At 46.7% G+C, this 278,487-nt stretch overlaps 3 protein-coding genes across 3 annotated transcripts; all 3 read left to right on the top strand.

Moving 5' to 3' along the window:
- Window positions 1-54,250: 54,250 nt before the first annotated feature.
- Window positions 54,251-74,630, top strand: LOC141219261 (SH3 domain-containing kinase-binding protein 1-like). The gene is made up of 6 exons (XM_073666029.1): window positions 54,251-54,284; window positions 54,358-54,470; window positions 63,688-63,813; window positions 65,501-65,754; window positions 68,768-68,831; window positions 74,589-74,630. The coding sequence occupies exons 1-6, from the start codon at window positions 54,251-54,253 to the stop codon at window positions 74,628-74,630; spliced, it is 633 nt and encodes a 210-aa protein (XP_073522130.1).
- A 1,103-nt stretch (window positions 74,631-75,733) lies between these two features.
- LOC141219260 (SH3 domain-containing kinase-binding protein 1-like) lies at window positions 75,734-173,520 on the top strand. The gene is made up of 6 exons (XM_073666028.1): window positions 75,734-75,809; window positions 152,755-152,867; window positions 162,600-162,725; window positions 164,397-164,650; window positions 167,656-167,719; window positions 173,479-173,520. The coding sequence occupies exons 1-6, from the start codon at window positions 75,734-75,736 to the stop codon at window positions 173,518-173,520; spliced, it is 675 nt and encodes a 224-aa protein (XP_073522129.1).
- A 1,105-nt stretch (window positions 173,521-174,625) lies between these two features.
- LOC141219259 (SH3 domain-containing kinase-binding protein 1-like) lies at window positions 174,626-272,711 on the top strand. The gene is made up of 6 exons (XM_073666027.1): window positions 174,626-174,701; window positions 240,703-240,815; window positions 254,808-254,933; window positions 262,974-263,227; window positions 267,432-267,495; window positions 272,670-272,711. Exons 1-6 carry the CDS (start codon window positions 174,626-174,628, stop codon window positions 272,709-272,711), a joined length of 675 nt encoding a protein of 224 aa, XP_073522128.1.
- The last annotated feature ends 5,776 nt before the right edge of the window (window positions 272,712-278,487 follow it).

The following is a 278,487-nucleotide window of genomic DNA, read 5'->3' as shown; positions in this document are numbered from 1 at the left end:
TATGTGGTAATAATTTTTTTTTTGACACGTTGTATTTTATGTTAGTGGTAGATTTAGGTTAATATGATTGGCATTTATATTAAAGAAATAGAAATTTGATGCATATATTTTGAAAAAATCTCCATTTTTGAACTTTGAAATTTTTATGTCCCTAAAAACTTTATTTTTGTGCCATACTGCAGAATTTTTTTAAATAAATAACATTTACCATATGTCTACATTAAATACGCTCTATTTTTAATTGATATTTTTTTGTTAGGATTTTTTATAAGGGTTAAAAGTTTAGCAGTAATTTTTCTTTTTCTCAATGAGATTTCCAAACTCTCTTTTTTTAGGGGCCCTTTACACATTTGAAGTGATTTTGAGGGGCCTATGTCACGTGTACCCCTCAAGATATTCAAAACTGTATTGAGAAATTTTGTATACCCCACAGGGCTTCATGCTGTTAAATGAAAAATTACTTTTTATGCACAAAAATGTTACTTTAGCTCCCAATTTTGTCATTTCAGTAACGGAGCAGAAGAAAATAGACAATTAATTTTGGGCCAACACCCCACATGTGGCTGGAAGATACTTTTTGGATAAACGGCAGGGCTTGAAAGGCAAGGAGCAAAATTTTACATTGGAGCACAATTTTGGCTGGAATAGATTCCATATGCCATGTCACATTTGCAGAGCTCCTGAGGTGCCCAAAGAACGGAAAGCCCCTAGAAAAGGCCCCATGTTAGTTACTGCATTCCTCAAGGAATTCAACTAAGGGTATGCTGGCCATTTTAGATCCAAAGATGCTTCACAAAAGTTTATAACATTGGAACAAGAAAAATGTTTTCTATGAAAATGTTACTTTAGCCCCAAATGTCTCAGTACACTGAAATCCCATAAGAGGCTGAAACCTATTTTTGGGGCCCATAGCTGGGTTCAGAAGGAAAGGAGCGCTATTTGGCCTTTGTTAAGCTATTTTGGAAGAGATAGACTATAAACATCATGTTACATTTGCGGAGCTCCTGAAGTGCTAAAATCCAAAACCTCCCACAATTACCCAAATTATAAAAACTACACCCACTATGAATTCATTTAGGGGTGGGGTGAGCATCTTGAACCCACAGGCATTTCAGAGAATTTTATAACACTAGGCCGTGAAAAAGAAAAAAAAAGTTTTTTTCCACTAAGATGTTGAAGAAGCCACAAATTTTCATTTTTACAAGGGTAACGTTGAGTACATCAATACTCCATATGTGGTCGGAGACTACTCTTTGGGCTCAGAAGGGAAGAAGCGCTATAAAACTTTTGGCTCACAATTTTACCTGGAATAGATTGCAGATGACATGTCACATTTCAAGAGCCCATAAGGTGAGAAACCCACAAAAACTCCCATAATTGAACCCATTTTGGAAACTGTATCCCTCAAGGAATTCATTTCTGGGTGTAGTGAGCATCTTAAACCGGGTGACAAGTCACTAAACACTTGGAGGTGAAATTGAAGGATGACATTTTTTCAACCAAAATGTTGGTTTAGCCCCAACGTTTTGCAAGGATAACAAGAAAAATTGGACCCTATAAATCATAATACAATTTTCTCCTGAAAATACAAATCTCCAGTATGTGGCCAGAATGGTTTGGGGTGCCATGTCACATCAGCAGAACGCCTGATGTACCAGAAAAGCAGAAACCCCCAAAGTGACCACATTTAAAAAAAAAACTGTACCCTTCAATGAATTTAGAGGTATAGTGCACATGTTGACACCATATGTGTTTCACTGAATTTTATTAATTTATCAGCAGGAGATTATCACAGCCTGACTAGGTCTCATGTGCAGGCCAGTCAGGTTAATCTGTGTAACCCCGCCCCTACCACTGATTGGCAGTTTTCTGAAACTGTACAGTGTACATAGGAAGCTGCCAATCAGCGGTGGGGGAGGGGTTACATCGAGCTCAGCATTTATAGCGCTGCTATATCAACAGCAGATAAAGCATGGATTATATCAAAACTGTACCAAGCAGTCCAGTCAGTGATGCATTGCTTGAATCAGGCTTTCTTGCTCTATATTATGCTGCTTTCAGATTACATAGCAAAAACCTGCCGTCAGATTCCCTTTAATAGTGTATATAAGTAATAAGTTGCTTGTAAACTAAAATTTGGTTATACTTTTTTGTTGGTGCCTTAAGTTTTATTCAGTTGAGGTTTCTCTGTGTACATTTAGAAGCACATTCATTTAGACTGGCGTTACGCACATAAGTTTTAATGAAGGGGCTTGCTGGAGTACAATGTGCCTTATTCATTAAGTAGAGTATGACTCTTCATGGACTAGGTGTATCTGATAACCAGCATGCGCTGTAGCCAAACGTGTCCTCCAATTAGTGACTGGAGTACACTTCTGGAGTAAGTTACACCACTAGAGTGGCATAATGTATCATGATTTGAGTAGCCGCGCCCCGTCTATATCCTGCACATTCTATCTCATAATAGTGGAGCTGGCGTTTATGCTAAACATTGCAACTTATTAAGGAGTAGTGATGAGCGAGCACTAAAATGCTCGGGTACTAGTTGCTCGAATCAAGCAAATTGGAATGCTCGAGTGCTCGACCCCAGCAATGAGCCTAATTTAAGTCTATGGGAAACTCGAGCATTTTTTCGGCGGCACCCCCTCCACCCCGGAGGTCTGCAGGGGGCCAAAAACTGTCCATGCTCAAATGGCATGGGAACAGCATGGGGAAGACCCCTGGAAGCATCTCTGACTCCCAGGTCACTGCTGTGAACAATGTTGTCAGAGTATTACCCCACTTTTACGGATTCACAATGAAACATACAAAAACTAAACCAAAATGGATTTTCGTGGGAAAAATGTCAAGGAACATCCTTTCCAAGGTAATGACTTGTATATAAGGCAAAATAAATAACCAAAAACAAAAATGCTCCTCAATGCGCCCTTGTGAATAGCTTAACTGACACACTGCTACAAACTGTAAATGGAAGACAATATTTTACACGCTCGCTACAAATGGCTGGATTTGTACCGCAGTTATATGTGATAGGTCTGATGGACGCCTACTGTTTTAAATAGCGGGCTTGTAGTTTCCTATTATTCACAGCGACCACGTGTGAATAGCTTCACTGACAAACTGCTACAAACTGTAAATGAAGGATAATATTTTCCACGTTCACTACACATTTCTGAATTTTTATCGCTGTAATATGGGATCACGTCTGATGATGGAAAAGATCTGGCTGTATTCTGCAGTGCTAACAAGCAAATGGAGAAGTAAAATGGTGTACTCTGGATTGCTTTTTTAAGCAAATGATCAGGATTAACATAAAAAAAAAATAGCTCTGGCCCCTGATATCTGGGGCTATGTCTACGGATATCTGTAACAGCAGGAGCAGACAGAACGTGCAGTGGACCCTCTTGTGCTGTGTACACTGCCACAAACCCTGCCTGCCTGCCTAACTCGTGCTATCAGGATTAATATATGCAGCTGGATTAGTCCTCAGAAGAACTGTTAGTTCAGATGGATATATATATATACATACTCCTGGAGTACCACTACCTATATGTAACTATTACACCGCCAATTCTCTCCCTCACACAGCAGGACCTCTCCTTACTCTGCCTGTTTCCGGGATAGGCTTTGATGAGCATAGCGGCGCCCGGTCTTATATAGACTCGATGACGCTATTCGGCCAGCCAATCACTGTAATGCCACAACCAACATGGCTACGACATTACAGTGTGTGGCAAACAATCCCTGCATGGTCATTGGCTCTCTAAAGAGAGCCAAACATGCATGGCGGGGAACAGAGCTCCCGCCCGAGCAACCCCGAAAATACTCGCCGAGCATGTCGAGCAGGGTGATGCTCAGGCGAGTACCGAGCAGTGGTGAGCACGCTCGCTCATCACTGTTAAGGAGTTTTACACAATTTCAACATAAACCCCTTAATGAATCAAGCCCTTAGTCTATATAAGGGTTGTCCACTACTAGGACTAACCCTTCTCAATTACTGTTTCCACAAAGTAAAGTAATAGCAGCTATACTCACCTCCGGTGGTGGCGCCATTCCAGCTGGATCACTGAGGGGCTCCTGCAGGAACTGAGCAGTCAATGTCTTTGATCCTAGCTGTTATCTTTAATTTACCTCTTTGATGCCGCAACCTATAGTAACAGTGGCATCTAGGTTGCTAAATAAAGTTAGGGGGCTTTCTTAGTCAATAAACCTACACAATGGCCCCCACAGCTGCAATGTTAAATCATGCCTCGCAGCATCGCGCAATGAAGCAACCAGGTTCACGTTCTGTATAGGGACTAAAATAAAAAAAGTAAAACAATAAAATAAAATGTTTATAAAAAAAATAACATACATCCCTGTTCTTTGATGTGGACTTGGGAACTGAGCTGGTAGATGACGGCTGTGTTATTCAGCTATCATCTGCTTCTAACAGTAGTGAATGGAGGGAAGCTCCACCTGCGGCTGCTACACCCCCCCAGCATCTTAGTGCACGCTGCCTTAGATCTTATCTTTATGGCACAAGGTAATGGAAATCTTTGACAATGACGATATCTTTTATAATGTAACCTCTGAATCTATTGTCTATTATTACCTTTTCTTGTTACATGTTATACCTACTATTGTCACTGACTTACCTTATAAGGTTATTACCTTGAAAGCCACATGTTATACCTACCTTTGCTATCAATGCTCCTTATGTGAAGGTACCTTTTGATACGATCTATGCTTGGTTTTTTACCATTATATTACCTGGCCGGCAGCTTACACTCACATTTGTGATACAATCTATGCTGGTTTAGGGATGTTAGTCTCCTTGCAGGATCTTTACCATCTCATCCTGCCTCTGTAGCTGTCCTCTCCTATCCCCAACCCCTCCCCTCCTTTCCTTATTTATTGTCTTTGTATAACTTTAAATATCATTCAATAAAATTTATATTTTATGATACAAAATCGCTTTTATGTCATTTTGGGTCTACCAACAGGCGGATTGAGATACAAATTGTTATGATCTGCTACAGAGACTAAGGAAAGACAGGAGATCTGTCCCTACAATAGAACTAAACTAGATCCCTACGATGTAACGGGGAACCTGATCCTGCGATCAGACCCGCTAAAGTCCTCGGCTAGTCTGTACGAAGACCTATAGATGTGAGGGAGGTATCCCTACAAGAACTAGGGACTGGGATAAGTTGGACACCTCCTAGCAGAAATAGTAGCAGTCAAAGACAAACACACAACAAAAAGCATAGAGGTCAGAAGACCTAGCAAAACTAACAGAGAACGGCAACAGAGCACCAAGCTAGCTCAAGAGTAGTAAATACAATGAAGTCCAGCAAGGCAAGGAGGGCGGAGCCGGATTAAATAGGCAAAAATTGTCATGTGACCAGCAAACTCAAAAAAACCTAACAGGAGAGTTCTAACAGTACCCCCTCTTCTAAGAGGATCCTCCGGATCCCCTAGGCCCAGGCTTACCAGGAAACCTCCTGTGAAACGCTCTGACAAGTCTGGAAGCAGAAACATCATCCGCCCTCACCCATGAGTTATCCTCAGGTCCTAAACCCTTCCAAGCGACGAGATACTGCAAACTCCCTCTATACTGTCTAGAATTTAGGATGCGGGAAATTTCATATTCCCCGTCCTCCACCACCGGAGAAACAGTGGCAGAGGCGTCACCATCCGACACATCAGCTTTTTTCAATAGAGAAACATGAAACACCGGGTTAATCTTCCAGGACGTAGGAACCTCCAACCTAACAGCAGATTGGTTAACTATCTGAAGCACCTTAAAGGGCCCTACGAACTTGGGACCCAATTTTTTAGAAGGAATCCTCAATCGCAGATTCTTAGAGGACAACCAAACCATGTCACCAACAGCAAACAAAACCTCTTGCCGTTTCCTATCAAAGTACCTCTTAGATTTTTTGTTAGCCTCCTGAAGATTACCACGCACATCCGTCCAAACTCTCTCCAAATCACCGGAAAAGCTCTCCTCCTCAGGCACAGCCGAAACCAATTTGGAGAATGACCCAAAAGACGGATGTCTCCCAGAACAACAAAAAAAAGGCGAACACCCAGCAGAAGAGGATGTATGGTTGTTAAGAGCAAATTCAGCAAGTGGCAGAAACTCAGACCACCCCTCTTGATTGTCTGCCACAAAACAACGCAAGAACTGCTCAACATCCTGGTTCTTCCTTTCAGTCTGGCCATTAGACTCAGGATGATATCCGGATGAAAACGACAAATGAACTCCCAACCTGTCACAAAAGGCACGCCAAAAACGAGCCACGAACTGAGGTCCCCTATCAGAAACAATGTCAGTAGGAACACCATGTAGTCTGACAATTTCCTTGACAAAGGCCTTAGCGAGTGTCTTAGCGCAGGGCAGTTTGATGAAGGGAACCAAGTGACACATCTTGCTAAAACGGTCCACGACCACCCAGATGACCGTGAAACCTTCAGAGGGGGGAAGGTCAGTAATAAAGTCCATAGCCAGATGTGTCCAAGGTGCACTAGGAACCTCCAGAGGGCAAAGCAACCCCGCAGCAGGAGCATGCGAAGACTTGGATCTTGCACACACAGTACATTGGCGCACCCACTTAATGACTTCCTTCTGCCATCCAGGCCACCAAAAACTGCGACCCACAAGTCTCTTGGTCTCAGAAATTCCTGGATGACCTGCCAACCGAGACTCATGACACTCAACAAACAAATCTCTCCTAAAGGTCCTAGGCACAAACAACCTCCCATGGGGAGTGTTAGATAGGGCATTCTCCTGATCTTTAAGAATCTCATCCTCCAAAACGGAGTCCAAAGCAGCAATCACAACACCTTCTTGTAAAATGGTCTCCTCTTCCTCCTCAACACCGACCATGGGAGAAAAGCTGCGAGACAAAGCATCCGCTTTAACATTCTTGGTACCCGGGATGTAAGTAACGGAAAAATTAAACCACGAGAAAAAAAGTGCCCACCTAGCCTGACGGGCATTCAAGCGCTTGGCAGCATCAAGATAGATCAGATTTTTATGATCAGTGAAAACCTGAATGGGAAATTCAGCACCTTCCAAGAGGTGACGCCAGTGTTCAAATGCGAGTTTAATCGCCAGCAATTCCCGATTACCAATATCGTAATTAAGATCAGCCTCAGAAAATTTCTTTGAAAAAAGGCACAGGGATGTACTCCATCCTTGTTTTCCTGAGACAACACCGCACCGACCCCCACCGAAGAAGCATCAACCTCAACCAAAAACGGCTTAGTCACATCAGGCTGCATAAGGATGGGAGCAGAGGTGAACCTCTCCTTTAGAAACACAAAAGCTTCAATGGCCTCAGAAGTCCACTGAACCGCATTAGCACCTTTCCTGGTGAGATCGGTCAGTGGTTTGACAATAATAGAAAAAAATTTTATGAATTTTCTGTAATAATTGGCGAAACCCAAAAACCTCTGTATCGATTTCAAACCAATAGGCCTAGGCCATTCCTGCACAGCTTGAACTTTAACCGGGTCCATCTCAAAACCTTCACTGGAGATAATGTAGCCCAAAAAACTAATTCTCTGTACAGCGAACTCACATTTCTCCTGCTTAGCAAAAAGCGAATTGTCCATTAATAACTGTAATACCTCACGTACGCTCCGCCAATGAGACTCCAGATCAGGCGAATAAATCAGAATGTCATCCAAATACACAACCACATTTTTGCCGATTAAAGGTCTAAGGATGTCATTAATAAGATTCTGAAAAAATGCTGGAGCATTGGTAAGACCAAAAGGCATAACCAGGTTCTCAAAATGACCCACAGGAGTGTTAAAAGCAGTCTTCCATTCATCACCCTCCTTCATGCGCAACAAATTGTATGCCCCCCGGAGATCAATTTTAGAGAACCACTTGGCCCCCACTAACTGGTTAAATAAATCAGGAATCAATGGCAGTGGGTAAGGATTGCGTACAGTAATTTTATTAATCTCACGAAAGTCCAGACTAGGACGTAAACCGCCATCTTTCTTTTTTACAAAATAAAATCCAACAGCCACAGGAGACTTGGAAGGCCTAATGTGACCGGCGGCCAAGCTTGTCTGTATGTATTCCTCCAAAGCCTTTCTCTCAGGAATAGTCAGATTAAATAAACGACTTTTAGGAAGAGTCGCTCCAGGGACAAATTCAATGGTACAATCATAGTCTCTATGGGGAGGCAAAATTTGCGACTCCTCCTCAGAAAAAACTCTCCAAAAATCCTGAATAGGTACAGGTAATTCCCCTTTTTCCACAGCAGCAATGCGCCCATTACAACACTTGTCATAACACTTAGGGCTCCAGGACTTAATTTCATTGGTAGACCAATCCAATACAGGATTGTGCAATTTTAACCAGGGTAACCCCAATATTACTGGAGAAGGCAAATTATCCAATACCACCAAATCCAAATTCTCTTGATGAATACCATTAATAGTGAGGGGAAATTCACAGACCTTGTGAGTAACACTCTTCAAGGGAGAGCCATCAACAGAAACCACAGAAATAGGGGATGACAAAGTTTTAGGTTCTAATCTAAGTTTTTCCAAGAATCCCCCATCAATCACATTCAGAGTAGAACCACAATCCAAAAATACCCGAAATTCAATGAATTCATCCTGAGCAGCAGTAGTGGCAGATAGGAATACTCCCTTAGAATTTAAACAGGCAATACGGGCATGACTGACCATTTTTTTTTCTTTCTTCATACGAAGCACACAGCTCTTAATAAAATGACCAAGATTTCCGCAATAGAAGCACAAGCCTTCAGAAAGCCTGCGGTCTTTTTCCTGAGAGCGGGGTGCCATCGCCCCAATCTCCATCGGCTCTCCATTGTCAGCACAGACCCTCTCAAGACTCGGAGTTGACATAGCAGAGGATTTGCTTTCATTAATCCTTGCACGAAGTCTCCTGTCCACCCGTATAGCTAATTGCATTGCCTCCTGCAAGTTTCCAGGTGTGGGATAAGCAATCAGTAAATCCTTAACCCTTTCACCTAGCCCTGCAAGAAACAAGCTTTTCAAAGCTGAATCGTTCCACCCCACCTGGGCAGACCACCGACGGAAGTGAGAACAATATTTTTCCACATTACCCGATCCCTGCCTCAAACGTCTTAATTCAGACTCAGCAGATGAGACACGATCAGGATCATCGTACAACAAACACAAAGCAGAAAAAAAACTATCCACTGATCTAAAGCACGGATCACTAGGTTGGAGAGAGAAGGCCCATCCCTGAGGATCTTTGCGCAAAAGTGACATTATGAACCCTATGCGCTGTGACTCATCACCAGAGGATCCGGGTCTCAAACGAAAATACAATAAACAAGCATTTTTAAAAGAAAAAAAATCTTGTTGTTCGCCAAAAAATAAATCAGGCAGACGTACCTTTGGTTCAACAAAATGTGCTCCAGGACAGCTACTCACGTGTTGTTGGAGCTTGACCACCTCCAGAGAGAGTCCCTGCAAGCGTTGAGCCAAATCTTGAACCGAGACCATGATGGAAAACTGGAGGTCTTTCCTTAGAGAAAATTTTTTTTTTTTTTTTTTTTTTTTTAGGGCTGGACTTACTGTTATGATCTGCTACAGAGACTAAGGAAAGACAGGAGATCTGTCCCTACAATAGAACTAAACTAGATCCCTACGATGTAACGGGGAACCTGATCCTGCGATCAGACCCGCTAAAGTCCTCGGCTAGTCTGTACGAAGACCTATAGGTGTGAGGGAGGTATCCCTACAAGAACTAGGGACTGGGATAAGTTGGACGCCTCCTAGCAGAAATAGTAGCAGTCAAAGACAAACACACAACAAAAAGCATAGAGGTCAGAAGACCTAGCAAAACTAACAGAGAACGGCAACAGAGCACCAAGCTAGCTCAAGAGTAGTAAATACAATGAAGTCCAGCAAGGCAAGGAGGGCGGAGCCGGATTAAATAGGCAAAAATGGTCATGTGGCCAGCAAACTCAAAAAAACCTAACAGGAGAGTTCTAACACAAATAGAGGAGATTCTACCCCTATATTTAACCTCTTCTTCCCAAAATAGTTTACACGTAGGGTTGCCATGACAGCCTTGGGTCTGCTGAACACGCCAGTGCTTGTCATGACAGTACTCCTTTGAACACCAGCCTATGGAGAGTAGGAGACTGTGATTTTTGATATATAAAGAAGCAGGGCTGTCATCAGGAATTTCAGCACCCCATTCTGGCAAAATTTTCGAGCCCCCTTGAAACTCCACCCCAGCTCCGCCTCCATCTCTTGAATCTTCCACACTCCCACCACCCAATCTTGGAAAAACTCCACTTCTGCACCACGTCCTTACCAATCACACATTAACAGTTCCCATCAAACACTATATCACATACATAGCCAGCAGCTTTTGTTTTGGCCAAAAGATTTTTTAAGCCTGCCACCACGACAAGGTAGACTCCTTTGGCAGGGCCCTACTCTACTCTAACCTATTAAACATTTCTTAAAATATCCAATTCTCTGTTTAGTGATATTTTCTTTATTTTTCTTTAAGGGAATGTGTCACATACATTTTTAAACTAATTGAAATCAGATTGTGATAATTTTTTATAATCTGTATTTCTGATTGCAGATTATTGTATTCTGTTTTCTGTACATTTATGGAAGCTGCTCTCTTGCCTATTTGGAGATATGGACATTAGACATTATAGGGGACTCTATGTATTTCCTTGGGACAGTTTTCTTTACATGTTCTTATATTTAGTGACATGCAGATGTCATTGTGCAGGAAAGGGGAAAAGGTGAGCTGTGACACTACCTAATGTGAATGTTGGATTCTGTTATCTCTCATTGTAATCCTGCTTGTTATAATAATGAGGTGACTGATGAAAAGGGATCTCTTCTGGATGTGTCAGTCTATTAGAAAAGCAGTTTCTGAATATTTATTATTTTGTGATATAAGGGGTGACAAACTTTAAAGTAAATTCTTCCAAAACTTTAAGCTATGATTAAAAGGATTGGCCATTTTCTGGTTATTGTTGACCAATGTGTTTGAGATGATGATAAGGCACTTACTAATATGGCCTTTCTTGAATTTTGGCACTAAATATGAGATATGGGAAATAGAAATATAGTCTATGTTGAATTTTGTCACTAAGTGCCTTTTATTCCTCTCACAAACACATTGGTTAACAATAACCAGAGAGTGGTCAATGCCCTTAACATAAAAGCTTCGGAACACATTCCCACTAAACATTTCGCTCTTTTTCATAAGAGTCATTTAGTTAAATCCTTTGGTCAATTATGTAAAGTGCAAATTATAGTGTCAGTAACAAAACAAACAGAAAACAAAACAATGACAAGATGTATAACCAATTAATACAATGAAAATAAGGTCATTTTGTGAGGTCAGGAAAATGCAATATAAAAACAACAAACTGAACCATAATAATAAAGATGTATTTCCATAAATCTAAGAACAACAGACAATAGTGCACTCTATCCTTAGAACTGAGCCCTAATAATAAATGGGTATTCCCATCTGGGGCACTGATAGTACATCGCTGGGTCAGTCAGGTGCAGGTCCCACAACTGAAACATTACTAACTGATCTGTTACATCTCTCTAATACTAGGACTTTGGGTCAGTAATCCGGCAGTCAGGCTAGGATACTCATCCATAATACAGGGGAACATTCATGGCATAAATACACTAATGTAAAACTGGCTGCAATGTAGAAGATGTGAAGATGCAAATTGACATATGTGGAACAGGCAGTCGTCTTACCTTCTGGTTAGCAAAATCATTAATCAGGTCTTTAATATTCAGGCGTCTGGAGAGCTCATGCTCAATTGATAGAAGGGCTAGGCTGTTCAACCGTTATTCTGTCATTGTAGGACGCAGATAGTTCTTTACCAATGAGAGATTGCTAAATGCTATCTGTACTTCTGCTACTGAAAGTGGTAGGATGCTAAAAATTCTGAGTGCAATACACACCTCTCCATATATTCCTTGAAGCTTGAATTTGTAGATGGCGTTTAGTAAATCCAGTGGACCCATATTTTCTGTAAATGTACCTTCATAAACTTTCCGAAGATGTTGCAGCTCAGAAAGTAACGATGATGTTTAGATCCTTAGGGTATGCAGAGATCAATTCTTCAGTGGATGCCACCAGATTTTTTTTCACTAATTGTCCTCACCTTAAGAGCTGGAGCAAACAACTTGCAGACATATTCCATTGATCTGAGGCGCTGGTGAAAATGAGAAATTATAGTGTCCATTGCCACAAGAAGGCCATTAGCTTTGAAGTGCTCTTCAGGATTTGCAGCTTCATGATGCTTTGACTTTCTTTGGCACTATTGTTGAGCATTCAATAGGTCCTTTGCAATCTGGAATCTGCTACCAAACCAGCTTCAGAAAGCAGAGTGGGACACTTTTCCCTGAGTAATATCGTTTCTTCAGAGAGAGGTTTAAGGTTGGCAGCTCCAACTTCCAAAAGAGACAGATCTAGATTGTAGTATTTTTTTTCTCTCAAAAGTCGTAAGAACTTTTACCCAAAATGTTGCTAAAATCACTGCCCTGAAAGACAAAAAATAGTCTTGGACATCTTCAGCTTCTGAATGTGCATCATTTGTAAGTTTTCCGTAAGAAAGAACTTCATCAAGAAACTTCAAAATGCTTGGCAGCCTCTATTCTTGAGCTCCACCGGGTGTCACTTAGACCATGTAAAGGCCTTCCAACTGCATCAAGTTGGAAGACCGTTGCTAAACAGAATGTATAGCCGGTTTAGGCTTCCAAAAAAGTCTTCATTTCAGGACAGCTTGCAACAGCATGAACACCCACAAAGTTTATAGAATGGGCAGTACAAAGACAAAAGAGAGCCCTTGGAAATTTCACTAGAATTTTGGCCCTTACACCTTTAATCCTACCAGACATGTTTGCTCCTTTATCATATACCTGGCCTCTGCAGTTTTTAGGTCAATGGCATGCTCATTCAGTCTTGATATAACCATGTCCTCAATTTCTTCTCGTGTCTTCTGAAAAAAAAATGTATGTCTCTCTGGAGACATACCTCAAAAGTACAACGCTCTGTTCAGTGCGTGAGACATCTGAAGTAGCATCACAAATAAAAATAAATAGCTTCTTTCCTATCTGAAAATATGGCATCCAGGACATGTTTTCTATAAATATTTATAAATTTATTTTGTATTGTCCAAGATAGATAATGAGCTGGAATTTTTTTGCTTTTCTTGACTAACCTTGAATTTTCTAGATGCTCTTTTAGTACACTGTCATATTGTGACAGGATTTCCAAAGTTCCAAGAAAATTGCCGTTATGTAGATCTCAAATTCTCTGCAATATTCCCCTGAAAGCCATGTTGCATTAACCTAATTGCAGTGTCGCATCCAAAAGTCTTTCTAGAAGAGTCACGAGCTTCTCCGCTTCCTTCGCTAAACTTCATTGCATCTCAAAGTCAACAGCATGGCCACCTAGGGCATTTTGGAGTGTTCTCCAACTCCAGTAGTGCTTCCTGTTCTGTGCAATATGTTCATGCTCTGGTAACTTGAGGTACAGGCGATTCCATTTGAAAACCAAAGGATTAAAACCTTCTTTCCGATAAAGTCTGCTCCCAGTCTTGATTCTCTGATCAACAGAAAATGCCATGCACGCTACACAATACATTGCTTTCTTACTTGGGCTCCATGTTAGCCAATCCCTGAAAAAATGTTCATGCCCATTAGATGACTTGGCATATAGGAGAAAGTCACTAAAAGAACGGTCATCAACATCCTTAGGCAGAGATTGTACTATCTGCTTCAATACTTCGTTATTAGAAAGCCCTGAAAATACAATCTTCTCCCTTTCCTTGTCCATGATGACATCTGGCCACATTGCTGGGTCTTTCCAATCGATTTCTTCTCCTTGTAATGTTACATGAATGCACTCCTCTGAAGAAAACGACTCTGTGTAGTAGAGGCGAGAGAGCCTTTAAGAGAACTCTTACATGATGCTTCAAAGATGGAGAGAGATTGCCATCTGCTGTCCAGACACAGTCAAGCGGAACCAAGATATACAAGAGAAGTTGAAGAGAGAGCAGATTTAGATGCTGGACCCGGTCAGGTGACTTCCAGGAAGGAGTTCCTGGAGATAAGAGGCCAGCGCGCCAAGCCTGAGGAGTTTTTGGCGCCAAGCAGCAGAGAGGAGCAGACGTGCTCCCTGCATGCTGAGAAGACCTGCGTGGCAGGCCTAAGCCGGAGGCCTGCCAGGTGCCATAGCCGGGCAGCGGTGGATGAGCTCCAGATCCCTCACAGATGTGACCCAAGTGCTGTACCTACTGAGGAGAGTCGGAACCTGCTTGCGGTGCTGAGTGAGTTCGCGGAACCCGACGTCGCCCGCCGACAGACGAGATCTGGACCCCCCTATCCCCGGCTTGAGAGACTGCCTCCAACGGCCAGGAAGAGAGGAGTTGAGAGACTGCTGAGCCAGTAAAGTCACGCCAGTGAAAGCAGAAGAGCTGCATACGTGAACAGGGCCGTCACTTCTTCTGTTCACTCACGGTACCGGGGCCAGTTGGGTTTAGGTACTCAGGTTGGGAGGAGAACAGTTGGGGCGGAAGAAGCTAAACTTGCTTTAATTGATTTTGTCCGGAAAAGACTTGCAGCCTAGCGGGAATAACCGGTGACCCCCACTAGAGCCATATACAGAGATAAAGAACTGACGTGGTGACTCCCCTGACTGGGTGCACCACATTACTTTGAGAGACTTCGTATTTTGCTAATATTTCAAATTACCGTTCAATACCCTTGTTGCTATCCCCTTGCTCAAAATACCTGTTTTATATATACATAAACTGTTTATAATCATCTCTGACTGTCCCTGCCTTGTGTCTCTGTGCGTTGCATTCCGGCAACTGCATTACATCTGCACTTTGGCAGCAAGATTGTCCTTCATATACATGTTCTAAAATGGAACATGACCATGAAGGCATTGGCTCTTCTTCCATCTCCATAAAAACAGTGGGAGGGAGCATTTTGTGAGAAGGACTCTTTGGTGACATGGTACTGGACCGTGTTTCCGCAGATTCTTCTGTTACTGCACCAGTTGGCATAGCTGCACCCTCTTTTTACAAGTGGGTGTGTGCGTGCACCTCATCACTTTGGGGCTCTCAACTCCTATTGTGCCGCAAGAACCAGGGTGCGCCGGCAGCTTGGGAACAAAGAGCGGGTCGGCAGTGTCTGACGTCACTGATGTCAGATGAGGCCAGCCCACTCTGCTGCGGCCATACAGTGTAAGTAGCTGCGGCTGTGAGTGACTGGGGCCCAGATCTTAATAAAGCCGACGCGGCTTCAGTCACTGCTCAGTACATAGTAATCGGCTGCTCTAACCGCGCACTGGCACTGACTGACAGTGTAAAATGTTCTGCGTATAGCTATGATTATAATGGAGTGCAGATATTGTGGTGCATATACTTACCGCCAGTTTATGAGTAGATCTGCTGACTCCTTTATCTTCGATGTCTTCCATTGGGATCCGCTGTCAACTTTATGCTCAGCTGCATAAAAAAAAAAATCCGGCCTCCTTCCTCCCCTTAATAGCCGGCCATCACACACCTTTTCCCAACACCCATGACAGCTTTTTCATGAGTGTGAGGAAATCTTACTACCGGTAATGGTAAAAATGATCATAGACATGTGCAATGATGTTTGTTTAAAAAAAAAATCCGGCCTCCTTCCTCCCCTTAATAGCCGGCCATCGCACACCATGTTATTTCTTCTCAGCCCAAGACAGCACCGAAAGATGGAGCTGTCATGAGCAAGAAGAAACCCAATTACCGGTTAGTATAAAAAGTTCTGCACATGTCTATGATTATAGTGAAGCGCAGGTGTTGTGGCGCTTATACTTACCGCCAGCATATGAGTAGATCTGCTGGCATCTCTTTCTTCCACTGGGATCCACTGTCATCTTTATGCTCACCTGTAAAAAAAAAAAAAAAAAAAAAAAAATCCGGCCTCCTTCCTCCCCTTAATAGCCGGCCATCACACACCTTTTCCCAACACCCATGACAGCTTTTTCATGAGTGTGAGGAAATCTTACTACCGGTAATGGTAAAAATGATCATAGACATGTGCAATGATGTTTGTTTAAAAAAAAAATCCGGCCTCCTTCCTCCCCTTAATAGCCGGCCATCGCACACCATGTTATTTCTTCTCAGCCCAAGACAGCACCGAAAGATGGAGCTGTCATGAGCAAGAAGAAACCCAATTACCGGTTAGTGTAAAAAGTTCTGCACATGTCTATGATTATAGTGAAGCGCAGGTGTTGTGGCGCTTATACTTACCGCCAGCATATGATTACAATATCTGGCTTCTCCATCTTTAGAGTCTGTCTTTGGGGTCCCTCAGTGTTGTGTCCATGGTTATCTTCATTCCAGCAGTTTTTCCAGATGATCAGTGATGTTCACTCTTCGGTTCTTCAAGGTCTTCTGGAGGCTGAGGAAGACAGCTCGCTCTGGTGACTATGGAGCTGGTGTCTTGTCAAGGGTTTCCATGTTGACAAAAGAAAATCCCTTGAACATGGCCTGGTCCTTTGCTGATAGAGGTGACTTTTTGGCCTCCGCTGCTTCTAATTTCTCCAGATGGTGTGGTCGAGAACGGTGATGAGCTTTAGTTGGCTATAAAACAAAAAAAGAATCATAACATTAAGAATATGACTTTTTATCACATTCCTGGTTTTAAACTGCACTAAAATTACCAAAATCTTAATCCTTCTGGAGAAGGATGATGTCCACATTAACTTGAAAGTGAAAAGTGAAATGATCTGAACCATCAGACCAGGACCAGCAGCTCTGGATGATGTTGGTTTAACAATGTTAGTGTCAGCGGTAAATAATACTCAACAGAAAGTCAACACCAAAAAATGATAGAAACAACTATCAGCTTTCAATAAGTGTTCTCTACCCATCATTGTTTCCCCTATGCAGAGATGATGGTGCAATGTGATCTGGACATATACTTACTACAGGGATGTGTGGTGGAGGCACTTTCAGGGCTTCCACAGAGACCCAGTCAATACACTGGAAAAACACCTGCTCTCTGATGTTACCATGGACTCCTAAGCGTCTGGCTGGATCTTTCTGTAGGAGCTAAAAACAATAAAGTAAAACCCATGAAGGTAAGTGGTAGAGACAATAAAACATTCTCACGACATCACCATTTAAATGAATATTATACAACCCCTAGTACTAATAACTTGGAATTATACTGACCTGTTTAATGATGTCATCAATGCCGGAGGATGCCTCATCAAGTGTCAGATGGAACGTACACTCACTGGTAACCATATCTTTTAAGATGACTCCAAAAGAATACCAGTCTACTCCGGCGTTATACTCCTTGCCAGGAAAAATCTATCATGGAAGAGAGAACAGAAAGGTCAAAATGTTAACACCCCATGGACTATAATTTTTGTGAAAATTAAATAGGAAAGCACTATTGTCTGCACCTCAGGAGCCATGTAGCCCGGTGTTCCAGCGTATTCGGTGGCTGTTCGGTCTCCATGCATGTTGTCAATTGCGAGACCGAAATCTGTGATCTTAATATGGCCCGTTTCAGCCACCAGGATGTTCTCGGGCTTGAGGTCTCTGTGGATGACGCCCTTGGAGTGGAGGTACTGGATTCCACAGACCAGTTCAGCGGCATAGAATCTGACAAAAAGACATGAATGAGTGTAGCTTCCCGAGGAGAAGACAAGAAACATCAAGATCCAGCCAATATTATCTACATGATCAACCAGAACAAGATGACTATATACAGGACATACAACAAATCCTGCCAGATCCCACTGATGAATAATGAAGCCACTCAGGTTTCTGTCGCTGCAGTCTACAATATTTTTGATATAAAAAGCACCAGAACCCAAAGGCATATAATACAGCACCGAAGTGAGCAGAACCAACCCTAGACATTTATGTACAGTTATGATCAGGATTGTAGGTAACATAAAATGTACCTTGCGCTGGGGATGTCAAGCCGCCCCTTCGTCAGTAGGAAGGTGTTAAAGTCCCCGCAGCTCACGTATTCCAGACCAAGCAGCACATAGCGCTGTAGCACAGAAAAACGTATAAGTATATTTATATGCAGGTAAAGTTGCCAAAAGATTACAATATCTACACACATATTACAGAATAGGTCAGTATAACTATAGGCAACAGGATAAATGGAAGGTTGATAGTATACATTTCCCATTTAAGAGGGATTACATTTCAGATGTCCCAACATTTTTTCAATGTTCTAGCTGACGACCATATGAGGCACCTCTAATGACAAATGACACCTTAGGGATCATAATTGTGCTCCTGTGGAGGGTTATTTAAATATGCGGTTATGTATAATGATTTTCTTTAGAGTGGCATACGGAGATTTAAAGGACTGCTGTACATTTTGTTCAATTAATATTCAATGTAATTTTATTTCAGACATTTACAGGGGGTGCCCTGTTATTACTGAGGCTCGGGTCAAGCATGGTGCCAGTCAGAGGTTTACTGCCTCAGAGGGGTTTTACTGCAGGGGGATATTTACTGCCTGGGGGGTGTATTTACTGCTTGTAGGGGGGTATTTGCTGTGTGTGTGAGGGCATTTACTGTGTGTGTGAGTGCATTTACTGTGTGTGGGGTTGGTGCAGACACAGTATGGTTAGTGGGGGGATGAGTGTGGACATAGTATGAGGAGCAAGGGGAAAATGTATGCGGACACAGTATTGAGAGCGAATGTCATGGGTGTGTAGCACCCTGAGGATTCGGCTGCTACAGGGGTATTGCACCTCAACCCAGAGGTGTGGTATTCCACTCCCGGGTAAGGATGGAGTATGGAACTGAGCTTAGTAGGCTGCATGCACTACATACATCCCATTTCCGGGGGACAGAACAGCGGTACTCCCACCAGTATATGTGCAGGTACGACAGCGTCTGTCCCTGGCTGGAGTGGGAGTGGGGGTGGAACATCCCAGTAGTGTAGGGGCAGATAGGGGGAGTAGTCTGGGTAAATGTAGGAGCTCATTGGGTGCTGGTCACCTGAGCTCACACATAGAGGGAGTATATAAGGTGGGCACCATCTTAGGACAGGGTCAGTCAGCCAGTCAGTCAGTCTGTGAGTCAGCAGTAACTCCAGGAGAGGAGAAGGAAGAGGGACCCAGAGGCGCAGGACGAGAGGGGACCCCAAGAGCCCGTATGAGAACTGATAAGGGTGAAGGGTCGGCAAAAGGGTACCGGATCCCAAGCTGGCGGAGGCCAAAGCAAACCTTAGCCAGGAACCGGAGGTCGTGGGCAAGATTTGCCACGACCCTCACCAAATCCACCAGAATGGTACACCGAGCATAGGGTCAGGGAAGCCAGAGAAGGTTCAACCACCAAGAGACCCGAGGGAGCCGGACACAGGTGGATCCCTGGTGGGAACGGCCAGAGAGAGAGAAGAAGGGAGCTCAGGACCATACTCAGGAATTGCCCGGGAGTTGACCGAGTCCCGCACCTGGTGGACGCAGCACGGCTTGGGTGGTCACTGCTGTACAGAGTGACCCGAGCAACACCAGTGAGTAAAAACCCTGAACTGCATTTCATGCCTAGGAGTCTCCTTGCTGCACCTTCACAACCACCATCCTCCACGTCTGACCCCCTGAGGCTATACCCCTCCCGTTGGGGGTTATACTACCACAGCTGCACACACACCACCAGCCTCAGCGGACCATCCTGCAGCGGCGGCCTTTTGACCGCAAATCAACGGGTGGCGTAGTCGACACTAAGAACATCTACAAGGACTGCCGCACACTGAGTTTGACACCCTGGGCACGGACCGGGTCACAGCCACTCGGAGACTACAACCCCCATCTGATCCGGCTCCGGGTATCCCTAACAACATGGCCCAGGGGGCGCGTCAACTTTGGCGTAGTCGGCAGGATCACATGCCCGCAACCACCGGGTACTGCGTGCCTGAAGAAAAATTCGCAATTACCTCAAAACGAAGTCTCCCGCCAATTCCAGAGGGTCCCCGCCATCGGACGCCATCTCGGATCGGTTCCCGCCATTTGCCCGTCATCTGCAGTCTTTTCCCGCCATCTGCAGTGTTTCCCGCCACTGGGAAGCGATTCCCGCCATCAGAGAAGATTTCCCGCCTTGGCAGAGCGGACGCCATTATGGGCGTGCCAAAGGATGGCAAGAGGACACCTCCCATCGTGGGCCAGGACCGAAAATGACGCCAAAAGTGGAAACCGCCCCCACCAGCAGAGACTGTGATGATTGATATGTCCATCAGCGTGAGGGAACTGCCCCTGGAACTGGCAATCACAAAGTTGCCCCAGGACGACCCCCAATGTGGGCGGATACAGAACAAAAGAGTGAAGATGGGAGCAGCTTGGAAGAGTCTAGAGAGAACACACCCAGAGATGGAGGGAGAGTCAGGCAGCACCGACCCAGTGGTCAGGAGTCTGTTGCAGGCCGCCACTCCAGAAGGCCTGCTGGAGATCCTGGCGCAGCTCCCCGGAGATCGGGAGCGTGCACAGACCGCGCTGGAGGGCCTAGCACGAAGGATGGCCCGGGTGCAGCAGGAAACACTGGCGGAGTGGACCCGAGAGATGGCCCGGCAGGCCGGAGCCCGCCAGCGAAGCATGCCACCCGCAGCGAGGAGCAAGTCCACCTCTGAGGACGGCGAAGGATGGACGACGGCCGGAGACGACGCCGCGGAGGGAGCCGAAGAGATGAAGGCAGGTAATGGGGACGACAACATCCCGTGCCCAGAAGCCGTAAACCTGCCCCAGCTCCCCGTCGCAGAGCCCGAAGCCCCACTCACCGTTCCCGTAGCCGCTGCGTCATCGCTCCAAGCTAGGCCTCAAGCGGCCGGAGCCGCGGCCACGCCCCCTGTGACGTCACGCGCCTCAACCCTGAGCGCGGCCAAGCAGGAAGCGCCACCGGCCTGGTCGCAGGGCCGAGTACCCCCGGGCGCCGCCGTCTTCACTGCGCCCTCTACCACCATCATGCCACCGGCCTGGTCGCTGGGCCAAGTAACCCCGGGCGCCGCCGTCTTCACGGTGCCCTTCACCTTCAGGGTGCCCCAGGCCTGGTCGCAAGGCCTGGTGAACCCGGGCGCCATTACCACCACCGCGCCCTCAACTTCCACAGTGCCACACCTGGGTGAAGACACCTGCCCGGATGGGCAGCCCCCTGTGTGGCCACCGGAGTACCACCATCCCCGACTCCGGAAAGAAAGACCCCTGGATGAGCCCCTGATCCCGGCTCCGGCGCCCGCCAAGATCACTCCACTCTCGTTGGAGGAAGCCCAGTTCGAGTGGGACTTTACCGGTGAGGACATAATGGGATTCACTGAGGAGACCCGGGCGGCCGCAGCTGAGCGTGCGGAGTGCTGCCGGCAGCAGTTAGAGGTCTTCGACAGAGAGAGGAAAGAGAGGCGGGTCCGCGAGGAGCGGCTGCAAGTAAAGAGTGCAGAACAAAAGAGCCGGACCCGAAGGAACCCCCGTGCAGCCCACGGTCCCCGTGCCACCGGGACTGTAATTAAATTCCAGTTGCAGCACGGTTGGGGCTTCATCAGAGACCATCACACCCCCGGCGACGTCTTCGTGACCAGAAGAGATGTCGAGTCCCACCTACCGGAGGGACACAGAGGTCGTGACCTATACCTGGGTGATGAGGTCACCTTCACCCGGCATCAGTGCGCCAAGGGCCCGTATGCCCTGCATGTGCATAGACTGACTGAGGAGGAGCTACGGGGTGAGGAGGATCAAGAGGACCCGGACGGGTCTAAATATTACCCTCAGCCAAGAGCACACCGCCACTGATGAACTGTAAATAGAATATGTAAATAGTTACCCGTGTGGGTACAAAAACTGCTGCTACCAAAGTGTAGTCCCCGTCGGGACCAGCAAGTGAATACCCATGTGTCCCTATCCCCTAACAGGCTGAGGACTGTGAACAGCCATTCCTTTTCCCCACTGGCCGAGGACTGAGAGCGGCCATATTCCCCTTTGTACATAGTTGCGCTTTCTAAGGCGCCCCCTACTGGTTTTGTAAGGAACTGTGTTTTTCCAGAAGAGACTGTTGCACTTTACCCGGTCACAAGTTGCACCGTGGCCGGAGGAACAAGAAGGTTTATATGAAAAGTTTTATGCTGCTGATAATGTTTATATGTTTTATATGTTTATGTTATGAAAAAAAAATTGTATGTTTCTGGATGTTTTTATTCTTTTACAGCCCGAGGACGTGCTGTGATTTACCAGGGGGGAATGTAGCACCCTGAAGATTCGGCTGCTACAGGGGTATTGCACCTCAACCCAGAGGTGTGGTATTCCACTCCCGGGTAAGGATGGAGTATGGAACTGAGCTTAGTAGGCTGCATGCACTACATACATCCCATTTCCGGGGGACAGAACAACGGTACTCCCACCAGTATATGTGCAGGTACGACAGCGTCTGTCCCTGGCTGGAGTGGGAGGGGGGTGGAACATCCCAGTAGTGTAGGGGCAGATAGGGGGAGTAGTCTGGGTAAATGTAGGAGCTCATTGGGTGCTGGTCACCTGAGCTCACACATAGAGGGAGTATATAAGGTGGGCACCATCTTAGGACAGGGTCAGTCAGCCAGTCAGTCAGTCTGTGAGTCAGCAGTAACTCCAGGAGAGGAGAAGGAAGAGGGACCCAGAGGCGCAGGACGAGAGGGGACCCCAAGAGCCCGTATGAGAACTGATAAGGGTGAAGGGTCGGCAAAAGGGTACCGGATCCCAAGCTGGCGGAGGCAAAAGCAAACCTTAGCCAGGAACCGGAGGTCGTGGGCAAGATTTGCCACGACCCTCACCAAATCCACCAGAATGGCACACCGAGCATAGGGTCAGGGAAGCCAGAGAAGGTTCAACCACCAAGAGACCCGAGGGAGCCGGACACAGGTGGATCCCTGGTGGGAACGGCCAGAGAGAGAGAAGAAGGGAGCTCAGGACCATACTCAGGAATTGCCCGGGAGTTGACCGAGTCCCGCACCTGGTGGACGCAGCACGGCTTGGGTGGTCACTGCTGTACAGAGTGACCCGAGCAACACCAGTGAGTAAAAACCCTGAACTGCATTTCATGCCTCTGAGTCTCCTTGCTGCACCTTCACAACCACCATCCTCCACGTCTGACCCCCTGAGGCTATACCCCTCCCGTTGGGGGTTATACTACCACAGCTGCACACACACCACCAGCCTCAGCGGACCATCCTGCAGCGGCGGCCTTTTGACCGCAAATCAACGGGTGGCGTAGTCAACACTAAGAACATCTGCAAGGACTGCCGCACACTGAGTTTGACACCCTGGGCACGGACCGGGTCACAGCCACTCGGAGACTACAACCCCCATCTGATCCGGCTCCGGGTATCCCTAACAACATGGCCCAGGGGGCGCGTCAGGTGTGTCAGAGGTGACAGACAGTCGCCCTGCAGTTGGTTGCAGGAGATCTCTACATTTGGCATTACAGACAACTTGCTAGAGGATGGCTGTCTGTAGGACCCAGCGGCTACCTCCCTCTGGCTAATTATCTTCCTCGTGTGGGTGTATAATTAACTGCTGTGTCTTAGAGGGAGGTGCCGGCGATATTCATTACTACTTGTGAGGCTTTAGCAAGAGCAGTACTTCATCCTCTCTGGAGCTTGAGGCCGTGTGTTCATTTGTCTGGAGTCGTCTAAAGCTAAGAATCTGGGCTCCCTTTTACTTTTCCTTTTGTGTTGCACTAGTCTTTCCCACACCAGGCACGACATTATCACCGGCCGAGCACGTTTTGAAAAGGAAAAAAAAAATCTGCCTTTTTTTTTTCTTTCTCTGTGTGTTTTTGGGCATGGACCTTTTTTTTTTCCTTTCTCCCTTCGTACGGGTTCAGTTGCAGAGCTCGCAGAGCAGTTTCACAGTCTGTCTCTGGAGGTGAATGACTTCCGCTGTGAGGTTTAGCAGCAGCATCAGCGGTTACAGGTCGCCAATCTGAGGGTCTCTGCAGGTAGGCCGGTCCAGCCTGAACCCAAGGTTGTCCTCCTGGACAGGTTTTCAGGAGGTAGGGATACGTTTTTTTGTATTTAAGGAGGCATGCAAATTATACTTTAAACTTCATCCTTACTCCTCTAGTAATGAGGAGCTACGGATTGGTATTGTGATATCTCTATTACAGGGAGATCCTCAGTCATGGGCGTTTTCTTTACCGCAGGACTCTGTTTGTCTCCAGTCTGTGGAGGGGTTTTTCGAGGCTCTGGCCCTCATTTATGATGACCTTGACCGAGTCGCCTTGGCTGAGTCTAGGCTACGTCGCCTTAAGCAGGGAAATAGGTCAGTGGAAACATTCAGTTCGGAATTCCGCAGATGGGCAACGGATTCCAAATGGAATGACTCAGCCCTTAGAAGTCAATTTTGTAAGGAGCTTACTGAAAGGTTGAAAGATGCCTTGGCAGTATATGAAACCCCTCAGTCCTTGGAGGCTGCCATGTCTTTGGCCATACGTCTTGATAGACGCCTTCGGGATTGACAGGTGAGACCACCTTCTCCAGGGCCTTCTAGTTGGGGTTGTGTATCCCTGCCAGGGGAGCGGTCTGGGGGTGAACCAGTATTGGGGGAGGTGGAAGAACCCATGCAGTAAGGGGGTGTATCTGCATCATACATCTCCCCGGAGATTCACAAGAAAAAAGGCATGTTTTTTTTTGTGGGGAAAAAATTTCTGTGTTTGCTGACAGTGGAGCCGGAGTCATCATTTTGGATGCTGAGTTTGTGAAAACTCATGGTCTTGTTTGCTGTACTTTAGATAAACCTATTTCCATTTTCGCCATCAACTCGGCGACCCTTGCAGAGAGAGCATTTACTCAGATTGTACATAATGTAAAAGTGAGTGTGGGGTCAGTTCATTGTGAAATCATCCCTTGCTATGTTCTGGACAATCTTCCCACACTGATTGTCTTGGATATCCCTTGGCTTGTTAAACATAATCCGTTGGTTGATTGGAAAACTGGGGAGATTATTGAATGGGGAGATTACTGCCATGAGAACTGTCTAGATATTTCCCTTGCTACTGTCTCTACGGAAATATTACCTGCTTTTCTGTCTGGTTTTGAGGATGTTTTTTCTGAGAGGGGATGTCAGGATTTGCCCCCTCATCGTGCTTATGACTGTCCTATTAACCTGACCCCCGGAGCTAAACTACCGAAGTCCAGACTGTATAATCTTTCTGGCCCTGAGAGACAAGCCATGAAGGATTTCATTGCGGAAAGTCTGGAGAAGGGACATATCAGACCCTCATCTTAGCCCGTGGCTACAGGTTTCTTTGTGAAGAAAAAAGATGGCGGTCTACGTCCCTGTTTAGATTTCCAGGAATTAAATCAAATTACCATCCATGATCCATACCCTCTTCCTCTGATTCCTGATTTGTTCAGCCAGGTTGTGGGAGCTAAGGTATTCTCCAAGTTGGATTTAAGGGGAGCCTACAACCTGGTTAGAATCAGAGAAGGGGACGGATGGAAAACAGCGTTCAATACCCCGGAAGGACATTTCGAGAGTCTGGTTATGCCTTTTGGTTTGGCCAATGCACCTGCGGTATTCCAGAATTTCATAAATGATATTTTCCATCATTTGATAGGGAGGTTTGTGGTGGTCTATCTGGACGATATTTTGCTTTACTCCACTGATTTTGAGACTCATCAGGGGCATGTTAAGCAGGTACTCCAGATATTAAGGGATAGCAAACTTTAAGCCAGACTAGAAAAATGTGTTTTCGCTGTTCAGGAGGTGCAGTTTTTGGGGTACTTGTTGTCATCTTCGGATTTTCGGATGGATCCGGAGAAGATCCGTGCAGTCCTTGACTGGGAACGTCCAGAGAACCTGAAGGCTCTACAACGTTTTCTGGGCTTTACTAATTTTTACCGGAAATTCATCCAGAATCACTCTGTTACTGTGAAACCCCTTACTGACATGACTAAGAAGGGGTCTAATTTTTCCAAATGGTCGGATTCTTCCATCCAGGCTTTTTCTTCCTTAAAGAATCATTTTGCCACTGCACCTATACTCATTCAACCCGATGTTTCTCAACTCTTTATTGATGTGTCTGATATCGGGGTTGGGGCTGTGTTGTCTCAGGATTCGTCCCCTGGTAAATGGCGTCCATGCGCCTTCTTTTCTAAAAAAAATGTCTTCGGCTGAGAGAAATTATGACGTGGGTAATAGGGAACTTTTGGCGATCAAATTGGCGTTCGATGAATAGCGACATTGGATGGAGGGGGCTGTCCATCCTATTACTGTTATTACTGACCATAAGAACGTGTCATATATCCATCAGCTAAACGTCTCAACCGTAGGCAAGCCAGATGGTCCATGTTTTTTACTAGGTTCAATTTTGTTGTCACTTTTCATCCAGAGGTCAAAAATGTCAAGGCTGATGCTTTGTCCCAGAGTTTCACTGGTGGTGGTGACCATGAGAACCCTGCCGCGATATTACAGAAAGGTGTATTAATTTCGGCACTTTATCCTGAACTGGAGGGTGAGGTGCTGGAGGCTCAGGGGGACGCCCCTGCCTCCTGCCCTTCAGGAAAGTTATTTGTACCATCCAATCTGCGCTGCAAAGTAATTAAGGAACATCATAACTCTGTGCTTTCTGGGCATCTAGGTGGTAAGGCAACGGTAGACCTCCTCGCTAGTCGTTTTTGGTGGCCCGGGTTGCATCAGGATGTAATTGAACACGTAGCTGCTTGTAGTATTTGCACGCGTTCTAAGGTTTCGCATATCCATCCGTCTGGTACTCTTCTTCCGCTACCTATCCCTAGTAGGCCATGGACACAATTGTCCATGGATTTTATTACTGACCTACTGGTTTCTGCAGGCAAAACGGTGGATTTGGTGGTAGTAGATAGGTTCAGTAAAATGGTTTATTTTGTCGCATTGCCTGCACTTCCAAATGCCAATACACTTGTTCAGGTGTTCATAAATGAGATTGTGAAGCTTCACAGGGTTTCCTCCCATGTGGTGTCAGATCGGGGGACCCAGTTTGTTTCCATGTTCTGGAGGGCATTCTGTTCTCGACTGGTGGTGCAGCTGTCCTTTTCCTCTGCCTTCCACCCTTAGTCGAATGGACAGACCGAGCGTGTCAATCAGAATTTGGAGACCTACCTCAGGTGTTTCGTTTCCGAAAATCAGGAGGATTGGGCATCCTACCTACCGCTGGCAGAATTTGCCATTAATAATCATCGTCAAGAATCCACTGGCATGTCACTGTTCTTCGGTGCATACGGTTATCGCCCACAGTTTGATACCTTTAGTGGGGGAGAAGCTTCAGAACGGTTTAACTTCATCGCTCTCCTCGGTATGGCAGGGTGTGCTGAGTAATTTAAAGATCATGGGAGACAGGTATAAACGTATGGCTAACAGAAAAAGCTTGCAAGGTCCGGACCTGAATGTGAATGACTTTGTGTGGTTGCCTACCAGGAATATAAGATTGAAAGTTCCTTCTTGGAAGCTGGGACCTAGGTTTATTGGTCCCTATAAAATAACCGCCGTCATTAACCCAGCAGCGTTTCGTCTTGAACTTCCTCAGGCCCTTAAATTCCACAACATGTTCCATAGGCCCTTACTTAAAAAACATGTGGAACTTATTGAACCCTCGCCTCTACCACCGCCCCCAGTAATGGTTGATGTTAATTTGGAGTTCCAGATTTCGAGGATTGTAGATTCTCGTGTCCAACGTCATTCTCTACAATACTTGGTGCACTGGAAAGGCTATGGTCCAGAGGAGAGGATGTGGGTTTCAGCATCAGAGGTGAACGCTCCCAGATTGGTTCGCTCATTTCACACCTCTTTTCCTGAGAAACTCGGTCCTGAGTGCCAGGAGGCCACTCGTAGAGGGGGGGGGTACTGTCACGGGTGTGTCAGAGGTGACAGACAGTCGCCCTGCAGTTAGTTGCAGGAGATCTCTACGTTTGGCATTACAGACATCTTGTTAGAGGCTGGCTGTCTCTAGGACCCAGCGACTACCTCCCTCTGGCTAATTAGCTCCCTGGGCTGGGTGTATAAATACCTGGTGTGTCTGAGAGGGAGGTGCCAGCGATATTCATTACGACTTGTGAGGCTTTAGCAAGAGCAGTACTTCGTCCTCTCTCGAGCTTGAGGCCATGTGTGCATTTGTCTGGAGTCGTCAAAAGCTAAGCAATATCCCCGTGTTTGACTACCCTTGTTGTCTATAGAGTTTAGTGGAGATCTACTAGTGCTCATCTCCTCCCGTCCCTAGCCTTAGCCATACGCCAGGGAAAGTCAGGGCGAGGCACCCGTGTAGCGATTGATGAAGAGCCAATATAGGGAGGGTAGTTGAGACAGGGTGACACTAGACCAGACTAGGAGGTCTCCCCTTCCCCCTTTTCCCTAGAGTCTGGACTCCCTTTCCCTTTTCCCTTTGTGTTGCACTAGACTTTCCCACACCTGGCGTGACAGTGAGGGTGATGGGATGGGTTCAGACACAGTTTGGGGAGTTGAGATGTGTGAGGAGGCAGTATTGTTTAGTGGGAGGGTAAATGTATGAGGAGGAAGGGGTAAATAAGTGAGGAGACTATTGAGGGGAATAGTGCGAGGAGACAGTAAGGGGGGGGATAAAAGTGTGAGTGGGCACAGAATAGAGACTGAGTAGTGTAGGGGGTACCATAGGGGGACAGTGTAAGAGCACAGCCAGGAGGGGACAGTATACCAAGGAGGGGATGAGCAGTGTGATGAGAAGGCACAGAATAGAGATTGAGTAGTTGGGGGTAAGCATTGGGGAACAGTGTAAGGACATAGCCAGGAAGAGATTGTAAGCCAAGGAGGGGGAGAGTATGGTGCAGGGGCATAGTATAGACACTGGGCCCTATAAGGGGGACACAGTGTGAGAGGACAGTGTGAAGAAGGGGCCCAGTATGGAAAGGAGAGTGCAGTGTACAGAGCATGTACCATAGGAGGGACAGTGTGGGGGTGATAATTCATGCCGGGAATATAGTGAGGGGCAATTATTTATTCAGGGGTTCAGCATAGGACACATATTTTTATTCAGGAGCATTATAATGCCATTGTTATCTTTAAGGGCATCGTGTGGGATGTGCTGCAGAAGATCAGAGAAGATAGAAGTCTGCAGAGACGAGCTTTGGATGAGAAAACTCATCATGGAGTCTGGACAAGATGAAGAAGAAAAGAAAGAGAACGACTAGAAACAACATCATCTATAAGGTACCTGGATGTAAATGTTATTTGTGATACTAACTCAGTACTGATTCTCATATTTTTATTTATGTTAGAAGCATTAAAAGGATTGTCCAAGTTTGTGGTGAGTCAGCAGTCACTCTATGTGACTGCAGGCTTCTGAATTCTAACAGTGCACTGCACACTGTCAGGATTTTCTGGTGCCGGCGATTTTCATACATGCGGTCACATGCCGACTAGACATGTGTGGCCTAACTCAATGAAAATGAATTGAGTGAGGATGGATACGTCTAGTCAGAATGTGGCCAGAAGTATACAAATCGCATACTTGTGCAAGGGAGACTCCTAAAAGTGTGTACTGCATGTGCTGTGACTGCAGACTTTCATCTCAAACCTGAACAAACCCTTTAATTATAAAATGAAGCCCTGTAGCATGCCAATCCTAACAGTGTGTAATATACTCACTGTCAGGATTCAGCTCTGCTTGTGACGCGCCCCCTGGGCCATGTTGTTAGGGATACCCGGAGCCGGATCAGATGGGGGTTGTAGTCTCCGAGTGGCTGTGACCCGGTCCGTGCCCAGGGTGTCAAACTCAGTGTGCGGCAGTCCTTGCAGATGTTCTTAGTGTCGACTACGCCACCCGTTGATTTGCGGTCAAAAGGCCGCCGCTGCAGAATGGTCTGCTGAGGCTGGTGGTGTGTGTGCAGCTGTGGTAGTATAACCCCCAACGGGAGGGGTATAGCCTCAGGGGGTCAGACGTGGAGGATGGTGGGTGTGAAGGTGCAGCAAGGAGACTCAGAGGCATGAAATGCAGTTCAGGGCTTTTACTCACTGGTGTTGCTCGGGTCACTCTGTACAGCAGTGACCTCCCAAGCCGTGCTGCGTCCACCAGGTGCGGGACTCGGTCAACTCCCGGGCAATTCCTGAGTATGGTCCTGAGCTCCCTTCTTCTCTCTCTCTGGCCGTTCCCACCAGGGATCCACCTGTGTCCGGCTCCCTCGGGTCTCTTGGTGGTTGAACCTTCTCTGGCTTCCCTGACCCTATGCTCGGTGTGCCATTCTGGTGGATTTGGTGAGGGTCGTGGCAAATCTTGCCCACGACCTCCGGTTCCTGGCTAAGGTTTGCTTTGGCCTCCGCCAGCTTGGGATCCGGTACCCTTTTGCCGACCCTTCACCCTTATCAGTTCTCATACGGGCTCTTGGGGTCCCCTCTCGTCCTGCGCCTCTGGGTCCCTCTTCCTTCTCCTCTCCTGGAGTTACTGCTGACTCGCTGACTGGCTGACTGACCCTGTCCTAAGATGGTGCCCACCTTATATACTCCCTCTATGTGTGAGCTCAGGTGACCAGCACCCAATGAGCTCCTACATTTACCCAGACTACTCCCCCTATCTGCCCCTACACTACTGGGATGTTCCACCCCCCTCCCACTCCAGCCAGGGACAGACGCTGTCGTACCTGCACATATACTGGTGGGAGTACCGTTGTTCTGTCCCCCGGAAATGGGATGTATGTAGTGCATGCAGCCTACTAAGCTCAGTTCCATACTCCATCCTTACCCGGGAGTGGAATACCACACCTCTGGGTCGAGGTGCAATACCCCTGTAGCAGCCGAATCCTCAGGGTGCTACACTTGCAGGTTCCAGCAGTCATCACACAGTCACTTCACTCATATGTGAGCAGGGGAGGGCTGGGTCAGGGGGTAGAGGGGCATATGCCCCCTGGGCCGGTCATTAAGCAGCTGATTAAGGCCACTGGTGGGTTGATGCTGTTGTATACAGTAAGTGCAGACCGGTCGCATCACAGTGGAGCAAACACGTCCACTGAATGGTGTGTGCGTCCGTCTGCTGAAGTAGAGGGAGTGTGGCTGCATCTTCTTACTGATGGAGAGGAGCATGTGGGCGGGACAGACAGGGGGCATCTGTGAGTACGAACTTCAGCTCTCTGTGTGGTGAGGAGATGGCAGGACGCTGCTCACCTGCTGATAAATACAGGGCCGGGACCTGGATTGTGTGGGGTCCTGGATTGAGTCTGTGGCCGCTCTGATGATTTCCCCTGAGATTTATTGCAGGAGTCTGAACCCTCAGGGTCGCTCTGTCAGTGTCAGCTCATCGGCTCCAGCGTCATCAGATCCACAGGAAAGTTCAGTCTGCTGCAATAAATCTCTGTCCCTATACCTCAGAGTGACCAGAGACACAATACAGAATCCTGCACTGGACTGATCAACCCTGAGTATGGATACTGGACATCACATGTTATATACAGGTGCTTCTCACAAAATTAAAATATCATCAAAAATGTAATTTATTTCAGTTTTTCAATGCAAAAAGTGAAACTCATATATTAAATAGAGTCGTTGCAAACAGAGTGATCTATTTCAAGTGTTTATTTCTGTTAATGTTGATGATTATGGATTACAGCCAATGAAAACACAAAAGTCATTATCTCAGTAAATTAGAAAAAACACCTGCAAAGGCTTCCTAAGCGTTTAAAAAGATCCCTTAGTCTGTTTCAGTAGGCTCCACAATCATGCGGAAGACTGCAGACTTGACAGATGTCCAGAAGGCAGTCATTGACACACTCCACAAGGAGGGTAAGCCATAAAAGGTCATTGCTAAAGAAACTGGCTGTTCAGAGTGCTGTATCCAAGCATATTAATGGAAAGTTGAGTGGAAGGAAAAAGTGTGGTAGAAAAAGGTGCACAAACAACCGGGATAACCACAGCCTTGAAAGGATTGTTAAAAAAAGGCCATTCAAAAATTTGGGTGAGATTCACAAGGAGTGGACTGCTGCTGGAGTCATTGCTTCAAGAGCCACCACACACAGATGTATCCAGAACATGGGCTACAAGTGTCGCATTCCTTGTGTCAAGCCACTCATGACCAATAGACAACGCCAGAAGCGTCTTACCTGGGCCAAGGAAAAAAAGACCTGGACTGTTGCTCAGTGGTCCAAGGTATAGTTTTCAGATTAAAGTAAATTTTGCATTTCTTTTGGAAATCAAGGTCCCAGAGTCTGGAGGAAGAGTGGAGAGGCCACAATCCAAGCTGCTTGAGGTCTAGTGTGAAGTCTCCACAATCAGTGATGGTTTGGGGAGCCATGTCATCTGCTGGTGTAGGTCCACTGTGTTTTATCAAGACCAAAGTCAGCGCAGCCGTCTACCAGGACATTTTACAGCACTTCATGCTTCCCTCTGCCGACAAGCTTTTTGGAGATGGAAATGTCATTCTCCAGCAGGACTTGGCCCCTGTCCACACTGCCAAAAGTACCAATACCTGGTTTACAAACAATAGTATCACTGTGCTTGATTGACCAGCAAACTCGCCTGACCTTAACCCCATAGAGAATCTATTATAGAGAATCTATGGGGTATTGTCAGGAGGAAGATGAGACACCAGACCCGACAATGCAGACGAGCTGTAGGCTGCTATCAGCACAACCTGGGCTTCCATAACACCTCAGCAGTACCAGAGGCTGATCGCCTCCATGCCACATTGCAGCATTGATGCAGTAATTGATGCCAAAGGAGCCCCGACCAAGTATTGTGTGCATTTACTGAACATACATTTCAGTAGGCCAATATTTCGGATTTTAAAAACATTAAAACATTTTTCAAGCTGGTGTTATATAGTATTCTAATTAACTGAGATAATGGCTTTTGTGGTTTCATCGGCTGTAAGCCATAATCATCAACATTAACATAAATAAACACTTGCAATAGATCACTCTGTGTGTAATGACTCTATATAATATATGAGTTTCACTTTTTGCATTGAAGAACTGAAGTAAATTAAATTTTTGATGATATTCTAATTTTGTGAGAAGCACTTGTACAGTATATCCTGTGCCAGGTGCAGGAATGATCAGTCCAGTGCATAGTTCATTGTATATCTTTGCACATAGTATACCACTATAGTATAAAGAATAATACAGACATCAGCTGTTATACAGTATACACATTGTGATATATCTGTATATACATGCAGCAATGTATATACTGTATAAGTCATATATTATCCTGTGTGTTAGGACCTGTGCACACATTGCAAAATTATGACAGATTTTTCTTAACATATTCGTCACAAAACTTGAAGGGCAAAATATCTGCAACATGTAAATTTTTTAAGTATTTTTGCTGCAGATTTCACCCATACTAATGAGTGTTGAAAAATCTGCAATAAAAACGCAAGTAAAAAAAACACATCAAAAACGTGTCTACTATATGCAGCATTTTTTCTGCCAAGAGATGCAGAAAGGGTGCAGAAGTTTCTGCACCAAATACTTAAAGCACCACTCCAGCATTTTTTTATTGCATTGCTGGAGTGGTGCTTTAAATGTAAGTCCCCTGCCCCCTGTCTGATACCCACCTGTAGCCTTCATCAGTTTTCGACACCGCACCCGTTTGTTTCCTGTGAAAAGTGACCTGCTTGCAGCTCCTGTATTTCAAGGAGTGCGCTGGAGGTCACAACTTAATACAAGTCTATGTGAGCCTCGTTCTGGCTCTCATAGACCTGTATTGAGAGCTTGTGACGTAACTTCTGACTTCCGAACACTCAGAAGCTGCACTCACAAGATGGCGCCGCTGGACCGGAGCGGTGTTGAAAACCGGGGAAGATGCTGGAGGAAGAGTATATGACCAGGGGCAGGGGGCTTGCACTTAAAGCGCCACTCCAGTGCTGAGAACAAGCAAACGCTGGAGTGGTGCTTAAACGTGTGCACATACCCTTATACTTTGTGTACAGACATGAGATGTTATACAGTATACACACTGTCAGATATATGAATATACATACAACAATGTGTATCCTGTATAACATCTGATGTTTGTATAACAGTACTATATGCAAGTAATATATTATTCTGTATGTGCTAGCCCTCTTTCACACGTCCTGATATTTCCTGTATTGGAAAAAAACAGTACCGGAGATGTCCGTGTCTCCCTGTGTGGCATACGTGTGGCAACCATGTGCTGCCCATATGCCACAGCAGGAACACACGTACCGGCGCCTGGGAATCAGCGGTATAGTTAGCACTGTTCCCAAGCGATGGGTGATGGAGGCAGCTCTCATCATTGTCCCCTGCTGGCGCTGAGATCAGCGCGAACAAGGGACAATTTTGAGAGTTGTATTCTGCCCCCGCTGTCTACAACAAGTGTAAAAATAAGAATAAAATTAAAAACACATTATAAAATCACAGTAAACGATCTATATACACTGCTCAAAAAAATAAAGGGAAAACTCAAATAACACATCCTAGATCTGAATGAAATGAAATATTCTCATTGAATACTTTTTTCTGTACAAAGTTGAATGTGCTGACAACAAAATCACACAAAAATCATCAATAGAAATCAAATGTATTAACCAATGGAGGCCTGGATTTGGAGTCACCCCCAAAATTAAAGTGGAAAAACACACTACAGGCTGATCCAATTTTGATGTAATGTCCTTTAAACAAGTCAAAATGAGGGTCAGTATTGTGTGTGGCCTCCACGTACCTGAATGACCTCCCTACAATGCCTAGGCATGCTCCTGATGACCTTGCGGATGGTCTTCTGCTGGATCTCCTCCCAGACCTGGACTAAAGCATCTGCCAACTCCTGGACAGTCTGTGGTGCAATGTGACGTTGGTGGATGGAGCGAGACATGATGTCCCAGATGTGCTCAATCGGATTCAGGTCTGGGGAACGGGCGGGCCAGTCCATAGCTTCAATGACTTCATCGTGCAGGAACTGCTGACACACTCCAGCCACATGAGGTCTGGCATTGTCTTGCATTTGGAGGAACCGAGGGCCAACTGCACCAGCATATGGTCTCACAAGGGGTCTGAGGATCTCATCTCGGTACCTAATGGCAGTCAGGCTACCTCTGGCGAGCACATGGAAGGCTGTTTCAGATTCAGATCTAGGATGTGTTATTTGAGTGTTCCCTTTATATTTTTGAGCAGTGTAGTTACGGTACCAACAAATCTAACAATTCACAGAGCTCGTACCTCTTCAAGACAAATTCTAAAATATAACTTTTAATATCTGTATTAAAATATTGACAGCCATAAAATAACAAACCACAACATCAGTGCACAATAAGAGGAGGGGATAGTCCTCACCCTATTTAGGCCCTATTTCACCCTACCTTGCCGCGGAGGTTGGCACCCTATTTTCCTGTGCAATGGCGCCCCCGCTCAACGATGACTCTCCCTGGGATCCCTATAACACCCTATATTGACAGCCAGTGGGGTACAGGGATTCTTAGTGGAGAACACACAGTTTCTTGTGACAAATAGAAACAATGCAAAAAATGCTCAAAAAGTTTTTATATATCTGCAGCCCTGATCAGTACAATTTGACCACAGATACAGAAGGGTGCATGAATATAATCAAAGCGCATAACATGGATCAATTTTTAAAATCTTTTTTGCTTGCTCGAAATCATGCCACATAGAAGGATAAATCTTAAAGTGCACTACTTAATTTCCATGACATGGACAGAGGATCCATCTACTATATAATCGGCTTATCTCGTCTGTCTGTCTGTCCAGGAAATCCCGCGTCGCTAATTGGTCCGGCCACGGCCAATCAGCGACGCGGGATTTCAGAACAAGATGGCGGCTGTTAGCGGCTCATCTGCCGCATGGAGGTCAGCGGCGATGCAGCAGGGACATGACCGGCGCTAGCCGGTCATCTCCCGGCTGCTCGCAGCAGAAGTACCCAGACCGGCGGCCAAGGCGGCGCCGCACCCCTCCTTCACACTTGCCGTCGGGAGATCAGGGGCCCTAGCCGCTGATCTGCCTACGGTAGCCGCATGGAGGTCAGCGCAATGTAGCCGGAAGTACCGGATGTAGCCGGAGGTCAGCTGCTCGCTGCGGAAGTACCCGCACAGGCAGCGCCGCTCCCCGGTCCTCACTAGCACAGAATTCATTAGGGGCCCCGGGAGGATGCATTGGGGGGTTAATTTAAAGTAGTGCACAACCCATTTAAACACTGCTTCGCTGATTAGTCGCGCCCGGTCGGCCGCATACATATTCTAGAATACCCGATGCATTAGAATCGGGCCACCGTCTAGTTTCAAGATAATACTCAATGCCCGATCAGTTTATATATAGCTCATGATCTCAGTTAATAAATTGTCCTGGACCAGGGATCCATTTAATACAAATAAATATTGCTTAGTAGATGTAACCACAATTAAATGCCCAAATAGCTCAAGGCAATTCATATGTAGCTCATGGCCACTGTTTAACTGTCATGAATCAAAATATATTACCAAATCTATACATATATGACTTAATGCCTCCACAACTAAGATTACATGTCATGAATGAAAATATATGGTGCATATATGACTCAATGCCTGTACAACTCAAGGCGTTTCCCCTTTCTATGTGGCATGATGTAGAGCAAACAAGATTTTAAAAATTGATCCATGTTATGCGCTTTGATTATATTCATGCAGCCTTCTGTATCTGTGGTCAAATTGTACTGATCAGGGCTGCAGATATATAAAAACTTTTTGAGCATTTTTTGCATTGTTTCTATTTGTCACAAGAAACTGTGTGTTCTCCACTAAGAATCCCTGTACCCCACTGGCCGTCAATATAGGGTGTTATAGGGATCCCAGGGAGAGTCATCGTTGAGCGGGGGTGCCATTGTACAGGAAAATAGGGTGCCAACCTCCGCGGCAAGGTAGGGTGAAATAGGGCCTAAATAGGGTGAGGCACTATCCCCTCCTCTTATTGTGCACTGATGTTGTGGTTTGTTATTTTATGGCTGTCAATATTTTAATACAGATATTAAAAGTTGTATTTTATAATTTGTATGGAAGAGGTACGAGCTCTAAAAACACATTATACTCACTACTCACCTGTCCAAAGTTGAAATAATCCAGTGTCCCACGCTGTAATCCATCTGACCGACATTTCTTCATCAGTGTGATCGGTAGCTTGAGGCGACCGCACGCGCTGAGGAGCAGAGGAGAATGACTCTCTGCAGCGAGCGGACCCCTGAACTGCGCTGAGCTTAGTGAGTGACAGGACACTGGTCAGTGAACTCAGCGCAGTTCAGGGACCCGCTCACTGCAGCGAGTCATTCTCCTCTGTTCCTCAGCATGTGTGATCGCCTTAAGCCATCGATCACGCTGATGAACAAATGTCGGTTAGATGGATTACATCGTGGAACACTGAATTATTTCAACTTCGGACAGGTGAGTATAATGTGTTTTTTATTTTATTCTTATTTTTACACTTGTTGGAGACAGAAGGAGCAGAATACTACTCTTAACATTGTCCCCTGCTGGCTGATCTCAGCGCAAGCAGGGGACAATGATGAGAGATGCCTCCAGCATCCGGCACTTCGTAACAGCGCTAACAGTACGCTGATTCCCAGGCGCCGGTACGTGTCATACTTATGACACACAGATGTGCGCGCGTGTGTTGGACATCTTCCGACCCGTACGGTGTGCAAAAAATGGACATTTCAGCATGTTTTGCCTACGGACACATGGTCCGTGGAAACACAGTGACATGTGCACAGGCACATTCATTTAATGGGTCTACATGTGTAAGTGTCTCCAGTTCGTGTGAAAACTGTCACCACACGTACCGGACACACGTGTGAATGAGGCCTTATACTTTGCGTACAGACATATGGTGTCTGTTCACATTGTATATCACACACCAGTCACATATTCCTCTGTATACTGTATGCAACATACTAAGTGCACAGACATTAGATATTATATATAGATAATATGTGATAGTGTAATATCTGATGTCTGTTGTCATACTATAATATATACCAGACATATATCCTGTATACTGTTTGTGCAATACTGATATATACTGGTATATACAGCATAATAAGTTAGTCATATATAATATACTTTTACCCGTTTCATGTTGTTGAGTTCAATTGTGACTTGCTTGAGTGTGTAGATTTGCAAAAAAACACAAACAAAAAAAAAGCGACATTTCTAGGTAACTCTGTAGTACCCCTATACTTGTGTGACCACCATTACTCCTGGCATAGGTTTTTCTCAGGGGTGTAGAACAGCACAGCGTACCTTGCTTTACTGCACCTCTAAAAGCGTGTGCGCTGCCTAAAGCTAGTCATACATAAGGCTAGGTAACACTGACTAGTGCAGTGTATGGCTCTGCAGAGCGCAGCCTCTCAATTCCTTCTGTGGTTTTTCTAATGTGCACTCGTTTAGCTAATGCTTAGATTTTAACAAGAACAACCACCTTAAGGTATGTGCACACGTTGCCTTTGTGCTGCGGTTTCCCCACTTTTTTGCTGCAAAAAATACAGCAAAGTGATTGAGATATCTGAAATCTCATGCACACGTTGCTTATTTCTTAATTGCAGATTTGAAGTAGTTTCATATCTGCTGCATGTCCATTCTTTCAGTGTTTTCCCCCATTCCAATGAGTGGAGAAAAACGCATAAAAAACTTCAGCAAAAACGTGTGGATTTTATGCAGCGGTTTTTCTGCCAATGGACACATTTTTGGTGCAGAAACATCTGCAGCAAATACTTAACGTGTGCATATAACCTTAAGTTCTGTGCAAACATTCAGGATTTGCAGCAGAAAATTCTGTTGCAAATCCTGATGTCTTGGCAGGGAAAACTCTTCATAAAATACACCTGTTTTTGCCTCGTTTTTTACTTGCATTTTTGTTGCGTATTTTTCCTCACTCATTAGCATGGGTGAAAAAAGCTGCAAGAATTGACATGCTTCAGGTTTGAATCTGATGCAAATCTGCTAGGAAAAAAATAAGCGATGTCTGCATTCACTTTGCTGGGACAACAAAACGTTGCATATTTTCAGTGCCAAATTTGTGCTGAAAAAGATGCATCAAACATGCAACATTTGCACATGACCTTAAACAAAATTTGCACCACATTTTTAAATGTATCTAGGTCTACTACAAAGAAAGGACATAACCAGAGGTGAGCGGATCGATATGTGGGACTCTGGTCCAGCATTCAGTTAATTGATACCTGGCTGCTGAATCTCTAATCTGACATCACTTGTGGGGGCGACACTTGTCTAATTTTTTACTTACAATGTGTAATGACAGTGCACTCTGTTACCGTCTCATTACTTCTGACCACAGCTGGTGAGAGAGCGCATTGTCACTGTGCACTGAGAAGATGGCTGACTCTAACCGCATGCTAAGTGCATAGTGGGTGTATATAGATTGGACTAGGACTACGTTTCCTAGCATACACTGCATCCTTGAACTTCCTGTTTCCCTAGATGTGGTTTTATGTGGCTGCCGGGGAATACAGTTTCGTACTTGACAGGGAGATGTGGGAGACAGAAGTGTAATATTGTTATTACATAGGGGTGTGGTGAAGATTAGCATTGTGTACAGGGTGGAGAGCGGAGCTACAAGTCCCAGCATGCAGGCAGCTCTGTCATCATGCAAGTACAGTAGGAAGGGGTTAGTATATAGAGAGGGGCTATAATGTGCTGTTATTTACCGGGTAGGATCGGGCACTACAAGTCCCAGCAGCTCTGTCATCAGGCAAATGGAAGTAGGAAAGGGTATGGCACTACAAGTACTATTACTTTTTTGTCATCATTAGTATTAACATAGTCTTAGTGAGGAATAAGGATTACAAGTCTCAGCATTTGGGGGCTTGCACAGGGTAGGAGGTCATGTTGGGGGCTTTCAAAGGGAAGGGGGTCATGTTGAGAGACTTGCACAGGGTAGGATGTAATGTTGGGGGCTTGCACAGGAAAAGGGTCATTTGGGGGCTTGCACAGGGATTTCTCTGCCATATCTGTGGGTCACGTATCATGGTATGTGTTAAAGGAGCCCACTGAGACTCTTTGGCCCGGGACCTGCGGAAACCTGGAGCCAGCCCTGGGAATAAGAAATGGTAAATGGGTGTGGCCAGGGGCACGGCCAAATTTGCCGATCTGTCCTTCTTTCTCTTCTTCCAAAGTTGGGAGGTATGCCTGTACACACCTGTTTTCTGTTTGGAAGTGACGGTCAGTCTTTTGATAGTCATATTTCTATATTGTGCACTGACATTAGATCATATAGGCCCTGGACTGATCCTGCACCGACTACAAGACATCACTTTGTAGAGATGGCGGTATATATATATATAATCTGTGTTGTCCTGTAGTCGGTGCAGGATCAGTCTTGGGCAGGGGTCTTTATAGTCAGGTCTGCAGGGTCTCTATCTCGGGTCCGATGTGATTTGAACATTCATACAGATGAGGGGCGATAACCTCACACTGACAGCGCGACCCCAACCTGCATGAAGGGTCCATCTGCTACAATAAATCTTTCTGATCATCAGCAGAACGTCCATAGATCACATTCAGGATCCGGCCTCTGGACTTGTCAGGAGGTGAACAGCGTCCTGCCACTTCCACACTCTACAAAAAGCATAAATCTCCTGTCCCAGCGCTATCCAGAGCTCAGACTTATAAGAATCAAAGATGTCTGCTCTCCGGTACTGCTCAGCGGATGAAGCTTCTCTCCGGCAGGCAGAAGAATGTGAGCAGTGCCTGCTGTGCTGCGCTGCAGACGCCCGGCCGGCACATGTACACATTTACATATACAGGGCCGCCCTGCGTTCTCTAAAGCAGCAGATGGCTGGGCGGCCCTCAACAGCTGCTTGGTGGCCGGCCCGGTGAGCATGTGCCCCTCTGCCCCCTGGCCCAGCCCGCCCATGCTCAATATAATACCATTTTTTCCATTAGTTGGTTAAGTTAGAAGAAGTTTCACTCAAAGACAGTGGATTTGGTACTTTATTACAGTATATTCATACATAGAAAACATGGTGACGGAAAAAAAAGTGACCCCAAGTACATAACATTGTCCCACCATTAATTAAAAAAACTTTATTAAGATACAGATAATACTTGTATACAAAAATAACACATTTTCAAATTGTATATAAAGTGCACAAAAGTCAATAGCCCTGACATATAGTGTACACAGGGTCCCCCACATGGTATACACAAAATACAATGTCATCCAGGAAATAACAAACATTAAATACATTTAATCTATTCTGAAATCCCATGTCTATACAAGATAATAATATGCAAAATTATAGTGTCAAAGAAATGGCATAGAGTCCAAAAAAAACATATAAACATATTTTACTTTATACAAAAAATTTCCTTCAGAGCAATGTATAAGTCATATCAAGAAGGTGATGACGGCAGGAAGAGGTTCTGCAGCAGCAGGTTGAATATTACAAAGAATATCGAGCCTCTTTTGTAACAGCCCTGATCACAGAGTGGATATAAATGTCCATAGACTACTACATGGCATTGATGCCTACGAACGAGATAATGCCCAGCTAATACTGTAAATGATACAAATATTACCAGTCACCCAATTAGAATCATGAGATCCGGGGGAAGTGAATTTTTACAGGTCATTGACCTCTGTGATTACATCTGATATTTTCAATAATTTATAGTGTGGGGGACATTGGGCCTCATTAATAAATCTGCCTACTAGAAAACTAGTTACCCATACTAACCAATTAGAGATCAGCTAAGATTGTTTTAACTGACCTGGAAAAGTAAAAGCTTTTAATAAATGATTCCCAATGTACCGCGCTCCACAATGAATTATATTAATAACAGTAGGGGCCACAATATCCCATGTGTATAAGTGTCACATTAATCTTATATTCTGTGGTTACCTTGGGACATGCTACATTGAGATGTAAGAAGATGATATCAGTGGGGTCCATGAGGCAGAGCAGTGTGTGGTACGTGTGACATTTCCTAATATCCAGCAATCAATACTGTACCTTGGTCTGGAATGCAAAGTCTGCGTGGACAAGGAAGGGGCTCCCAGATGCCAACTGTAAAACCCGTCGCTCCACCATCACACGCTCATCACCTTCAGCAAGCAGGGCTCTTTTGCCGATGATCTTAACAGCAAAATGTTTGCGGGTAGATGAATCTTCCGCCAGCAGGACCGTTCCAAAACTTCCCTGGCCAAGCACATGATGGAATAATAATCTCCTCTTGATGGTATCAGTATCAGAGACTGTGCTTTTGGAGCCAGTTGGCCAAACACCGCTGCTTCCTTCAGCTTCTTCAGCTTTCTGGTTTAGATCCATGGCTTTCTGTCCTGATGTAATCCTTCTTCTTTTCTTCTCCTTTCTGTCCCCCGATGAGATGAAGATGGCTCCTCTCTTCTTGGCTCCCATCATCTGACTTTCTACCTCCTCCTTTTCTTCCACTTCCTCTTTCTTCTGGACTGGTTGTTTGACTGAAGACTTCCTCTCATCATCAGATGTGTCATGGGAAGGTCTTCCAGTCTTCAGTCCTTCTCTCCTCACCACGTTCTCCTCTACTTCTTCTTTCTTCTGGACTGGTGGTTTTGTCCTGTTGACTGAAGACTTCCTCTCATCATCAGATGTGTCATGGGAAGGTCTTCCAGTCTTCAGTCCTTCTCTCCTCACCACGTTCTCCTCTACTACTTCTTTCTTCTGGACTGGTGGTTTTGTCCTGTTGACTGAAGACTTCCTCTCATCATCAGATGTGTCATGGGAAGGTCTTCCAGTCTTCAGTGCTTCTCTCCTCACCACGTTCTCCTCTACTTCTTCTTTCTTCTGGACTGGTGGTTTTGTCCTGTTGACTGAAGACTTCCTCTCATCATCAGATGTGTCATGGGAAGGTCTTCCAGTCTTCACTCCTTCTCTCCTCACCACAATCTCCTCCTCTTTTGCATCCATATTATTGCTTTGCTTTGGGTCAGACGACATCTCCTCCATTGTCGCTGGGCAATTCCAACTGTCTCTTCCAACTGTCACTCAGTGCAATTCATATGGAATCATCATGCATGCACCACCGCTGGTCATGTGATCACACACTGATGGCACACTGATCACACACTATGGCACACTGATGACAGTAATGGCACACTGATAACACACTGATAACATTAATGGCACACTGATTACACACTAATGATACTGATGACACACTGATCACACACTATGGCACACTGATGACATTAATGGTACACTGATCACACTCTAATGATACTGATGACACACTGATCACACACTGATCGCACACTGATGGCACACTGATCACACACTATGGCACACTGATCACATACCAATGACATTAATGGCACACTGATGGCACACTGATCACACACGGATGACACACTGATCACACACTGATTACACACTGATGACACACTGATGGCACACTGATCACACACTGATGACACACTGATGACATTAATGGCACACTGATCACACACTGATGACACTCTGGTCGCACACTGATCACACACTGATGGCACACTGATCACACACTATGGTACACTGATGACAGTAATATCACACTGATCGCACACTGATGACACACTGATGACATTAATTGCACACTGATTACACACTAATGATACTGATGACACACTGATGGCACACTGATCACACACTGATGACACACTGATGGCACACTGATGACATTAATGGCTCACTGATCACACACTAATGATACTGATGACACACTGATGGCACACTGATCACACACTGATGACACACTGATGACATTAATGTCACACTGATTACACACTAATGATACTGATGACACACTGATGGCACACTGATCACACACTGATGACACACTGATGGCACACTGATGACATTAATGGCTCACTGATCACACACTAATGATACTGATGACACACTGATGGCACACTGATCACACACTGATGGCACACTGATCACGCACTATGACACACTGATGACATTAATGGCACACTGATCACACACTGATGACACATTGATCGTACACTGATGGCACACTGATCATACACTATGACACACTGATCGCACACTGATGGCACACTGATGACATTAATGGCACACTGATCACACACTGATGGCACACTGATCACACACCAATGATATTAATGGCACACTGATGGCACACTGATCACACACGGATGACACACTGATCACACACGGATGACACACTGATCACACACTGATGGCACACTGATCACACACTGATGACTTTAATGGCACACTGATCACACACTGATCACACACTGATGGCACACTGATCGCACAGTGATGGCACACTGATGACATTAATGGCACACTGATCACACACTGATGGCACACTGATCACACACCAATGATATTAATGGCACACTGATGGCACACTGATCACACACGGATGACACACTGATCACACACGGATAACACACTGATCACACACTGATGGCACACTGATCACACACTGATGACTTTAATGGCACACTGATCACACACTGATCACACACTGATGGCACACTGATCGCACACTGATCATACCCTATGACACACTAATGACACTGGTGACACACTGATCGCACACTGATGGCACACTGATCATACACTATGACACAATAATGACACTGGTGACACACTGATCGCACACTGATTGCAAACTGATCACACACTGATGGCTCACTGATGACATTAATGGCACACTGATCACATACTGATGGCACACTGATCACACACCAATGACATTAATGGCACACTGATGGCACACTGATCACACATGGATGACACACTGATTACACACTGATGACACACTGATCACACACTGATGACACACCAATGACATTAATGGCACAGTGATGGCACACTGATCACACACGGATGACACACTGATGACACACTGATGACACACTGATGGCACACTGATGGCACGCTGATCACACTATGGCACACTGATCACACACTGATGACACATTGATCACACACTGATCACACACTGATGACACACTGATCACACACTATGGCACACTGATCGCACACTGATGGCACACTGATGGCACACTGATCACACACTGATTGCACACTGATGACACACTGATGGCACACTGATCGCACACTGATCACACACTGATTGCACACTGATGTCATTAATGGCCTAAGTGCAAGAACCCCAACAAGGACCTGTGATGACTTTGATTTGGATGTCAGAATTGATAGAATCCCTTTAATTTAACTTCTAAATTCCAAATTCCAATAATGTTTTGCAGGATAATCTCCACCAGCTTTGATCTTACTTTGCCTGTCACTTTACTTGCCAACACATTATACTGTGCCACTTACGGCTGGACTTATATTTTGTGACTTGTAAAGTGTATAATACCTCGGTGATGATTCGGGGGGCCGGCTCCATGCTGTTTTATAAGGACTGTGTGCAATCATTTAACACTCTGGCATTGTTGCTATTGACCTGTTGACCCATGGGTGATCGTGACTCATTAGGAAGCATCTGACTTTAATGAACAACTATAACTACGCATGACCTGTTACGCCCAATGTGGTTTCCTACCTGATGGCTTCCCTCTTCCCAACATACCAAGGGATCCCATGATCCCGTCCCTGAAATAAAGACTCTACAACCTGTTATTCGTTGAATAAATTTGGCCACAGCGGCCGTTTATTAACAAACAACAAATAACAAACAAAATAACAATGGAATATATATATATATATATATATATATATATATATATGGAGGGAGGGTTCTTGGAGCTAATAGATCTGGCTTTAAATTAACTTAAAAAATCAACCGCCATGTTACCCTCAGCCGTTCAGCACCAGCTCAAGGGCACCAAAAACTTCCACATTCCGTGAAAGACCAACCAACTAAATGCTCTCGAGGTAAAGCCCCGTCCAGAGCCCAGAACCGACTGCCAGATCACCCCCCACTCAATTTAAACGACCTGGAATTTTCCCAATTCCTTCCACCGACAATTCGGTACCAACTCCAAGAACCCCACCCCCCGCCAACCACAAACAGCCCTGAAACCTTAGGCTCGTGAGTGCCCCAAAGCTACCAACACCCTTCAATCCCCTCCTGTATTGCAAGGGCCCAAAGATCAATACCGATATCATTGAGATGAACACCGTCCTTCAACCAAAAATTACCAACCCCCGATTCCAACTCAAAGTGCCTAAAACTTATCCCACCATTCCTTGACACAAAGCTAGACACGGCCCTATTTAATTTCACTCTTGCTCTATTTATACCTTTTTCTGATCTGACCACCCGCCATTTCTTCCTGGGCTCTATATCTGACCAAACCGTCAGAACCCCCGGGAACGAAGTCCACAATCTCAAAAAATCAAAACGGATATCCCGAATTAACTCTCTCACGGGCCTTGCCCCCAAATCGTTCCCTCACAACTGCACAACCAGAATATCCGGTGTTCTGTCCAATCTGGCCGCTTTATGAAACTCCGACAAAAAACGGCTCCATACCATCCCTCTAAAACCTAGCCCCCTTATAACCACTTGTACCCTCGGAAAGCCCAACTGCCTACCGTCACGCCTTACGTCAGCATGCAGCGCCCCCCAATGCACGTACGAATGTCCGAAAATCCAAGCTAACACGGGGAAGCCACCTAAAAGAATAATAAACAAGCATATTCAACAACTCACAAATGAACAAAGTCCTGCGTTATTTAACGGCGAACATACGTCAAATAACGGTCCGAACTCCACCTTCCAATCCGCTTTATCACCTCCGCCCCCAAACCGCGCCTATCAGCCTCATACACTGCGCCAATCCTAAAGGAATGTGAACCATAAACACCCGGGCTAAGGCCCAACTCCTGCACCCCCTTTTTTAGGACCACTATACACTGGAAACGGGAAAGAAATGACCCGTTGCAATGACGTAACAGTAGGCCGGATCTACACGACCACACTTGCCAATAAACCTCCAAGCACCTTCTTGGACACATCAGAGCCCCGTCCACTCTACCTCAAACGACGCGCTTACCTCTACCCAACTGATCAGTTTTTGCGCGTCTAATCCAAAAATCGATACCCCAGGCCCAGCAACTCGTGTCTTCGGCTAATAAACCTCCCGCCCTATTCCTGCTGGGGGCGACCAACTCGCCTACTCTCATCGCCCCAAAAAAAGCTAAGGAAAAGGCTAACGTAAACAGAGCCGCCTCAAAAGTAGAACAACAAATCCTTTCCAAAACCAGACCTAACCTTTCCAACATACTAAACGTGACTGGCCTACGCTTATCCAAACTCTTGCTACCTTTTCGAAAACCTCTAAGTGCCTGATTGACCAAAAAGGATTTAGTAACATCAGTCAAACCCTGTAACTTGAAATTGAATGCGAGCCCAGCAACAAATTTACTAATTCTAGATGCCGACCACCCTAAGTCCGCAGCCTTACCAACCAAAAACAAGACTGCCAACGTCCTATCCTCGTCACTCTCTATCGCCCCCCAATGCGACACCCAAGTTACCACAGACAAACGAATCTGGGGGACCTATGAACAAAAAATCATCCAGGTAATGAATAACGGACTGCACACCTGCAACATCCCTGACCACCCATTCCAGAAAAGTACTGAAAGTTTCAAACAATGAACATGAAATAGAACAACCCATAGGCAAACACCTATCTAGGTAATAACCTTTGTTCCAAAAACAACCCAATAGCGGAATGCTAGCCGGGTGAACCGGAAGTAGCCTAAAAGCTGATTCAATGTCAGTTTTCACTAACAGTGACCCAGGCCCGTACCTACGAACCCATGACACAGCCGCATCAAATGATGTGTATTCAACTGAACATAATTCCGGCGCTATACCGTCATTGACCGAACAACCTTTTGGGTACGACAAATGCCGGATCAGGCGAAATTTATTTGGCTCCTTCTTAGGCACTACCCCCAAAGGAGAAATGATCACGCCTTCAACCGGTAGACTATCAAAAGGCCCTGCCATACGACCTAACTCAACTTCCTTTACTAACTTAACACCGACAACCTCTGAATGCAACAAAGCAGACCTCAAATTCTTAACAGAAAAAGGAACCGTATGGTCAGGAGGCGGGATCCTGAAACCCTCCAAAAAACCATCATTAATAATCCTGGCCTTCGATTGATCGGGATATCTACTTAGAAAGGGGGCCATCCCTAGCAGATTCACTGGAGTCACCCCCTTGACCGGTACCCACGACATCCTTCCTTTTCCTTTTTTGAAGCATTTTGCAGCCCCATGGGAGCTCCAGTTGCAATGGGAACAAACGTGCTTGAACTTACAGCCGTTCTCTTATTTGCACTAGCCATCATTAAATTGCCAGAACGTTCCCGACTTTTCTTTTCCTCCCTGTGCTCCCTGACTACCTCCCCCCTGTCCCGACGATTGACTCCCGCTTCCCCCGCTCCGGTGAAAGGACTGCCCGTATCTAGCAGGGGCCATCACTTTTAACCAAAGGCCAATATCTTTCTGGTCCCACTTAATCTCAGGCCGCACCGCCTTCCTGTGCCTGAATTGCTCGTCGTACCTCAGCCATGTTTGTCCCCCGTAAGTACGATGCGCTTCCCCAATCGCTTCTAAATAACAGAATAGACAATTTTCAGGAAACTTTTCCCCAATGACACCAGCCAATATAGCGAATGCTTGAAGCCAATTTGCAAAAGTCTGAGGGATCAAGCGCCACCTGCGCTTCTCCTCCTCTTCCTTTTTGCTATTATCCTTCCTCCCCTTGTCTAAATTAAACTTCTCCAAGGGAAGGAGGGAGAAAATTTCGACATATTCATCACGCCAAATTTTCTCCTTCACCTCTTTTTTTAAATGTGCCCCCAGTGGCCCCTCGAAGCACACATACACCTCACCCTTTGCCCTATCATCCAGCTTCACCGTATCGCCCTTGTCCTTTTCCGTCTGAACCGATACTGAAACGCCCGTAGATGCTACCTCTGTGCCCGCCGCAGACCCTACCGTAACGCAACTGGGTTGCAGCAACACCTCCTGGCCTGGTAACCAAGCTCCTACGGGGGATGGACTTGCCCCACCCGCTGCACCGCTCTCCATTCTAAGCAAAATCTGTGACATGCTATGCAAGATATCCCTAATCCCCGATACCTCTGCACCCCCGGGACCACCTAAACTCCTCCCCCCTGGCCCTACAAACTGACCGCTACCTCCCCTTAGCAAAACAGCCCCTGCGGGCGACAAACAAGACATAGAATCATACTCACGCAGTTGCGCAGGTGCTGTGTCCCCGCCAGCCGGAATTCCTGAGTCCTGACGATCACCTCTTCCGTCACGATCACTCCTGGAATCGGATCCTTCTGTGTCCATTCGCCACTCAAGGCCCGCGCCCCTGGCCTCCGCGTCACCAGGGGGACCTGAATGGTCACGGATGCTGCAGACTGGCTTCTCCCTGACGATCGCCTCCCGCCAGACCGTCTTGCACTCCTGGATGCAGCTCTGGGCCTCCTCCGGCAACCAGACCCAGACGCACAGGCCTGGACGCTGCCAGGCAGAGCGGTGTCGCTACCCGCCGCTCCTTCCCTTCCGCGTCGTCCATGTGAGCCAGGCAGCAGTGGTTCCCTGGACTGCTGCCTGCCCGCAGATGCTTGCCTCCCTGGTGTCATGGCGACGTCTCTGAGCTGGCCCACCAGGGATTCGACGGACGCCATTTCTGGGAAAATCACTCTGCTGCTCCTCAGGGAATGGCGGTTTTCCCACACTTTTCCCTATATATGCGCCTCTCCCACTACCCACCCCCCAACTTCCCATTATCCAATCCCCAAGGCTGCCTCATTCAAAAGGGGGGGGGGGTGAAACCTCTAGACCAATCCCAGTCATGGGTGGCTTCCCCCTAGCTGTGCTGTCTCCAGCCCCCTCCTTGCTGATAGTTTTTGGTTTGCTTTCTTATTGCCTGTAGCATTTTACAAGATATGGGTATATTCTGTGAAACAGGACAAGTTTATCTTGGGATATGAGTTTTTGAATGCAAGATTGTTGTAGATATGTGAAAGCTGACATTGATTTTGAATTTAAGGCTGCATTCACACTTTGCTTTTGCAGGGTTTTCTTCGTTTTTTTGTTGCTGCAATCGAGATAGAAATGGCAAAAAAATGCAATGCAGCTGCAACATGTGAACTTTTTTTTTATTTTACTTATAGAGCGTCATTAATTCCACAGCTCTTTACAGACATTATCAACACTATCCACATTGGGGGCTAGCAATCTAGATCCCCTATCAATATGTCTTTGGGGTGTGGGAGGAAACCCATGCGAACACGGGGATGTGGCGCCCCTGAGGGTTCGACCGCCACAGGAATGCTGCACTTCTCTAATGGAGTGTAGTGTTCCTCCTCTGAGGTAAGAACAGTGTGATGGTCAGGACCCTTCCTTCACATCCAACACCACACTTCTCCCACCAGAGGGGGCTAGAATGCACTATGTGCTGCCCTCCTGGTTACAGGGAGATTGGGGAACCAAGAGTTAGGGGAACCATTTAGTGGGTGAGGGTGGAGGACTCACATTTTAGTGACACTTTAAATTTCATATTTAATAAAAAGCCATCTTGGTTCATGGTCTTTTGGGAGGTCCTTTGGTCTTTGATCAGTCTTGGAACTGTGAACACTGTGATCTCCCACCCTGAGTGTGGATCCTGTGTGGACCTGCAGCGGATGGAGACACAGCCCTCGTACCTTGGCCTTGGGACGAGGGGCTGGCTGGAGATGATGAACGTCTCAGCCCGGTCAAGGACCATGACCAAGAAGGCCCGGAGCTTAAGAGTGTAGCTCCATAGCAAATGGATCCTAGGGAGGATGCAGACGGAGCGGTAGACGCCACCTGTCCTCGCCCACCTGATATTTTCAGAGGGATTCCGGCTGCAAGAGGGGTACCGGCCCCCGACACCCGACCTTGCTACTCCACGTCCTGGTCGGTAAGCCCGGTAGGCCCTGAGGATCCCACCGGGTATCGGAAGGAGCGGAGCTGCCACCCGTACCCTTTTTCTGAGAGGAGCTCAGAGGGAGACCCGGCCTATCCACACACACACAGACGGGAAAGGACCCGGTCTGAAGTCTAGGAAAACTCTGGTGCAGAATCCTGATTTAACACTGGACTTGCTCGGAGGTTGTCGGACCCCCGTCCCTGGTGGCCGCAGAACTCCGCGAGGAGCAGGGAGTCGCCTTCCTTCTGCCATCTCTTATGTGAGTAAAGCCTTGGAAGTTCACCCCTATGGCCTCCGGACTTTCTTTAATCGGCGCTACACCGCACGACACAGACTTTCTAGACTACTACCCCGCCTCCGTCCTGTCTCTCTGCCCTGAGGCCTTGCTCCGCCTGTGGGGAGTAGTAACAACGCCAGCTGCCCTAACACCAGGCCTCAGCGGACTGCGGTAGCGCTGGTGGCCTTCACCAGGTGCCACAGGTGGCGTAGTTGTAATCAGCCACTCAACCCGGATGAGCCCATACCATCCCTTTTAAATTGTGACGGCCCTGAGCACGGAGCGGGTCCGGGCCACGGCTGCACCCCATCTCTCCATCTTAGGACCCGACTCCGAGTCCCCCATCTCCCAGGGTAAAGAAAAGGGCTTCCGAGAAGAGGCGTCACAGGGAGAACATACAAAATCCTACATTCATGCAATAATGAACCCTTTAAAAATGTTTTAAAATATAGCATCAACCACAAGTATTAACTTCTATCTATTTTAAGGGTTATTCCCATCTTCAAAGTCAGGTATAATTGGAAAGCGCTTGTAAAAACAAGCAACTTTCTAATTTACTATTTATTTAATGCGGCTCAAGCTGACAATATAAACTTAGCACATAGACGGGTAGATATATTTAGTGGTACAAATCACTGCCTCTTTTCTTGAGAAACTGAAGTTTAAAGGGAATCTGTCACCTGTTTTTGCTCTGTAATTTGAGAGCAGTATGATGTAGGGGCTGAGAGCCTGATTCCAACGATGTGTCACTTACTGGACTGTGTTTTGCTGTTTCAGTACAGAGTTTTATCAGCAGGAGATTATCACTATAGGACAAGCTGCCCGCATGCCTCCTAGGCCATCCACACACCCCAACATTGAATGGCAGCTTTTTGTCAATATACATTGGCAGCTTTCTGTGTACAATCAGTGGTATGGGCTGGATTACATAGGGCTCAACATTTCAAGGTCTGCTAGACCTTTAGCAGAGAAAATTGTGACTCTATCATAAGTGCTGGACCCAGTAACTAAGTTATACATTGCTGGAATCAGGGTCTCTGTTCCTACATCATGCGGCTGTCACATTACGTAGCAAAAACCTGCTGATAGATTCTCTGTAATCATATATGCTTATTATAGTTCACTGTGCACCCTTAGAGTGGTCTAGAGGCTCAGTGCACCGTTCCATACACTGGTTTTGCATGCCCCGCCTCCCTCATTAGTGATCGACAGCGCTGCCTTGCCTGGAGCTAGAACTGTCTGCAGAAAAAGCTCAGGCTGACAGTCACCAGTGAGGGTGCAAAATCAGTGGGAGATCGGTTTGCAGAGCCTCTTGGTCACACTAAGGATGCATCAAGCTTCCTAATTTGCTTATTTGATTAAGCTTCAATTACTGCAGAATAGAGGCAGGATTTGGAACTATAGGTGTAATTTTTCGAGTGACTATATCCCCTACAGGGTTTTGTTTTATAATGTCAGATTGGGCTGACAGATTCCCTTTAATACCTGCCCCCTGATAATTAAAATTGCATTTTTTTATTGTTTACTGTTCATAGCCTAGACAGTAGCAGTGGCTAAAGATGCATTTACAAGCTCTTACATAGTGAGCTTGCAAGCACTGCACTGAAACTGGACAGGATCTTTGGAACTTGCTATTAGTTCCGATTCTGGCCAGCTTCAGTACCACTGCACTTCTTTAATGCTGCCTCATATAACATCAGGGAGCGCTAGATTCACATCTGGCCTGAACTGTCAATCAAGCAGGAGCGCACTGCTTCTTAGCAAGTAGGTAGCTGTGAGCCTGGAGAGCGGTGCGCTCCTGAAAATAAATCACGGGACAAGCCCTTTAATTCAATTTATGTTGTGCACCATTTTATTTGACCAATAAATAACAGATTAGCAGAATTTCGGGTGCTGCTAACACACCCTCCAGGAATGCATTAGGGCAAGCATAACTAGCAGATTGCCAGATATAGTGGTGCTCATCTTGAGATAAAACAGTACAAAATTATGAGCAAAAACAGCATGAAAAACTGAATGAGAGCGACACTCACAATTGATACGTGAAAATACAGCACAGTATTGTGGTCGTCATATGAGGAGACATAAAGACAGTGTCGGACTGGGGTGCCAAAGGCCCACCAGTAACATTGACTTTGGGGGACCCACTTTTCAACTGCATGCAAATATTACACTACCCTTGTTCACAAATTTACCTATACCTCTATATAATAATAAACTGGGTATTTTGGTGAATGAATGATGGTATGCTGCTTTTTTTCTGTTCCAAGTGAATTATGCCAAGTACTGCCCATATAGTGGAGTTGGGGCCCACCAGAGGATTTCCCTGCTGCCCTATGGGCCAGTCCGAGCCTGAATAAAGAGGAATGTAAGCGACAGCTGTTTCGCATAAACTACACTTCTTTAGGCTCAGCCGGAAAAAGCGTAGTTTACGTGAAACAGCTGTCGCTTATTTATGTCTTTATGTCTCCTCATGTGACAACCACAATAAAGTGCTGTACTTTCATGTACTAGTGGTGAGTGCCGCTCTCATTCAGTTTCAATCTGTTTTTGCTCACCATTTTATTTGCAAATTCTTATGAATGACAGTAAATCACGTCTTATAAAAGCGCTTTGTGTTTTTCAGCCCACTGAAATTGGCATCAGAAACTGTTGGCCAAATGTAAAATTCTGCCTTTTTTTACCATCCTTGGCCATTTATTGGCTGTGTTCTTTTGTGCAAAGAACTGGGTAGATGGGACAGATAATAAGTTGAAATTTCGGCATGTGATGTATTTTAGTCTGTGTTGGTCATCGGTAGCCCAGCAGTTATAGATTAACGTACATCATTACAACTAGAAATCCTATTTATACAAGCAATACATATAAAAACCCAGGATACAATGATTAGAATAGTGTAGAAGCTTCATGGCAGTAGATCACTACGTTGTGGGAAACCTCTGCTCCTGAATGGAGTAAATCTATAACACGAGGCCGATCTCATCATAGAACAGAAGTTCCTCCTGGTTCTTTATATTTCTGGGGAAGTCGACTGAGTACTTATAATACTGATGAAAAGAATAAATGGCCGTGTATAAGACAGAGAAGCTGTTTGACCGTATCCAACTTGAAGAGAAAGAGATGTCACTTAGTTGATACATTTGTTGCCATATCTGTATTTTATCTGTTAGATGTTGAAGGCTTTGATTCCCTTGTGTCAACTGGAGAGAAACTTAGTCCTCCTACTGCTTCAAGGCCTAAATCCAGCGGGAGACGTCCACCTTCCCAGTCTCTGACGTCGTATGTATGTGCCGCAATTCATGCTCCACACAACTAAATGCTGCTCATGACTAAGGGACGGCCTATAATGCAATCTACAGAAGTGCCCTACAGAATAGGAGACCTGAGCGGCAGGGATCACTTTACACCACTGACAGACCCAGCCTTACACATTCTTCTCATTATTCTGTTTGTCCTGGTTATAAGTCGTCACTCTCCTGAACCCAGCTGGTAAATGTATAGACACGTGCAATTTTCAAGGAGTGTAAAGACTTCTCATGAGTACAGATGCCTTAAAGGGAAGGTGCCATCAAAAAAAATGTTTTCAACATTTGCGAAAACGTAAAGTATTATTGTTTTGATTCGTTTCTCCAATATTATCATATTTTTTTAATGGAGTAAAATATGAAAAATAATTTAAAAACTTTGACATGTTCCACTTTGAAACACTAGGGGGAGCCGCTACTGAAATTTGGCATGAAAACCTTGTGTAGAGCTGGCATGCATTACGACTGCTGAAAATCTGGGCTGGATTTGCTCCATGTCTGATGTCTCCTCCTCCCCCCTCCCTTTCTGGGTGTTTACAAATGGATAAGAGACAATGAAGTTTAGGAATTAGGATCTCTCACAGTGAGGAGCCATTTTGTTGTAGACACAAAGTGATACCAACACACAACTACATGCAGATCCTTATGCAGCAAGGTCTGATATTAGGCTATGTGCCCACTTTGCGTAAATTAAGCAGAAATTTCTGCATCATTTCCACATCCCCCTGCTGCGGGAAAGCACAAGCCTAATTCACATGCGTTTTCCTGCAAAACACAAGCGCAAATCCAGCGTTTTTGCATGCATTTTAGCATGCACATTGTCAAGAGCTTTCCAAGCGATATTAGCATCACTTGGAAAAGTGCTTGACAGGTTGGTCACACTGCATAGTGCTTGACAAGTGTGACCAACTTTTTACTATTGATGCTGCATATGCATGTAAAAAATAATAAGTCTCCTCACCGCTCCTCCCCGGTAGCTTTGTTCCCATAGATACAGAGCGGCAGGACCTGTGAGGACCTCACGGTCACATGACCGCAGCATCATCGCAGGCCGTTGCCGCAATGCATCTCTGGGTCCGGAGGCAGCGGCGGTGAGGAGATTGTGGGCTGACAGAGGGTAAGTATATTGATATTTATTATTTTCATTATTTTTTTACAACAGGTTTTATGGTACCTGGGCCTGGAGGTGAGTCTCCTCTCCTCCAGACCCGGGTACCATACACATATTGAAGCGCACAATATACACATGGTGGGCATGGACATACGCATAAGGCGGCGATTACACCGCGTAACCGCAAAATTAATGGACATGCTACGTGTTTTTACGCAGCGATAATACGCAGCATGTGCTCATGACTTGCGTTCTCACATAGGGGACCATGGGGGGCATATATACTAGCGTTTTTCAAGTCTTTGCGCTGCGTAATTTACGTGAAAAAAACTCTTAAACGCTATGTGGGCACACAGCCGTAGACACATAGTGATACCAACACACAACTACATGCAGATCCTTATGCAGCAAGGTCTGATATTAGAGCGTCAGCTCTGCGGCCCAGGCCTGGATATACAGGAGTATATAGTACAGAGCGGTCACTGAGGTCTGATATTAGAGCGTCAGCTCTGTGGCCCAGGCCTGGACTGAATATTGTCCTTGTGTTCTTACTATTTATTTTGTATATAATGTATTTAAATGTTTCAGTTTTATTTAGTAATTTGCATTTTCATTATTAATGCAAATATAAAGGGTCGCTGGTCATGTGACCTCTCATGTTATGGATTAGGTACCAGTGACAAGTAACAGTAGAATAGTGACTGCAGCTCTGGAGGTGACTGGAGGATAAGACGTGCTGTCTTATTCTTCAGTCACCTCCAGATCAGAATTCACTATTCTGTTACATGATGACACAGAATAGTGAGCGCAGCTCTGGAGGTGACTGGAGGATAAGACCAGATGTAACAGCAGAATAGGGAGTGCAGCTCTGGAGGATAAAACCAGATGTAAAACCAGATGTAACAGCAGAATAGTTACCGCAGCTCTGGCAGATAAAACCAGATGTAACAGCAGAATAGTGACCGCAGCTCTGGAGGTGACTGGAGGATAAGACCAGATGTAGCAGCAGAATAGTGACCGCAGCTCTGGAGGATAAGACAAGATGTAACAGCAGAATAGTGAGTGCAGTTCTGGAGGTGACTGAAGGATAAGACCAGATGTAACAGCAGAATAGTGACCGCAGCTCTGGAGGATAAGACAAGATGTAACAGCAGAATAGTGAGTGCAGCTCTGGAGGTGACTGGAGGATAAGACCAGATGTAACAGCAGAATAGTGACCGCAGCTCTGGAGGATAAGACAAGATGTAACAGCAGAATAGTGAGTGCAGTTCTGGAGGTGACTGAAGGATAAGACCAGATGAAACAAAAAATGAATACAAAAAAAAACCAACTGCGGCACCTTCACTTTAATGCTGTGAAAATAAGAAGGAAGCTGGGGATGGAGGAAACTCAAATGGTCCCAAAGGGTAGACTATAATAAAAAGCGCAACACAGCACTTAGCTAACATATTAGTGTTGTTCTCTAGTCAATTCATTTTCACTAAAGAAGGGGGCTGGAGGCAAGGAACCTAGATGGAAGCCCCACATGACCGGGAGGGGACAGGAGGGTGTCATTTGAACTTAAAAGGATAGGGATTGGATATAGGTTGAAGGGCGGGCATTTGAGGGGGGGGGATAGATAAAGCAGAAAGGGTGGGGTGAGAAACGGTCAGTTCAGAGAAGAAAGCATTGGAAAAGTCCCAGAGACAAGAACAATGGAGAAAGTCCTTTTGTGTGAAGACACTTACCAAGAATATGGAAACTGTAGATTCCTTGAGCGCAAGACTGAGGGAGGCTGCAAGATCCAGAAGTGGAGGGTGGCTGGAGTCCCAGCTGTCTGGATTGCTGGGGAGTGATGGGGCAGAAGCACCTCCATCAAGATCTGGAAGGGCCAGCAGGAGGACGAGGCCCCCCGTTAGGATTTCTCCGGACACGGTTAGTGCGGGCAGCAGGCGCAGGCCGCGGAGCCCCTCAGGGGACCCTGCGTCCGGTGAGCGTGTTGTTGGAACTCCCCGTCAGCGTGCCCGCCGCGGCAGGAATCCGCCTAGCCGCCCTGCGGGCTCCATCTGCAGTGTATCGCAGTCCTCAACTGAAAGAACCCGGTCGGCTGTGCTGCGGCCTGCTCCGGTGTCACGCCGCAATACCAGGGCCCGGGCCGCGCCAGAAGCAATGCCCACGATACAGCCACGTCAGCTTCCGGTGGGCGGGACATCACCGGAAGTGCTAGCAACGTCACTTCCGGAACCGGCATCACGTGACGGGGCTACTCAGGAAGTCTTCGACGGAGATATGCACATGCCCCCCAGTTCAAGAAAAGGCACCAATTCAAAGCGCCGTGACCACAGAGGACGCGTAGCGGGGGGAGCAGCAGAAGGATCATTTGCACGGCAGGTACACGTGGCGATGCTCCAGTCGGGGTGCCTGCTAGAAACAATGGGACAGGGATGCAGCAGCAGAATTTCACGGGCAGGCAGCGGCAATTTGAAGATCTGCTGCCTGGCTCGATGCAACACATTCAAGGCGGTGGAGCGGCGGGCATTAGCACTGGGATGCCTGGCAGTCAAACTTGGAACACGACAGGCCGGACACGAGAGTCGGGGTCTGGAAATCAAGGAAGGTCACGGACGGCAGGAAGGACCAGAGCCAGGATTGACTGAGGATGAGCAGCGGAGACGGCGGCGAGTGCTCAGGTCCCCCCTGGTGACGAGGAGGACAGGGGCGCGGGCCTTGCGCTGCAGCAGGAGTCGGACGGATCGGAGACTGGGGAGGATAGAGGTGAATCCAGGCGTCGGCAGGACACAGGAATTTTGGCTGGCAGGGACACAGCACCTGCGCAGCTGGGTGAGTTTGCTTCTATGTCTTGTTTGTCGCCCGCTGGGTCATTACTGTATGAGGGAGTTGATAGGCAGTCGGCGGGGCCCAGCGGGCAAAATATTAGGGGAGGTTGCGGGTCTGATATAATGGGTCTTAGAGACATTTTGTTTAATATGTCGCAATTTTTGGCTAGAATAGATAGTGGGGGGAGTTAATCAGGGTGGATTGGCATCCGCGGCAGCGATGTGGGTGCCTAGTCAACCGGTGTCTTTGCAGGTGGGAAGCGAGATGGGCAGGTCGGGGGTCAGTGCAGACATTATACCTTCTGGGGTATCGGTTTGTGTGCAGACAGAAAAGGACAAGGCGGATAATGTAAGACTGGGCGATAGGGCAAAAGGGGAAGTTTATGTGTGCTTTGAGGGGCCGTTGGGGGCACACCTAAAAAAAGAGGTAAAGGAAAAAATTTGGCGGGATGAGTACGTAGAGATTTTTTCCCTTCTTCCATTGGAAAAGTTTAACCTGGATAAGGGAAAAAGGAATGAGAGTAGAAAAGAGGAGGAGGAGAAGCGTAGGTGGAGGTTGATTCCTCAGACGTTTGTAAATTGGTTACAGGCTTTCGCAATATTGGCTAGTGTTATTGGGGAGAAAGCTCCTGATAATTGCTCAGGCTTATTCTGCTAGCTTGATGCTATCGGGGAGGCCCAGAGGACTTACGGGGGTCAGGCGTGGTTAAGATATGATGAGCAATTTCGGCAGAGAAAAGCAGTCCGACCGGAGATCAGATGGGATCAGAAAGACATTGGGTTGTGGTTGAGGGTTATGGCTCCAGTGAGGTATGGGCAGTCCTTTCACGGGAACAACAGTAGCGGGAATCAATCAGCGGGACATGGGGGAGGTAGTAAGGGGGCGCAAAACATTAAAAAGGAAGCGGGAACTTGCTGGCAATTTAATGATGGCCAATGCAAGTACGGGAACTCCTGTAAATTCAAGCATGTGTGCTCCCATTGTAATGGAAGCTCACATAGAGCATCAAAATGCTTTAAGAGAGGAAAAGGAAAGCCGTCGGTGGTTACCGGTCAAGGGGGTTACTCCGGTGAGGGTTCACGCGATGGCCCCCTTTCTAAATAGGTATCCGGATCAGTTGAAGGCTAAAGTTATTGAGGATGGGTTTTTGGATGGTTTTAGAATACCAGCTCCTGATCATGTAGTCCCTTTTTCGGTTAAAAATTTAATGTCGGCTCACCGTTATCCAGAGGTGGTTAAGACGAAGTTAGCTAAAGAGGTTGAATTGGGCAGGATGGCGGGACCATTTCAGGAATTGCCTAGCAACAAGGTGATTATTTCACCGTTAGGAGTTGTGCCCAAGAAAGAGGTGAATAAGTTTCGCTTGATTCAGCATTTGTCATACCCTAAAGGGCTTTCAGTGAATGATGGCATTGCGCAGGAGTTGTGTTCGGTCCAATATACATCTTTTGATGCGGCGGCACAATGGGTACGGAGGTATGGGCCAGGCTCGTTGCTAGCTAAGACTGATATTGAGTCTGCTTTTAGGTTGTTGCCAGTTCACCCGGATAGCATCCCGTTGTTGGGATGTTTTTGGGAAGGGGAGTATTATGTTGATAGATGTTTGCCAATGGGTTGTTCAATTTCGTGTTCTTTGTTTGAAACTTTCAGTAGTTTTTTGGAATGGGTAGTGAAGGACCTGGCTTCTGTGAAGTCGGTCATTCATTATTTGGACGACTTCTTGTTTATAGGTCCCCCGCAATCATTGTTGTGTAGGAATTTGTTAGGTACTATGGAGTGGGAGGCAGAGCATTTTGGCGTACCTTTGGCAGTAGAAAAGACGGAAGGCCCTTGCACAACCCTAAGTTTCCTGGACATTGTAATTGATACTGAAAGGATGGAGTGTCGGTTACCAGATGATAAATTGATTTTGCTTAAACAGGAGGTCGATAGGATCGGGAGATTGCGCAAGGTGACACTGAAGGAGTTACAGTCACTGTTAGGGCGTTTGAATTTTGCGGGCAGGATTTTGCCAATGGGTAGAATATTTTGTCGCAGGTTGGCTGGAGCAACAGCAGGAGTGCGGGCTCCGCATCATTTTATTCGCTTAAATAAAGAACACAAGGAGGATCTGAAAGTTTGGAAGTTGTTTCTGCAAAATTATAACAGAAGATCGTTAATACAGGAGGAGTTTTTGAACAGTTATGATTGTGAGATATTTACGGATGCTGCAGGAGGTGCTGGTTATGGGGCATACTGGAAAGGGCGGTGCAGTGTAGGTGAGTGGCCGAATTTGTGGAAAGAGAGGGGTCTTACGAGGAACTTGGCATTTTTGGAGTTGTTTCCTATTGTTGTGGCGGTGAATATTTGGGGGGAGTGTTTTGCCAACAGGAGAATTCGGTTTCACTGCGATAACATGGGAGTTGTATCGGTCATCAACAGTTTGTCGGCCTTGTCGCCGCCTGTGATTAGGTTGCTGAGGGAACTTGTACTTTGTTGTCTTAAGTTGAATGCTTGGATTACAGCAGTCCATGTGCCAGGTGTAAAAAATTCCATAGCAGATGCCTTGTCTCGTTTTCAGTGGGATCGTTTTCGGGCACTAGCACCAGAGGCAGAGGACGTGGGTCAAGAATGCCCTTCGCGGTTATGGCAGATGGTTATGGAGGAGTGGGACGGTTAATACAAGAGTCTATCACAAGGCAGACCTGGGCATCATACGAGGCATCGTTGCGAGTATGGAAAAGTTGGATTCGGGAGTGGGGTGGAGTGGAGAGTGAGGTAGATAGAGAGACGGCTGTGTTGTTTCTGCTGGGAAAGGGCGGCAGAGAGCGGATAGTCGATTTCAAAAGTTGGCAAGTTTGTGGCAGGATTAGCATTTGGTTTTAAATTGCTGGGTACGAAGGATGTTACGAAGGCCTTTTTGGTGAAGCAAGCTTTGAAGGGCTTTAGGAAAGGAGGTAAAGTGTTGGATAAACGTAGGCCGGTAACCTTTAGTATCTTGGAACGTTTGGGTTTGGTAATGGATAGGATTTGTTGTTCATTTTTCGAGGCCACATTGTTTAGATTGGCTTTTGCTTTGGCATTTTTTGGTGCACTAAGGGTAGGTGAATTGGTGGCACTAAGCAAGAATAAGGTTGGGGGTTTGTTTGCTGAGGATATGAGCGGTCGAGATGGGGGCATTGAATTTTGGATAAGACGGGGGATGACAGATCAATTGGGCAGAGGAAAACGTGTGGTCTTAGGTGAGGTTAAGGGATCTTTGGTTTGTCCTAGGACATGTTTAATGGCTTACTGGCAGGTTTGGTCAGGGAGGAAGGGCCCATTATTGTGTCATGAAAATGGTGAATTTTTATCGCGTTTCCAGTTTATAGCAGTGTTTAAGAAGGGTATTGCTGAGTTGGGCCTTAGCCCTGAGGTATATGGGTCACATTCCTTCAGAATTGGCGCGTCATCGGAAGCGGATGGTTTGGGGTTAGGCAAGGAAGTGATAAAACGCATTGGGAGATGGAGTTCCGATCGATACCTGTCTTATGTAAGGAATTAGGCATTCGGTCTAATGTAATTATCTTTTGGTTTTAAATATTTTTGGTTGTCTTGTTGCAGGTGGAGTCCCGTTGTTAGTGTGGATTATGGGGCACTCTTTTGTCCACTGGGGGGCACTGCGGGCGGACGTGAGGCCCGACGGTAGGCAATTGGGCTTCAGCCGAGAGCAAGCCGTGGTTCTGTGGTTGGGTTTCCGAGGGATGGTGTGGAGAAGAGTACTGCCAGAGTTCCATAAAGCAGCTCATTTGGATCGGGCATCGGATATTTTAGTGCTGCACATGGGAGGGAATGATTTGGGGGCTCGACCGGTCAGGGAATTGATGAGGGACATTAAAATTGATCTTTTAAGGCTATGGAGATCGTTTCCTGAGGTGTTGACTGTTTGGTCTGAGGTGGTGCCCAGAAAAACATGGAGGGAGGCCAGATCATTGAAGGGAATTAATAGGGCACGTATAAAGTTGAACAGAGCCATATCAGCTTTTGTTAACAGGAATGGGGGAGTAAGCGTACGGCATCTTGATCTGGAAGCGGGAGTTGGAGAATTTTGGGCAAAGGATGGCGTGCATTTGAATGATATACGCATCGATTTATGGGCATTGGCCATACAAGGCGGGATTGAAAGGGCTTTGGCGGTGTTGGGGCGCTCACGAGCCTGAGGTGGTCAGGGCTGTTCGTTTGTGGCGGGTGGGGGGGTTGTGGCCAAATTCATCCAAAGAGAAAATTACAGGTGCAGTGTTTTATTTGGTATGGGTGAAAAGGGGAGGGGGAATGTGAACCATGGAACCCGGGTTGGCCGTACATGGTCAAGAAGGGGGCTGGAGGCAAGGAACCTAGATGGAAGCCCCACATGACCGGGAGGGGACAGGAGGGTGTAATTTGAACTTAAAAGAATAAGGATTGGATATAGGTTGAGGGGCGGGCATTTGAGGGGGGCGTAGATAAAGCAGAAAGGGTGGGGTGAGAAACGGTCAGTTCAGAGAAGAAAGCATTGGAAAAGTCCCACCCACCCCTTTTTTCGGTTGTTTGTTAGTTTCTTTTAAATTGCATTGGAAAAGGGCGGGTTTTGTAGGAAGAAGAACAGGGAGGTCTAATAATTAGGGTGTATTAGGAGGGGTTTTATATATATATATCTATATCTATATATATATATATATATATATATATAAAAAAAATTTAGTGATGTGTTAAGATGTCTTTGTCGCAGTGGCTGGCGGGGGGGGGTTGGGGTTCTTGGAGTTGGCACGGAAGTGTCGGTAAAAAAGGAGATTATCAAGTTACAGGCATTGGCTTGATTAAGGGGGGTGATCTGGCATTTTGGTTTTGGGGGCTCTGGACGGGGTTTTACCCTGGGAGCTTTTGGTGCCCTTGAGCTGGCGTGGTACGGCTGAGGGTAACATGGTGGTTCAAGTACAGTTTGGTTTATGCCAGATCAATTTTTTAACTCCAAGAACCCTTACCCTTGTTATTATAATGTTTATATGTTTAATATTGTTGTTTGTTAATAAAACGGCCGCTGTGGCCAAATTTATCCAAAGAGAAAATTACAGGTGCAGTGTTTTATTTGGTATGGGTGAAAAGGGGAGGGGGAATGTGAACAATGGAACCCGGGTTGGCCGTACACGGTCAAGAGTCTCTTTATAGCTGTGCTGGTAAGAATGGAGATGGCTGGCTTATTACGCATCTTCTTGTCATGTAGGAAATATTGCTACATTCAGTATACTTTTATTCACTACGATCTTTTGTAGTCCTCCCTTTCCAGTCCTGATTTCTTTGACTCTCCAAGTCCAGAAGATGACAAGGATGATATCAATCACCTGTCACAGAGACCTATAGACTCATCCAAGAAAGCCCCACGTAGTCTTACATCACAGGTAAGTAAGGGGAGCGTGCTCTCTGTTGTGGATCAATACAATTAGGACTGGGAGGGTTAAAAGTCAATGTGTAATCTTACCATGGAGGAAAGGTGTAGATGATCCATGCTTATCGGGGAGTATAGCAATATAGCTGCCTACTGTAGCTGCTCTATTTCCTGCTGCGCTGATGGTCCCTAATGTCACGGGTGTACTCTCTTCCCTTATAAAAGCTAAATAAGTAATTGTGGGAAAACCTTTTTCTAGAAGTAGATTTTTACCATTTTATCATAGATTGCATGCTTTAAGGCATTGTCCAACTTGACTAAGTTATTACCCATACATGCATGGAATGGTGATAATTTGTTGATTAGAAATTATCAAAAAGATTTGTAGGACCCTAGTCCAGCTGCCATATTGGTAGTCCATGGCTGCCAGAGCAGAGCCCTGTGAACCTCCTCCTACCTGCTGGTGTTCCCAGTGTCTCTTCTGATCCGTAGGCCTGGCTCACTGTCATTGTTCTGGTACAACGCACACATGACACTTAGCCAGGCCTGCCGATCAGAACAAGCACCAGGGATCCTGGCCGTTAAAAGGAGGTTCACAGAGCTCTGCTCCGGCGGCCATTGACTACTGAAGTAGTCGTTGAACAAGGATCCCGCAAATCTTTTTGATCATCTCTATTGCAGATTGCTTGAGGTCCCACTGCTGTGATTACCACACTCTCAAGATATGAGCACAGCACCACTCCATTCATTGTCTGTGGAACTCTGGCAGGCCATAGAAATTGAATGGAGCAGCAGTGCACATGCACAGCCATCATTCAAATCCTGTACATAGGTGGTAACTTGCTACTTGGGACAACTCCTTCAAAGGAATTATCCTACAAACGAGGTGCGGACATATCATTGGTGCAACCTATGGGGCCGCACAGGGGCCCAAGAGATAAGGGGGCCCATTTCTACCTCCAAAGCAGGTGCAATTTTGCATTCTTAGGAGCTCTTGGACTGCAAAGGGCCCATATATTGTTCTTGTACCCGGGCCCTTTTCTGTCTGTATACACCAGTGCTACAAACAACAGGTGATTATATGATGATGCAGGGTCCAACTGCTGGGAGTCCCACCAATCCTGAGGACTGTATTTCACATGTGAATGGAGCATTAGGGCATATGCATGACCGCCGCTCTGTTGACTGCCTATGGCACAGGTGGTCACACATACTGCTGTTCCACAAAACCATAGAAGTGAATGGAGCTGTGGTCACACACTGTGGTGCACTGCTGCTCCATATTGCAGAAATAAGACCCCTGTTCTCATGACTGGTGGAGGTCCCAGTGAACAGACCCCCAGTAATCTTACATTTATCCCCTATCTAATAGATAGCTTATGCTGCATTAGCCAAGTCAGCTCTGTACCATCTATGGGGGTCACTGTATACATTAGAATATTAAATGAAAGTGTTTTTTTTGTGTTTTTTTTCTCGTTAATCAGAGCATTGCCTATGACTGAGCTGTAATTGTGGCTGCAGTTGTGCCTGCATTTTCTTAATATCTTTCAATAATGAAGACCACCTAATAGCACATATAATACCGCTGTATTTAGGCAATGATTTACCAGCATATGGGAAATATTCATTTATGATTACTACATGTGTCCTTTTAATAATAATAGTTTTCTGTACATATTCAGTGTATTCCTGTCTTGTAGGTACCAGAGAACAGAGCTGCATTGCCCCCCAAACCAGGAGGCTTGATTTCAAGTGTTAGTTTCTCACACGGCGCTCCTGGAGCCCCATCAGCATTTCACATTGTCACCTCAAGTAGTCACAGGTCAAACTCTCCGTCCTTTGGTAGCTCCGATGCAAGACACACAGTTGAGCATGGCCAGTCATCACTAGAAGAGCTGCAGGCACAAGTCAAGGAGCTTCGAAGCATCATTGAGACAATGAAGGACCAGCAAAAGTAAGCTTTATTATACCAGATGCCGGCAGCCGGGAATTAAAGGACTTGTTCTGATTTAATGTTTTTGTGTAAAGTTTCAAAAATGTCATGGATGACTTTTTTATAATGTGCAAACCAAATGAATGGCTATCATGTCATACATAGATAGCCCGAGTCCACAAGATGGAGAGCCGCTGCTTGTCAGGGCTCAAAAAAGAGGTTCCCTGGAGGTTGTCCTATCTAACAGGTTTTCCTGATGAAAGAAACTCTTAAAATGTCATGATACATTGTATTATTTATGGAGTATTTGTTTATTTCATCGCCTTAATAATTAATCCATACCATTTTTTCTCTGAGCGTGAATTCAGTCGGAGCTTATTTTCATCAGATCGGTGCTAAGAGACACTATAATTGTCACAGTCAGTGATTTCCATCTGGCTAAAAGAAGAATGTGCAAAAGACGAAAAACAAATCTGCAATTATGTTCAAAATATCAATTTAGCAGAGAATAGGAAGTAATTAACACAAACTATTCACACTCATCTAATAACAGCCTGTAATGGATGTTATAAGACTTCATTCAGCACATTGGAAGCAGACAATTTTGCTATACGTTCAGAAAATGGACCTTTTCTCTAGATGGATCTAAAGGTGCAGTGAGCAAATGTACAGCCATATACTTAGGTCCATTTACTATTAGCTTCCAGCATTAAAAGAAATGAGTTGAGATGCTGTTTATGACAGGGCAGAATAAAGCCTCAGACTGTGTGACTATATGACTATATTTTTGCTATAGTTTTTCATACTTTTTTACATTTAGTACATCCCAGTTTGCAAGTTCCGTGAATGTACCTATCTTTCTTCTGCTGGTATATAGTGAGATCCACTGGGAATCTAAAACATTGGGACAATGCTCTAAGAGGAGAAAAAGAAAAATGAGATCTTGTACAGTACAAGGTGTAGAAAAGGGCTCCCCAACCTGTGGCTCGCAGACCTATAATGTGTGGCTCGCGGCTGTGTGTCAGCTTGTTGCCTTAGCACCATGTCTAACAAACAGATATGAAGAGCAGGTCTCTAGTTCCTGACGTTTGTGAATAACCCCATACAGAAGAGCAGGTCTAGATGCTCATATATAAGAGGTTGTCCACTACTAGGACAACCCTTTATCACTCTGAATGTTTGCCCTCGTTAAAATAAAAACCCCTGTCCTCACCTCCCGTGCTGGCGCAGTTCCACTGGTGTCGGCACTCACATTCTGGGGCTCTCGTGCGGTTATGTCACGTGAGCCCTGCACCATATCAATACTGGTGTCCTAGTCCTAGTAGTGGACAACCCCTTTAAGAGTTGGAGAGATAAATGAAGTCTGGAGATGAGACTGGAGATAAGATGATACTGCTAGTTAAAGGGTTGCTTGAAGTTGGATGCAATAATGTGGTGGGAGTGCCTGCTGCGAGAATACCGAATATGAGTGCGGTGAGAACCCCTGTATGTAAGCACACTGCCTTGGTTTTATTTCTATGGGGAAGTTCTGGCTGTTATTATACCAGTAATGGGGCTCTGGGTGTAACTACTGTGGGATAGGGAGCGGGATCTGGATGTCACTAGTCGGGGGGCTCTGGATGTTGCTCATGACCCTCTCTCAGAGCTGAATGCGATTCCCAAGGTAAGAAATGTTGGGGATCACTGATCTAGAATTACTCAGGCCTGAGTGCAAAGGGGGGGTAGATTTCTTGATGGTAGTGACTGTAGACGTCCCTATGGTGGAGCATTTGGGACAGACTAGTTCTTTCTTGGTAGTGAAATTCTGGGATGCATGATATATTATAATCTATACAATCTGTGAGTTCTATTTGCCAACGATAGGTAGCACCAAAGTAATTAATTTCAATAATTTAAATGGATGGTCAGTGGAACAAAAACGTCTTTATATTTAGTGCCATATTAAAATGCGAGAAGGATGGAGTAAATTGAAATATAAGACAGTGGAGTCTCTTGGCTAATGTGATGTAGTGTCTGAAGCAGGTCGTATAGTCACTGAGCATATCACCAGACCAGCAATAAGGAGCCTGGTGTATCTGGCAGCAGAGTAGAGGAGATGATAGGGTAGCACATGTAACTATGGCACAGCAGGGATTGACCTAGGTGTGATTATAGTGGACGCACATAAATACATAACTGATTGGTTCAGTTGATTCTCACTTGGTTGCCTGAGTCTCTCCTGGAGATGAATACTGTGTCGCATCTCCTCCTAGGGATCCAGTACAATCACCATAGTGGGTAATCCTTTTGTGGACTGTCACTGCCATGTCTCCTCAGAACCTGCCCCCTTGGTTATTTCCAGCCTCAGAGGTCTCGCAAGCCAAACAAACCAAACTCCAACCCAAAGATGAAGGGTTTTTTAGGTGGTAGGTGTAGGTTGTACCACTGGTATCTTGCAATGGGGTGAGAGCTGAACTATGAATTTGAGGCTTCAGCATCAGAATTATTCAGATCCTGTCCAGACTAGGCTTGAAACATTGGTCCATGCGTAAGCAGTAAATTCATGGGCTCTATGCTTAAACATATGTAGGCCTAGGATTATTAAGAGGCTCGATGTGGAACCCAGGATGATGTGTCCACATCAGCTGACTGTTTTTTTTTATATATATTTGTTTTTTTTGCAAATGAGCATTTGTCATCTGAACATTTGTTGCTTTTCTGGTGAACATTTGTCTGTGTCCAATATAAGCACAGGGTGATATATTAGATGAAAATTATCTGAAAATAAGATGCTTCTCCCTATGTATTATTCAGTATATGCAAAGAAGACTGTGAAATAGATAATCTGTGGAGCACATATCATCTCAGATCTCAGCACAGCTTACCCCAAGCAGTATTTCAGGAGTCAGATTCCTACTCAAACTATTTGGTTATTCGGATTCTCCACATGTTTCATTGTCCTTGTTCTTCACTTTGCTGCCTTTTAAAGTATAGTTTAGTATACTCGAGGTTACCCCAGAAAATTAATTCCATCGTTCTTGTATTTTTATTTTAGAAAAGAAATAAAACAATTACTGTCCGAGCTGGATGAAGAAAAGAAGATTCGTCTTCGATTACAGGTACACAATATTTGACTTGAAGCCCTTCCGAAATAGTAGTTTGGAAATGTATGCTGTAGTTGTGCTCTGACCACAGGTTCCAGTGATATGATAAAAGTCTGAAATTCTCAGAGTCCTGTTAGTACATCATCAATCATAGGCTTACTCATTAAAACGGTGTAAAGAAAATCCAGTTGTCTTTCTTCAATAATATACTTTTTATTAAGGGATGTTTTACAAAAGAAGGGAAAGGGAAAATAAAATATGATAAAGACAGTATAGTAGTATTACAACAGTTACATCATCCTAACAAAACTTTTAACTTGGAGGAAAAATCTGGAAAAGGATAGCCGGAGAGGAAGAAAGGAAAGAAAGGAAGGAAAGAGAGAGAGGAATGGGATGGGGAAAAAAGGGAAGGATGAATGAGGAAAACAGGGGAAAGGGAGGTGAAAACAAAATAGATCATCTATAGTATAAATCCTTGTTATGGCATCACAGGATTTCAGTTTAATTATGTTAAAATAATAAATGATTTGTATACTTTCTGGCTAAAAGATGTTATTTGTTTGGAGAGGTATTCTTATTCAGGGAAAAGTATCCAGTATCCAGATCCAGAAAGACCATATAGAATAGTATTTCTTAAGAGAGCTGTTTCTTAACGCATAGGAATGTTCTAAAGAATTGTGAACTAACATCTTATCTATAATTTCTGAGATAGTAGGAACATTAACTGACTTCCATTTAGATTCAATAAGTAGCTTTGTTATAGCCAATATATGAATGGAAATATGTTTTATCTTCTGTGGGAGTAAATTTGAGTCAAGAGATAGAAGGGCTAGTTGTGGTGAAATATTAACTGTAGAGTTGTTGATTTTATTCAACAATTTAAAGATCTCTTTCCATATTAATGCAGCTTTAGAACATGTCCAAAAGATATGAAATACCGTATTTTTCGGACTATAAGACGCACCGGACCATAAGATGCACCTAGGTTTTAGAGGAGGAAAAAAAAAAAATTAAGCAAAAAATGTGTTCATGATGCACTTTTAAGGGGGAGGGGGTCTTCTGCTGACACTGGTATAGGGGTAATGTTCCCCAATTCTGACAATATCCCCCATCCTGGTATATATGTCTCTCCCCTTCCTTTTATACGTGGTCCCCATCCCCATCCTGGTATGCCTGGCATCCCTCCATCCTGGTATGCATGGCACCCCTCATCCCTATCCTGGTATGCATGGCACCCCTCATCCCTGTCCTGGTATGCATGGCACCCCTCATCCCTGTCCTGGTATGCATGGCACCCCTAATCCCTATCCTGGTATGCATGGCACCCCTAATCCCTATCCTGGTATGAATGGCACAGCAATCCCCATCCTGATATGCATGGCACCCCTAATCCCTATCCTGGTATGCATGGCACCCCTCATCCTTATTTTGGTATGTATGGCCCCTCATTCTAATCCTGGTATGTATGGCCCCCTCATCTTTATCCTGTTATGTATGCCGCCCTCAGCGTTATCCTGGTATGTATGGCCCCCTCATATTTATCTTGTTATGTATGGCCCCCTCATATTTATCCTGTTATGTATGCCCCCCTCATCCTTACCCTGGTATGTATGGCCCCCTCATCCTTACCCTGGTATGTATGGCCCCCTCATCCTTACCCTGGTATGTATGGCCCCCTCATCCTTATCCTAGTATGCATGGTACCCCTAATCCCTATCATGCTGCACATTAAAAAAAAAACACTCCTACTCACCTTTCTTCTCTCCTCCAGCGCTTCATCCTGCCTGCCCACTCTGATCTCTCCATGTGAGCCACGCATGGCGTCACTACCATGCGCAAGGAGAGATCAGCTGCCGGAAGTCACTGCTCCCAATGCCGGTACTGTGTGCACGGGGAGCAGTGACTTCATGCTCCTTCATAGCCGACACACAGCGTAGCCGCGCTGCGGCTCCTGCTGCTGCCGGGCTACCGCGTGATCCTGCTTATTAAAGGGCATGAATATTCACCCCCTCTCCATGCCCATGGGCGTGGAGAGAGGTTGAATATTCATGCCCTTTAACAGCGAGCACAGGCAATTCTGGCAACAGCAGGAGCAGCGCTGCGTCTATACTGTGTGCTGCTAGTAAGGAGCGTGGGGAGCACTGAATATTCATTTTCTTTAGCAGCGGGGACAATGTAGGCTGCAGCGGGCGGCTGCTGCCTCCTGTTCCCCGCTCCTCCACCGCTGCTGCTCCCCCCACACCCCACATATATATACAACCCCCCCCCCTCCAACATTTGGACTATAAGACGCACCCCCCATTTTCCTCCAAAATTTTGGAGGAAAAAAGGGCTTCTTATAGTCCGAAAAATACGGTAAGTTGGCTTTTTGTCCACAGTATCTCCAACATGAATCAGAGTAGTCCACAAAGGCTTTCTTTAGTCTGGCTGTACAATTCCTCTTCTGGAAGATTATGAAAAGTTTTTAGGGAGAGGAAGTCTATCATTGATTCGTTTTCTGCTATTTTCTGCTTTGAATAATAATATTCGCTTCAGAAGAAGCCTGGATATTTGGTAGGGCAATTCCCCCTTTTATTTTTGAATAGTAACATTTTTGCAATTCTCTGAAACTTTTTTTGCCATCTATAATTTGACAGTTGTTTATGAAGAGATTTAATCCATATTTCTGGGACTAGGATAGGAATTGTTCTGAAAATATATTGTAATTTTGGTAGTATAATCATTTTGTAGATAGTAATCCTACTCATCCACGAAGTGTTAGATTTATCATAGTTGCCAATGCTTATTTGGATTTGCTTTTGCAATATGTTTAAGTTCTCATCTAGGATTTTATGTAAAAGGTTAGTGAATTTGATTCCAAAATAGCGATTATGGGATTTTTCCATTAATTTTGTAAATTGATAATCTAAGAAAAAAATTAACATTTTTGATTTTTTTGGCATTTATTTTATAATTGGAAACCGCTGAAATTTCTTTGATATTTTGGGTAATAACTCTTAGTGAGTTGATAGCGTCAGTAATGGAAATGAACGTGTCAACCGCAAATAAACTAATTTCATGTTGTCTAAAATTAAGTGGGATTCCCTTTATGAGGTCGTTGGTTCTGGTAATTTCAGCAAAGGGTTCCATTATGAGATCAAATAAGGGTGGAGATAATGGACTTCCCTGACGTTTACCATTAGTAATAGTAAAGGTTTTAGAGAGTAAATTGTTAATTTGGATCTTTGCTGAAGGGCATGAATAAAGAGCAGTAATAGTTTTAAGAATTTGTTCTTGAAATCCAAATTCGTTTAAAGTGGCGACCGTGAAATCCCAGTTGATGCGAACAAATGTCTTTTCGGCTTCTAAAGATAGTAGTATGGAAGACAATTTTTGTTTTTCCACATATATAAGTAAATTTAAAAGTCTTCTTGTGTCATCTGAGGCTTGTCTTCCCTTAATAAAACCCTACTTTATCAGAATGAATTAGTATAGGCATAATTGTAATGAATCTTTCAGATATTAGCTTAGCGTATATTTTCAGTGTCTGTATTTAGAAGAGATATCAGCCTTTGGTTCGACATCTCCTCAGAATTACTATTTTGTTTAGGTATAACAACAATGGTGGCTATTAGGGATTCATTTGAGAATAGGCCATTGTTGGTCGCTTGATATAACAGAAGTTAGGGGGTTAGAGAGATGATGTCTAAATAATTTATAATATTCGGTGGGTATTCATCAAGTCCGGGGGATTTATTTTCCTGCAATTTCTTGATGTCAATATCAGTTTTGTTAGTAGAGAAAGGGGAATTTAATCATTTAATTTGCTCTGAGTTTAATTGCGGGAGTTCTTCTGAAAGGAAATTATTTATTCATTTAATATTTAATTGGGTAGTTTCTTTATCGTCTTTCAGATTGTATAGGGAAGAATAAAATGTAGCAAATTGTTCCACTATAGCTTGCGGGTGTATGTAGTTGATTCCATCTTGGATTTAAGTTCAGCTCTAAGACTTATTATGGCAAAGTGAGTTTTTTTCCGTCGGATTTTGTTGTTGTTTTGCCACTGCCTTGCTAATCTTTTGGGTGATTTTTTTTATATATTTTCTTTTGTTTTCCTTTTGTGTTGTGCATTGAGTTGGATAAGGATCCCTCTAAGTACTGCCTTATGGACATCTCAAATACTAGTATTTGCGCAATAAAATAATGATGTAGCCACTTATGGTTAGACCTTTAAAATGAATTTACTCTGAGGGTCTACTTTTCTTCCTTGTTCTGGATTGTGACCATTCTCGGACATATTCCGTCCGTCCTTTGGGTCTTGAATAAGGTTGGCTTTTCCATTGAAGAAGACTATGAGTCTAGCAGAAAAACACCACTATACGAAATGTTATTCGCTCTTAAGATGCTAGTTATGCCAGCAAAGGATTTTCCTAGCATATCTCTTTTGAGAAGACCAGAAATATTTTTATTGACTGGTAAGGAGGAGGTAGATATTAATTTTTCTTTAGATAGTCCAGAAGGCGACCGGTCCTTAGTCTGGAAGAAATGTATTCTCGCAATTGCTTCTCTTGAAGTGTCTCCTGACAGAAAACTAGGTTTTGGTAGCCTATGGGCTCTGTCTGTTGTCAGTTCTGCATTAGGAACCGATGGTAGTGTTTTATATATTAAGTCTTTAATATATGGAGCCATTTGTGACGGGGAAACATTCTCAAGTATTCCCCTAAATTTTAGATTGTTCCGCCTGTTGCGGTCCTCTAAATCTGTAAGTTTTAATTTTAATGTTTTAACTTCGCTTTTAAGTAAACAATGATCCTTTTCCAAAGCGTATTGTCTGCCAGATATGGGGATTTTACTTTTTTATTTGTGTCATTGATTTTCTGATTAATATCTTTTCAGTATTGTATTTAGGCTTTGGAATCCATTGACCATAATTATGTTCAGCTGTTGAATGAAAGATGAATGGAGGTCTAGCAAGTATTTTTCTGATGGAGAAAGATTAACAGGTTTCTCTTTTATTAAAATTGTGTTTGCGTTGTCACTATATCTATTAATGGGTATCAGAATAGGAGACATATCAGGAGAAGTTGTATGGTCCCTTTTAGGTCTATGTTTAGAGGGGGTCAAATTGGGAGATATGTCCTCTGAACCATCATCTGTTTCAGATGAGTGTAAGTCCTTTTTATTATCATTGTTACCCTTTATGCCACTTGCCTGCTTCTTTCCTTTATTCCTTGTATGAGATCCACCTAATGTGAACGATGTGTCCATATTAATAGGGGCAGTACGGGAAGTATATGTAATAATATTATCAGACAGTTCCTCATCTTTGCCTGTCATCATTTATCTTGGAGCTGCGCTGTATGCTCAGTATCCAGAAGCTCTGCTATTAAACAGCGTGATTGCGGCCGTTGCTAGTGTCTGTCAAGAGGGGATTCTCCAAGTGCAGGGACTTCTCCTGAGCTGGTAAGTAGCCCGGCTTCTGAATGACATTGGCGCTGCCCGCTCTGTTGCTGGCACGGCGCTCCGTGTCATTAGTGAGGCGTGCGGTGCTGCTCCGGGGTAGAGGGAGTTTACTCACTGCTGCTCTTCAGTGATTCCTGTCAGCGCTGGGCTTTTGCTTCCCACGGTGAGTTCCTTTCTTTTTACCTCAGGTGGAGGTAGTGGTCCCATTGGATCTTGATGGTGGGCCTCAGAGGTGGGTCCAGGACTATCTTGAAGGTCCAGGGGGTTCTTCTTTTCTTTGTACAAGAAACAGTTGTTGCTCTAAACATTCTCTATCCATTTTTATTCCAGATGGATGTCAATGAAATTAAGAAATCTCTACAATCCAAATGAGAACAATGGACATGTCACAGCCCACATCAGAAGTCCTACAATCATGAACTTTTCTTCCCTCCAAGGCCAAAATACTTTTGGTGCCAAACGATCTAAAATTTGCCTCAAACGCGACAAGCACAACAGCCGTTCACCTACCAAGGACGCCCTGGTGACTTTTCTAGCTCTCACCCACGTGAATATCGGTGGACTCCACGTTGTGCTCAAGTGTTCCTCCTCGAAACTGCGCTTGAAGGAAACTCCGACAGTTTTACTTCAGAGTGGTACTTTTTTATGATATTTTTCCATGAATAAAGAGTATTTCCAATTGTCTGTTTACAAGCTTTATAATTTTATGGTTGTTTTTTCTTTCCTTTTTTATTACGTCTTTTATCTCGGATTTTCTGAAATCTCTGTGCAGCTGAGTAACCCTTTCCTGTCCTTTCTGTTACCTTCTGAGACATACTATATGGGTTTGGATCTCTGACTGGAAACGTTCATGTGCAAAGTACTGTTCATACAATGTGATGAAACGCTTTGCTTTTCACTGTACTTTACGAATGTGTTCCCTAAGAGAGAAAAGTATGGCGTTTACAGATAATTTGTGCCTTTTTTTAATTTTTGATTCCTGCAGAAACATAGTAGTTACAAGTTGGCCCTAACTACATTGGTGATCGGACCGGCCAGACGAAGCTTGTAGGGTAAGAACGCCCTTCTCCGGACGTCACCTGAGACAGGAGGTTCATAGGACTATTATAATAATACAAAATGCAATAAAATAACTTAAAAATAAACTTTATCATTTAGGAAGTACGGTTACATTTATTTTAAAGAGACAGGATGCAAATTAAAAATACAAAAAAACGATTATCATTCTAGTAATGGAGGAAGAATTATAGATTTATGCTGAAAGTAAAATAAAGATGCAAATGGTTGGTGAGAAATAAGTGACCACATTGAATATTTCTTTAGATTCAGTAGTAATGGAATTCTAATTGGACAATACTTTACAATAGTTAAGTATGCATTACAAGGGATCGTAAATGTATTTTAGGATAGGGCTTTGGATTAGTTTACATTATCTTTCCAAGTAATGAAATAATAAGAAGCAATGAAGAAAGACAATGATTGTGAAAGCCAAGGCGTCCCTTGCTTACAAGCAGCTGAGATTTCTGAATTTCACTCTAGTGGTGACGTTTGGTACTGCGTGCAGCGTATTTGAAGCCACTGGATAGAGTACAACAGAGACCTCTAGTGGTACAAATTGTAAAAGACATGTTATACGAATGACTATATTTTTAATTGCATGGTGCGCAAATGTTTAAATCAAAAACCGCAATATAAGTATATACTGTATTGATGTCCAACATGTTATAGAAAAAATGTATAACAAAACCCAAAAATAAGCATTAATAATCATATTCGTAGACAAACTGGTTAAGATTCTACTCAAAATAGCTTCTTGTGTTGGAGGCGACAATTGTGTGGATTATCGGTGTTGCCATGAGGTCGGTTGCTGCACTTGTATTATTAGACTTGCCTCTTTAGGTTGCAAGAATGAAGAAGATGCTGAATATGTCTCATTTTCTGTCATCCTCGAGTGAACGCAGATGGGAAAGTATATAAGATAAATCTAATGTGACATGTCCCTCCCATATTTATATGTGACGTTGCCCTTTCTCAAGCTGCACCCCACATGGGGTCTAAGAATCAGGACAAACCCCTAGAAATCTGCGTGCTTGAGTGTTGTATGTATATATACAATAAAATGTCTTTAATTCAGCTTTGATGGGACCTGAGAGGTGACAGATGAACTAATACACTGGATTATTGGACTGCCATGTATATGTTGTGGATGAACTCTACCTAGAGAATCTCTAGGAAGAAAGTCCAATGTACAGGTCAGATGCCAGATAATCAGAACTTCTGGACTATCGGATGCCCGATTAAAGGGATTTTGTTGTATGTATATATTTCATCATTTGTATGTAAAGTTAATGTGCAACCAAGTGATATCAGTGAGAGCAGTGCATGGGGTTATAAGGAATTGGTGACATTTATATAGATGTAACCCATTTTGTATATCACGGTATAACGATGCACTGGTTTTTGCCGTCACTCGCTGTTTCCGTAATTGGCAAATACCACAAGTCAGTGCAGACGATGTGAAGAGGTGGAAGATGACATTACTGCTGAGAGAGTTACGCTAGTTTGTCATAGCATGGAATGAATGTCCCATCATTACAACATGTTATACTTACAGGAACGTCATTGTGTTACCAGTGTATGTTCCTTATTATAAGTTACCACTTCACTGGAATTTATACTCATCACCCAAAACTAAGTGTGAATTATGTTTTACATTTTTTGCTCCCCTTCTCCTATTTTGAGCAAATAAAAATACAGTCTCTTGGCTCGTACAATCGATTCCCTGCATATTTAGTGATGCTGTTTTTAACTTGGATTTTGATAATATCTCTGGTATTTATGTCTTGTCACTTGCCACTCTGTTGTAAGCTTCATAATGAAACAGAATGTTTTTTATATGGATGTGCTGTCATTGTGTGATTTATTTCTTCCATGAGCCGTGATGTGTCCAAATAGAATATCCAAACTATTCAGAAAGTGGCCGGACAAGGGGATTTGGAGGATGGTTACTAATGCAAAATGTAGATGATAGATAGATTAACAAAAAAAGGAGCTGGAAAAGCATAAAGAAAGGCTCCAGCACACAGACTGCAACCCACCAAGCTATGGCACATAAGTCAGCGAAAAAGAGGGTAGCACTTTATAGAAAATTACATCAAAAATGGTGTATTTATTGGCCCATGTGAACAGGTGGAAATGCTTCAGCTCAAAAGCAAGTGGATTTTCAGCGTAACTAAACAAGCCTCATCGGGTCTAAGAAATCTATGTAATAATGTGAACAGCTTGTATTGTGGAGTCTGCTCCACTTCAGAGTTATCACATATATTGGGAATAACCCTTTCCCGTCTAAGGTAGTTTTCACCTTCCTGACCAGGCCAAATTTTTTAAACCAATGTGCTATTTTATGTGGTAATAATTTTTTTTTTGACACGTTGTATTTTATGTTAGTGGTAGATTTAGGTTAATATGATTGGCATTTATATTAAAGAAATAGAAATTTGATGCATATATTTTGAAAAAATCTCCATTTTTGAACTTTGAAATTTTTATGTCCCTAAAAACTTTATTTTTGTGCCATACTGCAGAATTTTTTTAAATAAATAACATTTACCATATGTCTACATTAAATATGCTCTATTTTTAATTGATATTTTTTTGTTAGGATTTTTTATAAGGGTTAAAAGTTTAGCAGTAATTTTTCTTTTTCTCAATGAGATTTCCAAACTCTCTTTTTTTAGGGGCCCTTTACACATTTGAAGTGATTTTGAGGGGCCTATGTCACGTGTACCCCTCAAGATATTCAAAACTGTATTGAGAAATTTTGTATACCCCACAGGGCTTCATGCTGTTAAATGAAAAATTACTTTTTATGCACAAAAATGTTACTTTAGCTCCCAATTTTGTCATTTCAGTAACGGAGCAGAAGAAAATAGACAATTAATTTTGGGCCAACACCCCACATGTGGCTGGAAGATACTTTTTGGATAAACGGCAGGGCTTGAAAGGCAAGGAGCAAAATTTTACATTGGAGCACAATTTTGGCTGGAATAGATTCCATATGCCATGTCACATTTGCAGAGCTCCTGAGGTGCCCAAAGAATGGAAAGCCCCTAGAAAAGGCCCCATGTTAGTTACTGCATTCCTCAAGGAATTCAACTAAGGGTATGCTGGCCATTTTAGATCCAAAGATGCTTCACAAAAGTTTATAACATTGGAACAAGAAAAATGTTTTCTATGAAAATGTTACTTTAGCCCCAAATGTCTCAGTACACTGAAATCCCATAAGAGGCTGAAACCTATTTTTGGGGCCCATAGCTGGGTTCAGAAGGAAAGGAGCGCTATTTGGCCTTTGTTAAGCTATTTTGGAAGAGATAGACTATAAACATCATGTTACATTTGCGGAGCTCCTGAAGTGCTAAAATCCAAAACCTCCCACAATTACCCAAATTATAAAAACTACACCCACTATGAATTCATTTAGGGGTGGGGTGAGCATCTTGAACCCACAGGCATTTCAGAGAATTTTATAACACTAGGCCGTGAAAAAGAAAAAAAAAGTTTTTTTCCACTAAGATGTTGAAGAAGCCACAAATTTTCATTTTTACAAGGGTAACGTTGAGTACATCAATACTCCATATGTGGTCGGAGACTACTCTTTGGGCTCAGAAGGGAAGAAGCGCTATAAAACTTTTGGCTCACAATTTTACCTGGAATAGATTGCAGATGACATGTCATATTTCAAGAGCCCATAAGGTGAGAAACCCACAAAAACTCCCATAATTGAACCCATTTTGGAAACTGTATCCCTCAAGGAATTCATTTCTGGGTGTAGTGAGCATCTTAAGCCGGGTGACAAGTCACTAAACACTTGGAGGTGAAATTGAAGGATGACATTTTTTCAACCAAAATGTTGGTTTAGCCCCAACGTTTTGCAAGGATGACAAGAAAAATTGGACCCTATAAATCATAATACAATTTTCTCCTGAAAATACAAATCTCCAGTATGTGGCCAGAATGGTTTGGGGTGCCATGTCACATCAGCAGAACGCCTGATGTACCTGAAAAGCAGAAACCCCCAAAGTGACCACATTTAAAAAAAAAACTGTACCGTTCAATGAATTTAGAGGTATAGTGCACATGTTGACACCATATGTGTTTCACTGAATTTTATTAATTTATCAGCAGGAGATTATCACAGCCTGACTAGGTCTCATGTGCAGGCCAGTCAGGTTAATCTGTGTAACCCCGCCCCTACCACTGATTGGCAGTTTTCTGAAACTGTACAGTGTACATAGGAAGCTGCCAATCAGCGGTGGGGGAGGGGTTACATCGAGCTCAGCATTTATAGCCCTGCTATATCAACAGCAGATAAAGCATGGATTATATCAAAACTGTACCAAGCAGTCCAGTCAGTGATACATTGCTTGAATCAGGCTTTCTTGCTCTATATTATGCTGCTTTCAGATTACATAGCAAAAACCTGCCGTCAGATTCCCTTTAATAGTGTATATAAGTAATAAGTTGCTTGTAAACTAAAATTTGGTTATACTTTTTTGTTGGTGCCTTAAGTTTTATTCAGTTGAGGCTTCTCTGTGTACATTTAGAAGCACATTCATTTAGACTGGCGTTACGCACATAAGTTTTAATGAAGGGGCTTGCTGGAGTACAATGTGCCTTATTCATTAAGTAGAGTATGACTCTTCATGGACTAGGTGTATCTGATAACCAGCATGCGCTGTAGCCAAACGTGTCCTCCAATTAGTGACTGGAGTACACTTCTGGAGTAAGTTACACCACTAGAGTGGCATAATGTATCATGATTTGAGTAGCCGCGCCCCGTCCATATCCTGCACATTCTATCTCATAATAGTGGAGCTGGCGTTTATGCTAAACATTGCAACTTATTAAGGAGTAGTGATGAGCGAGCACTAAAATGCTCGGGTACTAGTTGCTCGAATCAAGCAAATTGGAATGCTCGAGTGCTCGACCCCAGCAACGAGCCTAATTTAAGTCTATGGGAAACTCGAGCATTTTTTCGGCCGCACCCCCCCACCCCGGAGGTCTGCAGGGGGCCAAAAACTGTCCAAATCAATAGGAACAGTGCTCAAATGGCATGGGAACAGCATGGGGAAGACCCCTGGAAGCATCTCTGACTCCCAGGTCACTGCTGTGAACAATGTTGTCAGAGTATTACCCCACTTTTACGGATTCACAATGAAACATACAAAAACTAAACCAAAATGGATTTTCGTGGGAAAAATGTCAAGGAACATCCTTTCCAAGGTAATGACTTGTATATAAAGCAAAATAAATAACCAAAAACAAAAATGCTCCTCAATGCGCCCTTGTGAATAGCTTCACTGACACACTGCTACAAACTGTAAATGGAAGACAATATTTTACACGATCGCTACAAATGGCTGGATTTGTACCGCAGTTATATGTGATATGTCTGATGGATGCCTACTGTTTTAAATAGCGGGCTTGTAGTTTCCTATTATTCACAGCGACCACGTGTGAATAGCTTCACTGACAAACTGCTACAAACTGTAAATGAAGGATAATATTTTCCACGTTCACTACACATTTCTGAATTTTTATCGCTGTAATATGGGATCACGTCTGATGATGGAAAAGATCTGGCTGTATTCTGCAGTGCTAACAAGCAAATGGAGAAGTAAAATGGTGTACTCTGGATTGCTTTTTTAAGCAAATGATCAGGATTAACATAAAAAAAAAATAGCTCTGGCCCCTGATATCTGGGGCTATGTCTACGGATATCTGTAACAGCAGGAGCAGACAGAACGTGCAGTGGACCCTCTTGTGCTGTGTACACTGCCACAAACCCTGCCTGCCTGCCTAACTCGTGCTATCAGGATTAATATATGCAGCTGGATTAGTCCTCAGAAGAACTGTTAGTTCAGATGGATATATATATATACATACTCCTGGAGTACCACTACCTATATGTAACTATTACACCGCCAATTCTCTCCCTCACACAGCAGGACCTCTCCTTACTCTGCCTGTTTCCGGGATAGGCTTTGATGAGCATAGCGGCGCCCGGTCTTATATAGACTCGATGACGCTATTCGGCCAGCCAATCACTGTAATGCCACAACCAACATGGCTACGACATTACAGTGTGTGGCAAACAATCCCTGCATGGTCATTGGCTCTCTAAAGAGAGCCAAACATGCATGGCGGGGAACAGAGCTCCCGCCCGAGCAACCCCGAAAATACTCGCCGAGCATGTCGAGCGGGGTGATGCTCAGGCGAGTACCGAGCAGTGGTGAGCACGCTCGCTCATCACTGTTAAGGAGTTTTACACAATTCCAACATAAACCCCTTAATGAATCAAGCCCTTAGTCTATATAAGGGTTGTCCACTACTAGGACCAACCCTTCTCAATTACTGTTTCCACGAAGTAAAGTAATAGCAGCTATACTCACCTCCGGTGGTGGCGCCATTCCAGCTGGATCACTGAGGGGCTCCTGCAGGAACTGAGCAGTCGATGTCTTTGATCCTAGCTGTTATCTTTAATTTACCTCTTTGATGCCACAACCTATAGTAACAGTGGCATCTAGGTTGTTAAATAAAGTTAGGGGGCTTTCTTAGTCAATAAACCTACACAATGGCCCCCACAGCTGCAATGTTAAATCATGCCTCGCAGCATCGCGCAATGAAGCAACCAGGTTCACGTTCTGTATAGGGACTAAAATAAAAAAGTAAAACAATAAAATAAAATGTTTATAAAAAAAATAACATACATCCCTGTTCTTTGATGTGGACTTGGGAACTGAGCTGGCAGATGACGGCTGTGTTATTCAGCTGTCATCTGCTTCTAACAGTAGTGAATGGAGGGAAGCTCCACCTGCGGCTGCTACACCCCCCCAGCATCTTAGTGCACGCTGCCTTAGATCTTATCTTTATGGCACAAGGTAATGGAAATCTTTGACAATGACGATATCTTTTATAATGTAACCTCTGAATCTATTGTCTATTATTACCTTTTCTTGTTACATGTTATACCTACTATTGTCACTGACTTACCTTATAAGGTTATTACCTTGAAAGCCACATGTTATACCTACCTTTGCTATCAATGCTCCTTATGTGAAGGTACCTTTTGATACGATCTATGCTTGGTTTTTTACCATTATATTACCTGGCCGGCAGCTTACACTCACATTTGTGATACAATCTATGCTGGTTTAGGGATGTTAGTCTCCTTGCAGGATCTTTACCATCTCATCCTGCCTCTGTAGCTGTCCTCTCCTATCCCCAACCCCTCCCCTCCTTTCCTTATTTATTGTCTTTGTATAACTTTAAATATCATTCAATAAAATTTATATTTTATGATACAAAATCCCTTTTATGTCATTTTGGGTCTACCAACAGGCGGATTAAGATACAAATAGGGGAGATTCTCCCCCTATATTTAACCTCTTCTTCCCAAAATAGATGACACGTAGGGTTGCCATGACAGCCTTGGGTCTGCTGAACACGCCAGTGCTTGTCATGACAGTACTCCTTTGAACACCAGCCTATGGAGAGTAGGAGACTGTGATTTTTGATATATAAAGAAGCAGGGCTGTCATCAGGAATTTCAGCACCCCATTCTGGCAAAATTTTCGAGCCCCCTTGAAACTCCACCCCAGCTCCGCCTCCATCTCTTGAATCTTCCACACTCCCACCACCCAATCTTTGAAAAACTCCACTTCTGCACCACGTCCTTACCAATCACACATTAACAGTTCCCATCAAACACTATATCACATACATAGCCAGCAGCTTTTGTTTTGGCCAAAAGATTTTTTAAGCCTGCCACCACGACAAGGTAGACTCCTTTGGCAGGGCCCTACTCTACTCTAACCTATTAAACATTTCTTAAAATATCCAATACTCTGTTTAGTGATATTTTTCTTTATTTTCTTTAAGGGAATGTGTCACATACATTTTTAAACTAATTGAAATCAGATTGTGATAATTTTTTATAATCTGTATTTCTGATTGCAGATTATTGTATTCTGTTTTCTGTACATTTATGGAAGCTGCTCTCTTGCCTATTTGGAGATATGGACATTAGACATTATAGGGGACTCTATGTATTTCCTTGGGACAGTTTTCTTTACATGTTCTTATATTTAGTGACATGCAGATGTCATTGTGCAGGAAAGGGGAAGAGGTGAGCTGTGACACTACCTAATGTGAATGGTGGATTCTGTTATCTCTCATTGTAATCCTGCTTGTTATAATAATGAGGTGACTGATGAAAAGGGATCTCTTCTGGATGTGTCAGTCTATTAGAAAAGCAGTTTCTGAATATTTATTATTTTGTGATATAAGGGGTGACAAACTTTAAAGTAAATTCTTCCAAAACTTTAAGCTATGATTAAAAGGATTGGCCATTTTCTGGTTATTGTTGACCAATGTGTTTGAAAGGATGATAAGGCACTTACTAATATGGCCTTTCTTGAATTTTGGCACTAAATATGAGATATGGGAAATAGAAATATAGTCTATGTTGAATTTTGTCACTAAGTGCCTTTTATTCCTCTCACAAACACATTGGTTAACAATAACCAGAGAGTGGTCAATGCCCTTAACATAAAAGCTTCGGAACACATTCCCACTAAACATTTCGCTCTTTTTCATAAGAGTCATTTAGTTAAATCCTTTGGTCAATTATGTAAAGTGCAAATTATAGTGTCAGTAACAAAACAAACAGAAAACAAAACAATGACAAGATGTATAACCAATTAATACAATGAAAATAAGGTCATTTTGTGAGGTCAGGAAAATGCAATATAAAAACAACAAACAGTATTGCACACGATCTAAGGAACTGAACCATAATAATAAAGATGTATTTCCATAAATCTAAGAACAACAGACAATAGTGCACTCTATCCTTAGAACTGAGCCCTAATAATAAATGGGTATTCCCATTTGGGGCACTGATAGTACATCGCTGGGTCAGTCAGGTGCAGGTCCCACAACTGAAACATTACTAACTGATCTGTTACATCTCTCTAATACTAGGACTTTGGGTCAGTAATCCCGCAGTCAGGCTAGGATACTCATCCATAATACAGGGGAACATTCATGGCATAAATATGACTCGCCCCCTGGGCCGTGGGGCACTCGGATCCGGGCAATAGGGAACGATGGGAGTAGTAGTGGCAACCCGGTTCCGTGGCTCAGGGTGGTCAGGCCAGTGGTAGTCCGTTATATTGATTATGTCCGACTACGCCACCCGTGGATTGCGGTTATTAGGAACCGCCGCTGCATGCAGACCGCTGGGGCTGATGAGGTGTGCAGCTATGGTAGTGTGACTCCCCACGGGAAGAGTGCGGCCCCAGGGCAGTATAGTGGATGGTGGGGGTGATGGTAGTGGGAGTTCCAGTGCTGGTAGTGCTGGAGGAGCAAGGAGCACACAGACAACAGGTTGCAGTCCAGGGTCTTTACTAAACAGGTAAACTGACCCACAAACAGTCCCAGCTAGGAGGGGACCTGGATGTCTGAGAGCAACGGGGAAATTGGCCCTGGTCAGCGTGAGGGTGTAGGCCTACTGTGCTTTCTGCGCTCCTTCTGGCTATCTCCTCCTGATAGGGTAACAGCCCACGTTTCCAAGCTTTTCGTGTATTCTCGCCTGTATGGCCTGCGACGTGGGTTCCTTTCTGCTCCCAGCCTTGTACGGCTTTACTGGTCCCTTCGGTTGTGGCAGGGCCTCCAGGCTTCTTAGGCCAAGGAAAGTACAGTCCCTTGCGGGCTGGTTCTCTGCTGGGGGATGTAGAATCCTTCCAGCCTCAGACACCAAAGTCTGGTAAAATGAAGTCTTTTCTCTGCCAAGACAGGCTCTCTTCGCCTCTTGTCTCTGGCTTGTGGCTCTCTTCCTGCCACACTTCTGACGCGCCCCCTGGGCCATATTCTTTAGGGGAATACCCGGAGCCGGATCAGATGGGGGTTGTAGTCTCCGAGTGGCTGTGACCCGGTCCGTGCCCAGGGTGTCAAGCTCAGTGTGTGGCAGTCCTTACTGATGTTACTAAAGTTCTTTTTGTCGACTACGCCACCCGTTGAATTGCGGTCACTACGGCCGCCGCTGCAGCAGGGTCCGCTGAGGCTGATGGTGTTTGTGCAGCTTAGGTAGTATAACCCCCAACGGGAGGGGTATAGCCTCAGGGGGTCAGGTGCAGAGGATGGTGGTGGTGGAAGTGCAGGGATGATGGTAATGAGAGTCAGAGTCGGGTTGTGCAGTTCAGGGTTCTTTACTTACTGCAGATGTTCCGGTCACTCCGGCCTTGAGTGACCACCCGAGCCGTGCTGCGTCCACCAGGTCCTGGACTCGGCCAACCCCCAAGTAGTTCTGGAGCGTGGTTCTGAGCTCCCGTTCTGTCCTGTCCTCGTCTCTGGCCTTCCCCACCAGGGATCCACCTATGTCCGGCTCCCTCGGGCCTCTTGTTGGCGAACCCTTGCCTCTGGGTTCCCTGACCCTATACGTGGTCTGCCTTCTGGGTGGATATGGTGGGTGGCCGTGGCAGATGCTGCCCACGGCCTCCGGTCTCTGGCTGAGGTATGCTGTAGCCCCCACCAGTTTGGGATCCGGTACCCTGTTGCCAACTCTTCACCCTCTGGTCTAATTTGGGCTCTTGGAGTTCCTTCTTTCTCCCCCTCTGGGTCTTTCTTTCTCTCCTCTCTCTCTCTCTCTCTTGGGCCTGGGGCTGCTCTGCTCTTCTGCTCTCTTCCACTGCTCTGCAAAGACTCACAGACTGACTGTCTGTGGCTGACTGACTTCTCTCAGACTGACAGACTGACAGACTGACCCTGATCTTAGATGGTGCCCACCTTATATACTCCCTCTATGTGTGAGCTCAGGTGACCAGCACCCAATGAGCTCCTAGCGTTACCCAGGCTGCTCCCCCTATCTGCCCCTACACTACTGGGATGTACCACCCCCCTCCCACTCCAGCCAGGAACAGACTCTGTCGTACCTGCACATTTCTAAGTGGGAGTACCGTTGGTCTGTTCCTCGGAAATGGGATGTGTGTAGTGCATGCAGCTTTCCGAGCTCAGTTCCACACTCCATCCTTACCCGGGAGTGGAATATCACACCTCTGGCTGAGGTGCAATACCCCTGTAGCAGCCGAATCCTCAGGGTGCTACATTCCCCCCTGGTAAATCACAGCACGTCCTCGGGCTGTAAGATATAACAAACACCAAAACATACAATTTTTTTTTTTTTTTTTTTCCATAAACATAAACATATAAAACATATAAAACATCATATATATCAGCATAAACTTTTCATATAAACTTTCTTGTCTTCTGGTTCCTCCGGTCACGGTGCAACTTGTGACCGGGTAAAGTGCGACAGTCTCTTGAAGAAAAATCAGTCCTTCTATAAAACCGGTAGAGGGGCGCTTTAGGAAGCGCAACTATATACAAGGGATATGGCCGCTCTCAGTCCCCGGTCAGTGGGAATAGGGACACACGGGTTAACAGTTCAGTTCTCTGGTCCCAACGGGGACTATATTAGCAGCAGTAACAGTTCACTGTGCCCCGATGGGCAACTATATACAGCTTCTACTCTGCTGTACTCAACGACGACGTCCTCCTGCTCTTTCTTTGTGATTAACTTTAGCTTCAGACCCGTCCGGGTCCTCTTGCTCCTCCTCACACCGCAGCTCCTCCTCCGTCAGGCGATGCACATTGAGGGCGTAGGGTCCTTTGGCACACTTGTGCCGGGTGAAGGTGACCTCGTCCCCTATATACAGGTCACGACCTCTGTGTCCCTCCGGTAGGTGGGACTCAACGTCTCTTCTTGTCACGAAGACGTCGCCTGGGGTGCGGTGATCTCGGATGAAGCCCCACCCGTGCTGCATATTAAACTTGATCACAGTCCCGGTGGAAGGGGGACCATGGGCTGCACGGGGACTCCTCCTGGCCCGGCTCTTCTGCTCCGCGCTCTTTATTTGGGCTTGTTGTTCCCGGACCCGCCTCTCTCTCCGCTCCCTCTCAAAGACCTCGAGCTGCTGGCGGCAGCACTCTGCACGCTCCGCTGCGGCTGCCCGAGTCTCCTGAGTGAACCCCATGAGATCTTCTCCGGTGGGGTCCCACTCAAACTGTGCCTCCTCTAGCGGGGGCGAGGTCCTTTTTACGGGCTTTGGAACCGGAATCAGGGGTTCGTCTAGGGGTCTCTCTTTCCGGAGACGGGGATGGTGAAACTCCGGTGGCCATATAAAGGGCTGCCCATCCGGGCACGTATGTTGGGCGAACAGATCTTCTCCCAGATGCGGCACTCTTGGTTTTATGGGCGCGGTGGTGGTGGCGTCCGGGTTGCCCAGGCCTTGCGGCCAGGCCTGAGGCACCTGGAAAGTGAAGGGCACCGTAAGGACGGCGGCGCCCTGGGCTACTTGGCCCAGCGACCAGGCCGGTGGCTCCGCGGAGGTAGGGGGCGCTGTTGGTATTGCGGCGCCCGGGGGTACTAGGCCTTGCGACCAGGCTGGTGGTACTTCCTGCTTGGCCACGCTCGGGGTCGAGGCGTGTGACGTCACAGGGGTCGCGGCTTCCGTTTGAGGCCTAGTCTGTGGCGGTGACGTTGCGGTTACGGGCACGGCAGGGGGTACTTCGGGCTCTGCGACGGGGAGCTGGGGCAGGTACGCGGTTTCCCGGTTTGGGGTAGAGACGTCCCCTTTACCTGCCTCCTTTCGTTCGGCTCCCTTCTCGGCGCCGTCTCCGGCCTTCAGTCCTCCTGTGCCATCCTCAGAGGCGGTCTGTCTCCTCGTCTCGGGTGGCGTGCTCCGCGGACGGGTTCTTGTCTGCTGGGCCATCTCACGGCTCCATTCTGCTAACGTCTCTCGCTGCACCCGGGCCATCCTCCGTGCGAGGCCCTCCAGTGCAGTCTGCGCACACTCCCGATCTCGGGGGAGCTGTGCCAAGACCTCCACTAAGCCTAGTGGGGTCGTTGCTTCTAGCAGGCTCCTGACCAACGGGTCGGTGCTGCTCTGCTCTCTTCTCGTTGTCTCCAGCAGGCCTTCTGGAGTGGCGACCGGCAACAGGCTCCTGACCACTGGGTCGGTGCTGCCTGGAGTGGCGGCCCGCATCAGGCTCCTGACCACTGGGTCGGTGCTGCCTGGCTCTCCCTCCATCTCCGGGTAGGCTCTTTCTGGACTCTGCTCCAGGCTTCTTGTCTCCGGGTGCGCTCTCTCCAGACTGCTCCAGGCGACACCCATCTTTGCTCTCTTGTTCTCAGTCCTCCCACTTCGAGGGCGGTCCCGGGGCCACTTGGTGATTGTCAGCTCCAGGGGCAGTTCTTTCACGCTGACAGACACCTCTAGCATCACAGTCTCTGTTGGTGGGGGCGGTTTCCACTTTTGGCGCCATTTTCGGTCCTGGCCCACGATGGGAGGCGGCCTCTTACCACCCTCTGGCACGCCCATAATGGCGTCCGCTCTTCCAAGGCGGGAAACCTTTGGAAATGGCGGGAATCGTCTCCCAGTGGCGGGAAACTCTGCAGATGGCGGGAAAAAGCTGTTAATGGCGGACAACCGGCGGGAATCGATCTGTGATGGAGTCCGATGGCGGGGACCCTCCGGAACCGGCGGGAGACTTCTTTTTGAGGTAAACTCGTTCTTTTCTTCAGGCACGCAGTACCCGGGTGTTGCGGGCACGTGATCCTGCCGACTACGCCAAAGTTGACGCGCCCCCTGGGCCATATTCTTTAGGGGAATACCCGGAGCCGGATCAGATGGGGGTTGTAGTCTCCGAGTGGCTGTGACCCGGTCCGTGCCCAGGGTGTCAAGCTCAGTGTGTGGCAGTCCTTACTGATGTTACTAAAGTTCTTTTTGTCGACTACGCCACCCGCTGCAGCAGGGTCCGCTGAGGCTGATGGTGTTTGTGCAGCTTAGGTAGTATAACCCCCAACGGGAAGGGTATAGCCTCAGGGGGTCAGGTGCAGAGGATGGTGGTGGTGGAAGTGCAGGGATGATGGTAATGAGAGTCAGAGTCGGGTTGTGCAGTTCAGGGTTCTTTACTTACTGCAGATGTTCCGGTCACTCCGGCCTTGAGTGACCACCCGAGCCGTGCTGCGTCCACCAGGTCCTGGACTCGGCCAACCCCCAAGTAGTTCTGGAGCGTGGTTCTGAGCTCCCGTTCTGTCCTGTCCTCGTCTCTGGCCTTCCCCACCAGGGATCCACCTATGTCCGGCTCCCTCGGGCCTCTTGTTGGCGAACCCTTGCCTCTGGGTTCCCTGACCCTATACGTGGTCTGCCTTCTGGGTGGATATGGTGGGTGGCCGTGGCAGATGCTGCCCACGGCCTCCGGTCTCTGGCTGAGGTATGCTGTAGCCCCCACCAGTTTGGGATCCGGTACCCTGTTGCCAACTCTTCACCCTCTGGTCTAATTTGGGCTCTTGGAGTTCCTTCTTTCTCCCCCTCTGGGTCTTTCTTTCTCTCCTCTCTCTCTTGGGCCTGGGGCTGCTCTGCTCTTCTGCTCTCTTCCACTGCTCTGCAAAGACTCACAGACTGACTGTCTGTGGCTGACTGACTTCTCTCAGACTGACAGACTGACAGACTGACCCTGATCTTAGATGGTGCCCACCTTATATACTCCCTCTATGTGTGAGCTCAGGTGACCAGCACCCAATGAGCTCCTAGCGTTACCCAGGCTGCTCCCCCTATCTGCCCCTACACTACTGGGATGTACCACCCCCCTCCCACTCCAGCCAGGAACAGACTCTGTCGTACCTGCACATTTCTAAGTGGGAGTACCGTTGGTCTGTTCCTCGGAAATGGGATGTGTGTAGTGCATGCAGCTTTCCGAGCTCAGTTCCACACTCCATCCTTACCCGGGAGTGGAATATCACACCTCTGGCTGAGGTGCAATACCCCTGTAGCAGCCGAATCCTCAGGGTGCTACACTTCCTCTTAGGTTACAATGCAACTTTCTGTCCCTGCTCCACTCTGGGACACGTCTCAAAGCTGAGACAGGCAATCCAGTTCTCTCTAACCCTGTCCCCAGTACCAGCTTTTATAGGGGCAGCCTGCTCCCATTACTGGCCTGAGACAGGAGGCATTGCATGCTAATGTTCCCCTAACCAGAGAACCTCCCCCTTGCTCTCAGACACAGCTTTATTACACTTGTGGCATCCAGGTAGGGTGACACAAATACACTAATGTAAAACTGGCTGCAATGTAGAAGATGTGAAGTGCAAATTGACATATGTGGAACAGGCAGTCGTCTTACCTTCTGGTTAGCAAAATCATTAATCAGGTCTTTAATATTCAGGCGTCTGGAGAGCTCATGCTCAATTGATAGACGGGCTAGGCTGTTCAACCGTTATTCTGTCATTGTAGGACGCAGATAGTTCTTTACCAATGAGAGATTGCTAAATGCTATCTGTACTTCTGCTACTGAAAGTGGTAGGATGCTAAAAATTCTGAGTGCAATACACACCTCTCCATATATTCCTTCAAGCTTGAATTTGTAGATGGCGTTTAGTAAATCCAGTGGACCCATATTTTCTGTAAATGTACCTTCATAAACTTTCCGAAGATGTTGCAGCTCAGAAAGTAACGATGATGTTTAGATCCTTAGGGTATGCAGAGATCAATTCTTCAGTGGATGCCACCAGATTTTTTTTCACTAATTGTCCTCACCTTAAGAGCTGGAGCAAACAACTTGCAGACATATTCCATTGATCTGAGGCGCTGGTGAAAATGAGAAATTATAGTGTCCATTGCCACAAGAAGGCCATTAGCTTTGAAGTGCTCTTCAGGATTTGCAGCTTCATGATGCTTTGACTTTCTTTGGCACTATTGTTGAGCATTCAATAGGTCCTTTGCAATCTGGAATCTGCTACCAAACCAGCTTCGGAAAGCAGAGTGGGACACTTTTCCCTGAGTAATATCGTTTCTTCAGAGAGAGGTTTAAGGTTGGCAGCTCCAACTTCCAAAAGATACAGATCTAGATTGTAGTATTTTTTTTCTCTCAAAAGTCGTAAGAACTTTTACCCAAAATTTTGCTAAAATCACTGCCCTGAAAGACAAAAAATAGTCTTGGACATCTTCAGCTTCTGAATGTGCATCATTTGTAAGTTTTCCGTAAGAAAGAACTTCATCAAGAAACTTCAAAATGCTTGGCAGCCTCTATTCTTGAGCTCCACCGGGTGTCACTTAGACCATGTAAAGGCCTTCCAACTGCATCAAGTTGGAAGACCGTTGCTAAACAGAATGTATAGCCGGTTTAGGCTTCCAAAAAAGTCTTCATTTCAGGACAGCTTGCAACAGCATGAACACCCACAAAGTTTATAGAATGGGCAGTACAAAGACAAAAGAGAGCCCTTGGAAATTTCACTAGAATTTTGGCCCTTACACCTTTAATCCTACCAGACATGTTTGCTCCTTTATCATATACCTGGCCTCTGCAGTTTTTAGGTCAATGGCATGCTCATTCAGTCTTGATATAACCATGTCCTCAATTTCTTCTCGTGTCTTCTGAAAAAAAAATGTATGTCTCTCTGGAGACATACCTCAAAAGTACAACGCTCTGTTCAGTGTGTGAGACATCTGAAGTAGCATCACAAATAAAAATAAATAGCTTCTTTCCTATCTGAAAATATGGCATCCAGGACATGTTTTCTATAAATATTTATAAATTTATTTTGTATTTTCCAAGATAGATAATGAGCTGGAATTTTTTTGCTTTTCTTGACTAACCTTGAATTTTCTAGATGCTCTTTTAGTACACTGTCATATTGTGACAGGATTTCCAAAGTTCAAGAAAATTGCCGTTATGTAGATCTCAAATTCTCTGCAATATTCCCCTGAAAGCCATGTTGCATTAACCTAATTGCAGTGTCGCATCCAAAAGTCTTTCTAGAAGAGTCACGAGCTTCTCCGCTTCCTTCGCTAAACTTCATTGCATCTCAAAGTCAACAGCATGGCCACCTAGGGCATTTTGGAGTGTTCTCCAACTCCAGTAGTGCTTCCTGTTCTGTGCAATATGTTCATGCTCTGGTTACTTGAGGTACAGGATTAAAACCTTCTTTCCGATAAAGTCTGCTCCCAGTCTTGATTCTCTGATCAACAGAAAATGCCATGCACGCTACACAATACATTGCTTTCTTACTTCGGCTCCATGTTAGCCAATCCCTGAAAAAATGTTCACGCCCATTAGATGACTTGGCATATAGGAGAAAGTCACTAAAAGAACGGTCATCAACATCCTTAGGCAGAGATTGCACTATCTGCTTCAATACTTCGTTATTAGAAAGCCCTGAAAATACAATCTTCTCCCTTTCCTTGTCCATGATGACATCTGGCCACATTGCTGGGTCTTTCCAATCGATTTCTTCTCCTTGTAATGTTACATGAATGCACTCCTCTGAAGAAAACGACTCTGTGTAGTAGAGGCGAGAGAGCCTTTAAGAGAACTCTTACATGATGCTTCAAAGATGGAGAGAGATTGCCATCTGCTGTCCAGACACAGTCAAGCGGAACCAAGATATACAAGAGAAGTTGAAGAGAGAGCAGATTTAGATGCTGGACCCGGTCAGGTGATTTCCAGGAAGGAGTCCCTGGAGATAAGAGGCCAGCGCGCCAAGCCTGAGGAGTTTTTGGCGCCAAGCAGCAGAGAGGAGCAGACGTGCTCCCTGCATGCTTAGAAGACCTGCGTGGCAGGCCTAAGCCGGAGGCCTGCCAGGTGCCATAGCCGGGCAGCGGTGGATGAGCTCCGGATCCCTCACAGATGTGACCCAAGTGCTGTACCTACTGAGGAGAGTCGGAACCTGCTTGCGGTACTGAGTGAGTTCGCGGAACCCGACGTCGCCCGCCGACAGACGAGATCTGGACCCCCCTATCCCCGGCTTGAGAGACTGCCTCCAACGGCCAGGAAGAGAGGAGTTGAGAGACTGCTGAGCCAGGAAAGTCACGCCAGTGAAAGCAGAAGAGCTGCATACGTGAACAGGGCCGTCACTTCTTCTGTTCACTCACGGTACCGGGGCCAGTTGGGTTTAGGTACTCAGGTTGGGAGGGGAACAGTTGGGGCGGAAGAAGCTAAACTTGCTTTAATTGATTTTGTCCGGAAAAGACTTGCGGCCTAGCGGGAATAACCGGTGACCCCCACTAGAGCCATATACAGAGATAAAGAACTGACGTGGTGACTCCCCTGACTGGGTGCACCACATTACTTTGAGAGACTTCGTATTTTGCTAATATTTCAAATTACCGTTCAATACCCTTGTTGCTATCCCCTTGCTCAAAATACCTGTTTTATATATACATAAACTGTTTATAATCATCTCTGACTGTCCCTGCCTTGTGTCTCTGTGCGTTGCATTCCGGCAACTGCATTACATCTGCACTTTGGCAGCAAGATTGTCCTTCATATACATGTTCTAAAATGGAACATGACCATGAAGGCATTGGCTCTTCTTCCATCTCCATAAAAACAGTGGGAGGGAGCATTTTGTGAGAAGGACTCTTTGGTGACATGGTACTGGACCGTGTTTCCGCAGATTCTTCTGTTACTGCACCAGTTGGCATAGCTGCACCCTCTTTTTACAAGTGGGTGTGTGCGTGTGTGACACCCCAGGGGTCTGGTTGCCACAGTAACGTAATGTGATGTCTGAGAGCAGGTGGGAGGTCCTTTGGTCAGGGATCCTGTGCATGCCACACCTCCTGCCCAGTCTTGGGAGGGGAAGAACTTCCCCTATAAAAACCTGGGGCTGAGGCAGGGTGAGTGAGTAGAAGAAGAGAAGAAGTAGAGACAGCATAGGAAGAAACAGCAGTTACAAGGAGTCAGGGGCTGGCAGCTGCAGAGTTCGCCCTGACTAAGAAGACTTTTTACCGGACCCGGAGTCCGAGGCTGTGGGGACTAATTCCTACCCAGCAGCAGAATCCGTCAGGCAGGGGATTTCAGGTCCTCTGGCCCAGAAGCCCGAAGGCACGGTCACACGCGTGGGACCAGCACCGCCATCGTGGAGCGGAAGCCATTAGAAGGCCCCGAGTCACCGGCCATACGGGTGAGCACCACACGGTACACTCAGGGACGTGGGCTACTTACATCAGCTCCTAGCAAGGTAGCCAGAAGAGTACAGTCAGTTTGGGAGGCCTACAACTACGCCTGGCCAGGGGAGATCCCATCTGCTCAAGGACTGACCAGGCCCCATCCGCTAGCAAGTACTCCGGGAGGGTCTTTTGTTGTTACCAGTAAAGACCCTGAACTACACCGCACCGTCTCTGAGTGGTTCCTGCTACCCCCATCATCCACGTCGGCTGCCCTGAGGCCATACCCCTCCCGTTGGGGGTTATACTATCACGCTGCACAATCCCACCATCGGCCTCAGCGGTCTGCCCTGCAGCAGCAGCCCCCTGGCTGCACTCAACGGGTGGCGTAGTCATCAACCATTTACTACTAATGGACTGCCGTCTAGTTTGACTCCCTGGGCACGGACCGGGTCACCGCCACGAGACTACAACCCTCCACAGATCCGGCTCCGGGTAAGCTCCCGCATGCGCAGCGCAGCGCGACACAGGCCCAGGGGCGCGTCACGTGTGTAGCACCCCGAGGACTCGGCTGCTACAGGGGTATTACACCTCAAACCAGAGGTGTGGTATTCCACTCCTGGGTAAGGATGGAGTGTGGGACTGAGCTCAGTAAGCTGCATGCACTACACTCATCCCATTTCCGGGGGACAGAACAACGGTACTCCCACCAAGTAGATGTGCAGGTACGACAGCGTCTGTCCCTGGCTGGAGTGGGAGGGGGGGAGGAACATCCCAGTAGTGTAGGGGCAGATAGGGGAGGGACTCTGGGCATAGAAGTAGGAGCCCATTGGGTGCTAGTCACCTGGGCTCACACATAGAGGGAGTATATAAGGTGGGCACCATCTAGGAACAGGGGGAGTCCAGGTCTGTTCAGAGAGAGGGCTGACAGGGAGCTGTGGCTCCGGCTGGGCCCAGCTCCAGGGCCAGGCCTGTAGTGGAGAGGAGGAGGAAGAAAGGCCCAGAGACGCAGGACAAGAGGGAACCCTGAGATCCCACAAGTGGACGGGTGAAGGGTTGGCAGAAAAGGGTACCGGATCCCAAGCTGGCAGAGGCAAGATATCCTTAACCAGGAACCGGAGGTCGTGGTCAAGCTTTGGCACGACCCTCACCACACTCACCAGGAAGGCATACCACGAATAGGGTCAGGAAAGCCAGAGAAGGTTTTACCACCAAGAGGCCCGAGGGAGCCGGACAAAGGTGGGTCCCTGGTGGGGACGGCCAGTAGGAAGGAAGAGAGGGGAGCTCAGGACCACGCTCTGGAACTGCCTGGGGGTTGGCCGAGTCCCACACCTGGTGGACGCAGCACGACTCGGGTGGTCACTCAAGGCCGGAGTGACCGGAGCAACACCTGTGAGTAAAAACCCTGAAACTGCATCACACGTCTCTGAGCTTCCTTGCCGCACCATCGCTACCACCATCATCTACACTTGCTGCCCTGAGGCCGTACCCCTCCCGTTGGGGTTATACCATCTACGCTGCACAACCATATCACCGGCCTCAGCGGACTGTCCTGCAGCAGCGGCCCTAAAGCTGCATTCAACGGGTGGCGTAGTCATACAACACCCTACTATTCAAGACACTGCCGCTCAGCTTGACTCCCTGGGCACGGACCGGGTCACCGCCACGAGACTACTACCCCCATCTGATCCGGATCCGGGTAAGCTCCCCCGTGCGCGCGATGCCGCGCGACGCAGCAGGCCCAGGGGCGCGTCACGTGCACCTCATCACTTTGGGGCTCTCAACTCCTATTGTGCCGCAAGAACCAGGGTGCGCTGGCAGCTTGGGAACAAAGAGCGGGTCGGCAGTGTCTGACGTCACTGATGTCAGATGAGGCCAGCCCACTCTGCTGCGGCCATACAGTGTAAGTAGCTGCGGCTGTGAGTGACTGGGGCCCAGATCTTAATAAAGCCGACGCGGCTTCAGTCACTGCTCAGTACATAGTAATCGGCTGCTCTAACCGCGCACCGGCACTGACTGACAGTGTAAAATGTTCTGCGTATAGCTATGATTATAATGGAGTGCAGATATTGTGGTGCATATACTTACCGCCAGTTTATGAGTAGATCTGCTGACTCCTTTATCTTTGATGTCTTCCATTGGGATCCGCTGCCAACTTTATGCTCAGCTGCATAAAAAAAAAATCCGGCCTCCTTCCTCCCCTTAATAGCCGGCCATCACACACCTTTTCCCAACACCCATGACAGCTTTTTCATGAGTGTGAGGAAATCTTACTACCGGTAATGGTAAAAATGATCATAGACATGTGCAATGATGTTTGTTTAAAAAAAAAATCCGGCCTCCTTCCTCCCCTTAATAGCCGGCCATCGCACACCATGTTATTTCTTCTCAGCCCAAGACAGCACCGAAAGATGGAGCTGTCATGAGCAAGAAGAAACCCAATTACCGGTTAGTGTAAAAAGTTCTGCACATGTCTATGATTATAGTGAAGCGCAGGTGTTGTGGCGCTTATACTTACCGCCAGCATATGATTACAATATCTGGCTTCTCCATCTTTAGAGTCTGTCTTTGGGGTCCCTCAGTGTTGTGTCCATGGTTATCTTCATTCCAGCAGTTTTTCCAGATGATCAGTGATGTTCACTCTTCGGTTCTTCAAGGTCTTCTGGAGGCTGAGGAAGACAGCTCGCTCTGGTGACTATGGAGCTGGTGTCTTGTCAAGGGTTTCCATGTTGACAAAAGAAGATCCCTTGAACATGGCCTGGTCCTTTGCTGATAGAGGTGACTTTTTGGCCTCCGCTGCTTCTAATTTCTCCAGATGGTGTGGTCGAGAACGGTGATGAGCTTTAGTTGGCTATAAAACAAAAAAAGAATCATAACATTAAGAATATGACTTTTTATCACATTCCTGGTTTTAAACTGCACTAAAATTACCAAAATCTTAATCCTTCTGGAGAAGGATGATGTCCACATTAACTTGAAAGTGAAAAGTGAAATGATCTGAACCATCAGACCAGGACCAGCAGCTCTGGATGATGTTGGTTTAACAATGTTAGTGTCAGCGGTAAATAATACTCAACAGAAAGTCAACACCAAAAAATGATAGAAACAACTATCAGCTTTCAATAAGTGTTCTCTACCCATCATTGTTTCCCCTATGCAGAGATGATGGTGCAATGTGATCTGGACATATACTTACTACAGGGATGTGTGGTGGAGGCACTTTCAGGGCTTCCACAGAGACCCAGTCAATACACTGGAAAAACACCTGCTCTCTGATGTTACCATGGACTCCTAAGCGTCTGGCTGGATCTTTCTGTAGGAGCTAAAAACAATAAAGTAAAACCCATGAAGGTAAGTGGTAGAGACAATAAAACATTCTCACGACATCACCATTTAAATGAATATTATACAACCCCTAGTACTAATAACTTGGAGTTATACTGACCTGTTTAATGATGTCATCAATGCCGGAGGATGCCTCATCGAGTGTCAGATGGAACGTACACTCACTGGTAACCATATCTTTTAAGATGACACCAAAAGAATACCAGTCTACTCCGGCGTTATACTCCTTGCCAGGAAAAATCTATCATGGAAGAGAGAACAGAAAGGTCAAAATGTTAACACCCCATTGACTATAATTTTTGTGAAAATTAAATAGGAAAGCACTATTGTCTGCACCTCAGGAGCCATGTAGCCCGGTGTTCCAGCGTATTCGGTGGCTGTTCGGTCTCCATGCATGTTGTCAATTGCGAGACCGAAATCTGTGATCTTAATATGGCCCGTTTCAGCCACCAGGATGTTCTCGGGCTTGAGGTCTCTGTGGATGACGCCCTTGGAGTGGAGGTACTGGATTCCACAGACCAGTTCAGCGGCATAGAATCTGACAAAAAGACATGAATGAGTGTAGCTTCCCGAGGAGAAGACAAGAAACACCAAGATCCAGCCAATATTATCTACATGATCAACCAGAACAAGATGACTATATACAGGACATACAACAAATCCTGCCAGATCCCACTGATGAATAATGAAGCCACTCAGGTTTCTGTCGCTGCAGTCTACAATATTTTTGATATAAAAAGCACCAGAACCCAAAGGCATATAATACAGCACCGAAGTGAACAGAACCAACCCTAGACATTTATGTACAGTTATAATCAGGATTGTAGGTAACATAAAATGTACCTTGCGCTGGGGATGTCAAGCCGCCCCTTCGTCAGTAGGAAGGTGTTAAAGTCCCCGCAGCTCACGTATTCCAGACCAAGCAGCACATAGCGCTGTAGCACAGAAAAACGTATAAGTATATTTATATGCAGGTAAAGTTGCCAAAAGATTACAATATCTACACACATACTACAGAATAGGTCAGTATAACTATAGGCAACAGGATAAATGGAAGGTTGATAGTATACATTTCCCATTTAAGAGGGATTACATTTCAGATGTCCCAACATTTTTTCAATGTTCTAGCTGACGACCATATGAGGCATCTCTAATGACAAATGACACCTTAGGGATCATAATGATGCTCCTGTGGAGGGTTATTTAAATATGCGGTTATGTATAATGATTTTCTTTAGAGTGGCATACGGAGATTTAAAGGACTGCTGTACATTTTGTTCAATTAATATTCAATGTAATTTTATTTCAGACATTTACAGGGGGTGCCCTGTTATTACTGAGGCTCGGGTCAAGCATGGTGCCAGTCAGAGGTTTACTGCCTCAGAGGGGTTTTACTGCAGGGGGATATTTACTGCCTGGGGGGTGTATTTACTGCTTGTAGGGGGGGTATTTGCTGTGTGTGTGAGGGCATTTACTGTGTGTGTGAGTGCATTTACTGTGTGTGGGGTTGGTGCAGACACAGTATGGTTAGTGGGGGGATGAGTGTGGACATAGTATGAGGAGCAAGGGGAAAATGTATGCGGACACAGTATTGGGAGCGAGTGTCATGGGTGTGTCAGAGGTGACAGACAGTCGCCCTGCAGTTGGTTGCTGGAGATCTCTACATTTGGCATTACAGACAACTTGCTAGAGGCTGGCTGTCTTTAGGACCCAGCGGCTACCTCCCTCTGGCTAATTATCTCCCTCGTGTGGGTGTATAATTAACTGCTGTGTCTGAGAGGGAGGTGCCGGCGATATTCATTACTACTTGTGAGGCTTTAGCAAGAGCAGTACTTCATCCTCTCTGGAGCTTGAGGCCGTTTGTTCATTTGTCTGGAGTCGTCTAAAGCTAAGAATCTGGGCTCCCTTTTACTTTTCCTTTTGTGTTGCACTAGTCTTTCCTACACCAGGCACGACATTATCACCGGCCGAGCACATTTTGAAAAGGAAAAAAAAATCTGCCTTTTTTTTTTCTTTCTCTGTGTGTTTTTGGGCGTGGACCTTTTTTTTTTCCTTTCTCCCTACGTACGGGTTCAGTTGCAGAGCTCGCAGAGCAGTTTCACAGTCTGCCTCTGGAGGTGAATGACTTCCGCTGTGAGGTTTAGCAGCAGCATCAGCGGTTACAGGTCGCCAATCTGAAGGTCTCTGCAGGTAGGCCGGTCCAGCCTGAACCCAAGGTTGTCCTCCTGGACAGGTTTTCAGGAGGTAGGGATACGTTTTTTTGTATTTAAGGAGGCATGCAAATTATACTTTAAACTTCATCCTTACTCCTCTAGTAATGAGGAGCTACGGATTGGTATTGTGATATCTCTATTACAGGGAGATCCTCAGTCATGGGCGTTTTCTTTACCGCAGGACTCTGTTTGTCTCCAGTCTGTGGAGGGGTTTTTCGAGGCTCTGGCCCTCATTTATGATGACCTTGACCGAGTCGCCTTGGCTGAGTCTAGGCTACGTCGCCTTAAGCAGGGAAATAGGTCAGTGGAAACATTCAGTTCGGAATTCCGCAGATGGGCAACGGATTCCAAATGGAATGACTCAGCTCTTAGAAGTCAATTTTGTAAGGAGCTTACTGAAAGGTTGAAAGATGCCTTGGCAGTATATGAAACCCCTCAGTCCTTGGAGGCTGCCATGTCTTTGGCCATACGTCTTGATAGACGCCTTCGGGATTGACAGGTGAGACCACCTTCTCCGGGGCCTTCTTGTTGGGGTTGTGTATCTCTGCCAGGGGAGCGGTCTGGGGGTGAACCAGTATTGGGGGAGGTGGAAGAACCCATGCAGTAAGGGGGTGTATCTGCATCATACATCTCCCCGGAGATTCACAAGAAAAAAGGCATGTTTTTTTTTGTGGGGAAAAAATTTCTCTGTTTGCTGACAGTGGAGCCGGAGTCATCATTTTGGATGCTGAGTTTGTGAAAACTCATGGTCTTGTTTGCTGTACTTTAGATAAACCTATCAACTCGATGACCCTTGCAGAGAGAGCATTTACTCAGATTGTACATAATGTAAAAGTGAGTGTGGGGTCAGTTCATTGTGAAATCATCCCTTGCTATGTTCTGGACAATCTTCCCACACTGATTGTCTTGGATATCCCTTGGCTTGTTAAACATAATCCGTTGGTTGATTGGAAAACTGGGGAGATTATTGAATGGGGAGATTACTGCCATGACAACTGTCTAGATATTTCCCTTGCTACTGTCTCTACGGAAATATTACCTGCTTTTCTGTCTGGTTTTGAGGATGTTTTTTCTGAGAGGGGATGTCAGGATTTGCCCCCTCATCTTGCTTATGACTGTCCTATTAACCTGACCCCCGGAGCTAAACTACCGAAGTCCAGACTGTATAATCTTTCTGGCCCTGAGAGACAAGCCATGAAGGATTTCATTGCGGAAAGTCTGGAGAAGGGACATATCAGACCCTCATCTTAGCCCGTGGCTACAGGTTTCTTTGTGAAGAAAAAAGATGGCGGTCTACGTCCCTGTTTAGATTTCCAGGAATTAAATCAAATTACCATTCTTGATCCATACCCTCTTCCTCTGATTCCTGATTTGTTCAGCCAGGTTGTGGGAGCTAAGGTATTCTCCAAGTTGGATTTAAGGGGAGCCTACAACCTGGTTAGAATCAGAGAAGGGGACGGATGGAAAACAGCGTTCAATACCCCGGAAGGACATTTCGAGAGTCTGGTTATGCCTTTTGGTTTGGCCAATGCACCTGCGGTATTCCAGAATTTCATAAATGATATTTTCCATAATTTGATAGGGAGGTTTGTGGTGGTCTATCTGGACGATATTTTGCTTTACTCCACTGATTTTGAGACTCATCAGGGGCATGTTAAGCAGGTACTCCAGATATTAAGGGATAGCAAACTTTAAGCCAGACTAGAAAAATGTGTTTTCGCTGTTCAGGAGGTGCAGTTTTTGGGGTACTTGTTGTCATCTTCGGATTTTCGGATGGATCCGGAGAAGATCCGTGCAGTCCTTGACTGGGAACGTCCCGAGAACCTGAAGGCTCTACAACGTTTTCTGGGCTTTACTAATTTTTACCGGAAATTCATCCAGAATCACTCTGTTACTGTGAAACCCCTTACTGACATGACTAAGAAGGGGTCTGATTTTTCCAAATGGTCGGATTCTTCCATCCAGGCTTTTTCTTCCTTAAAGAATCATTTTGCCACTGCACCTATACTCATTCAACCCGATGTTTCTCAACTCTTTATTGATGTGTCTGATGTCGGGGTTGGGGCTGTGTTGTCTCAGGATTCGTCCCCTGGTAAATGGCGTCCATGCGCCTTCTTTTCTAAAAAAAATGTCTTCGGCTGAGAGAAATTATGACGTGGGTAATAGGGAACTTTTGGCGATCAAATTGGCGTTCGATGAATAGCGACATTGGATGGAGGGGGCTGTCCATCCTATTACTGTTATTACTGACCATAAGAACGTGTCATATATCCAGTCAGCTAAACGTCTCAACCGTAGGCAAGCCAGATGGTCCATGTTTTTTACTAGGTTCAATTTTGTTGTCACTTTTCATCCAGAGGTCAAAAATGTCAAGGCTGATGCTTTGTCCCAGAGTTTCACTGGTGGTGGTGACCATGAGAACCCTGCCGCGATATTACAGAAAGGTGTATTCATTTCGGCACTTTATCCTGAACTGGAGGGTGAGGTGCTGGAGGCACAGGGGGACGCCCCTGCCTCCTGCCCTTCAGGAAAGTTATTTGTACCATCCAATCTGCGCTGCAAAGTAATTAAGGAACATCATAACTCTGTGCTTTCTGGGCATCTAGGTGGTAAGGCAACGGTAGACCTCCTCGCTAGTCGTTTTTGGTGGCCGGGGTTGCATCAGGATGTAATTGAACACGTAGCTGCTTGTAGTATTTGCACGCGTTCTAAGGTTTCGCATACCCATCCGTCTGGTACTCTTCTTCCGCTACCTATCCCTAGTAGGCCATGGACACAATTGTCCATGGATTTTATTACTGACCTACTGGTTTCTGCAGGCAAAACGGTGGATTTGGTGGTAGTAGATAGGTTCAGTAAAATGGTTTATTTTGTCGCATTGCCTGCACTTCCAAATGCCAATACACTTGTTCAGGTGTTCATAAATGAGATTGTGAAGCTTCATGGGGTTTCCTCCCATGTGGTGTCAGATCGGGGGACCCAGTTTGTTTCCATGTTCTGGAGGGCATTCTGTTCTCGACTGGTGGTGCAGCTGTCCTTTTCCTCTGCCTTCCACCCTTAGTCGAATGGACAGACCGAGCGTGTCAATCAGAATTTGGAGACCTACCTCAGGTGTTTCGTTTCCGAAAATCAGGAGGATTGGGCATCCTACCTACCGCTGGCAGAATTTGCCATTAATAATCATCGTCAAGAATCCACTGGCATGTCACTGTTCTTCGGTGCATACGGTTATCGCCCACAGTTTGATACCTTTAGTGGGGGAGAAGCTTCAGGAGTTCCTAAGGAGGAACGGTTTGCTTCATCGCTCTCCTCAGTATGGCAGGGTGTGCTGAGTAATTTAAAGATCATGGGAGACAGGTATAAATGTATGGCTAACAGAAAAAGCTTGCAAGGTCCGGACCTGAATGTGAATGACTTTGTGTGGTTGCCTACCAGGAATATAAGATTGAAAGTTCCTTCTTGGAAGCTGGGACCTAGGTTTATTGGTCCCTATAAAATAACCGCCGTCATTAACCCAGCAGCGTTTCGTCTTGAACTTCCTCAGGCCCTTAAATTCCACAACGTGTTCCATAGGCCCTTGCTTAAAAAACATGTGGAACTTCTTGAACCCTCGCCTCTACCACCGCCCCCAGTAATGGTTGATGTTAATTTGGAGTTCCAGATTTCGAGGATTGTAGATTCTCGTGTCCAACGTCATTCTCTACAATACTTGGTGCACTGGAAAGGCTATGGTCCAGAGGAGAGGATGTGGGTTTCAGCATCAGGGGTGAACGCTCCCAGATTGGTTCGCTCATTTCACACCTCTTTTCCTGAGAAACTCTGTCCTGAGTGCCAGGAGGCCACTCGTAGAGGGGGGGGTACTGTCACGGGTGTGTCAGAGGTGACAGACAGTCGCCCTGCAGTTGGTTGCAGGAGATCTCTACGTTTGGCATTACAGACATCTTGTTAGAGGCTGGCTGTCTCTAGGACCCAGCGACTACCTCCCTCTGGCTAATTAGCTCCCTGGGCTGGGTGTATAAATACCTGGTGTGTCTGAGAGGGAGGTGCCAGCGATATTCATTACGACTTGTGAGGCTTTAGCAAGAGCAGTACTTCGTCCTCTCTGGAGCTTGAGGCCATGTGTGCATTTGTCTGGAGTCGTCAAAAGCTAAGCAATATCCCCCTGTTTGACTACCCTTGTTGTCTATAGAGTTTAGTGGAGATCTACTAGTGCTCATCTCCTCCCGTCCCTAGCCTTAGCCATACGCCAGGGAAAGTCAGGGCGAGGCACCCGTGTAGCGATTGATGAAGAGCCAATATAGGGAGGGTAGTTGAGACAGGGTGACACTAGACCAGACTAGCAGGTCTCCCCTTCCCCCTTTTCCCTAGAGTCTGGACTCCCTTTCCCTTTTCCCTTTGTGTTGCACTAGACTTTCCCACACCTGGTGTGACAGTGAGGGTGATGGGATGGGTTCAGACACAGTTTGGGGAGTTGAGGAGATGTGTGAGGAGGCAGTATTGTTTAGTGGGAGGGTAAATGTATGAGGAGGAAGGGGTAAATGTGTGAGGAGACTATTGAGGGGAATAGTGCGAGGAGACAGTAAGGGGGGGATAAAAGTGTGAGTGGGCACAGAATAGAGACTGAGTAGTGTAGGGGGTACCATAGGGGGACAGTGTAAGAGCACAGCCAGGAGGGGACAGTATACCAAGGAGGGGATGAGCAGTGTGATGAGAAGGCACAGAATAGAGATTGAGTAGTTGGGGGTAAGCATTGGGGAACAGTGTAAGGACATAGCCAGGAAGAGATTGTAAGCCAAGGAGGGGGAGAGTATGGTGCAGGGGCATAGTATAGACACTGGGCCCTATAAGGGGGACACAGTGTGAGAGGACAGTGTGAAGAAGGGGCCCAGTATGGAAAGGAGAGTGCAGTGTACAGAGCATGTACCATAGGAGGGACAGTGTGGGGGTGATAATTCATGCTGGGAATATAGTGAGGGGCAATTATTTATTCAGGGGTTCAGCATAGGACACATATTTTTATTCAGGAGCATTATAATGCCATTGTTATCTTTAAGGGCATCGTGTGGGATGTGCTGCAGAAGATCAGAGAAGATAGAAGTCTGCAGAGACGAGCTTTGGATGAGAAAACTCATCATGGAGTCTGGACAAGATGAAGAAGAAAAGAAAGAGAACGACTAGAAACAACATCATCTATAAGGTACCTGGATGTAAATGTTATTTGTGATACTAACTCAGTACTGATTCTCATATTTTTATTTATGTTAGAAGCATTAAAAGGATTGTCCAAGTTTGTGGTGAGTCAGCAGTCACTCTATGTGACTGCAGGCTTCTGAATTCTAACAGTGCACTGCACACTGTCAAGATTTTCTTGTGCCGGCGATTTTCATACATGCGGTCACATGCCGACTAGACATGTGTGGCCTAACTCAATGAAAATGAATTGAGTGAGGATGGATACGTCTAGTCAGAATGTGGCCAGAAGTATACAAATCGCATATTTGTGCAAGGGAGACTCCTAAAAGTGTGTACTGCATGTGCTGTGACTGCAGACTTTCATCTCAAACCTGAACAAACCCTTTAATTATAAAATGAAGCCCTGTAGCATGCCAATCCTAACAGTGTGTAATATACTCACTGTCAGGACTCAGCTCTGCTTGCAGGTTCCAGCAGTCATCACACAGTCACTTCACTCATATGTGAGCAGGGGAGGGCTGGGTCAGGGGGTAGAGGGGCATATGCCCCCTGGGCCGGTCATTAAGCAGCTGATTAAGGCCACTGGTGGGTTGATGCTGTTGTATACAGTAAGTGCAGGCCGGTGGCATCACAGTGGAGCAAACACGTCCACTGAATGGTGTGTGCGTCCGTCTGCTGAAGTAGAGGGAGTGTGGCTGCATCTTCTTACTGATGGAGAGGAGCATGTGGGCGGGACAGACAGGGGGCATCTGTGAGTACGAATTTCAGCTCTCTGTGTGGTGAGGAGATGGCAGGACGCTGCTCACCTGCTGATAAATACAGGGCCGGGACCTGGATTGTGTGGGGTCCTGGATTGTGTCTGTGGCCGCTCTGATGATTTCCCCTGAGATTTATTGCAGGAGTCTGAACCCTCAGAGTCGCTCTGTCAGTGTCAGCTCATCGGCTCCAGCGTCATCAGATCCACAGGAAAGTTCAGTCTGCTGCAATAAATCTCTGTCCCTATACCTCAGAGTGACCAGAGACACAATACAGAATCCTGCACTGGACTGATCAACCCTGAGTATGGACACTGGACATCACATGTTATATACAGGTGCTTCTCACAAAATTAAAATATCATCAAAAATGTAATTTATTTCAGTTTTTTCAATGCAAAAAGTGAAACTCATATATTAAATAGAGTCATTGCAAACAGAGTGATCTATTTCAAGTGTTTATTTCTGTTAATGTTGATGATTATGGATTACAGCCAATGAAAACACAAAAGTCATTATCTCAGTAAATTAGAATAATTAACGAAAAAACACCTGCAAAGGCTTCCTAAGCGTTTAAAAAGATCCCTTAGTCTGTTTCAGTAGGCTCCACAATCATGCGGAAGACTGCAGACTTGACAGATGTCCAGAAGGCAGTCATTGACACACTCCATAAGGAGGGTAAGCCATAAAAGGTCATTGCTAAAGAAGCTGGCTGTTCAGAGTGCTGTATCCAAGCATATTAATGGAAAGTTGAGTGGAAGGAAAAAGTGTGGTAGAAAAAGGTGCACAAACAACCGGGATAACCACAGCCTTGAAAGGATTGTTAAAAAAAGGCCATTCAAAAATTTGGGGGAGATTCAGAAGGAGTGGACTGCTGCTGGAGTCATTGCTTCAAGAGCCACCACACACAGACGTATCCAGGACATGGGCTACAAGTGTCGCATTCCTTGTGTCAAGCCACTCATGACCAATAGACAACGCCAGAAGCGTCTTACCTGGGCCAAGGAAAAAAACACCTGGACTGTTGCTCAGTGGTCCAAGGTATTGTTTTCAGATTAAAGTAAATTTTGCATTTCTTTGGAAATCAAGGTCCCAGAGTCTGGAGGAAGAGTGGAGAGGCCACAATCCAAGCTGCTTGAGGTCTAGTGTGAAGTTTCCACAATCAGTGATGGTTTGGGGAGCCATGTCATCTGCTGGTGTAGGTCCACTGTGTTTTATCAAGACCAAAGTCAGCGCAGCCGTCTACCAGGAAATTCTAGAGCACTTCATGCCTCCCTCTGCTTTTTGGAGAAGGAAATGTCATTCTCCAGCAGGACTTGGCCCCTGTCCACACTGCCAAAAGTACCAATACCTGGTTTAAAAACAACAGTAACACTGTGCTTGATTGACCAGCAAACTCGCCTGACCTTAACCCCATAGAGAATCTATTATAGAGAATCTATGGGGTATTGTCAAGAGGAAGATGAGACACCAGACCCAACAATGCAGACGAGCTGTAGGCTGCTATCAGCACAACCTGGGCTTCCATAACACCTCAGCAGTACCAGAGGCTGATCGCCTGCATGCCACATTGCCGCATTGATGCAGTAATTGATGCCAAAGGAGCCCCAACCAAGTATTGTGTGCATTTACTGAACATACATTTCAGTAGGCCAATATTTCGGATTTTAAAAACATTAAAACATTTTTCAAGCTGGTGTTATATAGTATTCTAATTAACTGAGATAATGACTTTTGTGTTTTCATCGGCTGTAAGCCATAATCATCAACATTAACAGAAATAAACACTTGCAATAGATCACTCTGTGTGTAATGACTCTATATAATATATGAGTTTCACTTTTTGTATTGAAGAACTGAAATAAATTAAATTTTTGATGATATTCTAATTTTGTGAGAAGCACTTGTACAGTATATCCTGTGCCAGGTGCAGGAATGATCAGTCCAGTGCATAGTTCATTGTATATCTTTGCACATAGTATACCACTATAGTATAAAGAATAATACAGACATCAGCTGTTATACAGTATACACATTGTGATATATCTGTATATACATGCAGCAATGTATATACTGTATAAGTCATATATTATACTGTGTGTTAGGACCTGTGCACACATTGCAAATTATGACAGATTTTTCTTAACATATTCGTCACAAAACTTGAAGGGCAAAATATCTGCAGCATGTAAATTTTTTAAGTATTTTTGCTGCAGATTTCACCCATACTAACGAGTGGTGAAAAATCTGCAATAAAAACGCAAGTAAAAAAAACACATCAAAAACGTGTCTACTATATGCAGCATTTTTTCTGCCAAGAGATGCAGAAAGGGTGCAGAAGTTTCTGCACCAAATACTTAAAGCACCACTCCAGCATTTTTTTATTGCATTGCTGGAGTGGTGCTTTAAATGTAAGTCCCCTGCCCCCTGTCTGATACCCACCTGTAGCCTTCATCAGTTTTCGACACCGCGCCCGTTTGTTTCCTGTGAAAAGTGACCTGCTTGCAGCTCCTGTATTTCAAGGAGTGCGCTGGAGGTCACAACTTAATACAAGTCTATATAAGCCTCGTTCTGGCTCTCATAGACCTGTATTGAGAGCTTGTGACGTAACTTCTGACTTCCGGACACTCAGAAGCTGCACTCACAAGATGGCGCCGCTGGACCGGAGCGGTGTTGAAAACCGGGGAAGATGCTGGAGGATGAGTATATGACCAGGGGCAGGGGGCTTACACTTAAAGCGCCACTCCAGTGCTGAGAACAAACAAACGCTGGAGTGGTGCTTAAACGTGTGCACATACCCTTATACTTTGTGTACAGACATGAGATGTTATATAGTATACACACTGTCAGATATATGAATATACATGCAACAATGTGTATCCTGTATAACATCTGATGTTTGTATAACAGTACTATATGCAAGTAATATATTATTCTGTATGTGCTAGCCCTCTTTCACACGTCCTGATATTTCCGGTACTGGAAAAACCAGTACCGGAGATGTCCGTGTCTCCCTGTGTGACATACGTGTGGCAACCATGTGCCGCCCATATGCCACAGCAGGATCACAAGTACCGGCGCCTGGGAATCAGCGGTATAGTTAGCGCTGTTCCCAAGCGCTGGGTGATGGAGGCAGCTCTCATCATTGTCCCCTGCTGGCGCTGAGATGAGCGCGAACAAGGGACAATGTTGAGAGTTGTATTCTGCCCCCGCTGTCTACAACAAGTGTAAAAATAAGAATAAAATTAAAAACACATTATAAGAATCACAGTAAACGATCTATATACACTGCTCAAAAAAATAAAGGGAACACTCAAATAACACATCCTAGATCTGAATGATTGAAATATTCTCATTGAATACTTTTTTCTGTACAAAGTTGAATGTGCTGACAACAAAATCACACAAAAATCATCAATAGAAATCAAATGTATTAACCAATAGAGGCCTGGATTTGGAGTCACCCCCAAAATTAAAGTGGAAAAACACACTACAGGCTGATCCAATTTTGATGTAATGTCCTTTAAACAAGTCAAAATGAGGCTCAGTATTGTGTGTGGCCTTCACGTACCTGAATGACCTCCCTACAATGCCTGGGCATGCTCCTGATGAGCTTGCGGATGGTCTTCTGCTGGATCTCCTCCCAGACCTGGACTAAAGCATCCGCCAACTCCTGGACAGTCTGTGGTGCAATGTGACGTTGGTGGATGGAGCGAGACATGATGTCCCAGATGTGCTCAATCGGATTCAGTTCTGGGGAACGGGCGGGCCAGTCCATAGCTTCAATGACTTCATCGTGAAGGAACTGCTGACACACTCCAGCCACATGAGGTCTGGCATTGTCTTGCATTTGGAGGAACCCAGGGCCAACTGCACCAGCATATGGTCTCACAAGGGGTCTGAGGATCTCATCTCGGTACCTAATGGCAGTCAGGCTACCTCTGGTGAGCACATGGAAGGCTGTGCGGCCCTCCAAAGAAATGCCACCTCACACCATTACTGACCCACTACCAAACCGGTCATGCTGAGGAATGTTGCAGGCAGCAGATCGCTCTCCACGGCGTCTCCAGACTCTATCACGTCTGTCACATGTGCTCAGTGTGAACCTTCTTTCATCTGTGAAGAGCACAGGACTCCAGTGGCGACTTTGCCAATCCAGGTGTTCTGTGGCATTTCTTTGGAGGGCCGCACAGCCCTCCATGTGCTCGCCAGAGGTAGCCTGACTGCCATTAGGTACCGAGATGAGATCCTCAGACCCTTGTGAGACCATATGCTAGTGCGGTTGGCCCTGGGTTCATCCAAATGCAGGACAATGCCAGACCTCATGTGGCTGGAGTGTGTCAGCAGTTCCTGCAAGATGAAGGCATTGAAGCTATGGACTGGCCCGCCCGTTCCTGAGACCTGAATACGATTGAGCACATCTGGGACATCATGCCTCACTCCATCCACCAACGTCACGTTGCACCACAGACTGTCCAGGAGTTGGCGGATGCTTTAGTCCAGGTCTGGGAGGAGATCCCACAGGAGACCATCCGCAGCCTCATCAGGAGCATGCCCAGGCGTTGTAGGGTGGTCATACAGGCACGTGGAGGCCACACACAATACTGAGCCTCATTTTGACTTGTTTTAAGGACATTACATCAAAGTTGGATCAGCCTGTAGTGTGTTTTTCCACTTTAATTTTGGGGGTGACTCCATATCCAGGCCTCCATTGGTTAATAAATTTGATTTCCATTGATGATTTTTGTGTGATTTTGTTGTCAGCACATTCAACTTTGTACAGAACAAAGTATTCAATGAGAGTATTTCATTCATTCAGATCTAGGATGTGTTATTTGAGTGTTCCCTTTATATTTTTGAGCAGTGTAGTTACGGTACTGTAGCACCCTGAGGATTCGGCTGCTACAGGGGTATTGCACCTCAACCCAGAGGTGTGATATTCCACTCCCGGGTAAGGATGGAGTGTGGAACTGAGCTAGTAGGCTGCATACACTACACACATCCCATTTCCGAGGAACAGACCGACGGTACTCCCACTAGAGAAATGTGCAGGTACGACAGTGTCTGTTCCTGGCTGGAGTGGGAGGGGGGTGGAACATCCCAGTAGTGTAGGGGCAGATAGGGGGAGCAGTCTGGGTAATGCTAGGAGCTCATTGGGTGCTGGTCACCTGAGCTCACACATAGAGGGAGTATATAAGGTGGGCACCATCTTAGGACAGGGTCTTTTGTAGAGTGAGTCAGTCTGTCAGAGTTTAGTCAGAGGAGCAGAGCAGAGAAGCTCAGCCAGAAGGGCTGACAGGGAGTTGTGGTTCCGGCTGGGCCCAGCTCCAAGGCCAAGAGAGAGAGAGGAGTCAGAAGGACCCAGAGAAAACAAGCAGGAACCCCAAGACCCCAGAATACAAACAACAGGGTGAAGGGTTGGCACCTAGGGTACCGGATCCCAAGCTGGCAGAGAGAAAAGCACACCTTAGCCAGAGACCGGAGGTCGTGGGCAGGATCTGCCACGACCCTCACCAAATCCACCAGGAAGGCAGACCAAGTATAGGGTCAGGGAACCCAGAGGAGGTGTACCCACCAAGAGACCCGAGGGAGCCGGACATAGGTGGATCCCTGGTGAGAACGGCCAGAAGAGAGGGAAAGTCAGACAGGAGCTCAGGACCACGCTCCAGAACTGCCTGGGGGTTAGCCGAGTCCAGGACCTGGTGGACGCAGCACGGCTCGGGTGGTCGCTTCAGGCCAGAGTGACCATAAGAACACCCGTAAGTAAAAACCCCTGAACTGCACAGCCCGACTCTGAGTCTTCTTGCTGATTCATCCTGCACCTTCACAACCACCATCCTCTACATCTGACCCCCTGAGGCTATACCCCTCCCGTTGGGGGTTATACTACCTAAGCTGCACACACATCACCAGCCTCAGCGGACCCTGCTGCAGCGGCGGCCTTTTGACCGCAAATCAACGGGTGGCGTAGTCGACATAAAAGAACATCTAGTAACATCTATAAGGACTGCCACACACTGAGCTTGACACCCTGGGCACGGACCGGGTCACCGCCACTCGGAGACTACAACCCCCATCTGATCCGGCTCCGGGTATCCCCCAAACAACACTGGCCCAGGGGGCGCGTCAACTTTGGCGTAGTCGGCAGGATAACGTGCCCGCAACAACCGGGTACTGCGTGCCTGAAGAAAAGTTCACCGTTACCTCAAAAAGAAGTCTCCCGCCGGTTCCGGAGGGTCCCCGCCAACGGACCCCATCACAGGTCGTTTCCCGCCGGTTGTCCGCCATTTGCAGCTTTTTCCCGCCATCCATGGAGTTTCCCGCCACTGGGAGACGATTCCCGCCATTTCTGAAGATTTCCCGCCTTGGAAGAGCGGACGCCATTATGGGCGTGCCAGAGGGTGGCAAAAGGCCACCTCCCATCGTGGGCCAGGTCGAAGAATGACGCCAAAAGCGGAAACCGCGCCCACCAACAGAGACTGTGATGCTGGAAGTGTCCATCAGCGTGAGAGAACTGCCCCTGGAACTGAAGTTGCCCCGGGACCATCCTCAATGTGGGCGGAGACAGAACAAGAGAACGAAGATGGGTGCAGCCTGGAGCAGTCTGGAGAGAGCGCACCCGGAGACAAGACGTCTGGAGGAGAGTCCAGAGAAAGCCTACCCGGAGATGGAGGGAGAGTCAGGCAGCACCGACCCAGTGGTCAGGAGCCTGCTACAAGCCACAACCCCACTAGGCTTAGTGGAGATCCTGGCACAGCTCCCCCGAGACCGGGAGCGTGCACAGACCGCGCTGGAGGGCCTCGCACGGAGGATGGCCCAGGTGCAGCGAGAGACGTTGGCGGAGTGGAGCCGAGAGATGGCCCAGCAGACCGGCACCCGTCAGCGGAGCACGCCGCCCGAGACGAGGAGACAGACCGCCTCTGAGGATGGCGCAGGAGGAATGAAGGCAGGAGACGGCGCCGAGAAGGGAGCTGAACGGACGGAGGCAGGTAAAGGGGACGTCTCTACCCCGAGCCGGGAAACCGCGTGCCTGCCCCAGCTCCCCGTCGCAGAGCCCGAAATTCCCCCTGCCGTGCCCGTCGCTGCATCGTCACCGCCGCCGACTAGGCCTCAACCGGAAACCGCGGCCGCGACCCCTGTGACGTCACACGCCTCGACCTCGAGCGCGACCAAACAGGAAATACCATTGGCCTGGTCGCAAGGCCTAGTACACCCGGGCGCCGCAATTCCAACAGCGCCCCCTACCTCCGCGGAGCCACCGGCCTGGTCGCAGGGCCAAGTAACCCAGGGCGCCGCCGTTCTTACGGTGCCCTTTGCCTTTAGGGTGCCCCAAGCCTGGTCGCAAGGCCTGGTCAACCCGGGCGCCGCTACCATCAACGCGCCCTCAACATCTAGAGTGCCGCACCTGGGTGAAGACCTGTTCGCCCAGCATACGTGCCCGGATGGGCAGCCCTTTGTATGGCCCCAGGAGTACATTCAGCTGGAACTCCAGAGAGCAAGGCCCATGTGCGAGCCCCTGATTCCGGCTCCGAAGCCTGTAAAGAGGACCTCACCCCCGCTGGAGGAGGCACAGTTTGAGTGGGACCCCACCGGAGAAGACCTCATGGGGTTCACTCAAGAAACGCGGGCAGCTGCAGCAGAGCGAGTGGAGTGCTGCCGCCAGCAGTTGGCAGCCTTCGAGCAAGAGCGGAAAGAGAGGCGGATCCGTGAGCAGCGGCTGCAGGAACAGAGCGCAGGGCAGAAGAGCCGGACCAGGAGGAACCCCCGTGCAGCTCATGGTCCCCTTACCACCGGGACTGTGATTAAATTCAACCTGCAGCATGGGTGGGGCTTCATAAGAGACCATCATACCCCCGGCGACGTCTTTGTAACCCGCAGAGACGTAGAAAGCCATCTGCCGGAGGGACACAGAGGTCGTGACCTGTATGTAGGGGATGAGGTCACATTCACCTGGCACAAGTGTGCCAAAGGACCCTACGCCCTCCATGTGCATCGCCTGACGGAGGAGGAGCTGCGGTGTGAGGAGGAGCAAGAGGACCCGGACGGGTCTGAAGATAAAGAAGGAGCAGGAGGACGCCGTCGTTAAATATGTCCCCGTTGGGACAAGTGTAAACTGTTACCCGTATTTCCCTTAATCCAACTGACCGAGGACTGAGAGCGGTCATTCCTTCCTTATACCTGGCCGAGGACTGAGAGCGGCCACTTTCCCCTTGTATATAGTTGCGCTTCTTAAGGCGCCCCCTGCCGGTTTTATAGGAAACTGTTGTTTTTCTTGAAGAGACTGTCGCACTTTACCCGGTCACAAGTTGCACTGTGGCCGGAGGAACAAGAATGTTTACTATGAAAAGTTTGATAGCTGATAATATATATGATGTTTTATATGTTGATGTTTATGAAAAAAAATTGTATGTTTGGATGTTTTTTATATCTTACAGCCCGAGGACGTGCTGTGGTTTACCAGGGGGGAATGTAGCACCCTGAGGATTCGGCTGCTACAGGGGTATTGCACCTCAACCCAGAGGTGTGATATTCCACTCCCGGGTAAGGATGGAGTGTGGAACTGAGCTAGTAGGCTGCATACACTACACACATCCCATTTCCGAGGAACAGACCGACGGTACTCCCACTAGAGAAATGTGCAGGTACGACAGTGTCTGTTCCTGGCTGGAGTGGGAGGGGGGTGGAACATCCCAGTAGTGTAGGGGCAGATAGGGGGAGCAGTCTGGGTAATGCTAGGAGCTCATTGGGTGCTGGTCACCTGAGCTCACACATAGAGGGAGTATATAAGGTGGGCACCATCTTAGGACAGGGTCTTTTGTAGAGTGAGTCAGTCTGTCAGAGTTTAGTCAGAGGAGCAGAGCAGAGAAGCTCAGCCAGAAGGGCTGACAGGGAGTTGTGGTTCCGGCTGGGCCCAGCTCCAAGGCCAAGAGAGAGAGAGGAGTCAGAAGGACCCAGAGAAAACAAGCAGGAACCCCAAGACCCCAGAATACAAACAACAGGGTGAAGGGTTGGCACCTAGGGTACCGGATCCCAAGCTGGCAGAGAGAAAAGCACACCTTAGCCAGAGACCGGAGGTCGTGGGCAGGATCTGCCACGACCCTCACCAAATCCACCAGGAAGGCAGACCAAGTATAGGGTCAGGGAACCCAGAGGAGGTGTACCCACCAAGAGACCCGAGGGAGCCGGACATAGGTGGATCCCTGGTGAGAACGGCCAGAAGAGAGGGAAAGGCAGACAGGAGCTCAGGACCACGCTCCAGAACTGCCTGGGGGTTAGCCGAGTCCAGGACCTGGTGGACGCAGCACGGCTCGGGTGGTCGCTTCAGGCCAGAGTGACCATAAGAACACCCGTAAGTAAAAACCACTGAACTGCACAGCCCGACTCTGAGTCTTCTTGCTGATTCATCCTGCACCTTCACAACCACCATCCTCTACATCTGACCCCCTGAGGCTATACCCCTCCCGTTGGGGGTTATACTACCTAAGCTGCACACACATCACCAGCCTCAGCGGATCCTGCTGCAGCGGCGGCCTTTTGACCGCAAATCAACGGGTGGCGTAGTCGACATAAAAGAACATCTAGTAACATCTATAAGGACTGCCACACACTGAGCTTGACACCCTGGGCACGGACCGGGTCACCGCCACTCGGAGACTACAACCCCCATCTGATCCGGCTCCGGGTATCCCCCAAACAACACTGGCCCAGGGGGCGCGTCAGTACCAACCAATCTAACAATTCACAGAACTCGTACCTCTTCAAGACAAATTCTAAAATATAACTTTTAATATCTGTATTAAAATATTGACAGCCATAAAATAACAAACCACAACATCAGTGCACAATAAGAGGAGGGGATAGTGCCTCACCCTATTTAGGCCCTATTTCACCCTACCTTGCCGCGGAGGTTGGCACCCTATTTTCCTGTGCAATGGCGCCCCCGCTCAACGATGACTCTCCCTGGGATCCCTATAACACCCTTTATTGACGGCCAGTGAGGTACAGGGATTCTTAGTGGAGAACACACAGTTTCTTGTGACAAATAGAAACAATGCAAAAAATACTCAAAAAGTTTTATATATCTGCAGCCCTGATCAGTACAATTTGACCACAGATACAGAAGGCTGCATGAATATAATCAAAGCGCATAACATGGATCAATTTTTAAAATCTTTTTTGCTTGCTCGAAATCATGCCACATAGAAGGATAAATCTTAAAGTGCACTACTTAATTTCCATGACATGGACAGAGGATCCATCTACTATATAATCGGCTTATCCCGTCTGTCTGTCTGTCCAGGAAATCCCGCGTCGCTAATTGGTCCGGCCACGGCCAATCAGCGACGCGGGATTTCAGAACAAGATGGCGGCTGTTAGCGGCTCATCTGCCGCATGGAGGTCAGCGGCGATGCAACCGGGAGATGACCGGCGCTAGCCGGTCATCTCCCGGCTGCTCGCAGCAGAAGCACCCCGACCGGCGGCCAAGGCGGCGCCGCTCCCCGGTCCTCCCTTCACACTTGCCGTCGAGAGATCAGCGGCCCTAGCCGCTGATCTGCCTACGGTAGCCGCATGGAGGTCAGCGCGATGTAGCCGGAAGTACCGGATGTAGCCGGAGGTCAGCTGCTCGCTGCGGAAGTACCCGCACAGGCAGAGCCGCTCCCCGGTCCTCACTAGCACAAAATTCATTAGGGGCCCCGGGAGGATGCATTGGGGGGTTAATTTAAAGTAGTGCACAACCCATTTAAACACTGCTTCGCTGATTAGTCGCGCCCGGTCGGCCGCATACATATTCTAGAATACCCGATGCATTAGAATCGGGCCACCGTCTAGTTTCAAGATAATACTCAATGCCCGATCAGTTTATATATAGCTCATGATCTCAGTTAATAAATTGTCTTGGACCAGGGATCCATTTAATACAAATAAATATTGCTTAGTAGATGTAACCACAATTAAATGCCCAAATAGCTCAAGGCAATTCATATGTAGCTCATGGCCACTGTTTAACTGTCATGAATCAAAATATATTACCAAATCTATACATATATGACTTAATGCCTCCACAACTAAGATTACATGTCATGAATGAAAATATATGGTGCATATATGACTCAATGCCTGTACAACTCAAGGCGTTTCCCCTTTCTATGTGGCATGATTTAGAGCAAACAAGATTTTAAAAATTGATCCATGTTATGCGCTTTGATTATATTCATGCAGCCTTCTGTATCTGTGGTCAAATTGTACTGATCAGGGCTGCAGATATATAAAAATGTTTTGAGTATTTTTTGCATTGTTTCTATTTGTCACAAGAAACTGTGTGTTCTCCACTAAGAATCCCTGTACCCCACTGGCCGTCAATATAGGGTGTTATAGGGATCCCAGGGAGAGTCATCGTTGAGCGGGGGCGCCATTGTACAGGAAAATAGGGTGCCAACCTCCGCGGCAAGGTAGGGTGAAATAGGGCCTAAATAGGGTGAGGCACTATCCCCTCCTCTTATTGTGCACTGATGTTGTGGTTTGTTATTTTATGGCTGTCAATATTTTAATACAGATATTAAAAGTTATATTTTATAATTTGTATGGAAGAGGTACTAGCTCTAAAAACACATTATACTCACTACTCACCTGTCCAAAGTTGAAATAATCCAGTGTCCCACGCTGTAATCCATCTGACCGACATTTCTTCATCAGTGTGATCGGTAGCTTGAGGCGACCGCACGCGCTGAGGAGCAGAGGAGAATGACTCTCTGCAGCGAGCGGACCCCTGAACTGCGCTGAGCTTAGTGAGTGACAGGACACTGGTCAGTGAACTCAGCGCAGTTCAGGGACCCGCTCACTGCAGCGAGTCATTCTCCTCTGTTCCTCAGCATGTGTGATCGCCTTAAGCCATCGATCACGCTGATGAACAAATGTCGGTTAGATGTATTACATCGTTGAACACTGGATTATTTCAACTTCGGACAGGTGAGTATAATGTGTTTTTTATTTTATTCTTATTTTTACACTTGTTGGAGACAGAAGGAGCAGAATAGTACTCTTAACATTGTCCCCTGCTGGCTGATCTCAGCGCAAGCAGGGGACAATGATGAGAGATGCCTCCAGCATCCGGCACTTCGTAACAGCGCTAACAGTACGCTGATTCCCAGGCGCCGGTACGTGTCATACTTATGACACACAGATGTGTGCGCGTGTGTTGGACATCTTCCGACCCGTACGGTGTGCAAAAAATGGACATTTCAGCATGTTTTGCCTACGGACACATGGTCCGTGGAAACACACTGACATGTGCACAGGCACATTCATTTAATGGGTCTACATGTGTAAGTGTCTCCAGTTCGTGTGAAAACTGTCACCACACGTACCGGACACACGTGTGAATGAGGCCTTATACTTTGCGTACATACATATGGTGTCTGTTCACATTGTATATCACACACCAGTCACATATTCCTCTGTATACTGTATGCAACATACTAAGTGCACAGACATTAGATATTATATATAGATAATATGTGATAGTGTAATATCTGATGTCTGTTGTCATACTATAATATATACCAGACATATATCCTGTATACTGTATGTGCAATACCGATATATACTGGTATATACAGCATAATAAGTTAGTCATATATAATATACTTTTACCCGTTTCATGTTGTTGAGTTCAATTGTGACTTGCTTGAGTGTGTAGATTTGCAAAAAAACACAAACAAAAAAAAAGCGACATTTCTAGGTAACTCTGTAGTACCCCTATACTTGTGTGACCACCATTACACCTGGCATAGGTTTTTCTCAGGGGTGTAGAACAGCACAGCGTACCTTGCTTTACTGCACCTCTAAAAGCGTGTGCGCTGCCTAAAGCTAGTCATACATAAGGCTAGGTAACACTGACTAGTGCAGTGTATGGCTCTGCAGAGCGCAGCCTCTCAATTCCTTCTGTGGTTTTTCTAATGTGCACTCGTTTAGCTAATGCTTAGATTTTAACAAGAACAACCACCTTAAGGTATGTGCACACGTTGCCTTTGTGCTGCGGTTTCCCCACTTTTTTGCTGCAAAAAACACAGCAAAGTGATTGAGATATCTCAAATCTCATGCACACGTTGCTTATTTCTTAATTGCAGATTTGAAGTAGTTTCATATCTGCTGCATGTCCATTCTTTCAGTGTTTTCCCCCATTCCAATGAGTGGAGAAAAACGCATAAAAAACTTCAGCAAAAACGTGTGGATTTTATGCAGCGGTTTTTCTGCCAATGGACACATTTTTGGTGCAGAAACATCAGCAGCAAATACTTAACGTGTGCATATAACCTTAGGTTCTGTGCAAACATTCAGGATTTGCAGCAGAAAATTCTGTTGCAAATCCTGATGTCTTGGCAGGGAAAACACTTCATAAAATACACCTGTTTTTGCCTCGTTTTTTACTTGCATTTTTGTTGCGTATTTTTCCCCACTCATTAGCATGGGTGAAAAAAGCTGCAAGAATTGAAATGCTTCAGATTTGAATCTGATGCAAATCTGCTAGGAAAAAAATAAGCGATGTCTGCATTCACTTTGCTGGGACAGCAAAACGTTGCATATTTTCAGTGCCAAATTTGTGCTGAAAAAGATGCATCAAACATGCAACATTTGCACATGACCTTAAACAAAATTTGCACCACATTTTTAAATTTATCTAGGTCTACTACAAAGAAAGGACATAACCAGAGGTGAGTGGATCGATATGTGAGACTCTGGTCCAGCATTCAGTTAATTGATACCTGGCTGCTGAATCTCTTATCTGACATCACTTGTGGGGGCGACAATGGTCTAATTTTTTACTTACAATGTGTAATGACAGTGCACTCTGTTACCGTCTCATTACTTCTGACCACAGCTGGTGAGAGAGCGCATTGTCACTGTGCACTGAGAAGATGGCTGACTCTAACCGCATGCTAAGTGCATAGTGGGTGTATATAGATTGGACTAGGACTACGTTTCCTAGCATACACTGCATCCTTGAACTTCCTGTTTCCCTAGATGTGGTTTTATGTGGCTGCCGGGGAATACAGTTTCGTACTTGACAGGGAGATGTGGGAGACAGAAGTGTAATATTGTTATTACATAGGGGTGTGGTGAAGATTAGGGGTGGAGAGCAGAGCTACAAGTCCCAGCATGCAGGCAGCTCTGTCATCATGCAAGTACAGTAGGAAGGGGTTAGTATATAGAGAGGGGCTATAATGTGCTGTTATTTACCGGGTAGGATCGGGCACTACAAGTCCCAGCAGCTCTGTCATCAGGCAAATGGAAGTAGGAAAGGGTATGGCACTACAAGTACTATTACTTTTTTGTCATCATTAGTATTAACATAGTCTTAGTGAGGAATAAGGATTACAAGTCTCAGCATTTGGGGGCTGGCACAGGGTAGGAGGTCATGTTGGGGGCTTTCAAAGGGAAGGGGGTCATGTTGAGAGACTTGCACAGGGTAGGATGTAATGTTGGGGGCTTGCACAGGAAAAGGGTCATTTGGGGGCTTGCACAGGGATTTCTCTGCCATATCTGTGGGTCACGTATCATGGTATGTGTTAAAGGAGCCCACTGAGACTCTTTGGCCCGGGACCTGCGAAAACCTGGAGCCAGCCCTGGGAATAAGAAATGGTAAATGGGTGTGGCCAGGGGCACGGCCAAATTTGCCGATCTGTCCTTCTTTCTCTTCTTCCAAAGTTGGGAGGTATGCCTGTACACACCTGTTTTCTGTTTGGAAGTGACGGTCAGTCTTTTGATATTCATATTTCTATATTGTGCACTGACATTAGATCATATATGCCCTGGACTGATCCTGCACCGACTACAAGACATCACTTTGTAGAGATGGCAGTATATATATATATAATCTGTGTTGTCCTGTAGTCGGTGCAGGATCAGTCTTGGGCAGGGGTCTTTATAGTCAGGTCTGCAGGGTCTCTATCTCGGGTACGATGTGATTTGAACATTCATACAGATGAGGGGCGATAACCTCACACTGACAGCGCGACCCCAACCTGCATGAAGGGTCCATCTGCTACAATAAATCTTTCTGATCATCAGCAGAACGTCCATAGATCACATTCAGGATCCGGCCTCTGGACTTGTCAGGAGGTGAACAGCGTCCTGCCACTTCCACACTCTACAAAAAGCATAAATCTCCTGTCCCAGCGCTATCCGGAGCTCAGACTTATAAGAATCAAAGATGTCTGCTCTCCGGTACTGCTCAGCGGCTGAAGCTTCTCTCCGGCAGGCAGAAGAATGTGAGCAGTGCCTGCTGTGCTGCGCTGCAGACGCCCGGCCGGCACATGTACACATTTACATATACAGGGCCGCCCTGCGTTCTCTAAAGCAGCAGATGGCTGGGCGGCCCTCAACAGCTGCTCGGTGGCCGGCCCGGTGAGCATGTGCCCCTCTACCCCCTGGCCCAGCCCGCCCCTGCTCAATATAATACCATTTTTTCCATTAGTTGGTTAAGTTAGAAGAAGTTTCACTCAAAGACAGTGGATTTGGTACTTTATTACAGTATATTCATACATAGAAAACATGGTGACGGAAAAAAAAGTGACCCCAAGTACATAACATTGTCCCACCATTAATTAAAAAAACTTTATTAAGATACAGATAATACTTGTATACAAAAATAACACATTTTCAAATTGTATATAAAGTGCACAAAAGTCAATAGCCCTGACATATAGTGTACACAGGGTCCCCCACATGGTATATGACGCGCCCCCTGGGACATATTCCTTTTTGAGGGGAATACCCGGCACCGGATCAGATGGGGGGTTGTAGTCTCCGAGCGGCTGTGACCCGGCCCGTGCCCAGGGCGTCAAGCTCAGTGTTATGTGGCAGTCCTACAGATGTTATTAAGAGTTCTTTTGTGTCGACTACGCCACCCGTTGTGATGCGGTCACTGTGGCCGCCGCTGCAGCAGGGTCCGCTGAGGCTGATGGTGGGTGCGCAGCTTGGTGGGATAACCCCCAACGGGAGGGGTATAGCCTCAGGGGGGACAGGTGCAGAGGATGGGGGTTGTGGTGGTGCAGTGCAGACGGCAATGAAGACAGAGTCGGGTTGTGCAGTTAAGGGTGTTTACTTACTGCAGATGTTGTACTGGTCACTCCAGCTTCGAGTGACCACCCGAGCCGTGCTGCGTCCACCAGGTCCTGGATCCAGCCAACCCCCAAACAAGTCCGGAGCGTGGCCCTGAGCTCTCCTTCTGTCCCGTTCTCTGGCCGTCCCCACCAGTGATCCACCTAGGTCCAGCTCCCTCGGGCCTTCTGTTGGGACACCCTTGGCCCTGGGTTCCCTGACCCTTCATGTGGTGTGCCTTCGGGGTGGATGTGATGGGTGACCGTGGCAAACGCTGCCCACGGTCTCCGGTCTCTGGCTAGGGTGTGTTTTCTGCCCCCACCAGCTTGGGATCCGGTACCCTGTGCCGACTCCTCACCCGGTGCTTTAATTTGGGTTCTTGGGTCCTCTCTATTTTCCCCTCTGGGTACTCCTTCTCTGCTCCTCTCTCACTCAGGGTCTCTCTCTTGCTGCAGGCTGACTTCCTCTCTGCTTGCTGTCTGCTCCTCTGCAGCTGTCTTGCTGTCTCCAACTGACTTGTTCTCTGCATCTGACCCTGTTCTTAGTTGGTGCCCACCTTATATACACCCTCTATGTGTGAGCTCAGGTGACCAGCACCCAATGAGCTCCTATCTTTACCCAGGCTGCTCCCCCTATCTGCCCCTACACTACTTGGGATGTACCACCCCCCTCCCACTCCAGCCAGGAACAGACTCGGTCGTACCTGCACATTTCTAAGTGGGAGTACCGTCGGTCTGCTCCTCGGAAATGGGATGTGTGTAGTGCATGCAGCCTACCGAGCTCAGTTCCACACTCCATCCTTACCCGGGAGTGGAATATCACACCTCTGGGTTGAGGTGCAATACCCCTGTAGCAGCCGAATCCTCAGGGTGCTACATTCCCCCCTGGTAAATCACAGCACGTCCTCGGGCTGTAAGACATAAATAACACCAAAAACATACATTTTTTTTTTTTCATAAACATATAAAACAACATATATTAGCAAATAAAACATTCTCGTCGCCTCTGGCTCCTCCTCCGGTCACTGTGCAACGTGTGACCGGGTAAAGTGCGACAGTCTCTCTGGACAACTGGTTCTCCTATAAAACCAGTAGGGGGCGCTTTAGGAAGCGCAACTATATACAGGGGAAGTTGGCCGCTCTCAGTCCTCGGCCAGGTAAAGGGAAGGGAATGGCTGCTCACAGTCCTCAGCCTGGTATGGATTACGGAATAACGGGTAAAAGTTCACTCATGCTGGTCCCAACGGGGACTATATATATGTAGCAACAGTTTCTTTAGTACCCGGTCGGGTAACTATTTACATCTACTGCTCTGCCGCACTCAACGGCGTCTTCCACCTGCTCTTTGCTTGTAGCTGGTTGTAACTTCAGACCCGTCCGGGTCCTCTTGCTCCTCCTCCTCGCACCGCAACTCCTCCTCCGTCAGGCGGTGTACGTGGAGGGCGTAAGGTCCTTTGGCACACTTGTGCCGGGTAAAGGTGACCTCGTCTCCGATGTAGAGGTCACGACCTCTGTGCCCCTCCGGCAGATGGGACTCCACGTCTCTGCGCGTGACAAAGACGTCGCCGGGGGTGTTGTTGTCTCGAATGAAGCCCCACCCATGCTGCTGGTTGAACTTGATCACTGTCCCGATGGTGCGGGGACAATGCGCTGCACGGGGGTCCCTCCTGGTCCGGCTCTTCTGCTCGGCGCTCCTTATTTGGGCCTGTTGTTCCCGGACCCGCCTCTCTCTCCGCTCCCTCGCAAACTCTTCGAGCTGCTGTCGGCAGCACTCAGCACGCTCCGCTGCAGCTGCCCTGGTTTCCTGAGTGAACCCCATTAGATCTTCTCCGGTGGGGTCCCACTCAAACTGTGCTTCCGCTAGCGGGGGCGAGATCCGTGCCACGGGCTTCGGAGCCGGAATCAGGGGTTCATCCAGGGGTCTTAGTCTCTGCTGCCGTTCCAGCTCATGGTATTCTTCGGGCCAGATGAAGGACCGCCCGTCCGGCCATGTGAGCTGGCTGAACAAGTCCTCCCCCAGGTGTGGCACCCTTGGTTTTACGGGCGCGGGCGCGGTGGTGGTGGCGCCCGGGTTACCCAGGCCTTGCGGCCAGGCCTGGGGCACCTGGAAGGTGAAGGGCACCGTTAGGACGGCGGCGCCCTGGGCTACCTGGCCTTGCGGCCAGGCCGGAGGCTCCGCGGAGGTAGGGGGCGCTGTTGGTGATGCGGCGCCCGGGGGTACTAGGCCTTGCGACCAGGCTGGTGGTATTTCCTGCTTTGTCACGCTCCGGGTCGAGGCGCGTGACGTCACAGGGGTCGCTGCGGCGGCTTACGGTCGGGGCCTAGTCCATAGCGGTGACATGGCGGCTACGGGCACAGCAGGGGGACTTTCGGGCTCTGCAACGGGGAGCTGGGGCAGGTGGGCGGTTTCTCGGTCTGGGGTATAGGCGTCCCCTTTACCTGCCTCCATGCGTTCGGCTCCCTTCTCGGCGTCGTCTCCGGCCTTTGGTCCTCCCGCGCCATCCTCAGAGGCGGTCTGTTTCCTCTTCCAGGGTAGCGTGCTCCGTTGACTGGTCTCAGCTTGCTGGGCCATCTCCCGGCTCCATTCCGCCAATATCTCGCGCTGTACCCGGGCCATCCTCCGTGCGAGGCCCTCCAGGGCAGTCTGTGCACACTCCCGGTCTCGGGGGAGCTGTGCTAGGACCTCCACTAGGCCTAGTGGGGTCGTGGTGTCTAGCAGGCTCCTGACCAACGGGTCGGTGCTGCTCTGCTCTTCTTCCAGCAGGCTCCTGGCCAGCGGGCCGGTGCTGCTCTGCTCTCCTTCCTCGGTCTTTAGCAGACTCCTGGCCAGCGGGCCGGTGCTGTTCTGCTTTCTCTCCATATCCGGGTAAGCTCCTCCGCTACTCCTCGTTAGACTTCTTGCCTCCGGGTGCGCTCGCTCCAGACTGCTCCAAGCGACACCCATCTTTGCTCTTTTCTTTCGTCTCCTCCCACTTAGAGGGCGGTCCCGGGGCAACTCGGTGACTGTCAGCTCCAGGGGCAGTTCTTTCACGCTGACAGACACCTCCAGCATCACAGTCTCTGTTGGTGGGGGCGGTTTCCACTTTTGGCGCCATTTTCTGTCCTGGCCCACGATGGGAGGCGGCCTCTTGCCCTCCTTTGGCACGCCCATAATGGCGTCCGCTGCTCTTCCAAGGCGGGAAATCTGCAGATTTGGCGGGAAGCGTCGCCCAGTGGCGGGAAACTCTGCAGATGGCGGGAACAAGCTGGAAATGGCGGACAATCGGCGGGAAACGACTGGTGATGGAGTCCGATGGCGTGGACCCTCCGGAACCGGCGGGAGACTTCTTTCTGAGGTAAACTTGCACTTTTCTTCAGGCACGCAGTACCCGGGTGTTGCGGGCACGTAATCCTGCCGACTACGCCAAAGTTGACGCGCCCCCTGGGACATATTCCTTTTTGAGGGGAATACCCGGCACCGGATCAGATGGGGGGTTGTAGTCTCCGAGCGGCTGTGACCCGGCCCGTGCCCAGGGCGTCAAGCTCAGTGTTATGTGGCAGTCCTACAGATGTTATTAAGAGTTCTTTTGTGTCGACTACGCCACCCGTTGTGATGCGGTCACTGTGGCCGCCGCTGCAGCAGGGTCCGCTGAGGCTGATGGTGGGTGCGCAGCTTGGTGGGATAACCCCCAACGGGAGGGGTATAGCCTCAGGGGGGACAGGTGCAGAGGATGGGGGTTGTGGTGGTGCAGTGCAGACGGCAATGAAGACAGAGTCGGGTTGTGCAGTTAAGGGTGTTTACTTACTGCAGATGTTGTACTGGTCACTCCAGCTTCGAGTGACCACCCGAGCCGTGCTGCGTCCACCAGGTCCTGGATCCAGCCAACCCCCAAACAAGTCCGGAGCGTGGCCCTGAGCTCTCCTTCTGTCCCGTTCTCTGGCCGTCCCCACCAGTGATCCACCTAGGTCCAGCTCCCTCGGGCCTTCTGTTGGGACACCCTTGGCCCTGGGTTCCCTGACCCTTCATGTGGTGTGCCTTCGGGGTGGATGTGATGGGTGACCGTGGCAAACGCTGCCCACGGTCTCCGGTCTCTGGCTAGGGTGTGTTTTCTGCCCCCACCAGCTTGGGATCCGGTACCCTGTGCCGACTCCTCACCCGGTGCTTTAATTTGGGTTCTTGGGTCCTCTCTGTTTTCCCCTCTGGGTACTCCTTCTCTGCTCCTCTCTCACTCAGGGTCTCTCTCTTGCTGCAGGCTGACTTCCTCTCTGCTTGCTGTCTGCTCCTCTGCAGCTGTCTTGCTGTCTCCAACTGACTTGTTCTCTGCATCTGACCCTGTTATTAGTTGGTGCCCACCTTATATACACCCTCTATGTGTGAGCTCAGGTGACCAGCACCCAATGAGCTCCTATCTTTACCCAGGCTGCTCCCCCTATCTGCCCCTACACTACTTGGGATGTACCACCCCCCTCCCACTCCAGCCAGGAACAGACTCGGTCGTACCTGCACATTTCTAAGTGGGAGTACCGTCGGTCTGCTCCTCGGAAATGGGATGTGTGTAGTGCATGCAGCCTACCGAGCTCAGTTCCACACTCCATCCTTACCCGGGAGTGGAATATCACACCTCTGGGTTGAGGTGCAATACCCATGTAGCAGCCGAATCCTCAGGGTGCTACATATACACAAAATACAATGTCATCCAGGAAATAACAAACATTAAATACATTTAATCTATTCTGAAATCCCATGTCTATACAAGATAATAATATGCAAAATTATAGTGTCAAAGAAATGGCATAGAGTCCAAAAAAAACATATAAACACATTTTACTTAATACAAAAAATTTCCTTCAGAGCAATGTATAAGTCATATCAAGAAGGTGATGACGGCAGGAAGAGGTTCTGCAGCAGCAGGTTGAATATTACAAAGAATATCGAGCCTCTTTTGTAACAGCCCTGATCACAGAGTGGATATAAATGTCCATAGACTACTACATGGCATTGATGCCTACGAACGAGATATTGCCCAGCTAATACTGTAAATGATACAAATATTACCAGTCACCCAATTAGAATCATGAGGTCCGGGGGAAGTGAATTTTACAGGTCATTGACCTCTGTGATAACATCTGATATTTTCAATAATTTAAAGTGTGGGGGACATTGGGCCTCATTAATAAATCTGCCTACTAGAAAACTAGTTACCCATACTAACCAATTAGAGATCAGCTAAGATTGTTTTAACTGACCTGGAAAAGTAAAAGCTTTTAATAAATGATTCCCAATGTACCGCGCCCCACAATGAATTATATTAATAACAGTAGGGGCCACAATATCCCATGTGTATAAGTGTCACATTAACCTTATATTCTGTGGTTACCTTGGGACATGCTACATTGAGATGTAAGAAGATGATATCAGTGGGGTCCATGAGGCAGAGCAGTGTGTGGTACGTGTGACATTTCCTAATATCCAGCAATCGATACTGTACCTTGGTCTGGAATGCAAAGTCTGCGTGGACAAGGAAGGGGCTCCCAGATGCCAGCTGTAAAACCCGTCGCTCCACCATCACAAGCTCATCACCTTCAGCAAGCAGGGCTCTTTTGCCAATGATCTTAACAGCAAAATGTTTGTGGGTAGATGAATCTTCCGCCAGCAGGACCGTCCCAAAACTTCCCTGGCCAAGCACATGATGGAATAATAATCTCCTCTTGATGGTATCAGTATCAGAGACTGTGCTTTTGGAGCCGGTTGGCCGAACACCGCTGCTTCCTTCAGCTTCTTCAGCTTTCTGGTTTAGATCCATGGCTTTCTGTCCTGATGTAATCCTTCTTCTTTTCTTCTCCTTTCTGTCCCCCGATGAGATGAAGATGGCTCCTCTCTTCTTGGCTTCCATCATCTGACTTTCTACCTCCTCCTTTTCTTCCACTTCCTCTTTCTTCTGGACTGGTTGTTTGACTGAAGACTTCCTCTCATCATCAGATGTGTCATGGGAAGGTCTTCCAGTCTTCAGTCCTTCTCTCCTCACCACGTTCTCCTCTACTTCTTCTTTCTTCTGGACTGGTGGTTTTGTCCTGTTGACTGAAGACTTCCTCTCATCATCAGATGTGTCATGGGAAGGTCTTCCAGTCTTCAGTGCTTCTCTCCTCACCACGTTCTCCTCTCCTTCTTCTTTCTTCTGGACTGGTGGTTTTGTCCTGTTGACTGAAGACTTCCTCTCATCATCAGATGTGTCATGGGAAGGTCTTCCAGTCTTCAGTGCTTCTCTCCTCACCACGTTCTCCTCTACTTCTTTCTTCTGGACTGGTGGTTTTGTCCTGTTGACTGAAGACTTCCTCTCATCATCAGATGTGTCATGGGAAGGTCTTCCAGTCTTCACTCCTTCTCTCCTCACCACAATCTCCTCCTCTTTTGCATCCATATTATTGCTTTGCTTTGGGTCAGACGACATCTCCTCCACTGTCGCTGGGGAATTCCAACTGTCACTTCCAACTGTCACTCAGTGCAATTCATATGGAATCATCATGCATGCACCACCGCTGGTCATGTGATCACACACTGATGACACACTGATCATACACTATGACACAATAATGACACTGGTGACACACTGATCGCACACTGGTGGCACACTGATCACACACTGATGGCACACTGATGGCACACTGATCACACACTATGGCACACTGATGACAGTAATGGCACACTGATAACACACTGATAACATTAATGGCACACTGATTACACACTAATGATACTGATGACACACTGATCACACACTATAGCACACTGATGACATTAATGATACTGATGACACACTGATCACACACTGATGGCACACTGATCACACACCAATGACATTAATGGCACACTGATGGCACACTGATGGCACACTGATCACACACGGATGACACACAGATCACACACTGATGACACACTGATCACACACTGATAACACACTGATGACACACCAATGACATTAATGGCACACTGATGGCACACTGATCACACACTGATGGCACACTGATCACACACCAATGACATTAATGGCACACTGATGGCACACTGATCACACACGGATGACACACTGATCACACACTGATGACACACTGATGACACACTGATGACACACTGATAACACACTGATGACACACTGATGACACACTGATCACACTGATGGCACACTGATGACACACCAATGACATTAATGGCACACTGATGACACACTGATCACACACTGATGGCACACTGATCACACACTGATGACACACTGATCACACACTGATGACACACCAATGACATTAATGGCACAGTGATGGCACACTGATCACACACGGATGACAAACTGATGACACACTGATGACACACTGATGGCACACTGATGACACACTGATGGCACACTGATGGCACACTGATCACACTATGGCACAATGATCACACACTGATGACACACTGATGGCACACTGATCACACACTGATGGCACACTGATGACATTAATGGCACACTGATTGCACACTGATGGCACACTGATCACACACCAATGACATTAATGGCACACTGATGGCACACTGATCACACACGGATGACACACTGATCACACACTGATGACACACTGATCACACACTGATGACACACCAATGACATTAATGGCACAGTGATGGCACACTGATCACACACGGATGACACACTGATCACACACTGATGACACACTGATGGCACACTGATCACACACTGATGGCACACTGATGACACACCAATGACATTAATGGCACACTGATCACACACTGATGACACACTGATCACACACTGATGACACACTGATGACACACTGATCACACATTGATAACACACTGATGACACACCAATGACATTAATGGCACACTGATCACACACTGATAACACACTGATGACACACCAATGACATTAATGGCACACTGATGGCACACTGATCACACACTGATGGCACATTGATCACACACTGATGGCACACTGATCACACACTGATGACACACTGATCACACACTGATGACACACCAATGACATTAATGGCACAGTGATGGCACACTGATCACACACGGATGACAAACTGATCACACACTGATGACACACTGATGGCACACTGATGACACACTGATGGCACACTGATGGCACACTGATCACACTATGGCAGAATGATCACACACTGATGACACACTGATCGCACACTGATGGCACACTGATGACATTAATGGCACACTGATCGCACACTGATGGCACACTGATCACACACCAATGACATTAATGGCACACTGATCACACATGGATGACACACTGATCATACACTGATGACACACTGATCACACACTGATGACACACCAATGACATTAATGGCACAGTGATGGCACACTGATCACACACGGATGACACACTGATCACACACTGATGGCACACTGATCACACACTGATGGCACACTGATCGCACACTGATGGCACACTGATGACACACCAATGACATTAATGGCACAGTGATGGCACACTGATCACACACGGATGACACACTGATCACACACGGATCACACACTGTCGACACACTGATGACACACTGATCACACACTGATGACACACTGATCACACACTGATGACACACGGATGGCACACTGATCACACACGGATGACACACTGATCACACACTGATGACACACTGATCACACACTATGGCACACTGATGGCACACTGATGGCACACTGTTGACACACTGATGACACACTGATCGTACACTGATAACACACTGATTGCACTCTGATGTCATTAATGGCCTAAGTGCAAGAACCCCAACAAGGACCTGTGATGACTTTGATTTGGATGTCAGAATTGATAGAATCCCTTTAATGTAACTTCTAAATTCCAATAATGTTTTGCAGGATAATCTCCACCAGCTTTGATCTTACTTTGCCTGTCACTTTACTTGCCAACACATTATACTGTGCCACTTACGGCTGGACTTATATTTTGTGACTTGTAAAGTGTATAATACCTCGGTGATGATTCGGGGGGCCGGCTCCATGCTGTTTTATAAGGACTGTGTGCAATCATTTAACACTCTGGCATTGTTGCTATTGACCTGTTGACTAGAGATGAGCGGTGTTCAACTCGAACTGTTCGCCAATCTCAAATTCGAGCTGTTTTGGGCGGTGTTCGAGCCGTTCGGCGAACACGAACGATTTGAGAAAAATTCGGCTGTTCGAGGTTATGTTCGATAACTGTTCGTGCCCCAAAATCATAACTGGATTTTTTCTCAGTAATGCTGAAAATTAATGTTAATACGCAGTTTGAGTGTACAGCGGGGCGGGGGGAGGGGCAGGGGATGGATCTCTGCAGGAATAATGAAGATCTCCATTTTTTTTTCTCTTTCCCGCATTTACAGTGGGGAGGTGCAATCTGTCAGCCTATCAGCAGCGCACACACGGAGCGAAGTGCTTTTTTTCACACAAGTAAGGGCATGTGTCATTGGCAGTGTATGTCACATGTCCTTGCCCTACAAGACCAAGCCATTTTCCCCGTCGCCACCATTTTCTCACTGCTGCAGCTGCGTGTTAGACGGCACCGCTGTTGCTGTGTGCGCTATACCTTGTTAATTTCAAGCCAATTTTCGCACAAATCTACAGATAGCTTGGGAGTAGGGAATAGTTGTGATTGCAGTCCTTTTAAGGACTAGGTTACATAATTTCCTACGACTTTTATCAGGCAGGTCTGTGCTCTTAAATAGATAGGTTGGGAGTAAAGACTAATTGTAATTGCAGTCCTTTTCAGGACTAAGTTACATCAGTTCCTATCAGTTTTTGCCAGGCAGGTCTGTGCCAGTGCTGTGCAAGTTTTTTTCACAGCGTTTGGCTGAATCTAGCAATGCTAATCCTTTTTGGCCTATTGCAGAGTGTGTTAGTCAGTGGAGTAGCCTATCTGTGTTGCAAGATATACCACCTGTGTATAGAATACCAATTTTTTTACTGCACCTAGTAAAGTAAAACCTTTTGGGCATAGCATCATTCTATTAGTCCATCTATACTGACCTCCATCAGGTTGCAAACTGAATATAATTTTTTTCTGCATCTAGCTCTGAAAAAATATTTGGGCTTCTAGCTGTGTGTGGGACTTGTTCTATTAGTCCATCTATACTGACCTCCATCAGGTTGCAAATTGAATATAATTTTTTTCTGCATCTAACCCAGACGATAGTTTTGGCCTAATACCACAGTTTGGCCACTCAGCTCTGCTCGGTTCCCATCCATTGTTTTTTTGTGCAAACAACTCCAGAGTTGTGAATTAGTTAACCACCAAAATGAGTGGAAAAGGCCTGCTGCTGGTGGAAAGGGGAATAGGCGTGTTGGGAAGGGAAAAAAAGGTTGTGTGCGTGGGGTAGGTGTTAAACCAACAGTAACATCTGCAGAAGAAAGACCATCTTCCAGTCAAACTAAAATGTCTACTTCTTTTAGCGGACAATGTGATAAGATCCCTTTCTTACGGCCACGCCAATCGCTACAAATTCCAGATGAGGCACAAAAACAGCAGGTGCTTCAACGGATATCAAGTGTTCCTTTAAGTGGGCTCTCCTCCACATCAACTTCAACATCACAAATACTCCAGTCCTCAGAGGTGTCACCCCAATCGCACTTGCTTCCTCACAGCTCCCAAATCTCCAGCTGCCCATCTGAGTATGAGGTAGAACAGATGGTTGAGTCTGCAGAGCTGTTTACTCATACTATAGCCTGGGAATCAGAGGTCGACTCCAGCGCTTCTGTGAATCCAGACGAGGAAATGATCTGCACTGATGCCCAGAATCTTTATGAGTCGGATCCAGGACCAGACGCAGAAGGTTCTGACCATAATGTAGACCCTCATTCCCAAACTGTAACTCCTGTTGGTGGAGACAATGAGGAAGACGATGATGAGACTCAAATACCTGATTGGAGCGACAACTTTAGTTTTTTGTCAGGGCAGGAACAGGTTGGCTCTGAGGACGACGGGTGTGATAACGCACAGGGTGATGATGATGAGGTTGGAGATCACACTTACTGTCAACCCACAGTCAGCCAGTCGATGAGGTCAGCAGAGGAGATGGAGGAGGATGCTAGTGACGACGAGGTCAGGTTGCACCTTCCTGGACAGAGACGTAGTACTGGAAGCACGTCAACAACTGCATCCTCAAACACAACTCTGCCTCTCACCACAAGTCATGGTGGCTCTTCAGGTCGCATGGGTGCTAAGCCTTGCATAGCCTGGGCATTTTTTCAGATCGATAAAGATGACCCAACTCGTGTTATCTGTAACATTTGTCAGCAAAAGCTAAGTAGAGGCCAAAAAATACATAGTTTGAGTACTTCATGCATGAACCGGCACATGGACATGAAGCATAAGTTGCAGTGGGAAGCTCACTGTGCTACAATGCGGCCTAGCCGGCCGGGCCAACCACCGTCTGCCATATCTTGTGCATCCGCGGCCTCTTCATCCTCTGTGACTGGGGGGACAGCAGTCACACCTGTTTTGGGGCGCAGACCTGCCACCTCTTTACCCGCAACAGCCAGCGTGATTGGCAGGTCATCATTTTCTTTGGAGGTGGTAACACCAGCTGGTGTTCAGCCCTGTCCGACATCGATAGCACCACCTTTGGATCAAGGCAACCTAACATGTCCGCCTGCATCTTCCTCACAGACCGGCAGTTTGCCGGGGACACCCTTATCAACCCCGTCTAAGCACAATAGCCAGCCCTCGGTCCCTCAGATGTGGACAAGTAAAAGACCATTTCCTCCTAGCCATGAGAAAGCTAAGAGGTTGAATTTCACCATCTGCAAGCTCTTGGCTATAGAAATGCTGCCTTTCCGCCTGGTGGACACAGAGGATTTTCGAGACCTTATGTCCGTCGCAGTGCCCCAGTACCAGATGCCCAGTCGGCACTACTTCTCAAAGAAAGGTGTGCCTGCGCTCCACCAGCATGTCGCACACAACATCACCGCTTCTTTGAGAAACTCTGTGTGTGACAGGGTGCATTTCACCACAGACACTTGGACGAGTAGGCATGGACAGGGGCGTTACATGTCGCTGACTGGGCACTGGGTAACTATGGTGACAGCAGGACAAGGGGCTGCTGTCCAAGTCTTGCTGTCCCCACGAGTTGTGCGTCAATCTTCTTTATCTCAAAGTTCCTCCACTGCTTCTGCCTCCTCAACCTCCTCTCGGTCCTCCACCTTCACCCAAAGCCTGTCTGGTCATGCCACACGCTTTCTAACTGCGCAGAAGGGATCCTGCACACCTCCTTACTATGCTGGCAGTAGGGCTCAACGTCATCAGGCGGTTTTTACTTTGAAATGTCTGGGAAATGTGAGTCACACAGCTGAGGAGTTGTGGTCAGCTCTGGAGAACCAATTTCATGAATGGTTGTCTCCACTGGACCTGAAACCAGGGAAGGCCGTGTGCGACAATGCTGCAAACCTGGGTGCGGCCCTTTGCCGGGGCAATGTCACAGACGTGCCTTGTATGGCTCACGTGTTGAACCTGGTTGTCCAGCAATTTTTAGCCCACTATCCCGGACTAGATGGCCTTCTGCAGAGGGCACGGTCGCTGTGTGCTCACTTCCGCCGTTCGCATCCCGCAGCTCAGCGACTTACATCTCTACAGAAGTCGTTGGGCCTGCCACTTCACCGGCTAAAATGCGATGTGCCTACCCGGTGGAATTCAACTCTGCACATGTTGCAGCGACTGTGGCAGGACCGACAAGCCCTGGTGCAATACGTTCTGACGTATAGCCTGGGCCAACGAGATCCAGAGGTGGGGCAAATCATGCTGGAGGAGTGGTCTCAGATCAGGGACCTATGCACCCTTCTGCACAGTTTTGCAATGGCGACGAAGATGTTTAGTGCTGACGATGCCATTATCAGCATGACTATTCCGGTGATTTACATGCTGGAGCACATGTTAAACAGAATTCGGAGTCAGGTGGTGGCACAAGAGGAGGTGGAGGAAGTAGAGGAGGAGGAGTTGTATGCGGAAGGGCTAACATCTGCAAGGTCCAGACAGTCGGCAGCACCAAGGCGGCAGGCATGTGAGGGTGGGGGAGATGGTTTTACCATGGCGCATGGTAGCAGCCAAACTAGTGAGGAAGGTGCAGGAGCCCAGGAAGAAGTGGAGGACGAACTGATGGAAGACTCATCAGATGAGGGAGACCTTGATCACATTTCTGTTGTGCGAGGTTGGGGGGAGAGGACAGAGGAAGGAAGCATGATTGTTACTTCGCCACCAACACAACAGGGACTTGGTGCTCCTGGATGCGCAACACACATGAGTGCCTTCTTGCTGCACTACCTGCAACATGACCCTCGAATTGTGAGAATTAGAAATAATCCTGACTACTGGGTTGCCACACTGTTAGATCCCCGGTACAAAATTTGCAGAAATTATTCCTGCCATAGAAAGGGATGCACGCATGCAGGAGTATCAGCAGAGACTGTTGCAGAATCTTACACGTGCTTTTCCACAAAACACCAGTGGTGCACGTAGTGAATCTCACAGTTCCAACTTGCCAACCGTGGGACCGTCGAGTGTTCAGCACTCAAACAGTAACAGAACCACAGTATCTGCTGGTAACATCAATTTTGCGGAATCATTTCACCACTTTTTTAGCCCATCCTTTGCAAGGCCACAGGAGACAAGAAGTCTGACACATAGTCAACGCCTAGAGACGATGGTACAGGAGTATCTCCAAGTAAACATTGAAGCCATGACTGTGTCACTGGACCCTTGCTCTTTTTGGGCTTCCAATCTGGATAAATGGCCGGAGCTAGCCACTTACGCCTTGGAGATCTTGTCATGCCCCGCAGCCAGCGTTCTGTCTGAACGTGTGTTCAGCGCTGCTGGTGGTGTGCTGACAGATAAGCGCACGCGGCTCTCCACTGATAATGTAGACAGACTCACGTTCATAAAGATGAACAAATCATGGATCCGAAACGACTTTTCTACCCCTGTGTCATCCTGGGGAGAGTAAAAGCTTGATGATTGGTTAAAATCACCTCACCAACCGTTTTAAGCTTTCAAATTACTAATCATGTTTATCTGTATCTTGGCTGGAAAATAATTTGGGCTTTGTAGCAGTGTGCAGCACTGATTCTATTAGGCCATCTATAATAAGCTCCACCAGATTTAAAATTACTAATCATGTTTATCTGTATCTTGGCTGGAAAATAATTTGGGCTTTGTAGCAGTGTGCAGCACTGATTCTATTAGGCCATCTATAATAAGCTCCACCAGATTTAAAATTACTAATCATGTTTATCTGTACCTTGGCTGGAAAATAATTTGGGCTTTGTAGCAGTGTGCAGCACTGATTCTATTAGGCCATCTATACTAAGCTCCACCAGATTTAAAATTAATAATAATTTTTAGCTGCATCTAGCCTGGAAAATAATTTTGGGGCTCCGAGATGCGCAAGACACATAAGTGCCTTCTTGCTGCACTACCTGCAACATGACCCTCATATTGTCAGAATTCGAAGTAATCCTGACTACTGGGTTGCCACACTCTTAGATCCCCCAAACTTTTCGATCAACCTTTTCATTTTAATAAAGACCAAAAAAATGGTCATTTTTGAAATTATAAGCATTAGCAGGTTATTAGAAACTGAAATCAAACAGTTTTCAGCTCAAAACTTTATTCTAGGTGATGTTACATTTTCACATAGGACCCCTTGTTCGAAAGGAGCTTCTGAACTCTCTCGTCCATTGAATTTGTCAGGTTTTGGATGGTTTCTGCTTCAATTGTTTTGCATGAGGACAGAATACCCTCCCAGAGCTGTTGCTTAGATGTGAACTGCCTCCCGCCATCATAGACACTCCTTTTGATGATGCTCCAGAGGTTCTGAATGGGGTAGAGGTCAGGGGAGCATGGGGGTCACACCATAAGTTTGTCCCCTTTTATGCCTATATCAGCCAGAGATGCAGATGTTTTATGTGCAGCATGAGATGGTGCATTATCATGCATAAAAATGATCTTGCTGTGGAATACACGGTTCTTCTTCTTGAACCATGGCAGGAAGTGCTGTTTGAGAAACTCCACATACATTATGGAGTTCATCTTTACCCCTTCAGGGATCCTAAAGGGGCTGACAATCTCTCTCCCCATGATTCCAGCCCAAAACATTACTCCACCTCCTCCTTGTTGGCGCTGTAGCCGTGTTTGCGGGGGGTGTCCATCAACCAGCCATCCTCCACTCCATCCATCTGGACCATCGAGCATTGCACGGCACTCATCCGTGAGCAAAACAGTTTTGAAATCAGTCTTCATGTAATGTTTGGCCCACTGGAGCCGTTTCTGCTTGTGTGAAGTGGATAGAGGAGGTCGACAGGATGGCGTATGCACAGCTGCAAACCTCTGAAGGACCCTGCATCTTGTTGTTCGGGGGACGTTGGAGGCACCAGCAGCTTCAAAAACTTGTCTGCTGCTATGACAAGGCTTTTTTTGCCGCTGCTCTTTTAACCTGACGTAATTGCCTGTAGGAAAGAGTCCTCAATTTGCCCTTATCAGCACGCACACGTGTGTACTGTGAATCAGCTACATACTTCTTGATTGCCAAGACACTTCATCCTGATCATCGCACAATGTTGATTGTAGTCATGCCTTGACCTAAACACTCCACAATTTGTTGCTTCTCAGCAGCCGACACATCCTTTTTCTTTCCCATTTTGGCAGAAAATGTAGGCTGCTTAATAATGTGGGACAGCCTTCTTAAGTAGTCTTGCCTTTCATTGGACACACTTGCCAAACTAATTAGCACAGGTGTCTGCAATTGCTTACAGTGATATAAAGAGCCCTGACACACATCACCATCAATGAGTTTAACTGACAAACAAACAAATTCTTACCTTATCACTCCTAAACACTTTTTGCATAATAATTTGGAACGCAGTGTACATGTGCTTTTCCACAAAACACCAGTGGTTCACGTAGTGAATCTTACAGTTCTAACTTGCCAACCGTGGTCTGTATGGAGTTGTTCAATAAAGGGCCCAAAATTAAGATAACATAGATGGGAGAGGTCTCTATGAATAGGAATTCCTAAGTATTTGATACCCTGTGAGGGCCAGGCAAAGGGAAAGTTGGACTGGATGGAATCCTGTATGGATTTGGGGAGGAAGACATCGAGGGCCTCAGACTTCGCTGCATTGATTTTAAAATTTGACCATGTAACAAAGTGATCTATTTCAGCCATAACAGCATGGATGGATATATGTGATTGAGTGATATATACTAGGACATCATCAGCAAATAGAGAGCACTTGTACTCGGTGCCTCCCACCTCAATCCACCTAATATTGGGGTTATGGCGAATTGATGAGAGCAGGTGCTCCGTCACTAGGATGTATAAGAGAGGGGACAGAGGACATCCCTGCCTTGTCCCATTGGTGATTGTGAAAGGTGATGAAAATGTTCTGATGCACCCCCTGGGCCTTGGGACACCCGGAGCCGGACCCTTTTTGGTGGATGCTGGTGGTTGTAGTCTCCGTGGCGGCGACCCGGTTCCGTGGCTCAGGGCGGTCAAACCAGTGGCGGAACTATTTATGTGGTTTTGATGTTTAAATGTCCGACTACGCCACCCGTGGATTGCGGTCAGAGTGAACCGCCGCTGCAGGGCAGACCGCTGAGGCTGGTGTTGTGGGTGCAGCAGAGCGTAGCATAACTCCCCACGGGAGGAGTATAGCCTCAGGGCAGTGTATGCGGAGGATGGGGGTGATGGTGCAGGGCAGCAGCAGTAACAACACGGAGCCAGTGATGCAGTCCAGGGCCTTTACTCACAGTTCTTATTATCCAGACCACGTCTGCAGGTAACGGCTGCCCACGTCGTACTGTGCTCACCAGGTGAGGGGCTCAGACAACTCCCAGATAACTTTGGAGCACTTCACAGGACCCCCTTTGTGTGTCCTTTGTCTGGCCTTTCTTACCAACCCTTCTGTCCAGCTGCCTCGGGCAGTTTCCCTGACCCTATGTGGTGCCTTCCTAGCGGGTGTAGCGAGGGGCTGCGCCACATAAAATGTCACAGCCTCCGGTTTCTAGCTGAGGGTCGTTTCCTGCCTCCACTAGTTTCGGGGACCGGTCTCCCCCTTTGGCCTGACCCCTCCACGCAGGTGGATTCGGGCGTGCGGTGGCGACTCGCCCGTCCGCACCCCTGGGATCCCTTCGTTCCTCGTTCCTGGAGCCTTCTCCGCTCCTCTTCCTTCCTTCTCCCTCTTCCAGGCCTGGGCCTCTGTTACTAGGCCCGCCTCCGGAGCAGAGCTCATGCAGAGCCCCTGCTCCCTGTCACTTCTGCTCAGACTTCTCTGCACTGAACTAAGATGGTGCCCACCTTTTATACTCCCTTCTCAATGCACCCAGGAACTGCTTCCTCCCTGCTCCTGCACTACAGGGTTCCCCTTCCTCAGTGTTCCCTTCCCCCACTCTAGCCAGGACAGGGACTGTCGTGCCCATCTCAGGGGCATATTGGTCGCCCTGCCCCACGGCAATGTGGTGTAATGCATGCAGGTGTCGGGTCCTGATCCACACTTCATCCTTACCTGAGAGTGAGATATCACACCTCTGGGTGAGGTGCAATACCTCTGTAGCAACCGAGCCCTCAGGGTGCTACAGTTCCATTTATCTTCAGCCTAGGTGACGTATTGCGATACAGGGCCGTGATTTTGGCTATAAAAGGGTCCCCTAGACCCCTACCCCAAGCTTTTAAGAGAATCATATATGGCGTGCCAGGAGACTCTATGGAATGCTTTCTCAGCATCCAACAAGAGTATCTAATTACAAATTTTTAACTGCATCTAGCCCAGGAAATACTTTGTGCCTAGTAGCAGTGTCTGCTAGTCAGCGGATTATCCCGGCTGTTAAGCAAGATACACCACCTGTAGTTTGGACACTTAATTTTTTCAAAGGAAATGCTTCGGGACCACGGGATACTCAGTGAAGAGCATCAGGAGGCACCCCAAGGCATAGGGGCTGGGACTGGCAGTAGGATGCCTTGCGGTGGACAGCCGAGCTCGATCCTTATAAAAGCTTTTTAACTGCAGCAGCTTTAGTGGACGATACTGGAGCTGGAATTACGCGGCTGCTGGCATGAGACTTGCCCTCCAATAGATCCTTGTAAATGGATTTAAAGTGTATTCATTCAAATTAGAGAGACAATTTAAATTAAAAAGCTTAGAGCTGCCTCCACCACAGGGGGGCTCGCTCGACCCACCAGCGGACAGGCACCAGTATTGGGAGAGGGGGGCTGGCCGTCAGGGTTCACCGCGGCTCTGGCACAAACCCGGCGACACGGAGGTGGCACGGGCAGGAGCGGACTGGCCGTGTCGGCTTCTCACTTTTTGGATTTTAGAAGGGCATGACATGCCTATATCTGTGTCGACGAACCGAACCGAACCCGAACACTACGGGGGTGGCTCAACACTACTGTTGACCCATGTGTGATCGTGACTCATTAGGAAGCATCTGACTTTAATTAACAACTATAACTACGCATGACCTCTTACGGCCAATGTGGTTTCCTACCTGATGGCTTCCCTCTTCCCAACATACCAAGGGATCCCATGATCCCGTCCCTGAAATAAAGACGCTACAACCTGTTGTTCGTTGAATAAATTTGGCCACAGCGGCCGTCTATTAACAAACAACAAATAACAAACAAAATAACAATGAAATATATATATATATATATATATATATATATATATATATATATATATATGGAGGGAGGGTTCTTGGAGCTAATAGATCTGGCTTTAAATTAACTTAAAAAATCAACCGCCATTTTACCCTCAGCCGTTCAGCACCAGCTCAAGGGCACCAAAAACTTCCACATTCCGTGAAAGACCAACCAACTAAATGCTCCCGAGGTAAAACCCCATCCAGAGCCCAGAACCGACTGCCAGATCACCCCCCACTCAATTTAAGCGACCTGGAATTTTCCCAATTCCTTCCACCGACAATTCGGTACCAACTCCAAGAACCCCACCCCCCGCCAACCACAAACAGCCCTGAAACCTTAGGCTCGTGAGTGCCCCAAAGCTACCAACGCCCTTCAATCCCCTCCTGTATTGCAAGGGCCCAAAGATCGATACCGATATCATTGAGATGAACACCGTCCTTCAACCAAAAATTACCAACCCCCGATTCCAACTCAAAGTGCCTGAAACTTATCCCCCCATTCCTTGACACAAAGCTAGACACGGCCCTATTTAATTTCACTCTTGCTCTATTTATACCTTTTTCTGATCTGACCACCCGCCATTTCTTCCTGGGCTCTATATCTGACCAAACCGTCAGAACCCCCGGGAACGAAGTCCACAATCTCAAAAAATCAAAACGGATATCCCGAATTAACTCTCTCACGGGCCTTGCCCCCAAATCGTTCCCTCCCAAATGCACAACCAGAATATCTGGTTCTGTCCAATCTTGCCGCTTTATGAAACTCCGACAAAAACCGGCTCCATACCATCTCTCTAAAACCTAGCCACCTTATAACCACTTGTACCCTCGGAAAGCCCAATTGCCTACCGTCACGCCTTACGTCAGCATGCAGCGCCCTCAATGCACGTACGAATGTCCGAAAATCCAAGCTAACACGGGAAAGCCACCTAAAAGAATAATAAAAAAGGATATTCAACAACTCACAAATGAACAAAGTCCTGCATTATTTAACGGCGAACATACGTCAAATAACGGTCCGAACTCCACCTTCCAATCCACTTTATCACCTCCGCCCCCAAACCGCGCCTATCAACCTCATACACTGCGCCAATCCTAAAGGAATGTGAACCATAAACACCCGGGCTAAGGCCCAACTCTTGCACCCCCTTTTTTAGGACCACTATACACTGGAAACGGGAAAGAAATGACCCGTTGCAATGACGTAACAGTAGGCCGGATCTACACGACCACACTTGCCAATAAACCTCCAAGCACCTTCTTGGACACATCAGAGCCCGTCCACTCTACCTCAAACGACGCGCTTACCTCTACCCACCTGATCAGTTTTTGCGCGTCTAATCCAAAAATCGATACCCTAGGCCCAGCAACTCGTGTCTTCGGCTAATAAACCTCCCGCCCTATTCCTGCTGGGGGCGACCAACTCGCCTACTCTCATCGCCCCGAAAAAAGCTAAGGAAAAGGCTAACGTAAACAGAGCTGCCTCAAAAGTAGAACAACAAATCCTTTCCAAAACCAGACCTAACCTTTCCAACATACTAAACGTGACTGGCCTACGCTTATCCAAACTCTTGCTACCTTTTCGAAAACCTCTAAGTGCCTGCTTGACCAAAAAGGATTTAGTAACATCAGTCAAACCCTGTAACTTGAAACCGAATGCGAGCCTAGCAACAAATTTACTAATTCTAGATGCCGACCACCCTAAGTCCGCAGCCTTACCAACCAAAAACAAGACTGCCAACGTCCTATCCTCGTCACTCTCTATCGCCCCCCAATGCGACACCCAAATTACCACAGACAAACGAATCTGGGGGACCTATGAACATAAAATCATCCAGGTAATGAATAACGGACTGCACACCTGCAACATCCCTGACCACCCATTCCAGAAAAGTACTGAAAGTTTCAAACAATGAACATGAAATAGAACAACCCATAGGCAAACACCTATCTAGGTAATAACCTTTGTTCCAAAAACAACCCAATAGCGGAATGCTAGCCGGGTGAACTGGAAGTAGCCTAAAAGCTGATTCAATGTCAGTTTTCGCTAACAGTGACCCAGGCCCGTACCTACGAACCCATGACACAGCCGCATCAAATGATGTGTATTCAACCGAACATAATTTCGGCGCTATACCGTCATTGACCGAACAACCTTTTGGGTACGACAAATGCCGGATCAGGCGAAATTTATTTGGCTCCTTCTTAGGCACTACCCCCAAAGGAGAAATGATCACACCTTCAACCGGTAGACTATCAAAAGGCCCCGCCATACGACCTAACTCCACTTCCTTTACCAACTTAACACCGACAACCTCTGGATGCAACAAAGCAGACCTCAAATTCTTAACAGAGAATGGAACCGTATGGTCAGGAGGCGGGATCCTGAAACCCTCCAAAAAACCATCATTAATAATCCTGGCCTTCGATTGATCTGGATATCTACTTAGAAAGGGGGCCATCCCTAGCAGATTCACTGGAGTCAACCCCTTTGACCGGTACCCACGACATCCTTCCTTTTCCTTTTTTGAAGCATTTTGCAGCCCCATGGGAGCTCCAGTTGCAATGGCAACAAACGTGCTTGAACTTACAGCTGTTCCCTTATTTGCACTGGCCATCATTAAATTGCCAGCACGTTCCCGACTTCTCTTTTCCTCCCTGTGCTCCCTGACTACCTCCCCCCTGTCCCGACGATTGACTCCCGCTTCCCCCGCTCCGGTGAAAGGACTGCCCGTATCTAGCAGGGGCCATCACTTTTAACAAAAGGCCAATATCTTTCTGGTCCCACTTAATCTCAGGCCGCATCGCCTTCCTCTGCCTGAATTGCTCGTCGTACCTCAGCCATGTTTATCCCACGTAAGTACGATGCGCTTCCCCAATCGCGTCTAAGTAACAGAATAGACCCGAGCAATTTTCAGGATACTTTTCCCCAATGACACCGGCCAATATAGCGAATGCTTGAAGCCAATTTGCAAAACTCTGAGGGATCATGCGCCACCTGTGCTTCTCCTCCTCTTCCTTTTTGCTATTATCCTTCCTCCCCTTGTCTAAATTAAACTTCTCCAAGGGAAGGAGGGAGAAAATTTTGACATATTCATCACGCCAAATTTTCTCCTTCACCACTTTTTTTAAATGTGCCCCCAGTGGCCCCTCGAAGCACACATACACCTCACCCTTTGCCCTATCATCCAGCTTCACCGTATCGCCCTTGTCCTTTTCCGTCTGAACCGATACTGAAACGCCCGTAGATGCTACCTCTGTGCCCGCCGCAGACCCTACCGTAACGCAACTGGGTTGCAGCAACACCTCCTGGCCTGGTAACCAAGCTCCTACGGGGGATGGCCTTGCCCCACCCGCTGCACCTCTCTCCATTCTAAGCAAAATCTGTGACATGCTATGCAAGATATCCCTAATCCCCGATACCTCTGCACCCCCGGGACCACCTAAACTCCTCCCCCCTGGCCCTACAAACTGACCACTACCTCCCCTTAGCAAAACAGCCCCTGCGGGCGACAAACAAGACATAGAATCATACTCACGCAGTTGCGCAGGTGCTGTGTTCCCGCCAGCCGGAATTCCTGAGTCCTGACGATCACCTCTTCCGTCACGGTCACTGCTGGAATCGGATCCTTCTTTGTCCATTCGCCACTCAAGGCCCGCGCCCCTGGCCTCTGCGTCACCAGGGGGGACCTGAACGGTCACGGATGCTGCAGACTGGCTTCTCCCCGACGATCGCCTCCCGCCTTACCGTCTTGCACTCCTGGATGCAGCTCTGGGCCTCCTCCGGCAACCAGACCCAGACGCACAGGCCTGGACGCTGCCAGGCAGAGCGGTGTCGCTACCCGCCGCTCCTTACCTTCCGCGTCGTCCATGTGAGCCAGGCAGCAGTGGTTCCCTGGACTGCTGCCTGCCCGCAGATGCTTGCCTCCCTGTTGTCATGGCGACGTCTCTGAGCTGGCCCACCAGGGATTCGACGGACGCCATTTCTGGGTAAATCACTCTGCTGCTCCTCAGGGAATGGCGGTTTTCCCACACTTTTCCCTATATATGCGCCTCTCCCACTACCCACCCCCCAACTTCCCATTATCCAATCCCCAAGGCTGCCTCATTCAAAAGGGGGAGGGGTGAAACCTCTAGACCAATCCCAGTCATGGGTGGCTTCCCCCTAGCTGTGCTGTCTCCAGCCCCCTCCTTGCTGATAGTTTTTGGTTTGCTTTCTTATTGCCTGTAGCATTTTACAAGATATGGGTATATTCTGTGAAACAGGACAAGTTTATCTTGGGATATGAGTTTTTGAATGCAAGATTGTTGTAGATATGTGAAAGCTGACATTGATTTTGAATTTAAGGCTGCATTCACACTTTGCTTTTGCAGGGTTTTCTTCATTTTTTTGTTGCTGCAATCGAGATAGAAATGGCAAAAAAATGCAATGCAGCTGCAACATGTGAACTTTTTTTTTATTTTACTTATAGAGCGTCATTAATTCCACAGCTCTTTACAGACATTATCAACACTATCCACATTGGGGGCTAGCAATCTAGATCCCCTATCAATATGTCTTTGGGGTGTGGGAGGAAACCCATGCGAACACGGGGATGTGGCGCCCCTGAGGGTTCGACCGCCACAGGAATGCTGCACTTCTCTAATGGAGTGTAGTGTTCCTCCTCTGAGGTAAGAACAGTGCGATGGTCAGGACCCTTCCTTCACATCCAACACCACACTTCTCCCACCAGAGGGGGCTAGAATGCACTATGTGCTGCCCTCCTGGTTACAGGGAGATTGGGGAACCAAGAGTTAGGGGAACCATTTAGTGGGTGAGGGTGGAGGACTCACATTTTAGTGACACTTTAAATTTCATATTTAGTAAAAAGCCATCTTGGTTCATGGTCTTTTGGGAGGTCCTTTGGTCTTTGATCAGTCTTGGAACTGTGAACACTGTGATCTCCGACCCTGAGTGTGGATCCTGTGTGGACTTGCAGCGGATGGAGACACAGCCCTCGTACCTTGGCCTTGGGACGACTGGAGATGATGAACGTCTCAGCCCGGTCAAGGACCATGACCAAGAAGGCCCGGAGCTTAAGAGTGTAGCTCCATGGCAAATGGATCCCAGGGAGGATGCAGACGGAGCGGTAGACGCCACCTGTCCTCGCCCACCTGATATATTCAGAGGGAGTCCGGCTGCAAGAGGGGTACCGGCCCCCGACACCCGAACTTGCTACTCCACGTCCTGGTCGGTAAGCCCGGTAGGCCCTGAGGATCCCACCGGGTATCGGAAGGAGCGGAGCTGCCACCCGTACCCTTTTTCTGAGAAGAGCTCAGAGGGAGACCCGGCCTATCCACACACACACAGACGGGAAAGGACCCGGTCTGAAGTCTAGGAAAACTCTGGTGCAGGATCCTGATTTAACACTGGACTTGCTCGGAGGTTGTCGGACCCCCGTCCCTGGTGGCCGCAGAACTCCGCGAGGAGCAGGGAGTCGCCTTCCTTCTGCCATCTCTTATGTGAGTAAAGCCTTGGAAGTTCACCCCTATGGCCTCTGGACTTTCTTTAATCGGCGCTACACCGCACGACACAGACTTTCTAGACTACTACCCCGCCTCCGTCCTGTCTCTCTGCCCTGAGGCCTTGCGCCACCTGTGGGGAGTAGTAACAACGCCAGCTGCCCTAACACCAGGCCTCAGCGGACTGCGGCAGCGCTGGTGGCCTTCACCAGGTGCCACAGGTGGCGTAGTTGTAATCAGCCACTCAACCCGGATAAGCCCATACCATCCCTTTTAAATTGTGACGGCCCTGAGCACGGAGCGGGTCCGGGCCACGGCTGCACCCCATCTCTCCATCTTAGGACCCGACTCCGAGTCCCCCATCTCCCAGGATAAAGAAAAGGGCTTCCGAGAAGAGGCGTCACAGGGAGAACATACAAAATCCTACATTCATGCAATAATGAACCCTTTAAAAATGTTTTAAAATATAGCATCAACCATAAGTATTAACTTCTATCTATTTTAAGGGTTATTCCCATCTTCAAAGTCAGGTATAATTGGAAAGCGCTTGTAAAAACAAGCAACTTTCTAATTTACTATTTATTTAATTCGGCTCAAACTGACAATATAAACTTAGCACATAGACGGGTAGATATATTTAGTGGTACAAATCACTGCCTCTTTTCTTGAGAAACTGAAGTTTAAAGGGAATCTGTCACCTGTTTTTGCTCTGTAATTTGAGAGCAGTATGATGTAGGGGCTGAGAGCCTGATTCCAACGATGTGTCACTTACTGGACTGTGTTTTGCTGTTTCAGTACAATCAGAGTTTTATCAGCAGGAGATTATCACTATAGGACAAGCTGCCCGCATGCCTCCTAGGCCATCCACACACCCCAACATTGAATGGCAGCTTTTTGTCAATATACATTGGCAGCTTTCTGTGTACAATCAGTGCTATGGGCTGGATTACATAGGGCTCAACATTTCAAGGTCTGCTAGACCTTTAGCAGAGAAAATTGTGACTCTATCATAAGTGCTGGACCCAGTAACTAAGTTATACATTGCTGGAATCAGGGTCTCTGTCCCTACATCATGCGGCTGTCACATTACATAGCAAAAACCTGCTGATAGATTCTCTGTAATCATATATGCTTATTATAGTTCACTGTGCACCCTTAGAGTGGTCTAGAGGCTCAGTGCACCGTTCCGTACACTGGTTTTGCATGCCCAGCCTCCTTCATTAGTGATCGACAGCGCTGCCTTGCCTGGAGCTAGAACTGTCTGCAGAAAAAGCTCAGGCTGACAGTCACCAGTGAGGGTGCAAAATCAGTGGGAGATCGGTTTGCAGAGCCTCTTGGTCACACTAAGGATGCATCAAGCTCCCTAATTTGCTTATTTGATTAAACTTCAATTACTGCAGAATAGAAGCAGGATTTGGAACTATAGGTGTAATTTTTTGAGTGACTATATCCCCTACAGGGTTTTGTTTTATAATGTCAGATTGGGCTGACAGATTCCCTTTAATATCTGCCCCCTGATAATTAAAATTGCATTTTTTTATTGTTTACTGTTCATAGCCTAGACAGTAGCAGTGGCTAAAGATGCACTTACAAGCTCTTACATAGTGAGCTTGCAAACACGGCACTGAAACTGGACAGGATCTTTGGAACTTGCTATTAGTTCCGATTCTGGCCAGCTTCAGCACCACTGCACTTCTTTAATGCTGCCTCATATAACATCAGGGAGCGCTAGATTCACATCTGGCCTGAACTGTCAATCAAGCAGGAGCGCACTGCTTCTTAGCAAGTAGGTAGCTGTGAGCCTGGAGAGCGGTGCGCTCCTGACAATAAATCACGGGACAAGCCCTTTAATTCAATTTATGTTGTGCACCATTTTATTTGACCAATAAATAACAGATTAGCAGAATTTCGGGTGCTGCTAACACACCCCTCCAGGAATGCATTAGGGCAAGCATAACTAGCAGATTGCCAGATATAGTGGTGCTCATCTTGAGATAAAACAGTACAAAATTATGAGCAAAAACAGCATGAAAAACTGAATGAGAGCGGCACTCACAATTGATACGTGAAAATACAGCACTGTATTGTGGTCGTCATATGAGGAGACATAAAGACAGTGTCGGACTGGGGTGCCAAAGGCCCACCAGTAACATTGACTTTGGGGGACCCACTTTTCAACTGCATGCAAATATTACACTACCCTTGTTCACAAATTTCCCTATACCTCTATATAATAATAAACTGGGTATTTTGGTGAATGAATGATGGTATGCTGCTTTTTTTCTGTTCCAAGTGAATTATGCCAAGTACTGCCCATATAGTGGAGTTGGGGCCCACCAGAGGATTTCCCTGCTGCCCTATGGGCCAGTCTGAGCCTGAATAAAGAGGAATGTAAGCGACAGCTGTTTCGCATAAACTACACTTCTTCAGGCTCAGCCGGAAAAAGCGTAGTTTACGTGAAACAGCTGTCGCTTATTTATGTCTTTATGTCTCCTCATGTGACAACCACAATAAAGTGCTGTACTTTCATGTACTAGTGGTGAGTGCCGCTCTCATTCAGTTTCAATCTGTTTTTGCTCACCATTTTATTTGCAAATTCTTATGAATGACAGTAAATCACGTCTTATAAAAGCGCTTTGTGTTTTTTAGCCCACTGAAATTGGCCAACAGTTTCTGATGGCCAATTTCAGTGGGCTAAAAAACACAAAAATTCTGCCTTTTTTTACCATCCTTGGCCATTTATTGGCTGTGTTCTTTTGTGCAAATGTGGCACCCCAGGGGTCTGGTTTCCACAGTAACAGCAATGTTATGTCTGAGAGCAGGTGGGAGGTCTCTTGGTCAGGAATCCTATGCATGCCACACCTCCTGCCCAGTCCTGGGAGGGGAAGAACTTCCCCTATATAAACCTGGGGCTGAGGCAGGGTTAGAGAGTTCAGAGGGAGAGTTCAGCCAGGAGGGCTGACAGGGAGCTGTGGCTCCAGCTGGGCCCAGCTCCTGGGCCATGCCAGAAGTAGAGACAGAGAAGAGAAGCAGCTATGGGAAGAAACAACAGGAGCTCTGTGGGAGCAGTGTTACAAGGAGTCAGGGGCTGGCAGCTGCAGAGCTCGCCCTGACTGAGAAGTTATCACCGGACCCGGAGTCCGAGGCTGTGGGGACTAACTCCTATCCAGCAGCAGAAACCGACCGGCAGGGGATTGCAGGTCCTCTGGCCCAGAAACCCGAAGGCACGGTCACACGCGTGGGACCAGCACCGCCGTCGTGGAGCGGAAGCTACTAGAAGGCCCCGAGTCACCGGCCATACGGGTGAGCACCACACGGTACACTCAGGGACGTGGGCTACTTATACCCGCTTCTAGCAAGGTAGCCAGAAGAGTATCGTTAGTTTGGGAGGCCTACAACTCCGCCTGGCCAGGGGAGATCCCATCTGCTCAAGGACTGACCAGGCCCCAATCGCTAGCCAGTACTCCGGGAGGGTCTATCGTTGTCACCAGTAAAGACCCTGAACTACACCGTACCGTCTCCGAGTGGTTCCTGCTACCCCCATCATCCACGTCGGCTGCCCTGAGGCCATACCCCTCCCGTTGGGGGTTATACTATCACGCTGCACAATCCTACCACCGGCCTCAGCGGTCTGCCCTGCAGCAGCAGCTCCTTAGCTGTACTCAACGGGTGGCGTAGTCGTTCAACATCTACCGCTGATACATCGCCGCTCAGTTTGACTCCCTGGGCACGGACCGGGTCACCGCCACGAGACTACAACCCTCAAGAGATCCGGCTCCGGGTAAGCTCCCGCGTGCGCAACGCAGCGCGACACAGGCCCAGGGGCGCGTCAATTTTTGGCGTAGTCGGCAGGATTTCGTGCCCGCAACCACCGGGTACTGCGTGCCTGAAAAAGACTGTTCAAACTTACCAGTGGTGAAGGTTCCCGCCATCCGGCGCCATCTTCTGCCTTCTTCCCGCCATCCGCGAAGTTTTCCCGCCATCCGGCGCCATCTTCTGCCTTCTTCCCGCCATCCGTGGAGTTTTCCCGCCGTTGGACGCCATCTTGAGGACGCCGCGCGGGAAGAAGAGGGGCGTGGACTCCGAAAGCGCGCGAGAACTGAAGCCCCACCTCACGTCCGGACGTTGCGTAAGGTCCTGGAAGGAGCCCAGCAGACGCCGACGTCACAGGAGCGCGACGGAAGGTCTTCAACCCTGACGATCCACTGCGGAGCCGCGGCCTACGGAAGAGGATCATCGCAAGGTAGGCCACGGTCCACTAGGGGGGAGAAGGATGCCGGATATGCAGGAGAGCTTCACCGCTTCAACCCCCGCCAGCGCCACCGCTGTTGCGGTCAGGCCTTTCACCATGCCCTATATCCCGGGGGCAGCCTGGCTACCCCAGTACTCAGGGGAGTCACATACCCTGCATGACTTTAGAGAAAAGCTGGATAGCCTCTTCCAGGTGTACCCCCTCACAGAGGAGAAAAAAGTGAGCATCCTGGTGGCCCAATTAACCGGGGCAGCCCAAAGGGAGGTAAAGTCCTGGCCACCTGGGAGGAGGACTGTCGCAGAGATACTAACCCAGCTAACCGAGGAGGAGCTGCAGTACTACCAATACGAGGAAAGCCAAGAGGACCCGGACGGGTCTGAGGACTACCCTCAGGAGGGAGCACAAAGAGGACATAGCTACTGAAGGGAAGTAGCGTGAATAAAGAGCTGTAAATAGTTACCCGTAAGGGTACAAGGACTGCTGCTAATTAAAATATGGTCCCCGTTGGGATTAGTGAATTGTTCCCCATGTGCCCCTATCTTAAACCAGGCTGAGGACTGTGAGCAGCCATTCCTTATCCCCACTGGCCGAGGACTGAGAGCGGCCATATCCTGTAAATAATTATGTGTTTCTAGTAATTTATGGGAGTCTTTGGTGGATTTACCGGGAATCCTTTGTACATAGTTGGAGCGTAACCCAGGACGGACTAAAGACTGTTAAGGACTCGGGGCAGGACAGACCCCTACCTGGTTACGTCTCCCTGTTTTGGTGAAATGGACACCTTGCTTTTCTTCAAAAACTGCACCCGGTTGCGGACACGCCGTGAACATCTTTATATGTTTTTCTTATTGTACTATTATTGTTTATACCTTGTTATGTTTAAAAATATGTTTAGTCCCGGAGTACTAAATTTCACTAGGGGGGAATGTGGCACCCCAGGGGTCTGGTTTCCACAGTAACAGCAATGTTATGTCTGAGAGCAGGTGGGAGGTCTCTTGGTCAGGAATCCTATGCATGCCACACCTCCTGCCCAGTCCTGGGAGGGGAAGAACTTCCCCTATATAAACCTGGGGCTGAGGCAGGGTTAGAGAGTTCAGAGGGAGAGTTCAGCCAGGAGGGCTGACAGGGAGCTGTGGCTCCGGCTGGGCCCAGCTCCTGGGCCATGCCAGAAGTAGAGACAGAGAAGAGAAGCAGCTATGGGAAGAAACAACAGGAGCTCTGTGGGAGCAGTGTTACAAGGAGTCAGGGGCTGGCAGCTGCAGAGCTCGCCCTGACTGAGAAGTTATCACCGGACCCGGAGTCCGAGGCTGTGGGGACTAACTCCTATCCAGCAGCAGAAACCGACCGGCAGGGGATTGCAGGTCCTCTGGCCCAGAAACCCGAAGGCACGGTCACACGCGTGGGACCAGCACCGCCGTCGTGGAGCGGAAGCTACTAGAAGGCCCCGAGTCACCGGCCATACGGGTGAGCACCACACGGTACACTCAGGGACGTGGGCTACTTATACCCGCTTCTAGCAAGGTAGCCAGAAGAGTATCGTTAGTTTGGGAGGCCTACAACTCCGCCTGGCCAGGGGAGATCCCATCTGCTCAAGGACTGACCAGGCCCCAATCGCTAGCCAGTACTCCGGGAGGGTCTATCGTTGTCACCAGTAAAGACCCTGAACTACACCGTACCGTCTCCGAGTGGTTCCTGCTACCCCCATCATCCACGTCGGCTGCCCTGAGGCCATACCCCTCCCGTTGGGGGTTATACTATCACGCTGCACAATCCTACCACCGGCCTCAGCGGTCTGCCCTGCAGCAGCAGCTCCTTAGCTGTACTCAACGGGTGGCGTAGTCGTCCAACATCTACCGCTGATACATCGCCGCTCAGTTTGACTCCCTGGGCACGGACCGGGTCACCGCCACGAGACTACAACCCTCAAGAGATCCGGCTCCGGGTAAGCTCCCGCGTGCGCAACGCAGCGCGACACAGGCCCAGGGGCGCGTCACAAAGAACTGGGTAGATGGGACAGATAATAAGTTGAAATTTCGGCATGTGATGTATTTTAGTCTGTGTTGGTCATCGGTAGCCCAGCAGTTATAGATTAACGTACATCATTACAACTAGAAATCCTATTTATACAAGCAATACATATAAAAACCCAGGATACAATGATTAGAATAGTGTAGAAGCTTCATGGCAGTAGATCACTACGTTGTGGGAAACCTCTGCTCCTGAATGGAGTAAATCTATAACACGAGGCCGATCTCATCATAGAACAGAAGTTCCTCCTGGTTCTTTATATTTCTGGGGAAGTCGACTGAGTACTTATAATACTGATGAAAAGAATAAATGCCCGTGTATAAGACAGAGAAGCTGTTTGACCGTATCCAACTTGAAGAGAAAGAGATGTCACTTAGTTGATAGATTTGTTGCCATATCTGTATTTTATCTGTTAGATGTTGAAGGCTTTGATTCCCTTGTGTCAACTGGAGAGAAACTTAGTCCTCCTACTGCTTCAAGGCCTAAATCCAGCGGGAGACGTCCACCTTCCCAGTCTCTGACGTCGTATGTATGTGCCGCAATTCATGCTCCACACAACTAAATGCTGCTCATGACTAAGGGACGGCCTATAATGCAATCTACAGAAGTGTCCTACAGAATAGGAGACCTGAGCGGCAGGGATCACTTTACACCACTGACAGACCCAGCCTTACACATTCTTCTCATTATTCTGTTTGTCCTGGTTATAAGTCGTCACTCTCCTGAACCCAGCTGCTAAATGTATAGACACATGCAATTTTCAAGGAGTGTAAAGACTTCTCATGAGTACAGATGCCTTAAAGGGAAGGTGCCATCAAAAAAAAATTTTTTTCAACATTTGCGAAAACGTAAAGTATTATTGTTTTGATTAGTTTCTCCAATATTATCATATTTTTTTAATGGAGTAAAATATGAAAAATAATTTAAAAAGTTTGACATGTTCCACTTTGAAACACTAGGGGGAGCCGCTACTGAAATTTGGCATGAAAACCTTGTGTAGAGCTGGCATGCATTACGACTGCTGAAAATCTGGGCTGGATTTGCTCCATGTCTGATGTCTCCTCCTCCCCCCTCCCTTTCTGGGTGTTTACAAATGGATAAGAGACAATGAAGTTTAGGAATTAGGATCTCTCACAGTGAGGAGCCATTTTGTTGTAGACACAAAGTGATACCAACACACAACTACATGCAGATCCTTATGCAGCAAGGTCTGATATTAGGCTATGTGCCCACTTTGCGTAAATTAAGCAGAAATTTCTGCATCATTTCCACATCCCCCTGCTGCGGGAAAGCGCAAGCCTAATTCACATGCGTTTTCCTGCAAAACACAAGCGCAAATCCAGCGTTTTTGCATGCATTTTAGCATGCACATTGTCAAGAGCTTTCCAAGCGATATTAGCATCACTTGGAAAAGTGCTTGACAGGTTGGTCACACTGCATAGTGCTTGACAAGTGTGACCAACTTTTTACTATTGATGCTGCATATGCATGTAAAAAATAATAAGTCTCCTCACCGCTCCTCCCCGGTAGCTTTGTTCCCATAGATACAGAGCGGCAGGACCTGTGAGGACCTCACGGTCACATGACCGCAGCGTCATCGCAGGCCGTTGCCGCAATGCATCTCTGGGTCCGGAGGCAGCGGCGGTGAGGAGATTGTGGGCTGACAGAGGGTAAGTATATTGATATTTATTATTTTCATTATTTTTTTACAACAGGTTTTATGGTACCTGGGCCTGGAGGTGAGTCTCCTCTCCTCCAGACCCGGGTACCATACACATATTGAAGCGCACAATATACACATGGTGGGCATGGACATACGCATAAGGCGGCGATTACACCGCGTAACCGCAAAATTAATGGACATGCTACGTGTTTTTACGCAGCGATAATACGCAGCATGTGCTCATGACTTGCGTTCTCACATAGGGGACCATGGGGGGCATATATACTAGCGTTTTTCAAGTGTTTGCGCTGCGTAATTTACGTGAAAAAAACTCTTAAACGCTATGTGGGCACACAGCCGTAGACACATAGTGATACCAACACACAACTACATGCAGATCCTTATGCAGCAAGGTCTGATATTAGAGCGTCAGCTCTGCGGCCCAGGCCTGGATATTCAGGAGTATATAGTACAGAGCGGTCACTGAGGTCTGATATTAGAGCGTCAGCTCTGCGGCCCAGGCCTGGATATACAGGAGTATATAGTACAGAGCGGTCACTGAGGTCTGATATTAGAGCGTCAGCTCTGCGGCCCAAGCCTGGATATACAGGAGTATATAGTACAGAGCGGTCACTGAGGTCTGATATTAGAGCGTCAGCTCTGCGGCCCAGGCCTGGATATACAGGAGTATATAGTACAGAGCGGTCACTGAGGTCTGATATTAGAGCGTCAGCTCTGCGGCCCAGGCCTGGATATACAGGAGTATATAGTACAGAGCGGTCACTGAGGTCTGATATTAGAGCGTCAGCTCTGCGGCCCAGGCCTGGACTGAATATTGTCCTTGTGTTCTTACTATTTATTTTGTATATAATGTATTTAAATGTTTCAGTTTTATTTAGTAATTTGCATTTTCATTATTAATGCAAATATAAAGGGTCGCTGGTCATGTGACCTCTCATGTTATGGATTAGGTACCAGTGACAAGTAACAGTAGAATAGTGACTGCAGCTCTGGAGGTGACTGGAGGATAAGACGTGCTGTCTTATTCTTCAGTCACCTCCAGATCAGAATTCACTATTCTGTTACATGATGACACAGAATAGTGAGCGAAGCTCTGGAGGTGACTGGAGGATAAGACCAGATGTAACAGCAGAATAGTGACCGTAGCTCTGGAGGATAAAACCAGATGTAACAACAGAATAGTGACCGCAGCTCTGGAGGATAAGACCAGATGTAACAGCAGAATAGTGAGTGCAGTTCTGGAGGATAAGACAAGATGTAACAGCAGAATAGTGACCGCAGCTCTGGAGGATAAAACCAGATGTAACAGCAGAATAGTGACCGCAGCTCTGGCAGATAAAACCAGATGTAAGAGCAGAATAGTGACCGCAGCTCTGGAGGTGACTGGAGGATAAGACCAGATGTAACAGCAGAATAGTGACCGCAGCTCTGGAGGATAAGACCAGATGTAACAGCAGAATAGTGACCGCAGCTCTGGAGGATAAGACCAGATGTAACAGCAGAATAGTGACCGCAGCTCTGGAGGATAAAACCAGATGTAACAGCAGAATAGTGACCGCAGCTCTGGCAGATAAAACCAGATGTAAGAGCAGAATAGTGACCGCAGCTCTGGAGGTGACTGGAGGATAAGACCAGATGTAACAGCAGAGTAGTGACCGCAGCTCTGGAGGATAAGACAAGATGTAACAGCAGAATAGTGAGTGCAGTTCTGGAGGTGACTGAAGGATAAGACCTGATGTAACAGCAGAATAGTGAGTGCAGTTCTGGAGGTGACTGGAGGATAAGACCTGATGTAACAAAAAATGAATACAAAAAAAACAAAACTGCGGCACCTTCACTTTAATGCTGTGAAAATAAGAAGGAAGCTGGGGATGGAGGAAACTCAAATGGTCCCAAAGGGTAGACTATAATAAAAAGCGCAACACAGCACTTAGCTAACATATTAGTGTTGTTCTCTAGTCAATTCATTTTCACTAAAGAAGGGGGCTGGAGGCAAGGAACCTAGATGGAAGCCCCACATGACCGGGAGGGGACAGGAGGGTGTAATTTGAACTTAAAAGGATAGGGATTGGATATAGGTTGAAGGGCGGGCATTTGAGGGGGGGGGGGTAGATAAAGCAGAAAGGGTGGGGTGAGAAACGGTCAGTTCAGAGAAGAAAGCATTGGAAAAGTCCCAGAGACAAGAACATTGGAGAAAGTCCTTTTGTGTGAAGACACTTACCAAGAATATGGCAACTGTAGATTCCTTGAGCGCAAGACTGAGGGAGGCTGCAAGATCCAGAAGTGGAGGGTGGCTGGAGTCCCAGCTGTCTGGATTGCTGGGGAGTGATGGGGCAGAAGCACCTCCATCGAGATCTGGAAGGGCCAGCAGGAGGACGAGGCCCCCCGTTAGGATTTCTCCGGACACGGTTAGTGCGGGCAGCAGGCGCAGGCCGCGGAGCCCCTCAGGGGACCCTGCGTCCGGTGAGCGTGTTGTTGGAACTCCCCGTCAGCGTGCCCGTCGCGGCAGGAATCCGCCTAGCCGCCCTGCGGGCTCCATCTGCAGTGTATCGCAGTCCTCAACTGAAAGAACCCGGTCGGCTGTGCTGCGGCCTGCTCCGGTGTTACGCCGCAATACCAGGGCCCGGGCCGCGCCAGAAGCAATGCCCACGATACAGCCACGTCAGCTTCCGGTGGGTGGGACATCACCGGAAGTGCTAGCAACGTCACTTCCGGAACCGGCATCACGTGACGGGGCTACTCAGGAAGTCTTCGACGGAGATATGCACACGCCCCCCAGTTCAAGAAAAGGCACCAATTAAAAGCGCCGTGACCACAGAGGACGCGTAGCGGGGGGAGCAGCAGAAGGATCATTTGCACGGCAGGTACACGTGGCGATGCTCCAGTCGGGGTGCCTGCTAGAAACAATGGGACAGGGATGCAGCAGCAGAATTTCACGGGCAGGCAGCGGCAATTTGAAGATCTGCTGCCTGGCTCGATGCAACACATTCAAGGCGGTGGAGCGGCGGGCATTAGCACTGGGATGCCTGGCAGTCAAACTTGGAACACGACAGGCCGGACACGAGAGTCGGGGTCTGGAAATCAAGGAAGGTCACGGACGGCAGGAAGGACCAGAGCCAGGATTGACTGAGGATGAGCAGCGGAGACGGCGGCGAGTGCTCAGGTCCCCCCTGGTGACGAGGAGGCCAGGGGCGCGGGCCTTGCGCTGCAGCAGGAGTTGGACGGATCGGAGAGTGGGTAGGATAGAGGTGAATCCAGGCGTCGGCAGGACACAGGAATTTCGGCTGGCAGGGACACAGCACCTGCGTAGCTGGGTGAGTTTGCTTCTATGTCTTGTTTGTCGCCCGCTGGGTCATTACTGTATGAGGGAGTTGATAGGCAGTCGGCGGGGCCCAGCGGGCAAAATATTAGGGGAGGTTGCGGGTCTGATATAATGGGTCTTAGAGACATTTTGTTTAATATGTCGCAATTTTTGGCTAGAATAGATAGTGGGGGGAGTTAATCAGGGTGGATTGGCATCCGCGGCAGCGACGTGGGTGCCTAGTCAACCGGTGTCTTTGCAGGTGGGAAGCGAGATGGGCAGGTCGGGGGTCAGTGCAGACATTATACCTTCTGGGGTATCGGTTTGTGTGCAGACAGAAAAGGACAAGGCGGATAATGTAAGACTGGGCGATAGGGCAAAAGGGGAAGTTTATGTGTGCTTTGAGGGGCCGTTGGGGGCACACCTAAAAAAAGAGGTAAAGGAAAAAATTTGGCGCGATGAGTACGTAGAGATTTTTTCCCTTCTTCCATTGGAAAAGTTTAACCTGGATAAGGGAAAAAGGGATGAGAGTAGAAAAGAGGAGGAGGAGAAGCGTAGGTGGAGGTTGATTCCTCAGACGTTTGTAAATTGGTTACAGGCTTTCGCAATATTGGCTAGTGTTATTGGGGAGAAAGCTCCTGATAATTGCTCAGGCTTATTCTGCTAGCTTGATGCTATCGGGGAGGCCCAGAGGACTTACGGGGGTCAGGCGTGGTTAAGATATGATGAGCAATTTCGGCAGAGAAAAGCAGTCCGACCGGAGATCAGATGGGATCAGAAAGACATTGGGTTGTGGTTGAGGGTTATGGCTCCAGTGAGGTATGGGCAGTCCTTTCACGGGAACAACAGTAGCGGGAATCAATCAGCGGGACATGGGGGAGGTAGTAAGGGGGCGCAAAACATTAAAAAGGAAGCGGGAACTTGCTGGCAATTTAATGATGGCCAATGCAAGTACGGGAACTCCTGTAAATTCAAGCATGTGTGCTCCCATTGTAATGGAAGCTCACATAGAGCATCAAAATGCTTTAAGAGAGGAAAAGGAAAGCCGTCGGTGGTTACCGGTCAAGGGGGTTACTCCGGTGAGGGTTCACGCGATGGCCCCCTTTCTAAATAGGTATCCCGATCAGTTGAAGGCTAAAGTTATTGAGGATGGGTTTTTGGATGGTTTTAGAATACCAGCTCCTAATCATGTAGTCCCTTTTTCGGTTAAAAATTTAATGTCGGCTCACCGTTATCCAGAGGTGGTTAAGACGAAGTTAGCTAAAGAGGTTGAATTGGGCAGGATGGCGGGACCGTTTCAGGAATTGCCTAGCAACAAGGTGATTATTTCACCGTTAGGAGTTGTGCCCAAGAAAGAGGTGAATAAGTTTCGCTTGATTCAGCATTTGTCATACCCTAAAGGGCTTTCAGTGAATGATGGCATTGCGCAGGAGTTGTGTTCGGTCCAATATACATCTTTTGATGCGGCGGCACAATGGGTACGGAGGTATGGGCCAGGCTCGTTGCTAGCTAAGACTGATATTGAGTCTGCTTTTAGGTTGTTGCCAGTTCACCCGGATAGCATCCCGTTGTTGGGATGTTTTTGGGAAGGGGAGTATTATGTTGATAGATGTTTGCCAATGGGTTGTTCAATTTCGTGTTCTTTGTTTGAAACTTTCAGTAGTTTTTTGGAATGGGTAGTGAAGGACCTGGCTTCTGTGAAGTCGGTCATTCATTATTTGGACGACTTCTTGTTTATAGGTCCCCCGCAATCATTGTTGTGTAGGAATTTGTTAGGTACTATGGAGTGGGAGGCAGAGCATTTTGGCGTACCTTTGGCAGTAGAAAAGACGGAAGGCCCTTGCACAACCCTAAGTTTCCTGGACATTGTAATTGATACTGAAAGGATGGAGTGTCGGTTACCAGATGATAAATTGATTTTGCTTAAACAGGAGGTCGATAGGATCGGGAGATTGCGCAAGGTGACACTGAAGGAGTTACAGTCACTGTTAGGGCGTTTGAATTTTGCGGGCAGGATTTTGCCAATGGGTAGAATATTTTGTCGCAGGTTGGCTGGAGCGACAGCAGGAGTGCGGGCTCCGCATCATTTTATTCGCTTAAATAAAGAACACAAGGAGGATCTGAAAGTTTGGAAGTTGTTTCTGCAAAATTATAACGGAAGATCGTTAATACAGGAGGAGTTTTTGAACAGTTATGATTGTGAGATATTTACGGATGCTGCAGGAGGTGCTGGTTATGGGGCATACTGGAAAGGGCGGTGCAGTGTAGGTGAGTGGCCGAATTTGTGGAAAGAGAGGGGTCTTACGAGGAACTTGGCATTTTTGGAGTTGTTTCCTATTGTTGTGGCGGTGAATATTTGGGGGGAGTGTTTTGCCAACAGAAGAATTCGGTTTCACTGCGATAACATGGGAGTTGTATCGGTCATCAACAGTTTGTCGGCCTTGTCGCCGCCTGTGATTAGGTTGCTGAGGGAACTTGTACTTTGTTGTCTTAAGTTGAATGCTTGGATTACAGCAGTCCATGTGCCAGGTGTAAAAAATTCCATAGCAGATGCCTTGTCTCGTTTTCAGTGGGATCGTTTTCGGGCACTAGCACCAGAGGCAGAGGACGTGGGTCAAGAATGCCCTTCGCGGTTGTGGCAGATGGTTATGGAGGAGTGGGACGGTTAATACAAGAGTCTATCACAAGGCAGACCTGGGCATCATACGAGGCATCGTTGCGAGTATGGCAAAGTTGGATTCGGGAGTGGGGTGAGTGGAGAGTGAGGTAGATAGAGAGACGGCTGTGTTGTTTCTGCTGGGAAAGGGCGGCAGAGAGCGGATAGTCGATTTCAAAAGTTGGCAAGTTTGTGGCAGGATTAGCATTTGGTTTTAAATTGCTGGGTACGAAGGATGTTACGAAGGCCTTTTTGGTGAAGCAAGCTTTGAAGGGCTTTAGGAAAGGAGGTAAAGTGTTGGATAAACGTAGGCCGGTAACCTTTAGTATCTTGGAACGTTTGGGTTTGGTAATGGATAGGATTTGTTGTTCATTTTTCGAGGCCACATTGTTTAGATTGGCTTTTGCTTTGGCATTTTTTGGTGCACTAAGGGTAGGTGAATTGGTGGCACCAAGCAAGAATAAGGTTGGGGGTTTGTTTGCTGAGGATATGAGCGGTCGAGATGGGGGCATTGAATTTTGGATAAGACAGGGGATGACAGATCAATTGGGCAGAGGAAAACGTGTGGTCTTAGGTGAGGTTAAGGGATCTTTGGTTTGTCCTAGGACATGTTTAATGGCTTACTGGCAGGTTTGGTCAGGGAGGAAGGGCCCATTATTGTGTCATGAAAATGGTGAATTTTTATCGCGTTTCCAGTTTATAGCAGTGTTTAAGAAGGGTATTGCTGAGTTGGGCCTTAGCCCTGAGGTATATGGGTCACATTCCTTCAGAATTGGCGCGTCATCGGAAGCGGATGGTTTGGGGTTAGGCAAGGAAGTGATAAAACGCATTGGGAGATGGAGTTCCGATCGATACCTGTCTTATGTAAGGAATTAGGCATTCGGTCTAATGTAATTATCTTTTGGTTTTAAATATTTTTGGTTGTCTTGTTGCAGGTGGAGTCCCGTTGTTAGTGTGGATTATGGGGCACTCTTTTGTCCACTGGGGGGCACTGCGGGCGGACGTGAGGCCCGACGGTAGGCAATTGGGCTTCAGCCGAGAGCAAGCCGTGGTTCGGTGGTTGGGTTTCCGAGGGATGGTGTGGAGAAGAGTACTTCCAGAGTTCCATAAAGCAGCTCATTTGGATCGGGCACCGGATATTTTAGTGCTGCACATGGGAGGGAATGATTTGGGGGCTCGACCGGTCAGGGAATTGATGAGGGACATTAAAATTGATCTTTTAAGGCTATGGAGATCGTTTCCTGAGGTGTTGACTGTTTGGTCTGAGGTGGTGCCCATAAAAACATGGAGGGAGGCCAGATCATTGAAGGGAATTGAAGGGAATTAATAGGGCACGTATAAAGTTGAACAGAGCCATATCAGCTTTTGTTAACAGGAATGGGGGAGTAAGCGTACGGCATCTTGATCTGGAAGCGGGAGTTGGAGAATTTTGGGCAAAGGATGGCGTGCATTTGAATGATATATGCATCGATTTATGGGCATTGGCCATACAAGGCGGGATTGAAAGGGCTTTGGCGGTGTTGGGGCGCTCACGAGCCTGAGGTGGTCAGGGCTGTTCGTTTGTGGCGGGGGGGGGGGTTGTGGCCAAATTCATCCAAAGAGAAAATTACAGGTGCAGTGTTTTATTTGGTATGGGTGAAAAGGGGAGGGGGAATGTGAACCATGGAACCCGGGTTGGCCGTACACGGTCAAGAAGGGGGCTGGAGGCAAGGAACCTAGATGGAAGCCCCACATGACCGGGAGGGGACAGGAGGGTGTAATTTGAACTTAAAAGAATAAGGATTGGATATAGGTTGAGGGGCGGGCATTTGAGGGGGGCGTAGATAAAGCAGAAAGGGTGGGGTGAGAAACGGTCAGTTCAGAGAAGAAAGCATTGGAAAAGTCCCACCCACCCCTTTTTTCGGTTGTTTGTTAGTTTCTTTTAAATTGCATTGGAAAAGGGCGGGTTTTGTAGGAAGAAGAACAGGGAGGTCTAATAATTAGGGTGTATTAGGAGGGGTTTTATATATATATATATATATATATATATATATAAAAAAAAAAAATTTTAGTGATGTGTTAAGATGTCTTTGTCGCAGTGGCTGGTGGGGGGGGGGTTGGGGTTCTTGGAGTTGGCACGGAAGTGTCGGTAAAAAAGGAGATTATCAAGTTACAGGCATTGGCTTGATTAAGAGGGATGATCTGGCATTTTGGTTTTGGGGGCTCTGGACGGGGTTTTACCCTGGGAGCTTTTGGTGCCCTTGAGCTGGCGTGGTACGGCTGAGGGTAACATGGTGGTTCAAGTACTGTTTGGTTTATGCCAGATCAATTTTTTAACTCCAAGAACCCTTACCCTTGTTATTATAATGTTTATATGTTTAATATTGTTGTTTGTTAATAAAACCGCCGCTGTGGCCAAATTTATCCAAAGAGAAAATTACAGGTGCAGTGTTTTATTTGGTATGGGTGAAAAGGGGAGGGGGAATGTGAACAATGGAACCCGGGTTGGCCGTACACGGTCAAGAGTCTCTTTATAGCTGTGCTGGTAAGAATGGAGTTGGCTGGCTTATTACGCATCTTCTTGTCATGTAGGAAATATTGTTACATTCAGTATACTTTTATTCACTACGATCTTTTGTAGTCCTCCCTTTCCAGTCCTGATTTCTTTGACTCTCCAAGTCCAGAAGATGACAAGGATGATATCAATCACCTGTCACAGAGACCTATAGACTCATCCAAGAAAGCCCCACGTAGTCTTACATCACAGGTAAGTAAGGGGAGCGTGCTCTCTGTTGTGGATCAATACAATTAGGACTGGGAGGGTTAAAAGTCAATCTGTAATCTTACCATGGAGGAAAGGTGTAGATGATCCATGCTTATCGGGGAGTATAGCAATATAGCTGCCTACTGTAGCTGCTCTATTTCCTGCTGCGCTGATGGTCCCTAATGTCACGGGTGTACTCTCTTCCCTTATAAGTAATTGTGGGAAAACCTTTTTCTAGAAGTAGATTTTTACCAGTTTATCATAGATTGCATGCTTTAAGGCATTGTCCAACTTGACTAAGTTATTACCCATACATGGAATGGTGATAATTTGTTGATTAGAAATTATCAAAAGATTTGTAGGACCCTAGTCCAGCTGCCATATTGGTAGTCCATGGCTGCCAGAGCAGAGCCCTGTGAACCTCCTCCTACCTGCTGGTGTTCCCAGTGTCTCTTCTGATCCGTAGGCCTGGCTCACTGTCATTGTTCTGGTACAACGCACACATGACGCTTAGCCAGGCCTGCCAATCAGAACAAGCACCAGGGATCCTGGCCGTTAAAAGGAGGTTCACAGAGCTCTGCTCCGGCCGCCATTGACTACTGAAGTAGTCGTTGAACAAGGATCCCGCAAATCTTTTTGATCATCTCTATTGCAGATTGCTTGAGGTCCCACTGCTGTGATTACCACACTCTCAAGATATGAGCACAGCACCACTCCATTCATTGTCTGTGGAACTCTGGCAGGCCATAGAAATTGAATGGAGCAGCAGTGCACATGCACAGCCATCACTCAAATCCTGTACATAGGTGGTAACTTGCTACTTGGGACAACTCCTTCAAAGGAATTATCCTACAAACGAGGTGCGGACATATCATTGGTGCAACCTATGGGGCCGCACAGGGGCCCAAGAGATAAGGGGGCCCATTTCTACCTCCAAAGCAGGTGCAATTTTGCATTCTTAGGAGCTCTTGGACTGCAAAGGGCCCATATATTGTTCTTGTACCCGGGCCCTTTTCTGTCTGTATACACCAGTGCTACAAACAACAGGTGATTATATGATGATGCAGGGTCCAACTGCTGGGAGTCCCACCAATCCTGAGGACTGTATTTCACATGTGAATGGAGCATTAGGGCATATGCATGACCGCCGCTCTGTTGACTGCCTATGGCACAGGTGGTCACACATACTGCTGTTCCACAAAACCATAGAAGTGAATGGAGCTGTGGTCACACACTGTGGTGCACTGCTGCTCCATATTGCAGAAATAAGACCCCTGTTCTCATGACTGGTGGAGGTCCCAGCGAACAGACCCCCAGTAATCTTACATTTATCCCCTATCTAATAGATAGCTTATGCTGCATTAGCCAAGTCAGCTCTGTACCATCTATGGGGGTCACTGTATACATTAGAATATTAAATGAAAGTGTTTTTTTTGTGGTTTTTTTCTCGTTAATCAGAGCATTGCCTATGACTGAGCTGTAATTGTGGCTGCAGTTGTGCCTGCATTTTCTTAATATCTTTCAATAATGAAGACCACCTAATAGCACATATAATACCGCTGTATTTAGGCAATGATTTACCAGCATATGGGAAATATTCATTTATGATTACTACATGTGTCCTTTTAATAATAATAGTTTTCTGTACATATTCAGTGTATTCCTGTCTTGTAGGTACCAGAGAACAGAGCTGCATTGCCCCCCAAACCAGGAGGCTTGATTCCAAGTGTTAGTTTCTCACACGGCGCTCCTGGAGCCCCATCAGCATTTCACATTGTCACCTCAAGTAGTCACAGGTCAAACTCTCCGTCCTTTGGTAGCTCCGATGCAAGACACACAGTTGAGCATGGCCAGTCATCACTAGAAGAGCTGCAGGCACAAGTCAAGGAGCTTCGAAGCATCATTGAGACAATGAAGGACCAGCAAAAGTAAGCTTTATTATACCAGATGCCGGCAGCCGGGAATTAAAGGACTTGTTCTGATTTAATATTTTTGTGTAAAGTTTCAAAAATGTCATGGATGACTTTTTTATAATGTACAAACCAAATGAATGGCTATCATGTCATACATAGATAGCCCGAGTCCACAAGATGGAGAGCCGCTGCTTGTCAGGGCTCAAAAAAGAGGTTCCCTGGAGGTTGTCCTCTCTAACAGGTTTTCCTGATGAAAGAAACTCTTAAAATGTCATGATACATTGTATTATTTATGGAGTATTTGTTTATTAATAATTAATCCATACCATTTTTTCTCTGAGCGTGAATTCAGTCGGAGCTTATTTTCATCAGATCGGTGCTAAGAGACACTATAATTGTCACAGTCAGTGATTTCCATCTGGCTAAAAGAAGAATGTGCAAAAGACGAAAAACAAATCTGCAATTATGTTCAAAATATCAATTTAGCAGAGAATAGGAAGTAATTAACACAAACTATTCACACTCATCTAATAACAGCCTGTAATGGATGTTATAAGACTTCATTCAGCACATTGGAAGCAGACAATTTTGCTATACGTTCAGAAAATGGACCTTTTCTCTAGATGGATCTAAAGGTGCAGTGAGCAAATGTACAGCCATATACTTAGGTCCATTTACTATTAGCTTCCAGCATTAAAAGAAATGAGTTGAGATGCTGTTTATGACAGGGCAGAATAAAGCCTCAGACTGTGTGACTATATGACTATATTTTTGCTATAGTTTTTCATACTTTTTTACATTTAGTACATCACAGTTTGCAAGTTCCGTGAATGTACCTATCTTTCTTCTGCTGGTATATAGTGAGATCCACTGGGAATCTAAAACATTGGGACAATGCTCTAAGAGGAGAAAAAGAAAAATTACATCTTGTACAGTACAAGGTGTAGAAAAGGGCTCCCCAACCTGTGGCTCGCAGACCTATAATGTGTGGCTCGCGGCTGTGTGTCAGCTTGTTGCCTTAGCACCATGTCTAACAAACAGATATGAAGAGCAGGTCTCTAGTTCCTGACGTTTGTGGATAACCCCATACAGAAGAGCAGGTCTAGATGCACATATATAAGAGGTTGTCCACTACTAGGACAACCCTTTATCACTCTGAATGTTTGCCCTCGTTAAAATAAAAACACCTGTCCTCACCTCCCGTGCTGGCGCCGTTCCAGTGGTGTCGGCACTCACGTTCTGGGGCTCTCGTGCGGTTATGTCACGTGAGCCCTGCACCATATCAATACTGGTGTCCTAGTCCTAGTAGTGGACAACCCCTTTAAGAGTTGGAGAGATAAATGAAGTCTGGAGATGAGACTGGAGATAAGATGATACTGCTAGTTAAAGGGTTGCTTGAAGTTGGATGCAATAATGTGGTGGGAGTGCCTGCTGCGAGAATACCGAATATGAGTGCGGTGAGAACCCCTGTATGTAAGCACACTGCCTTGGTTTTATTTCTATGGGGAAGTTCTGGCTGTTATTATACCAGTAATGGGGCTCTGGGTGTAACTACTGTGGGATAGGGAGCGGGATCTGGATGTCACTAGTCGGGGGGCTCTGGATGTTGCTCATGACCCTCTCTCAGAGCTGAATGCGATTCCCAAGGTAAGAAATGTTGGGGATCACTGATCTAGAATTACTCAGGCCTGAGTGCAAAGGGGGGGTAGATTTCTTGATGGTAGTGACTGTAGACGTCCCTATGGTGGAGCATTTGGGGCAGACTAGTTCTTTCTTGGTAGTGAAATTCTGGGATGCATGATATATTATAATCTATGCAATCTGTGAGTTCTATTTGCCAACGATAGGTAGCACCAAAGTAATTAATTTCAATAATTTAAATGGATGGTCAGTGGAACAAAAACGTCTTTATATTTAGTGACATATTAAAAATGCGAGAAGGATGGAGTGAATTGAAATATAAGACAGTGGAGTCTCTTGGCTAATGTGATGTAGTGTCTGAAGCAGGTCGTATAGTCACTGAGCATATCACCAGAGCAGCAATAAGGAGCCTGGTGTATCTGGCAGCAGAGTAGAGGAGATGATAGGGTAGCACATGTAACTATGGCACAGCAGGGATTGACCTAGGTGTGATTATAGTGGACGCACATAAATACATAACTGATTGGTTCAGTTGATTCTCACTTGGTTGCCTGAGTCTCTCCTGGAGATGAATACTGTGTCGCATCTCCTCTTAGGGATCCAGTACAATCATCATAGTGGGTAATCCTTTTGTGGACTGTCACTGCCATGTCTCCTCAGAACCTGCCCCCTTGGGTATTTCCAGCCTCAGAGGTCTCGCAAGCCAAACAAACCAAACTCCAACCCAAAGATGAAGGGTTTTTTAGGTGGTAGGTGTAGGTTGTACCACTGGTATCTTGCAATGGGGTGAGAGCTCAACTATGAATTTGAGGCTTCAGCATCAGAATTATTCAGATCCTGTCCAGACTAGGCTTGAAACATTGGTCCATGCGTAAGCAGTAAATTCATGGGCTCTATGCTTAAACATATGTAGGCCTAGGATTATTAAGAGGCTCGATGTGGAACCCAGGATGATGTGTCCACATCAGCTGACTGTTTTTTTTTATATATATTTGTTTTTTTTTGCAAATGAGCATTTGTCATCTGAACATTTGTTGCTTTTCTGGTGAACATTTGTCTGTGTCCAATATAAGCACAGGGTGATATATTAGATGAAAATTATCTGAAAATAAGATGCTTCTCCCTATGTATTATTCAGTATATGCAAATAAGACTGTGAAATAGATAATCTGTGGAGCACATATCATCTCAGATCTCAGCACTGCTTACCCCAAGCAGTATTTCAGGAGTCAGATTCCTACTCAAACTATTTGTTTATTCGGATTCTCCACATGTTTCATTGTCCTTGTTCTTCACTTTGCCGCCTTTTAAAGTATAGTTTAGTATACTCGAGGTTACCCCAGAAAATTAATTCCATCGTTCTTGTATTTTTATTTTAGAAAAGAAATAAAACAATTACTGTCCGAGCTGGATGAAGAAAAGAAGATTCGTCTTCGATTACAGGTACACAATATTTGACTTGAAGCCCTTCCGAAATAGTAGTTTGGAAATGTATGCTGTAGTTGTGCTCTGACCACAGGTTCCAGTGATATGATAAAAGTCTGAAATTCTCAGAGTCCTGTTAGTACATCATCAATCATAGGCTTACTCATTAAAACGGTGTAAAGAAAATCCAGTTGTCTTTTTTCAATAATATACTTTTTATTAAGGGATGTTTTACAAAAGAAGGGAAAGGGAAAATAAAATATGATAAAGACAGTATAGTAGTATTACAACAGTTACATCATCCTAACAAAACTTTTAACTTGGAGGAAAAATCTGGAAAAGGATAGCCGGAGAGGAAGAAAGGAAAGAAAGGAAGGAAAGAGAGAGAGGAATGGGATGGGGAAAAAAGGGAAGGATGAATGAGGAAAACAGGGGAAAGGGAGGTGAAAACAAAATAGATCATCTATAGTATAAATCCTTGTTATGGCATCACAGGATTTCAGTTTAATTACGTTAAAATAATAAATGATTTGTATACTTTCTGGCTAAAAGATGTTATTTGTTTGGAGAGGTATTCTTATTCAGGGAAAAGTATCCAGTATCCAGATCCAGAAAGACCATATAGAATAGTATTTCTTAAGAGAGCTGTTTCTTAACGCATAGGAATGTTCTAAAGAATTGTGAACTAACATCTTATCTATAATTTCTGAGATAGTAGGAACATTAACTGACTTCCATTTAGATTCAATAAGTAGCTTTGTTATAGCCAATATATGAATGGAAATATGTTTTATCTTCTGTGGGAGTAAATTTGAGTCAAGAGATAGAAGGGCTAGTTGTGGTGAAATATTAACTGTAGAGTTGTTGATTTTATTCAACAATTTAAAGATCTCTTTCCATATTAATGCAGCTTTAGAACATGTCCAAAAGATATGAAATACCGTATTTTTCGGACTATAAGACGCACCGGACCATAAGATGCACCTAGGTTTTAGAGGAGGAAAAAAAAAAAAAATTAAGCAAAAAATGTGTTCATGATGCACTTTTAAGGGGGAGGGGGTCTTCTGCTGACACTGGTATAGGGGTAATGTTCCCCAATTCTGACAATATCCCCCATCCTGGTATATATGTCTCTCCCCTTCCTTTTATACGTGGTCCCCATCCCCATCCTGGTATGCCTGGCATCCCTCCATCCTGGTATGCATGGCACCCCTCATCCCTATCCTGGTATGCATGGCACCCCTCATCCCTGTCCTGGTATGCATGGCACCCCTCATCCCTGTCCTGGTATGCATGGCACCCCTAATCCCTATCCTGATATGCATGGCACCCCTAATCCCTATCCTGGTATGAATGGCACAGCAATCCCCATCCTGATATGCATGGCACCACTAATCCCTATCCTGGTATGCATGGCACCCCTCATCCTTATTGTGGTATGTATGGCCCCTCATTCTAATCCTGGTATGTATGGCCCCCTCATCTTTATCCTGTTATGTATGCCGCCCTCAGCGTTATCCTGGTATGTATGGCCCCCTCATATTTATCTTGTTATGTATGGCCCCCTCATATTTATCCTGTTATGTATGCCCCCCTCATCCTTACCCTGGTATGTATGGCCCCCTCATCCTTACCCTGGTATGTATGGCCCCCTCATCCTTACCCTGGTATGTATGGCCCCCTCATCCTTATCCTAGTATGCATGGTACCCCTAATCCCTATCATGCTGCACATTAAAAAAAAAACACTCCTACTCACCTTTCTTCTCTCCTCCAGCGCTTCGTCCTGCCTGCCCACACTGATCTCTCCATGTGAGCCGCGCATGGCGTCACTACCATGCGCAAGGAGAGATCAGCTGCCGGAAGTCACTGCTCCCAATGCCGGTACTGTGTGCACGGGGAGCAGTGACTTCATGCTCCTTCATAGCCGACACACAGCGTAGCCGCGCTGCGGCTCCTGCTGCTGCCGGGCTACCGCGTGATCCTGCTTATTAAAGGGCATGAATATTCACCCCCTCTCCATGCCCATGGGCGTGGAGAGAGGTTGAATATTCATGCCCTTTAACAGCGGGCACAGGCGATTCCGGCAACAGCAGGAGCAGCGCTGCGTCTACACTGTGTGCTGCTATTAAGGAGCGTGGGGAGCACTGAATATTCATTTTCTTTAGCAGCTGGGACAATGTAGGCTGCAGCGGGCGGCTGCTGCCTCCTGTTCCCCGCTCATCCACCGCTACTGCTCCCCCCACACCCCACATATATATACAACCCCCCTCCTCCAACATTCGGACTATAAGACGCACCCCCCATTTTCCTCCAAAAGTTTGGAGGAAAAAAGGGCTTCTTATAGTCCGAAAAATACGGTAAGTTGGCTTTTTGTCCACAGTATCTCCAACATGAATCAGAGTAGTCCACAAAGGCTTTCTTTAGTCTGGCTGTACAATTCCTCTTCTGGAAGATTCTGAAAAGTTTTTAGGGAGAGGAAGTCTATCATTGATTCGTTTTCTGCTATTTTCTGCTTTGAATAATAATATTCGCTTCAGAAGAAGCCTGGATATTTGGTAGGGCAATTCCCCCTTTTATTTTTGAATAGTAACATTTTTGCAATTCTCTGAAACTTTTTTTGCCATCTATAATTTGACAGTTGTTTATGAAGAGATTTAATCCATATTTCTGGGACTAGGATAGGAATTGTTCTGAAAATATATTGTAATTTTGGTAGTATAATCATTTTGTAGATAGTAATCCTACTCATCCACGAAGTGTTAGATTTATCATAGTTGCCAATGCTTATTTGGATTTGCTTTTGCAATATGTTTAAGTTCTCATCTAGGATTTTATGTAAAAGGTTAGTGAATTTGATTCCAAAATAGCGATTATGGGATTTTTCCATTAATTTTGTAAATTGATAATCTAAGAAAAAAATTAACATTTTTGATTTTTTTGGCATTTATTTTATAATTGGAAGCCGCTGAAATTTCTTTGATATTTTGGGTAATAACTCTTAGAGAGTTGATAGGGTCAGTAATGGAAATGAACGTGTCAACCGCAAATAAACTAATTTTATGTTGTCTAAAATTAAGTGGGATTCCCTTTATGAGGTCGTTGGTTCTGGTAATTTCAGCAAAGGGTTCCATTATGAGATCAAATAAGGGTGGAGATAATGGACTTCCCTGACGTTTACCATTAGTAATAGTAAAGGTTTTAGAGAGTAAATTGTTAATTTGGATCTTTGCTGAAGGGCATGAATAAAGAGCAGTAATAGTTTTAAGAATTTGTTCTTGAAATCCAAATTTGTTTAAAGTGGCGACCGTGAAATCCCAGTTGATGCGAACAAATGCCTTTTCGGCTTCTAAAGATAGTAGTATGGAAGACAATTTTTGTTTTTCCACATATATAAGTAAATTTAAAAGTCTTCTTGTGTCATCTGAGGCTTGTCTTCCCTTAATAAAACCCTACTTTATCAGAATGAATTAGTATAGGCATAATTGTAATGAATCTTTCAGATATTAGCTTAGCGTATATTTTCAGTGTCTGTATTTAGAAGAGATATCGGCCTTTGGTTCGACATCTCCTCAGAATTACTATTTTGTTTAGGTATAACAACAATGGTGGCTATTAGGGATTCATTTGAGAATAGGCCATTGTTGGTCGTTTGATATAACAGAAGTTAGGGGGTTAGAGAGATGATGTCTAAATAATTTATAATATTCGGTGGGTATTCATCAAGTCCGGGGGATTTATTTTCCTGCAATTTCTTGATGGCAATATCAGTTTTGTTAGTAGAGAAAGGGGAATTTAATAATTTAATTTGCTCTGAGTTTAATTGCGGGAGTTCTTCTGAAAGGAAATTATTTATTCATTTAATATTTAATTGGGTAGTTTCTTTATCGTCTTTCAGATTGTATAGGGAAGAATAAAATGTAGCAAATTGTTCCACTATAGCTTGCGGGTGTATGTAGTTGATTCCATCTTGGATTTAAGTTCAGCTCTAAGACTTATTATGGCAAAGTGAGTTTTTTTCCGTCGGATTTTGTTGTTGTTTTGCCACTGCCTTGCTAATCTTTTGGGTGATTTTTTTTATATATTTTCTTTTGTTTTCCTTTTGTGTTGTGCATTGAGTTGGATAAGGATCCCTCTAAGTACTGCCTTATGGACATCTCAAATACTAGTATTTGCGCAATAAAATAATGATGTAGCCACTTATGGTTAGACCTTTAAAATGAATTTACTCTGAGGGTCTACTTTTCTTCCTTGTTCTGGATTGTGACCATTCTCGGACATATTCCGTCCGTCCTTTGGGTCTTGAATAAGGTTGGCTTTTCCATTGAAGAAGACTATGAGTCTAGCAGAAAAACACCACTATACGAAATGTTATTCGCTCTTAAGATGCTAGTTATGCCAGCAAAGGATTTTCCTAGCATATCTCTTTTGAGAAGTCCAGAAATATTTTTATTGACTGGTAAGGAGGAGGTAGATATTAATTTTTCTTTAGATAGTCCAGAAGGCGACCGGTCCTTAGTCTGGAAGAAATGTATTCTCGCAATTGCTTCTCTTGAAGTGTCTCCTGACAGAAAACTAGGTTTTGGTAGCCTATGGGCTCTGTCTGTTGTCAGTTCTGCATTAGGAACCGATGGTAGTGTTTTATATATTAAATCTTTAATATATGGAGCCATTTGTGACGGGGAAACATTCTCAAGTATTCCCCTAAATTTTAGATTGTTCCGCCTGTTGCGGTCCTCTAAATCTGTAAGTTTTAATTTTAATGTTTTAACTTCGCTTTTAAGTAAACAATGATCCTTTTCCAAAGCGTATTGTGTGCCAGATATGGGGATTTTACTTTTTTATTTGTGTCATTGATTTTCTGATTAATATCTTTTCAGTATTGTATTTAGGCTTTGGAATCCATTGACCATAATTATGTTCAGTTGTTGAATGAAAGATGAATGGAGGTCTAGCAAGTATTTTTCTCATGGAGAAAGATTAACAGGTTTCTCTTTTATTAAAATTGTGTTTGCGTTGTCACTATATCTATTAATGGGTATCAGAATAGGAGACATATCAGGAGAAGTTGTATGGTCCCTTTTAGGTCTATGTTTAGAGGGGGTCAAATTGGGAGATATGTCCTCTGAACCATCATCTGTTTCAGATGAGTGTAAGTCCTTTTTATTATCATTGTTACCCTTTATGCCACTTGCCTGCTTCTTTCCTTTATTCCTTGTATGAGATCCACCTAATGTGAACGATGTGTCCATATTAATAGGGGCAGTACGGGAAGTATATGTAATAATATTATCAGACAGTTCCTCATCTTTGCCTGTCATCATTTATCTTGGAGCTGCGCTGTATGCTCAGTATCCAGAAGCTCTGCTATTAAACAGCGTGATTGCGGCGCGTTGCTAGTGTCTGTCAAGAGGGGATTCTCCAAGTGCAGGGACTTCTCCTGAGCTGGTAAGTAGCCCGGCTTCTGAATGACATTGGCGCTGCCCGCTCTGTTGCTGGCACGGCGCTCCGTGTCATTAGTGAGGCGTGCGGTGCTGCTCCGGGGTAGAGGGAGTTTACTCACTGCTGCTCTTCAGTGATTCCTGTCAGCGCTGGGCTTTTGCTTCCCACGGTGAGTTCCTTTCTTTTTACCTCAGGTGGAGGTAGTGGTCCCATTGGATCTTGATGGTGGGCCTCAGAGGTGGGTCCAGGACTATCTTGAAGGTCCAGGGGGTTCTTCTTTTCTTTGTACAAGAAACAGTTGTTGCTCTAAACATTCTCTATCCATTTTTATTCCAGATGGATGTCAATGAAATTAAGAAATCTCTACAATCCAAATGAGAACAATGGACATGTCACAGCCCACATCAGAAGTCCTACAATCATGAACTTTTCTTCCCTCCAAGGCCAAAATACTTTTGGTGCCAAACGATCTAAAATTTGCCTCAAACGCGACAAGCACAACAGCCGTTCACCTACCAAGGACGCCCTGGTGACTTTTCTAGCTCTCACCCACGTGAATATCGGTGGACTCCACGTTGTGCTCAAGTGTTCCTCCTCGAAACTGCGCATGAAGGAAACTCCGGCAGTTTTACTTCAGAGTGGTACTTTTTTATGATATTTTTCCATGAATAAAGAGTATTTCCAATTGTCTGTTTACAAGCTTTATAATTTTATGGTTGTTTTTTCTTTCCTTTTTTATTACGTCTTTTATCTCGGATTTTCTGAAATCTCTGTGCAGCTGAGTAACCCTTTCCTGTCCTTTCTGTTACCTTCTGAGACATACTATATGGGTTTGGATCTCTGACTGGAAACGTTCATGTGCAAAGTACTGTTCATACAATGTGATGAAACGCTTTGCTTTTCACTGTACTTTACGAATGTGTTCCCTAAGAGAGAAAAGTATGGCGTTTACAGATAATTTGTGCCTTTTTTTAATTTTTGATTCCTGCAGAAACATAGTAGTTACAAGTTGGCCCTAACTACACTGGTGATCGGACCGGCCAGACGAAGCTTGTAGGGTAAGAACGCCCTTCTCCGGACGTCACCTGAGACAGGAGGTTCATAGGACTATTATAATAATACAAAATGCAATAAAATAACTTAAAAATAAACTTTATCATTTAGGAAGTACGGTTACATTTATTTTAAAGAGACAGGATGCAAATTAAAAATACAAAAAAAAACGATTATCATTCTAGTAATGGAGGAGGAATTATAGATTTATGCTGAAAGTAAAATAAAGATGCAAATGGTTGGTGAGAAATAAGTGACCACATTGAATATTTCTTTAGATTCAGTAGTAATGGAATTCTAATTGGACAATACTTTACAATAGTTAAGTATGCATTACAAGGGATCGTAAATGTATTTTAGGATAGGGCTTTGGATTAGTTTACATTATCTTTCCAAGTAATGAAATAATAAGAAGCAATGAAGAAAGACAATGATTGTGAAAGCCAAGGCGTCCCTTGTTTACAAGCAGCTGAGATTTCTGAATTTCACTCTAGTGGTGACGTTTGGTACTGCGTGCAGCGTATTTGAAGCCACTGGATAGAGTACAACAGAGACCTCTAGTGGTACAAATTGTAAAAGACATGTTATACGAATTACTATATTTTTAATTGCATAGTGCGCAAATGTTTAAATCAAAAACAGCAATATAAGTATATACTGTATTGATGTCCAACATGTTATAGAAAAAATGTATAACAAAACCCAAAAATAAGCATTAATAATCATATTCGTAGACAAACTGGTTAAGATTCTACTCAAAATAGCTTCTTGTGTTGGAGGCAACAATTGTGTGGATTATCGGTGTTGCCATGAGGTCGGTTGCTGCACTTGTATTATTAGACTTGCCTCTTTAGGTTGCAAGAATGAAGAAGATGCTGAATGTGTCTCATTTTCTGTCATCCTCGAGTGAACGCAAGTGGGAAAGTATAGAAGATAAATCTAATGTGACATGTCCCTCCCATATTTATATGTGACGTTGCCCTTTCTCAAGCTGCACCCCACATGGGGTCTAAGAATCAGGACAAACCCCTAGAAATCTGGGTGCTTGAGTGTTGTATGTATATATACAATAAAATGTCTTTAATTCAGCTTTGATGGGACCTGAGAGGTGACAGATGAACTAATACACTGGATTATTGGACTGCCATGTATATGTTGTGGATGAACTCTACCTAGAGAATCTCTAGGAACAAAGTCCAATGTACAGGTCAGATGCCAGATAATCAGAACTTCTGGACTATCGGATGCCCGATTAAAGGGATTTTGTTGTATGTATATATTTCATCATTTGTATGTAAAGTTAATGTGCAACCAAGTGATCTCAGTGAGAGCAGTGCATGGGGTTATAAGGAATTGGTGACATTTATATAGATGTAACCCATTTTGTATATCACGGTATAACGACGCACTGGTTTTTGCCGTCACTCGCTGTTTCCGTAATTGGCAAATACCACAAGTCAGTGCAGACGATGTGAAGAGGTGGAAGATGACATTACTGCTGAGAGAGTTACGCTAGTTTGTCATAGCATGGAATGAATGTCCCATCATTACAACATGTTATACTTACAGGAACGTCATTGTGTTACCAGTGTATGTTCCTTATTATAAGTTACCACTTCACTGTCATTTATACTCATCACCCAAAACTAAGTGTGAATTATGTTTTACATTTTTTGCTCCCCTTCTCCTATTTTGAGCAAATAAAAATACAGTCTCTTGGCTCGTACAATCGATTCCCTGCATATTTAGTGATGCTGTTTTTAACTTGGATTTTGATAATATCTCTGGTATTTATGTCTTGTCACTTGCCACTCTGTTGTAAGCTTCATAATGAAACAGAATGTTTTTATATGGATGTGCTGTCATTGTGTGATTTATTTCTTCCATGAGCCGTGATGTGTCCAAATAGAATATCCAAACTATTCAGAAAGTGGCCGGACAAGGGGATTTGGAGGATGGTTACTAATGCAAAATGTAGATGATAGATAGATTAACAAAAAAAGGAGCTGGAAAAGCATAAAGAAAGGCTCCAGCACACAGACTGCAACCCACCAAGCTATGGCACATAAGTCAGCGAAAAAGAGGGTAGCACTTTATAGAAAATTACATCAAAAATGGTGTATTTATTGGCCCATGTGAACAGGTGGAAATGCTTCAGCTCAAAAGCAAGTGGATTTTCAACGTAACTAAACAAGCCTCATCGGGTCTAAGAAATCTATGTAATAATGTGAACAGCTTGTATTGTGGAGTCTGCTCCACTTCAGAGTTATCACATATATTGGGAATAACCCTTTCCCGTCTAAGGTAGTTTTCACCTTCCTGACCAGGCCAAATTTTTTAAACCAATGTGCTATTTTATGTGGTAATAATTTTTTTCTTGACACGTTGTATTTTATGTTAGTGGTAGATTTAGGTTAATATGATTGGCATTTATATTAAAGAAATAGAAATTTGATGCATATATTTTGAAAAAATCTCCATTTTTGAACTTTGAAATTTTTATGTCCCTAAAAACTTTATTTTTGTGCCATACTGCAGAATTTTTTTAAATAAATAACATTTACCATATGTCTACATTAAATACGCTTTATTTTTAATTGATATTTTTTTGTTAGGATTTTTTATAAGGGTTAAAAGTTTAGCAGTAATTTTTCTTTTTCTCAATGAGATTTCCAAACTCTCTTTTTTTAGGGGCCCTTTACACATTTGAAGTGATTTTGAGGGGCCTATGTCACGTGTACCCCTCAAGATATTCAAAACTGTATTGAGAAATTTTGTATACCCCACAGGGCTTCATGCTGTTAAATGAAAAATTACTTTTTATGCACAAAAATGTTACTTTAGCTCCCAATTTTGTCATTTCAGTAACGGAGCAGAAGAAAATAGACAATTAATTTTGGGCCAACACCCCACATGTGGCTGGAAGATACTTTTTGGATAAACGGCAGGGCTTGAAAGGCAAGGAGCAAAATTTTACATTGGAGCACAATTTTGGCTGGAATAGATTCCATATGCCATGTCACATTTGCAGAGCTCCTGAGGTGCCCAAAGAACGGAAAGCCCCTAGAAAAGGCCCCATGTTAGTTACTGCATTCCTCAAGGAATTCAACTAAGGGTATGCTGGCCATTTTAGATCCAAAGATGCTTCACAAAAGTTTATAACATTGGAACAAGAAAAATGTTTTCTATGAAAATGTTACTTTAGCCCCAAATGTCTCAGTACACTGAAATCCCATAAGAGGCTGAAACCTATTTTTGGGGCCCATAGCTGGGTTCAGAAGGAAAGGAGCGCTATTTGGCCTTTGTTAAGCTATTTTGGAAGAGATAGACTATAAACATCATGTTACATTTGCGGAGCTCCTGAAGTGCTAAAATCCAAAACCTCCCACAATTACCCAAATTATAAAAACTACACCCACTATGAATTCATTTAGGGGTGGGGTGAGCATCTTGAACCCACAGGCATTTCAGAGAATTTTATAACACTAGGCCTTGAAAAAGAAAAAAAAAGTTTTTTTCCACTAAGATGTTGAAGAAGCCACAAATTTTCATTTTTACAAGGGTAACGTTGAGTACATCAATACTCCATATGTGGTCGGAGACTACTCTTTGGGCTCAGAAGGGAAGAAGCGCTATAAAACTTTTGGCTCACAATTTTACCTGGAATAGATTGCAGATGACATGTCACATTTCAAGAGCCCATAAGGTGAGAAACCCACAAAAACTCCCATAATTGAACCCATTTTGGAAACTGTATCCCTCAAGGAATTCATTTCTGGGTGTAGTGAGCATCTTAAACCGGGTGACAAGTCACTAAACACTTGGAGGTGAAATTGAAGGATGACATTTTTTCAACCAAAATGTTGGTTTAGCCCCAACGTTTTGCAAGGATAACAAGAAAAATTGGACCCTATAAATCATAATACAATTTTCTCCTGAAAATACAAATCTCCAGTATGTGGCCAGAATGGTTTGGGGTGCCATGTCACATCAGCAGAACGCCTGATGTACCAGAAAAGCAGAAACCCCCAAAGTGACCACATTTAAAAAAAAAACTGTACCGTTCAATGAATTTAGAGGTATAGTGCACATGTTGACACCATATGTGTTTCACTGAATTTTATTAATTTATCAGCAGGAGATTATCACAGCCTGACTAGGTCTCATGTGCAGGCCAGTCAGGTTAATCTGTGTAACCCCGCCCCTACCACTGATTGGCAGTTTTCTGAAACTGTACAGTCTACATAGGAAGCTGCCAATCAGCGGTGGGGGAGGGGTTACATCGAGCTCAGCATTTATAGCCCTGCTATATCAACAGCAGATAAAGCATGGATTATATCAAAACTGTACCAAGCAGTCCAGTCAGTGATACATTGCTTGAATCAGGCTTTCTTGCTCTATATTATGCTGCTTTCAGATTACATAGCAAAAACCTGCCGTCAGATTCCCTTTAATAGTGTATATAAGTAATAAGTTGCTTGTAAACTAAAATTTGGTTATACTTTTTTGTTGGTGCCTTAAGTTTTATTCAGTTGAGGTTTCTCTGTGTACATTTAGAAGCACATTCATTTAGACTGGCGTTACGCACATAAGTTTTAATGAAGGGGCTTGCTGGAGTACAATGTGCCTTATTCATTAAGTAGAGTATGACTCTTCATGGACTAGGTGTATCTGATAACCAGCATGCGCTGTAGCCAAACGTGTCCTCCAATTAGTGACTGGAGTACACTTCTGGAGTAAGTTACACCACTAGAGTGGCATAATGTATCATGATTTGAGTAGCCGCGCCCCGTCCATATCCTGCACATTCTATCTCATAATAGTGAAGCTGGCGTTTATGCTAAACATTGCAACTTATTAAGGAGTAGTGATGAGCGAGCACTAAAATGCTCGGGTACTAGTTGCTCGAATCAAGCAAATTGGAATGCTCGAGTGCTCGACCCCAGCAACGAGCCTAATTTAAGTCTATGGGAAACTCGAGCATTTTTTCGGCGGCACCCCCTCCACCCCGGAGGTCTGCAGGGGGCCAAAAACTGTCCATGCTCAAATGGCATGGGAACAGCATGGGGAAGACCCCTGGAAGCATCTCTGACTCCCAGGTCACTGCTGTGAACAATGTTGTCAGAGTATTACCCCACTTTTACGGATTCACAATGAAACATACAAAAACTAAACCAAAATGGATTTTCGTGGGAAAAATGTCAAGGAACATCCTTTCCAAGGTAATGACTTGTATATAAGGCAAAATAAATAACCAAAAACAAAAATGCTCCTCAATGCGCCCTTGTGAATAGCTTAACTGACACACTGCTACAAACTGTAAATGGAAGACAATATTTTACACGATCGCTACAAATGGCTGGATTTGTACCGCAGTTATATGTGATAGGTCTGATGGACGCCTACTGTTTTAAATAGCGGGCTTGTAGTTTCCTATTATTCACAGCGACCACGTGTGAATAGCTTCACTGACAAACTGCTACAAACTGTAAATGAAGGATAATATTTTCCACGTTCACTACACATTTCTGAATTTTTATCGCTGTAATATGGGATCACGTCTGATGATGGAAAAGATCTGGCTGTATTCTGCAGTGCTAACAAGCAAATGGAGAAGTAAAATGGTGTACTCTGGATTGCTTTTTTAAGCAAATGATCAGGATTAACATAAAAAAATAGCTCTGGCCCCTGATATCTGGGGCTATGTCTACGGATATCTGTAACAGCAGGAGCAGACAGAACGTGCAGTGGACCCTCTTGTGCTGTGTACACTGCCACAAACCCTGCCTGCCTGCCTAACTCGTGCTATCAGGATTAATATATGCAGCTGGATTAGTCCTCAGAAGAACTGTTAGTTCAGATGGATATATATATATACATACTCCTGGAGTACCACTACCTATATGTAACTATTACACCGCCAATTCTCTCCCTCACACAGCAGGACCTCTCCTTACTCTGCCTGTTTCCGGGATAGGCTTTGATGAGCATAGCGGCGCCCGGTCTTATATAGACTCGATGATGCTATTCGGCCAGCCAATCACTGTAATGCCACAACCAACATGGCTACGACATTACAGTGTGTGGCAAACAATCCCTGCATGGTCATTGGCTCTCTAAAGAGAGCCAAACATGCATGGCGGGGAACAGAGCTCCCGCCCGAGCAACCCCGAAAATACTCGCCGAGCATGTCGAGCAGGGTGATGCTCAGGCGAGTACCGAGCAGTGGTGAGCACGCTCGCTCATCACTGTTAAGGAGTTTTACACAATTCCAACATAAACCCCTTAATGAATCAAGCCCTTAGTCTATATAAGGGTTGTCCACTACTAGGACCAACCCTTCTCAATTACTGTTTCCACGAAGTAAAGTAATAGCAGCTATACTCACCTCCGGTGGTGGCGCCATTCCAGCTGGATCACTGAGGGGCTCCTGCAGGAACTGAGCAGTCGATGTCTTTGATCCTAGCTGTTATCTTTAATTTACCTCTTTGATGCCACAACCTATAGTAACAGTGGCATCTAGGTTGCTAAATAAAGTTAGGGGGCTTTCTTAGTCAATAAACCTACACAATGGCCCCCACAGCTGCAATGTTAAATCATGCCTCGCAGCATCGCGCAATGAAGCAACCAGGTTCACGTTCTGTATAGGGACTAAAATAAAAAAGTAAAACAATAAAATAAAATGTTTATAAAAAAAATAACATACATCCCTGTTCTTTGATGTGGACTTGGGAACTGAGCTGGCAGATGACGGCTGTGTTATTCAGCTATCATCTGCTTCTAACAGTAGTGAATGGAGGGAAGCTCCACCTGCGGCTGCTACACCCCCCCAGCATCTTAGTGCACGCTGCCTTAGATCTTATCTTTATGGCAAAGGTAATGGAAATCTTTGACAATGACGATATCTTTTATAATGTAACCTCTGAATCTATTGTCTATTATTACCTTTTCTTGTTACATGTTATACCTACTATTGTCACTGACTTACCTTATAAGGTTATTACCTTGAAAGCCACATGTTATACCTACCTTTGCTATCAATGCTCCTTATGTGAAGGTACCTTTTGATACGATCTATGCTTGGTTTTTTACCATTATATTACCTGGCCGGCAGCTTACACTCACATTTGTGATACAATCTATGCTGGTTTAGGGATGTTAGTCTCCTTGCAGGATCTTTACCATCTCATCCTGCCTCTGTAGCTGTCCTCTCCTATCCCCAACCCCTCCCCTCCTTTCCTTATTTATTGTCTTTGTATAACTTTAAATATCATTCAATAAAATTTATATTTTATGATACAAAATCCCTTTTATGTCATTTTGGGTCTACCAACAGGCGGATTAAGATACAAATAGGGGAGATTCTCCCCCTATATTTAACCTCTTCTTCCCAAAATAGATGACACGTAGGGTTGCCTTGACAGCCTTGGGTCTGCTGAACACGCCAGTGCTTGTCATGACAGTACTCCTTTGAACACCAGCCTATGGAGAGTAGGAGACTGTGATTTTTGATGTATAAAGAAGCAGGGCTGTCATCAGGAATTTCAGCACCCCATTCTGGCAAAATTTTCGAGCCCCCTTGAAACTCCACCCCAGCTCCGCCTCCATCTCTTGAATCTTCCACACTCCCACCACCCAATCTTGGAAAAACTCCACTTCTGCACCACGTCCTTACCAATCACACATTAACAGTTCCCATCAAACACTATATCACATACATAGCCAGCAGCTTTTGTTTTGGCCAAAAGATTTTTTAAGCCTGCCACCACGACAAGGTAGACTCCTTTGGCAGGGCCCTACTCTACTCTAACCTATTAAACATTTCTTAAAATATCCAATACTCTGTTTAGTGATATTTTTCTTTATTTTTCTTTAAGGGAATGTGTCACATACATTTTTAAACTAATTGAAATCAGATTGTGATAATTTTTTATAATCTGTATTTCTGACTGCAGATTATTGTATTCTGTTTTCTGTACATTTATGGAAGCTGCTCTCTTGCCTATTTGGAGATATGGACATTAGACATTATAGGGGACTCTATGTATTTCCTTGGGACAGTTTTCTTTACATGTTCTTATATTTAGTGACATGCAGATGTCATTGTGCAGGAAAGGGGAAGAGGTGAGCTGTGATACTACCTAATGTGAATGTTGGATTCTGTTATCTCTCATTGTAATCCTGCTTGTTATAATAATGAGGTGACTGATGAAAAGGGATCTCTTCTGGATGTGTCAGTCTATTAGAAAAGCAGTTTCTGAATATTTATTATTTTGTGATATAAGGGGTGACAAACTTTAAAGTAAATTCTTCCAAAACTTTAAGCTATGATTAAAAGGATTGGCCATTTTCTGGTTATTGTTGACCAATGTGTTTGAGAGGATGATAAGGCACTTACTAATATGGCCTTTCTTGAATTTTGGCACTAAATATGAGATATGGGAAATAGAAATATAGTCTATGTTCAATTTTGTCACTAAGTGCCTTTTATTCCTCTCACAAACACATTGGTTAACAATAACCAGAGAGTGGTCAATGCCCTTAACATAAAAGCTTCGGAACACATTCCCACTAAACATTTCGCTCTTTTTCATAAGAGTCATTTAGTTAAATCCTTTGGTCAATTATGTAAAGTGCAAATTATAGTGTCAGTAACAAAACAAACAGAAAACAAAACAATGACAAGATGTATAACCAATTAATACAATGAAAATAAGGTCATTTTGTGAGGTCAGGAAAATGCAATATAAAAACAACAAACAGTATTGCACACGATCTAAGGAACTGAACCATAATAATAAAGATGTATTTCCATAAATCTAAGAACAACAGACAATAGTGCGCTCTATCCTTAGAACTGAGCCCTAATAATAAATGGGTATTCCCATCTGGGGCACTGATAGTACATCGCTGGGTCAGTCAGGTGCAGGTCCCACAACTGAAACATTACTAACTGATCTGTTACATCTCTCTAATACTAGGACTTTGGGTCAGTAATCCGGCAGTCAGGCTAGGATACTCATCCATAATACAGGGGAACATTCATGGCATAAATACACTAATGTAAAACTGGCTGCAATGTGGAAGATGTGAAGATGCAAATTGACATATGTGGAACAGGCAGTCGTCTTACCTTCTGGTTAGCAAAATCATTAATCAGGTCTTTAATATTCAGGCGTCTGGAGAGCTCATGCTCAATTGATAGAAGGGCTAGGCTGTTCAACCGTTATTCTGTCATTGTAGGACGCAGATAGTTCTTTACCAATGAGAGATTGCTAAATGCTATCTGTACTTCTGCTACTGAAAGTGGTAGGATGCTAAAAATTCTGAGTGCAATACACACCTCTCCATATATTCCTTGAAGCTTGAATTTGTAGATGGCGTTTAGTAAATCCAGTGGACCCATATTTTCTGTAAATGTACCTTCATAAACTTTCCGAAGATGTTGCAGCTCAGAAAGTAACGATGATGTTTAGATCCTTAGGGTATGCAGAGATCAATTCTTCAGTGGATGCCACCAGATTTTTTTTCACTAATTGTCCTCACCTTAAGGCTGTGTGCCCACGTAGCGTTTTTCAAGCGTATATGCTGCGGAATTTCCGCAGCGTAAACGCTTGAAAAACGCATGTAGATCCGCACCCCATGGTCCCCAATGGCATTCCGCAATGTCAATGCCCATGCTGCGGATTTTTCCGCAGCGTATATGCTGCAGTCAAAAATCCGCAGCATGTTCATTAATTTTGCGGAAGCGCTGCGGAATCAATGTGCGGATGGTACCCAAGTCTGGAGGAGAGGAGACTCTCCTCCAGACCTGGGTACCAAAGAACCTGTAAAAAAAAGAATAAAATAAAGTTTATACTTATCTTCTGATGTTTTCCCTCCGTCGCGCTGTTGTCTGAAGGACCTGCCACGTCATTGAGTCATGTGACCCACCACATGACTCAATGACGTCACCGCAGGTCCTGCACACAACAGCGTGAGCCGCTCAAGACTCCGGACGGGGCAGAGAATGCATCAGAAGGTGAGTATAAAGTTTATTTTTTTATTTTTTACCATTCTGAACAAGTTGTCAAGCACTTTTCCAAGTGATGCTTGGAGAAGTGCTTGATAACCCGCATGCGGAAATGCATGCAAAGACGCCTCACAAACGCTTCTACCTGGCGGGAAAACCGCATGTAATATCCGCATGCGATTTTCCCGCCAGGGAGAAGCGTAAAAAATATGCTTCAGGTCCGCAACGTGGGCACATAGCCTAAGAGCTGGAGCAAACAACTTGCAGACATATTCCATTGATCTGAGGCGCTGGTGAAAATGAGAAATTATAGTGTCCATTGCCACAAGAAGGCCATTAGCTTTGAAGTGCTCTTCAGGATTTGCAGCTTCATGATGCTTTGACTTTCTTTGGCACTATTGTTGAGCATTCAATAGGTCCTTTGCAATCTGGAATCTGCTACCAAACCAGCTTCAGAAAGCAGAGTGGGACACTTTTCCCTGAGTAATATCGTTTCTTCAGAGAGAGGTTTAAGGTTGGCAGCTCCAACTTCCAAAAGAGACAGATCTAGATTGTAGTATTTTTTTTCTCTCAAAAGTCGTAAGAACTTTTACCCAAAATGTTGCTAAAATCACTGCCCTGAAAGACAAAAAATAGTCTTGGACATCTTCAGCTTCTGAATGTGCATCATTTGTAAGTTTTCCGTAAGAAAGAACTTCATCAAGAAACTTCAAAATGCTTGGCAGCCTCTATTCTTGAGCTCCACCGGGTGTCACTTAGACCATGTAAAGGCCTTCCAACTGCATCAAGTTGGAAGACCGTTGCTAAACAGAATGTATAGCCGGTTTAGGCTTCCAAAAAAGTCTTCATTTCAGGACAGCTTGCAACAGCATGAACACCCACAAAGTTTATAGAATGGGCAGTACAAAGACAAAAGAGAGCCCTTGGAAATTTCACTAGAATTTTGGCCCTTACACCTTTAATCCTACCAGACATGTTTGCTCCTTTATCATATACCTGGCCTCTGCAGTTTTTAGGTCAATGGCATGCTCATTCAGTCTTGATATAACCATGTCCTCAATTTCTTCTCGTGTCTTCTGAAAAAAAAATGTATGTCTCTCTGGAGACATACCTCAAAAGTACAACGCTCTGTTCAGTGCGTGAGACATCTGAAGTAGCATCACAAATAAAAATAAATAGCTTCTTTCCTATCTGAAAATATGGCATCCAGGACATGTTTTCTATAAATATTTATAAATTTATTTTGTATTGTCCAAGATAGATAATGAGCTGGAATTTTTTTGCTTTTCTTGACTAACCTTGAATTTTCTAGATGCTCTTTTGGAACACTGTCATATTGTGATTTCCAAAGTTCCAAGAAAATTGCCGTTATGTAGATCTCAAATTCTCTGCAATATTCCCCTGAAAGCCATGTTGCATTAACCTAATTGCAGTGTCGCATCCAAAAGTCTTTCTAGAAGAGTCACGAGCTTCTCCGCTTCCTTCGCTAAACTTCATTGCATCTCAAAGTCAACAGCATGGCCACCTAGGGCATTTTGGAGTGTTCTCCAACTCCAGTAGTGCTTCCTGTTCTGTGCAATATGTTCATGCTCTGGTAACTTGAGGTACAGGCGATTCCATTTGAAAACCAAAGGATTAAAACCTTCTTTCCGATAAAGTCTGCTCCCAGTCTTGATTCTCTGATCAACAGAAAATGCCATGCACGCTACACAATACATTGCTTTCTTACTTGGGCTCCATGTTAGCCAATCCCTGAAAAAATGTTCATGCCCATTAGATGACTTGGCATATAGGAGAAAGTCACTAAAAGAACGGTCATCAACATCCTTAGGCAGAGATTGTACTATCTGCTTCAATACTTCGTTATTAGAAAGCCCTGAAAATACAATCTTCTCCCTTTCCTTGTCCATGATGACATCTGGCCACATTGCTGGGTCTTTCCAATCGATTTCTTCTCCTTGTAATGTTACATGAATGCACTCCTCTGAAGAAAACGACTCTGTGTAGTAGAGGCGAGAGAGCCTTTAAGAGAACTCTTACATGATGCTTCAAAGATGGAGAGAGATTGCCATCTGCTGTCCAGACACAGTCAAGCGGAAGCAAGATATACAAGAGAAGTTGAAGAGAGAGCAGATTTAGATGCTGGACCCGGTCAGGTGACTTCCAGGAAGGAGTTCCTGGAGATAAGAGGCCAGCGCGCCAAGCCTGAGGAGTTTTTGGCGCCAAGCAGCAGAGAGGAGCAGACGTGCTCCCTGCATGCTGAGAAGACCTGCGTGGCAGGCCTAAGCCGGAGGCCTGCCAGGTGCCATAGCCGGGCAGCGGTGGATGAGCTCCGGATCCCTCACAGATGTGACCCAAGTGCTGTACCTACTGAGGAGAGTCGGAACCTGCTTGCGGTGCTGAGTGAGTTCGCGGAACCCGACGTCGCCCGCCGACAGACGAGATCTGGACCCCCCTATCCCCGGCTTGAGAGACTGCCTCCAACGGCCAGGAAGAGAGGAGTTGAGAGACTGCTGAGCCAGGAAAGTCACGCCAGTAAAAGCAGAAGAGCTGCATACGTGAACAGGGCCGTCACTTCTTCTGTTCACTCACGGTACCGGGGCCAGTTGGGTTTAGGTACTCAGGTTGGGAGGGGAACAGTTGGGGCGGAAGAAGCTAAACTTGCTTTAATTGATTTTGTCCGGAAAAGACTTGCGGCCTAGCGGGAATAACCGGTGACCCCCACTAGAGCCATATACAGAGATAAAGAACTGACGTGGTGACTCCCCTGACTGGGTGCACTACATTACTTTGAGAGACTTCGTATTTTGCTAATATTTCAAATTACCGTTCAATACCCTTGTTGCTATCCCCTTGCTCAAAATACCTGTTTTATATATACATAAACTGTTTATAATCATCTCTGACTGTCCCTGCCTTGTGTCTCTGTGCGTTGCATTCCGGCAACTGCATTACATCTGCACTTTGGCAGCAAGATTGTCCTTCATATACATGTTCTAAAATGGAACATGACCATGAAGGCATTGGCTCTTCTTCCATCTCCATAAAAACAGTGGGAGGGAGTATTTTGTGAGAAGGACTCTTTGGTGACATGGTACTGGACCGTGTTTCCGCAGATTCTTCTGTTACTGCACCAGTTGGCATAGCTGCACCCTCTTTTTACAAGTGGGTGTGTGCGTGCACCTCATCACTTTGGGGCTCTCAACTCCTATTGTGCCGCAAGAACCAGGGTGCGCCGGCAGCTTGGGAACAAAGAGCGGGTCGGCAGTGTCTGACGTCACTGATGTCAGATGAGGCCAGCCCACTCTGCTGCGGCCATACAGTGTAAGTAGCTGCGGCTGTGAGTGACTGGGGCCCAGATCTTAATAAAGCCGACGCGGCTTCAGTCACTGCTCAGTACATAGTAATCGGCTGCTCTAACCGCGCACTGGCACTGACTGACTGTGTAAAATGTTCTGCGTATAGCTATGATTATAATGGAGTGCAGATATTGTGGTGCATATACTTACCGCCAGTTTATGAGTAGATCTGCTGACTCCTTTATCTTCGATGTCTTCCATTGGGATCCGCTGTCAACTTGATGCTCAGCTGCATAAAAAAAAAATCCGGCCTCCTCCTCCCCTTAATAGCCGGCCATCGCACACCATGTTATTTCTTCTCAGCCCAAGACAGCACCGAAAGATGGAGCTGTCATGAGCAAGAAGAAACCCAATTACCAATTAGTGTAAAAAGTTCTGCACATGTCTATGATTATAGTGAAGCGCAGGTGTTGTGGCGCTTATACTTACCGCCAGCATATGAGTAGATCTGCTGGCATCTCTTTCTTCCACTGGGATCCACTGTCATCTTTATGCTCACCTGTAAAAAAAAAAAAAAAAAAAAAATCCGGCCTCCTTCCTCCCCTTAATAGCCGGCCATCACACACCTTTTCCCAACACCCATGACAGCTTTTTCATGAGTGTGAGGAAATCTTACTACCGGTAATGGTAAAAATGATCATAGACATGTGCAATGATGTTTGTTTAAAAAAAAAAATCCAGCCTCCTCCTCCCCTTAATAGCCGGCCATCGCACACCATGTTATTTCTTCTCAGCCCAAGACAGCACCGAAAGATGGAGCTGTCATGAGCAAGAAGAAACCCAATTACCGATTAGTGTAAAAAGTTCTGCACATGTCTATGATTATAGTGAAGCGCAGGTGTTGTGGCGCTTATACTTACCGCCAGCATATGATTACAATATCTGGCTTCTCCATCTTTAGAGTCTGTCTTTGGGGTCCCTCAGTGTTGTGTCCATGGTTATCTTCATTCCAGCAGTTTTTCCAGATGATCAGTGATGTTCACTCTTCGGTTCTTCAAGGTCTTCTGGAGGCTGAGGAAGACAGCTCGCTCTGGTGACTATGGAGCTGGTGTCTTGTCAAGGGTTTCCATGTTGACAAAAGAAAATCCCTTGAACATGGCCTGGTCCTTTGCTGATAGAGGTGACTTTTTGGCCTCCGCTGCTTCTAATTTCTCCAGATGGTGTGGTCGAGAACGGTGATGAGCTTTAGTTGGCTATAAAACAAAAAAAGAATCATAACATTAAGAATATGACTTTTTATCACATTCCTGGTTTTAAACTGCACTAAAATTGCCAAAATCTTAATCCTTCTGGAGAAGGATGATGTCCACATTAACTTGAAAGTGAAAAGTGAAATGATCTGAACCATCAGACCAGGACCAGCAGCTCTGGATGATGTTGGTTTAACAATGTTAGTGTCAGCGGTAAATAATACTCAACAGAAAGTCAACACCAAAAAATGATAGAAACAACTATCAGCTTTCAATAAGTGTTCTCTACCCATCATTGTTTCCCCTATGCAGAGATGATGGTGCAATGTGATCTGGACATATACTTACTACAGGGATGTGTGGTGGAGGCACTTTCAGGGCTTCCACAGAGACCCAGTCAATACACTGGAAAAACACCTGCTCTCTGATGTTACCATGGACTCCTAAGCGCCTGGCTGGATCTTTCTGTAGGAGCTAAAAACAATAAAGTAAAACCCATGAAGGTAAGTGGTAGAGACAATAAAACATTCTCACGACATCACCATTTAAATGAATATTATACAACCCCTAGTACTAATAACTTGGAATTATACTGACCTGTTTAATGATGTCATCAATGCCGGAGGATGCCTCATCGAGTGTCAGATGGAACGTACACTCACTGGTAACCATATCTTTTAAGATGACATCAAAAGAATACCAGTCTACTCCGGCGTTATACTCCTTGCCAGGAAAAATCTATCATGGAAGAGAGAACAGAAAGGTCAAAATGTTAACACCCCATGGACTATAATTTTTGTGAAAATTAAATAGGAAAGCACTATTGTCTGCACCTCAGGAGCCATGTAGCCCGGTGTTCCAGCGTATTCGGTGGCTGTTCGGTCTCCATGCATGTTGTCAATTGCGAGACCGAAATCTGTGATCTTAATATGGCCCGTTTCAGCCACCAGGATGTTCTCGGGCTTGAGGTCTCTGTGGATGACGCCCTTGGAGTGGAGGTGCTGGATTCCACAGACCAGTTCAGCGGCATAGAATCTGACAAAAAGACATGAATGAGTGTAGCTTACCGAGGAGAAGACAAGAAACACCAAGATCCAGCCAATATTATCTACATGATCAACCAGAACAAGATGACTATATACAGGACATACAACAAATCCTGCCAGATCCCACTGATGAATAATGAAGCCACTCAGGTTTCTGTCGCTGCAGTCTACAATATTTTTGATATAAAAAGCACCAGAACCCAAAGGCATATAATACAGCACCGAAGTGAACAGAACCAACCCTAGACATTTATGTACAGTTATGATCAGGATTGTAGGTAACATAAAATGTACCTTGCGCTGGGGATGTCAAGCCGCCCCTTCGTCAGTAGGAAGGTGTTAAAGTCCCCGCAGCTCACGTATTCCAGACCAAGCAGCACATAGCGCTGTAGCACAGAAAAACGTATAAGTATATTTATATGCAGGTAAAGTTGCCAAAAGATTACAATATCTACACACATACTACAGAATAGGTCAGTATAACTATAGGCAACAGGATAAATGGAAGGTTGATAGTATACATTTCCCATTTAAGAGGGATTACATTTCAGATGTCCCAACATTTTTTCAATGTTCTAGCTGACGACCATATGAGGCACCTCTAATGACAAATGACACCTTAGGGATCATAATTGTGCTCCTGTGGAGGGTTATTTAAATATGCGGTTATGTATAATGATTTTCTTTAGAGTGGCATACAGAGATTTAAAGGACTGCTGTACATTTTGTTCAATTAATATTCAATGTAATTTTATTTCAGACATTTACAGGGGGTGCCCTGTTATTACTGAGGCTCGGGTCAAGCATGGTGCCAGTCAGAGGTTTACTGCCTCAGAGGGGTTTTACTGCAGGGGGATATTTACTGCCTGGGGGGTGTATTTACTGCTTGTAGGGGGGTATTTGCTGTGTGTGTGAGGGCATTTACTGTGTGTGTGAGTGCATTTACTGTGTGTGGGGTTGGTGCAGACACAGTATGGTTAGTCGGGGGATGAGTGTGGACATAGTATGAGGAGCAAGGGGAAAATGTATGCGGACACAGTATTGGGAGAGAGTGTCATGGGTGTGTCAGAGGTGACAGACAGTCGCCCTGCAGTTGGTTGCAGGAGATCTCTACATTTGGCATTACAGACAACTTGCTAGAGGCTGGCTGTCTCTAGGACCCAGCGGCTACCTCCCTCTGGCTAATTATCTCCCTCGTGTGGGTGTATAATTAACTGCTGTGTCTGAGAGGGAGGTGCCGGCGATATTCATTACTACTTGTGAGGCTTTAGCAAGAGCAGTACTTCATCCTCTCTGGAGCTTGAGGCCGTGTGTTCATTTGTCTGGAGTCGTCTAAAGCTAAGAATCTGGGCTCCCTTTTACTTTTCCTTTTGTGTTGCGCTAGTCTTTCCCACACCAGGCACGACATTATCACCGGCCGAGCACGTTTTGAAAAGGAAAAAAAAAATCTGCCTTTTTTTTTTCTTTCTCTGTGTGTTTTTGGGCGTGGACCTTTTTTTTTTTCCTTTCTCCCTACGTACGGGTTCAGTTGCAGAGCTCGCAGAGCAGTTTCACAGTCTGCCTCTGGAGGTGAATGACTTCCGCTGTGAGGTTTAGCAGCAGCATCAGCGGTTACAGGTCGCCAATCTGAAGGTCTCTGCAGGTAGGCCGGTCCAGCCTGAACCCAAGGTTGTCCTCCCGGACAGGTTTTCAGGAGGTAGGGATACGTTTTTTTGTATTTAAGGAGGTATGCAAATTATACTTTAAACTTCATCCTTACTCCACTAGTAATGAGGAGCTACGGATTGGTATTGTGATATCTATATTACAGGGAGATCCTCAGTCATGGGCGTTTTCTTTACCGCAGGACTCTGTTTGTCTCCAGTCTGTGGAGGGGTTTTTCGAGGCTCTGGCCCTCATTTATGATGACCTTGACCGAGTCGCCTTGGCTGAGTCTAGGCTACGTCGCCTTAAGCAGGGAAATAGGTCAGTGGAAACATTCAGTTCGGAATTCCGCAGATGGGCAACGGATTCCAAATGGAATGACTCAGCCCTTAGAAGTCAATTTTGTAAGGAGCTTACTGAAAGGTTGAAAGATGCCTTGGCAGTATATGAAACCCCTCAGTCCTTGGAGGCTGCCATGTCTTTGGCCATACGTCTTGATAAACGCCTTCGGGATTGACAGGTGAGACCACCTTCTCCGGGGCCTTCTTGTTGGGGTTGTGTATCTCTGCCAGGGGAGCGGTCTGGGGGTGAACCAGTATTGGGGGAGGTGGAAGAACCCATGCAGTAAGGGAGTGTATCTGCATCATACATCTCCCCGGAGATTCACAAGAAAAAAGGCATGTTTTTTTTTGTGGGGAAAAAATTTCTCTGTTTGCTGACAGTGGAGCCGGAGTCATCATTTTGGATGCTGAGTTTGTGAAAACTCATGGTCTTGTTTGCTGTACTTTAGATAAACCTATTTCCATTTTCGCCATCAACTCGATGACCCTTGCAGAGAGAGCATTTACTCAGATTGTACATAATGTAAAAGTGAGTGTGGGGTCAGTTCATTGTGAAATCATCCCTTGCTATGTTCTGGACAATCTTCCCACACTGATTGTCTTGGGTATCCCTTGGCTTGTTAAACATAATCCGTTGGTTGATTGGAAAACTGGGGAGATTATTGAATGGGGAGATTACTGCCATGACAACTGTCTAGATATTTCCCTTGCTACTGTCTCTACGGAAATATTACCTGCTTTTCTGTCTGGTTTTGAGGATGTTTTTTCTGAGAGGGGATGTCAGGATTTGCCCCCTCATCTTGCTTATGACTGTCCTATTAACCTGACCCCCGGAGCTAAACTACCAAAGTCCAGACTGTATAATCTTTCTGGCCCTGAGAGACAAGCCATGAAGGATTTCATTGCGGAAAGTCTGGAGAAGGGACATATCAGACCCTCATCTTAGCCCGTGGCTACAGGTTTCTTTGTGAAGAAAAAAGATGGCGGTCTACGTCCCTGTTTAGATTTCCAGGAATTAAATCAAATTACCATCCATGATCCATACCCTCTTCCTCTGATTCCTGATTTGTTCAGCCAGGTTGTGGGAGCTAAGGTATTCTCCAAGTTGGATTTAAGGGGAGCCTACAACCTGGTTAGAATCAGAGAAGGGGACGGATGGAAAACAGCGTTCAATACCCCGGAAGGACATTTCGAGAGTCTGGTTATGCCTTTTGGTTTGGCCAATGCACCTGCGGTATTCCAGAATTTCATAAATGATATTTTCCATCATTTGATAGGGAGGTTTGTGGTGGTCTATCTGGACGATATTTTGCTTTACTCCACTGATTTTGAGACTCATCAGGGGCATGTTAAGCAGGTACTCCAGATATTAAGGGATAGCAAACTTTAAGCCAGACTAGAAAAATGTGTTTTCGCTGTTCAGGAGGTGCAGTTTTTGGGGTACTTGTTGTCATCTTCGGATTTTCGGATGGATCCGGAGAAGATCCGTGCAGTCCTTGACTGGGAACGTCCCGAGAACCTGAAGGCTCTATAACGTTTTCTGGGCTTTACTAATTTTTACCGGAAATTCATCCAGAATCACTCTGTTACTGTGAAACCCCTTACTGACATGACTAAGAAGGGGTCTGATTTTTCCAAATGGTCGGATTCTTCCATCCAGGCTTTTTCTTCCTTAAAGAATCATTTTGCCACTGCACCTATACTCATTCAACCCGATGTTTCTCAACTCTTTATTGATGTGTCTGATGTCGGGGTTGGGGCTGTGTTGTCTCAGGATTCGTCCCCTGGTAAATGGCGTCCATGCGCCTTCTTTTCTAAAAAAAATGTCTTCGGCTGAGAGAAATTATGACGTGGGTAATAGGGAACTTTTGGCGATCAAATTGGCGTTCGATGAATAGCGACATTGGATGGAGGGGGCTGTCCATCCTATTACTGTTATTACTGACCATAAGAACGTGTCATATATCCAGTCAGCTAAACGTCTCAACCGTAGGCAAGCCAGATGGTCCATGTTTTTTACTAGGTTCAATTTTGTTGTCACTTTTCATCCAGAGGTCAAAAATGTCAAGGCTGATGCTTTGTCCCAGAGTTTCACTGGTGGTGGTGACCATGAGAACCCTGCCGCGATATTACAGAAAGGTGTATTCATTTCGGCACTTTATCCTGAACTGGAGGGTGAGGTGCTGGAGGCACAGGGGGACGCCCCTGCCTCCTGCCCTTCAGGAAAGTTATTTGTACCATCCAATCTGCGCTGCAAAGTAATTAAGGAACATCATAACTCTGTGCTTTCTGGGCATCTAGGTGGTAAGGCAACGGTAGACCTCCTCGCTAGTCGTTTTTGGTGGCCGGGGTTGCATCAGGATGTAATTGAACACGTAGCTGCTTGTAGTATTTGCACGCGTTCTAAGGTTTCGCATACCCATCCGTCTGGTACTCTTCTTCCGCTACCTATCCCTAGTAGGCCATGGACACAATTGTCCATGGATTTTATTACTGACCTACTGGTTTCTGCAGGCAAAACGGTGGATTTGGTGGTACTAGGTAGGTTCAGTAAAATGGTTTATTTTGTCGCATTGCCTGCACTTCCAAATGCCAATACACTTGTTCAGGTGTTCATAAATGAGATTGTGAAGCTTCATGGGGTTTCCTCCCATGTGGTGTCAGATCGGGGGACCCAGTTTGTTTCCATGTTCTGGAGGGCATTCTGTTCTCGACTGGTGGTGCAGCTGTCCTTTTCCTCTGCCTTCCACCCTTAGTCGAATGGACAGACCGAGCGTGTCAATCAGAATTTGGAGACCTACCTCAGGTGTTTCGTTTCCGAAAATCAGGAGGATTGGGCATCCTACCTACCGCTGGCAGAATTTGCCATTAATAATCATCGTCAAGAATCCACTGGCATGTCACTGTTCTTCGGTGCATACGGTTATCGCCCACAGTTTGATACCTTTAGTGGGGGAGAAGCTTCAGGAGTTCCTAAGGAGGAACGGTTTGCTTCATCGCTCTCCTCAGTATGGCAGGGTGTGCTGAGTAATTTAAAGATCATGGGAGACAGGTATAAATGTATGGCTAACAGAAAAAGCTTGCAAGGTCCGGACCTGAATGTGAATGACTTTGTGTGGTTGCCTACCAGGAATATAAGATTGAAAGTTCCTTCTTGGAAGCTGGGACCTAGGTTTATTGGTCCCTATAAAATAACCGCCGTCATTAACCCAGCAGCGTTTCGTCTTGAACTTCCTCAGGCCCTTAAATTCCACAACGTGTTCCATAGGCCCTTACTTAAAAAACATGTGGAACTTCTTGAACCCTCGCCTCTACCACCGCCCCCAGTAATGGTTGATGTTAATTTGGAGTTCCAGATTTCGAGGATTGTAGATTCTCGTGTCCAACGTCATTCTCTACAATACTTGGTGCACTGGAAAGGCTATGGTCCAGAGGAGAGGATGTGGGTTTCAGCATCAGAGGTGAACGCTCCCAGATTGGTTCGCTCATTTCACACCTCTTTTCCTGAGAAACTCGGTCCTGAGTGCCAGGAGGCCACTCGTAGAGGGGGGGGTACTGTCACGGGTGTGTCAGAGGTGACAGACAGTCGCCCTGCAGTTGGTTGCAGGAGATCTCTACGTTTGGCATTACAGACATCTTGTTAGAGGCTGGCTGTCTCTAGGACCCAGCGACTACCTCCCTCTGGCTAATTAGCTCGCTGGGCTGGGTGTATAAATACCTGGTGTGTCTGAGAGGGAGGTGCCAGCGATATTCATTACGACTTGTGAGGCTTTAGCAAGAGCAGTACTTCGTCCTCTCTGGAGCTTGAGGCCATGTGTGCATTTGTCTGGAGTCGTCAAAAGCTAAGCAATATCCCCCTGTTTGACTACCCTTGTTGTCTATAGAGTTTAGTGGAGATCTACTAGTGCTCATCTCCTCCCGTCCCTAGCCTTAGCCATACGCCAGGGAAAGTCAGGGCGAGGCACCCGTGTAGCGATTGATGAAGAGCCAATATAGGGAGGGTAGTTGAGACAGGGTGACACTAGACCAGACTAGCAGGTCTCCCCTTCCCCCTTTTCCCTAGAGTCTGGACTCAATTTCCCTTTTCCCTTTGTGTTGCACTAGACTTTCCCACACCTGGCGTGACAGTGAGGGTGATGGGATGGGTTCAGACACAGTTTGGGGAATTGAGGAGATGTGTGAGGAGGCAGTATTGTTTAGTGGGAGGGTAAATGTATGAGGAGGAAGGGGTAAATGTGTGAGGAGACTATTGAGGGGAATAGTGTGAGGAGACAGTAAGGGGGGGATAAAAGTGTGAGTGGGCACAGAATAGAGACTGAGTAGTGTAGGGGGTACCATAGGGGGACAGTGTAAGAGCACAGCCAGGAGGGGACAGTATACCAAGGAGGGGATGAGCAGTGTGATGAGAAGGCACAGAATAGAGATTGAGTAGTTGGGGGTAAGCATTGGGGAACAGTGTAAGGACATAGCCAGGAAGAGATTGTAAGCCAAGGAGGGGGAGAGTATGGTGCAGGGGCATAGTATAGACACTGGGCCCTATAAGGGGGACACAGTGTGAGAGGACAGTGTGAAGAAGGGGCCCAGTATGGAAAGGAGAGTGCAGTGTACAGAGCATGTACCATAGGAGGGACAGTGTGGGGGTGATAATTCATGCCGGGAATATAGTGAGGGGCAATTATTTATTCAGGGGTTCAGCATAGGACACATATTTTTATTCAGGAGCATTATAATGCCATTGTTATCTTTAAGGGCATCGTGTGGGATGTGCTGCAGAAGATCAGAGAAGATAGAAGTCTGCAGAGACGAGCTTTGGATGAGAAAACTCATCATGGAGTCTGGACAAGATGAAGAAGAAAAGAAAGAGAACGACTAGAAACAACATCATCTATAAGGTACCTGGATGTAAATGTTATTTGTGATACTAACTCAGTACTGATTCTCATATTTTTATTTATGTTAGAAGCATTAAAAGGATTGTCCAAGTTTGTGGTGAGTCAGCAGTCACTCTATGTGACTGCAGGCTTCTGAATTCTAACAGTGCACTGCACACTGTCAGGATTTTCTTGTGCCGGCGATTTTCATACATGCGGTCACATGCCGACTAGACATGTGTGGCCTAACTCAATGAAAATGAATTGAGTGAGGATGGATACGTCTAGTCAGAATGTGGCCAGAAGTATACAAATCGCATACTTGTGCAAGGGAGACTCCTAAAAGTGTGTACTGCATGTGCTGTGACTGCAGACTTTCATCTCAAACCTGAACAAACCCTTTAATTATAAAATGAAGCCCTGTAGCATGCCAATCCTAACAGTGTGTAATATACTCACTGTCAGGATTCAGCTCTGCTTGCAGGTTCCAGCAGTCATCACACAGTCACTTCACTCATATGTGAGCAGGGGAGGGCTGGGTCAGGGGGTAGAGGGGCATATGCCCCCTGGGCCGGTCATTAAGCAGCTGATTAAGGCCACTGGTGGGTTGATGCTGTTGTATACAGTAAGTGCAGACCGGTCGCATCACAGTGGAGCAAACACGTCCACTGAATGGTGTGTGCGTCCGTCTGCTGAAGTAGAGGGAGTGTGGCTGCATCTTCTTACTGATGGAGAGGAGCATGTGGGCGGGACAGACAGGGGGCATCTGTGAGTACGAACTTCAGCTCTCTGTGTGGTGAGGAGATGGCAGGACGCTGCTCACCTGCTGATAAATACAGGGCCGGGACCTGGATTGTGTGGGGTCCTGGATTGTGTCTGTGGCCGCTCTGATGATTTCCCCTGAGATTTATTGCAGGAGTCTGAACCCTCAGGGTCGCTCTGTCAGTGCCAGCTCATCGGCTCCAGCGTCATCAGATCCACAGGAAAGTTCAGTCTGCTGCAATAAATCTCTGTCCCTATACCTCAGAGTGACCAGAGACACAATACAGAATCCTGCACTGGACTGATCAACCCTGAGTATGGACACTGGACATCACATGTTATATACAGGTGCTTCTCACAAAATTAAAATATCATCAAAAATGTAATTTATTTCAGTTTTTCAATGCAAAAAGTGAAACTCATATATTAAATAGAGTCATTGCAAACAGAGTGATCTATTTCAAGTGTTTATTTCTGTTAATGTTGATGATTATGGATTACAGCCAATGAAAACACAAAAGTCATTATCTCAGTAAATTAGAATTATTAACGAAAAAACACCTGCAAAGGCTTCCTAAGCGTTTAAAAAGATCCCTTAGTCTGTTTCAGTAGGCTCCACAATCATGCGGAAGACTGCAGACTTGACAGATGTCCAGAAGGCAGTCATTGACACACTCCACAAGGAGGGTAAGCCATAAAAGGTCATTGCTAAAGAAGCTGGCTGTTCACAGAGTGCTGTATCCAAGCATATTAATGGAAAGTTGAGTGGAAGGAAAAAGTGTGGTAGAAAAAGGTGCACAAACAACCGGGATAACCACAGCCTTGAAAGGATTGTTAAAAAAAGGCCATTCAAAAATTTGGGTGAGATTCACAAGGAGTGGACTGCTGCTGGAGTCATTGCTTCAAGAGCCACCACACACAGACGTATCCAGGACATGGGCTACAAGTGTCGCATTCCTTGTGTCAAGCCACTCATGACCAATAGACAACGCCAGAAGCATCTTACCTGGGCCAAGGAAAAAAAGACCTGGACTGTTGCTCAGTGGTCCAAGGTATTGTTTTCAGATTAAAGTAAATTTTGCATTTCTTTGGAAATCAAGGTCCCAGAGTCTGGAGGAAGAGTGGAGAGGCCACAATCCAAGCTGCTTGAGGTCTAGTGTGAAGTTTCCACAATCAGTGATGGTTTGGGGAGCCATGTCATCTGCTGGTGTAGGTCCACTGTGTTTTATCAAGACCAAAGTCAGCGCAGCCGTCTACCAGGAAATTCTAGAGCACTTCATGCCTCCCTCTGCTTTTTGGAGAAGGAAATGTCATTCTCCAGCAGGACTTGGCCCCTGTCCACACTGCCAAAAGTACCAATACCTGGTTTAAAAACAACAGTAACACTGTGCTTGATTGACCAGCAAACTCGCCTGACCTTAACCCCATAGAGAATCTATTATAGAGAATCTATGGGGTATTGTCAAGAGGAAGATGAGACACCAGACCCAACAATGCAGACGAGCTGTAGGCTGCTATCAGCACAACCTGGGCTTCCATAACACCTCAGCAGTACCAGAGGCTGATCGCCTCCATGCCACATTGCAGCATTGATGCAGTAATTGATGCCAAAGGAGCCCCGACCAAGTACTGTGTCCATTTACTGAACATACATTTCAGTAGGCCAATATTTTGGATTTTAAAAACATTAAAACATTTTTCAAGCTGGTGTTATATAGTATTCTAATTAACTGAGATAATGACTTTTGTGGTTTCATCGGCTGTAAGCCATAATCATCAACATGAACAGAAATAAACACTTGCAATAGATCACTCTGTGTGTAATGACTCTATATAATATATGAGTTTCACTTTTTGTATTGAAGAACTGAAGTAAATTACATTTTTGATGATATTCTAATTTTGTGAGAAGCACTTGTACAGTATATCCTGTGCCAGGTGCAGGAATGATCAGTCCAGTGCATAGTTCATTGTATATCTTTGCACATAGTATACCACTATAGTATAAAGAATAATACAGACATCAGCTATTATACAGTATACACATTGTGATATATCTGTATATACATGCAGCAATGTATATACTGTATAAGTCATATATTATCCTGTGTGTTAGGACCTGTGCACACATTGCAAATTATGACAGATTTTTCTTAACATATTCGTCACAAAACTTGAAGGGCAAAATATCTGCAGCATGTAAATTTTTTAAGTATTTTTGCTGCAGATTTCACCCATACTAGCGAGTGGTGAAAAATCTGCAATAAAAACGCAAGTAAAAAAAACACATCAAAAACGTGTCTACTATATGCAGCATTTTTTCTGCCAAGAGATGCAGAAAGGGTGCAGAAGTTTCTACACCAAATACTTAAAGCACCACTCCAGCATTTTTTTATTGCATTGCTGGAGTGGTGCTTTAAATGTAAGTCCCCTGCCCCCTGTCTGATACCCACCTGTAGCCTTCATCAGTTTTCGACACCGCACCCGTTTGTTTCCTGTGAAAAGTGACCTGCTTGCAGCTCCTGTATTTCAAGGAGTGCGCTGGAGGTCACAACTTAATACAAGTCTATGTGAGCCTCGTTCTGGCTCTCATAGACCTGTATTGAGAGCTTGTGACGTAACTTCTGACTTCCGGACACTCAGAAGCTGCACTCACAAGATGGCGCCGCTGGACCGGAGCGGTGTTGAAAACCGGGGAAGATGCTGGAGGATGAGTATATGACCAGGGGCAGGGGGCTTACACTTAAAGCGCCACTCCAGTGCTGAGAACAAGCAAACGCTGGAGTGGTGCTTAAACGTGTGCACATACCCTTATACTTTGTGTACAGACATGAGATGTTATATAGTATACACACTGTCAGATATATGAATATACATACAACAATGTGTATCCTGTATAACATCTGATGTTTGTATAACAGTACTATATGCAAGTAATATATTATTCTGTATGTGCTAGCCCTCTTTCACACGTCCTGATATTTCCGGTACTGGAAAAACCAGTACCGGAGATGTCCGTGTCTCCCTGTGTGACATACGTGTGGCAACCATGTGCCGCCCATATGCCACAGCAGTATCACAAGTACCGGCGCCTGGGAATCAGCGGTATAGTTAGCGCTGTTCCCAAGCGCTGGGTGATGGAGGCAGCTCTCATCATTGTCCCCTGCTGGCGCTGAGATGAGCGCGAACAAGGGACAATGTTGAGAGTTGTATTCTGCCCCCGCTGTCTACAACAAGTGTAAAAATAAGAATAAAATTAAAAACACATTATAAGAATCACAGTAAACGATCTATATACACAGCTGAAAAAAATAAAGGGAACACTCAAATAACACATCCTAGATCTGAATGATTGAAATATTCTCATTGAATACTTTTTTCTGTACAAAGTTGAATGTGCTGACAACAAAATCACACAAAAATCATCAATAGAAATCAAATGTATTAACCAATAGAGGCCTGGATTTGGAGTCACCCCCAAAATTAAAGTGGAAAAACACACTACAGGCTGATCCAATTTTGATGTAATGTCCTTTAAACAAGTCAAAATGAGGCTCAGTATTGTGTGTGGCCTCCACGTACCTGAATGACCTCCCTACAATGCCTGGGCATGCTCCTGATGAGCTTGCGGATGGTCTTCTGCTGGATCTCCTCCCAGACCTGGACTAAAGCATCCGCCAACTCCTGGACAGTCTGTGGTGCAATGTGACGTTGGTGGATGGAGCGAGACATGATGTCCCAGATGTGCTCAATCGGATTCAGGTCTGGGGAACGGGCGGGCCAGTCCATAGCTTCAATGACTTCATCGTGAAGGAACTGCTGACACACTCCAGCCACATGAGGTCTGGCATTGTCTTTCATTTGGAGGAACCCAGGGCCAACTGCACCAGCATATGGTCTCACAAGGGGTCTGAGGATCTCATCTCGGTACCTAATGGCAGTCAGGCTACCTCTGGTGAGCACATGGAAGGCTGTGCAGCCCTCCAAAGAAATGCCACCTCACACCATTACTGACCCACTACCAAACCGGTCATGCTGAAGAATGTTGCAGGCAGCAGATCGCTCTCCACGGCGTCTCCAGACTCTATCACGTCTGTCACATGTGCTCAGTGTGAACCTGCTTTCATCTGTGAAGAGCACAGGACTCCAGTGGCGACTTTGCCAATCCAGGTGTTCTGTGGCATTTCTTTGGAGGGCCGCACAGCCCTCCATGTGCTCGTCAGAGGTAGCCTGACTGCTATGAAGGCATTGAAGCTATGGACTGGCCCGCCCGTTCCCGAGACCTGAATACGATTGAGCACATCTGGGACAACATATCTCGCTCCATCCAACAGCATCACGTTGCACCACAGACTGTCCAGGAGTTGGCGGATGCTTTAGTCCAGGCCTGGGAGGAGATCCCACAGGAGACCATCCGCAGCCTCATCAGTAGCATGCCCAGGCGTTGTAGGGTGGTCATACAGGCACGTGGAGGCCACACACAATACTGAGCCTCATTTTGACTTGTTTTAAGGACATTACATCAAAGTTGGATCAGCCTGTAGTGTGTTTTTCCACTTTAATTTTGGGGGTGACTCCATATCCAGGCCTCCATTGGTTAATAAATTTGATTTCCATTGATGATTTTTGTGTGATTTTGTTATCAGCACATTCAACTTTGTACAGAACAAAGTATTCAATGAGAATATTTCATTCATTCAGATCTAGGATGTGTTATTTGAGTGTTCCCTTTATATTTTTGAGCAGTGTAGTTACGGTACCAACAAATCTAACAATTCACAGAGCTCGTACCTCTTCAAGACAAATTCTAAAATATAACTTTTAATATCTGTATTAAAATATTGACAGCCATAAAATAACAAACCACAACATCAGTGCACAATAAGAGGAGGGGATAGTCCTCACCCTATTTAGGCCCTATTTCACCCTACCTTGCCGCGGAGGTTGGCACCCTATTTTCCTGTGCAATGGCGCCCCCGCTCAACGATGACTCTCCCTGGGATCCCTATAACACCCTATATTGACGGCCAGTGGGGTACAGGGATTCTTAGTGGAGAACACACAGTTTCTTGTGACAAATAGAAACAATGCAAAAAATGCTCAAAAAGTTTTTATATATCTGTAGCCCTGATCAGTACAATTTGACCACAGATACAGAAGGCTGCATGAATATCATCAAAGCGCATAACATGGATCAATTTTTAAAATCTTTTTTGCTTGCTCGAAATCATGCCACATAGAAGGATAAATCTTAAAGTGCACTACTTAATTTCCATGACATGGACAGAGGATTCATCTAATATATAATCGGCTTATCCCGTCTGTCTGTCTGTCCAGGAAATCCCGCGTCGCTAATTGGTCCGGCCACGGCCAATCAGAGACGCGGGATTTCAGAACAAGATGGCGGCTGTTAGTGGCTCATCTGCCGCATGGAGGTCAGCGGCGATGCAACCGGGAGATGACCGGCGCTAGCCGGTCATCTCCCGGCTGCTCGCAGCAGAAGCACCCCGACCGGCGGCCAAGGCGACGCCGCTCCCCCGTCCTCCCTTCACACTTGCCGTCGGGAGATCAGGGGCCCTAGCCGCTGATCTGCCTACGGTAGCCGCATGGAGGTCAGCGCGATGTAGCCGGAAGTACCGGATGTAGCCGGAGGTCAGCTGCTCGCTGCGGAAGTACCCGCACAGGCAGCGCCGCTCCCCGGTCCTCACTAGCACAAAATTCATTAGGGGCCCCGGGAGGATGCATTGGGGGGTTAATTTAAAGTAGTGCACAACCCATTTAAACACTGCTTCGCTGATTAGTCGCGCCCGGTCGGCCGCATACATATTCTAGAATACCCGATGCATTAGAATCGGGCCACCGTCTAGTTTCAAGATAATACTCAATGCCCGATCAGTTTATATATAGCTCATGATCTCAGTTAATAAATTGTCCTGGACCAGGGATCCATTTAATACAAATAAATATTGCTTAGTAGATGTAACCACAATTAAATGCCCAAATAGCTCAAGGCAATTCATATGTAGCTCATGGCCACTGTTTAACTGTCATGAATCAAAATATATTACCAAATCTATACATATATGACTTAATGCCTCCACAACTAAGATTATATGTCATGAATGAAAATATATCGTGCATATATGACTCAATGCCTGTACAACTCAACACGTTTCCCCTTTCTATGTGGCATGATTTAGAGCAAACAAGATTTTAAAAATTGATCCATGTTATGCGCTTTGATTATATTCATGCAGCCTTCTGTATCTGTGGTCAAATTGTACTGATCAGGGCTGCAGATATATAAAAACTTTTTGAGCATTTTTTGCATTGTTTCTATTTGTCACAAGAAACTGTGTGTTCTCCACTAAGAATCCCTGTACCCCACTGGCCGTCAATATAGGGTGTTATAGGGATCCCAGGGAGAGTCATCGTTGAGCGGGGGCGCCATTGCGCAGGTGTAGCACCCTGAGGATTCGGCTGCTACAGGGGTATTGCACCTCAAGCCAGAGGTGTGGTATTCCACTCCCGGGTAAGGATGGAGTGTGGAACTGAGCTCAGTAGGCTGCATGCACTACATACATCCCATTTCCGGGGGACAGATCAATGGTACTCCCACTAGGTATATGTGCAGGTACGACAGAGTCTGTCCCTGGCTGGAGTGGGAGGGGGGTGGAACATCCCAGTAGTGTAGGGGCAGATAGGGGGAGCAGTCTGGGTAATGCTAGGAGCTCATTGGGTGCTGGTCACCTGAGCTCACACATAGAGGGAGTATATAAGGTGGGAACCATCTTAGATCAGGGTCAGACAGGCAGACAGTTACCAGTCAGTCTTTTGTAGAGGGTCAAGCAGTCCTGAAAGAAGAGAGAGAGGAGAAAAGAAGGACCCAGAGGGGAAGAAGAGGGAACCCCAAGAGCCCAAATACAACCAGAAGGGTGAAGGGTTGGCACAAGGGTACCGGATCCCAAGCTGGTGGAGGGCACTAATCCTCAGCCAGAGACCGGAGGTTGTGGGCAGGATCTGCCACGACCCCCCACTAAATCCACTGCGAAGGCACACCGAGTATAGGGTCAGGGAACCCAGAGACAAGGGTTTTACCAACAAGAGGCCCGAGGGAGCCGGACATAAGTGGATCCCTGGTGGGGAAGGCCAGAGAAAAGGAACGTCAGAAAGGGAGCTCAGGATCACGCTCCAGAATTACCTGGGGGTTGGCCGAGTCCAGGACCTGGTGGACGCAGCACGGCTCGGGCGGTCACTCAAGGCCGGAGTGACCAGCACAACAGCAGTAAGTAAAAACCCTGAACTGCACAGCCCGACTCTGAGTCTGATTACCATCCTCACTGCACCACCACAACCACCATCCTCTACAACTGACCCCCTGAGGCTATACCCCTCCCGTTGGGGGTTATACTACCAGAAGCTGCACACACACCACCAGCCTCAGCGGACCCTGCTGCAGCGGCGGCCGTATTGACCGCAAATCAACGGGTGGCGTAGTCGACACTAAAGAACATCCAGCAACATCTGTAGGACTGCCACACACTGAGTTTGACACCCTGGGCACGGACCGGGTCACCGCCACTCGGAGACTACAACCCCCATCTGATCCGGCTCCGGGTATCCCCCAAACAACACTGGCCCAGGGGGCGCGTCAACTTTGGCGTAGTCGGCAGGATAACGTGCCCGCAACAACCGGGTACTGCGTGCCTGAAGAAAAGTTCGCCGTTACCTCAAAAAGAAGTCTCCCGCCGGTTCCGGAGGGTCCCCGCCAACGGACCCCATCACAGGTCGTTTTCCGCCGGTTGTCCGCCATTTGCAGCTTTTTCCCGCCATCCATGGAGTTTCCCGCCACTGGGAGACGATTCCCGCCATTTCCAAAGATTTCCCGCCTTGGAAGAGCGGACGCCATTATGGGCGTGCCAGAGGGTGGCAAAAGGCCACCTCCCATCGTGGGCCAGGTCGAAGAATGGCGCCAAAAGCGGAAACCGCGCCCACCAACAGAGACTGTGATGCTGGAAGTGTCCATCAGCGTGAGAGAACTGCCCCTGGAACTGACAATCACTAAGTTGCCCCGGGACCACCCTCAATGTGGGCGGAGACAGAACAAAAGAACGAAGATGGGTGCAGCCTGGAGGAGTCTGGAGAGAGCGCACCCGGAGACAAGAAGTCTGGAGAGGAGTCCAGAGAGAGCGTACCCGGAGATGGAGGGAGAGACAGGCAGCACCGACCCAGTGGTCAGGAGCCTGCTGCAAGCAACAACCCCACTAGGCTTAGTGGAGATCCTAGCACAGCTCCCCCGAGACCGGGAGTGTGCACAGACCGCGCTGGAGGGCCTCGCACGGAGGATGGCCCAGGTGCAGCAAGACACGCTGACGGAGTGGAGCCGAGAGATGGCCCTGCAGGCAAGAACCTGTCAGCGGAGCACGCCACCCGAGACGAGGAGACAGACTGCCTCTGAGGATGGCGCAGGAGGAATGAAGGCAGGAGACGGCGCCGAGAAGGGAGCTGAACGGACGGAGGCAGGTAAAGGGGACGTCTCTACCCCGAGCCGAGAAACCGTGTACCTGTCCCAGCTCCCCGTCGCAGAGCCCGAAATTCCCCCTGCTGTGCCCGTCGCTGCATCGTCACCGTGCCAGACTAGGCCTCAAGCAGAAGCCGCGGCCGCGACCCCTCTGATGTCACGCGCCTCAACCCTGAGCGCGGCGAAGCAGGAAATACCATCGGCCTGGTCGCAAGGTCTAGTACCTCCGGGCGCCGCAATTCCAACAGCGCCCCCTACCTCCGCGGAGCCACCGGCCTGGTCGCAGGGCCGAGTACCCCCGGGCGCCGCCGTCCTTACGGTGCCCTTTACCTTTAGGGTGCCCCAAGCCTGGTCGCAAGGCCTGGTCGACCCGGGCGCCGCTACCATCAACGCGCCCTCAACATCTCGAGTGCCGCACCTGGGCGAAGATCTATTTGCCCAGCACACGTGCCCGGATGGGCAGCCCTATGTATGGCCCCAGGAGTACTACCAACTGGAACTCCAAAGAGCAAGGCCCCTGTGCGAGCCCCTGATTCCAGCTCCGAAGCCCGTCAGGAGAACCCCGCTCCCGCTAGAAGAAGCACAATTCGAGTGGGACCCCAACGGAGGAGACCTCATGGGGTTCACTCAAGAAACACGGGCAACCGCAGCAGAGCGAGTGGAGTGCTGCCGCCAGCAGTTGGCAGCCTTCGAGCAAGAGCGGAAAGAGAGACGGATCCGTGAGCAGCGGCTGCAGGAACAGAGCGCAGGGCAGAAGAGCCGGACCAGGAGGAACCCCCGTGCAGCTCATAGTCCCCGTACCACCGGGACTGTGATTAAATTCAACCTGCAGCATGGGTGGGGCTTCATAAGAGACCATCATACCCCCGGCGACGTCTTTGTAACCCGCAGAGACGTAGAAAGCCATCTGCCGGAGGGACACAGAGGTCGTGACCTGTACGTAGGGGACGAGGTCACGTTCACCCGGCACAAGTGTGCCAAAGGACCCTACGCCCTCCATGTACATCGCCTGACGGAGGAGGAGCTGCGGTGTGAGGAGGAGCAAGAGGACCTGGACGGGTCTGAAGACAAAGAAGGAGCAGGAGGACGCCGTCGTTAAAGTACGGTAAAGAGACTGTAAATAGTTACCCGTCGGGGTACAGTGAACTGTTGCTGCTTTAAATATAGTCCCCGTTGGGACCAGTGAACTGTACCCGTGTGTCCCTATCCCCCAACAGGCTGAGGACTGTGAACAGCCATTCCTTTTCCCCACTGGCCGAGGATTGAGAGCGGCCATATTCCCCTTGTACATAGTTGCGCTTTTTAAGGCGCCCCCTACTGGTTTTATAGGAAACCGTGTTTCTAAAAGAGACTGTCGCACTTTACCCGGTCACAAGTCGCACCGTGGCCGGAGGAACAAGAAAAGTTTACAAGAATGTTTATTATGAAGAAGTTTTATGCTGATATATATATATGATGTTTTATTTGTTTATGTTTTATGAAAAAAAAAAAAAAATTTTGTATGTTTGATGTTTTATTCTCTTACAGCCCGAGGACGTGCTGTGATTTACCAGGGGGGAATGTAGCACCCTGAGGATTCGGCTGCTACAGGGGTATTGCACCTCAAGCCAGAGGTGTGGTATTCCACTCCCGGGTAAGGATGGAGTGTGGAACTGAGCTCAGTAGGCTGCATGCACTACATACATCCCATTTCCGGGGGACAGATCAATGGTACTCCCACTAGGTATATGTGCAGGTACGACAGAGTCTGTCCCTGGCTGGAGTGGGAGGGGGGTGGAACATCCCAGTAGTGTAGGGGCAGATAGGGGGAGCAGTCTGGGTAATGCTAGGAGCTCATTGGGTGCTGGTCACCTGAGCTCACACATAGAGGGAGTATATAAGGTGGGAACCATCTTAGATCAGGGTCAGACAGGCAGACAGTTACCAGTCAGTCTTTTGTAGAGGGTCAAGCAGTCCTGAAAGAAGAGAGAGAGGAGAAAAGAAGGACCCAGAGGGGAAGAAGAGGGAACCCCAAGAGCCCAAATACAACCAGAAGGGTGAAGGGTTGGCACAAGGGTACCGGATCCCAAGCTGGTGGAGGGCACTAATCCTCAGCCAGAGACCGGAGGTTGTGGGCAGGATCTGCCACGACCCCCCACTAAATCCACTGCGAAGGCACACCGAGTATAGGGTCAGGGAACCCAGAGACAAGGGTTTTACCAACAAGAGGCCCGAGGGAGCCGGACATAAGTGGATCCCTGGTGGGGAAGGCCAGAGAAAAGGAACGTCAGAAAGGGAGCTCAGGATCACGCTCCAGAATTACCTGGGGGTTGGCCGAGTCCAGGACCTGGTGGACGCAGCACGGCTCGGGCGGTCACTCAAGGCCGGAGTGACCAGCACAACAGCAGTAAGTAAAAACCCTGAACTGCACAGCCCGACTCTGAGTCTGATTACCATCCTCACTGCACCACCACAACCACCATCCTCTACAACTGACCCCCTGAGGCTATACCCCTCCCGTTGGGGGTTATACTACCAGAAGCTGCACACACACCACCAGCCTCAGCGGACCCTGCTGCAGCGGCGGCCGTATTGACCGCAAATCAACGGGTGGCATAGTCGACACTAAAGAACATCCAGCAACATCTGTAGAACTGCCACACACTGAGTTTGACACCCTGGGCACGGACCGGGTCACCGCCACTCGGAGACTACAACCCCCATCTGATCCGGCTCCGGGTATCCCCCAAACAACACTGGCCCAGGGGGCGCGTCACAGGAAAATAGGGTGCCAACCTCCGCGGCAAGGTAGGGTGAAATAGGGCCTAAATAGGGTGAGGACTATCCCCTCCTCTTATTGTGCACTGATGTTGTGGTTTGTTATTTTATGGCTGTCAATATTTTAATACAGATATTAAAAGTTATATTTTAGAATTTGTATGGAAGAGGTACGAGCTCTAAAAACACATTATACTCACTACTCACCTGTCCAAAATTGAAATAATCCAGTGTCCCACGCTGTAATCCATCTGACCGACATTTCTTCATCAGTGTGATCGGTAGCTTGAGGCGACCGCACGCGCTGAGGAGCAGAGGAGAATGATTCGCTGCAGCGAGCGGACCCCTGAACTGCTCTGAGCTTAGTGAGTGACAGGACACTGGTCAGTGAACTCAGCGCAGTTCAGGGGCCCGCTCGCTGCAGCGAGTCATTCTCCTCTGCTCCTCAGCATGTGTGATCGCCTTAAGCCATCAATCACGCTGATGAACAAATGTCGGTTAGATGGATTACATCGTGGAACACTGGATTATTTCAACTTCGGACAGGTGAGTATAATGTGTTTTTTATTTTATTCTTATTTTTACACTTGTTGGAGACAGAAGGAGCAGAATACTACTCTTAACATTGTCCCCTGCTGGCTGATCTCAGCGCAAGCAGGGGACAATGATGAGAGATGCCTCCAGCATCCGGCACTTCGTAACAGCGCTAACTGTACGCTGATTCCCAGGCGCCGGTACGTGTCATACTTATGACACACAGATGTGTGCGCGTGTGTTGGACATCTTCGACCCGTACGGTGTGCAAAAAATGGACATTTCAGCATGTTTTGCCTACGGACACATGGTCCGTGGAAACACACTGACATGTGCACAGGCACATTTATTTAATGGGTCTACATGTGTAAGTGTCTCCAGTTCGTGTGAAAACTGTCACCACACGTACCGGACACACGTGTGAATGAGGCCTTATACTTTGCGTACAGACATATGGTGTCTGTTCACATTGTATATCACACACCAGTCACATATTCCTCTGTATACTGTATGCAACATACTAAGTGCACAGACATTAGATATTATATATAGATAATATGTGATAGTGTAATATCTGATGTCTGTTGTCATACTATAATATATACCAGACATATATCCTGTATACTGTATGTGCAATACTGATATATACTGGTATATACAGCATAATAAGTTAGTCATATATAATATACTTTTACCCGTTTCATGTTGTTGAGTTCAATTGTGACTTGCTTGAGTGTGTAGATTTGCAAAAAAACACAAACAAAAAAAAAGCGACATTTCTAGGTAACTCTGTAGTACCCCTATACTTGTGTGACCACCATTACTCCTGGCATAGGTTTTTCTCAGGGGTGTAGAACAGCACAGCGTACCTTGCTTTACTGCACCTCTAAAAGCGTGTGCGCTGCCTAAAGCTAGTCATACATAAGGCTAGGTAACACTGACTAGTGCAGTGTATGGCTCTGCAGAGCGCAGCCTCTCAATTCCTTCTGTGGTTTTTCTAATGTGCACTCGTTTAGCTAATGCTTAGATTTTAACAAGAACAACCACCTTAAGGTATGTGCACACGTTGCCTTTGTGCTGCGGTTTCCCCACTTTTTTGCTGCAAAAAACGCAGCAAAGTGATTGAGATATCTGAAATCTCATGCACACGTTGCTTATTTCTTAATTACAGATTTGAAGTAGTTTCATATCTGCTGCATGTCCATTCTTTCAGTGTTTTCCCCCATTCCAATGAGTGGAGAAAAACGCATAAAAAACTTCAGCAAAAACGTGTGGATTTTAAGCAGCGGTTTTCCTGCCAATGGACACATTTTTGGTGCAGAAACATCAGCAGCAAATACTTAACGTGTGCATATAACCTTAAGTTCTGTGCAAACATTCAGGATTTGCAGCAGAAAATTCTGTTGCAAATCCTGATGTCTTGGCAGGGAAAACTCTTCATAAAATACACCTGTTTTTGCCTCGTTTTTTACTTGCATTTTTGTTGCGTATTTTTCCTCACTCATTAGCATGGGTGAAAAAAGCTGCAAGAATTGACATGCTTCAGATTTGAATCTGATGCAAATCTGCTAGGAAAAAAATAAGCGATGTCTGCATTCACTTTGCTGGGACAGCAAAACGTTGCATATTTTCAGTGCCAAATTTGTGCTGAAAAAAATGCATCAAACATGCAACATTTGCACATGACCTTAAACAAAATTTGCACCACATTTTTAAATGTATCTAGGTCTACTACAAAGAAAGGACATAACCAGAGGTGAGTGGATCGATATGTGAGACTCTGGTCCAGCATTCAGTTAATTGATACCTGGCTGCTGAATCTCTTATCTGACATCACTTGTGGGGGCGACAATGGTCTAATTTTTTACTTACAATGTGTAATGACAGTGCACTCTGTTACCGTCTCATTACTTCTGACCACAGCTGGTGAGAGAGCGCATTGTCACTGTGCACTGAGAAGATGGCTGACTCTAACCGCATGCTAAGTGCATAGTGGGTGTATATAGATTGGACTAGGACTACGTTTCCTAGCATACACTGCATCCTTGAACTTCCTGTTTCCCTAGATGTGGTTTTATGTGGCTGCCGGGGAATACAGTTTCGTACTTGACAGGGAGATGTGGGAGACAGAAGTGTAATATTGTTATTACATAGGGGTGTGGTGAAGATTAGGGGTGGAGAGCAGAGCTACAAGTCCCAGCATGCAGGCAGCTCTGTCATCATGCAAGTACAGTAGGAAGGGGTTAGTATATAGAGAGGGGCTATAATGTGCTGTTATTTACCGGGTAGGATCGGGCACTACAAGTCCCAGCAGCTCTGTCATCAGGCAAATGGAAGTAGGAAAGGGTATGGCACTACAAGTACTATTACTTTTTTGTACTTTTTGTCATCATTAGTATTAACATAGTCTTAGTGAGGAATAAGGATTACAAGTCTCAGCATTTGGGGGCTTGCACAGGGTAGGAGGTCATGTTGGGGGCTTTCAAAGGGAAGGGGGTCATGTTGAGAGACTTGCACAGGGTAGGATGTAATGTTGGGGGCTTGCACAGGAAAAGGGTCATTTGGGGGCTTGCACAGGGATTTCTCTGCCATATCTGTGGGTCACGTATCATGGTATGTGTTAAAGGAGCCCACTGAGACTCTTTGGCCCGGGACCTGCGAAAACCTGGAGCCAGCCCTGGGAATAAGAAATGGTAAATGGGTGTGGCCAGGGGCACGGCCAAATTTGCCGATCTGTCCTTCTTTCTCTTCTTCCAAAGTTGGGAGGTATGCCTGTACACACCTGTTTTCTGTTTGGAAGTGACGGTCAGTCTTTTGATAGTCATATTTCTATATTGTGCACTGACATTAGATCATATAGGCCCTGGACTGATCCTGCACCGACTACAAGACATCACTTTGTAGAGATGGCGGTATATATATATATAATCTGTGTTGTCCTGTAGTCCGTGCAGGATCAGTCTTGGGCAGGGGTCTTTATAGTCAGGTCTGCAGGGTCTCTATCTCGGGTCCGATGTGATTTGAACATTCATACAGATGAGGGGCGATAACCTCACACTGACAGCGCGACCCCAACCTGCATGAAGGGTCCATCTGCTACAATAAATCTTTCTGATCATCAGCAGAACGTCCATAGATCACATTCAGGATCCGGCCTCTGGACTTGTCAGGAGGTGAACAGCGTCCTGCCACTTCCACACTCTACAAAAAGCATAAATCTCCTGTCCCAGCGCTATCCGGAGCTCAGACTTATAGGAATCAAAGATGTCTGCTCTCCGGTACTGCTCAGCGGCTGAAGCTTCTCTCCGGCAGGCAGAAGAATGTGAGCAGTGCCTGCTGTGCTGCGCTGCAGACGCCCGGCCGGCACATGTACACATTTACATATACAGGGCCGCCCTGCGTTCTCTAAAGCAGCAGATGGCTGGGCGGCCCTCAACAGCTGCTTGGTGGCCGGCCCGGTGATCATGTGCCCCTCTGCCCCCTGGCCCAGCCCGCCCCTGCTCAATATAATACCATTTTTTCCATTAGTTGGTTAAGTTAGAAGAAGATTCACTCAAAGACAGTGGATTTGGTACTTTATTACAGTATATTCATACATAGAAAACATGGTGACGGAAAAAAAAGTGACCCCAAGTACATAACATTGTCCCACCATTAATTAAAAAAACTTTATTAAGATACAGATAATACTTGTATACAAAAATAACACATTTTCAAATTGTATATAAAGTGCACAAAAGTCAATAGCCCTGACATATAGTGTACACAGGGTCCCCCACATGGTATACACAAAATACAATGCCATCCAGGAAATAACAAACATTAAATACATTTAATCTATTCTGAAATCCCATGTCTATACAAGATAATAATATGCAAAATTATAGTGTCAAAGAAATGGCATAGAGTCCAAAAAAAACATATAAACATATTTTACTTAATACAAAAACTTTCCTTCAGAGCAATGTATAAGTCATATCAAGAAGGTGATGACGGCAGGAAGAGGTTCTGCAGCAGCAGGTTGAATATTACAAAGAATATCGAGCCTCTTTTGTAACAGCCCTGATCACAGAGTGGATATAAATGTCCATAGACTACTACATGGCATTGATGCCTACAAACGAGATAATGCCCAGCTAATACTGTAAATGATACAAATATTACCAGTCACCCAATTAGAATCATGAGATCCGGGGGAAGTGAATTTTTACAGGTCATTGACCTCTGTGATAACATCTGATATTTTCAATAATTTATTGTGTGGGGGACATTGGGCCTCATTAATAAATCTGCCTACTAGAAAACTAGTTACCCATACTAACCAATTAGAGATCAGCTAAGATTGTTTTAACTGACCTGGAAAAGTAAAAGCTTTTAATAAATGATTCCCAATGTACCGCGCCCCACAATGAATTATATTAATAACAGTAGGGGCCACAATATCCCATGTGTATAAGTGTCACATTAACCTTATATTCTGTGGTTACCTTGGGACATGCTACATTGAGATGTAAGAAGATGATATCAGTGGGGTCCATGAGGCAGAGCAGTGTGTGGTACGTGTGACATTTCCTAATATCCAGCAATCAATACTGTACCTTGGTCTGGAATGCAAAGTCTGCGTGGACAAGGAAGGGGCTCCCAGATGCCAGCTGTAAAACCCGTCGCTCCACCATCACACGCTCATCACCTTCAGCAAGCAGGGCTCTTTTACCGATGATCTTAACAGCAAAATGTTTGTGGGTAGATGAATCTTCCGCCAGCAGGACCGTCCCAAAACTTCCCTGGCCAAGCACATGATGGAATAATAATCTCCTCTTGATGGTATCAGTATCAGAGACTGTGCTTTTGGAGCCGGTTGGCCGAACACCGCTGCTTCCTTCAGCTTCTTCAGCTTTCTGGTTTAGATCCATGGCTTTCTGTCCTGATGTAATCCTTCTTCTTTTCTTCTCCTTTTTGTCCCCCGATGAGATGAAGATGGCTCCTCTCTTCTTGGCTTCCATCATCTGACTTTCTACCTCCTCCTTTTCTTCCACTTCCTCTTTCTTCTGGACTGGTTGTTTGACTGAAGACTTCCTCTCATCATCAGATGTGTCATGGGAAGGTCTTCCAGTCTTCAGTCCTTCTCTCCTCACCACGTTCTCCTCTCCTTCTTCTTTCTTCTGGACTGGTGGTTTTGTCCTGTTGACTGAAGACTTCCTCTCATCATCAGATGTGTCATGGGAAGGTCTTCCAGTCTTCAGTCCTTCTCTCCTCACCACGTTCTCCTCTCCTTCTTCTTTCTTCTGGACTGGTGGTTTTGTCCTGTTGACTGAAGACTTCCTCTCATCATCAGATGTGTCATGGGAAGGTCTTCCAGTCTTCACTCCTTCTCTCCTCACCACAATCTCCTCCTCTTTTGCATCCATATTATTGCTTTGCTTTGGGTCAGACGACATCTCCTCCACTGTCGCTGGGGAATTCCAACTGTCACTTCCAACTGTCACTCAGTGCAATTCATATGGAATCATCATGCATGCACCACCGCTGGTCATGTGATCACACACTGATGACACACTGATCGCACACTGATGGCACACTGATCATACACTATGACACAATAATGACACTGGTGACACACTGATCGCACACTGATGGCACACTGATCACACACTGATGGCACACTGATGGCACACTGATCACACACTATGGCACACTGATGACAGTAATGGCACACTGATAACACACTGATAACATTAATGGCACACTGATTACACACTAATGATACTGATGACACACTGATCACACACTATAGCACACTGATGACATTAATGGCACACTGATCACACTCTAATGATACTGATGACACACTGATCACACACTGATGGCACACTGATCACACACCAATGACATTAATGGCACACTGATGGCACACTGATCACACACGGATGACACACAGATCACACACTGATGACACACTGATCACACACTGATAACACACTGATGACACACCAATGACATTAATGGCACACTGATGGCACACTGATCACACACTGATGGCACACTGATCACACACCAATGACATTAATGGCACACTGATCACACACGGATGACACACTGATGACACACTGATGACACACTGATCACACACTGATAACACACTGATGACACACTGATCACACACTGATAACACACTGATGGCACACTGATGACACACCAATGACATTAATGGCACACTGATGGCACACTGATCACACACTGATGGCACACTGATCACACACTGATGACACACTGATCACACACTGATGACACACCAATGACATTAATGGCACAGTGATGGCACACTGATCACACACGGATGACAAACTGATGACACACTGATGGCACACTGATGACACACTGATGGCACACTGATGGCACACTGATGACATTAATGGCACACTGATTGCACACTGATGGCACACTGATCACACACCAATGACATTAATGGCACACTGATGGCACACTGATCACACACGGATGACACACTGATCACACACTGATGACACACTGATGGCACACTGATCACACACTGATGACAAACTGATGGCACACTGATCACAAACTGATGGCACACTGATGACACACCAATGACAGTAATGGCACACAGATCACACACTGATGACACACTGATCACACACTGATGACACACTGATGACACACTGATGACACACTGATCACACACTGATAACACACTGATGACACACCAATGACATTAATGGCACACTCATGGCACACTGATCACACACTGATGGCACACTGATCACACACTGATGACACACTGATCACACACTGATGACACACCAATGACATTAATGGCACAGTGATGGCACACTGATCACACACGGATGACACACTGATCACACACTGATGACACACTGATGACACATTGATGGCACACTGATGACACACTGATGGCACACTGATGGCACACTGATCACACTATGGCACAATGATCACACACTGATGACACACTGATCGCACACTGATGACACACTGATCGCACACTGATGGCACACTGATCACACACCAATGACATTAATGGCACACTGATGGCACACTGATCACACACGGATGACACACTGATCACACACTGATGACACACTGATCACACACTGATCGCACACTGATCACACACTGATTGCACTCTGATGTCATTAATGGCCTAAGTGCAAGAACCCCAACAAGGACCTGTGATGACTTACATAGTTACATAGTTACATAGTTACATAGTTTATAAGGCCGAAAAAAGACAAGCGTCCATCCAGTTCAGCCTATTTCTTGTGCACTGCAGCTATTCCGCAGCGTTGATCCAGGGGAACGCAAAAAAAAAAAAAAACATGCGGTATAGGCCAATTGACATCATTGAGGAAAAAATTCACTTCCCGACACCAATCTGGATTAATTAACTATCACTAAGCATAAGATGTAATTTTATTGTTCTCAAGAAAGGCGTCCAGGCCTCTCTTGAACTCTTTAAGTGAGTTGGACATCACCACTTCCTCTCCCAGAGAGTTCCAGAGTCTCACGGCTCTGACCGTAAAGAATCCCCTTCTATGCTGGTGCAGGAACCTCCTTTCCTCCAGACGCATAGTGTGCCCCCTCGTCTTTGTCACCATCCTTGGTATAAACAGGTCATGGGAGAGATCTCTGTACTGCCCCCTGATGTATTTATACATGTTTATGAGGTCTCCCCTAAGCCTTCTCTTTTCCAACGTAAATAGGCCTAATTTTGACAACCTCTCTGGGTATTCTAGTCCCTCCATTCCCTTTATTACCTTAGTCGCCCTCCTTTGTACCCTCTCTAGCTCCAATATGTCTTTCCTGAGCACCGGAGCCCAGAACTGTGCACAATATTCTAAGTGCGGCCTTACCAGCGCTTTATACAGAGGAAGAACAATGTTCTCATCATATGCCCCTATTCCTCTTCTGATGCATGCCATGACTCTATTTGCCTTCGCAGCTGCTGCCTGACACTGGGCACTCCAATTTAATTTGCTATTAACCAAGACGCCCAGGTCCTTCTCCATGTCAGATTTCCCCAACGGTTTCCCATTTAATATGTATGGGTGACTGCTGTTTTTCTTTCCCATGTGCATGACCTTACATTTATCGGCATTGAACCCCATTTGCCATTTTTTGGCCCAACTCCCCAATTTATCTAAATCCTCCTGTAGCTGTGCCCTATCCTCATCTGTGTTAACTACTTTACAAAGTTTAGTATCATCTGCAAATATTGCTATTTTACTATGCAACCCTTCCACTAGATCATTAATAAATATATTAAATAATATAGGGCCCAAGACAGACCCTTGAGGCACCCCGCTAGTAACCCTGACACACACTGAGCTTACTCCATTGATAACCACCCTCTGCTTTCTATCACTCAGCCAGCTATTTACCCACTTACACACATTATCCCCCAGACCAAGCATTCTCATTTTATATACCAACCTTTTGTGTGGCACAGTATCAAACGCTTTGGAGAAGTCAAGGTATACAACATCCACTGACTCTCCCCGGTCCAGCTGTGAGCTCACCTCCTCGTAGAAGGCGATCAGGTTTGTTTGGCAGGAGCGATCCCTCATGAATCCATGTTGATATGGAGTTAGACAGTTATTATCATTAAGATATTCTACAATAGCATCTCTAAGAAATCCTTCAAACAATTTACCCACAACAGACGTTAAGCTGACTGGTCTATAGTTCCCAGGGTCACTTTTAGACCCCTTTTTGAATATTGGTACCACATTTGCTTGGCGCCAGTCTAGTGGGGCAGTCCCTGTCCATAAAGAGTGCTTGAATATAAGATACAGCGGCCTGTCTATCACATTACTTAATTCTTTTAGTACCCGGGGGTGTATGTCATCTGGGCCTGGTGACTTGTCTATTTTGATATTATTTAGGCGTTTCTGAACTTCCTCCTGGGTTAGGTGGGTGATATTTAGCGGAGGATTTACTTTATCACTCTGCATTTCCTCCGATAAATTGTTTTCTTTTGTGAAAACAGTGGAGAAGAAGCTATTGAGTAGGTTTGCTTTACCCTCATCGCCCTCTATGATTTTACCCAGGTTATTTTTCAATGGGCCAACGCCATCAGTTTTAATCCTTTTACTGTTTATATAGTTAAAGAACAGTTTGGGATTTGTTTTACTTTCTTTGGCAATTAGTCTCCCTGTCTCCTCTTTTGCTATTCTTATTTGTTTCTTACAGATTTTGTTTTTTTCCCTATAAATTATTAGCGCTTCCTCGCTGCCTTCTTGTTTAAGTTTACCGAAAGCCCTTTTTTTGTTTTTCATTGCCCTCTTGACTTCCTTATTTAGCCACATTGGCTTCCTCCTATTCCTAGCCCTGTTATTCCCATAAGGTATGTACCTTCTACAGTGACTATGTAGAACTGTTTTGAAAATGTCCCATTTTCTATCCGTGCTCCTATTACTGAAGATACTATCCCAGTCTATAAGGTGAAGGGCATCTCTTAGCTGATCAAACTTTGCCCTCCTGAAGTTCAGTGTTTTTGTGACTCCCTTGCTGGGCACCCTACTGAAGCACATGTGGAATTGTATAATGTTGTGGTCACTATTTCCCAGGTGCCCCCCAACCTGCACCTCAGTTATTCTGTCTGGCCTGTTAGTTAATATTAAGTCTAAAAGGGCCGTCCCTCTAGTTGGTTCCTGCACAAGTTGTGACAAATAATTGTCTTTGATAATTGACAGAAACCTGTTTCCTTTCTGAGATCTACAGCTTTCGGTTTCCCAGTCTATATCGGGGTAGTTGAAGTCCCCCATAATAATCACCTCGTTATTTTTTGCTACTTCGTCTATTTGTCTCATTAATAGACTTTCCGTGGCTTCTGCTATATTTGGTGGTTTATAACAGACTCCTATGATAATTTTATTATTGTTTTTTGCCCCATGTATCTCCACCCATAAGGACTCGACCTCCTCATTTCCCTCCCATACATCCTCCCGTATTGTAGGCTTTAGACACGTCTTTACATATAGACAGACTCCACCCCCTTTCCGATTTCTTCGATCCCTTCTAAACAGACTGTAACCCTGTAAGTTAACTGCCCAGTCATAGCTTTCATCTAACCATGTCTCGGTTATTCCCACTATGTCATAGTTACCTGTAGATATTTCTGCTTCCAGTTCATCCATCTTGTTTGTCAGGCTCCTGGCATTTGCTAGCACGCAGTTTACACAATTTTGTTTTGTTCCAATCTTCTCCCTGTGGATTGTATTAGAAATTTTCTTACCTTCCTTCCAAGTATCTTGTCTTGGACCTTCTTTGTCGCACTTCATATCTTTCATTAGTATGTCCTCTGGTTGCATGTTCGTGTCCGGCGTTTTTCTTCCCATCCCCTCTTCTTCTAGTTTAACGCCCTCCTGATGAGTGTTGCGAGTCTCCTGGCGAATGTGTGTTTCCTGGGTTTGTTGAGGTGTAGTCCGTCTCTGGCAAGGAGTCCATCATAGAGGTAATTCACACCGTGGTCCAGGAATCCAAATCCTTGTTGTCTGCACCATCGTCTCAGCCAGCTGTTCACATCAAGGATCCTGTTCCATCTCCTGACGCCATGCCCGTCTACTGGAAGGATAGAAGAAAAAACTACCTGCGCATCCAGTTCTTTTACTTTCTTCCCCAATGCTTCAAAGTCCTTGCAGATTGTCGGTAGGTCCTTCTTTGCCGTGTCATTGGTGCCAACATGTATCAGAAGAAATGAGTGGACATCCTTGGGACTGATGAGCTTTGGTATCCTATCGGTAACATCCTTGATCTTCGCCCCTGGGAGGCAGCATACTTCTCTTGCAGTTATATCCGGTCTGCAGATAGCTGCTTCTGTTCCTCTCAGTAGTGAGTCTCCCACCACCACCACTCTTCTTCCCTTCTTGGCTGTCCTTTTTCTTGTCGCTTCTGGGTGTTTCTGGGTGCTCTTTTCTTTTTTGCTTGCTGGTAGTTCCTCATCCTTAGGTGTGCCATCTTCGTCCTCCACAAGTCCTTGGAATCTGTTTCTCAGTTGTGTGGTTGGTGGTGTCTCCATGGTCTTCTTGCTTCTTTTGGTCACTTGCCTCCACTTGTCTGCCTCTGGAGGTTCTCTGACGCTTCCTTCACTTTCTGTGACCAGTAGTGATGCTTCTGTTCTGTCCAGGAAGTCTTCATTTTCCTTGATGAGTTTTAATGTCGCAATTCTTTCTTCCAGTCCCCGCACCTTTTCTTCTAAAAGAGCCAGTAGTCTACACTTCTGGCAGGTGAAGTTGGTTTCAGCTTCTGGTCGATCTGTGAACATGTAGCACATGTTGCAGCTCACCATGTAGGTTGTCACATCTGCCATGCTGCTCCTTGTCCCTGCTGACTTGATGTCTGTCTTCTGACTTTGATTTGGATGTCAGAATTGATAGAATCCCTTTAATTTAACTTCTAAATTCCAATCTCCACCAGCTTTGATCTTACTTTGCCTGTCACTTTACTTGCCAACACATTATACTGTGCCACTTACGGCTGGACTTATATTTTGTGACTTGTAAAGTGTATAATACCTCGGTGATGATTCGGGGGGCCGGCTCCATGCTGTTTTATAAGGACTGTGTGCAATCATTTAACACTCTGGCATTGTTGCTATTGACCTGTTGACTAGAGATGAGCGTTGTTCAACTCGAACTGTTCGCCAATCTCAAATTCGAGCTGTTTTGGGCGGTGTTCGAGCCGTTCGGCGAACACGAACGATTTGAGAAAAATTCGGCTGTTTGAGGTTATGTTCGATAACTGTTCGTGCCCCAAAATCATAACTGGATTTTTTCTCAGTAATGCTGAAAATTAATGTTAATACGCAGTTTGAGTGTACAGCGGGGTGGGGGGAGGGGCAGGGGATGGATCTCTGCAGGAACAATGAAGATCTCCATTTTTTTTTCTCTTTCCCGCATTTACAGTGGGGAGGTGCAATCTGTCAGCCTATCAGCAGCGCACACATGGAGCGAAGTGCTTTTTTTCACACAAGCAAGGGCATGTGTCATTGGCAGTGTATGACACATGTCCTTGCCCTACAAGACCCAGCCATTTTCCCCGTCGCCACCATTTTCTCACTGCTGCAGCTGCGTGTTAGACGGCACCGCTGTTGCTGTGTGCGCTATACCTTGTTAATTTCAAGCCAATTTTCGCACAAATCTACAGATAGCTTGGGAGTAGGGAATAGTTGTGATTGCAGTCCTTTTAAGGACTAGGTTACATAATTTCCTACGACTTTTATCAGGCAGGTCTGTGCTCTTAAATAGATAGGTTGGGAGTAAAGACTAATTGTAATTGCAGTCCTTTTCAGGACTAAGTTACATCAGTTCCTATCAGTTTTTATCAGGCAGGTCTGTGCCAGTGCTGTGCAAGTTTTTTTCACAGCATTTGGCTGAATCTAGCAAAGCTAATCCTTTTTGGCCTATTGCAGTGTGTGTTAGTCAGTGGAGTAGCCTATCTGTGTTGCAAGCTACACCACCTGTGTATAGAATACCAATTTTTTTACTGCACCTAGTAAAGTAAAACCTTTTGGGCATAGCATCATTCTATTAGTCCATCTATACTGACCTCCATCAGGTTGCAAACTGAATATAATTTTTTTCTGCATCTAGCTCTGAAAAAATATTTGGGCTTCTAGCTGTGTGTGGGACTTGTTCTATTAGTCCATCTATACAGACCTCCATCAGGTTGCAAACTGAATATATTTTTTTTCTGCATCTACCTCTGAAAAAATATTTGGGCTTCTAGCTGTGTGTGGGACTTGTTCTATTAGTCCATCTATACTGACCTCCATCAGGTTGCAAATTGAATATAATTTTTTTCTGCATCTAACCCAGACGATAGTTTTGGCCTAATACCACAGTTTGGCCACTCAGCTCTGCTCGGTTCCCATCCATTGTTTTTTTGTGCAAACAACTCCAGAGTTGTGAATTAGTTAACCACCAAAATGAGTGGAAAAGGCCTGCTGCTGGTGGAAAGGAGAATAGGCGTGTTGGGAAGGGGAAAAAAGGTTGTGTCCGTGGGGTAGGTGTTAAACCAACAGTAACATCTGCAGAAGAAAGACCATCTTCCAGTCAAACTAAAATGTCTACTTCTTTTAGCGGACAATGTGATAAGATCCCTTTCTTACGGCCACGCCAATCGCTACAAATTCCAGATGAGGCACAAAAACAGCAGGTGCTTCAACGGATATCAAGTGTTCCTTTAAGTGGGCTCTCCTCCACATCAACTTCAACATCACAAATACTCCAGTCCTCAGAGGTGTCACCCCAATCGCACTTGCTTCCTCACAGCTCCCAAGTCTCCAGCTGCCCGTCTGAGTATGAGGTAGAACAGATGGTTGAGTCTGCAGAGCTGTTTACTCATACTATAGCCTGGGAATCAGAGGTCGACTCCAGCGCTTCTGTGAATCCAGACGAGGAAATGATCTGCACTGATGCCCAGAATCTTTATGAGTCGGATCCAGGACCAGACGCAGAAGGTTCTGACCATAATGTACACCCTCATTCCCAAACTGTAACTCCTGTTGGTGGAGACAATGAGGAAGACGATGATGAGACTCAAATACCTGATTGGAGCGACAACTTTAGTTTTTTGTCAGGGCAGGAACAGGTTGGCTCTGAGGACGACGGGTGTGATAACGCACAGGGTGATGATGATGAGGTTGGAGATCACACTTACTGTCAACCCACAGTCAGCCAGTCGATGAGGTCAGCAGAGGAGGTGGAGGAGGATGCTAGTGACGACGAGGTCAGGTTGCGCCTTCCTGGACAGAGACGTAGTATTGGAAGCACGTCAACAACTGCATCCTCAAACACAACTCTGCCTCTCACCACAAGTCATGGTGGCTCTTCAGGTCGCATGGGTGCTAAGCCTTGCATAGCCTGGGCATTTTTTCAGATCGATAAAGATGACCCAACTCGTGTTATCTGTAACATTTGTCAGCAAAAGCTAAGTAGAGGCCAAAAAATACATAGTTTGAGTACTTCATGCATGAACCGGCACATGGACATGAAGCATAAGTTGCAGTGGGAAGCTCACTGTGCTACAATGCGGCCTAGCCGGCCGGGCCAACCACCGTCTGCCATATCTTGTGCATCCGCGGCCTCTTCATCCTCTGTGACTGGGGGGACAGCAGTCACACCTGTTTTGGGGCGCAGACCTGCCACCTCTTTACCCGCAACAGCCAGCGTGATTGGCAGATCATCATTTTCTTTGGAGGTGGTAACACCAGCTGGTGTTAAGCGCTGTCCGACATCGATAGCACCACCTTTGGATCAAGGCAACCTAACATGTCCGCCTGCATCTTCCTCACAGACCGGCAGTTTGCCGGGGACACCCTTATCAACCCCGTCTAAGCACAATAGCCAGCCCTCGGTCCCTCAGATGTGGACAAGTAAAAGACCATTTCCTCCTAGCCATGAGAAAGCTAAGAGGTTGAATTTCACCATCTGCAAGCTCTTGGCTATAGAAATGCTGCCTTTCCGCCTGGTGGACACAGAGGATTTTCGAGACCTTATGTCCGTCGCAGTGCCCCAGTACCAGATGCCCAGTCGGCACTACTTCTCAAAGAAAGGTGTGCCTGCGCTCCACCAGCATGTCGCACACAACATCACCGCTTCTTTGAGAAACTCTGTGTGTGACAGGGTGCATTTCACCACAGACACTTGGACGAGTAGGCATGGACAGGGGCGTTACATGTCGCTGACTGGGCACTGGGTAACTATGGTGACAGCAGGACAAGGGGCTGCTATCCAAGTCTTGCCGTCCCCACGAGTTGTGCGTCAATCTTCTTTATCTCAAAGTTCCTCCACTGCTTCTGCCTCCTCAACCTCCTCTCGGTCCTCCACCTTCACCCAAAGCCTGTCTGGTCATGCCACACGCTTTCTAACTGCGCAGAAGGGATCCTGCACACCTCCTTACTATGCTGGCAGTAGGGCTCAACGTCATCAGGCGTTTTTTACTTTGAAATGTCTGGGAAATGTGAGTCACACAGCTGAGGAGTTGTGGTCAGCTCTGGAGAACCAATTTCATGAATGGTTGTCTCCACTGGACCTGAAACCAGGGAAGGCCGTGTGCGACAATGCTGCAAACCTGGGTGCGGCCCTTCGCCGGGGCAATGTCACAGACATGCCTTGTATGGCTCACGTGTTGAACCTGGTTGTCCAGCAATTTTTAGCCCACTATCCCGGACTAGATGGCCTTCTGCAGAGGGCACGGTCGCTGTGTGCTCACTTCCGCCGTTCGCATCCCGCAGCTCAGCGACTTACATCTCTACAGAAGTCGTTGGGCCTGCCACTTCACCGGCTAAAATGCGATGTGCCTACCCGGTGGAATTCAACTCTGCACATGTTGCAGCGACTGTGGCAGGACCGACAAGCCCTGGTGCAATACGTTCTGACGTATAGCCTGGGCCAACGAGATCCAGAGGTGGGGCAAATCATGCTGGAGGAGTGGTCTCAGATCAGGGACCTATGCACCCTTCTGCACAGTTTTGAAATGGCGACGAAGATGTTTAGTGCTGACGATGCCATTATCAGCATGACTATTCCGGTGATTTACATGCTGGAGCACATGTTAAACAGAATTCGGAGTCAGGTGGTGGCACAAGAGGAGGTGGAGGAAGTAGAGGAGGAGGAGTTGTATGCGGAAGGGCTAACATCTGCAAGGTCCAGATGGTCGGCAGCACCAAGGCGGCAGGCATGTGAGGGTAGGGGAGATGGTTTTACCATGGCGCATGGTAGCAGCCAAACTAGTGAGGAAGGTGCAGGAGCCCAGGAAGAAGTGGAGGACGAACTGATGGAAGACTCATCAGATGAGGGAGACCTTGATCACATTTCTGTTGTGCGAGGTTGGGGGGAGAGGACAGAGGAAGGAAGCATGATTGTTACCTTGCCACCAACACAACAGGGACTTGGTGCTCCTGGATGCGCAACACACATGAGTGCCTTCTTGCTGCACTACCTGCAACATGACCCTCGAATTGTGAGAATTAGAAATAATCCTGACTACTGGGTTGCCACACTGTTAGATCCCCGGTACAAAATTTGCAGAAATTATTCCTGCCATAGAAAGGGATGCACGCATGCAGGAGTATCAGCAGAGACTGTTGCAGAATCTTACACGTGCTTTTCCACAAAACACCAGTGGTGCACGTAGTGAATCTCACAGTTCCAACTTGCCAACCGTGGGACCGTCGAGTGTTCAGCACTCAAACCGTAACAGAACCACAGTATCTGCTGGTAACATCAATTTTGCGGAATCATTTCACCACTTTTTTAGCCCATCCTTTGCAAGGCCACAGGAGACAAGAAGTCTGACACAAAGTCAACGCCTAGAGACGATGGTACAGGAGTATCTCCAAGTAAACATTGAAGCCATGACTGTGTCACTGGACCCTTGCTCTTTTTGGGCTTCCAATCTGGATAAATGGCCGGAGCTAGCCACTTACGCCTTGGAGATCTTGTCATGCCCCGCAGCCAGCGTTCTGTCTGAACGTGTGTTCAGCGCTGCTGGTGGTGTGCTGACAGATAAGCGCACGCGGCTCTCCACTGATAATGTAGACAGACTCACGTTCATAAAGATGAACAAATCATGGATCCGAAACGACTTTTCTACCCCTGTGTCATCCTGGGGAGAGTAAAAGCTTGATGATTGGTTAAAATCACCTCACCAACCGTTTTAAGCTTTCAAATTACTAATCATGTTTATCTGTATCTTGGCTGGAAAATAATTTGGGCTTTGTAGCAGTGTGCAGCACTGATTCTATTAGGCCATCTATAATAAGCTCCACCAGATTTAAAATTACTAATCATGTTTATCTGTATCTTGGCTGGAAAATAATTTGGGCTTTGTAGCAGTGTGCAGCACTGATTCTATTAGGCCATCTATAATAAGCTCCACCAGATTTAAAATTACTAATCATGTTTATCTGTACCTTGGCTGGAAAATAATTTGGGCTTTGTAGCAGTGTGCAGCACTGATTCTATTAGGCCATCTATACTAAGCTCCACCAGATTTAAAATTAATAATCATTTTTAGCTGCATCTAGCCTGGAAAATAATTTTGGGGCTCCGAGATGCGCAAGACACATAAGTGCCTTCTTGCTGCACTACCTGCAACATGACCCTCATATTGTCAGAATTCGAAGTAATCCTGACTACTGGGTTGCCACACTCTTAGATCCCCCAAACTTTTCGATCAACCTTTTCATTTTAATAAAGACCAAAAAAATGGTCATTTTTGAAATTATAAGCATTAGCAGGTTATTAGAAACTGAAATCAAACAGTTTTCAGCTCAAAACTTTATTCTAGGTGATGTTACATTTTCACATAGGACCCCTTGTTCGAAAGGAGCTTCTGAACTCTCTCGTCCATTGAATTTGTCAGGTTTTGGATGGTTTCTGCTTCAATTGTTTTGCATGAGGACAGAATACCCTCCCAGAGCTGTTTCTTAGATGTGAACTGCCTCCCGCCATCATAGACACTCCTTTTGATGATGCTCCAAAGGTTCTGAATGGGGTAGAGGTCAGGGGAGCATGGGGGTCACACCATAAGTTTGTCCCCTTTTATGCCTATATCAGCCAGAGATGCAGATGTTTTATGTGCAGCATGAGATGGTGCATTATCATGCATAAAAATGATCTTGCTGTGGAATACACGGTTCTTCTTCTTGAACCATGGCAGGAAGTGCTGTTTGAGAAACTCCACATACATTATGGAGTTCATCTTTACCCCTTCAGGGATCCTAAAGGGGCTGACAATCTCTCTCCCCATGATTCCAGCCCAAAACATTACTCCACCTCCTCCTTGTTGGCGCTGTAGCCGTGTTTGCGGGGGGTGTCCATCAACCAGCCATCCTCCACTCCATCCATCTGGACCATCGAGCATTGCACGGCACTCATCCGTGAACAAAACAGTTTTGAAATCAGTCTTCATGTAATGTTTGGCCCACTGGAGCCGTTTCTGCTTGTGTGAAGTGGATAGAGGAGGTCGACAGGATGGCGTATGCACAGCTGCAAACCTCTGAAGGACCCTGCATCTTGTTGTTCGGGGGACGTTGGAGGCACCAGCAGCTTCAAAAACTTGTCTGCTGCTATGACAAGGCTTTTTTTGCCGCTGCTCTTTTAACCTGACGTAATTGCCTGTAGGAAAGAGTCCTCAATTTGCCCTTATCAGCACGCACACATGTGTACTGTAAATCAGCTACATACTTCTTGATTGCCAAGACACTTCATCCTGATCATCGCACAATGTTGATTGTAGTCATGCCTTGACCTAAACACTCCACAATTTGTTGCTTCTCAGCAGCCGACACATCCTTTTTCTTTCCCATTTTGGCAGAAAATGTAGGCTGCTTAATAATGTGGGACAGCCTTCTTAAGTAGTCTTGCCTTTCATTGGACACACCTGCCAAACTAATTAGCACAGGTGTCTGCAATTGCTTACAGTGATATAAAGAGCCCTGACACACATCACCATCAATGAGTTTAACTGACAAACAAACAAATTCTTCCCTTATCACTCCTAAACACTTTTTGCATAAGAATTTGGAACACAGTGTACATGTGCTTTTCCACAAAACACCAGTGGTTCACGTAGTGAATCTTACAGTTCTAACTTGCCAACCGTGGTCTGTATGGAGTTGTTCAATAAAGGGCCCAAAATTAAGATAACATAGATGGGAGAGGTCTCTATGAATAGGAATTCCTAAGTATTTGATACCCTGTGAGGGCCAGGCAAAGGGAAAGTTGGACTGGATGGAATCCTGTATGGATTTGGGGAGGGAGACATCGAGGGCCTCAGACTTCGCTGCATTGATTTTAAAATTTGACCATGTAACAAAGTGATCTATTTCAGCCATAACAGCATGGATGGATATATGTGATTGAGTGATATATACTAGGACATCATCAGCAAATAGAGAGCACTTGTACTCGGTGCCTCCCACCTCAATCCACCTAATATTGGGGTTATGGCGAATTGATGAGAGCAGGTGCTCCGTCACTAGGATGTATAAGAGAGGGGACAGAGGACATCCCTGCCTTGTCCCATTGGTGATTTTGAAAGGTGATGAAAATGTTCTGATGCACCCCCTGGGCCTTGGGACACCCGGAGCCGGACCCTTTTTGGTGGATGCTGGTGGTTGTAGTCTCCGTGGCGGCGACCCGGTTCCGTGGCTCAGGGTGGTCAAACCAGTGGCGGAACTATTTATGTGGTTTTGATGTTTAAATGTCCGACTACGCCACCCGTGGATTGCGGTCAGAGTGAACCGCCGCTGTAGGGCAGACCGCTGAGGCTGGTGTTGTGGGTGCAGCAGAGCATAGCATAACTCCCCACGGGAGGAGTATAGCCTCAGGGCAGTGTATGCGGAGGATGGGGGTGATGGTGCAGGGCAGCAGCAGTAACGACACGGAGCCAGTGATGCAGTCCAGGGCCTTTACTCACAGTTCTTATTATCCAGACCACGTCTGCAGGTAACGGCTGCCCACGCCGTACTGTGCTCACCAGGTGAGGGGCTCAGACAACTCCCAGATAACTTTGGAGCGCTTCACAGGACCCCCTTTGTGTGTCCTTTGTCTGGCCTTTCTTACCAACCCTTCTGTCCAGCTGCTTCGGGCAGTTTCCCTGACCCTATGTGGTGCCTTCCTAGCGGGTGTAGCGAGGGGCTGCGCCACATAAAATGTCACAGCCTCCGGTTTCTAGCTGAGGGTCGTTTCCTGCCTCCACTAGTTTCGGGGACCGGTCTCCCCCTTTGGCCTGACCCCTCCACGCAGGTGGATTCGGGCGTGCGGTGGCGACTCGCCCGTCCGCACCCCTGGGATCCCTTCGTTCCTCGTTCCTGGAGCCTTCTCCGCTCCTCTTCCTTCCTTCTCCCTCTTCCAGGCCTGGGCCTCTGTTACTAGGCCCGCCTCTGGAGCAGAGCTCATGCAGAGCCCCTGCTCCCTGTCACTTCTGCTCAGACTTCTCTGCACTGAACTAAGATGGTGCCCACCTTTTATACTCCCTTCTCAATGCACCCAGGAACTGCTTCCTCCCTGCTCCTGCACTACAGGGTTCCCCTTCCTCAGTGTTCCCTTCCCCCACTCTAGCCAGGGACAGGGACTGTCGTGCCCATCTCAGGGGCATATTGGTCGCCCTGCCCCACGGCAATGTGGTGTAATGCATGCAGGTGTCGGGTCCTGATCCACACTCCATCCTTACCTGAGAGTGAGATATCACACCTCTGGGTGAGGTGCAATACCTCTGTAGCAACCGAGCCCTCAGGGTGCTACAGTTCCATTTATCTTCAGCCTAGGTGACGTATTGCGATACAGGGCCGTGATTTTGGCTATAAAAGGGTCCCCTAGACCCCTACCCCAAGCTTTTTAAGAGAATCATATATGGCGTGCCAGGAGACTCTATGGAATGCTTTCTCAGCATCCAACAAGAGTATCTAATTACAAATTTTTAACTGCATCTAGCCCAGGAAATACTTTGTGCCTAGTAGCAGTGTCTGCTAGTCAGCGGATTATCCCGGCTGTTAAGCAAGCTACACCACCTGTAGTTTGGACACTTAATTTTTTCAAAGGAAATGCTTCGGGACCACGGGATACTCAGTGAAGAGCATCAGGAGGCACCCCAAGGCATAGGGGCTGGGACTGGCAGTAGGATGCCTTGCGGTGGACAGCCGAGCTCGATCCTTATAAAAGCTTTTTAACTGCAGCAGCTTTAGTGGACGATACTGGAGCTGGAATTACGCGGCTGCTGGCATGAGACTTGCCCTCCAATAGATCCTTGTAAATGGATTTAAAGTGTATTCATTCAAATTAGAGAGACAATTTAAATTAAAAAGCTTAAAGCTGCCTCCACCACAGGGGGGCTCGCTCGACCCACCAGCGGACAGGCACCAGTATTGGGAGAGGGGGGCTGGCCGTCAGGGTTCACCGCGGCTCTGACACAAACCCGGCGACACAGAGGTGGCACGGGCAGGAGCGGACTGGCCGTGTCGGCTTCTCACTTTTTGGATTTTAGAAGGGCATGACATGCCTATATCTGTGTCGACGAACCGAACCGAACCCGAACACTACGGGGGTGGCTCAACACTACTGTTGACCCATGTGTGATCGTGACTCATTAGGAAGCATCTGACTTTAATTAACAACTATAACTACGCATGACCTCTTACGGCCAATGTGGTTTCCTACCTGATGGCTTCTCTCTTCCCAACATACCAAGGGATCCCATGATCCCGTCCCTGAAATAAAGACGCTACAACCTGTTGTTCGTTGAATAAATTTGGCCACAGCGGCCGTTTATTAACAAACAACAAATAACAAACAAAATAACAATGAAATATATATATATATATATATATGTATATATATATATATATATATGGAGGGAGGGTTCTTGGAGCTAATAGATCTGGCTTTAAATTAACTTAAAAAATCAACCGCCATTTTACCCTCAGCCGTTCAGCACCAGCTCAAGGGCACCAAAAACTTCCACATTCCGTGAAAGACCAACCAACTAAATGCTCCCGAGGTAAAACCCCATCCAGAGCCCAGAACCGACTGCCAGATCACCCCCCACTCAATTTAAACGACCTGGAATTTTCCCAATTCCTTCCACCGACAATTCGGTACCAACTCCAAGAACCCCACCCCCCGCCAACCACAAACAGCCCTGAAACCTTAGGCTCGTGAGTGCCCCAAAGCTACCAACGCCCTTCAATCCCCTCCTGTATTGCAAGGGCCCAAAGATCGATACCGATATCATTGAGATGAACACCGTCCTTCAACCAAAAATTACCAACCCCCGATTCCAACTCAAAGTGCCTAAAACTTATCCCCCCATTCCTTGACACAAAGCTAGACACGGCCCTATTTAATTTCACTCTTGCTCTATTTATACCTTTTTCTGATCTGACCACCCGCCATTTCTTCCTGGGCTCTATATCTGACCAAACCGTCAGAACCCCCGGGAACGAAGTCCACAATCTCAAAAAATCAAAACGGATATCCCGAATTAACTCTCTCACGGGCCTTGCCCCCAAATCGTTCCCTCCCAAATGCACAACCAGAATATCTGCTTCTGTCCAATCTTGCCGCTTTATGAAACTCCGACAAAAACCGGCTCCATACCATCTCTCTAAAACCTAGCCACCTTATAACCACTTGTACCCTCGGAAAGCCCAATTGCCTACCGTCACGCCTTACGTCAGCATGCAGCGCCCTCAATGCACGTACGAATGTCCGAAAATCCAAGCTAACACGGGAAAGCCACCTAAAAGAATAATAAAAAAGGATATTCAACAACTCAAAAATGAACAAAGTCCTGCATTAGTTAACGGCGAACATACGTCAAATAACGGTCCGAACTCCACCTTCCAATCCACTTTATCACCTCCGCCCCCAAAGCGCGCCTATCAACCTCATACACTGCGCCAATCCTAAAGGAATGTGAACCATAAACACCCGGGCTAAGGCCCAACTCTTGCACCCCCTTTTTTAGGACCACTATACACTGGAAACGGGAAAGAAATGACCCGTTGCAATGACGTAACAGTAGGCCGGATCTACACGACCACACTTGCCAATAAACCTCCAAGCACCTTCTTGGACACATCAGAGCCCGTCCACTCTACCTCAAACGACGCGCTTACCTCTACCCAACTGATCAGTTTTTGCGCGTCTAATCCAAAAATCGATACCCCAGGCCCAGCAACTCGTGTCTTCGGCTAATAAACCTCCCGCCCTATTCCTGCTGGGGGCGACCAACTCGCCTACTCTCATCGCCCCGAAAAAAGCTAAGGAAAAGGCTAGCGTAAACAGAGCCGCCTCAAAAGTAGAACAACAAATCCTTTCCAAAACCAGACCTAACCTTTCCAACATACTAAACGTGACTGGCCTACGCTTATCCAAACTCTTGCTACCTTTTCGAAAACCTCTAAGTGCCTGCTTGACCAAAAAGGATTTAGTAACATCAGTCAAACCCTGTAACTTGAAACCGAATGCGAGCCTAGCAACAAATTTACTAATTCTAGATGCCGACCACCCTAAGTCCGCAGCCTTACCAACCAAAAACAAGACTGCCAACATCCTATCCTCGTCACTCTCTATCGCCCCCCAATGCGACACCCAAATTACCACAGACAAACGAATCTGGGGGACCTATGAACATAAAATCATCCAGGTAATGAATAACGGACTGCACACCTGCAACATCCCTGACCACCCATTCCAGAAAAGTACTGAAAGTTTCAAACAATGAACATGAAATAGAACAACCCATAGGCAAACACCTATCTAGGTAATAACCTTTGTTCCAAAAACAACCCAATAGCGGAATGCTAGCCGCGTGAACCGGAAGTAGCCTAAAAGCTGATTCAATGTCAGTTTTCGCTAACAGTGACCCAGGCCCGTACCTACGAACCCATGACACAGCCGCATCAAATGATGTGTATTCAACCGAACATAATTCCGGCGCTATACCGTCATTGACCGAACAACCTTTTGGGTACGACAAATGCCGGATCAGGCGAAATTTATTTGGCTCCTTCTTAGGCACTACCCCCAAAGGAGAAATGATCACGCCTTCAACCGGTAGACTATCAAAAGGCCCCGCCATACGACCTAACTCCACTTCCTTTACCAACTTAACACCGACAACCTCTGGATGCAACAAAGCAGACCTCAAATTCTTAACAGAGAATGGAACCGTATGGTCAGGAGGCGGGATCCTGAAACCCTCCAAAAAACCATCATTAATAATCCTGGCCTTCGATTGATCGGGATATCTACTTAGAAAGGGGGCCATCCCTAGCAGATTCACTGGAGTCAACCCCTTTGACCGGTACCCACGACATCCTTCCTTTTCCTTTTTTGAAGCATTTTGCAGCCCCATGGGAGCTCCAGTTGCAATGGCAACAAACGTGCTTGAACTTACAGCTGTTCCCTTATTTGCACTGGCCATCATTAAATTGCCAGCACGTTCCCGACTTCTCTTTTCCTCCCTGTGCTCCCTGACTACCTCCCCCCTGTCCCGGCGATTGACTCCCGCTTCCCCCGCTCCGGTGAAAGGACTGCCCGTATCTAGCAGGGGCCATCACTTTTAACAAAAGGCCAAAATCTTTCTGGTCCCACTTAATCTCAGGCCGCACCGCCTTCCTCTGCCTGAATTGCTCGTCGTACCTCAGCCATGTTTATCCCCCGTAAGTACGATGCGCTTCCCCAATCGCGTCTAAGTAACAGAATAGACCCGAGCAATTTTCAGGATACTTTTCCCCAATGACACCGGCCAATATAGCGAATGCTTGAAGCCAATTTGCAAAACTCTGAGGGATCATGCGCCACCTGCGCTTCTCCTCCTCTTCCTTTTTGCTATTATCCTTCCTCCCCTTGTCTAAATTAAACTTCTCCAAGGGAAGGAGGGAGAAAATTTTGACATATTCATCACGCCAAATTTTCTCCTTCACCACTTTTTTTAAATGTGCCCCCAGTGGCCCCTCGAAGCACACATACACCTCACCCTTTGCCCTATCATCCAGCTTCACCGTATCGCCCTTGTCCTTTTCCGTCTGAACCGATACTGAAACGCCCGTAGATGCTACCTCTGTGCCCGCCGCAGACCCTACCGTAACGCAACTGGATTGCAGCAACACCTCCTGGCCTGGTAACCAAGCTCCTACGGGGGATGGCCTTGCCCCACCCGCTGCACCTCTCTCCATTCTAAGCAAAATCTGTGACATGCTATGCAAGATATCCCTAATCCCCGATACCTCTGCACCCCCGGGACCACCTAAACTCCTCCCCCCTGGCCCTACAAACTGACCACTACCTCCCCTTAGCAAAACAGCCCCTGCGGGCGACAAACAAGACATAGAATCATACTCACGCAGTTGCGCAGGTGCTGTGTTCCCACCAGCCGGAATTCCTGAGTCCTGACGATCACCTCTTCCGTCACGGTCACTGCTGGAATCGGACCCTTCTGTGTCCATTCGCCACTCAAGGCCCGCGCCCCTGGCCTCTGCGTCACCAGGGGGGACCTGAACGGTCACGGATGCTGCAGACTGGCTTCTCCCCGACGATCGCCTCCCGCCAGACCGTCTTGCACTCCTGGATGCAGCTCTGGGCCTCCTCCGGCAACCAGACCCAGACGCACAGGCCTGGACGCTGCCAGGCAGAGCGGTGTCGCTACCCGCCGCTCCTTACCTTCCGCGTCGTCCATGTGAGCCAGGCAGCAGTGGTTCCCTGGACTGCTGCCTGCCCGCAGATGCTTGCCTCCCTGTTGTCATGGCGACGTCTCTGAGCTGGCCCACCAGGGATTCGACGGACGCCATTTCTGGGTAAATCACTCTGCTGCTCCTCAGGGAATGGCGGTTTTCCCACACTTTTCCCTATATATGCGCCTCTCCCACTACCCACCCCCCAACTTCCCATTATCCAATCCCCAAGGCTGCCTCATTCAAAAGGGGGGGGGGGTGAAACCTCCAGACCAATCCCGGTCATGGGTGGCTTCCCCCTAGCTGTGCTGTCTCCAGCCCCCTCCTTGCTGATAGTTTTTGGTTTGCTTTCTTATTGCCTGTAGCATTTTACAAGATATGGGTATATTCTGTGAAACAGGACAAGTTTATCTTGGGATATGAGTTTTTGAATGCAAGATTGTTGTAGATATGTGAAAGCTGACATTGATTTTGAATTTAAGGCTGCATTCACACTTTGCTTTTGCAGGGTTTTCTTCATTTTTTTGTTGCTGCAATCGAGATAGAAATGGCAAAAAAATGCAATGCAGCTGCAACATGTGAACTTTTTTTTTATTTTACTTATAGAGCGTCATTAATTCCACAGCTCTTTACAGACATTATCAACACTATCCACATTGGGGGCTAGCAATCTAGATCCCCTATCAATATGTCTTTGGGGTGTGGGAGGAAACCCATGCGAACACGGGGATGTGGCGCCCCTGAGGGTTCGACCGCCACAGGAATGCTGCACTTCTCTAATGGAGTGTAGTGTTCCTCCTCTGAGGTAAGAACAGTGCGATGGTCAGGACCCTTCCTTCACATCCAACACCACACTTCTCCCACCAGAGGGGGCTAGAATGCACTATGTGCTGCCCTCCTGGTTACAGGGAGATTGGGGAACCAAGAGTTAGGGGAACCATTTAGTGGGTGAGGGTGGAGGACTCACATTTTAGTGACACTTTAAATTTCATATTTAGTAAAAAGCCATCTTGGTTCATGGTCTTTTGGGAGGTCCTTTGGTCTTTGATCAGTCTTGGAACTGTGAACACTGTGATCTCCGACCCTGAGTGTGGATCCTGTGTGGACTTGCAGCGGATGGAGACACAGCCCTCGTACCTTGGCCTTGGGACGACTGGAGATGATGAACGTCTCAGCCCGGTCAAGGATCATGACCAAGAAGGCCCGGAGCTTAAGAGTGTAGCTCCATGGCAAATGGATCCCAGGGAGGATGCAGACGGAGCGGTAGACGCCACCTGTCCTCGCCCACCTGATATATTCAGAGGGAGTCCGGCTGCAAGAGGGGTACCGGCCCCCGACACCCGAACTTGCTACTCCACGTCCTGGTCGGTAAGCCCGGTAGGCCCTGAGGATCCCACCGGGTATCGGAAGGAGCGGAGCTGCCACCCGTACCCTTTTTCTGAGAAGAGCTCAGAGGGAGACCCGGCCTATCCACTCACACACAGACGGGAAAGGACCGGGTCTGAAGTCTAGGAAAACTCTGGTGCAGGATCCTGATTTAACACTGGACTTGCTCGGAGGTTGTCGGACCCCCGTCCCTGGTGGCCGCAGAACTCCGCGAGGAGCAGGGAGTCGCCTTCCTTCTGCCATCTCTTATGTGAGTAAAGCCTTGGAAGTTCACCCCTATGGCCTCCGGACTTTCTTTAATCGGCGCTACACAGCACGACACAGACTTTCTAGACTACTACCCCGCCTCCGTCCTGTCTCTCTGCCCTGAGGCCTTGCTCCGCCTGTGGGGAGTAGTAACAACGCCAGCTGCCCTAACACCAGGCCTCAGCGGACTGCGGCAGCGCTGGTGGCCTTCACCAGGTGCCACAGGTGGCGTAGTTGTAATCAGCCACTCAACCCGGATAAGCCCATACCATCCCTTTTAAATTGTGACGGCCCTGAGCACGGAGCGGGTCCGGGCCACGGCTGCACCCCATCTCTCCATCTTAGGACCCGACTCCGAGTCCCCCATCTCCCAGGGTAAAGAAAAGGGCTTCCGAGAAGAGGCGTCACAGGGAGAACATACAAAATCCTACATTCATGCAATAATGAACCCTTTAAAAATGTTTTAAAATATAGCATCAACCACAAGTAATAACTTCTATCTATTTTAAGGGTTATTCCCATCTTCAAAGTCAGGTATAATTGGAAAGCGCTTGTAAAAACAAGCAACTTTCTAATTTACTATTTATTTAATGCGGCTCAAACTGACAATATAAACTTAGCACATAGACGGGTAGATATATTTAGTGGTACAAATCACTGCCTCTTTTCTTGAGAAACTGAAGTTTAAAGGGAATCTGTCACCTGTTTTTGCTCTGTAATTTGAGAGCAGTATGATGTAGGGGCTGAGAGCCTGATTCCAACGATGTGTCACTTACTGGACTGTGTTTTGCTGTTTCAGTACAATCAGAGTTTTATCAGCAGGAGATTATCACTATAGGACAAGCTGCCCGCATGCCTCCTAGGCCAGGGTTCCCCAACTCCAGTCCTCAATGCCCACCAACAGGTCATGTTTTCAGGATTTCCTTAGTATTGCACAGGTGATAATTCCATCATCAGCACAGGCAATAGTTACATCACCTGTGCAATACTAAGGAAATCCTGAAAACATGACCTGTTGGTGGGCCTTGAGGACTGGAGTTGGGGAACCCTGTCCTAGGCCATCCACACACCCCAACATTGAATGGCAGCTTTTTGTCAATATACATTGGCAGCTTTCTGTGTACAATCAGTGGTATGGGCTGGATTACATAGGGCTCAACATTTCAAGGTCTGCTAGACCTTTAGCAGAGAAAATTGTGACTCTATCATAAGTGCTGGACCCAGTAACTAAGTTATACATTGCTGGAATCAGGGTCTCTGTCCCTACATCATGCGGCTGTCACATTACATAGCAAAAACCTGCTGATAGATTCTCTGTAATCATATATGCTTATTATAGTTCACTGTGCACCCTTAGAGTGGTCTAGAGGCTCAGTGCACCGTTCCGTACACTGGTTTTGCATGCCCCGCCTCCCTCATTAGTGATCGACAGCGCTGCCTTGCCTGGAGCTAGAACTGTCTGCAGAAAAAGCTCAGGCTGACAGTCACCAGTGAGGGTGCAAAATCAGTGGGAGATCGGTTTGCAGAGCCTCTTGGTCACACTAAGGATGCATCAAGCTCCCTAATTTGCTTATTTGATTAAGCTTCAATTACTGCAGAATAGAGGCAGGATTTGGAACTATAGGTGTAATTTTTCGAGTGACTATATCCCCTGCAGGGTTTTGTTTTATAATGTCAGATTGGGCTGACAGATTCCCTTTAATATCTGCCCCCTGATAATTAAAATTGCATTTTTTTATTGTTTACTGTTCATAGCCTAGACAGTAGCAGTGGCTAAAGATGCACTTACAAGCTCTTACATAGTGAGCTTGCAAACACGGCACTGAAACTGGACAGGATCTTTGGAACTTGCTATTAGTTCCGATTCTGGCCAGCTTCAGTACCACTGCACTTCTTTAATGCTGCCTCATATAACATCAGGGAGCGCTAGTGACGCGCCCCCTGGGCCAGTGCTGTTTGGGATACCCGGAGCCGGATCAGATGGGGGTTGTAGTCTCCGAGTGGCTGTGACCCGGTCCGTGCCCAGGGTGTCAAACTCAGTGTGTGGCAGTCCTACAGATGTTATTAGAGTTCTTTGTGTCGACTACGCCACCCGTTGATTTGCGGTCAAAAGGCCGCCGCTGCAGCAGGGTCCACTGAGGCTGATGATGTGAGTGCAGCTTAGGTAGTATAACCCCCAACGGGAGGGGTATAGCCTCAGGGGGTCAGTTGCAGAGGATGGGGGTTGTGGTGGTGCAGCGAGGATGGAAATGAGACTCAGAGTCGGGCTGTGCAGTTCAGGGTTTGTTTACTTACTGCAGTTGTTCTGGTCACTCCGGCCTTAAGTGACCACCCGAGCCGTGCTGCGTCCACCAGGTCCTGGACTCAGCCAACCCCCAGGTGATTCTGGAGCGTGGTCCTGAGCTCCCTTTCTGTCCTGTCCTCTTCTCTGGCCTTCCCCACCAGGGATCCACCTATGTCCGGCTCCCTCGGGCCTCTTGGTGGTAAACCCTTGTCTCTGGGTTCCCTGACCCTATTCCTGGTCTGCCTTCTGGGTGGATTTAGTGGGTGATCGTGGCAGATCGGTCCTGCCCACGACCTCCGGTTCCTGGCTAAGGTGTGCTGTAGCCTCTGCCAGCTTGGGATCCGGTACCCTGTTGCCAACTCTTCACCCTCTGGTCTAATTTGGGCTCTTGGAGTTCCTTCTTTCTCCCCCTCTGGGTCTTTCTTTCTCCTCTCTCTCTCTCTTGGCCTTGGAGCTGCTCTTCTCCTCTGCTCTGCTTCTCTGACTCAACTCTGACAGACTGACCTCACTCTGCAAAAGACCCTGTCCTAAGATGGTGCCCACCTTATATACTCCCTCTATGTGTGAGCTCAGGTGACCAGCACCCAATGAGCTCCTAGCACTACCCAGACTGCTCCCCCTATCTGCCCCTACACTACTGGGATGTTCCACCCCCCTCCCACTCCAGCCAGGAACAGACACTGTCGTACCTGCACATTTCTCTAGTGGGAGTACCGTCGGTCTGTTCCTCGGAAATGGGATGTGTGTAGTGCATGCAGCCTACTGAGCTCAGTTCCACACTCCATCCTTACCCGGGAGTGGAATACCACACCTCTGGCTTGAGGTGTAATACCCCTGTAGCAGCCGAATCCTCAGGGTGCTACACTAGATTCACATCTGGCCTGAACTGTCAATCAAGCAGGAGCGCACTGCTTCTTAGCAAGTAGGTAGCTGTGAGCCTGGAGAGCGGTGCGCTCCTGAAAATAAATCACGGGACAAGCCCTTTAATTCAATTTATGTTGTGCACCATTTTATTTGACCAATAAATAACAGATTAGCAGAATTTCGGGTGCTGCTAACACACCCTCCAGGAATGCATTAGGGCAAGCATAACTAGCGGATTGCCAGATATAGTGGTGCTCATCTTGAGATAAAACAGTACAAAATTATGAGCAAAAACAGCATGAAAGACTGAATGAGAGCGGCACTCACAATTGATACGTGAAAATACAGCACAGTATTGTGGTCGTCATATGAGGAGACATAAAGACAGTGTCGGACTGGGGTGCCAAAGGCCCACCAGTAACATTGACTTTGGGGGACCCACTTTTCAACTGCATGCAAATATTACACTACCCTTGTTCACAAATTTCCCTATACCTCTATATAATAATAAACTGTGTATTTTGGTGAATGAATGATGGTATGCTGCTTTTTTTTCTGTTCCAAGTGAATTATGCCTAGTACTGCCCATATAGTGGAGTTGGGGCCCACCAGAGGATTTCCCTGCTGCCCTATGGGCCAGTCCGAGCCTGAATAAAGAGGAATGTAAGCGACAGCTGTTTCGCATAAACTACACTTCTTTAGGCTCAGCCGGAAAAAGCGTAGTTTACGTGAAACAGCTGTCGCTTATTTATGTCTTTATGTCTCCTCATGTGACAACCACAATAAAGTGCTGTACTTTCATGTACTAGTGGTGAGTGCCGCTCTCATTCAGTTTCAATCTGTTTTTGCTCACCATTTTATTTGCAAATTCTTATGAATGACAGTAAATCACGTCTTATAAAAGTGCTTTGTGGTTTTTAGCCCACTGAAATTGGCATCAGAAACTGTTGGCCAAATGTAAAATTCTGCCTTTTTTTACCATCCTTGGCCATTTATTGGCTGTGTTCTTTTGTGCAAAGAACTGGGTAGATGGGACAGATAATAAGTTGAAATTTCGGCATGTGATGTATTTTAGTCTGTGTTGGTCATCGGTAGCCCAGCAGTTATAGATTAACGTACATCATTACAACTAGAAATCCTATTTATACAAGCAATACATATAAAAACCCAGGATACAATGATTAGAATAGTGTAGAAGCTTCATGGCAGTAGATCACTACGTTGTGGGAAACCTCTGCTCCTGAATGGAGTAAATCTATAACACGAGGCCGATCTCATCATAGAACAGAAGTTCCTCCTGGTTCTTTATATTTCTGGGGAAGTCGACTGAGTACTTATAATACTGATGAAAAGAATAAATGCCCGTGTATAAGACAGAGAAGCTGTTTGACCGTATCTAACTTGAAGAGAAAGAGATGTCACTTAGTTGATACATTTGTTGCCATATCTGTATTTTATCTGTTAGATGTTGAAGGCTTTGATTCCCTTGTGTCAACTGGAGAGAAACTTAGTCCTCCTACTGCTTCAAGGCCTAAATCCAGCGGGAGACGTCCACCTTCCCAGTCTCTGACGTCGTATGTATGTGCCGCAATTCATGCTCCACACAACTAAATGCTGCTCATGACTAAGGGACGGCCTATAATGCAATCTACAGAAGTGTCCTACAGAATAGGAGACCTGAGCGGCAGGGATCACTTTACACCACTGACAGACCCAGCCTTATACATTCTTCTCATTATTCTGTTTGTCCTGGTTATAAGTCGTCACTCTCCTGAACCCAGCTGCTAAATGTATAGACACGTGCAATTTTCAAGGAGTGTAAAGACTTCTCATGAGTACAGATGCCTTAAAGGGAAGGTGCCATCAAAAAAAAATTTTTTTCAACATTTGCGAAAACGTAAAGTATTATTGTTTTGATTCGTTTCTCCAATATTATCATATTTTTTTAATGGACTAAAATATGAAAAATAATTTAAAAAGTTTGACATGTTCCACTTTGAAACACTAGGGGGAGCCGCTACTGAAATTTGGCATGAAAACCTTGTGTAGAGCTGGCATGCATTACGACTGCTGAAAATCTGGGCTGGATTTGCTCCATGTCTGATGTCTCCTCCTCCCCCCTCCCTTTCTGGGTGTTTACAAATGGATAAGAGACAATGAAGTTTAGGAATTAGGATCTCTCACAGTGAGGAGCCATTTTGTTGTAGACACAAAGTGATACCAACACACAACTACATGCAGATCCTTATGCAGCAAGGTCTGATATTAGGCTATGTGCCCACTTTGCGTAAATTAAGCAGAAATTTCTGCATCATTTCCACATCCCCCTGCTGCGGGAAAGCACAAGCCTAATTCACATGCGTTTTCCTGCAAAACACAAGCGCAAATCCAGCGTTTTTGCATGCATTTTAGCATGCACATTGTCAAGAGCTTTCCAAGCGATATTAGCATCACTTGGAAAAGTGCTTGACAGGTTGGTCACACTGCATAGTGCTTGACAAGTGTGACCAACTTTTTACTATTGATGCTGCATATGCATGTAAAAAATAATAAGTCTCCTCACCGCTCCTCCCCGGTAGCTTTGTTCCCATAGATACAGAGCGGCAGGACCTGTGAGGACCTCACGGTCACATGACCGCAGCGTCATCGCAGGCCATTGCCGCAATGCATCTCTGGGTCCGGAGGCAGCGGCGGTGAGGAGATTGTGGGCTGACAGAGGGTAAGTATATTGATATTTATTATTTTCATTATTTTTTTACAACAGGTTTTATGGTACCTGGGCCTGGAGGTGAGTCTCCTCTCCTCCAGACCCGGGTACCATACACATATTGAAGCGCACAATATACACATGGTGGGCATGGACATACGTATAAGGCGGCGATTACTCCACGTAACCGCAAAATTAATGGACATGCTACGTGTTTTTACGCAGCGATAATACGCAGCATGTGCTCATGACTTGCGTTCTCACATAGGGGACCATGGGGGGCATATATACTAGCGTTTTTCAAGTGTTTGCGCTGCGTAATTTACACGGAAAAAACTCTTAAACGCTATGTGGGCGCACAGCCGTAGACACATAGTGATACCAGCACACAACTACATGCAGATCCTTATGCAGCAAGGTCTGATATTAGAGCGTCAGCTCTGCGGCCCAGGCCTGGATATACAGGAGTATATAGTACAGAGCGGTCACTGAGGTCTGATATTAGAGCGTCAGCTCTGCGGCCCAGGCCTGGATATACAGGAGTATATAGTACAGAGCGGTCACTGAGGTCTGATATTAGAGCGTCAGCTCTGCGGCCCAGGCCTGGACTGAATATTGTCCTTGTGTTCTTACTATTTATTTTGTATATAATGTATTTAAATGTTTCAGTTTTATTTAGTAATTTGCATTTTCATTATTAATGCAAATATAAAGGGTCGCTGGTCATGTGACCTCTCATGTTATGGATTAGGTACCAGTGACAAGTAACAGTAGAATAGTGACTGCAGCTCTGGAGGTGACTGGAGGATAAGACGTGCTGTCTTATTCTTCAGTCACCTCCAGATCAGAATTCACTATTCTGTTACATGATGACACAGAATAGTGAGCGCAGCTCTGGAGGTGACTGGAGGATAAGACCAGATGTAACAGCAGAATAGGGAGTGCAGCTCTGGAGGATAAAACCATATGTAACAGCAGAATAGTGACCGCAGCTCTGGCAGATAAAACAAGATGTAACAGCAGAATAGTGACCGTAGCTCTGGAGGATAAAACCAGATGTAACAGCAGAATAGTGAGTGCAGTTCTGGAGGATAAGACAAGATGTAACAGCAGAATAGTGAGTGCAGTTCTGGAGGTGACTGGAGGATAAGACCAGATGTAACAGCAGAATAGTGACCGCAGCTCTGGAGGATAAAACCAGATGTAACAGCAGAATAGTGACCGCAGCTCTGGCAGATAAAACCAGATGTAAGAGCAGAATAGTGACCGCAGCTCTGGAGGTGACTGGAGGATAAGACCAGATGTAACAGCAGAATAGTGACCGCAGCTCTGGAGGATAAGACCAGATGTAACAGCAGAATAGTGAGTGCAGTTCTGGAGGATAAGACAAGATGTAACAGCAGAATAGTGACCGCAGCTCTGGAGGATAAAACCAGATGTAACAGCAGAATAGTGACCGCAGCTCTGGCAGATAAAACCAGATGTAAGAGCAGAATAGTGACCGCAGCTCTGGAGGTGACTGGAGGATAAGACCAGATGTAACAGCAGAATAGTGACCGCAGCTCTGGAGGATAAGACCAGATGTAACAGCAGAATAGTGACCGCAGCTCTGGAGGATAAGACCAGATGTAACAGCAGAATAGTGACCGCAGCTCTGGAGGATAAAACCAGATGTAACAGCAGAATAGTGACCGCAGCTCTGGCAGATAAAACCAGATGTAAGAGCAGAATAGTGACCGCAGCTCTGGAGGTGACTGGAGGATAAGACCAGATGTAACAGCAGAATAGTGACCGCAGCTCTGGAGGATAAGACAAGATGTAACAGCAGAATAGTGACCGCAGTTCTGGAGGATAAGACAAGATGTAAGAGCAGAATAGTGAGTGCAGTTCTGGAGGTGACTGAAGGATAAGACCAGATGTAACAAAAAATGAATACAAAAAAAACAAAACTGCGGCAATCTTCACTTTAATGCTGTGAAAATAAGAAGGAAGCTGGGGATGGAGGAAACTCAAATGGTCCCAAAGGGTAGACTATAATAAAAAGCGCAACACAGCACTTAGCTAACATATTAGTGTTGTTCTCTAGTCAATTCATTTTCACTAAAGAAGGGGGCTGGAGGCAAGGAACCTAGATGGAAGCCCCACATGACCGGGAGGGGACAGGAGGGTGTCATTTGAACTTAAAAGGATAGGGATTGGATATAGGTTGAAGGGCGGGCATTTGAGGGGGTGGGATAGATAAAGCAGAAAGGGTGGGGTGAGAAACGGTCAGTTCAGAGAAGAAAGCATTGGAAAAGTCCCACCCACCCCTTTTTTCGGTTGTTTGTTAGTTTCTTTTAAATTGCATTGGAAAAGGGCGGCTTTTGTAGGAAGAAGAACAGGAAGGTCTAATTAATAGGGTGTATTAGGAGGGGTTATATATATGTATATTAAAAAAAAAAATTTTAGTGATGTGTTATGATGTCTTTGTCGCAGTGGCTGGCGGGGGGGGGGTTGGGGTTCTTGGAGTTGGCACGGAAGTGTCGGTAAAAAAGGAGATTATCAAGTTACAGGCATTGGCTTGATTAAGGGGGGTGATCTGGCATTTTGGGGGCTCTGGACGGGGTTTTACCCTGGGAGCTTTTGGTGCCCTTGAGCTGGTGTGGTACGGCTGAGGGTAACATGGTGGTTCAAGTACTGTTTGGTTTATGCCAGATCAATTTTTTAACTCCAAGAACCCTTACCCTTGTTATTATAATGTTTATATGTTTAATATTGTTGTTTGTTAATAAAACGGCCGCTGTGGCCAAATTTATCCAAAGAGAAAATTACAATGTAGCACCCTGAGGATTCGGCTGCTACAGGGGTATTGCACCTCAACCCAGAGGTGTGATATTCCACTCCCGGGTAAGGATGGAGTGTGGACCTGAGCTCGGTAGGCTGCATGCACTACACACATCCCATTTCCGAGGGGCAGGCCGACGGTACTCCCACTTAGAAATGTGCAGGTACGACCGAGTCTGTTCCTGGCTGGAGTGGGAGGGGGGTGGTACATCCCAAGTAGTGTAGGGGCAGATAGGGGGAGCAGCCTGGGTAAAGATAGGAGCTCATTGGGTGCTGGTCACCTGAGCTCACACATAGAGGGAGTATTTAAGGTGGGCACCATCTAAGATCAGGGTCAATCAGTCTGTCAGAGTGTAACCTGAAGAGAGCAGAGGAGCAGAGCAGCCCAGAGAGAGAGAGGAGAAGAAAGAAAGACCCAGAGAGGGGAAACAAAAAGGAACTCTGAGAACCCATATACAAACCTAGGGTGAAGAGTTGGCAAAAGGGTACCGGATCCCAAACTGGTGGGGGCTAAAGCACACCTCAGCCAGAGACCGGAGGCCGTGGGCAGGATCTGCCACGGCCACCCACCACATCCACCCCGAAGGCAAACCACGTGGAGGGTCAGGGAACCCAAGGCCAAGGGTCTCCCAACAGAAGGCCCGAGGGAGCTGGACCTAGGTGGATCCCTGGTGGGGACGGCCAGAAGAAAGGACAAGAAGGAGGGCTCAGGGACACGCTCCGGACTTGCTTGGGGGTTGGCTGAATCCAGGACCTGGTGGACGCAGCACGGCTCGGGTGGTCACTCAAGGCCGGAGTGACCAGAACATCTGCAGTAAGTAAACACCCTGAACTGCACAACCCGACTCTGTCTTTAATTAATATCTACGCTGCACCACCACAACCCCCATCCTCTGCACCTGACCCCCTGAGGCCATACCCCTCCCGTTGGGGGTTATACTATCCAAAGCTGCACCAACACCATCAGCCTCAGCGGACCCTACTGCAGCGGCGGCCGTAGTGACCGCAATCCAACGGGTGGCGTAGTCGACATAACGAACTTTGTAACATCTGTAGGACTGCCACATACTCTGAGCTTGACACCCTGGGCACGGACCGGGTCACAGCCACTCGGAGACTACAACCCCCATCTGATCCGGCTCCGGGTATTCCCCTAAAGAATATGGCCCAGGGGGTGCGTCAACTTTGGCGTAGTCGGCAGGATTACGTGCCCGCAACAACCGGGTACTGCGTGCCTGAAGAAAAGAACGAGTTTACCTCAAAAAGAAGTCTCCTGCCGGTTCCGGAGGGTCCCCGCCATCGGACTCCATCACAGGTCGATTCCAGCCGGTTGTCCGCCATTAACAGCGTTTTCCCGCCATCTGCAGAGTTTCCCGCCACTGGGAGACGATTCCCGCCATTTCCAAAGGTTTCCCGCCTTGGAAGAGCGGACGCCATTATGGGCGTGCCAGAGGGTGGCAAGAGGCCACCTCCCATCGTGGGCCAGGACCGAAAATGGCGCCAAAAGTGGAAACCGCCCCCACCAACAGAGACTGTGATGCTAGAGGTGTCTGTCAGCGTGAAAGAACTGCCCCTGGAGCTGACAATCACCAAGTGGCCCCGGGACCGCCCTCGAAGTGGGAGGAGACGAAAGGAGAGAACGAAGATGGGTGTCGCTTGGAGCAGTCTGGAGCGAGCGCACCCGGAGGCAAGAAGCCTGGAGAAGAGTATCGGAGGAGCTTACCCGGAGATGGCGAGAAAGCAGAGCAGCACCGGCCCGTTGGCCAGGAGCCTGCTAGTGACGCGCCCCCTGGGTCATATTCTTTAGGGGAATACCCGGAGCCGGATCAGATGGGAGTTGTAGTCTTCCGAGTGGCTGTGACCCGGTCCGTGCCCAGGGTGTCAAACTCAGTTGTATGTGGCAGTCCTACAGATGTTATTAAGTTCTTAATGTCGACTACGCCACCCGTTGTATTGCGGTCACTATGGCCGCCGCTGCAGCAGGGTCCGCTGAGGCTGATGGTGTTGATGCAGCTTTTGGTAGTATAACCCCCAACGGGTGGGGTATAGCCTCAGGGGGTCAGGTGCAGAGGATGGGGGTTGTGGTGGTGCAGCATAGATGTTAAATGAAGACAGAGTCGGGTTGTGCAGTTTAGGGTATTTACTCACTGCTGATGTTCCGGTCACTCCAGCTTCAAGTGACCACCCGAGCCGTGCTGCGTCCACCAGGTCCTGGATTCAGCCAACCCCCAAGCAAGTCCGGAGCGTGACCCTGAGCTCTCCTTCTGTCCTTTCCTCTGGCCGTCCCCACTAGTGATCCACCTAGGTCCAGCTCCCTCGGGCCTTCTGTTGGGAGACCCTTGGCCTTGGGTTCCCTGACCCTCCACGTGGTATGCCTTCGGGGTGGATGTGGTGGGTGGCCGTGGCAGACACTGCCCACGGCCTCCGGTCTCTGGCTAGGGTGTGCTTTTGCCCCCACCAGTTTGGGATCCGGTACCCTATTGCCGACTCTTCACCCGGGGATTGAATTTGGGTTCTCAGAGTCCTCTCTTTGTCTCCTCTGGGTCTTTCCTTCTCTGCTCCACTCTCTCTCTCTCTCTGGGGCTTCTCTGCTCCTCTTCCTGACTCTGCCAGACTGACCCTGTTCTCTGATGGTGCCCACCTTATATACACCCTCTATGTGTGAGCTCAGGCGACCAGCACCCAATGAGCTCCTATCTTTACCCAGGCTGCTCCCCCTATCTGCCCCTACACTACTTGGGTTGTTCCACCCCCCTCCCACTCCAGCCAGGAACAGACTCGGTCGTACCTGCACATTTCTAAGTGGGAGTACCGTCGGTCTGCTCCTCGGAAATGAGATGTGTGTAGTGCATGCAGCCTACCGAGCTCAGGTCCACACTCCATCCTTACCCGGGAGTGGAATATCACACCTCTGGGTTGAGGTGCAATACCCCTGTAGCAGCCGAATCCTCAGGGTGCTACATTCCCCCCTGGTAAATCACAGCACGTCCTCGGGCTGTAAGAACAAAACACCACAAAACATACAAATTTTTGCATAAACATATAAAACATATAAAACAACATATATTAGCATAAAACTTTTCATATAAAACATTCTCGTCGCCTCTGGCTCCTCCTCCGGTCACTGTGCAACGTGTGACCGGGTAAAGTGCGACAGTCTTCTCTTGAAAAACTCGTGGCTTTCCTGTAAAACCAGTAGGGACGCTTTAGGACGCGCAACTATTTACAAAAGGGAAGGTGGCCGCTCTCAGTCCTCGGCCAGGTAATGGGAATAGGGAGGAATGACCGCTCTCAGTCCTCGGTCAGTGGGATTTAAGGGTTAACTGGTAAACAGTTCACACTTGCTGGTCCCAACGGGGACTATGATAGCAGCAGTAACAGTTCACGGTGCCCCGACGGGCAACTATATACAGCTTCTGCTTCGCTGTACTTAACGACGACGTCCTCCTGCTCTTTCTTTATGTTTTCCTTTAGCTTCAGACCCGTCCGGGTCCTCTTGTTCTTCCTCCTCACACCGCAGCTCTTCCTCCGTCAGGCGATGCACATGGAGGGCGTAGGGTCCTTTGGCACACTTGTGCCGGGTGAAGGTGACCTCGTCCCCGATGTAAAGGTCATGACCTCTGTGTCCCTCCGGTAGGTGGGACTCAACGTCTCTCCTGGTCACGAAGACGTCGCCAAGGGTGCGGTGGTCTCGGATGAAGCCCCACCCATGCTGCATGTTAAACTTTATCACAGTCCCGGTGGTGCGGGGACTATGCGCTGCACGGGGGTCTCTCCTGGCCCGGCTCTTCTGCTCCGCGCTCCTTATTTGAGCTTGCTGTTCCCGGACCCGCCTCTCTCTCCGCTCCCTCTCGAAAACCTCGAGCTGTTGGCGGCAGCACTCAGCACGCTCCGCTGCAGCTGCCCGAGTCTCCTGAGTGAACCCCATGAGGTCTTCTCCGGTGGGGTCCCACTCAAACTGGGTCTCTTCTAGCGGGGGCGAGATCCTCTTTACGGGCTTTGGAGCCGGGATCAGGGGTGCACACATGGCCCCAGCCTTCCTCTGCCGTTCCAGTTCATGATATTCCTGGGGCCAGATGAAAGGCTGCCCATCCGGGCACGTGTGTTGGGTAAACAGGTCCTCTCCCAGATGCGGCACTCTTGGTCTTATGGGCGCAGTGGTGTTAGCGCCCGGGTTGCCCGGGCCTTGCGGCCAGGCCTGGGGTATCTGGAAAGTGAAGGGCACCGTAAGGACGGCGGCGCCCTGGGCTACTTGGCCCTGCGACCAGGCCGGGGGCTCCGCGGAGGTAGGGGGCGCTGTTGGTATTGCGGCGCCCGGGGGTACTAGGCCTTGCGACCAGGCTGGTGGTACTTCCTGCTTGGTCACGCTCGGGGTCGAGGCGTGTGACGTCACAGGGGTCGCGGCTCCCGTTTGAGGCCTAGTCTGCGGCGGTGACGTTGCAGCGACGGGCACGGCAGGATAGACTTCGGGCTCTGCGACGGGGAGCTGGGGCAGGTACGCGGTTTCCCGGTTTGGGGTATAGACGTCCCCTTTACCTGCCTCCTTTCGTTCGGCTCCCTTCTCGGCGCCGTCTCCGGCCTTCAGTCCTCCCGCGCCATCCTCAGAGGCGGTCTGTCTCCTCGTCTCGGGTGGCGTGCTCCGCTGACAGGTCTCGGTCTGCTGGGCCATCTCACGGCTCCACTCCGCCAACGTCTCTCGCTGCACCCGGGCCATCCTCCTTGCGAGGCCCTCCAGAGCGGTCTGTGCACACTCCCGGTCTCGGGGGAGCTGTGCTAGGACCTCCACTAGGCCTAGTGGGGTCGTTGCTTCCAGCAGGCTCCTGACCAACGGGTCGGTGCTGCTCTGCTCTCCTTCAGTTGTCTCCAGCAGGCTCCTGGCCAGCGGGCCGGTGCTGCTCTGCTCTCCCTCCTCTGTTTCTAGCAGGCTCCTGGCCAACGGGCCGGTGCTGCTCTGCTTTCTCGCCATCTCCGGGTAAGCTCCTCCGATACTCTTCTCCAGGCTTCTTGCCTCCGGGTGCGCTCTCTCCAGACTGCTCCAAGCGACACCCATCTTTGTTCTCTTCTTCTCAGTCCTCCCACTTCGAGGGCGGTCCCGGGGCCACTTGGTGATTGTCAGCTCCAGGGGCAGTTCTTTCACGCTGACAGACACCTCTAGCATCACAGTCTCTGTTGGTGGGGGCGGTTTCCACTTTTGGCGCCATTTTCGGTCCTGGCCCACGATGGGAGGTGGCCTCTTGCCATCCTCTGGCACGCCCATAATGGCGTCCGCTCCCCCAAGGCGGGAAATCTTCGGAAATGGCGGGAATCGTCTCCCAGTGGCGGGAAACTCTGCAGATGGCGGGAAAACGCTGTTAATGGCGGACAACCGGCTGGAATCGACCTGTGATGGAGTCCGATGGCGGGGACCCTCCGGAACCGGCAGGAGACTTCTTTTTGAGGTAAACTCGTTCTTTTCTTCAGGCACGCAGTACCCGGTTGTTGTGGGCACGTAATCCTGCCGACTACGCCAAAGTTGACGCGCCCCCTGGGCCATATTCTTTAGGGGAATACCCGGAGCCGGATCAGATGGGGGTTGTAGTCTTCCGAGTGGCTGTGACCCGGTCCGTGCCCAGGGTGTCAAACTCAGTTGTATGTGGCAGTCCTACAGATGTTATTAAGTTCTTAATGTCGACTACGCCACCCGTTGTATTGCGGTCACTATGGCCGCCGCTGCAGCAGGGTCAGCTGAGGCTGATGGTGTTGATGCAGCTTTTGGTAGTATAACCCCCAACGGGTTTGGTATAGCCTCAGGGGGTCAGGTGCAGAGGATGGGGGTTGTGGTGGTGCAGCATAGATGTTAAATGAAGACAGAGTCGGGTTGTGCAGTTTAGGGTATTTACTCACTGCTGATGTTCCGGTCACTCCAGCTTCAAGTGACCACCCGAGCCGTGCTGCGTCCACCAGGTCCTGGATTCAGCCAACCCCCAAGCAAGTCCGGAGCGTGACCCTGAGCTCTCCTTCTGTCCTTTCCTCTGGCCGTCCCCACTAGTGATCCACCTAGGTCCAGCTCCCTCGGGCCTTCTGTTGGGAGACCCTTGGCCTTGGGTTCCCTGACCCTCCACGTGGTATGCCTTCGGGGTGGATGTGGTGGGTGGCCGTGGCAGACACTGCCCACGGCCTCCGGTCTCTGGCTAGGGTGTGCTTTTGCCCCCACCAGTTTGGGATCCGGTACCCTATTGCCGACTCTTCACCCGGGGATTGAATTTGGGTTCTCAGAGTCCTCTCTTTGTCTCCTCTGGGTCTTTCCTTCTCTGCTCCACTCTCTCTCTCTCTCTGGGGCTTCTCTGCTCCTCTTCCTGACTCTGCCAGACTGACCCTGTTCTCTGATGGTGCCCACCTTATATACACCCTCTATGTGTGAGCTCAGGCGACCAGCACCCAATGAGCTCCTATCTTTACCCAGGCTGCTCCCCCTATCTGCCCCTACACTACTTGGGTTGTTCCACCCCCCTCCCACTCCAGCCAGGAACAGACTCGGTCGTACCTGCACATTTCTAAGTGGGAGTACCGTCGGTCTGCTCCTCGGAAATGGGATGTGTGTAGTGCATGCAGCCTACCGAGCTCAGGTCCACACTCCATCCTTACCCGGGAGTGGAATATCACACCTCTGGGTTGAGGTGCAATACCCCTGTAGCAGCCGAATCCTCAGGGTGCTACACTAGAAACAGAGGAGGGAGAGCAGAGCAGCACCGGCCCGCTGGCCAGGAGCCTGCTGGAGACAACAGAAGGAGAGCAGAGCAGCACCGACCCGTTGGTCAGGAGCCTGCTGGAAACAACGACCCCACTAGGCCTAGTGGAGGTCCTAGCACAGCTCCCCCGAGACCGGGAGTGTGCACAGACCGCTCTGGAGGGCCTCGCAAGGAGGATGGCCCGGGTGCAGCGAGAGACGTTGGCGGAGTGGAGCCGTGAGATGGCCCAGCAGACCGAGACCCGTCAGCGGAGCACGCCACCCGAGACGAGGAGACAGACCGCCTCTGAGGATGGCGCAGGAGGACTGAAGGCCGGAGACGGCGCTGAGAAGGGAGCCGAACGAAAGGAGGCAGGTAAAGGGGACGTCTCTACCCCAAACCGGGAAACCGCGTACCTGCCCCTGCTCCCCGTCGCAGAGCCCGAAGTACCCCCTGCCGTGCCCGTAACCGCAACGTCACCGCTACAGACTAGGCCTCAACCGGAAGCCGCAGCCGCGACCCCTGTGACGCCACACGCCTCGACCCCGAGCGTGACCAAGCAGGAAGTACCACCAGCCTGGTCGCAAGGCCTAGTACCCCCGGGCGCCGCAATACTAACAGCGCCCCCTACCTCCGCGGAGCCACCGGCCTGGTCGCAGGGCCAAGTAGCCCAGGGCGCCGCCGTCCTTACGGTGCCCTTCACTTTCCAGGTGCCCCAGGCCTGGCCGCAAGGCCTGGGCAACCCGGGCGCCACCACCACCGCGCCCATAAAACCAAGAGTGCCGCATCTGGGAGAGGACCTGTTTACCCAACACACGTGCCCGGATGGGCAGCCTTTCATCTGGCCCCAGGAATATCATGAACTGGAACGGCAGAGGAAGGCTGGGGCCATGTGTGCACCCCTGATCCCGGCTCCAAAGCCCGTAAAGAGGATCTCGCCCCCGCTAGAAGAGGCCCAATTTGAGTGGGACCCCACCGGAGAAGATCTCATGGGGTTCACTCAGGAGACTCGGGCAGCTGCAGCGGAGCGTGCTGAGTGCTGCCGCCAACAACTCAAGGTCTTTGAGAGGGAGCGGAGAGAGAGGCGGGTCCGGGAACAGCAAGCTCAAATAAGGAGCGCGGAGCAGAAGAGCCGGGCCAGGAGAGACCCCCGTGCAGCGCATAGTCCCCGCACCACCGGGACTGTGATCAAGTTTAACATGCAGCATGGGTGGGGCTTCATCCGAGACCACCGCACCCTAGGCGACGTCTTCGTGACCAGGAGAGACGTTGAGTCCCACCTACCGGAGGGACACAGAGGTCGTGACCTTTACATCGGGGACGAGGTCACCTTCACCCGGCACGGGTGTGCCAGGGGAACCTGCGCCCTCCATGTGCATCGCCTGACGGAGGAGGAGCTGCGGTGTGAGGAAGAACAAGAGTACCCGGACGGGTCTGAAGCTAAAGGTAACAATAAAGAAAGAGCAGGAGGACGTCGTCGTTAAGTACAGCAGAGTACAAGCTGTATATAGTTGCCCGTCGGGGCACAGTGAACTGTTGCTAATATAGTCCCCGTTGGGACCAGTGTGTGTGAACTGTTTACCCGTTTATCCCTTAAATCCCACTGACCGAGGACTGAGAGCGGTCATTCCTCCCTAATACCTGGCCGAGGACTGAGAGCGGCCATATCCCTTGTATATAGTTGCGCGTCCTAAAGCGCTCCCTACTGGTTTTACAGGAAAGCCACGAGTTTTTCAAGAAAAGACTGTCGCACTTTACCCGGTCACACGTTGCACAGTGACCGGAGGAGGAGCAGAGGCGACGAGAATGTTATTTGTATGAAAAGTTTTCTGATATATATATGATATTTTATATGTTTTTACTATGTTGTTTATATGAAAAAAAATTGTATGTTTTGTGGTGTTTTGTTCTTACAGCCCGAGGACGTGCTGTGATTTACCAGGGGGGAATGTAGCACCCTGAGGATTCGGCTGCTACAGGGGTATTGCACCTCAACCCAGAGGTGTGATATTCCACTCCCGGGTAAGGATGGAGTGTGGACCTGAGCTCGGTAGGCTGCATGCACTACACACATCCCATTTCCGAGGGGCAGGCCGACGGTACTCCCACTTAGAAATGTGCAGGTACGACCGAGTCTGTTCCTGGCTGGAGTGGGAGGGGGTGGTACATCCCAAGTAGTGTAGGGGCAGATAGGGGGAGCAGCCTGGGTAAAGATAGGAGCTCATTGGGTGCTGGTCACCTGAGCTCACACATAGAGGGAGTATATAAGGTGGGCACCATCAAAGATCAGGGTCAGTCTGTCAGAGTCAGCAAGAAGCAGAGGTCCAGATGAGCCTGCAGAGAGAGAGTGGAGCAGAGAAGGAAAGACCCAGAGGGGACAAAGAGAGGACTCTGAGAACCCAAATTCAATCCCCGGGTGAAGAGTCGGCAATAGGGTACCGGATCCCAAACTGGTGGGGGCAAAAGCACACCTCAGCCAGAGACCGGAGGCCGTGGGCAGGATCTGCCACGGCCACCCACCACATCCACCCCGAAGGCAAACCACGTGGAGGGTCAGGGAACCCAAGGCCAAGGGTCTCCCAACAGAAGGCCCGAGGGAGCTGGACCTAGGTGGATCACTAGTGGGGACGGCCAGAGGAAAGGACAGAAGGAGAGCTCAGGGTCACGCTCCGGACTTGTTTGGGGGTTTGCTGAATCCAGGACCTGGTGGACGCAGCACGGCTCGGGTGGTCACTTGAAGCTGGAGTGACCGGAACATCAGCAGTGAGTAAATACCCTAAACTGCACAACCCGACTCTGTCTTCATTTAACATCTATGCTGCACCACCACAACCCCCATCCTCTGCACCTGACCCCCTGAGGCTATACCCCACCCGTTGGGGGTTATACTACCAAAAGCTGCACCAACACCATCAGCCTCAGCGGACCCTGCTGCAGCGGCGGCCATAGTGACCGCAATACAACGGGTGGCGTAGTCGACATTAAGAACTTTATAACACCTGTAGGACTGCCACATACTCTGAGCTTGACACCCTGGGCACGGACCGGGTCACAGCCACTCGGAAGACTACAACTCCCATCTGATCCGGCTCCGGATATTCCCCTAAAGAATATGGCCCAGGGGGCGCGTCAACAGGTGCAGTGTATTATTTGGTATGGGTGAAAAGGGGAGGGGAATGTGAACAATGGAACCCGGGTTGGCCGTACACGGTCAAGAGTCTCTTTATAGCTGTGCTGGTAAGAATGGAGATGGCTGGCTGATTACGCATCTTCTTGTCATGTAGGAAATATTGCTACATTCAGTATACTTTTATTCACTACGATCTTTTGTAGTCCTCCCTTTCCAGTCCTGATTTCTTTGACTCTCCAAGTCCAGAAGATGACAAGGATGATATCAATCACCTGTCACAGAGACTTATAGACTCATCCAAGAAAGCCCCACGTAGTCTTACATCACAGGTAAGTAAGGGGAGCGTGCTCTCTGTTGTGGATCAATACAATTAGGACTGGGAGGGTTAAAAGTCAATCTGTAATCTTACCATGGAGGAAAGGTGTAGATGATCCATGCTTATCGGGGAGTATAGCAATATAGCTGCCTACTGTAGCTGCTCTATTTCCTGTTGCGCTGATGGTCCCTAATGTCACGGGTGTACTCTCTTCCCTTATAAAAGCTAAATAAGTAATTGTGGGAAAACCTTTTTCTAGAAGTAGATTTTTACCAGTTTATCATAGATTGCATCCTTTAAGGTATTGTCCAACTTGACTAAGTTATTACCCATACATAGAATGGTGATAATTTGTTGATTAGAAATTATGAAAAAGATTTGTAGGACCCTAGTCCAGCTGCCATATTGGTAGTCCATGGCTGCCAGAGCAGAGCCCTGTGAACCTCCTCCTACCTGCTGGTGTTCCCAGTGTCTCTTCTGATCCGTAGGCCTGGCTCACTGTCATTGTGTAACGGGTCTGGGAGGCGGAACCTCTGAGCTACTATACAAGGGGGCGGTCCTTGTAAGGGAGCGGGTGGCGACCAGGGAAGACGGGCAGGCAGTCACAGCAGGTGACCGGGACAGTCTCTGAGTGAACGGGCTGGAGGTCACGGCAAGTGACCGGGGCAGTCTCTGGATGAACGGGCAGGAGGTCACGGCAAGTGACCGGGGCAGTCTCTGGGTAAAGGGTAGGTACGACCTGTGATGGCAGAGCCTCCAGGTAGGCTAGCAGGCAGATGGTAGATGTGTGCTCCCAGGTGAGCAAGCGAGAGTCTCTGGAATGGCAGGTGGTCACAGCACGTGACGGCGGAGCCTCCAGGTAGGCTAGCAGGCAGGTAACAGGTGTGCGCTCCCAGGTGAGCGGGCAGGAGTCTCTGGAATGGCAGGTGGTCACAGCACGTTACGGCGGAGCCTCCAGGTAGGCTAGCAGGCAGGTAGCAGATGTGCGCTCCCAGGTGAGCGGGCAAGCTGGTCCATAGACAGACTGACAGGAGTTGGAGGGCAGACCGTCGGACCTCAGGCTAGCAGGCAGGTAGCAGAGGAGCGCTCCCAGGTGAGCGGGCAAGCTGGTCCTTAGACAGACTGACAGGAGTCGGACCTCAGGCTAGCAGGCAGGTAAGCAGAATATCAGGCAGGAATCAGACAGCAAACTGGCAGGAATCTGGCAGGTAACTGGCAACGGGACCTGAGGGCTGAAGCAGAGTAGTGAACAGTGCAACAACATTGCTCGGGCACCTCCATTTTGGAGGAGGTGCCTTATATATGGTGAAGTCCTCCGGCCATTGGCCGGGAACTCCTTAGGACGGCGCGCGCGGCCCCTTTAAGAGGGAGGGAGCGCGCGCGCGCCCTAAGCACAGTGGCCGGGAAGGAGCGCGCGCTGCCAGCAGAGCGGGAGGAGGACGCCGGGCTCGGAGCAGAGGGGTGAGGGGAACAGCGTCCCTGCCTAGCAGAGGGCAGGGACGCCGGCGCTACAGTACCCCCCCCTTTAGGCCCCCCCTTTTTTAAGCCAGAGAGAAATTTAGCTAGGATGAGAGGGGCATGGATGTTCTCCCGGGGCTCCCACGTTCTCTCCTCAGGACCAAACCCCTTCCAATCTACTAGGAAAAAGGTCTTCCCTCTTACCCTTTTGGTGGCCAGAATGTTCTCTACCTCAAACTCGTTTTCAGCGGAAACCGGAGCAGGAGGCGTACCTGTAGACTTGGAAAAAGAGTTAAGTACCACAGGTTTGAGGAGAGATACATGGAAGGAGTTAGGGATCCGCAAGTTGGCCGGGAGTTTCAATTTATAGGCCACCGGGTTGATCTGACTGATGACCTCCAGAGGACCGATGAACCGAGGCCCTAACTTATAGGAAGGAATCTTGAGCCGGACATACTTGGACGAGAGCCAGACCTTATCCCCTGGACGGAATTGAGGAGGATCCAGACGTTTTTTGTCAGCATGTCTTTTCATACGCTCGGATGACAGAAGGAGTGCGGATCGGGTACTCTCCCATATGGAGGAAAATTTGTTAACAAGAGATTCCGCAGCCGGATTGTCCACCGAGGTGGAGACGGGAAATGGGATCCGAGGATGCTGACCGAAGACAACAAAAAACGGGGATTTGGAGGAAGATTCGCTCTCGTGATTGTTGTAAGAAAATTCGGCCCATGGCAGGAGATCCACCCAGTCTGAATGGTGGGCATTAACGAAGTGCCGGAGGTAACTGGTCAGGTTCTGATTGATCCGCTCCACTTGACCATTAGATTGTGGGTGGTAAGCGGAGGAGAAGTCCAGGGTGACGTCTAGCAGTTTACAAGTGGCTCTCCAGAAGCGTGAGGTGAACTGTACCCCACGATCCGACACGATGTGGAGGGGCAGGCCATGAAGACGGAAGATGTGGCGGATAAAGTCTTTAGCCAGCTCGGGTGCAGACGGGAGGCCTGGCAGTGGAACGAAATGAGCCATCTTGGAAAAGCGGTCAGCGACCACCCAAATGACTGTACAACCGGCAGAGACGGGGAGATCAGTTATAAAGTCCATTGCTATATGCTGCCAGGGGGCAGCAGGTACTGGGAGCGGAAGGAGGCGACCGGCTGGCAGATGTCTCGGAACCTTGTTGCGGGCGCAGGACACACAGGCAGAAACAAAGTCTATTACGTCCTTGTGCAGGGTAGGCCACCAGTAGTGCCGGGTAATAAGCTGGAGGGTCTTTTTCTGACCGGTGTGGCCAGCTAGTTTAGACGAGTGACCCCAGTGTAGGATCTTCTCCCGATCAGGTACTGATACGAACGTCTTACCGGGAGGGAGACGATTTAGACTCACGGGAGCCACCTGCATTACTCTGGCGGGATCGTGATGTGTTTCGGTTCCTCCTCGAGATCAGACACCAGAAAGGATCGGGACAAGGCGTCCGCCTTGATGTTTTTGTCAGCCGGGCGAAAATGAAGAATAAAATCAAAGCGAGCAAAAAACAAGGACCACCGAGCTTGGCGCGGGTTAAGTCTCTGGGCATGCTGGAGGTAAGCCAAGTTCTTGTGGTCAGTGTAAATTATTACCGGGTGAAGAGCCCCTTCGAGCAGGTAACGCCACTCCTCCAATGCCAGCTTGATGGCCAATAACTCTCGATCTCCTATGGAATAGTTGCGCTCAGAAGAGGAGAAGAGTTTGGAGAAGAAGCCACAAGTTACCATTCTCCCGGAAGATGATTTTTGGGTAAGTACCGCTCCGGCTCCAGAGGAGGAGGCGTCAACCTCCAGGAAGAACTGCTTGTTGCCATCTGGGCGATGCAGCACCGGGGCGGAAGAGAAGGCCTGTTTTAAGGAAAGAAAGGCCTCCTCTGCTTCGGGCGGCCACTCTCTGGGATTAGTGCCCTTACGGGTGAGCGCGGAAATTGGGGCAGTCCGGGAAGAGAAGTGCGGTATGAAGAGGCGGTAGTAGTTGGCGAAGCCCAGGAACCGCTGGATGGCCTTCAACCCCTCCGGTCGGGGCCATTTCTCGATGGCAGACAGCTTCTCTGGATCCATTCGAAGGCCGGTCTGAGAAATAATGTAGCCCAAAAACGGAAGCGAGGTCTGCTCAAAGAGGCACTTCTCATATTTAGCGAAGAGGTGATTCTGCCTGAGCCTGAGCAGGACCTGACGAACGTCTCTCCGGTGAGTCTGGAGATCCGGAGAGAAGACCAAGATGTCGTCCAGGTACACCACTACGCAGGAGTAGAGAAGGTCCCGGAAGATGTCATTGACCAACTCTTGAAAGACGGCAGGAGCGTTACAGAGACCAAAGGGCATTACCAGATATTCATAGTGGCCGTCCCGGGTGTTGAATGCAGTCTTCCATTCATCCCCTTGACGGATACGGACCAGGTTGTACGCCCCACGGAGGTCCAGTTTGGTGAAGATTCTAGCCCCCCTCAGACGATCAAATAATTCTGGAATGAGCGGAAGGGGGTACTTATTCTTCACCGTGATCTGGTTAAGGCCTCTATAGTCTATACAGGGACGGAGAGAGCCGTCCTTCTTTTTTACGAAAAAGAAGCCTGCTCCCGCCGGGGAGGTAGATTTCCGGATGAATCCTCTGGCCAAATTCTCCTCAATATATTCGGACATCGACCGGGTCTCAGCAGCGGACAATAGGTAAATACGCCCACGGGGAGGCGTAGTACCGGGTAACAGGTCGATAGGACAGTCGTATGGTCTATGAGAGGGTAATGTCTCTGCCTCCTTTTTATTAAAGACATCAGCAAATGACCAATAGGGAATCGGAAGTCCAGGTAGATTAGTTGGGGTAGGAGAAGGACGGGCGGGATGAACAGGAACCAAACAAGTCTTATGACAGTCCTGTCCCCAGCGAAGGACTTCTCCGGTCTGCCAGTCAAGCACGGGTGCATGTCTCTGGAGCCAAGGTAGACCTAGTAAGAGGGCGTGAGAGAGTCCAGGCAGAACATGAAAAGAGATGCTCTCAGAATGCAGCATTCCCACCTGCAGAGTTACGGATTCGGTGATGACTTGGATGGGACGTGGTAAGAGGCCCCCATCCACAGCAGCGACAGATAATGGTATAGCCAGAGGTTTGGTGGGAATGCGGTATTTTTCTACCAGGGACTGTGAAATAAGATTCCCGGCCGCTCCAGAATCAAGTTGGGCTAGTTTGAAATAACGATTCTCCCCGCAGATAATTGAGACTGACAGCAGCAGAGATGGAGAGGATTTATTCTTGTCTAGGTCGACCTCTCTGAGCGAACCTAGACACAGGCGTTTCCCGACCTCTCCGGGCAGGTACGGATCCGGTGCTCCTTACTGCCACAGTAGAAGCAGCTCCCCTCGGCACGGCGTAAGTCCTGACGGGTTTTGACCATCTTGGTCTCCCTCAGGAGAGTGTACCTGGGGAGAAACGGAGGGAGTGACGGATCTCTGAAAAGTAGGAGCTAGACGTGGAAACCTCCTCTCACGGGTGACTTCTTTGGCACGCTCCTGGAACCGTAGGTCAATCCGGGTGGCAAGAGTTATTAGGTCATCGAGAGTGGTAGGAATGTCTCGACCGGCAAGTTCATCTTTAATACGGCCGGACAGACCCTCCCAGAAGACAGATACCAGAGCGTCGTTATCCCAGGCCAGCTCCGAGGCAAGGGTACGGAACCGTATGGCATATTGGCCCACGGTGAGACTTCCCTGACGGAGGCGTAGCAGAGATGATGCGGATGAGGTCTTCCGTCCAGGTTCGTCGAAGACTTTCTGGAAAGCCGTGAGAAAGGCAGGCAAGTCGGACACCAGGGGGTCTCCTCTCTCCCATAGAGGATTTAGCCAGGCCAGGGCCTCCCCGGTGAGATGGGACATGATGAAGGCAATTTTGGCCCGGTCGGAGTTAAACTGGTGGGACAGGAGTTCAAAGTGCAGGGTGCACTGATTTATAAAGCCCCGAGCCTGAGCGGAGTCGCCTCCGAAGCGAGGAGGTGCAGAAAGCCGGGGTCCGGGGTAGGATACCATAGTATTGGTGGGCAGCGGAGCTGCCGGATTGCGAGTCATGGCTCTGGCGATGGTTGCTGGTGGAGCAGTCAGAGTGTCCAGGCGAGTATTGACATTCCGCAGGTGACCCAGGATGGACTCCTGTTGGGACCTCTGACGGGACAGTTCATGACACAGGTCCGAGAGTGAGGGAGCTTGGGTGCCACCGGGTTCCATGGCCCGAGCAAACTGTAACGGGTCTGGGAGGCGGAACCTCTGAGCTACTATACAAGAGGGCGGTCCTTGTAAGGGAGCGGGTGGCGACCAGGGAAGACGGGCAGGCAGTCACAGCAGGTGACCGGGACAGTCTCTGAGTGAACGGGCTGGAGGTCACGGCAAGTGACCGGGGCAGTCTCTGGATGAACGGGCAGGAGGTCACGGCAAGTGACCGGGGCAGTCTCTGGATGAACGGGCAGGAGGTCACGGCAAGTGACCGGGGCAGTCTCTGGGTAAAGGGTAGGTACGACCTGTGATGGCAGAGCCTCCAGGTAGGCTAGCAGGCAGATGGTAGATGTGTGCTCCCAGGTGAGCAAGCGAGAGTCTCTGGAATGGCAGGTGGTCACAGCACGTGACGGCGGAGCCTCCAGGTAGGCTAGCAGGCAGGTAACAGGTGTGCGCTCCCAGGTGAGCGGGCAGGAGTCTCTGGAATGGCAGGTGGTCACAGCACGTGACGGCGGAGCCTCCAGGTAGGCTAGCAGGCAGGTAGCAGGTGTGCGCTCCCAGGTGAGCGGGCAGGAGTCTCTGGAATGGCAGGTGGTCACAGCACGTGACGGCGGAGCCTCCAGGTAGGCTAGCAGGCAGGTAGCAGATGTGCGCTCCCAGGTGAGCGGTCAAGCTGGTCCATAGACAGACTGACAGGAGTTGGAGGGCAGACCGTCGGACCTCAGACTAGCAGGCAGGTAGCAGAGGAGCGCTCCCAGGTGGGCGGGCAAGCTGGTCCTTAGACAGACTGACAGGAGTCGGTAGGCAGACCGTCGGACCTCAGGCTAGCAGGCAGGTAAGCAGAATATCAGGCAGGAATCAGACAGCAAACTGGCAGGAATCTGGCAGGTAACTTTCAACGGGACCTGAGGGCTGAAGCAGAGTAGTGAACAGTGCAACAACATTGCTCGGGCACCTCCATTTTGGAGGAGGTGCCTTATATATGGTGAAGTCCTCCGGCCATTGGCCGGGGACTCCTTAGGACGGCGCGCGCGGCCCCTTTAAGAGGGAGGGAGCGCGCGCGCGCCCTAAGCACAGTGGCCGGGAAGGAGCGCGCGCTGCCAGCAGAGCGGGAGGAGGACGCCGGGCTCGGAGCAGAGGGGTGAGGGGAACAGCGTCCCTGCCTAGCAGAGGGCAGGGACGCCGGCGCTACACATTGTTCTGGTACAACGCACACATGACGCTTAGCCAGGCCTGCCGATCAGAACAAGCATCAGGGATCCTGGCAGTTAAAAGGAGGTTCACAGAGCTCTGCTCCGGCGGCCATTGACTACTGAAGTAGTCGTTGAACAAGGATCATATCTATTGCAGATTGCTTGAGGTCCCACTGCTGTGATTACCACACTCTCAAGATATGAGCACAGCACCACTCCATTCATTGTCTGTGGAACTCTGGCAGGCCATAGAAATTGAATGGAGCAGCAGTGCACATGCACAGCCATCACTCAAATCCTGTACATAGGTGGTAACTTGCTACTTGGGACAACTCCTTCAAAGGAATTGTCCTACAAACGAGGTGCGGACATATCATTGGTGCAACCTATGGGGCCGCACAGGGGCCCAAGAGATAAAGGGGCCCATTTCTACCTCCAAAGCAGGTGCAATTTTGCATTCTTAGGAGCTCTTGGACTGCAAAGGGCCCATATATTGTTCTTGTACCCGGGCCCTTTTCTGTCTGTATACACCAGTGCTACAAACAACAGGTGATTATATGATGATGCAGGGTCCAACTGCTGGGAGTCCCACCAATCCTGAGGACTGTATTTCACATGTGAATGGAGCATTAGGGCATATGCATGACCGCCGCTCTGTTGACTGCCTATGGCACAGGTGGTCACACATACTGCTGTTCCACAAAACCATAGAAGTGAATGGAGCTGTGGTCACACACTGTGGTGCACTGCTGCTCCATATTGCAGAAATAAGACCCCTGTTCTCATGACTGGTGGAGGTCCCAGCGAACAGACCCCCAGTAATCTTACATTTATCCCCTATCTAATAGATAGCTTATGCTGCATTAGCCAAGTCAGCTCTGTACCATCTATGGGGGTCACTGTATACATTAGAATATTAAATGAAAGTGTTTTTTTTGTGTTTTTTTTCTCTTTAATCAGAGCATTGCCTATGACTGAGCTGTAATTGTGGCTGCAGTTGTGCCTGCATTTTCTTAATATCTTTCAATAATGAAGACCACCTAATAGCACATATAATACCGCTGTATTTAGGCAATGATTTACCAGCATATGGGAAATATTCATTTATGATTACTACATGTGTCCTTTTAATAATAATAGTTTTCTGTACATATTCAGTGTATTCCTGTCTTGTAGGTACCAGAGAACAGAGCTGCATTGCCCCCCAAACCAGGAGGCTTGATTTCAAGTGTTAGTTTCTCACACGGCGCTCCTGGAGCCCCATCAGCATTTCACATTGTCACCTCAAGTAGTCACAGGTCAAACTCTCCGTCCTTTGGTAGCTCCGATGCAAGACACACAGTTGAGCATGGCCAGTCATCACTAGAAGAGCTGCAGGCACAAGTCAAGGAGCTTCGAAGCATCATTGAGACAATGAAGGACCAGCAAAAGTAAGCTTTATTATACCAGATGCCGGCATCCGGGAATTAAAGGACTTGTTCTGATTTAATATTTTTATGTAAAGTTTCAAAAATGTCATGGATGACTTTTTTATAATGTGCAAACCAAATGAATGGCTATCATGTCATACATAGATAGCCCGAGTCCACAAGATGGAGAGCCGCTGCTTGTCAGGGCTCAAAAAAGAGGTTCCCTGGAGGTTGTCCTCTCTAACAGGTTTTCCTGATGAAAGAAACTCTTAAAATGTCATGATACATTGTATTATTTATGGAGTATTTGTTTATTAATAATTAATCCATACCATTTTTTCTCTGAGCGTGAATTCAGTCGGAGCTTATTTTCATCAGATCGGTGCTAAGAGACACTATAATTGTCACAGTCAGTGATTTCCATCTGGCTAAAAGAAGAATGTGCAAAAGACGAAAAACAAATCTGCAATTATGTTCAAAATATCAATTTAGCAGAGAATAGGAAGTAATTAACACAAACTATTCACACTCATCTAATAACAGCCTGTAATGGATGTTATAAGACTTCATTCAGCACATTGGAAGCAGACAATTTTGCTATACGTTCAGAAAATGGACCTTTTCTCTAGATGGATCTAAAGGTGCAGTGAGCAAATGTACAGCCATATACTTAGGTCCATTTACTATTAGCTTCCAGCATTAAAAGAAATGAGTTGAGATGCTGTTTATGACAGGGCAGAATAAAGCCTCAGACTGTGTGACTATATGATTATGTAGCACCCTGAGGATTCGGCTGCTACAGGGGTATTGCACCTCAAGCCAGAGGTGTGATATTCCACTCCCGGGTAAGGATGGAGTGTGGAACTGAGCTCAGTTAGCTGCATGCACTACACACATCCCATTTCCGAGGGACAGACCGATGGTACTCCCACTAGAGAAATGTGCAGGTACGACAGTGTCTGTTCCTGGCTGGAGTGGGAGGGGGGTGGAACATCCCAGTAGTGTAGGGGCAGATAGGGGGAGCAGCCTGGGTAAAGCTAGGAGCTCATTGGGTGCTGGTCACCTGAGCTCACACATAGAGGGAGTATATAAGGTGGGAACCATCTTAGATCAGGGTCAGTCTGTGAGACGTCAGTCTTTTGTAGAGGTTTGGTCAGTCTGAGAGAGCCTGAGAAGCAGAGAGAGAGGAGAAAGAAGGACCCAGAAGGGGGAGAAGAGGGAACTCCAAGAACCCAAAATTAGATCAGAGGGTGAAGAGTTGGCAACAGGGTACCGGATCCCAAGCTGGTGGAGGCTACAGCACACCTTAGCCAGAGACCGGAGGTCGTGGGCAGGATCTGCCACGACCACCCACTAAATCCACCCGGAAGGCAAACCAAGAATAGGGTCAGGGAACCCAGAGACAAGGGTTTACCAACAAGAGGCCCGAGGGAGCCGGACTTAGGTGGATCCCTGGTGGGGAAGGCCAGAGAGAAGGACAAGTCAGAAAGGGAGCTCAGGACCACGCTCCAGAATCACCTGGGGGTTGGCCGAGTCCAAGACCTGGTGGACGCAGCACGGCTCGGGCGGTCACTTAAGGCCAGAGTGACCACAAGAACAGCAGTAAGTAAAAACCCTGAACTGCACAGCCCGGCTCGGAGTCTTCTTAACATCCACACTGCACCACCACTACCACCATCCTCTACACCTGACCCCCTGAGGCTATACCCCTCCCGTTGGGGGTTATACTACCAGAGCTGCACAAGCACCACCAGCCTCAGCGGACCCTGCTGCAGCGGCGGCCGTATTGACTGCAAATCAACGGGTGGCGTAGTCGACACAAAGAACACTAATAACATCTGTAAGGACTGCCACACACTGAGCTTGACACCCTGGGCACGGACCGGGTCACCGCCACTCGGAGACTGCAACCCCCATCTGATCCGGCTCCGGGTATCCCCCAAACAACACTGGCCCAGGGGGCGCGTCAATTATATTTTTGCTATAGTTTTTCATACTTTTTTACATTTAGTACATCACAGTTTGCAAGTTCCGTGAATGTACCTATCTTTCTTCTGCTGGTATATAGTGAGATCCACTGGGAATCTAAAACATTGGGACAGTGCTCTAATAGGAGAAAAAGAAAAATGAGATCTTGTACAGTACAAGGTGTAGAAAAGGGCTCCCCAACCTGTGGCTCGCAGACCTATAATGTGTGGCTCGCGGCTGTGTGTCAGCTTGTTGCCTTAGCACCATGTCTAACAAACAGATATGAAGAGCAGGTCTCTAGTTCCTGACGTTTGTGGATAACCCCATACAGAAGAGCAGGTCTAGATGCACATATATAAGAGGTTGTCCACTACTAGGACAACCCTTTATCACTCTGAATGTTTGCCCTCGTTAAAATAAAAACCCCTGTCCTCACCTCCCGTGCTGGCGCAGTTCCAGTGGTGTCGGCACTCACGTTCTGGGGCTCTCGTGCGGTTATGTCACGTGAGCCCTGCACCATATCAATACTGGTGTCCTAGTCCTAGTAGTGGACAACCCCTTTAAGAGTTGGAGAGATAAATGAAGTCTGGAGATGAGACTGGAGATAAGATGATACTGCTAGTTAAAGGGTTGCTTGAAGTTGGATGCAATAATGTGGTGGGAGTGCCTGCTGCGAGAATACCGAATATGAGTGCGGTGAGAACCCCTGTATGTAAGCACACTGCCTTGGTTTTATTTCTATGGGGAAGTTCTGGCTGTTATTATACCAGTAATGGGGCTCTGGGTGTAACTACTGTGGGATAGGGAGCGGGATCTGGATGTCACTAGTCGGGGGGCTCTGGATGTTGCTCATGACCCTCTCTCAGAGCTGAATGCGATTCCCAAGGTAAGAAATGTTGGGGATCACTGATCTAGAATAACTCAGGCCTGAGTGCAAAGGGGGGGTAGATTTCTTGATGGTAGTGACTGTAGACATCACTATGGCGGAGCATTTGGGACAGACTAGTTCTTTCTTGGTAGTGAAATTCTGGGATGCATGATATATTATAATCTATACAATCTGTGAGTTCTATTTGCCAACGATAGGTAGCACCAAAGTAATTAATTTCAATAATTTAAATGGATGGTCAGTGGAACAAAAACGTCTTTATATTTAGTGCCATATTAAAATGCGAGAAGGATGGAGTAAATTGAAATATAAGACAGTGGAGTCTCTTGGCTAATGTGATGTAGTGTCTGAAGCAGGTCGTATAGTCACTGAGCATATCACCAGACCAGCAATAAGGAGCCTGGTGTATCTGGCAGCAGAGTAGAGGAGATGATAGGGTAGCACATGTAACTATGGCACAGCAGGGATTGACCTAGGTGTGATTATAGTGGACGCACATAAATACATAACTGATTGGTTCAGTTGATTCTCACTTGGTTGCCTGAGTCTCTCCTGGAGATGAATACTGTGTCGCATCTCCTCCTAGGGATCCAGTACAATCACCATAGTGGGTAATCCTTTTGTGGACTGTCACTGCCATGTCTCCTCAGAACCTGCCCCCTTGGGTATTTCCAGCCTCAGAGGTCTCGCAAGCCAAACAAACCAAACTCCAACCCAAAGATGAAGGGTTTTTTAGGTGGTAGGTGTAGGTTGTACCACTGGTATCTTGCAATGGGGTGAGAGCTCAACTATGAATTTGAGGCTTCAGCATCAGAATTATTCAGATCCTGTCCAGACTAGGCTTGAAACATTGGTCCATGCGTAAGCAGTAAATTCATGGGCTCTATGCTTAAACATATGTAGGCCTAGGATTATTAAGAGGCTCAATGTGGAACCCAGGATGATGTGTCCACATCAGCTGACTGTTTTTTTTTATATATATTTGTTTTTTTTGCAAATGAGCATTTGTCATCTGAACATTTGTTGCTTTTCTGGTGAACATTTGTCTGTGTCCAATATAAGCACAGGGTGATATATTAGATGAAAATTATCTGAAAATAAGATGCTTCTCCCTATGTATTATTCAGTATATGCAAATAAGACTGTGAAATAGATAATCTGTGGAGCACATATCATCTCAGATCTCAGCACAGCTTACCCCAAGCAGTATTTCAGGAGTCAGATTCCTACTCAAACTATTTGGTTATTCGGATTCTCCACATGTTTCATTGTCCTTGTTCTTCACTTTGCCGCCTTTTAAAGTATAGTTTAGTATACTCGAGGTTACCCCAGAAAATTAATTCCATCATTCTTGTATTTTTATTTTAGAAAAGAAATAAAACAATTACTGTCCGAGCTGGATGAAGAAAAGAAGATTCGTCTTCGATTACAGGTACACAATATTTGACTTGAAGCCCTTCCGAAATAGTAGTTTGGAAATGTATGCTGTAGTTGTGCTCTGACCACAGGTTCCAGTGATATGATAAAAGTCTGAAATTCTCAGAGTCCTGTTAGTACATCATCAATCATAGGCTTACTCATTAAAACGGTGTAAAGAAAATCCAGTTGTCTTTCTTCAATAATATACTTTTTATTAAGGGATGTTTTACAAAAGAAGGGAAAGGGAAAATAAAATATGATAAAGACAGTATAGTAGTATTACAACAGTTACATCATCCTAACAAAACTTTTAACTTGGAGGAAAAATCTGGAAAAGGATAGCCGGAGAGGAAGAAAGGAAAGAAAGGAAGGAAAGGGAGAGAGGAATGGGATGGGGAAAAAAGGGAAGGATGAATGAGGAAAACAGGGGAAAGGGAGGTGAAAACAAAATAGATCATCTATAGTATAAATCCTTGTTATGGCATCACAGGATTTCAGTTTAATTATGTTAAAATAATAAATGATTTGTATACTTTCTGGCTAAAAGATGTTATTTGTTTGGAGAGGTATTCTTATTCAGGGAAAAGTATCCAGTATCCAGATCCAGAAAGACCATATAGAATAGTATTTCTTAAGAGAGCTGTTTCTTAACGCATAGGAATGTTCTAAAGAATTGTGAACTAACATCTTATCTATAATTTCTGAGATAGTAGGAACATTAACTGACTTCCATTTAGATTCAATAAGTAGCTTTGTTATAGCCAATATATGAATGGAAATATGTTTTATCTTCTGTGGGAGTAAATTTGAGTCAAGAGATAGAAGGGCTAGTTGTGGTGAAATATTAACTGTAGAGTTGTTGATTTTATTCAACAATTTAAAGATCTCTTTCCATATTAATGCAGCTTTAGAACATGTCCAAAAGATATGAAATACCGTATTTTTCGGACTATAAGACGCACCGGACCATAAGATGCACCTAGGTTTTAGAGGAGGAAAAAAAAAAGTAATTAAGCAAAAAATGTGTTCATGATGCACTTTCAAGGGGGAGGGGGTCTTCTGCTGACACTGGTATAGGGGTAATGTCCCCCAATTCTGACAATATCCCCCATCCTGGTATATATGTCTCTCCCCTTCCTTTTATACGTGGTCCCCATCCCCATCCTGGTATGCCTGACATCCCTCCATCCTGGTATGCATGGCACCCCTCATCCTTATCCTGGTATGTATGGCACCCCTCATCCCTGTCCTGGTATGCATGGCACCCCTCATCCCTGTCCTGGTATGCATGGCACCCCTCATCCCTGTCCTGGTATGCATGGCACCCCTAATCCCTATCCTGTTATGCATGGCACCCCTCATCCCTATCCTGGTATGCATGGCACCCCTCATCCCTATCCTGGTATGCATGACACCCATAATCCCTATCCTGGTATGCATGGCACCCCTCATCCCTGTCCTGGTATGCATGACACCCATAATCCCTATCCTGGTATGCATGGCACCCCTAATCCCTATCCTGGTATGAATGGCACAGCAATCCCCATCCTGGTATGCATGGCACAGCAATCCCCATCCTGGTATGCATGGCACCCCTAATCCCTATCCTGGTATGCATGGCACCCCTCATCCTTATCGTGGTATGTATGGCCCCTCATTCTAATCCTGGTATGTATGGCCCCCTCATCTTTATCCTGTTATGTATGCCGCCCTCAGTGTTATCCTGGTATGTATGGCCCCCTCATCTTTATCTTGTTATGTATGGCCCCCTCATCTTTATCCTGTTATGTATGCCCCCCTCAGCATTACCCTGGTATGTATGGCCCCCTCATCCTTACCCTGGTATGTATGGCCCCCTCATCCTTACCCTGGTATGTATGGCCCCCTCATCCTTATCCTAGTATGCGTGGTCCCCCTAATCCCTATCATGCTGCACATTAAAAAAAAAACTCTCCTACTCACCTTTCTTCTCTCCTCCAGCGCTTCGTCCTGCCTGCCCACACTGATCTCTCCATGTGAGCCGCGCATGGCGTCACTACCATGTGCAAGGAGAGATCAGCTGCCGGAAGTCACTGCTCCCAATGCCGGTACTGTGTGCACGGGGAGCAGTGACTTCATGCTCCTTCATAGCCGACACACATCGTAGCCGCGCTGCGGCTCCTGCTGCTGCCGGGCTACCGCGTGTGCCCGCTTATTAAAGGGCATAAATATTCACCCCATCTCCATGCCCATGGGCGTGGAGAGAGGTTGAATATTCATGCCCTTTAACAGCGGGCACAGGCGATTCCGGCAACAGCAGGAGCCGCGCTGCGGCTACACTGTGTGCTGCTATTAAGGAGCGTGGGGAGCACTGAATATTCATTTTCTTTAGCAGCGGGGACAATGTAGGCTGCAGCGGGCGGCTGCTGACTCCTGTTCCCCGCTCCTTCACCGCTACTGCTCCCCCCACAACCCACATATATATACACCCCCCCCCCCTTCAACATTCGGACTATAAGACGCACCCTCCATTTTCCTCCAAAATTTTGGAGGAAAAAAGGGCTTCTTATAGTCCGAAAAATACGGTAAGTTGGCTTTTTGTCCACAGTATCTCCAACATGAATCAGAGTAGTCCACAAAGGCTTTCTTTAGTCTGGCTGTACAATTCCTCTTCTGGAAGATTATGAAAAGTTTTTAGGGAGAGGAAGTCTATAATTGATTCGTTTAAAGTGGCGACCATGAAATCCCAGTTGATGCGAACAAATGTCTTTTCGGCTTCTAAAGATAGTAGTATGGAAGACAATTTTTGTTTTTCCACATATATAAGTAAATTTAAAAGTCTTCTTGTGTCATCTGAGGCTTGTCTTCCCTTAATAAAACCCTACTTTATCAGAATGAATTAGTATAGGCATAATTTTAATGAATCTTTCAGATATTAGCTTAGCGTATATTTTCAATGTCTGTATTTAGAAGAGATATCGGCCTTTGGTTCGACATCTCCTCAGAATTACTATTTTGTTTAGGTATAACAACAATGGTGGCTATTAGGGATTCATTTGAGAATAGGCCATTGTTGGTCGCTTGATATAACAGAAGTTAGGGGGTTAGAGAGATGATGTCTAAATAATTTATAATATTCGGTGGGTATTCATCAAGTCCGGGGGATTTATTTTCCGGCAATTTCTTGATGGCAATATCAGTTTTGTTAGTAGAGAAAGGGGAATTTAATCATTTAATTTGCTCTGAGTTTAATTGCGGGAGTTCTTCTGAAAGGAAATTATTTATTCATTTAATATTTAATTGGGTAGTTTCTTTATCGTCTTTCAGATTGTATAGGGAAGAATAAAATGTAGCAAATTGTTCCACTATAGCTTGCGGGTGTATGTAGTTGATTCCATCTTGGATTTAAGTTCAGCTCTAAGACTTATTATGGCAAAGTGAGTTTTTTTCCGTCGGATTTTGTTGTTGTTTTGCCACTGCCTTGCTAATCTTTTGGGTGATTTTTTTTTATATATTTTCTTTTGTTTTCCTTTTGTGTTGTGCATTGAGTTGGATAAGGATCCCTCTAAGTACTGCCTTATGGACATCTCAAATACTAGTATTTGCGCAATAAAATAATGATGTAGCCACTTATGGTTAGACCTTTAAAATGAATTTACTCTGAGGGTCTACTTTTCTTCCTTGTTCTGGATTGTGACCATTCTCAGACATATTTCGTCTGTCCTTTGGGTCTTGAATAAGGTTGGCTTTTCCATTGAAGAAGACTATGAGTCTAGCAGAAAAACACCACTATACGAAATGTTATTCGCTCTTAAGATGCTAGTTATGCCAGCAAAGGATTTTCCTAGCATATCTCTTTTGAGAAGTCCAGAAATATTTTTATTGACTGGTAAGGAGGAGGTAGATATTAATTTTTCTTTAGATAGTCCAGAAGGCGACCGGTCCTTAGTCTGGAAGAAATGTATTCTCGCAATCGCTTCTCTTGAAGTGTCTCCTGACAGAAAACTAGGTTTTGGTAGCCTATGGGCTCTGTCTGTTGTCAGTTCTGCATTAGGAACCGATGGTAGTGTTTTATATATTAAGTCTTTAATATATGGAGCCATTTGTGACGGGGAAACATTCTCAAGTATTCCCCTAAATTTTAGATTGTTCCGCCTGTTGCGGTCCTCTAAATCTGTAAGTTTTAATTTTAATGTTTTAACTTCGCTTTTAAGTAAACAATGATCCTTTTCCAAAGCGTATTGTCTGCCAGATATGGGGATTTTACTTTTTTATTTGTGTCATTGATTTTCTGATTAATATCTTTTCAGTATTGGATTTAGGCTTTGGAATCCATTGACCATAATTATGTTCAGTTGTTGAATGAAAGATGAATGGAGGTCTAGCAAGTATTTTTCTGATGGAGAAAGATTAACGGGTTTCTCTTTTATTAAAATTGTGTTTGCGTTGTCACTATATCTATTAATGGGTATCAGAATAGGAGACATATCAGGAGAAGTTGTATGGTCCCTTTTAGGTCTATGTTTAGAGGGGGTCAAATTGGGAGATATGTCCTCTGAACCATCATCTGTTTCAGATGAGTGTAAGTCCTTTTTATTATCATTGTTACCCTTTATGCCACTTGCCTGCTTCTTTCTTTTATTCCTTGTATGAGATCCACCTAATGTGAACGATGTGTCCATATTAATAGGGGCAGTACGGGAAGTATGTGTAATAATATTATCAGACAGTTCCTCATCTTTGCCTGTCATCATTTATCTTGGAGCTGCGCTGTATGCTCAGTATCCAGAAGCTCTGCTATTAAACAGCGTGATTGCGGCGCGTTGCTAGTGTCTGTCAAGAGGGGATTCTCCAAGTGCAGGGACTTCTCCTGAGCTGGTAAGTAGCCCGGCTTCTGAATGACATTGGCGCTGCCCGCTCTGTTGCTGGCACGGCGCTCCGTGTCATTAGTGAGGCGTGCGGTGCTGCTCCGGGGTAGAGGGAGTTTACTCTCTGCTGCTCTTCAGTGATTCCTGTCAGCGCTGGGCTTTTGCTTCCCACGGTGAGTTCCTTTCTTTTTACCTCAGGTGGAGGTAGTGGTCCCATTGGATCTTGATGGTGGGCCTCAGAGGTGGGTCCAGGACTATCTTGAAGGTCCAGGGGGTTCTTCTTTTCTTTGTACAAGAAACAGTTGTTGCTCTAAACATTCTCTATCCATTTTTATTCCAGATGGATGTCAATGAAATTAAGAAATCTCTACAATCCAAATGAGAACAATGGACATGTCACAGCCCACATCAGAAGTCCTACAATCATGAACTTTTCTTCCCTCCAAGGCCAAAATACTTTTGGTGCCAAACGATCTAAAATTTGCCTCAAACGCGACAAGCACAACAGCCGTTCACCTACCAAGGACGCCCTGGTGACTTTTCTAGCTCTCACCCACGTGAATATCGGTGGACTCCACGTTGTGCTCAAGTGTTCCTCCTCGAAACTGCGCATGAAGGAAACTCCGGCAGTTTTACTTCAGAGTGGTACTTTTTTATGATATTTTTCCATGAATAAAGAGTATTTCCAATTGTCTGTTTACAAGCTTTATAATTTTATGGTTGTTTTTTCTTTCCTTTTTTATTACGTCTTTTATCTTGGATTTTCTGAAATCTCTGTGCAGCTGAGTAACCCTTTCCTGTCCTTTCTGTTACCTTCTGAGACATACTATATGGGTTTGGATCTCTGACTGGAAACGTTCATGTGCAAAGTACTGTTCATACAATGTGATGAAACGCTTTGCTTTTCACTGTACTTTACGAATGTGTTCCCTAAGAGAGAAAAGTATGGCGTTTACAGATAATTTGTGCCTTTTTTTAATTCTTGATTCCTGCAGAAACATAGTAGTTACAAGTTGGCCCTAACTACATTGGTGATCGGACCGGCCAGACGAAGCTTGTAGGGTAAGAACGCCCTTCTCCGGACGTCACCTGAGACAGGAGGTTCATAGGACTATTATAATAATAGAAAATGCAATAAAATAACTTAAAAATAAACTTTATCATTTAGGAAGTACGGTTACATTTATTTTAAAGAGACAGGATGCAAATTAAAAATACAAAAAAAAAACGATTATCATTCTAGTAATGGAGGAAGAATTATAGATTTATGCTAAAAGTAAAATAAAGATGCAAATGGTTGGTGAGAAATAAGTGACCACATTGAATATTTCTTTAGATTCAGTAGTAATGGAATTCTAATTGGACAATACTTTACAATAGTTAAGTATGCATTACAAGGGATCGTAAATGTATTTTAGGATAGGGCTTTGGATTAGTTTACATTATCTTTCCAAGTAATGAAATAATAAGAAGCAATGAAGAAAGACAATGATTGTGAAAGCCAAGGCGTCCCTTGTTTACAAGCAGCTGAGATTTCTGAATTTCACTCTAGTGGTGACGTTTGGTACTGCGTGCAGCGTATTTGAAGCCACTGGATAGAGTACAACAGAGACCTCTAGTGGTACAAATTGTAAAAGACATGTTATATGAATTACTATATTTTTAATTGCATAGTGCGCAAATGTTTAAATCAAAAACAGCAATATAAGTATATACTGTATTGATGTCCAACATGTTATAGAAAAAATGTATAACAAAGCCCAAAAATAAGCATTAATAATCATATTCGTAGACAAACTGGTTAAGATTCTACTCAAAATAGCTTCTTGTGTTGGAGGCGACAATTGTGTGGATTATCGGTGTTGCCATGAGGTCGGTTGCTGCACTTGTATTATTAGACTTGCCTCTTTAGGTTGCAAGAATGAAGAAGATGCTGAATATGTCTCATTTTCTGTCATCCTCGAGTGAACGCAAGTGGGAAAGTATAGAAGATAAATCTAATGTGACATGTCCCTCCCATATTTATATGTGACGTTGCCCTTTCTCAAGCTGCACCCCACATGGGGTCTAAGAATCAGGACAAACACCTAGAAATCTGGGTGCTTGAGTGTTGTATGTATATATACAATAAAATGTCTTTAATTCAGCTTTGATGGGACCTGAGAGGTGACAGATGAACTAATACACTGGATTATTGGACTGCCATGTATATGTTGTGGATGAACTCTACCTAGAGAATCTCTAGGAAGAAAGTCCAATGTACAGGTCAGATGCCAGATAATCAGAACTTCTGGACTATCGGATGCCCGATTAAAGGGATTTTGTTATATGTATATATTTCATCATTTGTATGTAAAGTTAATGTGCAACCAAGTGATCTCAGTGAGAGCAGTGCATGGGGTTATAAGGAATTGGTGACGTTTATATAGATGTGACCCATTTTGTATATCACGGTATAACGACGCACTGGTTTTTGCCGTCACTCGCTGTTTCCGTAATTGGCAAATACCACAAGTCAGTGCAGACGATGTGAAGAGGTGGAAGATGACATTACTGCTGAGAGAGTTACGCTAGTTTGTCATAGCATGGAATCAATGTCCCATCATTACAACATGTTATACTTACAGGAACGTCATTGTGTTACCAGTGTATGTTCCTTATTATAAGTTACCACTTCACTGTCATTTATACTCATCACCCAAAACTAAGTGTGAATTATGTTTTACATTTTTTGCTCCCCTTCTCCTATTTTGAGCAAATAAAAATACAGTCTCTTGGCTCGTACAATCGATTCCCTGCATATTTAGTGATGCTGTTTTTAACTTGGATTTTGATAATATCTCTGGTATTTATGTCTTGTCACTTGCCACTCTGTTGTAAGCTTCATAATGAAACAGAATGTTTTTTATATGGATGTGCTGTCATTGTGTGATTTATTTCTTCCATGAGCCGTGATGTGTCCAAATAGAATATCCAAACTATTCAGAAAGTGGCCGGACAAGGGGATTTGGAGGATGGTTACTAATGCAAAATGTAGATGATAGATAGATTAACAAAAAAAGGAGCTGGAAAAGCATAAAGAAAGGCTCCAGCACACAGACTGCAACCCACCAAGCTATGGCACATAAGTCAGCGAAAAAGAGGGTAGCACTTTATAGAAAATTACATCAAAAATGGTGTATTTATTGGCCCATGTGAACAGGTGGAAATGCTTCAGCTCAAAAGCAAGTGGATTTTCAACGTAACTAAACAAGCCTCATCGGGTCTAAGAAATCTATGTAATAATGTGAACAGCTTGTATTGTGGAGTCTGCTCCACTTCAGAGTTATCACATATATTGGGAATAACCCTTTCCCGTCTAAGGTAGTTTTCACCTTCCTGACCAGGCCAAATTTTTTAAACCAATGTGCTATTTTATGTGGTAATAATTTTTTTCTTGACACGTTGTATTTTATGTTAGTGGTAGATTTAGGTTAATATGATTGGCATTTATATTAAAGAAATAGAAATTTGATGCATATATTTTGAAAAAATCTCCATTTTTGAACTTTGAAATTTTTATGTCCCTAAAAACTTTATTTTTGTGCCATACTGCAGAATTTTTTTAAATAAATAACATTTACCATATGTCTACATTAAATACGCTCTATTTTTAATTGATATTTTTTTGTTAGGATTTTTTATAAGGGTTAAAAGTTTAGCAGTAATTTTTCTTTTTCTCAATGAGATTTCCAAACTCTCTTTTTTTAGGGGCCCTTTACACATTTGAAGTGATTTTGAGGGGCCTATGTCACGTGTACCCCTCAAGATATTCAAAACTGTATTGAGAAATTTTGTATACCCCACAGGGCTTCATGCTGTTAAATGAAAAATTACTTTTTATGCACAAAAATGTTACTTTAGCTCCCAATTTTGTCATTTCAGTAACGGAGCAGAAGAAAATAGACAATTAATTTTGGGCCAACACCCCACATGTGGCTGGAAGATACTTTTTGGATAAACGGCAGGGCTTGAAAGGCAAGGAGCAAAATTTTACATTGGAGCACAATTTTGGCTGGAATAGATTCCATATGCCATGTCACATTTGCAGAGCTCCTGAGGTGCCCAAAGAACAGAAAGCCCCTAGAAAAGGCCCCATGTTAGTTACTGCATTCCTCAAGGAATTCAACTAAGGGTATGCTGGCCATTTTAGATCCAAAGATGCTTCACAAAAGTTTATAACATTGGAACAAGAAAAATGTTTTCTATGAAAATGTTACTTTAGCCCCAAATGTCTCAGTACACTGAAATCCCATAAGAGGCTGAAACCTATTTTTGGGGCCCATAGCTGGGTTCAGAAGGAAAGGAGCGCTATTTGGCCTTTGTTAAGCTATTTTGGAAGAGATAGACTATAAACATCATGTTACATTTGCGGAGCTCCTGAAGTGCTAAAATCCAAAACCTCCCACAATTACCCAAATTATAAAAACTACACCCACTATGAATTCATTTAGGGGTGGGGTGAGCATCTTGAACCCACAGGCATTTCAGAGAATTTTATAACACTAGGCTGTGAAAAAGAAAAAAAAAGTTTTTTTCCACTAAGATGTTGAAGAAGCCACAAATTTTCATTTTTACAAGGGTAACGTTGAGTACATCAATACTCCATATGTGGTCGGAGACTACTCTTTGGGCTCAGAAGGGAAGAAGCGCTATAAAACTTTTGGCTCACAATTTTACCTGGAATAGATTGCAGATGACATGTCACATTTCAAGAGCCCATAAGGTGAGAAACCCACAAAAACTCCCATAATTGAACCCATTTTGGAAACTGTATCCCTCAAGGAATTCATTTCTGGGTGTAGTGAGCATCTTAAGCCGGGTGACAAGTCACTAAACACTTGGAGGTGAAATTGAAGGATGACATTTTTTCAACCAAAATGTTGGTTTAGCCCCAACGTTTTGCAAGGATGACAAGAAAAATTGGACCCTATAAATCATAATACAATTTTCTCCTGAAAATACAAATCTCCAGTATGTGGCCAGAATGGTTTGGGGTGCCATGTCACATCAGCAGAACGCCTGATGTACCAGAAAAGCAGAAACCCCCAAAGTGACCACATTTAAAAAAAAAACTGTACCCTTCAATGAATTTAGAGGTATAGTGCACATGTTGACACCACATGTGTTTCACTGAATTTTATTAATTTATCAGCAGGAGATTATCACAGCCTGACTAGGTCTCATGTGCAGGCCAGTCAGGTTAATCTGTGTAACCCCGCCCCTACCACTGATTGGCAGTTTTCTGAAACTGTACAGTGTACATAGGAAGCTGCCAATCAGCGGTGGGGGAGGGGTTACATCGAGCTCAGCATTTATAGCGCTGCTATATCAACAGCAGATAAAGCATGGATTATATCAAAACTGTACCAAGCAGTCCAGTCAGTGATACATTGCTTGAATCAGGCTTTCTTGCTCTATATTATGCTGCTTTCAGATTACATAGCAAAAACCTGCCGTCAGATTCCCTTTAATAGTGTATATAAGTAATAAGTTGCTTGTAAACTAAAATTTGGTTATACTTTTTTGTTGGTGCCTTAAGTTTTATTCAGTTGAGGTTTCTCTGTGTACATTTAGAAGCACATTCATTTAGACTGGCGTTACGCACATAAGTTTTAATGAAGGGGCTTGCTGGAGTACAATGTGCCTTATTCATTAAGTAGAGTATGACTCTTCATGGACTAGGTGTATCTGATAACCAGCATGCGCTGTAGCCAAACGTGTCCTCCAATTAGTGACTGGAGTACACTTCTGGAGTAAGTTACACCACTAGAGTGGCATAATGTATCATGATTTGAGTAGCCGCGCCCCGTCCATATCCTGCACATTCTATCTCATAATAGTGGAGCTGGCGTTTATGCTAAACATTGCAACTTATTAAGGAGTAGTGATGAGCGAGCACTAAAATGCTTGGGTACTAGTTGCTCGAATCAAGCAAATTGGAATGCTCGAGTGCTCGACCCCAGCAACGAGCCTAATTTAAGTCTATGGGAAACTCGAGCATTTTTTCGGCGGCACCCCCCCACCCCGGAGGTCTGCAGGGGGCCAAAAACTGTCCATGCTCAAATGGCATGGGAACAGCATGGGGAAGACCCCTGGAAGCATCTCTGACTCCCAGG

This window comes from Phyllobates terribilis, unplaced genomic scaffold (genome assembly GCF_046119375.1).
Source record: "Phyllobates terribilis strain yellow unplaced genomic scaffold, ASM4611937v1 Scaffold_258__1_contigs__length_2716348, whole genome shotgun sequence".
In the NCBI taxonomy this organism is placed as follows: Eukaryota; Metazoa; Chordata; class Amphibia; order Anura; family Dendrobatidae; genus Phyllobates; species Phyllobates terribilis.
The sequence above is the reverse complement of the archived record's forward strand: the minus strand, read 5'-3'. Positions and strand labels throughout refer to the sequence as shown.

Coding starts and splice junctions, on each gene's coding strand:
- LOC141219261 (XM_073666029.1), top strand. CDS start 54,251: ATGGCCGTGTATAAGACAGAGAAGCTGTTTGACC. Junction 54,285..54,357: donor GACAGAGAAGCTGTTTGACC/GTATCCAACTTG, acceptor TTTATCTGTTAG/ATGTTGAAGGCTTTGATTCC. Junction 54,471..63,687: donor CCCAGTCTCTGACGTCGTAT/GTATGTGCCGCA, acceptor GATCTTTTGTAG/TCCTCCCTTTCCAGTCCTGA.
- LOC141219260 (XM_073666028.1), top strand. CDS start 75,734: ATGATTGTGAAAGCCAAGGCGTCCCTTGCTTACAAGCAGCTGAGATTT. Junction 75,810..152,754: donor CACTCTAGTGGTGACGTTTG/GTACTGCGTGCA, acceptor TTTATCTGTTAG/ATGTTGAAGGCTTTGATTCC. Junction 152,868..162,599: donor CCCAGTCTCTGACGTCGTAT/GTATGTGCCGCA, acceptor GATCTTTTGTAG/TCCTCCCTTTCCAGTCCTGA.
- LOC141219259 (XM_073666027.1), top strand. CDS start 174,626: ATGATTGTGAAAGCCAAGGCGTCCCTTGTTTACAAGCAGCTGAGATTT. Junction 240,816..254,807: donor CCCAGTCTCTGACGTCGTAT/GTATGTGCCGCA, acceptor GATCTTTTGTAG/TCCTCCCTTTCCAGTCCTGA. Junction 254,934..262,973: donor CACGTAGTCTTACATCACAG/GTAAGTAAGGGG, acceptor CCTGTCTTGTAG/GTACCAGAGAACAGAGCTGC.